Below are 264199 nucleotides of genomic sequence, written 5' to 3' on the forward strand. Positions count from 1 at the left end.
TATTTCATTTTTTGTTTTTAATATCCTCAAGAAGTCAAAATTTTGTGCAGTGATATACTATTAGATTCCCTAAGGGGATGGGTTGTAAATTTATTTATTCCCCACATTAGCTCTCAAAGAAGTAACTCAAGAATCTCCAGTGTTCCACAGAAACTGACAGGTTGATTTGGTGCCTGCTTATCCATCATTCCCAGTTTTAAATAATTTGGGGAGTTTTCCATATTCCTTAATTTTGTTAATCTTTATAAAGATAGTTTTATATTTCTATATATTCTATTAGATTAAATATTCCCTCCTTAGGAAGAAACTGTTTAGAATATTTAATCTACCATACTTCTGGGAATAAAAAATACTAATGACTCTTTACCTGTTAGTTTTTCATGGAATCCCAAATTTTTTTCCAACTGTTTTTCACCAGAAAGTAAGATTGCACATTTCGGCAACAGGATACTTTAAATAAAACCAGTTTTAACAAAATTCTAACTTATCCAAACATATTCTTGTGAATAAAACTTCCTCTTGAGGAGAAGGAAAAAAAAAAAAAAAGGTAATGTGTACCAAGAAGAAGCTGTTTGTCACAAAATGTTTTGTGTGTGTGTGTGTGTGTGTGTGTGTGTGTATCTGTGTGTCTGTGTGTCTGTGTTTTGTTTTTAAATCAACTTGCTGTTTGCCTTTGTTCTCTCATACAATCTTGATGTTAACAAAATGTTTATCACTTTCTGGCTTATCCATATTTTACTCTTTTAGAGCTCTGTGGTTTTTACTGTTGATATTCCCTCATCTGTTCCTTTTCATCCCCTCAGAGCCAAAATTCCAAGCTCTTATGTTGGGGCAGCATTCAGTCCATTGAAAAATAGAAATATGCATCTCTAAGGTTCCCATTTACATTATCTTTCCTGTGAAAGATATTGAAGGACAAGAAATTTTCTACTGACCCCTGCGGGACCTTAGCCCCAACTCTCCCCTCCACTTGATTGGTCCCAACAATGGCTTCTCGACAGCCACACTCTTGTTGTTCTTGGATCTTGTCCCATGACCAACATGGCCAGTTTCCCACTTTTTTCAAGGTTTGAACAATGAAGTCTGATCTTCTTTAAGATAGTCTATAAAATCTTTAAGTGTCTTGCTCCTCTAGAACATTCAGCTTGAACACTGGTCACAAGGCATCATTGAAAGTAGTTCTTTGAGTTACTCCTTTTGTTTGTTTTCCTCCTTTCACACCCCTTTTGTTCAGCAAATGCTTATTAGTTTCCAGGCAATGAATATTCTTGGCACTAGGATGACAAGGTTAATAAATATGACCTCTGCCCTCAAGGAAGTGTTTTTTTTAAATAGAGAAGTAAAGTAGTTCTATGTGATTTAAGACGTTCTTCACATTTCCTGGTAACCAAAGTAATATAATCCAAGTTTGAGTAAACTTAAGCTCTATAGTAATAGAAGGAAAGAAAAATGAGGGTGAAATGCCCAAGATTTTAATATCACCCCAAAACCAGAAGCCTCCAGGGAGACCGAGTCACGAGTGTAAAAGCAAAGGGCAGTTTTATCACGGCTTAGGCTCGCCGGGCCTAAGTTCGGTCTCACAGCCTTCACCAACGCAGTGGATCCGTGCTGAGAGCCCCGAGCAAGGGCTGAGTAGGGATTTTATGGGGTTTGGGAAGGGGGGTTACAGGAGATTGTGACATCCAATCATTATTGTGTAACAGCATTGGCAGTAACTCTAACCATACACACTGTTCAGAGCATTCGTTACTTTTGGCGGGACCAATTACAACATTTAGGGTATCTTTGAAATTAACCAATTACAGAGTGCATTCAGGGTCTTGTTTGGTGACTATCGGGTTAACTTTAACATTAGGTAGCAGGGTCCTATCTAAGGTTCCCATCTGCAGGTCTCACCCTTAGGAAGGTGGGGAGAGGTAGCTGGGCTTTCCTGATTGGATACCGCAGAGTGGTCTCTTCTGCCCCGGGTAATGGATAACGGCTCGGCTCCGGAGAGACTGACCTTCGGCCTTCTAGCTTACAGGGGATACTTAAAGCCTGTCATGGCGTCTGTTTGGTTCAGACTCATGTTCTTACAAGGGTGCATCTGATTCATCCAGAGATGGGAAGCTGATATCTATGGCCATGGAAGTTTCTTCTACAACAGGCAGAGACAAAACACTTTCCACAGAGGAAGACATTTGATTTTCTCATAAAATAGGATGCTCTTAAGGAATCTGATCCTTCAATTCCCTTCCTAAGTGGGGAAGGACATTCTGGCAAATGTATATCTTCCAGAAATATAGGTATATGAAAGTTAGATGGGTTCTTTACTGTGTTTAAGGAAATGTAAATGTTTTAAACAGACCACTGGAGTGGCAATCAAATCACCATATCTAAAGTTCCTCAAAATGTATGAGAAAATATTTACCTTCAGATTACTTTTTAGAACCTTAAGGCTGAACCAATCAACCTCAGGCTTTTGACTGTGTACCTTGCAATTGTCTCCAGCTCTAAAACTTCAAACTACTTAATAACTCAAGGAAACTATTGTGTACTCCATTGTTATAAAGGTCTAAAATTAATTAAGAGTTAGAGTTCTTCACCCAATAAATTATATGCTTTTGAAATGTTATAGATTTGCTTAAGCATAGCTCTCATCTAAGAATTTAATGTAGGAGAGATAAGACTATGTATGCACATTACACCAGCTGTGTATCTATACTGCTATTTTGTAGTAAAGAAAAACCTGATCTGTGATTACTAGAATGGAGTTGTGAGTATTCTTTGTGGTGGCTGTAAGTCCATTATGCTCTACACCTTGGTTCTGCTGGCAGCTGTCTCTACTTCCGTTCTACTGCATTCACTGAATTCTAGTTCATAATTCTAGTTCACCTTGCTGTGGAACAATAGGGGAAATTGGAATAAAACAGGGTAACTCCAGTAATAATGACAGCATATTATTGTATTATTGCAGTAGTATGCCCCCCATTTTTTGGTACCACATGAGGGTATCATTTAATTTTTTTTAATGTTTTGTTTATTTTTGAGACAGAGACAGAGCATGAGTGGGGAGGGGCAGAGAGACAGGGGGACATAGAATTGGAAGCAGACTCCAGGCTCTGAGCTGTCAGCACAGAGCCCAACATGGGGCTTGAACCCACGAACGTGAGATCATGACCTGAGCTGAGTTGGAGGATTAACCAACTGAGCCACCCAGGCGCCCCAAGGGTATCATTTAGAAGAGGGTGTTCGTATGTGTAACTATTCTGTTCCAATGAGGTAGATATCAAGTGTTATCCTCATTCTGTCACTGAGGAAATGGCCCTGTTGCTGAGGATTGACTCAAAGACACACTGTAAAATCACAGTAATATATGAGGAGCTAAGCATTGGAGTAGACATTTGAGTATGTACTATGTGTTAGGAGCTTTGTTAATGAAATGAAATTACAGAACAAAATTGCTAGTGCCAGGGGGAAAGGCGGGAATGGTACTGAGAGAATATAAGGGTCCGGTAGATACTGAGTCTCCCAGAAATTAGAAGATTCAGAGGAAATCTTATAATATGCACTTGAAAGATCGGGTGACTGATAGCACATTTTCATTTCAAAGAAATGTAGCATTGTCTACAAGGAGTCAAGCACCTTACAAATGTTCTTGTTTAATTTCCTGCACTACCCTATAAGGTAGGTGTTTTCCATGTCTCAGAGATAAGGAAACTGTGGTAAAAAGATCAAACTGTTAAAGTGATAAAGACTTCTGTTTCCAGGAAGATCAAGTGGAAGTACTTATCTCTTTTTCTCTCACTAAGCAAAAGAAAATGCCTCAACACTTTATATAAAACAAATATAAGGCTCTGAAAAATAGAAGGACAAGAGGCTAGGAACCCCTGGACTCAAGGAATGACAGTGTGGATGGAGAATTCCCTGGGTTTTCTTTTAGCCAGAGGCTGACAACCCTGAAATGCTAACAGGCATAGACCAAAAAGGCCCAAAGGCCTTTTCTCTAAAAGACCAGGAATGAAGATACCTGGCAAGACAGAAAGCTTTTAGACAATAACCCCTCTATTCATGCCAAACATCACGGGAAAACTGTGGTGGAGAACCTAGACTTCTACCCTCTTGAGGCTGTAAGATCCTCCACTGGGGTTGTGTCAGGAAAAGCTGAAAAAAAAAAAAAAAAGGAAAAAAAAAAAAAAAGAACTTGCATCCTTTCTAGGCAGTATAGAGAAACTTGTCTTCACCCAGGGGAGGAGAAATTATATTGCAGTCTGGGTTTTCACCTCCACTGAGTAGTAATGAAATGGCATCCTTGCCTTCCCTTGCCAGATCCATGTCAGAAAAAGCCAAATAAAATACAATGTAAACATAAGATTCAGAGCCTTATAAATTATAGAGGTGGAGTACAGATTAGTGAATTCCAGGGGTTAAGCAGGGTGAGAGAAGAGAGGTACATGTAGCTATGAAAGTCAATATGCGAGATCCTTGTGATGATGGACATGTTCTATATACTGACTGAATGAATGCCGATATCCTAGTTGTTATAGACTGAACTGCCCCCTCAACCAAATTCATATGTTGAAGCTCTAACTCCAGTACCTCAGAAGGTAACCATATTTGAAAATTGAGTCTTTAAAGAAGTGCTAAATGAGGTCATTAAGGTAGGTCCTAATCCAATATGACTGGTTTCCCCATTAAAAAAATGAAATTTGAACACAGACACTTATAGAAGGAAGACCCTGTGAAGATAGAGGGAGAAGACACAGCCATCTATAAGCAAAGAGAAACCATCCTTGCCAACCCCTTGAGGTGCTCCACTCACCTTAACTTCAGTGTCTGAGGCAAAGAGGCTTAGAAGAAACCAACCCTCTGGACAACTTGATCTCAGACCTCTAGTTTCCAGAGCTAGGAGGAAATAAATTTCTGTTTAAAACCACCAAATACCTATAGTACTTTGTTATGGCAGCCCTAGCAAACTTATACACCAGCTATGATCTTGTGCTTTAGTTTTGCGAGATGTTCCAGGGAAACTGGGTAAAAGGTACATGGGATACTTTTGTATTATTTCTCACAACTACATGTTAATTTATAATTATCTCAAAATAAAAAGGTTTTTTTAAAAGTGGTTCTGAGTTCCAAAGGTAGATCTCCTGTTGTTATAGCTTTTACTCAAAATTCACCCAAATTCCTGACTCAGTCCTATGTCAGAGGCTCATCACTTCTGAGGCTGAGTCAAAAAGTCAAACTATGAATTCAAATTTAGATGATTATTGTGGATGCTGACATAGAGTCTTAGTAGTGATAAGTCGATATGTAGCACTTTGCATTGTTGGGAGCCATCCTGAACTCAGCATTTGAGTGAAAATTCCTGGTGAGGGCATGGCAAGTTTGCATGGTCTCTGGCCACCAGGCAGTGACCAATATCTACCCTCTTGTAACTATCATTGCTGCTTGAGCACCAGACCTCAGAGTGCCATGCCAATTAAAATCAAGAGTAAGCTGTCCTCTCATTCTGGCCTCGGGGTGGTGACTACACCTGGTCAGGGACAACCAATTCAAGAAGACTAGTGTATAAAGTTATCACTAGGTCTACCCTTACATTCCATTCTCCCCAGAAAAACTTATAATTAACGAGTAAACTTAATACCTCCCGGGCTAGGGTAAATGTTGCAAAAGTCAGCCCTGCAACTTATACAAAGTATACATCATCTGTCCTTGTGGCCGTGAGGGTAGACATTGTGTCTCCTGGGCATCCTGTTTTTCTGGGAACTTTATCTTAGAGCTATAGACAGACTAATGACCCTTACTCATAAAAACTGACAATACTGTTTGCCTCATGATTAAAGGTCGCTTTCTTAGGGCTATATCAGAGATTTTGTATATCTTGGTCTTATGCATCCTATGGAAAAAAATGTATGCTTAAAAAAAATACCTGCCCTTCCTATATAATAGCATGAGTGACTGTATCTAAGTTTTTTACGACAATCATTACTACTAAGATTAGAATCGTAACTTCCGCAGAATCCATGTTCTGGAAAATTGTAAAAATTATCTATGAGAAATCATTTACTAAACACATGCTGCTCTTCCTGTTCCTTGCGCCTTTCACTATAAATAAAGCTAGAGAATCAGACAGAGCAGAGACGACTGCTTGGTGATCAGAAAGAAACTTGAGGCTCTCTCATCCCTTTTGCTGAAACCATCCATCCTTCAGGGAACCCTGGACCTGCTGGAGCTGGACTCCGGCATGCCATGAAGTTTTCTGATTTTCTTTATTGTGGGACAATACTCCTGACTACTTTCTTTCTTATAGTAATGATCCTATCTCATCAATCCAAAGCTTAGAGTAGGGAGTAACCTCAGATACTATTGCTTTCATAAGTAAGTAAAAATACCTCACCAAACCTTAAAGATAATTGATTCCACTCAGTGTCCTATGACTTTCCAAATTTGTCATACTGTATAATTTTGAGTGCAAGTATTTCACAGTGATTAGGAAAAATATGCTTTTAAATAGGTATTCTTGGTACCACATAGACCCTAAATGCAAGTAGCTATGTTGGCCCCTCAGCTGAAATGTAACCTAAACTAAAGAAATAATAGTCCATTTCCATTCTTAAACAATAAACATACAAAAGGCAGAAACTTTGAACTCTGGATGTCTCTGTTTCTTATGTAGCAAGGGACTTTCACAAGGAATTTTCAGAGGTAATTTTGACTTTGTGAGTGTTTTGCTTCATATGCTGACTTTAGAAATTAACCTTCTCATAAAATCCAATCCCACTTTGCTATTTTGACACTTCTTTTGTCTGAAAGCATTCATTAACATTTCACATAATTGCCCCATTTCCAGAGCAAGTATATAATTTCCTGCAGAGTGAAGACCTTGTGATGCATATCCAATAAAGTCCATCCTGTCTGCTGGTAGTTGATGCCTTAGTATTACCATGAGCATGAAAGAAGATTTTTCTGTTGCGGATCCTACTGAATCTTGTTGGCCATCTGCTGCATTGAAATGTGACCATAGGTAGTAGCCATTTGTCATGTCTACTCTTCTTCAGTCATTGTTCTCTAATGACTTCCTGGCTCTTTTCTGAATATATACTGTTAGCAGCTATTGCCAAGTAACATAGACTTTTAAGCAAAATTAAGAAAAGTAATTTCATAGCTTGATTTTTACCAACATAGTCATGTAAATATGAATCTATTTTTATAATAATATTAGGGAATAGGGAAAGCCATGATAATATAACAATGAGAACTTATATTCTACTGAAATATGAAGTCAAAGGATGGGCTTGTTGATACAAAGATATTTTACTTTCTGACTAAAAAGTAAATTGCACAGATATTCAAGAAGAGTTTTTTTTTTAAATCAAGTATACATATTTTTTCCTAAAGTGTTAAGCAATTATGCAATTATGAAAATAGGTTTCATGTTATTATTTTTCAACTGATAGGACTTACTATTTTTCTCATGTCCAAACAAACTATAACTTAGAAGTTCTTTAATATTTATATGAAGTTATTAATCATGTGGATAATTTTGGTGTTCAGCTCATAGAATAATAACTGATAACTTTTTATATGTAACTCTATTTTAGGCCTTGAGAGAAATGGATTCCGTGGCCACTCTTTAGAGACTGTATTTATGTGCTTTAGGAAGAGCATGACAAAAAACTCCATTGTTTGTTCCATAGTGACAGACATTCCAATCAATAGGTCTAAGTTCCAGAAGCTGTATCTTAGTTTCTTTTTTTCATATTTATAACTTAACACACTACATCTAAGTCTTTAGTGACTAGCAATCATAGTAATGTTTACATTCAGGCTGCTTAAAATCTGGCAGCTGCCAAATATTATAAAATGACCTTTGTTGGCTCTTAAATAAAAAGCATTGTGGCCAATTGATCTGATAGTCTGTACAAGCTGAATAGAATTGTTCTTTTGTACTATTATTTGTACTTAAATTTGTCCTTTCCAAATCAAGAATAGTCTGACATTCATCAGTTGGTTTTTCTTGATCCTATGCTGGTGTGTGGTGCTTTTTTTGTACCAGAAACAAACAAATATGAATAATCATGTTCCATTTCTATAAAATTCGTGAGAGGAAAATCCCTATTAACACATGTGTCCATAAATAAAACTGATAAATATCGATATTATTGCTTTAGAGCTCAAAGCTATAAGAGACCTCATTCTACTTTCTTCTCTTAGGAAGACATTTAAAAGTAAGCCACCAATATACTTAAAACAAGAAGCCATAAAAATTAAATTTTTACTTTTTATTAGAAAATATAGGATGAAAAGAAGCCAGTCTGGAAGCTTTATAGACATGGAACTCTTTTAACCCGACCTTAGAAATGATACTGAATAGAAAGAGCTACTTCCAGCTATTTTAAGTCAACTATAGAAGATCAATTTATGTATTTCTCTTCATATTTATGTATATACCTTTCTTCTTTAACAATCACTGCCTTCAAGGTGACCACAATTTCCTATTACTAAGCATCAAATGTGTGAAGGTCTCCACAGAACTTAAAGAGGTTATATTTAGTTTTCAGATATTAAATCTATAGCTGCTGTTGCTAAGTGGGAAAAAAGATGAGTATTGAATTTTAGGTCTGGTGATTAATAGGGTAATAAGAAGAATGAACTAGAAAAATCAAAACAATGTGTTTGCAGCCTGTTGTAACTTAGGTTTCTCCAGGAACTTAAGCCATGATAATGTTTTTAGGAAATAGAACCTAAGATAATTTTTTTTATGCAAGTACTTGACTTGGAGAAGTGAACCTAGGGAATAGGGGAGGGGACCCTGGGGATCCTAAAACAAGGGAGGAGGGTGAGAAAACCCAAAGGTGTGCACTTGAGTTGGCTATCCCTGTGGGCAACAGGGGTTTAGTCCTGGTGAGGATCCTTTAAGGAAACACATAGAAGACCCTTAAGAATTGTCTATCATAGACACAGAAGAGAGGAACAACCCAACCTCTACAAGCTAAGATTAACATTGGATGGTGTTAATTTCTCTCCTTCAGGATTTTCACCATGAAGCAGGGAATCTCTGAAACAAACAAGACAGGCACATACTGCAGCTGACATGCAGTGCTGTCAGGAGCTCCTGTACGCAGCCAATGGTTGACTCAGCAATGATCAGAGCCAAAAGGTAGGCTGATGGGATAAGGGAGGCAAATGGCAAATATTTAGTGCAATGCCCATCTTTGACATTTATTCATTAGGTGCATCCTTTCTCCACTCTTTTTTTTATAAGTTTATTAATTTACTTTGAGAGAGAGAGAGCATGAGTTGGGAAGGAGCAGAGAGAGCAAGAGAGAGAGAAAATCCCAATCAGGCTCTGCACTGACAGATGCAGGGTTCAATCTCACAAACCATGAAATCATGACCTGAGCCGAAATAAAAATTCAGATACTTAACCGAGACACCCAGATTACCCCTCACTTGTCCATTCTTATTACCTGTTCCTCATCCCAAAGGAGGCAGGGGGTAACCTACCCTGTGTTCCCCTGGGTGATAATTTAGGATTTATGAAAGGACTTGGAAGAAATTTAAAGAATAATTCACTACAAAACTGAAGGTAGTTGAGGCTGAGCTAGACCTGAGACATGTAGAAATACAGAGAAATTGGAGAACAAAGAGGGGGTCACAGAAAGAGTCTAGAAAGCCACGAGAAGCCTCTGCATCAGATGTGGTAGCTCTTTAGCAACCATGGACCAGGAAAAGATGTGCAAAAATGATGACAAATATCACATTTAGCATCTTGTAAAATAAATGTGTGAGTTTAACAAATCAAATTATCTACCAGCTGGGACATTAGGAGATTGTTCCTTGTTAGGAATAAGTATTGATTGAACTGATTTAGCAAATGTCTAATATATGAAGACCATAATGCCTAGTCTATCTCTCAGACCAATTTAAAATCTTTTACATTACAGTCATGTCTGTCTACCCCTCAGCTTTAGAGATCAAATTCACTTTCTTCTGCAGTGTTTTGACAATTGAAAGTCTCCAGTTGGGTTATTAATTTCAGCGCTATTTGATCTCTGAGGATTCAGCCAGCAGCTACTCTCCCATCCTCAAATTACATGACAGTTATACTTTTATTTCCTCAGAACTTTTTGCAAATTTAATGAGTGCTAAATGCCAACATTACTTTAAATTTTCTCTGAGCTTTAGTGTACGTGCATATTCATGATGGATATCATCAAGGCTAACATCATTCCATATGCCAGACCTTCTTCCAGAGACTTGAAGCCGTTATGGAATAACTTTGCAGTGCAGAGACTGAAAGGGTACTTGGAGTAAACAGGTATCAAAGCCTAATGGCTGAACTTCTTCAAGCAGTGGCCCTTTGGGCTTCCCTAATCTAGGATCCTAATGGCTCATCCTTCTTCCTTTTAGGTACCCCTTCCAGGAGAGATAGTGACAAGTACATCACAAGGGAGAGAGGCACATGACCTAAAACAGTTTTCGACTTGAATTGTGGCATAAATGTTGTAGTAACTTTCCCCATGACATAAACCTCAGAGAAACTTATCTCTCAGCCATTGATATTCTTAAAAACCTTAATTCTATTTTTGCTTCAACATGAACAGTCTCTGCATAATAAATATCTTTGTATGTATATGGCATTTCATCCTAAAACTTCAAAAATGTTCAGAGAATATCTAGTTCTTCTGTTAAGAGATTCTGTGAAAGCCTGTTCTCCCCGTGGGCCTGCTTTGGGATCTTAGTATTCCTTAACCTAACATTAGAGTGGCTGTAATGTATCAGGAACTACATGGTCCTGGGGACTGAGGGGTAAAAGTTGGGATTGCCTGCATCTGTACAAGAAGTCCCATTTTGATCTTTTGTCACTGCTGATCTTATGAAATAATGACAAAAATTGGCATGGGTGACTTTGGGGATTCTGGGAGGGAGACAGGGACTTCCAACTCAGCTTCCAGTAAAATCTCACCAAAGGCAACTCCTGTGTAGAAGTGCAAGAAAAAAATGGGAAAGAAGAGGAGACAAGCTCTCCAAATGTACCCTGTCCTTTGCTTCAAATGTCTCCATGTGGCAGGAGGAAAAAGTGGATGTGGGAAGTAATGCACAAAAGTGAGACTAGGCAGAGTCAGATGATCAAGGGCCTTGAATACCTGGCTAAGGGTTAGATGGTATCCTTTGATCCAGATAGAAGAGTCCTGTTGAAGTCTGTTGAGAGCCCATTGTCTTCATAAAGTATCTTTTTGTTTACTTTGTAACTTTTGTGTCCATGCATTCAACAAGCACAATACTGACCACCTACTATGCACTAGTATGTAGTAGGTACGATGCTAGTTATTGGGGATACAGGGGTAAGTAAAGCATGGATCCTAGTACCTACTGCATGTGTGTATGCACGCACACATGTGTGTGTGTGTGTGTGTGTGTGTGAGAGAGAGAGAGAGAGAGAGAGAGAGAGGAGAGAAAAGGAAACACCCAATAATTTTAATAACAATATGTGATATGAAAACATAAAGGAGAAACACTGTCAAGCTCTCCCCCACAGACTTCAGGAAAGTCTTTACAAAGGCTTTTCTCTGACGCTGACTTTTTTAAGCTTGGGTATTCTAGCAACCAGAACTGTAATAAGAACTGTAGGTACAGATAAACTATGACTTTGTGTAGGGTTATGGTTCTTTTTCATAGAAATGTCAGCACCCACTGCAACCAGAAGCATGCTTCTCTTTGTCGCTCTGCAGCAAACTAGACAGATTTGCTCCGGGTGTAGAGTATAGAGCAGTCTCAACCCATAGGGTTGCGTGAATCATGACTCTTGCTGATGTGACCACTGGCACTCGTAGCATGGAAATAAGAGGAGTGCCATAGGTCAGTGTTTTGCTGGTCCATCATATTAGTTGTAATGGGGCATTCTGATGTCTCAACTTTAAAATCTATAAAGACCCTGATCTAGATGGGGTTTAATTTGAAAGAAGAAGTCCTGCATTACATCATTGTTTTCTTTGATCTGTTATGGATAGTTAACCAAACATATCATAGACGTTACTCTCTGCCTCACAGGGCATACCTCATCCCTGCCTCTTTCAGCAGAATTCAACCTTTACTCTTACGGACTACTTAGCATTCGACTGAAAGGCACAGATGTCTAAGTAAGGTAAGAATTTCTTCTAAGTTGTTTATACTTAGATCTTAAAATTGGGCATGAATGAATCAAAAATACATGTTTTTACCTAATGCTTTATTTTTCTGTTAGGAAAAAAATTGTTACTGGTTATTTAAATTGATTTTGTGCCAATATCTATAGTACATATGTGCAAAACAAATGCTTAAAACAGGTTGTATTAAAGAATCAAGCTGAGATATTTCAAATAAAAGAATTTACCAAAGCGGTACTACCTGGGTAGCTTCTTTGGCTACGTGTCCAGCTCTTGATTTCAGCCCAGGTCATGATCTTATGGTTCGTGAGTTCCAGCTCCTTGTCAGACTCTGTGCTGGCAGTGTGGAGCCTGCTTGGAATTCTCTCTCTCTGCCCATCCCCTGCCTACTTACTCACTTTCTTTCTCTCTCTCTTTCAAAATAAATAAATAAATAAACATTAAAAAAAGAATTTACTAAAAATGATAAAATGCAAAAATTAAGGTCGTAATGTTCTGATAAGATAGTGAAGGGAGGATGAGAAGTATTTGTTCTGAAATATTTAGGGGAATTTTTTTTTCTGAGTGTATATTCTTATTTACACTGTAATTGTTCATCTAGTTACAGTAAGGAGGCTTGTTAGCTGTTCCAAGGAAACACTTTTCCCCACTTTGTGTGGGGAAAAAAGGAATGTGGATGTGATATTTTAGTAGAATCAAGTGATCATTGAATTCTAAAATTAAAAAATGAATTCTGCTAGGTATTTACAGTGTCTCAAGGGAGAGTCATTAAGTTAATCTCATTTTTAATGCCTAAGAAAGGATATCATAAGTTAAGATTTAATTCTCATTAGATTCCTATTATTTGGGACTTTGGACATAGAAAAAACAATCCTGAAAGATACCTTGGGTTTTCTGTGTTACTGGTCCCTGACAAAGCAAACTTGAGTTTTCTCATTTCCTGGAAACTTGGAGGAAATTATTTCTGTCAAGAGCAATAAATTGGTGTCCTCTTATGCATTTATAAGTATATTTTAATGAAAAAGATGTAATGAGGTGTAGTGCTCAAAATCATAGTCTCCAGGATCAAATAATCTTTGATGTGAATACCAGCTTCACCTTTAGAAGTTGTGTACTTTTCTCTGAGTCTTAGTTTCCTTCTCTGTAAAATGGGATAGATAGAACCTCCTAGGTTTGTTATGAAGATGAAATACAATGTTGTAAAGTCTTGGCAAGGTGCATGGGGTGTAGAGAGTGTTCGATAAATATTGATTATTATTACTTCAGAACAAACAATTTCCTCATTATTATAATATTACTTCAGAATACAGATAGACAAGACAATTTCCTAGTTATCATAATATTTTATTATATTATGGTATCTTATAACACTTAATGTCCTAAAAGCTTGATAGGTCTTAAAGTAAATCAAAGTTCATAGTTGAAGACTTTCTGGTTTCAGGGTGCAGCCCAACAGCATGTTCTGTCAATTGTCATGTGCTATCAGTTGATTCCTGGATTTAGTTTCCCTCCAGGTGATTTGAAGAGGCCACAGTTGTATGAATATTTTGATCAATAACCAGGGATCCTGGGTGGTTTCTCCCTGCTGTAATGTACATGGTACATGAAGGTATTAAAGGTGTTTTTCTCCCTGTGATTGTCAACCAACTGAAAATTCCCAGAGACTTGCCTAGGAGTGGAAACATGTTCTAAACCGTTACATGACAGCACCCTCATCTTTGAGACTTTGAATAAATCTCTGTAACTGACTTCCAGCTTCAAACATGCAAATGTTTTCCCCACATAGTAAGAATAAATATCTTCTCCAGGAGGCCCCCAACAGCTACCTAGGGGTCACCAAAGAACTCTGTTAGTTTGACTCATTTTAAGTCTGGGAAGACCAAACTGCCTACTTAGGTAAAAACTGTCTCTCAACATCTGCCAGGTGAGACTGGCCTTCGGGTACACACACTCTAGGGCTCTGACCTGACTCCCTTACAAAAGAAAACAAGGATCAAGTTTGTTCCATGTAATTGGAGCTAAAAACATATGTTGCCCTAAAAATCCTGCTATTCTGGTTTTCTTTAACTTTGAATTTGTCTTTCCAACTCCAAACCATCTTTCTGAAATATGTACACCTGTCACTGGTATTCGGTTGTGGTATTTATGTATTAAAAATCCCTCTGATTTGACCCAAATTAAAGTTCCCAATACACATTTTAGGGCATCTTTTACTCCATGATCTTAAAAAAATATGTATTTCTTTCTTTTCAGATGGACTTTGCCCTTGGAGGCTTTCTTTTCTCTGGGTGTTCCTATCTACAGGTCTCTGTGACAGTGCACTCTATTCCATCCCTCTCTGTTGAAAAATAAGATGTGGCTAGCAGGGGAAGCTTCTCATCTCTTCAGCTGCAGGTTTTTTTCTCTGTGAGACCTGTTACATGACTTGGCAGAGACTTACTCTTAAATTCTGAGTAATGGGGGTTGCTCTTTCTTTGCTCCTGGAATCTTGTAGTCTTTAATTGCATTACTTTTTTATCAGCCATGTAGAGTTCAAACTACTAATCCCAACCAACAGGATATTAAGATTCAAACTAGAGATATGTGGGCAAATGTACACTTACAGCTTTATTGCTTTAGTACTTTGTTTCCATTGGCATGTCTTTTCCATAGCCAGCCTGGTTCTGTCATACGGAGTCCTTGTAATCTAATTTAACCTAGATGAGAATCATTGCAGAGACCACCTTCTGAAGAGAAAAAGCCTTCTTGGCTTACCTTTCTGTCTCATTCTTTATTTGGCTTAGCTGTAATCGTTAGAATGTCCTGACAACTACAGCAAATCAATGTTACCAAGACTGATATTGGTTAATAGTCTCTCTAAAGGATGTTAAGGCTGAATATCATTTCAAATTATAGTTTAACATCATTTCTTCTCTTGGAAAATATCACTGTCTTATACAAAGTTCAGTACTTTATTGAACATTCTATTTCCAGTTATATGTTTAAAATTTTACTTATTGTTTTGGGACTACCTTAGGCATATTATTTTTTCTTTTAAACCTATTATGATTAAAGTGAGCCCTCCTGTCTGTGCTGCCCCAACCCACCCAATCCCATTTAAGTCTGCATTTGAAAAATTTAAAAAGGCATTTCCCATGTTTAAATAGACTTCCTTAATTTATATATTCTTTGAACTATTTCCTCTGATCTCTAAGAATTTTGTTATACCTTTTTCATAGCTGTGCTATATATTCTTTTTAAAAAATGTTTTTTAGTGTTTATTTATTTTTGAGAGAGACAGACAGACAGACAGGTGTGAGTGGGGGATGGGCAGAGAGGGAAGGAGACACAGAATATAGCAGGCTCCAGCCTCTGATCTCTCAACACAGACCCTAACTTGGGGCTCAAACCCAGGAACCGTGAGATCATGACCTGAGATGAAGTTGGATGCTTAACTGACTGAGCCAACCAGACAGCAAAAAGCTGTGTTGTACCTTCTTAAAAGCCTAAAACATTTAACAACCATTTACCTATAATTATGTAAGCACATTTTCCATAACTATTGATGTAACTGAAAAAAAATCCCCTCATAATATGTTTCTAAATAACACAGGCAACAAGTGAAAATATTTAGCAAAGCTGTCATTTGTTTAGAACATTATAATGTGAATCAATACAAGACAAAGATGCCTCTTTTTATTAGCAAAATGTTTAAAATACCTAATGCTGATGATATTGAGTTATGATAAGCATTTCTGAACATGGCTAGTGGCAGATTATATTATAAATCCCTTTTTGAAAGCAGAACCTCAGTAAACATAGAGCATGTATAAACCTAGAGGTAATATAAAATTTCATAAAATGGTAAGGCACTGGGATGTCTGAGGGGCTCAGTTGATCAAGCATCTGACTTTGGCTCAGATGATGATCTCATGGTTTGTGAGTTCAAGCCCCACATCAGGCTCTGTGCTGGCAGCTGGGAGCCTGGAGCCTGCTTTGGATTCTGTGTCTCCCTCTCTCTCTGTCTCTTCTCAAAACTAAACTCTGTGCACTCTCTGTCTGTCTCTCTCAAAACTAAATAAACATTGGGGCACCTGGGTGGCTCAGTCCGCTAAGCATCCGACTTTGGCTCAGGTCATGATCTCACAGTTTGTGGATTCAAGTCCCGCATCAGGCTCTGTGTGGACAGCTAGCTCAGAGCCTGGAGCCTGCTTCTGATTCTGTATCTCCCTCTCTTTCTGATGCTTCCCTGCTCGCACTGTCTCTCTCTGTCTCTCAAAAATAAATTAAAAAAAACATAAAATAAATTAAAATAAACAAACAAACATTAAAAAATGCTAAGGTACAATGTACAAAGCACCTTATTTCTAGACCTGGTGGGTTACTAGAAAGATCATCTCCTGGGGGAGTATATTGGCATAGAGTTCTAAGGGCTAAAATGGTACCTGTTGTTAACTTTTTTCATCTGAAATACATTATCTCCCTGTGGGACCTGTAGACAATAAAAACATAAGTAATTCTTATTCCCAAGATTTTTATACCTTTTTACAATAAGGCAAAAAGCCTTAGGTAACTTCTAAAATTCCATCTGGTAATTACTGGTAAGTTATTTCTGAGTTCCAAGGCATTTATGCTAGCTAAAATTTATTGTATATATACCATATGCCAGACATTGTTTTTAAAAACCTTTATACACATTAATTTGTTTAATCCTCAAACCACCTGAAGGTTTATTCTCATTTCTGTTCGAGTGGAAGAGCCAGATTTATATCCCAGCATTCTTATTCCTTATTGGTCTTTCTCAACAAGGTCATTTATGGCATGCTTATACACCTTCCACCCAGATGTTATCAGATGTAGATAGCTATGGTCTCTGCTATATTCTCAGTTGCCATAATTATTTACGGAGAGTTAAATTCCAAGAATAGCTTTCATTTAAAAGGGATAGATTTAATATTTATCTATGACTGAGAGTATAGTCAAAATACTTATCAATCCTTAAGGCAGGAAGCATTACCCAGTCAATGGAGACACCATCTAATCAGAATGCACCATAAGCAACCAGTAAGATCATATGGATGTAAAGTGGGTATAAATCTCTTCCATGACTAACCCATTCAGGGACTTCTATGTGACTCAAGAAAACTAGCAGCTAAGTTTATCATTAATAATGTATGCACATCGTGTTTAAAGATAGCCTATGGGAATCAGAAGATCATGGTGGAGTAGAAAGACCCAGGCTTGCCTCATCCCACCGATACAACCAGATAACTATCAAATCATCCTAAATACCTCAGAAATAGAGGACTGGCAGAATAAACTCCACAACTAAAGGTAGAGAAGAGCCTACATTGAAGAAGGTGTGAAGTGCAGAAATGTGGCTTGAGAGAAAATGGATCATGGCCATTATGGTAGAGAGGAAGTCACAGTTACAGGGAAGGGTAAGAGACAGATTCACACTCAGAAGAGTACATGAAAAAAATGAATCCCCTTAGTAATTGGCTTGGGAAACAAAAGGGCTTGAATTTCATGAGCTCTTGCAACCAGTGGGGCTTAAAGCCTGTAGTTTTAAAGGACAGTGTACTTGGCTCTGGGAGAACTCAAAGGACATTTGGGCTGCTCTTAGAGAGAAGGAAGGCAGACAGCCCACAGACATACAGTGTAGATACAATATGAACAGTGCCTGGGGCACGCCGTGGGGAAGTTAGTTGCTTATCTTGGAGTGGGTCCCAGAGAGACAGTGTTCACAGTGTTCACTGCCTCTCCGCGGAAGCACGAGGCCACCTGCGGGAACCAGTGCAGCGCTGACCCCGGATACCTGACTTGCTTACACCGAGCCTGGCACACCCACGCTCCTGTGGAACCACTCTTTCCAGTCACACTTGCCTCAGTCCCAGGGTAGTGGGTCCCCTCCTCCAGAAGACGGTCCCAAGCCCCTTCCAACACTACATTTTCCAGCCCAGGAGTTTTGCAAGGCCTCAGTTCCAGCAGGGGCAACAGGTCTTGTTTCACAAGGAGACCTAGTTAAAATGTGCCACATTCAGGCAAAGAACAAAAACACTACCTCCAACAGGCAAGGAGAGCCTCTGCAGACAACTGGCCTGAAGGATAAAGCAGCCAGTACACAACAGCAGAGCACATGCAGTACACACTGGAGATACTCCCAGAAGCTCCAGGCCCTGGGGCACAGAGGACACTACTTCATAAGGCCTCGTCTTCATAAGGCCATTACCCTTAACAACAAGAGACATAGCTCACTCTCCTAACACACAGAAACAGGCAGAGAGACTTAGACAAAATAAGAAGACAGAGGAATTTGTCACAAGTGAAAGAAAAGGACAAGGCGACTGGTGGAAACCTAAGAGAAACAGATATAAGTAAATGCCTAATGGAGAATTTAAAACAATGATCATAAAAATGCTCACTGGGCTTGAGAAAAGAGTGGAAGACATGAGGGAGACTGTTAGTTAACACAGAGATAAGGAATAACATAGCAGAGATAAAGGGTTCAATAAAGGAAATGAGAAACACACTTGATGGAATGAACAGCAGGCTGGAAGAAGCAAAGGAATGAATTCATGACCTCAAAGACAGAGTAATAGAAAGTAATCAAGCTGAACAAAAGAGTGAAAAAAGTATTATGCAAAACAGTGACTACAGCAAATATAATAACATTCAATTATAGGAGATCTGGAAGAAGAGAGAAAAAAGGGGACAGAATTTATTTGAAGAAATAATAGCTGAAGACTTCCCTAACGTGGGGAAGGAAACAGATACCAAGATCAACCAGGCACAGAGGACCCCCAGCAAAATCAACAGAAGCATCTCCACACCAAGCAATATTATAATTAAAGTGGCTAAATATCATGATAAAGAAAATACATAAAAAATAGCAAGACAAAAGAAGAGCATTACATACAAAGGAAACCTGATAAGGCTCTTGGAGGATTTTTCAGCAAAAACTTACCAAGCCGGAAAGGAATGACATGATATATTCAAAGCCTTGGATGGTGAAAACCTGAAGGCAAAAATACTCTATCCAGCAGGCCCATCATTCAGAATATGAGGAGAGATAAAAAGCTTCCCAGAAAAACACAATCTAAAGGAGTTCATGACCACTAAACCGGCCCTACAAGGAATATTAAAGGGCACTCTTTGAGAGGAAAGGAGGGACCAAAAATGACAGTATGAAGGTAGGAGTCAAAAAAGCACTAAAAATGAATATTTATTTTTAAAAAAGCAGTCAAGGAACATACAAAAGTATGTAAAATATGACACCATATACCTAAAATGTGGGGAGGAGAGGAGTAAAGAATGGATTGAAACTTAATATAGACTGATAGATGCAGAAGTTGTCATACACAAACCTAATGTAAACCACAAATCATAACCACTACTAAATATGCAAACAATAAAGAGAAATGAATCGAAATATGTCACTAAAGAAAATGAGCAAACCATGAAAGAAAGACAAACAAGAAAGGATCAAAAAAAGTCTCCACAAACAACCACAAAATAAGTAATAAAATGACAATAAATGTTTACCTATCAGTAATTACTTTGAATGTAAATAGACTAAATGTTCCAATCAAAAGACATAGGGTGACAGAATGAATAATGAGAAAAAAAAGGACCCATCTATATGCTGCCTACGGGAGACTCATTTTAGACCTATGGCACCTGCAGATAGTGAGGGGATGGAGAAACATTTCTCATGCAAATGGATGTCAAAAGAAAGCTGTAGTAGCAATATTTACTTCAGAAAAAAATAGACTTTAAAACAAAGACTGTAACAAAAGATAAAGAAGGACACTGTATAATAATAAAGGGGACAATTCAACAAGAAGATATAACAATTGAATATATTTATGAACCCAGCATAGAAACACCCAAATACATAAAGCAGCTAATAAACATAAAGAAACTAATCAGCAATAATACAATAAAGTAGAAGCCTTGAGGGGCACCTGGATGGCTCAGTTTGTTAAATATCCAACTCTTTTTTTTAATGTTTGTTTATTTTTGAGAGAGAGAGAGAGAGAGAGAGAGAGAGAGAGAGAGGGAGATCAGGGAAGGGCCAGAGAGGGAGGGGGACAGATCTCTGACATCAGAGATCCCAATGCAGAGCTTGAACTCACAAACTGTGAGATAATGACTTAAGCTGATGGCCATTAACCGAAGCATTTGACTCTTGATTTCAACTCAGGCCATGATCTCATGGTTTGTGAGCTAGAGCCCTATGTTGGGTTCTGTGCTGTCAGCACAGAGTCTGCTTGGGATTGTCTCTCTCTCTCTCTCTCTCTCTCTCTCTCTCTCTCTCTCTCTGCCCCTCCCCTGCCTGTTCTTATTCTCTCTCTCTCAAGTAAATTACAAAAAATAAATAAATAAATAGCAGGAGTCTTTAACACCCCACTTACATCAATGGACAGATCATCTATACAGAAAGTCAACAAGAAAACAATGTCTTTGAATGACACTCTGGGACAGATGGATTTAACAGATATATTTAGAACATTCCATTCTGCAGAATGCACATTCTCTTCAAGGGCACATGAACATTCTCCAGAAGAGAGCATATATTAGACCACAAAACAAGTGCCAACAAATTAAAGAAGATTGAAGTCATGTTGATGAGTTTGTATTTTGTGAACAACATGAATGTATGACTCTATTGAATATTTGATGAGGAGAATAAACTGGTCAAAGCATTTATGTTGGTCATATTCTTTGTTTTCCATGATTAATAGCAAGTGCTTTATACTAATGCCTTACCACATGCTATAAATTCAAAATAAATTTTTCAATACCTTACTCAATATGCTCACCTATAAAATGGACACATATGTATTTTATAGTTATTGCTATGATCAAATAAGGCATGTTTATAAACTACCTAACAAATTTCCTGACAAATTGCCAACACTTACTGAGTGACTTCTATTAGTTATAAAGTGAACCACAGGAGAGGACTTCTTGTGTATAAGGATGAAAAAGAGGGTCTTTCATATTGCTTAAGCCACTTTTATAGAGAGAATAAAAATGAGAGAGTTTTTTTTAATGAAAGAGAGAGAGAGAGAGAGAACATGTAACTGGGGAAGAGGGACAGAGGGAGAGATAAAGAGAATCTTAAGCAGGCTTGACACTGTGCAGAGCCTGCTGCAGGGCTAGATCCCATGAATCTGGGATCATGACCTGAGCCAAAATCAAGGGTTGGACATTCAACTGATTGAGACACCCAGGTGCCCCTGAGAGAGTTTCTAAGATCAATTTTTGTTGTTGACTTAATTACTTTATATAACTGGGTCTGAGTGCTCACTTAGAAGACAAGAACACCCAGAAACTATCTTACCTGTGTGACTGAAATGGTCACCTCTGGACATGCCCAAAAGATAAGTGGCTTCTCTTCCTCTTGATGACACAGACAGTGTGGAATAAAAGGAGGATGAACTTTGGACTGGGACTCAGGCCCACTGCTTAAGTATCTTTGTGACTTTGAGCAATTTACTTACTTCCTGAACCTCCATTTTCTCATTTTAATAGAGATCAAATAGGGACTTACATGGAGACTATTATAGCTCATAACTAATTATCCAGGCTTTTAACATCTTTTCAAAGATATATTTCCATAGAGAAGACTTTCTTAACACTTCATCTTTTTAAGGCTCTCTCTATAGGTGATCTAATTGAATTTTTTTTCTTTTCTGTAGTTTATACTCCATTAGCACTGCTAACTAAAGAGGAAAAAGATTTTTGGGAAGATAAAATCTCTTACTCTTCCATAGATTTTTCTGATGAGAGAAAATGATCTGTAATTCAGAGTTTTTATAATCATATTTATGAATTCTGCCAATTTAGAATCTTATTTCTCCTTTCACTGTTGTACCCGTTGGTCAATATAATAAAATACTTGAATCTCCACTTTCCTCCCCAAACTGAGTTGGTAATATTTTTTAAAATCCAAAAATGCATGTTCCTCTGAACTTGTTCTTATCTGACTTTTCATACTCAACCTCTTTAGATTAGAAGGATGTTTATCAGAAACATACTTCTACACCATAGTCCATTTAAAATCAGTATCTGCAGAGGACAGCTGTGACTCTGGCATATGGTATATGAAAGCATGTATATATCATCCACTTTTACTATAGTGGGGACCTGGTGGGGAAAATGTGACACTTTGCTGAAGGAATAGGTAAGAATTATGCCTCTGAAATCTGTGCCCCTGAAGAGGTATGTGGACAGATTGTATAGTGTACAGGGGAGTAATCTCTTCCCCATGTACATTTTGAGTAGGGTTTGTGGTACTGTTGAAGGGAGGCAACAAAAGGAACAATGACTTCTACACAATGCCATCAAAGGAGTTGTTGGGAGAATCTTGCTCTACCCAAGTATTTCTGAAAATCCTGTTTCTTTCCTTTTGAACACAGGAATGCCTTCATGTGGATTGCTTTAAGATTAACCTGTCTCAGGGCATCTGGGTGGTTCAGTCAGTTAAGTGTCCGACTTTGGCTCAGGTCATGATTTCACGGTTCATGAGTTCAAGCCGTATATTGGGCTCTGTGCTGACAGAGTGGAGCTTGCTTGGATCCTCTTTCTCCCTTTCTCTCTGCTTCTCTGCCACTCCCACTCTCTTTATCAAAAATAAATAAACATTAAGCAAAAATTTTAAAAAGATTAACCTGTCTCACTCAATACTTCCTTTCAGCCTTCTTCAGTTTCCCCAAAAAGTCATGGGTCCACCCTTAGTGTGTGAATCTTCGGGGTCCTGGAAGTCATTGTGATCTTTTACTAGTTTTTCAGCCTTGGAAAGGGTACTTTCCCTTTAGCAAGTAATGGATAGTTGGTTCCAGAACAGCTTTTAAGCCGTGGGGATGTTGTGTGGCCCGGGAATGCTAATTCTGAAAATGAAACCTGGCTTCCCTCTTTGACATCAGCATTGTGTAGCCTATTAAAACAAAAACGTCCTAGCATTTCTTGGAGGAAGAACTATCCAGATGACATCAACAGGAGCCTACATGCCTCAGTGATCCAGGTGTTGCTTAAATGCCAGTTGGAATGATGTCCAATTCCAAATGTACGTGGTGGAGAATAAGTTGGTGCGAGGGGTGTGTGGGGTACTTCCTTCTTCTATTCTTTTTAAGAAGGTGTACACTTAATGTTTTTAATTGGAAGGACTTTTTATTCTCCTCATAGAATTCAAAATAATAAACACTAATGTTAATTGTAGGATGGATTCTTTAGAGATGTTGGTTTATCATTCATTTCATCATTGGTTGCATTAGGTGGTAATTGGAAGTAGTGGGCCTTTCTACCACATTTTTATCTTTTTGGGGAAAAAGAAAACCAAAACCTTATTGCAATCTAGAAGTGCTGTACCTATTCTTTTTTGTCCACATGACTAGTCTGTGAGAATCTGAATTTCCTCTAAAATAGCCACATCAATTGCTAGAAATTGCAGAGATTTACAAATTAACAAATCGTTATTACTAATATGATTATATGTAAGCTAAACTAGCAGCTCCGTAGTTGTCAAAATTAACTTGGCAACAAAGAAATGTAGTTTTTTTTTAAAAAAATAAGCTCAAAATGTTAACTAGTTTTTGTCAAAAGACCCAGGAAATACATAATAGCCTAAGTGAGAATGGGAGCAATTGATGAAGTCAGGGCTTAGAAATCTTAAGATTGTTAGGTTAAGATTGTTAGGTTTCTGTCTGGAATGACAGAAAGTTGTGTCAGGGTAGGATATTCTTTTTTTATGATCTTGGGTTTTTTTAATTAAAATTTTTTTGAGTTGAGGGGCATTTGGGTGGCTCCATTGGTTAAGTGCCTGACTTTGCTCTGTTCATGATCTCTAGGTTCTTGAGTTCAAGCCCCACATTGGGCTTTGTGCTGATGGCTAAGAGCCTGGAGCCTGCTTTGGATTCTGTGTCTCCCTTTCTCTTTGTCCTTCCGCAACTCTGTCTCTCTCAAAAATAAATAAAGATTACCCAAAAAATTTTAAAAAATTTTATTTGATGTATAAATTGACATACAACATCACACTAGTTTCTGGGGTACAACATAATGATATGATATTTGTAAATATTGTGAAATGATCACCACAATAGGTTTGGCTAAAATCCTATTGTAAAATCTAAATTGTAACACATTTATTTTTCTAAGGATGATAACTTTTAAGGTGTAGGATATTCTGAGTTTGATACTTCAGGGATGAAACAATTCTGGGCAGGAATCCATCTATGAAAGTATAGATTGAATGAAGAAGTGACTTTGTTTTAGAGTTCTTGATCCTCATCAGGAGACTTTTGTATTTCTCATCACACGGGCATCAAAATCACCCAGAATGTTGATAATACTGGAGCTGGAGAGGGAGATTGAGTTTTGGTGCCAATTCTCAAAATCTCTGGGGCCTGAATGGAATTTAGTAGATAACAAATGAAAGTATAAGAATGCCGAGACAGATGATCCAAGCCACAGACATTCATTGAAAACATCTCATACCTGATTAAAAGTACAGCATAGGGAATATAGTCAATAATGTTGCAATAATATTGTATTATTAATTAATGTTGTATTACCACTTATCGTGGGGAACTGTGAGTAGCTTATAGGATTATTGAATCACTACATTGTACACCCAAAACTAAAATAACATTGTATGTTAATTATACTTCAATAAAAAGTTTTTATTAAAAAAATTCATACCTATAAAGGATATAAAGAATAACATAATTATATATGCCCCATCCACCTTAAATACAGTTGACACTCCCTAAGTACCTTCCTATAGAGGAGTAAGGGTTACTTCAGAAGAAACATGGATTCTCACAGTGAGATCTTGAAACTCTAATGATAGAGACATGACAGTTTGGAGATAACATTGCTGTACACAGAGATTGACAGCTTTATATCCAGGTTCCAATGTGAAAGAAGATGGGAAATGATTCATTTCCTTATGAAGAAAAAGGAGAAAGGGAAATGGTGCCTTTGGGAATAAATCACGTTTCAACTGACACTGGAAGTCCTTGGGAATCTACATAGGTAGGGGCTGAGAGCATTTTATCATGAAGTGATGTTTTCAGAGGGCACAGAAAGGAGATCTGAGAATTGCAGAAGTAGGAGGCTCCGTCAGGGGAGAAGCAGCCCAGAGCCGGGGGAAGGGCATGTATGCGAAGTGCCAGCATTTGCAGAGATGTGAAGGTGGGAAGGAACAGTTCAGGGCTTTCAGGGACAACCTGTCAGGGATTTTCAGTGCATTGTTTGTGTCTTGAGGAAGTTTCTACTAGAAGCAGCTGCTTAGCCAAAGATTTGGGTGCAAAGGATTTATTAAAATAGTGCTCCCAGGAGAAAGCAGTTAGGGAGTGGGAGAAACCAGCTCCACAGATGAGTAAGATAACATAATTCCGGTGAGCCAATCACAGGCAAGTAATTATTTGCTTGGGTTTCTGGGGAAGACATTTCTCTTTAAAAGGTGCTGGCTGAAGTACTGTTCTTTCCATCGGGGTTTGGTGGCGTGGAGATGTCAGCTCTGAGACATGCGCAGCCACTTTATTACCGTGAGCAAAGCCGGAGAAGGCACGGACCTGGTGAGGTGATGCCCGGGTCACACTGGCCTGGGACTCCAAGAGACTCAGAAATGCCCGCTGTTGTGTCAGCCAATTTGTTCTGAGATTTTGTTGTCATTATTGTGGTTGTTATTTCTTTGAACAACACTGTAAATTCACAAACTCTTTACTTTAAGACTCCTCTAGTGTTTATCCAAATGTGCTTTAATGTCAGACTTGAGAACAAAAAAAAAATAAGTAATGACATCACATTTGGATTTAGCTTCTAACACAGAAGAAATATATCATAGCATTACAATTAAATGAAGGAAAACTTCCTTTTTCATTGAAAAGGAAAGAGATTATAATTCCACAAATATTTCTTCTAATTTAAGTCTTCTGGTCTTGCAGTTACTCTTTTTCTTTTATTTTTTTAAAATTAAAAAAAAACGTTTTATTTATTTTTGAGAGAGAGACAGCTTGAGCAGGGGAGGGTCAGAGAGAGGGAGACACAGAATCTGAAGACAGGCTCCAGGCTCTGAGCTAGCTGTCAGCACAGAGCCCGACACGGGGCTCAAACCCACGAATGTGAGATCATGACCTGAGCAGAAGTCTGACGCTCAACTGACTGAGCTGCCCAGGTGCCCCAGCAGTTACTCTTTTTAAAATCTGAGAGTGAAAAGACCCTCCAAATAAATTTTCCCTATTGGATTAAGCTTTTCCTTTTATATGCAAAACAGCTTTATATCCTAAGTGTAGTTGCTTACATTTCTAGATCCTCTGCATTCCTGAGCTCTTCGTGTTGCATGCTCTGATTGGGTTCTCCAAGTTGTCTTTGCAGGGCTTCTGCCTGCCTTTAGCCTGTGAATTCCAGAGACACAGCAGCAGAAAAGGTTCAATTCCAAGTGTTTGTTGCTCTAGTTCCCACATTTATTCATTTCCTTTCTGAAGATTCCAAATTCTTCCACTGTTTTCTGAGGCATTTGCTTTCTCCTACAGTCACCTTCATGCCGTCTTTTTTCTTAAGTTACTTCCTATTCCATCTAAATTCTTTCCCCATATTCTTCACCCACCACAACTGAGGTCTGCTGTATTTCCCTCCTCTGTCCCCAATTATTCTATCACTTGCAGCCTTCTTTTCTTCCTTACGGTAATTTGAGAGACTTGATTGTTCTTTTCCTTTTTGACATTTTGAGGGTGGCCCATGGTTGTTTTTATCTGTTTGGTAAATTCTTTTTTTTTTTTTTAATTTTTAAATGTTTTATTTATTTTTTGAGAGAAAGAGACAATAGAACAGGAGAGGGACAGAGAGAGAGAGAGGGAGAGACAGAATCCAAGGACAGGCTCCAGGCTCTGAGCTAGCCATAAGCACAAAGCCCAATGTGGGGCTCGAACCCACAAACTGTGAGATCATGACCTGAGCCGAAGTCAGACACTCAACCGACTGAGCCACCCAGGTGCCCCTGTTTGGTGAATTCTTATAATCTCTGCTTTATAAAGATTCAATCCCCATCTCCCTCTACTCAGGCAGGTAAGCTGGTCTTACTACTTCTCTCTTCTTGGAACCAAGTAGCATATTTTATTTCCCACTTTTCTCTGCCTCCTACCTTAACCTTGCATTGCTCTTGTGTTTCCAGGTTGGCTTAATCAGAGTAATGCATTCCCTGAGGACCTTAGTAGCCTGGGTGTTTGTTGTACATTATAAAAGATGAAGCTAATTCAATCCACATAATTAAGCTGAGGTACTGAGTTGACATTTTCATTTTAGAAGAAAGTTGAAATCTGTTACAGGTTTAGGAAATAAGGTTAGTAAGGATCTGAGATTTGATTTCTTTATTGCCATTTATATTCACCATCTAATTCATACGAGAATATATGCTTACTAGTTACATAGATGTGGTTTTTCTGGTTGGGAAGTTAACTTTTTAATATGAATATTCAACAACAATCTGACATTTTTATGGCATTTAAATTGGGCTGGAGAATACCTCATTTCATTTCCTATATTACTGCAGGAGAGTTAGTCAGTAGAAAATAGGTTTGAAAAAGTAAGCAGTAGATTAACTGGAAACCTGTAAATATTTAACTCTCAGGGCCTCCACCTGTCTACTTTTGCTGACAGTATGTTGACACAAACATGATTTTATTGACAATTTAACATCTCCTCCAACTTTCTGCTCTGCTAATTGTACTTTCATTTGTTCCAGTTACAGCTGGGGATTTCTGGAATCTGACAATGCAAGACATTCAGATCTATTCAAGGCAAGTAATACTGTTTTTTAAACAAACTTATCATTTTTTTTCCCTTTTTCCCAATTCAGTTTTCACCACCTATTTAATATTGCCACAGGACTTTTCTCAGGTAAAAAATGGTTGCTACTTTAGGGAAGTACCTTTTCCCTATTTTTGTTCTTAGGAGTTCTAATGGCAGAAGACATTATGCAAAAGGATCCTGAAGTTGAAAGGAGAGGAGGTAGAGAGGAAGAGGGGAAAAGGAATTCCTCAAGGGCATTTAATGGAGATATTTTCTTGGTTCTCCATTTCTGTCCTAGACTGGCACTCTCTATGAAAAGAGCACAGACTGATCAGAAATGAAACAGTGTGAATCTTTCTTCTCTTCTGTCTTTATGTTGAAGTTAGAGGTCCTTTGTCTTCTCCATCCCTTCTCTACTTTTTTGTTATAAGATTGTTTCAACAGAAAAGTAAAATTTTCTCTCCTCTTCCATTTATTTGCTATTCAGCTTAATTAGGATATGTCTTGGTCCTGGAACATGGATGTCCATTTAACTATTCAGTGTTGTCCTCATCTCAGAGAATTTTCTTCTATTTCATCTATGTATCAACAGCTTAATTTGTTAGGCTTTTTACTTCAATTCCAATGACAATTATCTTCATATTGCATCATCTCTGCTCAATGGCTTAACTTTATCTAATTGTATTCATCTATTCTTTCATTGGAATTATGAGGATATATCAAATCTCTTCAGTACTGTGGTATGAGATAATAGAAAATATATTCATTGGTCTCTGCCTTTGGATCCTGGCATACAGCTCCTAAAACTTTTATAAATTCCTAAGTGATGGAAGCAGTAGGAGCATCTTTTGTTCTAATGAGGGACTCTGAGTAGGCTCCTGGATGGGGGCTGGTCACCAGAAAGACCAAGCCATGATTAGAAGCTTGGAATTTTCAGTGCTATGCCCCTTCTCTAGAGAAGGAAAAGGGACTCAAAATGGAGTTAATGGATTATGCCTGCATGATTAAGCCTCCATAAAATTCCAAAAGTGTGGGGTTCAAAGAGCTTCCAGGTGAGTGAACACCTCTATATATCAGAAGAATGATACACCCCAACTCTTGGAACCCTTTCAGACATTGCCCCATGTATCTCTTCATCTGTCTGTTGATCTGTATCCTCTGCCATATCCTTTTCCTATCCTTTTATGGACTGGTAAATGTGTTTTCCTGAGTTGTGTGAGGCGTTCTAGTAAATAATTGAATCCAAGGCATAGGAAGTGACTGGCACCTCCAATTTATAGACAATTCAGATAGAAGTTGTGGGTAACCTGGAGACCTACTACTTGTGATTGGTATCTAACATGGGCGGAAGGCCGTCTTGTGAGACTAAACTTTAAACCTTGGGGATCTGACTTTATCTCCAAGTAGATAGTGTCAGAATTGAGTTAAATTGTAGGTCACTCAACTGGAACCCCCCCCATATTTAATAACTAGAAGTATCTAAAGTGCTCTATGTGATTAGTAAAGGAGTCACACAGAAGAAATGTAGGTTTTAAAATATATATATATGGTAATTGACTTTTAATACTATCTCTTCTGTACTTTGCTAACTCTATATTGTTATTGGTTCTCTTTAGAAATTTAATACATGTTTTGTTTCCATAGTCACATTTTCATCTTTCATTTATCTTGTCTTTTTGTACTTTTTTAATCATACATGTGTTCTGGGGCTTACTTTCTAGGGGGTATAAATTTAATGTAAGAAAAGGCTTTGTTTTTTTGAACTGTTTTATTCTAGGTTGGGCTTTATTTTGACTTTTTAGTCATTTGCATGCTATTGCTGCACCCCACCCCTTTCTGGACTATGGTATATATTCTATATTTAGTGTGTTCTTCCTTTCTTTTGCTCAATTAGTGACAGAATAGTTAAATTGCTCTGACATAGGACGTTTATGATGGGTTTATTATTGCACTCCCACCCTGTACTGTATCTGAGGCCTATGACTACTAGCACACCTCTGGTATCACCGTCTCATGTCCAGGAACTCTTTAAGGACTAGAGTTTTGTATTGTATCTTCAGTTTCTTAGCCTGAGTTATCGGCCAGGGGTGGACCTTGAGTTTGCATAGTTTCTGATAGATAACTGGGCTGAAGTCTGATTTTTGGAACCAACTAAATATTCTATTCTAGTCTTTACACAAGTTAGGGGTGTGTGTGTGCACGTGTGTGTGTGTGTGTGTGTGTGTGTGTGTGTGGTTTTCTAAAGAATATGTCAGAAGGCTTTGAATGGTTTCTCCCAATTTGAAGTACCACCATTGTGTAAACTTTACTTTCATTGTAGAGTCAACTTTATTGTTTAGGTTCCCATTTCTTTCCTATTACTCCCCCAATTAGAAAAAAAATGAGAAAAATGCCTACTCTTCAGATCTTGGTGTTAGTTTCCTAGGGCTCCCATAACAAAGTACCACAAATATGGTGGCCTACAATAATAAGACCTTATTGTCTTAGAGTTCTACAGGCTAGAAGTCCAAAATCAAGGTGTCCATACTCCCTTTGAAGTCTCTAAGGTAAAATCCTTCCTTGCTTCTTCCAACTTCTGGTGACTGCTGGCATTCCTTGACTTGTGGTTGCATCACCCCAATCTATGCCTCCATTTTCACACGGCTGCTTTTTTGTGTGTCTGTGTGTCTCCTCCTGTCTCTCATTGGACTTAGGGTACAGCCTCATCCAGTGTGATTTTGTTTTGATACTTAATTACATCTACAAAGACCCTATCTCCAAATAAGATCACATTCTGAGATTCTAGGTAGACATAAATTTTCTGTGGATACTAGTCAACCAACTGCACATGTATTAGGAAAAACTTTACATTCAAAATTTTGTCAACACAACTGCAAATCTACAGTGTCACTAAGGGTTAGTTGTATCGCCTCTACTAAAGACCACAGTTCATATCCTACAGAAGCCTGATCTCTCCAGATCTGGTAAATGGCTCCTTCAGCCCAGGGTAATGCAGATTCTCTTCCCCGTCGCTAGCCTTGGAGGTATAGCATAGTTCTTGTTAGTTTCCCTTATCCCTGCCCATCACTTTATAAATAACCACATTTAGTAAACTATTCTCAGCTACCCAATATATTATCACATTTGCTGTTCTGTCCCCTGCCTGATTCTGCATCATAGCTTTATTACCTGATTTTGCAGGGAGTATTTCTATTTTTCCACTTAAGACTACATTTGTTCCAGTTTTTCAAATATATGCTTTATCATATTTTTGAAAGTCCTTTACTCATGTATGGAGTTTTAGAAATTATTTTGCATATTAATTTTTTCTTCATGTGTTCAGATAATTGGATTTTCCATCTTAATCTGTTTCATGTGTTGTTGTAACCTGAGTTCTCTAGGAAACAGAACCTGAAGCAAGGATTAAAATGCTGGTGCTTTATTTGGGAGGTGCAAAGCCAGGGTAGTGAGAGAAGAAAAATGGAAGGGAGCCAAGGAAAGATGGGAAACTTTATGAAGGGATGGCTTACCATACTGGTTTCTGCCTCATGGGTAGCCAAAAAGAGAGTAGTTCTTTTGTTAATTGTATTCATTCAGCACCAGAGACTTTTCTGATGGGGCTACATGGGGAACTGGGTCTCTGAATAGCAGTACTTGGGAGGAGAGTATGTGCTCAGGTCTACTGGTTCCTATTGGTTGAAGTTTACCCCATGGGAAGTAAACTATTCTTTATATTCACATTTCATCATCTACCCCCTTTGATTGCAACTCAGGATGGCTGGTCGCATGCCCTGCAATATAGTGTTTCATTCAACCCCAGAAGTAGGAGATGTCAGACATCCAGGTATGTGGCTGGCTGGCTCGGTCCTACAGTGGTGACTAAACAGGAGGGCCTACTACTAGTTACAGCAAATTAATAATCCATTGCTAACAGGGAGGTAAGGTCTGTGAAGCATTTGAGCCAAGGGAATCTGAAGAGGCACATAGATTTGGGTCTAACACATGTGGTAAGTCACATTTGTAGATCTTTCTAATTCTAAACCTTTGGATTCCTGAAGAAAACCTAACCTGGTCACTGTGGCAGCCATGAAAACATAGGGCTCGGGATCCCCTTCTGGGCTGAGTATGGTTGATGAACAGTCCCAGTTGCCACCCTCAGTATTAATCACCCCCTTTGTGTTGTGGCCATGTTAACTACAGGCCATGATCTCCCCCAACGCTCAGTTGTTATTTACTTAGCTGATGACTCAGTAGGGAGGTGAAACTAATGCCGGCTCATATTTGAGGGCCATAAAATCCTCTAATGGGTGATGGACTTAAGGTCTCACCAGTGGTCTTGCCCAACTTTCTTAGAATAGCACTGCATCTGAGGCTCTTTTACTTCACTTCCTCCTTTCTTCTTCCTCTTTAACTTGAGTCTGAAACTCTTCCTGGTGGCTTCTGCTTATTTACCTTTATCCTTCTCAGGAATTTCCCTCAATAAATCCCTTGCACATATTATACCATCTTGGTGTCTGTTTCTTGGAGGACATGATTAGCACAGGCATGGCATATTGTCTGTTTAAATATTGTTAGACTTGGTTTACTAACATTTTGTCTAGATTTCCAACCAAAAAATTGGTTGATTATTTTTTGTCCTTATGTTGCTTTTGCCTGGTTTTAATACTGAAGTGTTACTGTCCTAGAAGTTTGGTAGAATTCATCTAAAAAAAAATCTGGGGGGCATCTCGGTGGCTCAGTCAGTTGAGTGTTCGATTCTTTAGTTTAGGTCATGATCTCACGATTTTCTGCGTTCAATCCCCATGTCAGGCTCTGTGTTGACAGTGTGGAGCCTGCTTGGGATTCTTTCTCTCTCCCTCTCTGCCCCTCTCCTGCTCACATACTAGTGTGTGTGCGTGCGCGTGTGTTCTCTCACTCTCTCTCTCAATAAACTTAAAAAAATAAGATAAAAACTGAAATAAGATAAAAACTGAAACTCTCTGGGCCTGCTGTGTGTGTGTGTGTGTGGGAAGGTTTTTAAACTATTATCCAATTCCATTAATGAGTATAGGATTCTTTAAGCTTTTTATTTGTGGGTGTGTGGGGCAGTTTTATAAAGGAAAGATGACTGCAAAAGAGTTTTCAAATCCATTTGCAGAAAGTTGCTGATATTCATTTTTCAAATCTTTGCTGTATTTGTAGTTATGCCACCTTTTTCATAATATTTTCTCATTAAATTTTGCCAGAAATTTATAGTCAATTTCATTAGTCTTGTTGATCAATTTTTGACTTTAACCTTTTCTATTGTATGTTTTCTATTTTATCTCCACTGTTATATTTTCATGCTATTTTTCTAATTTCTTAGATTTAACACTTCATAAATTTTAATATTTATTCATATTTAATATAAGTATGACTATGAATTTCCCTTAAAGGACTAATTTTACTGCATTGCATGTGTTTGTGTATGCTATTTTTTTCATTTGGTTGTAATTAAATATTTTTGTTTTGGAATAATTTCAATTATAAAAAAGTTGCAAGAATACTAGAGAGTTCCTGATTACTTTCACCTAGTTTTCTCTCTGTCAACATTTTACATGACTGGTTCATTTGTCCAAACTAAGAAATGATTAATGGTAGAGTACTATGAACTAAACTACAAATTTTATGTGAATGCCACCAGTTTTTCCACTAATTTGTTTTTTCCACTGAACCCAAATACCACATTGCCTTTAGTACTTATATCCCCTTAGTCTTTTCTAATCTATGAGCATTTCTGTCTTTTCTTGTTTCTTTGTGATTTTGACAGTTTTGAGATGTAATCATCAGATATGTTGTTGACTATCTCTCGATTTGGCTTTGTCTGTTGTTTCTCTCCTGATTGATGAGGGAGCCAAAGGCAAGCTGAGGGCAAAGCAGAAACTAACATCCCATGACCTGCTCCCCTCCCCCACCCCCACGAAGGATATTAGTGACACTCTTCAGGCACTCCTGACTGCCCAAGAACAAAGGAAAAGGAGAAACAAATGGCTAACTGATAGAAATCACAATCCTGCAACACAGGAATCTCCATCAGTTTGCAACTGCCTTGATGATTTACAAGAAAAAAGGCAATCTCCAGAAACCTATAGACTGTTTCCTGGAGCCCTAACATCACCCTCCCCCCACAGAGATGTGGGGAACAAAAGCTAGAAGAAAATGTAGATAAAAGTAAATTTCTCTATAACCTGCAGCCCACTGACAAATGAGATAGGCAGAGTGAAACGTACCTCCAAGAAACTCCCACATATCTTGTCTTAATGTTAATGCCTTACTAGAGGGGAAAATCACTTTGACTCAGCAATAACAAGGCCTCCAGTATCTTAGAAGTCCTCTTTAGCATATGAAAGTCTTTTTAGAAACCTTTTTTTCCTTACCTTACCCTAACTCCATAGCATATAATCAGTCACTTCTTACAACCCCAGCCCAGCTCTTTCTGCCCACGGTCCTATCCCCATGCTTTAATAAAATCACCTTTTGGCACCAAAGACATTTCAAGAGTTCGTTCTTGGCCCTCAGCTCTGGACCTCCACCACCACTCCAAAACTGCATTACTGATTAGACTCGGATTGAGGGTTTTGTGGCAGAATGCTGGACAAGCCAAGTGCTCTTGTCATTTTCTCAGGGGCACATGATATAATATTAATCTTGATCACTTAGTTAAGCTGCTATTTTTCCACTGCAAGGTTGCTATTTTCCCCCTTTTCATACTGTATTTGTTGAAAGTGAATGACTAAGTCCAGCTCATACACAAAGGAAGGTGAGAGGGTGTTATGTCCTGTTTTTAGTAAGAAAAAAGCTACTTATTCAACCATTAATAGATGTATAGAGCTCAAAAAATATTTTGGGTTTCAAAACAGTTACTCTACAATCCAGGAATTGCACTACTATTTACCCAAAGACTACAAAAACACTAATTCAAATAGATACATGAACCCATATGCTTTTTGTAGCGTTATTTATAATAGCCAGACTATGGAAGCAGCCCATGTGTCCATTGATAGATGAATGGACAAAGAATATGTGGTAAATGTATACAATGGCATAGTATTTGGCCATAAAAAGAATGAAATCTTGCCATTTGCAATGACATAGATTAAGCTAGGTAGTATAATGTTGAGTGAAATGAGTTAGGGAAAGATAAATGCCATATGATCTCATTTGTGTGTGGAATTTAAGAAACAAAACAAATGAGCAAAGGGGTGTCTAGTCAGCCCCGGCCGGCGGGGCGGTCGATCCTTGCGGGTTCGTTCCTGAGGGAGGGAGAGAGAAATAGGGCAGGAGGGAGAAGCAGAGAGTGGAGGCAACACAAGGTTTCTGACCAAGCCTCTTCTTTTTTATTGAGAAAACACTGTATCTTATAAAGGGTTCGAGGCGGGAAAACAAGGCAGCTGACCTAGGTTGGTTGCTAGGAAACAGGGTTAAGGGATTAAGGCTGGAGTAAGAGGAACCAAACTAAGGTTTTTAGCACAGCGCCCAAGGGGCTGACGCTACCCTGCCCCCAGGTGGTTGATCTTTGATCTTCTGGCTTCTCCTGACAGGGAGTGGCGCTTCCCTGCCTATAGGCAGCTAATCTCCGTTCTTCTGGCTCCCCACCAAGGGGAAAAAAGAGAGGCAAACCAAGAAACAAACTCTTACTTTACAGAGAATAAACAGATGGCTACAGAGGGGAGGTGGTGGAAGATGGGGAAGATAAGGGACAGGGACTAAATATACTTACCATGATAAAAAGAAAATGATAAAAACAATATTTTGAGTTTTAATCCAATATTTATTTTGCTGCTTAAAATTGCCAGCTTTGGCCATTAAGGGGCTCTTCGAAGTTGATGCCTATGTTCTTTTTTTTTTTTTTAGTGTATATTTTTAAATAATTTTTCTTATTATAGAGATCATGCACAAGTGCAGGAGAGGGGAAGATGGAGGGGCAGGAAAAGAGAGAGAGAATCTTAAGCAGGTTCTATGCTCAGTGTAGAACCTGATGTGGGACTCAGTCCCATGACTCTGGGATCATGACCTGAGCCAAAGTCAAGAGTCCGATACTCAACCAACTGAACCACCCAGGTGCCCCAAAAGCAATTATATATTTTTACAATTGCTTTTAGGGGAAACATATCTAAAGAGTGCAAAACTTATCAGAGGTGTCAGTTAATACACTTGTGTTATTTTCCTCATATTCTGTTGGAGTTAATGGATTATTGTTCTTTTGTTGGAAAAAATCAGCTAGCTTAATCATTAATCTTTTTTGAAATTTTTTGGCAAGTCAGAATAATTCATTTGGAGTATCAAGAGAAAGTTTATAGTACAACGGTCTGAATTCTCAAAAGTTGTTAATTGTTGAAAATTAACTGCATTCCAGATCCATACTGGCAGTGAGAATGAATTCACTTATGTGTTCTGTGTATGGATTTGATTTCTCATCTCAGCAGATATAAAAGCAGATGCCTCCCTGGTGCGTCTCAAAAATTGATTTGCAAGCTTACACTACTATTTAAAATTTGAATTTGAGGAAGATGTGAGTACTTAGTATATTCTAAATGTCTGATTAAATGTCATTTGCCCATGGTCTAGAAGTTCCTTGAAGGCAGAAGTTTTTATCTTAATATAACATTTAACAGATATATTTAGTCATTTTTTTAACCAATCAAGTTTGGGCAACTTAGTGCTAATATGTCCACACAGACATACCATTTCTTCCATAGGATTTTTTTCATCCACCAGAATGCACTGTGGATGTGGTAGCAGCTTGTAGCTTATAGATCTTCCACATCATTTTAAAGAAACATAGAGTTGAGAACACTTACAGAATGCTATTTATTGTCTTCAGTTTACTAAATTGAAATGGATGTGTGTGTATCTGCCTGTGGTATCTATACCTGGAAAATTGTCACCCTCATAGCCAACCCCCACCCCCCATCAATTTGATTTGCAAGTGGTAGAGAACATCTAAGAGTCTGGCCTCTGTTTCCTAATAAGCCTGTAATCACTTGGCCAAGGCCCTGGGGCAGCCGTTGTGTAAACTATCTCTTGAGTAGTCCCAAGTACTGATGCAAAGTGACAAATAATTAAAAACATGTAAATGTTCCCACTAAATTTGGACTTATGGCTAATGCTTAATTATGTTATTTTAGTGCATGGTGAAACATTTCAGGTGATGATTCATATTTTGAAAGTATCAAGTAATAGCAAATACCAAGTATTTACTCAGACATATGAAAGGAAAAAATGGAACTTCAACAAAGGGAAGTCCTGCCAAGTCAACCTATGCCAAATTACTAGTAGAATAGAGCTCAATTCTTTTTTAAAAATATTTGTTTATTTTTGAGAGAGACAGAGCATGAGTTGGGGGAGGGGCAGAAACAGAGAGGGAGACACAGAATCTGAAACAGGTTCCAGGCTCTGAGCTGTCAGCACAGAGCCTGATGTAGGGCTTGAACTCACAAAGTGTGAGATCATGACCTGAGCCGAAGTTGGACCCTTAACCGACTAAGCTACTTGGGTGCCCCAAATGGAGCTCAAGTCTTAATGTTACTTTCAAAATCCTCCAACTCTTTTCTTCATCCCTTTGCTTAGATTTTATTTGAGTGTGGGAATGGGCATCAGGAGGAGTGTAGCTTTTGATTTTGGTCTCTTCCATGGCTTGAAAACTAGGAACCAAGCTAAGACAACAAACTGTGGTGTACATTTGGTTTAATAAACTAAGACCTGGCATAAGTTTCATTACTTCTATTTTATTCTAAGGGAATGTCTGTATGCCCTAAACTAGTTCATTCTGTATCATAGCAAAGAAAATAGATGACACAAAGCTGCTTTAGTAAGCATGTATCTCACTTGGTATAAACAGAAGTGGGCAGGTGTACTGTAGCAGGGTCAGTCACCTGCCCATTGGCTCCATTTCTTTTTCTGCCCTGCCTCTATTCTGCATCACAAGGAGCTATATTTCTATGGCTTCTTTCCTTCTAGCATCTTTATAACTTTGGCCAAAAGAGAGCACAGGCAGAAAGCTGGAAGGCTGAAAGTGAGGGGAGAAGGCAAGTTATTCCCCCAGCCTTATTTCCTGAGGTGTTCCCTCTGAATTCCCTCAAAGGTTCTAGCCCCTCAAGAAAGCCCTGACTTCACCACCTTTCATTATCCCTCAAACCCTAGGGGTGGGGTGATGGCAGCTTCTTGTTACTGCTACTTACTGGATTGTCTCACCCTGTTGCTTTCCATCTCCTCCATCACCCATGTGATCAATTTTCTGTAACTAATTACTTCTTTATGAAAGACCTATGGTTGTTGCTGTTTCCTGGCTGGACCTTGTAGATTCCTATTTATGTCAATGGATAGATGTCAGGATGAGCAGTAGCCTGTGTTGATGTCCTGCATAGATCCTGTTTGCTGGTGAGATGCACCCAACCCCCAGCTGCTGTGAATGTTGGCTATTGATGGCTGAGGATGCACTCTTTTTTTTTTTTTCCAGAGATCTCTGGGGGGCAATGCTGTCCCACCTAGGATGGCCATGGCCAACAACTGGCTGATTTGAGATGACAAACCATCCATTCTTTGCCTTGAGGGCATATAAGTCTATGGTGCTACTCATGCTCTAGTGCTCCCTGTGCCATTCATCAGGGACTAGACTTCAGCCAGCCCATCTTTGCTTGGCTTCTTTTCCCTTCTTTGTCCTATTTCCACCCTTCCTTAACAACTTTCTCTTGGAAGTGCACCCTCAGAATAATCAATTGCATGAGAATCCCCATCTTTGGCTCTGCCTCTAGGGCACCTCACCTAAGAAGTATATTTCACAGGCTGATTTTTCTCCATTTCTTCTATCTTGTGAGGTGGTTAAGTGGAAGCTGTGAACAGAGCTTCAATTACAGTTCCTAACAGAGTAGTCATGGTGAGAATTAAAAAAAAACCAGCAACAGTGGAACATCTTAGAGGATCTACTGTTCTTGAACTCAAAGCTTTAATATATAGAGGAAGAGTGCCTTACAAAATTAAGGGTCAGAAAAGTATGTATTATGGCAAAAAGATGATATTATGCTTTTTACTAGGTGAGTGCAGAGCCCCAAGAGTTTAAGAGTGAAAACACCTGGGGGTGATTAGAAATGCAAGTCAGATTTCAGACTAAAAATAGAAACTGAGACAATTATATGAAGTCAATTTTTCTCAGATTTGAATAATACATAACTCTCCTTTTCGGGGGATAATTCTCTTGTATTCCCAGTATTGACTTAAGTGGTTTTTAGTACAGAAATACTTGTTTCTTAAGCTACTGGTAACACCTTCCATGTGGTATGTCACTTGATCTTCAGTTGATAAAAACATGTCTGTGCCTGTCCTTATTTTTAAAAAGTTTTTAAATGTTTATTTTTGAGAAAGGGAGGGGGGAGGGAGGAAGGGAGAGAGAGAGAGAGAGAGAGAGAGAGAGAGAGAGAGAGAGAGAGAGAGAACACACATATGAATGGGGGAGGGAGACCCAGAATATGAAGCAAGCTCCAGGCTCTGAACTGTTAGCACAGAGCCCGGTGCGGGGCTTGAACTCACAAATCATGAGATCATGACCTGAATCAAAGTGAGACACTTAGCCAACTGACCCACCCAGGTGCCCCCTGCCCCTGTACTTCTTAACATGGGACTATATGGTACCACTTAATACCAAGCAAAGGAACATTGATACTGCAATTGCATAGCAACTTTCTCAATTTTTTTCAATGTTTACTTATTTTTGAGAGGGAGAGAGGCAGAGTGTAAGCAGGAAAAGGGCAGAAGGAGAGGGGGACACAGAATCTGAAGCAGGCTCCAGGCTCTGGACTGTCAGCACAGAGTCCAAAGTGGGTCTTGAACTCATGAACTGCGAGATCATGACCTGAGCCAAAGTCAGACACTTAACTCACTGAGCCACCCAGGTGCCGTATGTAGCAACTTTTTAAAGTGGCCATCCATGAGACTAAGAATATGGGGTCACTTTATCACAAAAATGAAAATAAAGTTCCCAGTGACTTTTAGATCATGAAGAATACATCATTCAATCATCTGAGGGGAGGGAGAAGGATGAGCCCTTAGGAGTGATGGTCTTAGGTTCTGCTTTCAGGGAAAGCCAGGCTACCACAAAGACTGGGGAAGGTGGCAGGACTGCAGTTCAGGGGTAGTCAAATGAGGAATGAAAGAAGAAAGGCCAACACAGTGATGCATTATTGATTGGGTCACCACCTCCAGTGACCGTGTTCTACCTTTGGGGACTTCTCAGGAACATTAGGCAATGTGTTTCGACACTGTTTACATTTAACCATCCCCTTATGGGCATTACCTCCTTCAGGTTCCTGGATTATGCATGTGTGTGTGCTTGGGAAGCACCCTGAGAAAATTCCTGTGTCTCTCTCGCTTCCTCTTCAGAACTTTCTAGGCATTGGTACAGTCTCAGGTGCTTCAAGCTACATCTGCAGCCACCAGGTTGAAGCTTTGGTAGAGCTGTTTGCAGCAGCATGGTTGGGGTAAGAGGTCTACGAAGTGGACTGAAGTCATGCCAAACTGGTGTCCATACAGGCTCCTATGTGTGGGGCAAGGGACAACCACATGCTCGTGAAGACTGGGTTGGAACTAAGGTCTGGCTCCTTGCCACACAGAAACCAATCTCTGTCACCTTAGGCAAGTCAATCCTAATGTACTTGTGTAAACATTGAAGTTGACAGTGTTTGGTTTTATCATACCTCTTTTCAGGGTTAAAATGACTTCATGAAAGCCCCCCTTCTTTTCTTCCCTGACTGCCACTAAATCTTCCTTAACTTGCAAGGCACACTTCAAATATTATCCTTGAAGGACCGTGGATGGCTTTACAGAGAGGGGTCTCATGTTCTCCCCTGAATGTCCACACTTCCTGGCAGAAGTCTAGCATGTATCACATTTAGTGTGACTGCATATCCTTCTATTTCTGCTGGACTGAACTGTGTGGGACACAGACGGATTTCTGCCTTGTGCCCACAACACTAGCAAGTTGACAAACTGTTGTACTGATGAATACTAAGCACAAGCCCTGGGTAAGTTTCTGAAAATACTGACACAGAGAAAGAGACCAAAGGAGACAGAAGTCGGGGTGAGGGGTTGAGGGGTGAGGGGGAGAGGAGGGCCAGCCATGGAACCGCATTCTATGTTCTTGTGAGCACCTATTCTTTTGTTACATAAACACACTGAGTCCATAGTCCTGTTTTCTTTGAAAAAAAAATTGTTCTCTGTTTCTACATCCTTAGGCTTGCCTTTTAGCCATTTTTCAGATTCCTTCCCCTTTCTTCTTCTTTTTCTTTTTTTTTTTAAGGTTTGTTTATTTGAGAGAGAGTGCAAGCTGGGGAGGAGCAAAGAGAGGGGGAGAGAGGACCCCAAGCAGGCCCCTTGGGAAACCCGAGGCGGGTGGGGCTCAACCTCCTGAGCCATGAGATCATGACCTGAGCCGAAATCAAGAGATGAACGCTTAACTGACTAAGCCATCCAGGCGCCCCCAGCTTCCTTCCCCTTTTGAATCTACTCTTGTTAGTCCTTCTCAATTTGTAAATAGGAAAAGAATAGTGTTGAGAGTGAGAGAGGTTGGCAGGAGAAGGGGAAGAATTTGTGCTGACCCCAGAGGCAATGGATCCAGATCTGGAAAACCCACAGCTCCTTTATCCAGGTCTCCTGTTAGGAGAAAGGCTAGAAAGGCAATAGAAGGTAAGGAGAGGATGTAGAATGTGAAAAAAACACATGTACCTATCATCATAGAGGTAGGTATTTTATTTCATAAAGGTGTTGTAAGGATTAAGAGATTATCCATATCCACTGCTTCCCTCAACATCCATTTTACAGGAGAGGAAACTACTCCCAAACTGGCATATTGCCAAAGTTCTGCAACTGGGACATTTTGGAGCTTGAAGTAAAAAACTAGGCCTGACTGCAGCACCCATGCTCTCCTCTGCCTCCTGCCACAACACCCACTGGTACGAGACTCAGGTGTCCCCACTGTAAAAGCCTGCCGCTCTTACTTGGGGCCTTCCCCCTACTCATCAATACAAAGGTTGCTGTGCCTGCCAAGAAAGATGCCAGGCTCGGTGCCCAAACTTCTTTTCAGCTCTTCAGAAGGACAAATGCCCCTATTTTCCTGCATGGGTTGAAAATGGTGCCTTTGTACTCACACTCAGCCTTTCATCAGAGGCTCTTCCCCTGTGAGATTAAATTCAAGGTAGCTCACTGAGTGCATTCTCTCGCCTCCATGCTCTTAGGAGAACCTGGTATTCGGAACTGAGCTCTGGGTGTTGCACAAAGTGCCATGCACACTGGCTCCAGAAACAAAAACGTTGGCGAATAGAGAATGCTGAGAGATGACTGAGAGAACATGGCTTCCTATTACGTAGAATAACAGTCATAGTCTCTTGGAGCCTAAGCATGTGCCCAGGGTAAACGTGTGCTTCCTTAGGGCTCTTAACCTCTCTGATGCCGTTCGACTCTTCTTCAATCCGTCCTCCCAGTGGCTAGTTTTCCCTGCAGAGGCTGCAGGTGCAGAGGAAGCACTTGGACCCACCTGCTGCTCGCCCTCTCTGTGGTCTCAGGCAAGTCTGCTAACTCCTGCTACAGTGTATGTCGTGTGCAAGGCGGAGGCTGGCTGGCGTTCCAAGAGGCTGCTTCTGGGGTTCTAATTGGCTTGGCTAGGTGAGCTATTAGACAAATTAAGATGGTGTATCTTATGTCAGGAACTTTCTCTTCTGGAAACTTGGGGGTGGTAGGCTTTTCTCTTAGATAATAAAGTGCCGCTAGAGACCACAGGTGATATATTTTTAATGAGTAATTAAGCCAATTAGGGATTATTAGCCTATGCATATTTTGTGTTAAATCCTTTTTATTAGAATATAATGCAGAATTAGAAGTTTAATTGATATGTGGCCTAGTGTTAAGTACTATTTACGAATCTAAAGATAGCAAGTCTGATCATCCTGAATGTTAACAACAGACCTACCTAAGCTTATTTTCATGGGAGAAAAGAATCTTGATGCTTTTCTTAATGTTTTTTAAGTTTTATTTATTTTGAGATAGAGCATGCACACAAGTGGGGGAGAAAGAGAGAGTCCCAAGCAGGCTCTGCACTGTTAGCGCAGAGTTGGGTATTGAGCCTGAACGCATGAGCCGTGAGATCATGGCCTGAGCTGAGGTTGGATGTTTAACCAACTGAGCTACCCAGGTGTCCTGGCTTAATATTTTTTCTTAATATTTTAAAAGAGCATATATAAGCATAAGTAAAAGTATATGTGGTTGATTTCTTCAGGTTGCTTGTTTGTTTTTAGACTAGAATGCTATACCTTGCATTTTCTTTTCTCTTGATTTTCAAATATGTATCTGTCCTTTAAAACTTACCTCCATTCAGAAACTTGATCTGTTTGTGTGGTTTGTATGTGGTTGATGTTTATTTGGGTAATCTGAGATCGCGGAAGAGGAATATAATTAATCATCTAGCCTTTACAATAAGGGACATTTGAAATGTCAGCATTTTATTTCAGGAACGGGTGAGCTCTTACACTATGAGGCTTTTATTTATTTATTTACACCATGTGTCTTTCTGAAAAGGAATTTGAAATAGCTTAGAACAGATTATAATAAGGATAAAATAGCAAGAAAAAATATGAAAGATGAAACAGAGTAAATATTCCAACCAGAAAAGTCAACATCGTTGCTATGATAGCATAAGCCTATGTGTCTAAGATTCTTGGAAGCAGGAAAATACAAGAAACAAATTACATACTTCTTAATATTCAAAAGGAGGGTCAAGTTCTTCTGGTTCAAAACTCAGATCTCTAATAGAGTACATCATACAAGGGACATCAGTTTAATCCATTCTACAAATACCTAAGTATGTATTATGTAGTCAGATCTGGGTCTGGTATTGGAGGCATAGCTATGTAGGTATGAGTGCTGTTCTCACGAAGTTCCATCTGTAGGTGTGATAAAGATCAAACCTGTTGATAACCAATTATACTTTTCTTTTATATCAGTTAATGAAAATAGAAATTCCTAAGCTCCTGAACTGGCTTAAATTCTTTCCTGACTCTCCAACTGAGACCTGAGAGCTGAGTAGACACAAACCTGTTTGAGGGGATAGAAGTGGCTGGATAGGTTGAGGAAACAGCAGAAAGTTGTGTGCCTGGAGGAGGTGGTGATGACCAGTAAGCCTTCCTTTATCAAAGTTAAAAATGTGGGTGTAAGTAGGCAGCGTTTATTTTTTATTTTTATTTATTTTGAGAGTGAGCATGTGCATGCAAGCACAGGAGAAGGGCAGAGAGTGAGGGGGAGAGCGAGAATCCCAAGCAGGCTCCATACAGATAGCACAGGGCCTGACTTGGGGCACAAACCCAAAACCCACAAGTTCATGACCTGAGCTTAAGCCTAGAGTTGGATGCTCAACTGACTGAACTACCCTGGCACTCACAACTGAGGGAGAAATATTCATTTCTTGAGAAATATAGCCTTTATTTTAAAATTACTATGCTCAGGAAATTACATGCTTTGTCTTACTTTTCTCAAATAACACTTGGCAATCTTTTGTTAGTTCCCAAGAAAACTAAAAAAAATTTTCTTAACTGGTCCATGAAACCCCTAAACCTGGGAAACATTGGTCTACATAGGACCCTCAACAATTGTGGCTGGAGAGACAGGAGGAGAGTAAAAATTTGGTGTTAAAACATAGTGTAGTGGCAGAATATCCTCATGGGACCAAGGTAGTGTCTGCTAAACACATAAACTATGGCTACCCTGGACAATTACTCAGACTGAACAGTGTACTGGGCACCTAGCTCATGCAATAAATGGAAAATGAAATCTGATCTCATTCTTTTTACCAAATAATGTATCCTGGTACAGGGCACTGTCTTCTTGGAAGAAGAGAGGCTTTTTTTTGAAAGACACTGGCCAGTGGTAACACACGTCATCTTCCAGGGATCTAGCTTGATCCAAAGATAGAATTTAAACCTGTAGGAGTAGATACATGGCATGAAGTTAGAATGCCTGTGACACTTTTTTTTGCCAGGTATATTTTTTAATGTGTACAACTATTCTTCATCACCCTCTAGTAGGAGTCTAAAGTCCTAGTTGTTGATTAACGATGGATCTGTGTGTTTTAGACATTAAGCTAGGAGGTGGAACATGAGTCGCAGTGAGGGAAGAAGAAAATATGTCCCAGTCTTTGAGTTAGGTACTTTAGTAGTTTTACATGATAGTACCTAAGTTTGCCCATAGAATCCTGATGGGTCTTGTCCTTGAGAGATAGCCTATGATCCGAGGAGACGGCTTCTTGAGAAAAGTGATAGCTTTAACTACGCTCAACTTTTAATTTAGACCTTACTGGAGCAATTTTTCTCAAGACTTCACAATAAAAGTAGAGCTGGTTCTAGTCAAAAACTTTTCAGAGAGGGTATAACCAATTATTTTCAATAGCTCTGGAAAAAAAAAAAGCTTAACCAAAATGTTTATGTTGGCTAACAGAGAATACTAAATATGCCTTCTAGCTAAGATGAATTAGCTATAAAATGTATCCAATGGTTATAGGGTAAATTGACCTGTTCTGTGGAGTGTTTTTTTTTTTTAATAATTGACTAATTATTGTCAGAGACTGTGCAGAAAACGTGGACTTAGTTAATGCTTATTTCCAAGAATTACAAAATAATTGCCAAAATTATTTTTTCCAATATCTTTTTCTTTATATCAATTCATATTCATTGTAGAAAAATTAGAAAATACAGATTTAAAAAATCATTTATAGCTTTATCCTGCAAAGAAGCAGTGCTAACATCTTATTCATGGTCTCAAATATTTTCTACTCACATGTAATATGTATATTTTTAACTAAGGTGTCAGCTGTGGTGACCCTGCCTTTTGCAGTCTCCCTCTGATCAGCTTGTACTCCTCTTAGCATTCCCCAAGCTAAGTGGGAAGTTTAGTACATGACTAAGATTTCTGAAATCGCTCAGGGACTTTGTCAACCTTGATTATCACTTCTTTATTTTGTAGATGCTTCCCTAGCTCTACTTGGCGTGCAGCTGTTTTTCCTCATTCTTTCCAAAACACACAGAATGTCACTCACAAGGCAGCATAAAGTCCTTTGGCATCTGAACACCTTGTTATTTCACTCTTTCTCTGTTCCTTCCTCCTTTATTCTTTAGGTCTTCCCACACCCCAAATTCCTGTTTATTGTTTCTTATGCACAGTGGCTTAGGAAAAGGCCTTAATAAGGTGGTTGCCTAGGGGATTTAGACCCTGAGGGCCAGGGTGGCAAAGTGGCAAAGTCCCTAAAGGAATTATAGTGGTTCATAGTAAAAAAAAAAAAAAAAAATCCTACCGTAGACTGTAATTGACTTTAAAAGAAAGAATGAGGCCATGCCACTGAACTCTGCCCCCTCCTCCCCGACCAACAACCCACACACACACTTGACTATATTGTTAAGAATAGACTTCAGCAAATTTGGACATTTAACAACCATCAGATTCTTTTTCCTAGTTATCTGTTTCTGATCATTAGATTAACAGTGAGGGCACTCAAACTCTCTTGTAGGCGATTTGCAGTCTGAATTCTGCCATGCATCCCACAGCAGCCTGAGAACACTCTGGTCCCCTGCTGTGGGGAGCATGATGACTGGCAGGGCCAGCTGCTGCACCTCGGGAGGCACAGCCATAATCCCCTGACATCCTGCTTCCCGTCGTGCTTCCAGCCAATCACTGCGCAGGGCTAGGAGTAGTAATGCACGTCCTTTGCTGCAACATTGGCTAAAATTTTCTTGGAACCTCATTGTAAACTGAAACAATTCCCACCTAATCTTTCTCCCTCCTTCCTTCCTTGCCTCCTTTATAAATGTCAGACCTTCCTCATGGCCTCAAGGCCTTCCCTGCCCTCCTCAGTGCTCTTCTCCTTTCCTTCCTGGGATGGCCCCCAATAAATCTGCAATAATCCTTGGCATCTGCTTCTCCAAAGTACCCAAAATATTATGTTTAGTAAGTGACCATTGAGTCCTAAAACCTGTTCATGCAAGTTTGGGAAGGGACCAGAGCACTCGTCTCCTAGGTACTCAAAATTCCTTTTGCAGGACAGGTTTACTTAGAGGCAGACACTGAATTATCTAGTGCTAACTGCTCCTGTAGGTATAGGCTTCTATTATACTCTTGTTCATGCAAGAGCAGATGTGTCTGTAGTTTTCACCAATGAAAATCTATTTTGAGCATCTCTTACACTAATCAGCAAGCACTCCAATGCTGCTGGAGCTAGTTCTCATTGAAACCCTTGAGGGTGTTGCTTCTATAACATGGTCCCCAGGAGGACACACTGCACAGGGTTCTTCAAATATTAACTAGCCACCCCTGGAGGTAGATTAAATCAGTGCATACACACACATCATGTGGTCTATGCCTAAGTATTTTAAATTATAGTGTAATGTGAACTTTATACCCATGTCAGCAAATGCACCATATCAAATGACTGCATAATGGTCAATGGCATGAATATCTCAGTTATTTTAATCAATTCTGCAAGAGTGGGCATTTGGGGTTCCTAATTTTTAACTGTTAGTTTCTGTTAGCAAAGCTTTTCGGTATACTTCAGGCATTATTCAACTTTTCATAGACTATTTTTTAGAAGTAGAAAAAAGCATGCCCAATTTTAAGATTTTTTGATATTCATTGCCAAAAAGTCACCCAGGAAGTCTGTTTCAATTTACAGTCCAACCATTACTGTGTGAGTAGGCTTCTTTTTCTTTCATTTTTCTCCATGTGAAGTTATGTGCAAAGTGTAAATTTTTAATTTAAAAAACCCTAACAATTTAAAAAACCTTTAAATCCTCCCCTCTAGTTATAAAATAGAACTTAAAACTCCCCTGTGTTTGCTTCTCAACATTCTTCTCAATGCCTTTCCTCCCACAGGGTGGCAAATACAAAGCTAATTGTGTCAGCAGTTCCAGGACAAGATAAACCCAATAGTCTCTCGGTCTGAGGCTTCTGCTTCCCGGGAGTTTACAAGAGGACTTTCTGGTGTATTCAATGGGGGAGGCCATGCATGTGTTCTAGGAAATCTGAGCTCACTACAGTCTGTGAATTTGGAAGGATTATGGTGTAAAACAGATACTAAACACCATCAGTGGGAGTGAAGTGGACTGCCCTGGGTTTCTTGCCTCAAAGCTCACCATGGCCTTGTTCCAGCTCTCAGAACTAAACTGAAGCAGAGTACTTTGGTAGGCTGAAATAAATGTCCATATCCATTTTAGGTAGCAAAACCTGGAGGAAAGAACAGAACATTATGAGCAAGTTGTCAAGATCACCACATTCTGATATGGGTCAGGCTTTCCAGGGCATTCATCTAGGTGTTTAAAACAAAACAAAACAAACAAACAAAACAAACCCTAAGTCAAAGCAATGGGGATCATGGTCCTATGCCCTGAAGCATGTCTGTCTAGACTCACATTGCTCTAATCTGATTAACTTTCCAGCTAGCATTTCAAGATGTCTGTTCACTATCCTCCTAGGAATCCCTTCATCCTATTGGGAACTCATGTTGCCTCTACCATGTCTTCCTTTCCATATCTTCCTTTAAGAAGCACATTTCTAGCAGCTTCTTAAAAGGATATGGGTAGTATATTTGTGTGTGTGTGTGTGTGTGTGTGTGTGTGTGTGTATGTGCGAATGTCTGAAAATGTCATTCTACCTCCACAAGGTTTGGGAGTTTAACAAGTCATTTTCCTTCACATTTCTGTATATTAGTTCATTATCGTTTTGCTTGCAGTGATGCTGCTGCAAAATCTGAAGCCATTGTGATTCCTGATCCTTTCTGATTTGCTTTTTCTTTCTGGAAGTTAATAGAATCTTCTTTTCTGCTGGTGATCTGAAATTTCAAATGTCTTTATGTAGCTATTTCCATCTACTACTTCTATTCAGAAAAATTTTTTCCAGTAATAGTTCGAGTCCTATTTTCCTGGGGAGTTTTCTTGAACAATTTTGTTTTATGCTCTGTTTCCTCTTTTCTTTTTTTCCTAGATTTTCTGGGGCTGACATCCAATTTTCTTCTCTCTTTTTCTCCTATTTTCTGCCTCTTTGTACTTTTGCTCTACTTTCTAGGAGACTTCCTCGACTTTATCTTCTAATTTTTTAAGATTACACTTCTACTGTTAGGTTCTCAATTCTAAGCTTTTTTTCTGTTTTCTTAAATTTTTATGGCATCCTGCTCTTCTTTTATGGATGCAGCATATTCTTATTTCTTCGAGGATGATGATGATAATTTCATTTTATTTGATTGTGTAGATTTCCTTCTCCTCCAACTTCTAAATTCTTTATCTACTCCAAGATGGCTTTTTGTGCAGGAAATTAGTTTTTTTAAAAAAGTTTTAATTTCTGCCTTCCATGATCTCTCCTCAGAGAGCTGATAATATCTGAGTATCTGCTTAATATTAAGTATGGAGGATCTAGAAAGCCCTTGAGAAGTTCTGAGACCATAGAGTATGAGCCATAGGTACCAGTTGAGTTCACTAGAGAGTGATCAAGATTGGCAGTTAGGTGTCCATTTAATCACTTAATTCTGACTTTTACCCTAACTCTAATGAATGCCAGGATCGTCAGTCCAGGCATCTTGCTTTCAGTTCCTCCAGAGAACAAGCTTCCAGATTGTCCTCAGAGTTGGGAGGGGCAACTAATTGCTCAGCAAAATGGAGTAGAGGAAGGAATCTAAGGTTTAACTTCTTAAATAGAATAATAGAGTCTGACTCAATTGTTAAAAATCTTTGACTGCTGAGAACTTTCAACCCCCCAGTCTACTCCTTCCCTACTGCACTCTATTTAGGCAAGCTGATAAATCCAGGCACACCTTCCTTTGGCACTAGAGGGGTGTTCAAACAATTCTGGGAATGAATTCTTCTGTAGTTCCACTCCCTAACCATGATAAAAACCCAGGGCCACTTGCTTTCACTCTCAAGACACTCAGGCCAATTCTAGACCATTTGGGGTCCTGTACTCTTCTTCCCAGAAAGTTTCATGATCTAATGCAATTTTTTCTACCTCTTACTGTGTGCGTGGTGTCATCAGGCTGGACATCCCACCTCTTCACTGGGAGGGTGTTAGTCTGCCTGGGCTGGCTGCTGTAACAAACTGCCATAGACTCGGTGATCTACACAAACCCACAAACAGACCAGTGGAAGCAGTTATTTCTCATGGTTGTGGAGGCTGGAAGTCCAAGACAAGGTTCTGGCAGATTCAGTTGCTGGTGAAGACAGTCTTTTTGGTTTGCAGAAGGCCATTTTCTTGTCATATTCTTATATGGTGGAAAGTAGAAAGGGAGAAGTATGCTTTTTCCTTATATAAAGACACTAATTTCATCATGAGGGTCCCATCTCCTAATACCTTATATTGAATATTAGGGTTTCAACATATAAAACGGTGGGGGTGTGGGTAGATACAAACATGTAGTCTACGACAGAGAGGGCCCAGACCATCCACATTGCATGGCTGTAAGAAACAGCTTTCAGAAGCTTTTTCTTCTTCTTCCTTTCATTACCAGTTCCAAAGACAATTCTATGCTTTCTGAGTACTCTGTAGTATAAATTGGTTATCTCTCACATTTCCCCAGAACTAGCTAGAGATTAGCTTTCTTGGGTCTACCAAGTCAGTTCATTCTTGCTTATATTTCTCTAGCTTCCAAAATTTTACTATCTTTTTTCCCCCCTCTCTCCTGTTTTTCTGATTTGTATATTTCTCTTGTTAAGAAAAATCCTTTTCTAAATTTTTATTGACTTGAGGTAAGAAACAAAGTTAAAAATATGTTAAATTGGCTATCTTAACCCAGAAGTCCTGGGTAGCTCATTTATTCACACTTTGTCAACAATGGCTGTTACCTTTTTATTTATTACTGAATTCCCTAAATGTATTCTGCATTTAGTTCTCACTCTGGCAACTCAGATTATCCACATTATTGAAATTTGATCTGGTTCACTCTTCATATGACTAAGAGTTTACAGTAAAATTGCATGATTTATGGCAGATTCTAAAATTCAGCCATTCAGTTTACTGTGAGTTTGCTTCTTCCTATTTTTAGTAGCACTCCATTGTAATGCAAATGGAGGCTGCTTCCAATATTCTAGAAACAAGTTGAAATGAAAATGAATTATCTATACCTATCTCTATACCTATTGCATTTGTCTGAGAGCAAAGGCAAGACAATCAATTCAATGCTGTCTGTTTAAAATAAAAGCCACTTTTCTTCCCTTTTAGGTTATGAAAATTTGATCCATCTTTTGAACAAATTTAGCAATGATTTAAAATTCTTGGTTATACATGCCAGGTTTAAATAAAATTTCAAAATGCCATTGTTAATTTTAAAATAATGATTTGATCAAATAGTAACCCTATTTTTTCAAAGTTGATTTATAGGTTGGTGAGATTTCTTTTTATTAAGAAAAATAATTCAAGCATTAATTTCATAGTTATAAGAATTTTAATGAAAACTAGTCCCTTCTGCTTTCCAAAAAGCAGAGTCTTAGTCTCCCCTCTTAGAGGCAGAGGGTCAGTTTAAATTTATTATTTAGATTTTGAAAAATGATCTGTGTGAATGCAAGCATGTATAGAAGTGTATAAGAAGCTACTATTTCTGCTGTTCTGTACTTTATTTAACCATATATTTCTGATGATTATACCATATCAGCACATTTAGATCTCCCTTATACTTTAATTATTTTTTGTGGGAATCAAATAAATAGAGGAAAAGGCACAAAATACATGTAGTTAAATGAATCAGCACAAACAAAAGCCCATCAAGTTAGCCAAGCAAGAGAACATTCCTAACCCTTCATGTCCCCTCTAAATTACCCCCATCTCTCTTTCCCTCAAAGGAAATGTCTTCTGAACTTTTATGAGCATCCTTTCCCTGCTTTTCTTTAGTTGTACTACTTGTGTGTATCTGTAAACCTTATAGTGTAGATTTTCCCACTTAGAATTCTTTGCCTCTGTTAGAATTTCAGACAACCGGAGTTGTGCATTATGACTTTTTCTGTGTCTGGCTTACCCAGTGCTTTCTATTTGTCCCATATATTTTATGTTTTTTCTCCAAATGTCCTTCTTTCTGCCCTTTACTTCAAATTTATTATTCTACTTTTTTCTTTTGCTATCTTGGAGGTTACACATTCTTTTGCAGTTCTTATCCTGGTTAACCACAAGATTGTGACATACATTTTTTGGTTCTTAAAGCCTCATATTAATTGATATTTTAGTTTCTTCATGGGCAATGCAAGGACCTGATTCCTTTTAGGTACTTCAATTCCTTTAGCTCCCTCTATACTTTCAAGCCATTATTATTATGTCCTTTAATTTTGTCTGTATTTTAAAACATTGTCATCATAAGTTCATTTACTTAAATTTACCTTGTATTCCCCCTTTTCATTGCTCATCATTCCTTCCTGAACCTTAACCTTCACCCAGTATCATTTTCCTTCTGCCTGTGAAAACTGCCTTTAGTATTTCTTATAGTGCTGATCCATTGGTTGCAAATTCTATTTGTGTAGCTTAAAATTAATTTGCTTTATTTTTTATTCTTCATTCTTGAAATATATTTTTGCTAGACTTGTAATTCTAGGTTGGAAGTTATTTTCTTTTAGCACTTTGAAGATATTAATCTCTTTGGACTTCCAGTAACTCTGTTTAAAAGTTAGCTGTCTGCCTAATTGTTATTTTGAAGACAATTTGCTTTTGTTATTGTTGCTGTTACTTCTGACTACCGTAAGATTTTCTTTGGTTTTTAACCTTTCGCTTTGAGGTGCATGGTTGTTTATTGTTTAGGGTTTGTTGGGTTTCTTGAATTTGTAAATTAATGTCTTTCAGTTTTGGAAAATTCTTATCCATTATTCAAATAATTCTTCTTACCCATTCTCTCCCCCTGCCCCCTTCAAAGTTCCTCTTATATTGCACATTCTCACTATATCTTCTGTGTCCTGCCTTTCTTTCTAATGGTTCTATTCTTTTGTGTCTCTTTACTTCATTCCAGGTAGATCTTTCTAACTAATCAATATTCCAGGCTACTAATGCTTTGACTACCTAAACAGCTGTTAAATCAATCTATTAAATTGTTGCTAATGTCAGTTGTTATTTCCCAGTTCTTGTAGTTTGTTTGGTCTTTTATCATGATGTTCAGCTTTCTGCCAAAATTCTCTATCTTGTCTCCTTTAACAAAATAAGTGTGGCAAAATAAGTGTGGTTATTTTAAAGTCTATATCTAAAAACTCAACATCTGAAGTGCTTGTGAGTTTTATTTTCAGTTATTTCTGTCTGTTTGATTGTTATTTTGTCTCTGAGTGCCTGGTTATTTTTTATTGTATGCCAGACTTTGTATTTGCAAAAATGTCACAGAAATTATTTTCTGCTTAGGATAATATCTTCTTGCAAAGAGGATTGATTATGTTTTATTCTTTTAGTCATATGGGGTACTAATACTCTGGAATCACTTTAATCTAATTTCACCCACACAACATGTATACACAAGATGTGACAGCGATGCCTCTTTTGAAGGATGTTAAAGTATCTTCTATGCTAAGTGGGGAGACATACAATCAGATTTCAAGGAGATCTGTGCTGGCTCTTTAACACTTACTGTATACCAGGTAGTAGTATGTTAAGTGCTTTCCAAATATCATTAAGGTAATTCTTACAACAGTGATTCTGAGATATATATTACCATTATCCCTATGTTACAGATGTAAAATTGACACAGAAGGGCTGGACATTTTGGCTAATGCTGAATGGCTTTAAATGCCAAAGCCAGTTTTTCAATCTGGTTTCAGAGTCTCTGATCTTAACCAATGTGATAGAGTGAGAGTATTCTCTAGGGGACAAAATGCAGATAATTGTTTATTCCAGTTCCTCTTGCCTCAGTCCCTGAACGCTTAATGCATTAAACCAAAGGACAAACACTATTAATAGGATTATGTAACTGAAATTTTCTCCAGGGACAACTTTTGTAAATGGTCACCAGCTTAACTTAAACTATCTTGGTAAGAGAGAATGATGTTGAAGTGAATTTAGACTTTAAGTACTGTATTCTTCTGGGAAATGGTAAAATTTGGATCTGTGTGGGCAAGGGTAGTTAGAAGAGGCACTTATGACTTTGTCTAATGATTATAAAGTTTAAAATGCATTATCAGTCATCTTGGCAGTGGTGTTGAGTGTTTAGGAGAGAATCACAATAGGATTCTCATGTGGGTTAGAAGACTCACTGAGAAAAATCCCAGTTTGTAAAAACTCACTGCTGTCATTCAAAATTGGAAGGAAGCAGAACTGTGGGTTAAGTGTGGGGTCTCTACAAACTCTTTCATGCTGAGAGCAGCAAGTATGGAAAAACGACATCTTAGAACTCAGAATTTTTGCTTGATTTGTGTGTGGGTTTTGTTTATTGTGTTTCTTTTCACAATGACTGCTACGGCTGTTTCAGCATGAATAGTTAGCTCAGTACCCAGAGAGTTTGATTAGCTAAGTTAGGAAGCAAAATGCTATCCTCTATAGAGGAAATTTACCCTGGAATAAATGTGGACCATTTAGTCAAATTGCTATATTCTCAGCACGCTAAGACTTCCCTGGGGAAAAAAATGTCCTAGGAACTTCCTTGGAAACACAAGTAAATAGAACTTATTTTCCAGGGAATCTAAAAAGCATGACCTAACATGTGATTCAGGACCAGGCATCATGACCTTAGAGGGAAAGATGTCATAAAAAAGGTAATGACAAGAGTGAGGCATGAAACCAATACTACAGAGGTTTTTATGAATCAGAACTCCCAGTTGCAAGTGACAGAAACCAGATTCAAATCAACTTAATCACAGCCATCAAGAGAGGGGAAAGAGAGACAAATTACTGAATTTGGCTGATTTGCATATACTGATTGCATATCATTATAAATTTATACTTGTAGGAGATGGAGAGAGGGTCAAAATGTTTTCAGCAGACCAAAATGTACTTTGGAAGGCTCTGAATTTAAAAGGCAAAAAAAAAAAAAAAAAAAAAAAAAAAAAAAAAAAGGCAAAGCAAAGAAAAAGGAAATGTTTTGGCTCATGATACTGGGAGCAGCAGACATGGCACTAAATCATACTAGGCTGGATCAGAGTCTAAAAAATAACCCTTCTGTCTTTGCATTGGCCAACCTACCTTTGATATCTGTTCATTTCTTTGTGGGCTCTTTAGCTCCTACAGAACATGCCTTTCCATGTTGTTAGGGAAGGGAGACAGTGGCATCTTTCACTCTAGATTAGTAGGTCTAGGACAGGTGTTATATGAGTGACCTACTGCAGGATGACAAATCATCCACAAACTCAGCAATTCTTTATCATATCACAGAGTTTCTGAGAGTCAGAAATGTAAAAGTAGATTTGCTGGATGGCTCTGGCTCAAGGTCTCTCATGGCATTGTGGTTAAGGTGTTGACCAGGGCTGCAGTCATCTGAAGGGACTAGAGAAACTGCCTCCAAACTCATTGATGTCATTGTAGGTGGGAGGCTTCAGTTGCTTGTCATGTGGACCTCTCCACAAGGCTGCTCCCACAGCATGGCAGCTGGCATCCCCCAGAGTGAGTGATCCAAGTGGGAGAAACCAAATGGAAGCCACTATGACTTTTATCACCCAATCTCAGAAGTAATGCATTGTTTGTGCTTATTCTATTGGTTACACAGGTCAACCCTGGTAGAGTGTGTGAGAAGACCACACAGGGTCTGAATACCAGGAATGGAATGATGACTGAAGGCCATCAGAGAGGCTGGCTATCACAGATGCGGCAGTAGGCAGGACTGTAAGGTGGCCCCAGATTCTTGCTTCTTCCTATATACCTGTCGTGTAATTTCCTCTCCTAGAGTGTGGGCCAGGCCTCTGAATATGATTGGGTAGTCAAGGCGTTGATTCCATTCTATCATATAACAAAGGTGAAGGGGTTGTTCAGATGTCCTTAAGGTCCCATATCAGTTGATTCTGAGTTAACTATAAAGGGAATTTTTCTGGGTTGCTCTGACCTAAGCAGTGAGTTCTTTGACAGAGGGTCAGAGACTTGAAGTAGTGGAGATACTCTGCTATTGGCTTGAAGAAGCAAACTGCCATGTCATGGAGAGGGCCATGTGCCAGGGAATAGGGGGTGGCCTCTAGTTGCTGAAGGCCTCAGTGCTATAGCTATAAGGAATCAGATTCTGCAATGGTTAGTGAGGTTGGAAGAGGACTCCAGGCCTCGAATGAGACAGTGGCTCTGGCTGACACCTTAATCACAGCCTGGCGAAACCCTGAGCAAAGGTGCATTTAAGCTGAGCCTGGACTCCTGACCTACAGAGATTGAGATACTAAATGTGTGTTGTTTTAATCTGTTAAGTTTGTTAGTAATGTGTTATGCAGCACAGAAAATGAATACAAATGCTCACCTTTGAAAGGTAAGGGATATGTAGGCGTTCTCTCTCTTAGGGTGTCTCCATATAGTGAATCTGAAGGAAGAATTCCCAAAGCAAGAAAGGTGCCAAGAAAAGATGTCAAGGACTGCTAGGCAAACCAAACTTAGCTCTTGGAGTTTATGAAAATATTTCAAACCTGGAGATCTTCACCATTTCAAGGAGATGAATCACTGAGCAACAATCATCCCCACTAATGTTTTATATATTGTTCTCAGTGGGGTCTTGTAAGGGAACTTTCCGGAGTGTTTGTTAAAATATAAACTCCTGGGCCTCACTCTAGATGAAATGACTCAATTTCTGTGGGGTATAGCTTACGGCCATGTATTATTTTAACTAATAATTTCATAGTCTTTTACGTTGAAGATTTTGAAAATCAGAAAAAAAGGTGAAGTATAGTGAATGCTTATATGCTTTTCACCAAGAACCCTCAATTGTTATTTTATCCAATTTTCTTTATTTCTCATATACATATTTATGTATAATTTTGTTGCTGAACCATTTGAAAGTAAGATACAAATATCACGACATTTTACCCCTAAGCACTTTAGTACAGATCTCCTACAAATGGAGTTATATAATCATTTACCTTTATCACACTGAAGAAATGAAACATTGATGTATTATCTAATACAGCCAATATCTTCCAGTAATTCTCAAAATGCCCTTAAGATGATTACTTCTTAAGGTTTGATCCATAAACCCATAGTTTAGGCATTACTGTATTTTGACAAGAATGCATTGATTCATATGCACATTTGTTTGAGAAGCCCCTTAGCAATGTTTTGATGGAATGCCTAATCAAGGATCACATTGCTTTTTGGTTACCAATGTTGTCTGTACTCTCCCCCATCTTTAAACTAGAATAATCCATGTTTTTTTTTTATTTTCAGTTCTCCTTTTCTGCTACCTTCCACCTTCCTTCCACCAACCCTAAATTTAGAAACTCTTCCATGATTTTGAAAGTAGCCACAGATATACTGTGTAAAGTTTTAATGACTGCTACAAATAAGATGTAGAAAAGCAAGGTGGGAAGTGATATCCCTAAGATTTGACTGGAGTTACATGAAGGATGTGGTACTTCTGTGGATCTTGACTCACAGATGCTGACTGCGAGGAAAATAACTTGTGGGGATAAGCATGGTGCATTTGGGAAGCTAAGTGAGTTGGTTTCTCTCAAGTCACTAAGTCAGGAAACAAAGAACATCCATTTTGAAAGGTAAGTTGTAGCTTGATTCATAAGCCATCAGAAATCTTAATTAAAAAAAATAATTTCCAGACTCATAGAAAAATGTATAGGCTACTTAACTGTAGAAATGAAAATTATCTCTGTGTGGTGAAACTAGGGAGTTTTAATTTTTAAGTGTATTTCCTATAGTCTTTATAAAAAAGGATCATTGTAAAAGCCTGACTAGCATTATAAATTTCATACAGGAACTTTCCATAACATTAAATATCAATCCAGCCTTTAAAGTCACCTCAAATAATGTACATTTCCATATCCTATTTTATTTCCCCATATTATTTTAATCTTCCCCCATTATTGGACATTTAAGCTGCTTCCAGTTCTTCACTGTAACAAAAAGGCTTGTGCATGCATCTATTATATTTTTGATTTTCTTGTAATAGTTCTAACAGGGTTGCTGGGGCAGAACTTAAAATAGACTCAAACTGGGGTGTGTGCCCAGCTCACATCAATTTCCTCAGAGGCTCTGGCTGTGCTATCATTCTCTGTCTCTGTCCCTAAATCATATGATCCAGGAATAGAGGACCTAGATTGAAGCTGCCTACCACTACCTCCCTAAAAAAGTGAAGATTTGGAATCCTGACAAACAGAGGCAGAAAAGATAGGGTTACCTCAGTTAGGGACTTGGTGCAATGACCTCAGGTGTCTACAGCTGGGTTTTGACATTGCACTACTTCTATTCCTTCCAGAAGCTGGTTTGTGCAACCCTTGCTTGAGTCATGAGCAATCTTAGACTTCTTCCCCTTAATCTATGTTTTGTTTGTTATTCTGAGTTCCTCTCTGTTGCAACAACAACAACAAAAAAACAAAACAAAAAAAAAACACCCCAAACCCCATAAAACAAAAAAAATACCCTAACTGATTGCATATAGTTTCATGTAATATACAGTGATACCTAGAGAACCATAGTATTGGAGTCAGTCATTCAACCTTACCTTGAAAGGCAGTGAGACACCCTGATATGTTCTGGGACTGAAATGTAAAAGCTCATGATAAGTGGTAGCCAAATATCTCCTCAACCTCCATCCTCAGGCAACTGGACCTCTTCTCAGAGTGAATCTCTAGGTGTTTGGATAGCTGTTTCTAAAATGAAAAGAACAGAGGCTGATGAGGCACTCTGGTGCCACAAATTATGTAACTGGTCCTGGTCCAAGGCCATTAAGCAGAGGTGATATGATTCAAACCTTGGTTCTTAACCACTTCTTTTTTTTTTTTTAATTTTTAAATGTTTTATTTATTTTTGATACAGAGACAGAGGATGAGAGGGGGAGGGACAGAGAGAGAAGGGGACACAGAACTGGAAGCAGGCTCCAGGCTCTGAGCTAGCTGTCAGCACAGAGCCTAATGTGGGGCTCAAACCCACGAACATGAGATCTGACCTGAGCCAAAGTCGGAGGCTTAACTGACTGAGCCACCCAGGCGCCCCTCTTAACCACTTCTTTACGTTCATTTGCCAAATGTAGCTAAGTCTTTTTTATATGGAAAGAAACTAATGCCAAATGCCCCCCAGCTATAGAGATCCAGAGTTAGCAAATAAAAATACAAGATTTTCAGCTAAATCTGAATTTCAGACAACCAACAAATGATTTGCTTTAGCATAAGTATGTCCCAAATAATGCATAGGACATGCTTAAAATAAAAAAAGTATTAGCTTATCTGAACTCAAATTTAACTAGACATCCTGTATTTTATCTGGCAACCTGTGCACAGCCTAATATCATTATCTGTTTTTCAGTATTGCTCTCTCAATAACAAAAATGAATTTAAATTCAGTACATACCTGCCATAAAAGGTACAGTGCAGAAAACATTTCAGAGGAACTATCAGAAGTTCAGATCTGCTGAAATCATTACTACATCAATACTCTCCAGGCAGTCCCTATTCAATGAGCTAACCTAGGCGGCCAGATTTCATTTCAAGTTTGATGGCTTGGTTAAGTGCAAACCATTGCTGAATGCAATCCTACACTAAGTGACATTGAATTTCGGCCCTTCTGTCATTCTGAGGCCTTTCTTGCTTTCAAAGTCTGCCAGAACTAGGAACATAGTTTAGATATATGTGTATGTGTCTGGCCCACCTACCTCTCATTCTGTTCTGTTCCTGGGGCTCAGAAGCCTTTTCTTTCCCATGAGAAACAGATTACTGAGTCAGGTTGCAGAATTCTTTAAAAAATGCACATTGCTATCTGTTTTTGGAGGCCAGGGGAGACTGTGGAGGAGAGAAATGCAGTGAAAATGGGATCCCTAAACTCAGCAGAGTTAGGAGGAGCCACGCTGAAAGCATCTGATTGCAGACTCCAAGCAGGTGTGGTCAGAAATCCAAAGGCAGTACAGCATTCAGGGTTCAGGAAAAGTCGGGCAAGTAGACATTTTTGGCTTAAATTAAACATGGCATCTTCAGGAATTAACAAATTTCATTCTTTAATTGCCATCCATGTTGCAATGGCAAAACCAAGGAACTAGGTGAGAGAATAAGGTGTGAATATTCACATATACATCTTTCAAGCCCTTGAAAATATCCTAGGATATGATATTAATTTTGATCAACTATTTGGAAGGCATGGGGTAGGCAAAATGTTGCCATTTGGCTTTCCTACTCTGAGCAGCCTTGCAGAAGAGGTCAGGGAGCTAGTTAATTTGAGGATTCCAAAAGTTGCCAAGGATAGATATTCCCATTATGTACTCAGAGAAAAAATGTGTTGTAGTCCCACAGTGACCTGTGTGAGTAAACTTAGCTGAACTAAACGTAGAGTCTTGTCTTTTCCTTCTTACAACAGAGGAAATTTAATGCAGGCAGCCAGTTAATAGAGGAATTGGAAAATCAAGAAGATGATAGTGAGAAACGGGGATGCCTGGGTGGCTCAGTTGGTTAAGTGTCCAACTCTTGATTTTGGCTCTGGTCATGATCTCATGGTTCATAGGATTGAACTCCAAATTTGCCTTGTACTGACAGCAGAGAGCCTGCTTAAGATTCTCTTTCCCTCTCTCTCTGGTCCTCCCCCACTCACCTGCTTTCGCTCTCAAAACAAATAAACTTAAAAAAAAAATGAAGATAGTAAGAAACTCATAGTATGGTAGGAAGTTGCGTCTGTGGTGGGAGGAGTCGATACTATGGGATCCCAGGAATGAGGTCCCTTCATGAAAGCTGGAGCCCTGGCAAGTTTGCCTGTCAGGAGCTTGAGCCCCAGAAAAGATGGATCTGGTACCTGAAAAGCTGTCTAACACATTATTATTTAATCAGGTGCTGATTCTCCTTATAACTTCTGTCCATATGTTGTCTCTTCATTGAAAGAAATGTATGCAGTGACTGAGGCAGATCTGAATACTGAATGGTGTCTGCAGCAAACCCTAACAGAATTTCAATGGAAGCTCCTAGACTTTGAGAAAGGCTTTGCTTTCTTTAGCAAATGATATTCATTTCAGAAATTGTGTCCAGGTAGATCAGATAGCATAGAGTTTATGAAGAACATACTTGAGTTTTAAAGTCTATGATCAGGGATCCAGTATCTACACAAAATGTGCCTTTCAATATTCTATTAAGCAAATAAATTACATGAGAAAACTGCTTGTATACCACTCAGGAGGTCATCGAGCAAGCAGTTAGAAGGAGGGTGTTCTGAATTGACTCCATCAATGCCTAGTCATGAGATTGAGAGCCTCTTCTGCAGTGAAGGCTTTCTGGTGAGCATTCACATGGAACATGAATAAGGCAGCCAGAGGAGTAGAGATAGAGGCTCTGTATAGATTCCACCACACAGCCTCTCCCTCATCAAAGCAAACCAGGTTATGCCACCGTTGAGTGCTCACTTTGTTATCTTAGAGATCAATCCACATCTCTGATGTGGCATCACACTTAACAAAGACAAGTCGGCTCCTTGCTGGATAATATGTAATTGCTTCTGCTATAGAAGGGAATTCTGTTTCCCTCTTCCACTCCCTCCTGGGCATGCTTTTGCCAGAACTACCAACTGCAGTCTTACTGAATGCTTCATACGCAATCATTATCCCATCCAAATTGGCTGTGAAGAGAGTTCCTTGATCAAAAGCAAAGAAAGAAAGGGGCACTTGGGTAGCTCAATTGGTTGAGCCTCCGACTTCAGCCCAGGTCATGATCTTACGGTTCACAAGTTAAAGCCCCGTGACCAGCTCTGTGCTGACAGCTCAGAGCCTGGAGCCTGCTTCAGATTCTTTGTCTCCCTCCCTCTCTGCCCTTCTCCAATTTTGCTCTATCTCTCAAAAATAAATAAAAATATTTTCAAGTTTTTATAAAAAAGAAAGCCATGATGAATTCAAATGTAATCCACTATTTTATATTTTTCATCAATGAAGCTGCAATCCTAATGTGGTAGAATGGTCTCTTAAAACTTAGCACTGTAGTCTTCCAGGTCATCTCCTACCCAATGATGTAGCTACCTCACAGAAGACTGGTCAGGCTCTGAATCAGTTTTCTAAATAAGGAACTATTGGGGTGCCTGGGTGGCTCCGTCAGTTCTCCCAATTCTTGGTTTCAGCTCAAATCATGATCTCACAGTTTGTGAGTTTGAGCCCTGCATTGGGCTCTCCACTGTCAGCACAGAGCCCGCTTTGGATCCTCTGTCCCCCGTGCCCCCCCACTCTGCCACTACCCCACTTGCACTTTCTCTAAATAAATAAATAATAAATAAATAAATTTTTAAAATTTCTAAAAAATAAGGAATGGTCTCCCCAAAATGTGATCTAGGAACTATGGACTGAGGAGACAGTGAGGTGTCTAGTAATTGTAACAAAGCTACTCTCAATTTTTACTTTAGTGTTTAGAGTCCTTCATCTTCGTACCTGAGGGCTGGATGCAGTGGTACTTCTGAATTAGAAACTAAGACTGGTCATTGGATTCTTCATGCCAGGGACAAATAGCAGAAAAGTGGGATACTATATAGCTAGGGTGACTAACCATGCTCCTTAAGAATACTATGATTACTGCTGTGCAGTTAGGAGGCATATATGAACTTAGTACACCCCTTTCTTTTATGTTCTTGGTGGAAAAGGTTAGTGAGAGACCTTTTTTCCTAAGTAGGTAAGACCACTAAGAACAGAAATCATTCAAGAATCAAGGTTCAGACTACCATCAGGGACACAGCTAAGGGACTGGCAGAAGGTAAGGAGATCACAGAATACTTAACAGAAAAGGGAAGGCATAAATACCAGCTCTGGCTAGGGGAGAAGTTGCAGATAGAAAGACTATGGCCTGTTTCTTTGACTGCTGTGTCATGACTTAGAAACAAGCATCTTCTGTCCATATTATGTGTAGAGTGTGTTGGTGGTAGTTAAGTATTCCTTTTGGACTCTATATTGAAGCAGAATTTGAGGGCAAATAAATATTCTCTAATGTAGAACTCCTCAAAGTGGGGAAATGCAGGCTAGTGCCAGTGTTTGAACTGTTTATTATTGGTTCATGATGCAAGAAGTATAGAAATAGAGTTTTCAAAATTACTCTGTTAGATTGCTATCAAGGTTCCTGTGCCTACTGTATATAATAATAAAAAATCAAGTCTTTCATTTTATGTTTAATTTCATTTATCTAGCAATTCATCTTTATTGCATTTTCCCAGTGAATTTATCTATGACAGATTAGAAACAAAAATTTACTGTTCCTTTACTATAGATGGCTTGAGAAGTGCTGATCTCATTGAGCTGTGTCCTTGTGAAATCTATTATTACTCCTGGATGCAACAGCTTGGGTAACTTGGACTGCTTCCCACAGTGCAGGAGGCAAGTAAGCTTGCCATTATTCATGGAGTATTTGGGTGCTGATACCTGAAGGCAGCTGTGGCTGTATGGAAATGTGTATGTATGACAGGCAGCCAAAGGTGCATGTATAGAAATATACCAATGAGCTGACTGTACATCTTATATTCCATTGCCCTCTTTCCCTAACATGGCTGGCTTTTCCAAGAGTAGAAGTATGTAACCAATTCTTAGTCTCTGCAGTTTGGGAAGTAGAACTGTGATCTAGTCAGGTGGAAGTTAATTGGAACTGAGTCATTGTATAATAGAACCCGAGAAGTCTCCAGGCTTCTTGCTGCCAGTGTTCCTAGCATTTTCCGGGTCTTTGTTCTTTTGAAGTTTGGAGATTTGTCTTTCAGTTCTGGAGTTGCCCAGTGTCCTTCTATTATATTTCCTTCTTGCTTAAGTCTTAAATCCATTGCTTGTCACTATAGAAGGTCTTGCAGTTTTAAAGGCATTTGATAAATATTGCCTAATTGCTTTCCAGAAACTTGTATATCAGTGTATACCATTGCCAATGATATATCTTCAAGCATCTTTTCCAGGACTGAATACTAAATGTATACATGTATATGTGTGTGTGTAGATATCTGTCTTTCTAATCTTTGTCATTCTGTCAGGTCAGAAATGAAACCTTATTTAACAGTTTTTTCATATCTTTGAATATTATTGAAAAATTTTGGAGGGGATTAGGTGTCAGAACACTTTTATATGCAAATTATAAAAACCAGATTCAAATTAACTTAGGCCAAAAAAAGAGATTTGGTTAGCACACATTAAATGGAAAGAAAGTGGTGTTGTCTAAAGTCTTGAATTAAGAAGTGTGAGAACCAAGGCTGTGAGGACATGCTTATTGGCTAGCACTTCCGTCCGCTCTGGTGCTCTCACCCACTTGCCATCATACTCTCAGCCTCTCTATGCACCACCCCCACACTGATTGATTTCTTTCTGTCAAACGGTTCTTTTCATGTGGCAGGAGTTTATTGCTGCTAGTAGTTTCACATTCTCCCAGCCTGAGCAGTAGTGGAAAAAGACCTTCTCATTTAATGTTCAGAAGTGCTTTGGTCTTTCTTGGATCACTTTCCCACTCTTTGGATGGGTCACCAGGATTTGCCATGGCTGGATTATTGGCCTATCCTCGGTTAGAATGGTAGAGTAGGACATTGTGGCCAACACACATTAGCAGCACCACTCCCTTCCAGAGTGAAATGAAATGGCTAAGAAGGGTTCCTCTGAAGGCAAGGTATAGCTGGGCAGGCAGAAATGTCCCCTACACATTTAGCAGAAACTCTTGATTTTGAGGAGATTGATTACATGTTGATATCAATGTTTAATAAAGACTAAGACAGCAATGGTATATAGGTAGGATGACCATGTAATTTATAATCCAACCTGGGACACTATGAAAGAAGCTACTACTTATAATTAACAGAATGCACAGTTAACGCTCTTTGAAGAGCCGAGCAAGTGGAAGTAGAGAGAGTACTTGGAATTATTACACTGCTTTCCTAGCCACACATGCTCTTACAATCACCATTGACCACGTGCTAAGAGAAAACAACTTCCTGCCACCAGAGCCAAAACTCAAATGACCAAGATTCAAAAAGGCTAAAGCTACACTGGAAGGAAACATTTGCTCCTTGATAGCTCATTCTCTGGGGAATAACCTAAGGGTTATGAGTTACCGGTGTCACTTATAAAGTTTCACAGTAGAGTAGTGGTTAATGAAAGGCCTCAAAGTCATGAGCCTGATGTAGTTTAAAGTCGTGACTGCCATTCACTAACTGTGATGTTGGCACTTAACCTCTCTAAACCTCCGTGTCTTCATCTCTAGGATGGAAATTAGAATACTGCACATGATTGTGTTTAGATTTACAATGTATATAATATTACTATATGTTTACTAGCTCTGAGATGTTGACTGCTAATATTACCAAAAGAAGTAACAAATGCAGAAGAGAAAGCTATAGTTTGTTTTGTTTTAGCAGGTAGGACCTCCTAGTAAACTTTGGTCTTAAGGGTTCTTTTATCTATCTTTATTTACACAATCTTCTCTTCTGACTTGCCAATTCTCTCCACCCAAGATCCCCACAAAAGTAGACAACATCCCATTTTATGGCCAGGGAGGAGTACCCGAATGTCCCCCATGTGGTTTATGAATGACTTCAGGTTTGTCACTTGTGTCACGGAGGCTTTTCAAAAATGGTTTCAGTATTGGTAAAGGGGCTCTGGTTTACAGGATTTTAATTAAAATTTTTTGTTATATTTTATATTTGAGAGAGAGAGAGAGAGAGAGAGAGAAACAGAGAGAGTACAAGCAGGGGAGAGGCAGAGAGATGGAGACAGAATCTGAAGCAGGCTCCAACCTGTCAGTGCAGAGGCAGACATGGCTCTCAGACTCATGAGCAGTGAGCCCATGACCTGAGCTGAAGTAGGACTCTTAACCAACTGAGTCAACCAGGCGTCCCCCAGGACTTTTAAAGTCAGTATGCAGTGAGGAGTGGCAGTAGATATGGTCCAGATACAGCTCAAGAGGTAAATGTGTTGGGAATTAGGGTCACAAGTAATGGGAACAACAGGGTCAAGGAATGTTATTCAGTTTTTAAGCACAGGGAAAGAAAGAAAGGGAGCTGCGCTGGGGTTACTGTCTAGAGAAAGATAAGAGGGGACAGAATTGATACAGGGAGGAATTACCAGAAGATGGGTTGATAGAGAGGAGAGCAGATGAGAGGACACATATTTCTCAAAGAAGGTAGTGGCTTTTCACCCTTACTCCCTGAAGATCAGCTAAGGCAAGGAGAAGTGGTCATCACTGCACAATGAATCATGCTGGGCCTTGATCTCACTGCCTTAGCTGAGATCATGAACAAAGATGGCTCCTATCAGCACTGGTTAGTGTGTTTCCTGCCCCTGCCTTCCCTCTCACTCTCTTCCTTTGTCTCTCCCAGAATGTTCCAGTGTCTTTACTGAACCCAGAAAACCCCCCAGGAGAACTTGTAGCTATAAAAACAAGCAGAACTGAGCAGAGGCTGCCTTACCAGGTGCATCTGGGCAGCTTGATCTGTGAGTGGATTGGTACACTGGTGGGTATGAATGAGCCAAATTCATTTACTCTGCTTTTGAAAGGTCTACAGACAACTAAAAACTTTTATATTGTTTCTTCTCTAGTCTTAAAATTTTTTTTAACTTTTTGTAATGTTTATTTGTTTTGAGGGAGGAGAGAGAGACAGAGCGTGAGCAGGGGAGGGGCAGAGAGAGAGGGATACAAAATCCAAAGAGGGCTCCAGACTCCAAGCTGTCAGCACAGAGCCTGATGTGGGGCTTAAACCGATGGACCACAAAATCATGACCTGAGTCAAAGTTAGACACTTAACCAACTGAGCCACCCAAGCATCCCTAGTCTTAACTTTATAAATTCAACACTAATCTTATGACATTGGAAGTACACATTGCATTATGACTTGTCAAATTCATTCTTTCTACCAATATGCAAGTTCTAGTTATATACTATGACTTTAATTTACTACCTGATAGTCTTATTTTCAAAGACCTTGTGAAAACAAGTATTTACTCTTTTTTTTTTTTTGAAAGAAATAAGGACAAATAGGGACTCTGGAGGGTAAATGCTAGCCAAACCCTTTTCCAGTTGTATACAAGAAACTTCCATATGTACAAGATACTACTTCAGCTGAACATCAGTATTTTCCATTTAATGTTGACATTAAGAAGAGAGGACTTTTAAGGTTAATGTAGCTCTGCTGTTAGAAACTTTTTCCTACAGAAAACTCCAGGCATGCTAAACTTCCTACAAACTTCTAATGGCTCATTACTGACGCTTGCTTTAGCTTCAAGATTAAAAGTGGTTTTCCCACTGTTAGCAAGCAAATGAATGTCTCTAACTTGACTCTGTTAAAATAGGACACCACTTCTGTCAATATTTTGTTGTAGTAGGAAGAGAGATTATTTTTTTTCATTGATTTATGTAGACAAAAATGGTACCTACTTCCTGTGTCAGTAGCTCTTCGTCAGGGGGAAAAAAGATATTTTTATTTTGTGTCACCTTGCAATATTTGGAAACACTTGTAGGCCCAAGTCACAGCAATTTAAATGTATTACTTAATTAGCAGGAAGTCTAAAGGTAGAGGATCCAGAAAAGGCTGGACTCAACCATATCATTACAAATCCTGGTTTTTTTTTTTTTCTGTCTTTCTGTAATCTCTGTGATCCTTGTTATGTTGACTTTTTAATCTTCTTACTTGTTTCTTCACATCTGGAAGGTGGCTCCCACAGCTGCAGCATGAAATCAGTGCTCCCAAAGTAGAAGGAAAGGGTTGCCCTGAAATTCTGCTCTTGTAACTATCCCTCTCATACGGACACAAAAGTTGCTACAGAAGTCCTCCCAATGGACTTCTGTTTCTGGTCCATTGTCCAAAACAGTGTGAAAAATTTTTTTTCTGCAGTTTAATTTCAGTAGTTTGTTTTAGAGACAAAGCAGTGCAAGAGGCATGGCCACACTTTCCTATTTCCATTAGGCTTAGAGGTAGAAGGAGTGAAAGGCAGATGCACAGGCATTATGATTCGGTTTCCATACTCAAGAGCTGTGAGAACTTAGTTGCTGGACTCTGTTTCCAGGAAAGCTGGGAAATTCTGATTGGGTTCTAGCTCTTTGCAGTGGTCACTATCCCATCTCCTCCTTCCCCAAATGTGGAGGACTGTCCCTCCCACACTGAGCCAGTGTGGCCATCTCATTTACCCTTTTTGGACCTTCTCCATTCTGTTAGCTAGAGGTGGTCATTTCTTGCCCAGGGCTGGGCAGAGAAGGAGTTGTGCTCGCAATGAAGAAGCAAAATGTGTCCCTTTCATATTTTCTCTATTTCACACTATTTAGTTTGCTTTTAAATGGTTTCCTGCCACATTTACTTTGTTGATGCTTCCAGGCTCGCTCCTTTTATTTATCTACTACAATCCCACTGGTGGATCTTAAAGACAAATCTGACTTCATCGTTAGCTTTCTATTTCCTTAGTGTGGGTTACAAGAATGGTCATGATCTGACCCGTGCATATACCTTTCCAGTGTTTTCCCTTCCACACGGCCTGCTTGGTTATTTGTGTTCTCTCTTGTGGCTGTATCTTTGTTCTATTGTCTGCCTAGAAAATCTCTTTCCCTCATCACTTCTCTCTACTCCTTCTCACAGGACATCTTATTCTTGCCCTTCAAAACTTAATGCTTTGGGAAGCTGTCCTTAACATCCTGCCCTCACTAAGCTCAAGAACTTTCTTCTGTCCTTCTGTAGCACCTCAAGGAGTTCTTATTGCTGCCTGTATCTCTGTATTATGATTTATTTGTTCATATAATCCATCTATCTTTGGTACCAGATTGAGCTTTGTGACATTAGGGACTGTCTGACTCATCCCTGCATAGCCTGTGACCCATAGGAGATGCTCAAATTGTAGGTTTTCAATGGCAGAAAAGACAGTTAAGCTTGGTGGACAACAGTGAGGGGGGGGGGAACCATACAAAGGATGATCTAATCCTGTTTCCTAGGAGGTTGGGATAAATTTGAAGTATTTCATTTTCTCTTGTTTCTCAGAATTTTAACATTGTCGGACACTAGGAATGGATTGGGAGAAGAAGATAGGGCTGGAGCAAGGGAACTTTATAAACAAGGGTTATTTGGCAGAATTGACTCTAAACTATTTGGAAAACTCACTGATACAAAGCCAATCTCACAACCATTGTATTTTGCAAATGACCCACTAAGCTGTGTATGCAGACCTAGGCCCTGGTCCTCCCTGTCCTGTGCACAAGCTAGTTGAGTTAGTTATACCTTTAAATTTAAAGGCCTGATAGCCAGTAATTCAGGTGCATGTAGACACAAGTACCTGCCAGAAAGCAGTCCTTTATAAAGCATCACTTGATAAAAGCCCTAAGCCATCTACACAGCTGGTAATACGTCTTGTAAAGATTGTTTTGCCTAATTTTTTTACACCAAATCCTTGATTCTGATATTCCATTATAGGTTACTCAACCCCAGCACCTTGGTATGTAGGGACGAGAAAGCTTCTTTACTTCTGGAATTGAAAGGAAGACGGAGGGATGGAGTCAAAATGGCTAGTCTCATACTGAGAATGATGAATATTGAATATGTCACTTACCATACAATAGACATATTTAAATACAGCAACTGTGACCACTGTAGGATGGGAATCTGATACCAGAGTTGGATGAGAAGCCTAAACCAATGTTAGGAAGGAAGGATCCTTTGACCTACCCTCACCCAACCCTCGCAGATACTACTGCTGCTTCTGTGTTACAGATACGTTGTCTCACATTGTCTGTGGGGAAAGGCCACCACATTCATGTCTCCACTTTCCTTGAAATCCTTACATCTGACATAATCAGGCCCGGTAGTTGGTCTAGTTAAAAAAAAAAAAAAAGTTAGGTAGCCAAATGATGTATTTTAAATGTTTTAAAAATTAAAAGAACAAAAGTCTATCTACTTTCTAGTTTTGTTTTGAGTAGAGGGGGTCAAGGCCTTGTTTCGAGCATGGAGCACTGTTTGATTTTCTGTGTTACTTTTCTTGTGCAAACTTAGTAGGGCACCATCAGTATTTACAATTTTCATTTCTTGAAAGTGGCCAAAGAATTCTGCACTCAGATTGTTATAGAAGAGTTTGGCTCCTTCTGGATCTTTACAGTTTGCTTTCAGTCTTTTACTATTGTGTCTCTAGCACCTGATCCAATAGCAGAATTTTCTTCTCTCCTATTTTGTGACTTGCTTTTCTTTAGCCTTTCGCACAGCATTCATCTTATTCAACTTAGCTCTTAGAGAAAACCTGGGTTTGTCTTGCCCTTGCATTTAAACAATTAACATTTAAATTATTAAGTGATGAGCACATACTGGACTGGCGGAAGGAGAAGTATATAGAACCAGGAGACCGGCATCTCCGGGGTGCTGGCATGCTGCGGCCATCTACCCCTGTGTTTTATAGAGAGCTGATGGTTTTTCAAGCAGTCCTTGGCCTTACATCTGCACATGTTCAAAACTCACTTCACTTAATGGGGTCTTATTCAATTGTTTACTACCTTTATGTGCGCAACAAGATGCCTTCTATCTGCCTTTTTAACCCTGGCATTTTCTTTTGTCTGTTCTCTTGGCTTTGCAGCATTCTTGCTTTAAAAAAATAAACAAAAAACAAAAAAAAAAAACCCTCCACTCTGTCCAGCTATATTCTGTTTTGTATAGAGCACTGTTGAGGAGGATTATATAATCAACCCCTTTGGCAGGAAGAAACATTTTGTGATAAGAGCCTGAAGTGGAAAACGGCCCTTGGAGACATCCTGCTGCCACTCCTATTCATGTTCTTCCTCTTGGGCTCTGCTTCCAGGGGACCGACCCCACCAGAGATGCGCCTTTGTGGAGCATTTTCAGGAGGAAAGTGTGAACAAGTGTGGGAGCAGGATGGGGCAGCAAAAGGAGCTGAGCAGGGCTGTGACTTCAGGTGAAGGCTCACCTCGTTCCCTGGGGGGCTCTGGGCTCCAGAAGGTTTCTTGCCTCGAAGCCACCACTGGGGCAGGGAGTAGGGAAAGAATGTAACTCCCGGAACCACAGATTTCGTCACCTGAGGGCGACCATCTGAAGAAGGTGGCGGTAGCCGAGCAATGTGTGCCTGAAACCTGAACTAGTAAAAGTGATCATAGGGGAGCTGGGCAAGAGATTAATGATCTGCTAATATACAAAATATCAGGTATTAAATGCGTGGCATTTATAAAATAGCGACTCTTGTTGGACCCAAATTATGAGTCTTCCTAGGTTTTCTTGGCTTTACCTATTTTCTGGGCCCTCAACTTGTTGGACAAAGAGACCCCCCCGCCTAAAATCACTGCCCCATTTCTAAATGTCAGCAGCTGGATCTTCCTTCCCGGGGAGGCTAACTTCTGTATGTACACCCTTGTACCCACCACAATGTGAGCTTCAACAACTACAGTCCAGACAGGAGTCTCCAGGGGAAACTCATAGAGGCTGTGGTTTCCCTTGCCCTGGAGTCCCAGACTCAGTGAGGTGTGACCTCTGGCTTTCCTAGTGGCTGTCCTGAGGGATCAGGTGCACAACCAGAGGGAAAATGGGAGTGAAAACCTCATACATGAATTCCTTTTATTTTTTTTCGCTGATGGATTGTTCTGAGGTGCTGTGATTCTGTAGAGGATCCCTGGAGATTGTCCCTTGTGACTGAGCAAGTGGCTCTGTTTTCTGTTCTAAAGTATGGCCAGCAAGACAGCTGTCACCTCCTATCTACTTTCCTCTCTTCCTAGTTTCACTTTTCCTCTTCCTTCCCTCTTCCTGCCCTGCAGCTGCTCCTCTACACCTCCCCCAGAACGTACTAGTGTGCACCTTAACCCAGTGACAAAGACCTACTCCTCCAACCACAACAGTAAAACAGAAACCAAAACAGAACCTGAAACAAAGCACCCCTAGAGATTCAAAGTTTCAACCCAATGTATCCTCAAGGGGTGGATTTTCTTTGTAAAACATCAGGGGAGGTTTTTTTTTGAGTAAAGAGTGGGTAATCCTAAAATCGTTCTTTTGTTCTTGTTTTCATTTTAACAAAGTCAATCCTATTAAAATCTAAGTGGATGCTAAGGAGAAATCCCTAGGACGCTACAAAGAGTTTCCTTTTGTTATGACTTTCATGAATTGGCTCAGAGCCAGGAGCACTTCCAAGAGGCATTGAATTTAAAACCAATACAGAGAAGCCTGTAGCGCCCTGGAAGGAACTGGCAGGATGCAAGGGATGTAAAACGTTCCTTTTTTTTTTCCCAAAGAAAAAAGAGCATTGACTTGCGATGTGGCTCAAGTCCTATTTAGAAAGCAGTTCTGAGGCCAGGACTAGTCTTGAGTGGTACTGATGTGCAGGCTAGAGAATCTGGCTTGAACACAAGTGAAGTGTGTCATTGTCACCCCAGTTAGTGCTGATGGCTGAAGGCAGTGTGGTCTGTAGCTGTCAAGATAGGCACAGGGGTAGTCGTTCTGTTCTCTTTGTTTTATGCTTATAGCATGGCTTCAGTTTTCTCTTCTGTCTGATTAGCCTTAGCATCCGGATTTCTTTTTGCCATGTTCCATTACAGAGGCTGCCTCTCTTTGCCATTCTCCCCCACATCTGGAATGCAGCCAAAACGTACCAGAACAAGATGCTTCTAACATTTGAGCCCTTTTGTAAGGATGCTGATTGCAACTTGGGTGACTTCAGTTTAATCCAAGGTGGAAGATTTCTGCTGCTTGGGGGGAAGGAAATAAATGTCTAAAAATAAAACTTGGGCATAAAAATAGGGCCAGATACTCATTAACTCCCTCACTTAGCTGAATGCTGAAATTATTTCAACAGAACTAAATCAAGCATTTGTGTAGAAGGGGTTCAGTATGTTTTTTTTATGATAAGCGGGCTAGTCTCATTTGTCATTTTATTCAAAAAATATGAATTAATGATTCTCAAGAGCCTAATTCTCAGCTCATGCTGACCCTTGAACTGGAGCATTAGTGTTCACAAGGTTTGTAGAATGTACGTCATGGGTTCTCGTAGAAGAGGCTGGGGTGGCAGGCAGGGCCGGAGGCCAGAGGGCACAAGGCTTGGTAGGCTAGGGTTAAAAATTTGGATCCGAGTATGGCAGGAATCCCAGAGGGATTTAATTAGAAGGATATCATAGAATGATTTATATTTTAAAATTATGACTCTTGGCTGCTGCATTGATAGTGGATTGTAAGGGGTAATCAGCCAGATATTTTAGATATCCAGGTAAGAGAGGATAGTGACTTTGGAAGAGATAGTAATAGCAGAGTCAGTAAGTGCACGGATAATGGAGCTTTATCGAATCCAATAGCAAAAAAAAAAAAAAAAAAAAAAAAAAAAAAAAAAAAAAAAAAAAAAAAAAAAAAGAAGACTGGTAGTCTTTTGGGCAATTTTGTTGTCTTGTTTGGGCTGAGGCAGAGAATGAGATGAAAGTCAAGGGCTCATGTTAATTCTGTGCTACCTACAGGCAACTGTCAAATGGGCAGCTGAATATATGATCTTGATTCAGTAGATGAGTTTGAAAATCCTTCACATACAGATGACATTCAGAGCCATGGAATAGAAGAACTCACCTAGGGAGAGAGTGTAGAAAAAGCATAAGACCTGACAGTTTTCTGTATTGTCACACAAATAGAGCAAGCAGAGGAGGAGGCCCAGTAGCAGATGGAGAAGGAGCAGCAGCGAGGAAGGAAGAACCAGGAGAACGAGTTGGGCTGGAAACAAGGGAAGAATCTTCCAGGAGGGAGGTGACTGCCAATTACAGTGAATGCTGATCTGAGATTGGATAAGAGGAGGACAAATCATATCCACTATTTCTGGCAACAGGAAGTCCTTGGAAACACTGGGAGGGGCGGTTTATGGCAAGTCACACAGACAGAGGCCAGAGTGGTTTGAGGAGCCATAGTAAAGGGGAAATGAGAGTGGCTTTTTAGACAATTATTTCAAGAAGTTGTTAAGAGCTAAGAAATAGGTAGTTAGCTAGCCAAGAGCCAAAGGAGAATATGATGGTGTTTATTCATGTTCTTACAATAGAACTTATTGGGGTATTTTTACTCATGGTACTGATCTAGTGAAGAGAAAACCTAATGATACAGTAGAGGAGGGGATATAAGTGCAGGGACAGATTTATTGCATGTAAAAAATATGAGCTACAGAGCAAAAGCAAAGGGTTTGGCTTTGTAGAAGATGAGCTGGGGAGACAGAAGAAGACACAGCTGTTAATGAGTTGGTTGAATTGATGTAGGGGGTGAGGAAGTATCTATAATAAATTATAATTCATGAAGGCAGAGAGAACATCAGCTGAAAGAGACCTGGGAAAAGGGATGTTGGAAATTTCAAGAAAAGGCAGCAAATATTGGAGTCATTATGAAGAATGAGAAAGTGAAGTTATCTAGTAAGTGAGTGGACATGGGTTGCCCCAAAGTTACATTAAGCAAGGTGGATTTGAGAGAATTATTGTTTGGAAAGTGTTTAATTCTTTTTTTTTCGAGTAGCTTATAAAGGTAAAAATATTATTACATATTTACATATGTTCATGCAGAATATGAGTTTAGTGATTACTTTTAACCTAACTATTCAGAAATAATCTTGTGCTACATCTTTTCATACATTATACATGCAAATACATCTACAGGAAAAAATATAAATGTCTTGTTTTCTTTTTTTAATATTTATTTTGAGAGAGCAAGAGAGAAAGTGAGAGCGAGAGGGAGGGAGAGAGACAGAGGGAGGAGCCTGCTAGTGATTCTATCAGCACATGGGGCTTAATGCAGGGCTTGAACTCATGTACTGTGAGACCATGAGCTGGGGAAATCAAGTCAGACTCTTAACTGACTGAACCACCCAAGTGTCCCTAAAGGTCTTATTTTCATAATTAATACTATTTTACAAGTTTTTGCTTTGCCAAACATTTTATCTACTGCTCTGAGCTATTTGAGTGATAACTTTGTCATATTGTAAATTTATTCTGTTTATTTGTAGCTTTATATGTTTTTGTTGCTTTTCCAATTTTTATGTAACTTTATCTCTATAAAAAATGTATAGTCCTGCTAAAAAAGGCCCTCATCTAAGGCTGTATACATGATTGTTTTCTTCTATTATTTAAAAAGTAAAGATGAAACTATAAGTTATTCTATCAGGTTTTATTTTCATGTGATAAGGGAATAAAATTATATATTTTTTAATTAGAGAGAGAGAAAGAGAGAGCACAAGCAGTGGAGGGGCAGAGAGGAGGAGAGACACCCCACCATGTGGGGCTCAAACCCACAAACCTGTGAGATCATGGCCTGAGGCTGAGATCAAGTGTTGGATGTCCAACTGACTCTACCACCCAGGTGCCCCCTATCTTTTAATAGTTTTAATTATTCTTAAAGCTCATATCCTACAACAAATTTACGATACAACTTTTTAATAGTATGGCTCCCAAATGATTTCTTTTAAATTTTCTTTTAGGGATTTTTAAAACTAATCATATGCTATTCTTTAAGCAAGCTAAGTTTTTTTTTTTTTTTTAAGAATAAAAATTATCTATAATCCTATCAAGAGAAAACCAGTTATATTTTACTTACTTGGTATTATACTATGTGTATACAGTTTGCCATCTATATTTTCCTACGTTTCTTAGTTTTTGAAACATCCATTGTAAACTGTGATTTTAATAACTGCCCTATGGTCTGTACTATTTTTATTATAAGAATGTTTTTAGATTTTTTGTTTTTGTGTGTGGTTATATTTTATTATTTTTATTTTTTTTAACATTTATTTTTGAGAGACAGAGACAAAGCACAAGTGGGGGAGAGGCAGAGAGAAAATGAAACACAGAATCTGAAGCAGACTCCAGGCTCTGAGCTGTCAGCACAGAGCCTGATGTGGGGCTCGAACCCACAAACCACAAAATCATGACCTGAGCTGAAGTTGGATGCTCAATCAACTGAGCCACCCAGACACCCCATGTTATTTTTTATTGTTTTAATGTTTATCTTTGTGAAAGAGAGAGAGAGAGAGAGAGAGAGAGAGCGAGCGAGCAAGTGAGCAGAGGGTCAGAGAGAGAGGGAGACAGAATCTGAAGCAGGCTTTAGGCACAGAGTCTGATACAGGGCTCAAATCCACGAATCATGAGATCATGACCTGATCCAAAGTGGGACCCTTAATGGACTGAGACACCCAGGCACCCTGTTTTTGTGTGTGATTATAAATACCATAGTTAACATCATTGGCACTATACCGAACTGAATTTGTTTTTAGTAGTTTTACTGTAAAACCAATGCATATCCATTCTAGAAAGCTTTAAACATAAACTGTTATCCATAGAACCACTGTAGACCATATACCAAATCTTTATTCATTCAACAGCCATTTTTCAGTACCTACTAGATAGTAGACACTGCTTTAGATGTGATATCTGCTCTGCAGAGTTAACATCCTAGTGCATATTTAGTGACATGTCTGTCACCTATGTGCAGAAATGGGTGTGCTTTTAAAAAAGGATTATGCTACTTACAAGTTACATTGTAATCTGATTTTTCTCCTATAAAATTAAGAACTTCTTTCCATGACTTTGAACCAACCATTACAATATCATCTTTAATAGCTGCAGAAGAATGATTCATATAGATGCACCATAGTTTATTTAATCTCTGATAATGAGACACTTTTTTAATATTTATTTATTTTTGAGAGACAGAATGAGACAGACCATGAGTGGGGGAGGAACAGAAAGAGGAAGACACAGAATCCGAAGCAGACTCCAGGCTCTGAACTGTCGGCACTGAGCCCGATGCGGGGCTTGAACTCAGGAACCGTGAGATCATGACCTGAGCCAAAGTAGGAAGCTCAGCTGACTGAGCCACCCAGGTGCCCCAGATGCTCTCTTATTCTATTCCTGTTTGCATTTGAAATCCATAACATGCATATTTTGCTTGTCTTTGATAGTGGAACTAGTATGACCTCCACACGACAAGAAGGCTCAGGCGGTGATGTCTGTCCTCCTCATCCTTATACCACCTCTAAGTGGATTTCACGATGAGTTCTTTTATAATGTAACCAAGTGTTATTTGTACCACCAGATAGGAACATAAGCACACAATTCGAGGTGGCGGTTTCCTCTGTAGCCATAGCATCGTGAACCTTTCTAAAAGATCACTTGAAGAGAAATAGGAAACAGACTGGAGATCCTGCATGAAGATTAAAAATGGTATTTTCTCCTGTCTACTCTAAAGCTTTTTCTAATCTGTTATCTGCTACCAGATATAAAATCACTAGAAAGGCTAGTTTGATTGACTGGTGATTGATTTTTTTTTTCCCAAGGGTAAGCTTGGTACTTAACACTTAACAGAAAGCATTATCCACTTTGCTTGGTCCTGTCATGGGCATTTTTAAATTATCCATGAGATCTTAGAGGTGTTTAGTAGTAATTAGGGAGGTTGACAAAAACCACTCCTTTTCTTTCCCACCTTTCCGTGTCTTTCTCTCCACATAATACCACATCCCTTTAGCTCTTTGTACGGAAGTAAACTACATCTGAGGGAGAGAAGTAGGACAGAGCAGAGTAGAAGGAGTTCCAGAGGAGCAGGCAGAGGAAAAAGACTGTGACAGGTCCACACGGGCACTCAATTCTCCTGTCTTGGGAAGTCTTGGCCAAGGTCCAAAGGAGTTTACTCCATTGTCTTTTCAGTCCTAATATCCTAAAATCCATAGATAGGGTACACAATCTAGCTACAATGCTTTGTGAAATGGTCAAAGAAACTGGATGCTACCTTCAAGGATTATGAAATTTGGCTAAATATATTTTCTTTGCAAAAACCTTGATTGTGACAAATCCGTCTGCTTTTTAAAGTCAACTTCTGAAGTTAATAGTGAATAACTATATGTATAAATATATATCTCGGGATGATTGGACTTCCACATTTATATCCAGAACACTATTCCTTAGCTGTATTTCATGTGACACATAGGACATCCTGAGAGGTGTCATAAAGCCAAAATACACGAGTCACTTCATTTCCCCTCTTGGAACCCTCCTGCTTGAGATTAAGGTCTGCATATTCCTAACAGATTTCTGAATCCAGCATTGTCTTCTACATACTCCAAATATTTCCTGATGAAACCAAGTTAAGTTTGTTCTATTTGTTTAGGGCCTGCTGACTTGAAGCTAGCTGAATAAACGTTGTTGTTGTTGTTGTTGTTGTTGTTGTTGTAGGTATTAGAAGTAAATAGGTTCATGGAATAAAAATCAACAGAACTCTTTTGTGTATATAATATATAATTGCAGAAACTCTAACACAAGCTTCATGGCTTATTTCTAGTAATCAGACTAGCAAGGTTTCTTGCTAGTATGTATGGTCTTAATTGTCAGGCTGCTGACCCAGGATAGTTCTTCAAGGTGGTCCTGATATGCCCTTGATAGGCACCCATCACTAATTGTCCTTATAACTGCTCTTGATTTTTAAGATACATTTCTTTTGTCTTCTTCAAATCTTGATGATATTAAGGAAGAGCAAATAGTCATTGGAAGACTTGGTGAAGACACAATGCTCCCTTGCTTATTTAAGAGTGTGCCTGAAGTACTAATTCCTTGGAAGAATCAAGAGAGCTATGTGTCCTCACACTAAAAAGACCATGACTATTTGGAAATACAAGATAAAAGATACAAACAGGACTTCCCTCTTTCATAGTGAAATTCACAATGGGAAGGCCTTCTTATCTTTTAGAAGATTAAGCGTTCTGGATGAAGGAATTTACATATGCTACGTGGGAACGGCATCTAGAAACATCGTAAACAAAGTGGTACTAGAGGTGGGAGGTTAGTATGCACAGAAGGTTTTATAAAACATAGCAATAATATCATTCTATGTTTTCCTTAAGTATCTTTTTCTTAATTGAATATGCTATGGGCTACTTTCCAGGTCAATATATACAAATCTACCTCCTTTTTTAAATACATGATATCTCAGAGTGTAGACATGCTATAATTGATACATTCATTCCTCAACTGGTAGATATTCTGGTATTTCCAGTGTTCTACATGTAAAAAAGTGTTGTGATGAGCATCCTTGTATTTAATAGTGGGAAATGATCTGAAAGAAAAGTATCAGAAAATTTTAATACATTACTTTGACCCCTTAGTCTTATCAGCATCTAATATTAATTTCTGCCTATATGCTATCTTTTAAAATGTTGAATTACTGGCTTAATTTTTGTTTTTTAAGTTTAATTTTAACTTATATGCTTTCTTCCTGTCTGTATTAACTTTATTTATTGGGGGGAGGGGCATTTTCTAGCAGATTGTTTAATCCAGCACTTGTTTCATCTGTCTCATTTAGCTGCTTCAGATCTTAACTCAGAAATCTAAGAATCACATGTAAACGAAGAATCAAAAAGGCTCTGGGTTTCTACCTGAAGAGTACAGAGTACTGTATGAGCCCTAGTTTATATTGGTTGCTCACTGAGTCATTAGATTTCTTTCTAGAGTTCTTGCCACAGAATGAAGATTGCTAGTTGCTAAGTATCTGCACATGCTTTTTTCTTTCACTTGTAGATAACCAGCCTGTATCTTAAGTTTCTACAGAGTTTTTGTTTTGTTTTTCCTTTCATAACTGCCAAGTTTTGCTCATAAAGCTTAGCTTTTCATTTCATGGGTATTAAAATAAGTGCTCTACACAGATGGCTTAAACAGAAGCTAATGACAGTCCCTCACATGTCCTTCTTTCTCCCTCCTGGCTTTCATCACACCTGTGATAAAGTATGAAATGAGGAACACAGATAGTTTCTTAATATGCAGTGTGTGCAGTGTTTATCTTCATCCACTTATCACGTAGAAAATGGACATACAGCCATCTCTGAAAACAATATGGAAGTAACTGAGTCGTTGGGTTTTTATATAAATAGTATGATAAATATTACAGGACCAAATTTATCTTGTGAATGTGCTATTGAAAACTCACTGCTGAAACTAACATGGACAAGGGAATGGACAATGAAAGTAGGCTCCTTTGGGCTTTTTGTGTGCATGTGCTATGTCGGAGGTTGGCAGGGAATTAGGATTGATTTACAGAGAAAGAAGGGAGCACCAAAGAAAGAAAATGCATCTGCACCAGTTAGAAGACCAAATGACAGGCCCAGGTCTGATATACACTGGCTATGTTATCTTAGGCAACCATTTTTAAGTCTAAGCACTAGCTCCTCATTGGTAAAACAGAAGTAATTCCTACCTGTTAGGTGTTTGAGTTGAAGGAAAACATTTGGAAAATGGAAAGTAGCAAATCTGTTCATGAATATTACTATATTTCTCAATGATGTGTCCTCTAAATAGGATTTCCTACCTGCATTGTACTTCAAAAGATGAGAAGATACTTGCCTATTAAGTTACAATCTGTGATGTTTGCCGTTCTTTCAACTAAGAATTAATTTGCATTATTGCCTCTCTTTATTCTCTTTACATAGTATTATCACATTAAGCTTTAGCAACAACGCTATCATAGCATGAAGACTTCTTGATACTCCTTCGTCTTATTTATCTAAAAAAAAAAAAAACCCCTAAATTTTGATCAGTCTCTAAATGTATAACTTACTATTGAAGATTAAGAGGAAGAAAAATTAATTTGATATTTCCTATCCAATTCCAAGGAAAAATGTTTTATATTTTAGAAGCAGAGAAAAAAAGATTTTAAGTAAATCTCCATTATATGGAGAAAGTAGAGGTTAACTATCCTTTTTGGGCTTCTGTCCCAAGTTTTGTATTCTCAAAATGCTTGCCAAAAAGACCCTGAATTATGAGTGATTCACCAACTTTACATAATTTCAGTGTTGAAGGTGGGGACACCCAATACTCACTTTTCCAGGCAGTAATGGGAATATGGAAAAGTGTTGAAATGAAAATGTTAATATTAAATTGTAAATACTTTCTATGGAAAATTGTGTCTTCTCACATATATCCAGAACTGAGTATCCAGAAGCATCTACAGTTCCTTAAGCTCAGTGTCATTTCCTCTTGTTGGGGATTCTTTATATGCCAAGTTTGTTGCTCTCAGACTGTGAACCCAAGAATGTGGACTCTTACTCATTTCTGGATCCACAGCATCTAGTAAAAACATGTAAAAATTAAATTGGGAAAACAGCATAGCAAAGGGAGCAATTAATTCTGTTCACTATGGTTGGATATGAATGGGTTGTTAGAGAATATATGCTTACGGAGGTTGCATAGGGCAGAGGTTTAAAAGAAAATTTAGAATTTCCGGAGGATATAGGCATTCCAGGTTAAAAAGCACAAAGCACAAAGAAGTAAATATTGCCCAAATTTTTAGAAGTATAAGTGGTTGAGAGTGAAGCTAAAATAGCAAGAGCTAAGCCTGGAGAGGGAGGCAAAAATCAGATCAAAGGCCTTGGTCTTGCTAAGTAGCTTGACCAGGGTTCTGAAGGAAGTATGGAGCCAGAGAAGGATTTGAGGCATCAGAGACCCAGATTTGCATTTTAGATGGTTCACTTTGGCATCAGTCTTTTGCAGGTGGAGGGTGAAGTAAGTCGAGAGCCCAGGGAGAGAATTCATGGTAATCCACAGAGGTCAGCTACAGAACTGCAGAATAGGAAGGACCGATGGATCTAGATCTGGAGGGGCAAGGAGAATACCTAGCATAGTCTCTGCTCTAACAGAGCTCAGTCCAGTGGGCGCTTACCTCCACATAGTTGGAAATATACTAGTAATGGGCAGGAAAAGGGACTTCATGCAGAAAGAGCAATTAAGTGGTTGAGACCGTTCAAGTAACACTAGGGGGTAGATAGTGGCAAGAGGGGAGTTCTGGGGAACACTAGCACTTGAAGGGTCAGAAGAAGGACACTGAGCTTGAAAGGGTGGTAGCAACATTCTGAATGCTCACCAAAGGGCAATAGGAGTTAGAAACAAGGAGTGAAAAAGTGCTAGCTGGCCCAGCGTTAGGCCTCCTTAAAAGTCTAAACTTAACCTTGGGAAGTGTTAAAATGGTGGTAGCACAGCATTTTCTTTCAAGAAATGCATTTCCAAAGATATTTGTCAAAGACTTTCTAAGTATAACTTAGAATATTCATTTAAAAATTGTATTTTCATTGATGTTTCCTTTTCTATTGTTATTAGATGAACTTCATAAAATGCAGAGTGAAAATGTTGCACTCTAATGAAAACTTGTGAACAGTACTTTTTTTTTTTTTAACTGAATCAAGATTTCCAAAGTGGAAAAGGAGACCTCCTCCATCCTGGCTCACTTTCTGAGCTCCTCACAAGATACAATTATCAGTGAACCTTGATTTTCATGGAACAAAGACCTAAACAGAGTGACTTCTCTCTGACTTTCAAGGATCTTAGTCTTTCAGATAGTGGGGAATACTTGTGTATTATTTCTTCAATCAAATATACCTTACTCACCATCCAAATGCTGCATGTAGTAGGTAAGTTACAAGTAGGGTTGGATAATGGGTTTTGGCTATAGCAATAGAGATTGTGAATATCAAATAGGAAAATTAGGTTGGCATTTAAAAAATAATTTTGATTAGTATTCTTGAAAATGTTATCTATGGTGATATTTTTGGCCAAGATACTTCTTTCAAACACACAAAAGTCCTGCATTGAAAAAAAAATTTTTTTTAACTCCCATAAGATTGCCTCTTCATGGTTTCAGGGCTTCAGAAATGTAGAGGGAATTTACATGATATGGTGACTTGTGTCTGAATATCTTCAATTTCTGCTCACTACTGTGCTTAAACTGTGCTTTAGGACCTGGGATTTGGGGAGTGAGGCTTCAGGCACAGTAAGAAGTTAGAACTGGGGCTCTGATAGATGCAGGGGAAGCCTGGTCTGTGAACCTGGTGGAAACAGTCACCAAGGGACTTTGGAAGCACTAAGTGATGCCTAATTCAGTTCATTTTTTATCTTTACTGATAGTTAAGTTCTAAAAATCTTTATGGAGAGGGGACTAGAAATATTTTAGAGTCATGGCATATGTATTCAGGAAGTTGACTTTCTAGGTGGGCTGGTTGATCCCCTTACCCTTCAGCTATTAACATATCAGAGGAAATCATGGTAGCTCTGTATTATTAAAGATACTTGAGTCAGTTGAATATTTGTTTTAAAAAAATTCCTGTCATTCTAGTTGTGAAAATTAGGGGGAATAACAGATACGGAGATAAAAACAGAGTTGTCCTTAGGTCAAGTGTTCTTCAAATAGAAGCTCGTAGACACTGAGAGACAACACTCCCTTTGTGTAGAGCTGTCATTTTGAGAATGCTGAAAAGTGGGGTGCATTTCAAGTGCCTATTTTTCTCCAAAATAAGAATGTTAGTTTTATGTAAAATACAGTTAAGCTTTCATTTTAGTTTTCAAATGTTGCCTCATTTTGGAGTATAAGGAAAAAAACAGGAAGATATGGTCTGAAGACCACATATGACCCATCTTTCTAATCAGAGATCTAATCTTTAGTTTACACAAAGCAAAGCATCAGGACCATTGCATCTCTGACAAAAGCAGCTTTTCAGGACCTCTCATTCCCAAGTAAATCCTGGCCCATTGAAACTGGAGGAGGATCGTCCCATACTTACTCCCAGGAAGAGGTGTGTACTGCGAGTTACCCTCATGGGGCAGAAAACAGGGCAAACACTACTAGTATCCTCGACATCACTCTTTTGAGGAAACTTGGTTTTCTGTTTTGAATTGCAATTTTCTACTTGTTATCTTGCCCTGGAGATGCTGCAACATTTAAAAAGAAGCCCAGATTTGGGGGCAAGAGGGTTATGATTCCTAGAGTCTAGACCTACTCTATAAAATTGCATGGAATTGAATGGAATTTAGTAATTCTTGCTATATTTTGTGGAATCACTATGTGATGTTGGGCAAATCTTTTTACAGATGGGGGAAGTAAGGGTCATGAGTAAAGTAAGAAAATGCTATACCTTGCAGGACTTTCTTCAGGAGGAAAAGCATACATATGAAAATGCTTTTAAGAGTCAACATTTCTACTTAAATTGCTCACCCTCTATATGGGTATAGAATTTCATAATGACTATATATAAAGTAATGTTCTGCAATCACTAACAATATATATATATATTACTTTATTAATAAAGACTATGCTAATAATGGACATCTGTTATATAGAGTTATTCATTTTAAAGAATAGCTATAAACATTTTTTCATCTTGCATTGGCCTATGTGCTCTAATGCTTGCCCCCACTCTGTGGCAGAACATATATCACAAGATTAGCACAGAACTTAAGGTCTTCAAGTTTCTGCCTTCTGGGTCCTATTTCTTTCAATATTAATTACAAATAGTTCCAACAACAATGCTGAAAAAACTCTGGCTACTCCAGTGATTCTGTGGAGCCTCAAGGACCCGCTATTATCCTGGTGTTCACCTGTCACTACTCAAGACCATGGCTTCTACACCACTCTGCTCCTCACCTCTGTACTTACCCATGTTCCTCTATGCCCCTGTCTTCTTCATGCCAAGGGTGAACTCTGTCCTCCCTTCATCCTCCAAGGAGGATGCTGAGCAGAGGTTAGTCTATAGTCATAATTATCCTTTTGTTAATTCCCTTTACAATATAAAAAATAAGAACTCACAGTGCATAATAGGCTCATTGCCTTTCAAGGCTGCAGACTTTTTCTCCTGTGATACCCACTCCCTACTAAGCCCCAAATTGGTTAATATTCCAGTTTATGCAGGTTTCCCACAATAGAGGCATTGAGACTGTGAGGTATTTATGCTCATGAATGCAGAAATAACTAGTTTTTAAAACAGTAAATAGTAAATGTTTCCTTTGGTAATTTTTCTTCCACTTACAGACTTTTTGTTTTATTTAGAACAGAGTTAAAAAGGAATTACCTGGATAATTATCCTGTCTCTGGTGCCTTTGGTTTTGCTGGTATTTTGCATGTCCCTTATTAAGTCAAGACTTTGCATCCATTTCAGCAGAGGTAGGTATCTCATGATGGAGAATTTGGGCTCTGTCCCTCGGTGGTCAAGTTTAGGTGTATAAAAGATGACCTGCAGCTAACCGTACATGGCTGCTGGGCTTGTAACCAGACCTGAATTTTCTAGAGATTTATTTGTAAAACTTATCAGCAACCTTTGAAAATGCTCCCACATTTCCACCTAACTATTCTACTTCTAACAAGTTTATCCTGAGTTAAATGGTCAAAGATATAACAAGTTATACATTAGCACCTGCATTGCAGCACACTGAAAAAATTTAAATCTGGCATTAATACACAAAATGATCAAATTTATCTTGCATTGAAAACCAGCTGGAATGAAATCAGCCCAAACTTTAAAAATGAATGCCTTTGGAAAGAGTTTGTCCCCTCTGTCTGGACTGGTTTTAGTCCCTGTACTCTGTTTTCTCTTTCTTTGAGCTTTGTCTATGGTGCTACTTCTTTGTCCTTTATAGGCCATTTTATTTTAATCCTTGTTACATTTTTAAAACACTTTTTCTAGAGTTTCTGGGACAAATCTGTGTTACTTACAGTAATTTAATACTTATGGTAATTTAAAATTATACATTAAGATGCCATGGTCACAGGACTTCTTAGAAGACTTTGCTTTTATTGACAGAATTAGACCCAGAAAAAACTTTTTTTAGACCAGGAAACTGGGGTCCAAGTAGTTAGGGACATGAAACAGTCTTATGTATACCTTTTAAGATGACGCTAACTAGTGGCCGAGGGAGATCTAGGCTCCAAGTAGCTCTCTTACTCCGTAGTCTTTCTGAGAAGACTGAGTGTCTTGAGAGGTTACGATATATCTCATGTCCCTTCCTCTGGTTGATAATTGCCCTTTGCCCCCGAGGAAGTTAGGGGATTTGGCCGTAGCAGACACCATTATTGAAGACAAGATTTTTACATGAGACACTGAGCAAGAGTTTCACCAATTCTACCCCTGTGATTGTACTAATTGACAGGCTAGTACTGCCTATCACTTGGTCCTCCTGACCCTCAGATGGCTGGAAGTAAACAAAATGGGAAATCCAAGGCAAGTCTAGTTTGTTCCCCAGATGCAACCTCTGACCTGATACAATGATGATTGTGACTAGATTAGGGTTCACATTACAGAACAGAGGGGCACTACATACTGCTCAAGAATGACATTTTAGTTTCTATGTTGGAAGTGTGCAAAAGTCAAGGCCCAACAGAAAATACCTGGCACACCCAAAACTGTACAAAGGGGAACACATAAAATAGTGCATTTCCCCAGAACTGGGAGCAGCTCATTTGCCAGCAAATTATAAGCTTGAAGGGACAAGGAGAGGGTGTAGTTCCTAAAACCTGGAAGGAGACTGTCATATAAAATCAGATGCCTTGGAGGGCGAATGACTTTCAGTTGAAGGATACAGACAGACCAAGACGACCTTACAAGGAAAGAACTGGAAAAAAAATATGTGACTTTGCCCTTTCTCTGGTCTCTACCTCAACTGGAAGCCAGAGGGAAGACTGTGGAAGGAACTTATTCAGGTAAGCTTCCCAGGGCAGAGAGAAGGCTGGGTTCTGATTCTGGAGGAGCAATCAGGAGGTATCAACAAAAACAACATCAGGGTATTGGCTACTTAAAAAAATAACATTCTGTAGTTCTGTAGTTAGGCTGAGAATGTATTTCAAGCTGTTATACCAATGGCCCCCAAACCTTGCCTACCTTCAGATCCTTGTAGTATCCTATGACCATAGTTCATATTTTCTTCTTTAAATTCCCTTTTCCTAGTATTGTTTTAAAATTTCCTTAGTCTAGGACACATATAAATTATACCAGATTTTAGCAAGGCACAAAAGGCAGACCTTCCTTGGAAAATGGTGTTGTATCCCTTTTCCTTTGCCATCCCTCTGGGCTTAACCATCATCTCTTTGAATGTTATTTTCTACTCTTAACAGTTAGTAGGAATCAGGCCAACAACCCTAAAAAGCCAGGTATTCCTGGCCTGGTTGAATAGCCTTTATCCCTGCTTTGGAACACCTGAATCCACTATGAGAATTTATTGCTCTTTGTAGCTGATGAGGTATTTCTATACTGAATGCATTTTTAGTGATGTTTGTTGGAAGAAAGATATGAAAGGAGGAGTGACTAAGGTGAATCTAATAACATAATTGTACTGAGTTAGGAATAAGAAAGAAGTTGAGTGTTTGCAAAGAGATTGTTTTTAAGTTTTTCTTTTTTCTCCCCGTAGAAAAGTACTCTGTCTCTACTGATGAGAGAGCCAACACTGCTAATGATACAGAAGAAAACAAGGTAAAGTCTAATCCTTATCAAACCATTTATAGTATAAGAATGCTACTGTGAAAAAGTGATTGATTCACATTTCATCATGTAAGACTTTTATGGGGGGGGGGAAGGTGAGAGGAATCATAGGATAACTTAACAAGATAAAAATACAATTAGGACTTTTTCCAAAGTCCAAAATTAAGCAGGTGCTACTTAAATAAGTGGCTGCTCTTTCTCACTGCCTACTGTTATTTATAGAGATATCCAATGGCACTATGCATGATGATGGAAGCATGGAACTGAATATCAGTCAAGAGAAATACAAAGTAGAGAGAAGCAGATTACTGTTTCTGCCCAGATTCAGATGGCTGGCCATCCATACTTTTCCAGCCACTTATAGGCTCCTTAGGTACTGAATTTACTTACAAATTACAGTTTGATTGCAAATTCAGTTACTTAAAATGGAGTTTAAATTTTTTGCTGCTGCACACCTTTTGTGAGTCCATTAATCAGAATATAAATGAGAGCACAGGGTGGGGTAAACTCACTTTTCTACTGGTTAAAAACTCAGGAACTAATCTAGGAGGGAGATTAAAATTGAGACTTCATAACTACTTACAACTGTCTCATGGGTCCCTGATTCCAGATGCAAACAATAGCTCCAGAGCACCCCTCTCCCCCAAACCAAGACAAAACAGTATGATCATTAAATGCTTAAAACAAAAAAGAGTATTATGACATTAACAATGGTCATGTAAAGTCCATTTTTCTTGGTTCTAGGCTATTACAAAACACCCACACAGTACAGGCAATGAAGCAGGACTGTGGTAACATATGATAAGCATCCTTAATATCCAGCAACTTCACTTATTCTCTCTTTACCAATAGTACTACCATTGGAAAAATTTGTTACCATTGTCTTTTCCACGATTACATTTACTCTTCAAGTCCTAACCATCACTCACTGACTCCCTACCTGGATCAAGATTATGAATGCCTGGATGCCAAGGATTCCAATTCAATTAGCCCAAGAGGCCACAGTGGGACTCCCAACAAGATCTTGGAAGAAATTATCACTAAGTGTTGATTGAAAATCTGATCAACTAATGATGGGTGAGAGAGCACATAGAAGCAGAAATCACCTTGGTGAAAAACTTAGCAATTGATACGCTAAGGTATTGTACTCCAGTTTTATATGAATAGTTAATATTAGTTTAACCAACTAAATTTAGTATGGTGAGTCTTGGGACTCCAAAGTCTAAAAATGTCAGTATCTCCAAGATTGCCTAGAGCAAGGGGCCCTATCAACTCAAGAACTGACATCTCTGAGGTTGGGTTATACCTTCCAACACCAGGTTTGCATAGCTGAGTGACATTAACTATGAAGATAATTTGATTCACTCTTCTGGCTCAGTTGTCATATTGTTAATCAGCCTTATAATAAATTTAGATTTCCACATAATTTTTTATGCAAAGACAGAATGGATAGCCCAGCTGACTTGATCGCTTCCCTTTAATTTTAATCAATTTATAAGAAAGAAAAAGTCTAATCAGCATTTTTGTGACTTAAGTTTTGACCCTGTATTTTATAGGAAAAAAAAATCAACCTTGAATTGTATGTTAATGCTACCTGGTCCAATTTTCTCTAAGTGTTTGCTACAATGCTATGACAGGTATTCATCATAAACTGTAAAGTATTGACATCATTATAAAGAAAAATTTTAAATGTCAGTAGAAAATGCTCAGAACTACTATTGTCTTACAGTGATGAGGAGGGACAGAGTGAAAGACTAAAAAGACTAAAGTCAACAAATTCAGGATGGCAGACAAGAATGAACTTGGGTCCTTCAATGCTGTTGAGCCTTGAACTATTCTTGGAACCACCTGTATGAATCAGGGTTGGGTCAGAAAGGCACACTGCTGAGAATGCTAGAATAAAGATTTCTTATATAGAATCAGCCTTACACAATCCTGGGCATTGGTGAAGAAGTCCATGTCAGGCTGTCCCCTCTGCATCTGGGGCTGTACCTCAGATGGCTGTAGGTCAGCTGTGCTAGTGATCAGGAAGGAGAGCTGGATGTGAAGTAGGGATAAACTGAAATCCCTAAGAACAAACGAACTTTTGCCCACACTTAGCCAGCCTCCACACTGGAGCTGAAGGAGGGATCTTCACTGCCAACCCTCTCTTTAGGCCTGGGGTAATATTTGCCAGCTATCAGTGCCTGGGGCCATACCACGACCTAAACAGCATAAAATGAACAGCTGCATCTTTACCACTTCCTCTCAAATGTGGTGAAAATTTCTCTTGTGACCAACTCCAATCCAGAACAAACAGGGAAAGGAAATCCAGGAAATGTACCTCTAGATTAGCTACATTGGCACAATACAAAGCCAGCAGCCCCCCTAACACTATACTGATTGTCTTATATGAGAAGCTTTTTCAGTGTTGAAAAATGCACTGGCATGTAGGCCACCCAGGTATAGATTAGGAGGATTTTCTCTACAAGTTCTAAATGTCTGTGACTATATGTAAATTACAGTGCTAAGAGAAAAGTTGATCAACTCCCACCATTAGGGTCTAAAAATATAGACTTACTGTTAAATGAGTTCAGCAAAATTTGCTAACTTCAGTAATAACAATTTACCAACATACCCTAGACCTCATCATCCATAAATACTATGCATTGAAGTAATATGTATTTTTTAACTTAAGAATTTAAAAGACTCTTATATTATTTAATCTTTTATGTAAAATGTTTACTTGTATTTGAGGACCAAAAAAATCCCCATTAACCTGGGAAGCAAGGATACTCCAATACATTTTCTAATCACCTTGTTTAAACTGCTATTCATGCCACATAAAAAATTTTTTTAATGCTTGTTTCAAATGCAACATAAGTTTTCAGCCATTAAATGATACCATGCTTGTACTTGTCCAACTTCTGTTTTTCATAAGCAAGGACTGCTTATTTTTCATGAGCCTGAAAAACAGAATATGAGTGTCCTGTGAATTCCTGTGGCTTTCTTCAGTGGGGCACACACACCCAGAGCCAAGCCCAGTCCTTTCCAGAGTAAGCAGACCTTCGCCAACTCCTCATTAGCTTCAAAGGGATATGGGGAATTGAGGCAATTATGTGCATTACAGAAAGCAGACACAGGTAATTCATCTGAAGGACGTGCTTGGATACTCTGAATTTTCGGCCTGCCAAGCCTTGCCAGTGAAGGCAGTACCCCCTACAAAATAAAGGGAAAGGCTGTGGCCATATCACCAAATGGCTCCACAGCCCAGACACACAATTCTATCAGAAAACGTTTTCACTTGGTTTATGACAGTTGAGAGATTTTCAGGCTTTCCTTCTGTAAATGGGAAACAATTAGTCATCACACTGCCAAGGATGGTTTTCATATTCATCTTGGGCCTCTCAGAGGCAATTTCTGCTTCACTCATTTTACTTTGTTGGAAACAACTGTGACAAAGTCGACTGTATTACATCTGTTTTGCAGCCCTTTTGACCTCCTGCAGCTGAGTGCAAATGTAGGCTGTGTGAGGCATTTCCCCAGACAAAACTATTATATGCAGCTCGGGGGCAGGCATATTGGTTTATGTCCACCCAAACCAATGCCCTGACCCTCTCAAATTGGGGCCAGGGTTCAAATCTCTTGTGTGGACCTTTGCACATAGGCCTTATCCCCAAGACAACTGTTCAGGCATCAGGAAGAAATTTCTGGAGTGTACCAATGACCCAGGCTTCTCATCTTTAGATCTAATCCTATTCAATACAACCAACTTTTCGATTCTCCTTCAAAAGAGATTATTTTGACCTCCTTCCAGGTAGTATTTTATTATGGGCAACCCTATTTACTTATCATGCAGAGTTAGTAATTTGCTTATAAGAAGACAACCAGGCAGGTACCGCTTTTTTAAAAATGAAAAGGTAGCAATCTGTGCTAGAGACTGTGCTGACAGCTAATGTCTTATCCAATGTTAGTTCATTTCTCCTAAAACTAGACCTCATTTAAAAACCCTTTGTTCCTGGCAAATTTCAGCAAGAAAGCTGAGCTTCCTATGGTTTAAATGTTTGTATGACCCCAAAATTCATCTGTTTGAAATCTCAATCCCCACAGTGATGGTATTAGGAGGTGGGGCTTTATGCATGCGGGTGGAGTTCTCATGAATGGGGTTAGTGCTTTATAAAAAAAAATCCCTAGAGACCTGTTCTTCCCACCCCCCTTCCCCCCCGCCCCCCAACCCTTTCACTATGTGAGGACACGTTGAGAAAAGAGCTATCTATGAGCAAGTGGTCCTCCCCAGATATTGAATCTGCCAGCACCATGATCCTGGACTTCCCAGCCTAAAGGACTGTGAGAAATGTTCATTGTTTATAAGCGATCCAGTCTCTGACATTCTGTTATAGTAACCTGAACACATCCTAACCCCAAGAAGCCCACTGTTCAGTGGTCTTTGTCATGCTGCCACTTTGCTAGTAAAGTTAGGGTAGTAGCCGGTACCATGGGATCAAAAAAGGCGTGTCATGACCCACAGATATGGAAATATCTTTTCCCCTATTTTAGGACAGAACCAGGAATCAAGCTAGAAAAGACAAGTGCATTATTCTCCACTGCCTCAACTTTAAAGCTCACCCCCCAGGTCTCCATACTGATCCAGTATAAAGTCATGTACTTGTCTGCTTAGAAAGACTTCTCTTGGAGTTTCAAACAGATCCATCTATACTTTTTAAATCATCTTTGCTCTCTGGACTTCTGTTTTATAAAGGTGAATCCACGACCTGGAACTCAGAGCCTACAAGTTCACTGGAATTAAGCATTTGGGAAATATAAATACAATGTGTATTCCACCCAAATGCTTAGCACTTAATGTTATCTGGACAAGGAGAATTTAGTAAATAGGGAAGACCTTAAAGAGAAAAAAATAACAAAGAAATTTCTTGTTCTACTTGAACAAGAAAACCCTGGACACACACACTTTAAGAATTAGAACAGAGTTGAATATCTGACATACCTTTTGTGTAAACTCTTTTGCTTTAATTTTGAGTTTATTGACTTGAGATTCTGCTATCTCTGCCCTTTCCTTGGCTTCGTTCAACTCATGTTGCTGCTTCTTATACTTGGAAAGATATTGATTGGCTTGTGCTTCCTATAAAAATAAAAAAATGAAAAATATCCCTGTGCCTACATAGTCATTTTCTCGGCTTTGACATGAGAAAGTTGAAAGATATGTGAAAGGAATATAAACTTCTGAGTATTGAATGAAATATATTTTGTTATGATTTATAAGGAATCAGACTTTCTAGCAGGCACAATATCTATTTTTATAACCATTGTTCTTTGGAAATTTAGAACCTGCTCAGCACGTTCCACTAATTGGATGTAGTATGGTTTTCACAGCCATCTTACATGTTAGAAAAACCACAATCATTTTGCCATTTCTACTTTACCTCTGAGTGAAAGGGGCTTATCTTTAAAATTATATGCCAATAGGTAATTATTACACATAGCAGTGTTTTAGCCCAAATTATATAAATAATCAATTCAAAACCCCTGGTGAGATATTAGGTATATGAATTACATTCTATGTTGCTATGGGTTGGCAACCAGGGTTGGCAAGTACATTTCAAATGATGGCAATTTTGGCCAGAGTTATGTCCAGGCTCATAAAGAAAAAGGACTGTGAACCACATTTATACTCACCCCAAAATTTTGGGGTTAAGGCCCCAGGATGACTATCTGGCCCACAATTTGCCATCCCTATATGACATCATGTTTTTACTTATTTCTTGCAATGCCCACATCTGAGTGTAACCACAAGGCTGAGGGTGAAAGCTCTGGCTCCCTGAAGGAAAAGGTAACAAGTTTTTGAGCATGGGTGATAATTCTAGTTTGAGAAAAACTAGAGAATGAACAGACTTTAAGCTGAGCTGGTCCTCTCTACCAAAGTGCTCATCTATCTTCATTAATCAAAAACAATGGCTGGGAAATCCATGAAGCTCTAATGGTCCCCAGGTACTTACAGCTGCCTCCATTTGCTGCTTGTAACTTTGTACTTTTAGCTGAAGTTTATCCATCAGAGTCTGCATCCTGCTCAGATTTTTCTTGTCATCCTCGGCCTGAAATACATAGGTAGGTATATGAAAGTGAGTTGAATGGTCCAGCAGTCTGCACTGGGAGCAGCTTCATGTGAGAAAATAAAAGTTAGGAAATTTATTTTTTTAACTTATTTTTTTAGTTTTTGAGAGGGATAGGGAAAGAATGAGTGGGAGGAGGGGCAGAGGGCGAGGGAAACAGAATCTGAAGCACATTGGACTGTCAGCACAGAGCCTGACATGGGGCTCAAACCCACAGACTGTGAGATCATGACCTGAGCCCAAATCACATACTCAACTGACAGAGCCACCCGGGTGTCTTGGTTACGAACTTTACTAAACAACTTATTTGAGCTGTGATTTGAAAAATAGGTCTGACTTTACTTATTGTAAAGTTCTGAAAAATTAGCAATGACAGTCACTTCTCCTAAGAGCCCTCCCATCCTAACTAAGCTATACCAGCCTGCGGTTTATCAGTAGGAATGAAGTACCATAACAGAAGCTGTGTGTGCAAAACTAGAAACCAGTCCTCCCCTGCCACTAATCAAACCAACTCTTCCCCTTACACTTTCTAATTGATGCTGGCTTTGGGTGATGGGATTATAGAAAAGGTAAGTCTTCTGGAATTCTGGTGTGGGCATCAGCAGAAAGGAAAATTCTACGAGCTGTGGGGACCTTGGGGTGTACACTCACTGCTTCCATTGCAATCCAGGCTTTGGCTGGACAAAAGAAATCTAGTAAAATAGTGTTTCTCAGCTGTACTCTACAGAGCCCTGGGGATTCTGAGAACTAGGAGGGGGTAGGCACACAGGTAGATAAGTCTCTGCATGTCACCCACTTTGCCATGCCATTTTAGCTAGAGTATCTCCACTTTGGAGCTGTTGCGCTTTCCAAAAGAATATCTCAATTGGCTGATGGTTGAGATACTGATTTTGTTTGTTTATTTTGAGAGAGACAGAGACAGCATGAATGGGGGAGGGGCAGAGAAAGAGGGAGGGAGAGAATCCCAAGCAACCTCTGTGCTGCCAGTACAGAGCCAATGTGGAGCTTGAACTCATGAAACTGGAAGGTCATGACCTGAGTCAAAATCAAGAGTCAGACACTTAACCAAGCAAGCCACCCAGGTGCCCCAAGATACTGATTTAATCAAGACCTGCCCCCTGCTGCTCAAATGATTTTCCTGTTTTCATATTATCTATTTCATAAAATGTCAATACCTTTGGTGACTTTCACAGTCTTTCCACTGACCTTCCACTGCCTTCCACAAACTTCCTCCACTCCAATTAAAGTTATCTCTTATTACCTCACAGTTTTCTTACTTATTCCCTTCTCTGTAAGTTTAGTCCATATTCCCCCTGGACACAGCTGCCAGGGAACAGATAGTAACACCAAGTCTTTCCACAAAAGAGGACTATTTGCTTATCTTAGTAGCTGCAGCCTAAGAAAGGCTTCTAATTTAACAACATCAAGGGGCTGATAGCAATACTTTCCAATGACTGGAAAGTCAGGTAAGCATCATATTCACTCTTGCCCTCTGCCTCACTCCAATTTGCTAATATCCCTCAGAAAGGAGGCTTCTGCACATACAGTGCCCTGGTTTTGTGGCTGCTCCCCATAAAATACCCCATGAAGGCATGACTCTGGTGGCCAGTGGTACTTAAATTTATGAGTCCTATAGGACTGCAATGAAAGGAAATAGTGCTTAGCCAGCTGCCCCCTCCCCCACGATGTCACGTACAGAAGAATACTGAAATGCCATCTTTCTGTAAAAGAGACCAATTCATTTAACTTAGTAGCTGTCATTGAAAAGCTGGCTTCTAATTTAACATATGTCAGTACTCAGAGACTGGGAAGGGTGGTGGGGGTCAAATGTATGCTGTCTTCCCCACTCCAGTTTGCTACTACTGCCAAGAAAGGAGCTTGTGCACAGGTCTGGTGCCCTGGATTTTGTAGCCCAGATGACACATCCTTTGAAAGCCTGGCTCTAGTGACCAGCAGGGCTTGTATTCAAAGGTCCAATGGTATGGCAGTAAACAAAGAAACAGTTATTAAATGACTATCACCCGAAGGCTCAGCAGAGATAAAAGAGACAGAAATGGGCATCTCCTAGTCTTCCCCTAGAAGAAGTTTATATGCATATTTTAAAAGCTCCTACCTGAAGATCCAGGTTCTAATCAGCCTGCAGCTAGGTACTGAGATCCTCCCCTTTTGGATACCAATAGGCTAGGACACCCTAAACTATTGGGAGCCACTATGAACAAAGAAGATTGCTTGGACAATGACAAAGGTTTTGGAAACAACCAAAAGCTAAAGCATTGTTGAACAAAAGGATCGTGTCCTACATGAGACTACTCATTCAAGTCTGGGAGATGTAGCTCTTTTACCTACTGCATAGAAATCAACACAGAAAGTTAAATAAAATGAAGAAAGAGAAAAATGTGCTTCAAACAGAAGAGCAAAATAAAATCTCAGAAAAAGAGATAAGTGATTTACCTGATAGAGTTCAAAACAATGGTCATAAAGATGCTCACCAAGCTCAGGAGGACAATGCATGAATGAAGTGAAAATTTCAACAAAAAGAAAATATAAGAAAGTACAAAACAGAATCACAGTGATGAAAAATATAACAAGTAACTGAAAAGTACAACGGGGTGTTCAACAAAAGACTAGGTGAAGCAGAAGAAAGGATAAATTGAATACACGGAGTGGAATTCATCTCATCAGAGGAGCAAAAAGATAAAGAATGATAAAGAGTGATAACTTAAGAGACTTACAGAAGAACATCAAGTTGACCAACATTTACACTCTAGGAGTCCCAGAAGGAGAGAAAAGGGCAAAAATTTGAAAAAAATAATGGCTAAAAAGTTCCATAACCTGGGGAATGAAACAGACATCCAGGAAGTTCAGAGACTTTCAAATGAAATGAACCCAAAGAGACCCACCACACCAGAACACATAATACTAAATTGTCAAAGACAAGGAGAGAATCTTAAAAGTATCAAGATAAAAACAACTTGTTAACCCCATAGGACTGCATAAGCAGATTTTTCAGCAAAAACATTCCAGGCCATAAGGGAATGGTACAATACATTCAAAGTGTTAATACAATGGAGTACTACATGGCAATGAGAAAGAATGAGATATGGCCATTTGTAGCAAAGTGGATAGACATCGAGGGTGTCATGCTAAGCGAAATAAGTCAGGTGGAAAAGGACAAATACCAAATGTTTGCACTCATAGTCTGACAGAGAAACCTAACAGAGGACCATAGGGAGGGGAAGGGGGAAAAAGAGTTGGGGAGAGAGAGGGACACAAATCATGAGAGACTATTGAATACTGAAAATGAACCAAGGGCTGAAGGGGGAGGGGGAGAGTGGTAAGGGGGTTCTGGTCATGGAGGAGGGCACTTGTGGGGAGAAGCACTGGATGTTATATGGAAACCAATTTGACAATAAACTATTATTTAAAAAAATAAAGTGATTCAACTTTAGGGAACAACAAAAATAAAAAGTATTAAAAGAAAGAAAGAAAGAAAAAACCCTGCCAATTAAGAATACCCTACTTAGCAAAGATGTCCTCAAAACTGAAAGAGATAAACAGTTTTCCAGATAAGCAAAAACTATAAAGTAATTCAGACCATTAGGCTCCCTTTACAAGAAATGTAAAAGAAACTTCTATAAACTGAAATGAAGGGGCACTAATTAGTAACAGGTAAATGTGTGTGTGTGTGTGTGTGTGTGTGTGTGTATCAGAATAATGTTTATTTGGTGGTGGGTAAATCACATACATCTAGTAATCTAGTATCTACAAAAATAGTAAAAAATAACTTCCAATATCTGTTAATGAATACAAAAGATAAAAATATGTAAATTGTGACATCAAAATAACATAAATGTGGTCAGGGAGGAGAGTAAAAAATGTGGAGCTTTAGAATGTATCCCAATTGAAGTTTAAGATAGACCATTATAAATACAGGTTGTTTCATATAAGCCTCATGGTAACCACAAAGCAGAAACCTATGGTAGATATACAAAAGATAAAGAGAAAAGAATGTAACCATACTACAGAAAATCATCAAATCACAAAGGTGCAAGAGAAGAAGGAAGTAACAACAAAATGACAAAACAGCCAGAAAACTAACAAAATGGCAATTATGTACATTCCTATCAAAAATTACTTTAAATATAAGTGGACCAAAATTTCCAATCAAAAGACAGAAGGGTTTAAAAAAAAAAAAAAAGACAGAGTGGTTGAATGGATACAAAAAGGAAACTCTCTATCTCCTGCCTACAAGACACTCACTTCAGATCTAAAGACATGCAGACTAAAAGTCTGAAGTAATGCAACAAGATATTCCATGCAAACATTAATCAAAATGAAGGTGGAGTATTAGACAAAATGGATATTAAGACAAAGATCCTAATGAGAGACAAAGGTCATTATATAATGATAAAGGGGCAAATTCAACAAGAGGATATAGCATTTGTAAATATCTATGCACCAATATAGGTATATCTACACGTATAAAGCAAATATTAGCAGACCTAAAGGGAGAAATAAACAGCAATACAATAAAAATAGGGAACTTTAATTCCCAATCTTCATCAATATATTATACTGACAGAAAATCATCCAGGAAATATAATCCTTAAATAAAACATTAGACCAGATGGATTTCATAGACTGTATACATTCCAACCAAAAGGAACAGAATACACATTATTCCCAAGCATACATATAATATTCCTCAGGATAGATCATATGTTAGGCCACAAAACAAGTCTTAATAAATTTAAAGGGATTGAAGTCACATCAGGTATCTTTTCTGACCATAACAGTATGAAACTAGAAATTATAAGAAAAAACCCTGGAAAATTCTCAAATATAGGAAAACTAAACAATATCACTAAACAACCAATGAGTCAAAGAAGAAATCAAAAGAGAAATAAAAAAGTACCTTGAGACAAATGAAAGTGGAAATACAACATACCAAAACTTCTGAGCTGCAGCAAAGGCAATTCTGAGAAGTTAATAGTAATAAATGTCTACATTAAGAAATGAATAAAGATCTCAAATAAACAATCGAAATTTATGCCTTAAGGAACTAGAAGGACAAATACCAAAGTTAGCAGAAGAAAGGAAATAACAAAGATCAGAATGAAAATAAACATAGACTAAAAAGCCAATAGAAAAAAACAATGAAACTAAGAGCTGTTTTTTTAAAGATAAAATTGATAAATGTTTAGCTGGATTCATCAAGAAAAAAGAGAAAGGATGAAGATAAAAATAGTAATAAAAGAGGAGACATTACAACTGATCATAGAAACTACTATAAACAAGTATAAGCCAAAAATTGATAACCTAGAAGAAATGAATAAATTCAGAAAGTTGCCAGATTCAAAATTAATATACATATATCTGTTGTTTTTCTAGACACTAAAATGAAGTAGCAGAAAAAGAAATTAAGAAAACAATTCTAGTTACAAGTGCACCAAAAGAATAAAATAACTAAAAATAAACGTAACCAAGAAGATAAGAGGCCTGTACTCTGAACTATAAAATGTTGCTGAAAGTAAATGAAAATAACACAAACAAATGGAAGGATATTCCATGCTCACGGATTGGAAGAATGAATATTGTTAAAACATCCATACTACAAAGACACCTAGGTAGGTCAGTTGGTTAACTGTCTGACTTCGGCTCAGGTCATGATCTCATGGTTCATGGATTCGAGCCCCACATCGGGTTCTGTACGGACAGCTCAGAGACTGGAGTCTGCTTCGAATTCTGTCTTCCTCTCTCTCTGCCCCTCCCTGGCTCACTTGCTCTTGCTCTCTCTTTCTCTCTCACTCTCACTCTCTCTCTCTCTCTCAAATATAAATAAACATTAAAAAAATTTTTTTAATATCCATACTACCCAAAGCAATCTACAGATTCATTCAATAACACTCCTTATTAAAATACCAATAGTATTTTTCACAGATCTAAAACAAATAATTCTAAAATTTGTAGAACCACAAAAGACCCCAAATAGCCAAATCAGTCTTGAGAAAGAATAAAGCTGGAGCCATAAAAGTTTCAAATTTCAAAATGTACTACAAAGCTACAATAATCCAAACAGTATGGTACTGGCATGAAAATAAGCACATAGAGCCACAGAATAGAATAGAGAGCCCAATAATAAACGTACACTTATATGGTCAGTTAGTCTATGACAAAGGCAACAAGAACATACAATGAAGAAAAACAGTCTCTTTAGTAAATGGTGCTGGGAAATCTGGACCACTAAATGCAAAATAATTAATCTGGACCGCTTTCTTCTTAAGTCATACACAAGAATATACTCCAAATGTATTAAAGGCTTAAATGTGAGACCTAAAACAATAAAACTCCTAGAAGAAAACATAGGAAGTAAACTCTTGAATGTTGCCTTAGCAACATATTTATAGATGTGTCGCCTTAGGCAAGGGAAACAAAAGCAAAAATAAGCTTTTAGGATTATGCCAGCAAAGGAAACCATAAATGAAACAAAAAGGCAACCTACTGAGTAGGAGAATATATATGCAAATGATATACCTGGTTAAAGGGTTAATATCCAAAATATATAAGGAACTTATGTAATTCAATGTCCAAAAAACCGAAATAATCTGATTTAAAATGGGCAGAGGACCTGAATAGACATTTTTCCAAAGAAGGCATTTAGCTAGCCAACAGGCACATGAAAAAATTATCAACATCACTAATTATTAGGGAAATGCAAATCAAAACCCCTATAAGATATCACCTTACACCTGCTCCAGGATTGGAAGAATTAATATTGTTAAAATATCCATCTTATCCATAGTAATTCATAGATTCAGTGCAGCCCCTATCATAATTTCAACTGCATTTTTCACAGAACAATTTAAAAATTTGTATGGAATCACAAAAGGCCTCTAACAGCCAAAGGAATCTTGAGAAAGAAGAAGAAAACTCAAGGCATAATGCTTCCTGATTTCAAACTATATTATAAAACTATAGTAATCAAAACAGTATGGTATTGACATAAAAACAGGCACATAGATCAATGAAGCAAAATATAAAGTACAGAAATAAACCCACACATATATGGTCACTTAATTTATGACAAAAGAGATAAGAATATACAAGGATAGCCTCCTCAATAAATGGTACTGGGAAACTTGGACACCTACGTGCAAAAGAATGGAACTAAACCACTTTGTTATACTATACACAAAACTAGTCAAAATTGCTTAAAGAGGGGAGGGAAAAGGGGAAGGGGGAATGATAGAGGAGGGCACTTGTGGGGAAGAGCACTGGGTGTTATATGGAAACCAATTTGAGAATAAAAAAATGGCTTAAAGACTTAAATGTAAGATGTAAAACCTAGAACCATAAAATTCCTAGAGGAAAACAGAGAGTAAGCTCCTTGAAATTGGTGTTGGCCATGAAATTTGGATTTGACATCAAAAACAATGGCAACAGATACAAAAATAAATAAGCAGAACTACAGCAAAAAATTTCTATGCAGCAAAGGAAACCATCAAAAAAATAAAAAAAGAAAAAGAAAAGCCAACCTATGGAATAGGAGGAAATATTTTTAAATCATATACCTGATAAGGGATTAGTATCTCAAATCATAAAGAACTCATACAACTGAATAACAAAACAAAACAGGAAACAAAAAAATATGCTTTAAAAAAGGGGCAGAGGAACAGAAACATGCAAAATGCTTAACATCATTAATTATCAGGGAAATGGAAATCAAAGCAACTATCAGATATCACTTCACACTGTCAGAATGGCTATAATAAAAAACTCAAGAAACAGGTGTTGGCAAAGATGTAGAGAAAAAGGAACCCTCATGCACTGTTGGTGGGAATGCAAACTAGTATAGACACTGTGGAAAACAGTAGAAAGTATCTTGAACAAATTAGAGGACAGAGGAGCTGAATCCCATAATTCTACTACTGGGTATTTATCCAAAGAATATGAAAACACTAATTTGCAAAGATATGTACATCTCTATGTTTATTGCAGCATTATTTTTAATAGCCAAAATATGGAAGCAATCCAAGTGTCCATCAAATGCAGCATGGATAAAGACATATATACACACTATAGATATTACTCAGCCATAAATAAATAAATAAATAAATAAATAAATAAAATTTTGCCATTTGCAACAACACAGATGGATCTAAAGGGTATAATGCTAAGTGAAATAGGTCAGAGAGAGACAAATACCATATGATTTCATTCGTATGAGGAATTTAAGAAACAAAGCAAACAATAAAAAAAGAGACAAATAAAAAACCACACTCTTAAATATAGAGAACAAATTGGTAGTTACCAGAAGGGAGATGGGTAGGGGGAATGTGTGAAATAGGTGAAGGGGATTAAGAGAATGCTTATCTCAATGAGCAGTGAGCAATGTATAGAATTGCTAAATCATTATATTGTACCCCTGAAACTAATGTAACACTGTACATTAATTATGCTGGAATTTTACTTTTAAATTTTTTAAAATTTTATTTAAATCCAAACTAGTTAACAGTGTGGTAATGGTTTCAGGAGTAGAATTGAGTGCTTCATCACTTACATCTGACACCCAGTGCTCAACCCAACAAGTGCCTCCTTAATGCCCATCATCCATTAGCCCATCCACCAACCCAGCACCCCTCCAGCAACCCTCAGTTTGCCCTCTGTATTTAAGAGTCTCTTATGGTTTGTCTCCCTCTAGTTTTTGGCTTATTTTTCCTTCCCTTCCTCTATGTTCATCTGTTATGTTTCAAATGAACAGAGGGTCTGAAGAGAGATTTTTTTCAAAGAAGATATACAAATGGTCAATAGGTACATGAAAAGGTGCTCAACATCACTTACAATCAAGGAAATGCAAATCAAAACCATAATGAGATATCAAAAAGACAAGAAATAGCAAGTATTGATGAGAATGTGGAGAAAAGGGAACCCTTGTGCACTATTGTTAGGGATACAAATTGATACAATCACAGTGGAAAACAGTATGGAGCTTCCTCAAAAAATCGAAAATAGAATACCATATGATTTAGAAATTCCACTCCTGGTTACTGATCTGAAGGAAACAAAATCACTATCTTGAAATATCTCATGTTCATGACAGCATTATTTACAATAGACAAGACATGGAAATAACCTAAGAGTCCATCAACAAATGAATGACTAAAGAAAATGTGCTATATGTACAATGGAATCTTATTCAGCTATAAAAAGAAGGGGTCTTGTCATTTGTAATCCCAAGGACATTATACTAGTAAAAGAAGTCAGAGAAAAACAAATAATCTATGATCTCACTCGTATATAAAATCTAGAAAACCAAACTTACATAAACCAAAAAAGAACTGGTGGTTGCCAAAGGCAAGGGTCTATGGGGGTGGGGAAAATGGGTCAATGTGGTCAAGAAGTACAAAATTCCAGTTGTAAGATAAGGAAGTCCTCAGAATGCATGTTGAGCATGGTGACTATAGTTAACAATATGATGCTATATATTTGTAAGTCAGGAAGAGAGTAAATCTTAAGAGTTCTTAGCACAAGAAAAAAATTATAGTTATGGATGTTAACCAACCTTGTGATAATCACTTCACAATGTAAACAAAGATCAAATTATTACATTGTACACACAACACTAATGCAAGTTATGTGCCAGGTTTATCTCAATATAAATAAATATATAAGTAAATAAATAAAGCTTTAGCCAAGCCATTTCTGGCCTAGAATACTCACCCACCCCACCTAAAAGTATAATCTGACAGTAGATAACTACTCATTTTAAGTTTACTAAGCCAGGGACCAAGATATAAGAAAATGAGACAGGTCAACCTTTTCAACAAAATCTACTCTGTTTTCATCTCCCTATCCCTCTTCCTCCCAGGTTTAAGAAATTTGAAGATTCACAGAATTATGTGTTTATAAGAAGTTCTAAAACCAACAGGTTTAATTGCTTAAAACCTGCAAGTAAATTTTCTGTGAGGTAAAGAAAGCCACAAACAAGAAAACCGAGGAAGGCTGGAAGTGGTTGCTGATGTTAATGAGCTCCTCCCACTTGAAAAGGCAAAGCCTTTGTTAGGCTCAGGCTCACATCTCAGCCCTGAGGCATCACAGCACTGTGATAGCCCCGGTTGCCAGTGGCTCAGATTTCCCTTCAAGCAAAGACCTTGCCATTAAGCAGTGAGGAGGGCACTTACCTGAAAACCTCCAACTTTGGGATCTACTGCAGCATTTACACTGAGATCACCACTCCCCAGGCAGCCCCCGGCCAATAACCGGCCCAAAGATGACCGGGATCTGGCGATTTTTGCCCAACATGGGGCTCCTTTCCAGGCAACCCTTGTGCTGGAGACTGCTCAGAGGGGATGCGCTACAATGTGAAGCTTCTATCCCATCCTCCTTCCTTCACCCTTTCCTTTCCCGGGTATCAGACTCGAATTGTGGTCTAAAGGCTTTCTCTGCCCTGATCTTGCTTGCTCTCCCCTTTGTCTTTTCCAGGTGTTATGTCTGATAAATCTCTTATTCTTCTCAAACCCCATCCTGTCTTCTGGTTCCTGGAGAAGCTACCTCGCACCACATTTTGTTTCCTTATCTCTAAAAATGAAGATACTATATTTGTAATTAGATTCGTAAGGATTAAATAACATCTATACATAGATCCTTGAATATAGAAAGCAGTGGAAGATAAAATGGAGCAGGTGGATGGGAGGGGGCAGAAAGACTGTCTGTACCTGCTAGAATAGTTGTCAGTCCCTTGTCCTACATCCTGCTTTATTGCACATTATTCTAGGTACTGGAGAGAGAAAATAGGATGAGTTTCCAAATGCTAGAGGGACATACAGGGGAAGATAAATGCTCAATGGGGACTGGCCATAGAACCATTGGGGCTGGGGTCACATTTGATTCCCTTTCCAATGTAGTAGGATCTTCCCAGAGGATGTTTCCTAGGAAATGAAAACCGTATTTATGCCCCTTTCAAAATGACATTTTCAGTTGGCACCAATGACGTACTGTCACAAAACACCCTGCCTCATAGTCCTGGTGGTTATTTTGATGTTAAAGGAGCACAGATTGGATTGAGACAGCATCTATCTTGCATATTTCAAAAACAGGTACTGATGTCCAGGCATGTGGAGCGCTCTCTAACGTCTCTTTAAAGTTACAGGGCCTAGCTTAATATCTTGGCGTTAAATAGGTGCTCAATAGGTGTTATCTGATTTAACAGCAGAAAATCATTGCATAATTGAATAGACATACTGTAAGAATTGTGCACTTAGAAGAAATTAAGAGCTACACTTCCATACTAGTACAAAGGGAAACAATAAGGCTATTTCTATGAAGAAACAAAGATAAAACACAATAGAACAAGAATGCATTCTTTGGGACAATGAAAACCAAAAAAGTATAGCCTTCGGCATTTTGTTCTATAATGAACTTGTCTTCGGAGAGGAAAAAAATGTAAGTATAATCCACAGGAAACTGAAAAGAAGAAAAACCCAGACATTATTAACAAGCAGCATGTGACATCCTCTGTGTAGGTGGCTTCCTCACCCCCCTCAAAAGAAAGGTAGAATACACATCTTTCATGCTCCCAAGGTGTTTACTGCCTTAGCCACACATCCCAGGGGCTCACTCCCGAGTGGTTTTGATATAACTAGCATCGTCTAAAGGAGTGTCAGACTAACTCGTCTTAGAAAAGAACTCCTTCTTCAGTAAAGAAGAGCTGTGCAAGGAGCTCATTTCATCTTAATTAGCCCAAGACGCTGCTTCTGAAGTGTACTGCTTTCTTATCAACACTTTCCTTCCCACCGCAAGGAAGGAAGACACTGGCATCTCTAACAACAGCTCAGCCTCAGGAACCAGAGCCGGGACTGGCAGATCTTGCATTCATACTGCCAATGTTGCTGTGAAAGCAGGTGCCCGGAAGGAATTTGCCCTTTCACTGACATAAGCTGTCTAGTGCAGCAGGAAAGGGCTAGAGAGTGATCTCTGGCATCTGTGTTCAACAGCCGGAACACAAGGTGCCTCGTCTGTGCCAGGAAGATGCTGGGCCACAGAAGGGCACACAGCACAGTGCCTCTGCGCTCATGGACTCCATGGTCCCGACCGTTTGAAGAAAAGGGAAGAAAGGTTAGAAAATAAAACCGAAGGTGAAGGATTATATGGTTGCTTTGGAAATGCATTAACTACTGGTAAGAAGTCTTCTCATCTCTTTTTCCTTATTTGCTTGAGACCAATGTTAGTTTCCAAGAAAATAACCTGCGAGCTCCAAGCACCGTATTTAGCAGTGACCACCTGGCACAGGTACCCAACAGGGTCCCCAATGGCCTGGAGTATTTGTGCAACCAGAAAACCGGAGGGAGCATGTCCCCAGCTCTGATGTAGCCGGTGTCCCATGGAACGTGCTGGCCGAGGAGCCACAGCCTTCCTCTGTCAGCCAGTTCATTTACACATTGTTCTCACTCAGCCTCTCACAGGAAGGCATCTTTCCGCGAGCGCCCCAGACGTTATGTGTGAAAAAATAAGCCTGGTATAAATAGCTTTTCACTTCTAATTGCAACTTGCGCTCACATTTTGCTTCCTGAGAGCTCTGAAAAAGGACGGACCCAGAGCACTCATAGCACAGGAGCCCCGGGCCTGCCAGTCCATGTCTACCGCTGAAAGAGCGCACAAAGACGGGGAAGAACAGCCGCAGACATCGGACGCCATTTCAGGCGTGGAGGGCACCTGCTCCAACGCACAAACGGGTGGTAGTTTCCCGGAGTACCTGATAGGTCAGCTCTTTGAGGCAGCGCTCCAGCCTGCGGGCTCCCCTCTGGGCCTCTGCACTGCGGCGGGTTTCATCCTCCAGTTCACCTTCCAGTGCTCGAACCTGCAACAAAACCCTGACCTCAGACCACCTCAGACCGCAGGCCGGCAGCCAGCAAGCCCGGGTGGCAGTGAATCTGCCAGCTGGCCCGGTCATTTGAAACAGACCAAAGTCATCAAGAAAGTTGGGTCTGCTCTCTTTCTGGCAGTGGTTAAACAGGGCGGCCACTCGGAAGACACTGCCTCACCAAAATGAAGGTGGTTGAATTATGTGAGTTTATAAAAGGATCATTTAAACCCTCATCCATGCAGAAATGGTACGTTTCCTGTGAGATTATAAAATTACACACACCCTTGTGTATGAATGTAGGCTAATATACAGAGAATAAACTATATAGTGCACACTTTAGGGATTAGGTCAATGTACAACCTGATCTTAAGTCTCTTCCTCCATGTTCAGCCCTGACTCGCTGAAATCTGACCTTGAGTCTATGTGGCAGATACGTCCCACCCTGCGGGACAGTGCTGTTTTGTGGGAAGGCAATAGTACAGACAATCTGCCTGTAGTGTCACAGAGTCGTCCAGGCAAGGTTAGCATAACGTTCATTCAACAAATATTTTATGCCTACCACACAGGGGATCCCAAGCCTAGGAAGACAGCAGTGAAAAGAAAAAACAAAAATTTCTCCACTGTGTAAGTATACATTTTAACGAGAGGAAACACACAAAGTAAGATATAGAATATGTTTGATGGTGAGATGTGATTTGGGGAAATAAAACAATTAGCAATAATCGTGCCTCACATAAAGCTCATTGGTGACGACCCTGCCACTGTGCAGAGCTGAGAAACAAAACAGAAAGGGGTATAGAGAGTTGCTGGAAGAAGAGTATTGACTGCTCCTTCTCTTCCTCTACCTGTCCACGGCTCTTTTTAAAAACAATTTTTTAATTTTTTTTTTTAAGGAGAGAGAGAGAGCATTAACGGGAGGGGCAGAGAGAAGGAAACATTGAATAGGAAGCAGGCTCCAGGCTCTGGGCTGTCAGCACAGAGCCTGACACAGGGCTTGAACCCATGAACCATGAGATTATGACCCGAGCTGAAGTCGGACACGTAACCCCCTGAACCACCCAGGTGTCCGTGCCTTCTACTTGACACAAATGCTACCTTCTCAATGTGACCTTTTTGACTCCCCTTTTAGACTGCAAAGTCCAATGCTCCAGGGCATGAATGTGCTCACAACGTCTGACCCCATCTCTTACTCACTCCCCCTCCACTCCAGACACACTGTCCTTGCTCTTCCTTAGAGAGGGCCGTCAGGAGTTACGCAAGTTCCTTGTGGACGAAGCCCACTAAAAAATCTACACCCCCGTTGCATAGAAACTTAATACATAATTCTATCATTTGGGATAGGAGACTCTGAGCCCCCCCCTTTAATGTTTTCTCATGTGTGCGTGTGTATGTTTAAGTTGATTTAAAAGCCTCAGGGAAAATCATTTATTATATCAAATCCTAGACATCATATAATTTCACCTGTAAATATTTCATTATATAATCCTAACAAATAATAATATTGTGATTATGGTTTTATGAAAAGTAATCATAATTTCTTAGTATCAGCTGATACTCAGAAGCTCATTGCTACTGAGTTAGCATGGATTCAAGGCTTAATGGTGGAAAAACAATAATTGGAAACAGAATTAAATCCTACAATCTTAAATTTGGATTAGAAATACCAGTATCATTCGTGTATTGTTTTTAATTAGGGAAAAAACACATATTCTAAGGTCTTTAATTTTATACCTATATATTTTTTTTCTCCTACTAAAAATCGTGGTTCTTATACAATCAAAGTTAAATGATTATTGGTTAAAGAATTATATTAATCTTACTGATAGTGTTAATGATAAGACACTGTCATTTGATGGGCACCTGGGTGGCTCAGTCAGCTGAGCATCTGACTTTAGCTCAGGTCATTATCTCACAGTTCACGGGTTTGAGCCTCACGTTGGGCTTTGTGCTAATAGGCGGAACCTGCTTTGGATTCTCTGTCTCCCCCTCTCTCTGCTCCTCCCTCTTTCTCAAAAATAAATAAACATTTGGAAAAAATTTAAAAGATGCTGTTATTTGAAACTACAAGTGTAATTGGCTTTATTCAATTTTTTTTTGTCCTAGATATATTCCCTGAGGGATGTACAAACCACTATGTTTAAAATTCACTAGGGATAATTCTTCTGTGTATGTTTTATGCCCCTCAACCTGATATACAGTTAGCTTCAGTTGTTTCCATTTGTCTTAACATTTTACATATTGGTTTGTTTTATTCTGCTCTTTGATTTAAACATGGTTTTTAAAAAATACTTATGAAGCATGTAAATGTTTTATATGATTTTGCCATCAAAACAACTAAACAAAGTTCATTCAGAAGGTCTTTCATCTCTGTGTTCTTCTCCTATGGTGGCTATTTTTATTGTTTTTTTTTTAATTGTCACCATTTCTTTTTGAAAATATAAAAAAATGTATATATACACCTGTCTTCTATATTACCCGCCTCTTGCACAAAGGCTGTAGACTCTACCTATTGTCTGTGTCTTTTATCATGATCATACTGCTAGATGAGATCTCTGGAACGTATTACAGAAACCTTCCTCAGTCCTTTTTAATCAGCATGATTATATGGATGAACCATAGATGTGCATTAGAATTCTACTGTATGGGTATACCATAAGTGTACAAAAGCAATTTTCAGAGGTCCTTCTGAACCATCAAGTCTCAGTCAAATATTCTTCCTATTCTTCTAGCATTTGTCATCCAACCTGTACATAGTCATTGAAATTGATTCAATAATTTTAAAAATCCTATTTTCAAGATAGATCTTCCTGTTTCTTGTTAAGCTCCCTGAAGGCAGGTGCTACATCATTTCTGTCAGCCCCTCCTACAACTTCACTAAGCATTTCTTGATCCTTGATTTAGTTGTCCCCCTTCCCCCTTTCTCTGGCTGTTAAAAAACGGGCATTCTCTGCAGAGGAAGTAACAGGAACAGAGGCACAGAAGCAAGCCTGCAAGGGTGTATCTGGACATAGGAGGTGAGTCTGGCTGTAGGGTGCCTACAGTTGGCGTGGCTGAATGGGAAGAGATGCATTTTCACTTAACAGAAGGAGGGAAGGTAGAGTTTATCCAGCCTAAAGAAAGTCTTAGTTGATGGCCCAAGGTCAAGCAAGAATGAATGAATATATTGAGATCTGACACTATCAATGATCTAGAAGTACTAACAGCAGAAGTGATGGGAGAGCTAGGTAACATCTGGAAACATATCCCAGGATGATAAGTCCTTGAACTGGGAGTTGTCATGACCCCAGGATGACCCAGACAGACACCTACCCTAGATTCTAGTTTCTGGATTTGCTTTCTACTCCCCATCAGGGCAGTCTGGTCAGCTTCATTCAATCTTTTTTGTAAGTCTTTAATCGTCTGCTCCATATTCTTTCTCATCTTCTCCAAGTGGGCATTAGTGTCTTGCTCTTTCTTCAGTTCTTCTGATATGTTTGCTGCCTACAACATAAACAAAGGGACTGTGATAAGCTGGGAAGCCAACTGACCTTCACATTTCCACCCACAATCTTCAGGTCCTTATCTAACTATTTATCATGCCTTCCTCTGTGTATCAATCTCCTCCCAGTGCTCTGTCCCTAACCTGGGTCACCCTCAAGTTTGTTAATGATATGGCAATCAAGATGACATCAACTACCAGAGAGACTGGGGTGAGGAGTAGCAAAAACACACCAGAGATTAAGTACTGCATGAGTGCCGCACAACACCTGTATTGAAAGAAAGATGACCAACTGAAGCAAAGCTTTGAACTGAATAAAGGCCAGGACCCGTCCTCTAACATCACGCACCAGGAAAAGTATGGAGGGATGCCCACGAGGATCTTTCACATCTCTCTTTTATTATTCTGTGATTCACAACAGCAAACAAATTTAGGCTCCAGGAATTTGGCAGCTACAGATGCTCTCGGTGCCAATAATCCGGCACAAGGAAGGTTAATTCTTGTTTGTGAAGCCTGCTTTTGGCTTTGGCTATGTGTACAAGGGCTTGGTGTCTCGATGAAATTATTAAGAACCGGTTCACGAATCTCTCAGTGCATTTAATGTAAGAACACTGTCCTCCCAGCCAAAGCTTCTCTGTCTATCAGGTTACCAACCATCTGTATAATTTAAGTGTGAGACGTCTGTGCAGATGGTGAGGGCAAAGAATGAATTATGGAGGCAACTCTGGGTTCTCCTATGTGGGGCTGGGACTCAGAGCTGAACTATGTGAGAATTAGAAGGTGGGGGATGAGGTAGTGAGTTCATTTTTCAACGTTTTCAAAAATCTTACAAAGGCACAGTAAAGCATAGTCTTCATAATATGTGACTGTATACATTTCCCAAGCTGAAGTAGAAACTTTTTTATTTTTCTCTATGTAGATTTTCATAAATGTTAAACATATTATTTTTCTTTTGGCCATCAAACATGTTCAAGCTTTCACACACTCTTTTCCATCAGAGATCAGAAGTGTATCTGTTCTCTGCCTCAATACAAAACAGCTGAGTGAGGGGCACTCGGGTGGCTCAGTCAGTTAAGTGCCAAACTTCAGCTCAGGTCATGATCATGGGTTTGAGTCCCACCTAGGGCTCTGTGCTGACAGCTCAGAATCAGAAGCCTGCTTCAGATTCTGTGTCTCCCTCTCTCTGCCCCTCCCCCACTCATGCTCGGTCTCTCTCAAAAATAAATAAACATTAAAAAAATACAAGACAGCTGAGTGACAGGCATGCTTCTCCATTCTTAGAGAGGGCTGGATTATACAGTGACCTGGTGCCCAGGATTTGGTGCAAAAGTTTTGTTTAGTTCCTCAACTGCCAAATAACTCAGGCAAATAGAGACACAAGCTCTTCCCATCCTCTGAATTTTAAAATGACTAATATAAAATCTAATGGAATATCTTGTCTCCCCAGTTCTGATATCCCTTTCAACAAGAGGATCAGCTTCCATTCACACAGCAACGTCAGGGCTGCTGTGTACGGTTGGGCATTTGATGGACCACACAGAGTCACACGACAGGGACCGGTGAGTAGAGGCTGCAGTTAAGTCCGCACTCTCCTCAGCAAGACTGGGACCTACCAGACCTTCCACCTCCCTCTACTAATATTTGTGCTGAGTGTTGCCTTCTGCCCGCTGTGCCCTTTGAGAGAAGTGCTACAGCTGTCCCCAGGGGGTACCTGGCAGTGGCCCTTCTCCAGTTCCCATGAAGTTTCAGTCAAGGCCAGCTGCCGGCTGCCAGTACCAAACTTAGCGCCCTTTAGAAAAAGCACTTCCATCAACAATGTTAAACTTGCAAATAAAGAAACCTGAAACCAGCCCTGAAACCTTCTTTACCAACCTGACGGTGCTACTCAAGCAATAGTATGGGTTGGGAAAAAGTGTTCTTTCCAGACCATCATGATAAAACCATCACAGACTCTAGGAAAATAGTGGTTTGTAAGGACTTACAGAAGAATTGTTTTAGACTCTATAGATATTGATTCACAAGTGGAAAGTGGCTTAACTTAAAAAAAACACAATTCTTCCTTTCATGAGGTTTTGCTTATAGCAGTTCAACTGCTCCTTTTTATTGTCTGAGCCGTTTGGAAGGGAGGAGCTAATTGGCCTAATTTTTCAAAATGGAAAGAGAGAGAGGCGGAGGGGTCAGCTAACCTCCTCCTGGCTATATGGAGAATCAATAGAATTCTTTTTGGCTACAGATTTGCCTCTGCCCCTTGGCTACTGCCCCAGTCAACTCTGGAAGATAGGAACGAGCAGTCAGTCAATGAATGCACCTCAGTGGCTGCCTTCTTGGCCTTCTCTTCTGCATTTTGACACTTCTGCACTGCCTCTTCAGCTTCTTTCTGCATCCTGGCAACATCGGCTTCCAGCTTCTTCTTCTGGCTGAGGAGGCTTGTGTTCTAAAGTAAAGCAGCACTCTTATTAGGCAAGTTGAGACCAGTGATACAAAAGCAAGCTGACAGGTTGAGGACATGCAACAGGAATGGGCTCTGGCCAGAAGAGAGTTCTGTTCTAAGCAGCCATAGTCAGTGAAGCAACCAAGCCCGGGAAGCCACAATGGAACACCCTCCTTTGCCAAAGGCGTATTTGAATGGAAGGGACTTCATCCGTTAGAGGTTCGATATTAAAGACATAGCAGTTTGTCTGAATAAGAAACTAGAAATGGATCCAGGTAATCCACAAGCCCCCAAAATGTGTTTGATTTTCAACTTGTTGAGGAATATGTGGTAGAAGCAAGTGTTCCAGAGCACAAGTAAGGTCAGCTGTGGGAAGCAGGAAGGTGGGGAATAAAAATCAATGTCCAGCATGTTGCACTAGAAAAAATAAAAACAAAAAGGAAAATCCAATTTCCTCTTCATCTACCTCCCTTTCTATCTGACTTTACAATGAGGAGGAGGAAAGTGTAGCTCAAATGAATTTCATGCCCCAGGCCTTGGGAAGCCCCCACCCCGTGGGAGGATTATTGCTGTTCTGGGGCAGGGACTGCCCTAATTCTTTCTTTCCTGGGTTGTGACACTAGAGGTTGAGGCCCCTTTTGCTGCTATTTGGTCCATGTTTGAAGCACAACTTTTCTGAGGGTGTGAAACCTTAGCACAGAGAATGTATATAAAAAGCACAGGCTTCCTATTTTTGATTTCTCTTCATTGTCCTTTTACTTTTCTTTAGCTAAGTGCCTTTCTCTATGGCAGGATTGTACCTTAGAAATAGAAAGAAAGATATTCCAACTTCACGGGTTCTGTTCTGCTTCCTCAGTGGACTGAAGCGTCTTCATCAAGGCTGCCATGCTCTGTCCTCATAGAGAGCTAGGTTCTGTGCCCCTTGCCCCTGCCTGGGATTCTCCCTGGTAGTGGTAGTGGTGGTGGCGATAAGTGTACCTCACTGGACTGTTCTCTGGATGCTCACGGCACGTAACTCCATAGAAACTCTTTCTTTGTAAAGGAAGGTACAAATATAAATGCTGACTTGTTTATACATAGAATCATTTAAAATCTGAGGAGATAATGATCAAAATCTTTTTAAGCTGAATGGCTCTTTAATTGGTTCTTTTTGGGAGGAAGGGGGTTAGGTGGTATGTGCAAAAGGGCAGTCTAGATGGTCACAGTTCAGGTTTGAAAAAGAACACATGTCATCACCCAAGGATAAGTTTGGCCTTGTATGTTTATTCTAGGCCTAGAGGTCTGGGAATGCAGAAAGAACTAAGAATGTTCCATTAAAGACTCATTATGCTGTCAAAAGATTGACAGCATTCTATTAATTGCAAGGTGTCCCCCCACATGATTAAGGTTGGGGAGAGGTCCTGGTGAGCAATGTAGTGTCACCTAGGTGTGCTGGTCAAAGGTTCGTCTCTGGACCAGCATCATTATCTGAGTATTCATTTGATTCTTGGGTCCTACTGCAGAGATTCTGATTCAGTCATTCTGGAATAAGATCTGAGAATTTGCACTTCTGTGTTAGTTTCTGTTATATGCCTAAATTTTCATAAATCCTACCCTAGAGATCAGGTCTCCATGGCCTATTTTTTTGTTGTTGTTTTTGCTTTTTCAAATTCATCTCCTCCTCTCTGTCTGCTTCTGTCCTGGCTGATGTCCTCATCTCTCTCTCTGGGTTAGTGTTTTTTCATCATTTGGGGACCCACTGGTGCATCATCAGTTATAATATGCATGGCAAATGATTTATTACCAATAGCTATTAAGTCCTACAGATAGATGATTACTTTTTAAAAATTCAATAGCCTACTTTATAAAAATCCTGCTCATTGTATTTAGATAAGCTTTCTTGAGAGAGAAGAAAATCTTGAAGTGAGTTAGCCTGCCAGAAATTATGCAAAACATACAGCCTATTTGTTCCTTATCACATGATATCTAAATAGGGTTGTGTCATGCACAATGTTTTGATGGACACAAAAGTCAAACTGTAAGCAAAAACGAATTGCAATGCCTCCCAGCTGGCACATCACTGGCTGATCCTTCCTTTTTCTAGCATTTCTCGGTGGGGGCACAATTGGCATTCCGTGAAGGGCAATTCTTTGTGCAGGGGGATTATCCAATACCTAACACAAATATCGGTATCTCTGAACCCTGCCCACTAAATGTCAGTGGCACTTTCCAGTCACTGTGGCAACCAAAATGACGTTTCTAAATACTCCAGAGTATGGCAGTTCTGTCTATAGTTGTTTTAATCCACCCTTCACAGCAATCACCAGAGTAAACTTCCTAAAATGAAAATCTGATCATTTCACTCTCAGCTACTCAAAATTCTTCAGTGGATCCCCGTTAGCTGCAAGACAGAATTCAAACTGCATCAGCTTTTGACTCAAGGTTCCTGGGGACCTGGCTTTCCCTGCCTCTTAGCATCATTCCTCTGATCTCTCCTGCCCCTACCCCACTATGGTCTATGAGTACAGCAATTTCCCTCAGCAGCCCACATCTCCTCCTCCCCCATGCTTCTGTCCTCGGCTTTTCTCTGACAGGTTGCTTATGTACCCTTCATGACTCTGATTAAGCATATTGTGCATCTAGCTAGGCCTAGGACTGTCAGCGATGGCTTTCTGTAGGGCTGTGCCTGCTCTGACACTATACTCCAGCAGAGCACTGAGTTCCTTACTTGCCTCTTCACTTTTTTAGGACAATAGAAAACATTTCGCATATATAGCACGTACAACTGCTCAGGTTATGGTGAGTGCCCTATAAAATGTTGAATGATCCACTTACTATACACATTTGTTCGAGACACTACGGTTTCCCACTGGTTCTGTGAGAATGGCAAACAATCTAAGAATTCTTGCTTCATGTCACTTACATAACCTTCCACGAGGAGCCAGAGTCCTGACAGCTCATATCTGTCAGCAGCCACTTAGAATTGTTAGAAATCTCCTGGCTCTGAGGCAGGAGCATTTTTTTTTTAATCCTGGGAAGCTGGGAGAACCTGTGGCTTGGAGGGAACAGGAGAAACAGGCCAATGGTTCTGGTACACTAGGAAATGTTCATCTCTCCCAAGCTTCCTGGCTGTCAATGCCCTGAGAGTCCATTGTTTTGGACTCAGTGCTATGGATAATATTGTGTCCCCTCCAAAGGAGATATGCTGAAGTCTCTAAATGTGATCTTATTTGGAAATCAGGACTTTACAGAGGTAATCAAGTTAAAATGAGGTCATTAGCAGGTGTCCAAATCCAATATGACTGATGTCCTTATTAAAAAAAGGGAAATTTAGAAACAGATACTAACAGAAGAAAGATGAGACTGAGATATGTAGAGAGAGTTCCATGTGGAGGCAGGGGATTGAAGTGATGCAAACAGACACCACAGATTGCTAAAAATCACCAAAAGCTAGAAAAAGGCAAGGAAGAATTGACCTGAGATTCAGAGGGAACATGGCCCAGCCAACAACTTGGTTTCGGTCACGTAGTGTTGAATACTGTGGGAGAATAAATTTCTGATGTTTTAAGCCATCCAGTTTGTGGTTCTGAGAGCAGTCCTGGGAACCTAATACATGAATGAAGAGTTTGCCCACTGCTGTCAAAGACTCGCCCTATGCCTCATATGCCGCATCCATTGCCTGACATCGCAACTATTATGGCTCAAGGCTGAACAATAAGTGGAAACCATTGCCTTCACCCAGCTAATCCAGCTAATGGGGAGAGTTTATGGGCCTCACCTGGATATGGAAAAGACTGATTCTCTCTGTGGCCTGTAGGAGCTCTTCCTCCGCCAGCTTGCGCCCACATTCCGTCTGTTCATTCAAGGACCTCAGTTCCTCTAGCTCAGACTGGAGAAGAGAGTTGTGCCTCTCAGCCACAGCCACCTGCTCCTTCAGCTCACTGTTCAGGTGTGTGCTGTCATCTAACTGCACCCGCAGGTCCTGTGAGGGAAAACACAGGCCCGGGGCACAGATTGCTCTGAGTTCAATGGAATACGCACCAGCATGCATGCTCTGAGCGAAACTCACCAATGTAAGCGTGTTCCTGCTCTCTTGAATGTTTAGATTTGTGGTCCTTTTATTACTCAACACAATCTGTCTTTTGGTTTACTTATTTCCTGCCCCTATTATGCAACTTGTACCTGGATTTGAATCTGAAGCTGGCCCAGGGATTTCGTTGTCTCTGACACCTGTCGGTTGGCACAGCTAAGCTGGAGTTCCATGTCACTGAGGTTCCCTTCCACATTCTTCTTCAGCCGTGTCACTTCAATTCTGCTCCTAGTTTCAGAATCCAGACTAGACTGCAGGGAGTCAATAGTGCATTGCTGATTCCTCCTAATTTTAGAATAACATTTAGGGGAAAAAATCATGCACCCAAATTAAGAAAGGTTACCTGCTGTGCATATAATAGTTTAGGAAACAGAAAAAAATTAAAATTCAAGGAAAACTCTGGGTAATTAACAAAATGAGTCTAAGGGTTGTCATTTTAAAAACAGAAGTTGAAGGATTGGGTTAGTGAGCATCATAATAGATTAAGATTCCCAGGCCAACTTTTCACAAGAATCAAGGAAAGTGCCAGGAGAGAATCTTCGTGAAGTTCCAGTGGGACAGCTTGAGCCTTACCTAAGACCCCTTAAGGGAAGGTGTAGGGCAAACACCATTTTTTAGAGTGGGTAAGGATGAAGGAAGGATGCTTTTCCAGACAGCCATAATATTTAAGCTACTTTCAATGGCAAAATATGTCTGAACAAGGCAAGAAAGAGCCACCTAGGCTTAAGTCCCAAGGACAAGCAATACTGCACTAATGGCCTATAGTTGCTTAGCCCTTCTAGAATAGCATGGTTTAGCTTTCTCTAGGAGTTGGAGTATAGTCACGGGTAGGCTGAGAAAACCAACTACTGTGTGAGGATTGAGTTGCTTCAATATTCTTTCATAACAACAAAAACCCTGTGCTGAAACTATATTTGCAAAGTGACAGAAGCTTAGACAATAGATGTGTGTTCAGAAAAACAATGAAAAAATCTAGGGAACTTATGGCAATCAGTTCCCAGACTTCCTGTAGTTAGTTTGGGACTGTGTGACTGAATGCTAACCACTGGATCATGGGCAGAAACGTTTCTAGGCCTCGCCCATACAACACTTTTACTTGTATCATCCAGTACTGCTCTCTTCCTCATCAATGGCAAACTTGGTGGCCACATACAGAAGACTGTGGCACCACAGAGATGAAAAGAACCTGGGTTCTTGAATGACTTTGAAGAATAGTGGCTCACTCTCTAGCCTAGCCTATATTGAACTCAGACACAAAACAAAGATGAACTTTGATAGTTTTAAGTCATCAAGATTTGGTGTTTGTGAGCTATATGCCTTGTCAAGCTCACCCTGTGAAACAGGACTTAGTGCTGGAAGGACAAAACAGACAGGAGATGAGCCTTCCTATTCTTCTTCATCATAGAGTCCATTATCACAAATAGCAAAAATTTACTCATCTTGGATTATAATTATGTTCTGCACTGAAATGTCACTGAACATGTGTCCTGAGCTTTGAGGCCAATTGGGAAGGTATATAGCCCACAGGGGGTAGTTATGAAGCTCAAGTTTCTAATTGGGTAACAGGTGAATGGGCCACTTTTCATGACCAATCCTTCTTCCCATTGGTGGGTGGAAATATCACAAGTAGTTGTGGAAATGTATAGAAGAATGTAAAGCCCAGAGTTAGCACCTCTCCTCTGCTAACCATATGTTCCTGGCCCCTAAAAGTTGAGATCAGCCTCTCATGCTTATCCTTAGGTCCTGGGACTTTGTTCAGCTTCCAGGTCAGAATCCTACAGGAGTACCAGTACATAAAGTTAACTCAGACAGTTATAGCTGAATATGTACCTCCCCATTTATATGTTGAACCCCTAAACCCAAGCACCTCAGAATGTGGCTATCTTTAGAGACATGGCCTCTATAAGAGGTGATTCAGGTAAGATGAGGCTACTAGGTGAGGGCTAATTTAATCTGATTAAGAGAAAATTTGGACACACACAAACACATCAGGGATTCACATGCACAGAGGAAAGACCGTATGACAAGAGGACAGCCATCTGCAAGCCAAGGAGATGCCTCAGGAGAAACCAAACTTTCCAATACCTTATTTTGGACTTCCAACTTCCAGAATAGTGAAAAAATAAATTTATGTTGTTCAAGCCACCCAGTCTGCATTTCATTATGCCAGCCCAAGCAGACTTATACAGTGACCATACTATCCACATCACTAAAAGCTTTAAGACTTTTTTGTTTTATACTGGGGAAATTCATTGTTGCCACAGCTGAATCTCTTTATACAGGAACACTAAAGAATCCCTAGTTCGGTGTCAAAATCCTCTATATAAAGATACATTCTACTTAAGCAGACAATGTTTCAAACTGTACTTTTCTACAGTTGTTTATGACTCTTCATAAGTGCCTGCAGACAGTAGAAAGTGCTATGGTTTGAGAGGCTTGGATATGATACAGGCCTAAAGAATGGCCTCTAGACCATCAACACATTTTATGCATAGTCAAGAAATCTTTAAAATGAAAACTCCTCCAAGTACATTAAAAAAGAAGAAGAAGAAGCACTCAGGACCAGGACAATATAGTAAGAAGTTCTTTCCCCCTCCCCCTTAATGTGAAATGCAATTTGAAAAAAGAAACCAAATGTAAAAAAAAAAATCAGTATAAAAACTTATAACTTGAGGGAAACCATCAACAAAGCAAAACGGCCACCTACCGAATGGGAAAAAATATTTGCAAATGATATATGCAGTAAGTGATTAATATCCAAAATATATAAAGAACATATACAACTCAACACAAAAAATAGTGGCAATGATAATAATATGATTAAAAATGGGCATAGGACCTGAATAGACTTCTTGCCAAAAAAGACACAGATGGACAGCAAACACATGAAAAGATGCTCAATATCACTCATCATCAGGGAGATGCAAATCAAAACCACCATGAAATATCACCTTACACCTGTCAGAATGGCTAAAAAACAAAAATAATGAGCGTTGGTGAGGATATGAAGAAAAAGAAGGTTCCTCTGGCACTGTTGGTGGGAATGCAAATTTGTGCAATCCCTATGAGGAACAGTATGAATGTTCCTTAAAAAATAAAAAATAGAATTACATATGATCAAGTAATTATACTACTGAATATTTACCCAACAAATACATAAACACTAATTCTAAAAGATATGTTTACCCCTATGTTTACTGCAGCATTATTTACAATAGCAAAGTATAGAAGCAACCTCAGTGTCCATCAATAGATGAATGAAGAAGAGGTGATATAGACTTCCAGGGGGAGATGGCAGAGTAGAAAGACCCTAAGCCCACCTCATCCCATGGATACAACTAGGTAATACCTACATTAGTGTAAATAAACCAGAAAACAACACAAAGACTGGCAGAACCAACTCTCCACAGCTAATATTAGAGAAGAGACCATGTGAAAGGAGTAAGAAGGTGAAGATGGAGACATGGTCTGGAGCTAAATGGACCTATGGGACCATCCAAAGGAGTGAGATGCAGAGATGAAGGAACCAGACCTTCACACCAAGCACCCCAGGCATAAGGAACCCATACAGGGAGGCCAAAAACCCTTATAACCTTTGGCTATCAAACTAAGAAGGGCCTGGCTTCACAAGCTCTTACAATTAGGCTTAATACCTGGAACTTTAATAAAAATCAATGACATGGCCTCTGAGAGAACAATAGGAAACTGAACTCACTCCTTAAAGAGACAGCATGACAAGCAGTCCCTCAGAGATACATCATCGAAGCAGCAGTTTGTAAAGTTCTTGGTATATATGGGAAGACTTATTTATTAATCTTCATAAGGCCGCTACTTTCAAGAGTAGGAGATGTAGCTGACTTTCCTAACACATAGAAACAAATACAGAGAGTTAGACAAATAAGGAATAAGAGAAATATGTTCCAAATGAAAGAGGAGGATAAAATCACAGCAAAAGACTAAATAAAACCAAGATTATATGCCTGAAAGAGAATTTAAGGTAATGATCATAAAGATACTCACTGGACTTGAGTAAAGAATGGAGGAACTCAGTGAGGCCCTCAGCAAAAATATAGAAAATGTAAAAAAGAACTAGACATGTAGAGCTCAATAACTGAAATTAAAAATATACTAGATGAAATAGTAGACTAGAGGGGTGTCTGGGTGGTTCAGTTGGTTAAGCCTCCGACTTTGGCTCAGGTCATGATCGCACAGTTTGTGAGTTCGAGCCCTGTGTTGGACTCTGTGCTGACAGCATGGAGCCTAGAGCCTGCTTCCAGTTCTGTGTCTCTCCCTCTCTCTGCCCCTCCCCTGCTCTCTCTCGCTCTCTCTCTCTCTCTCTCTCTCAAAAACAAATAAACATTAAAAAATAAATTTAAACATCTAAAATAAAAAGAAATCGTAGACTAGAGGAAGCAGAACACTCCCTCAACCTGGAAGAGAGTATTGCAAAGCAATCAAGCTGAACAGGAGAGGGAAAAAAAATAAAAATAAAAAATAGACTTAGGGGACTCAACGATACCATCAAATGTAATAACATTTGCATTGTAGAGATTCCAGAGGGAGAAGAGAGATAAAATGGGCCAAAACATTTATTTGAAGAAATAATAGGTAAAAATTTCCCAAATCTGGGGAAGGAAACAGAAATCCAGATTCAGGAGGCAATGGGAGTCCCCAACAAAATCAACCCAAAGAAGTCCACCTCAAAACTCATCATAATTAAAAAGGTAAAAAGAAATTAAAAAGCATTTCAAAATCAGAAAGAGAAAACAGTTACATACAAGGGAAATTCCGTAAGGCTATCTGTTTAGCAGAAATTTTGTAGGCCAGAAGAGAAAGGCATAATATATTCAAAGTGATAAAAGGAAAAACCTGCAAATGACAATATTTGATCCAGCAAGGATATCATTCATAATAGAAGGAAAGTTAAAAAGCTCCCAAATAAAAGTTACAGGCATTCATGACAACTAAACCAGCCCTACAAGAAATATTAGAGACTTTTTTAAGGTTTATTTATTTGAGAAAGAGAGTCCAAGCAGGAGAGAAGCAGAGAGAGAGAAAGAGAGAGAGAATCCCAGATAATGAGATCATGATCTGAGCCAAAAATCAAGTCAGACCCTCAATCAACTGAGCCATCCAGGTGTCCTAGAAATATTCGAGACTTTTTGAGTAGAAAGACTTTAAGTAGGAAGAGTAAGAAAAGTAGGAAGCACAAAATCAGTAAAATTAGGTATATCTATAAAATCAGGGGACTCACAAAATAAAAGGATGTAAAATATGACACCATGTACCTAAAATGTGGAGGGGAGAGGAATAAAGAATAGGTTCAAACTTAAGAGACTGCTATATGCATTTTGTATACAAACATGATGGTAATCACAAATCAAAAACCAGTAACAGAAATGCTAAACGGAGGGGGGGTGGATCCAGGTATATCATTAAAGAAAGCCAGCAAATCATGACAGAAAAGAGCAAGAGAAGAAATGAACAGAAGAACTACAAAAACACCATAAAACAAGTAACAAAATGGCGTTAAGTATATACCTATCAATAATTACTTTGAATATAAATGGTCTAAATGCTCTAATCAAAAGACATAGAGTGACCAAATGGATAAAAAAGCAAGACCCACCTATTTGCTATTTCATACTGAAAGACATTTACAGATTGAAAGTGAAAGGAGGGTTGTGGCCATGTGGCTCATCTTGGCTGTCATCTCCTTCCTACCACTCCTCTCACTCTACTGCCAGCCTGACAGTGCTGACTACCTATAATGTAGCCTCAACAAGGAGAGGCATACATCCAGCTCTCCTGCATCCACTCCTTCTTATGCCCTGCTCAGACTGATGTAGGTCAACATATACTGCTGAACCAAGCTGCATGTGTGCAGACTCAGCAAGAAGTGCAAAACTTGGGGCCCCAACAGCACCTTCCTGGCTACAGAAAATGGGCTGGTGCAGCAGCAAGTACAGGCAAGAGCAGGCACTGTGCATATGCCGATGTAGAGCCAGGAGACAGCAGCATAATGGACAGTGTCATGTGGGTGGGGACGAGGGCCACTGAAATGTCAGGGCCTGGCCAGGGGCAACCAAACTGGGCACACTGTCTCCTAGAGGTCTCTGGTCCCTCAGGCACCTCTCAGGTGCTAGCTCACACTCCATGGAATTCTGTGCCACGATGTGTGCCAGGCAAGCAACAATGTGTGCCTAGACAAGGAGGACTGGGGCACAAGAAGCACTTCATTTTCATGCCTGTGGTCATGAGCATGTTGCTGTTCTTCTGGTTTTCCGTCTTCTTCAGCTACAGTCTATAGTCTATCTGCCCTGAGGCTTGCCAGGTGCCAACCTGCTCTTCAAGTTCTTTTTCTGGATCAGCTACTGCAACAGCTTGCTCCTTCTGGTCATCTACACTATCTTTAACTAGGGCTTCTAAAGTTCCCTCAAGCAGAGGAGAAGGGACTTCAGGCAGTGAGCTGCATGCCCCACCTATAGGAGACCCTGGATAGCTACAAACAGAGGAGTAGAAAGATGTCGCTCCCCCAAGAGACCCAGGGATGGGTTAGCCTTAAGGGCACAGGGCAGGGCAGGAGCATAGGCTGAGAGACTGTAGGGTGCCTAGGGAGGGAAGAAGAGAGAGAGGTGATCCCACTGCCTTTCCATCTCAGCAAAGGGCTGCTTCTGGGGCTCTGGTCCTGGATCTGGGTCTGGTAGCCCTGCTGAAGTATGGCTGTGATGTCAGCGTCTTAGAAGAGGCAAATGGAACATCTCAAATGGGGAGAAAGTTGCCCCCTCAATACATACCGCTACCCTGATTCACCTCTGAGCAAGGGCTGACTTCCCTAGGACCTGGTAGTGGGGCAGCTGTCTTGGGGGAGGAAAGAGGGCACTGACAATCTCTGGTTCCTGAAAATATTTAAATGTTTCCCAAAAATGATAGACAAAACAGTCAAACTATCTATTTTCTAAATACAGCTTTGTTAAAAAAAAAAAAAGTGAAGGGATGAATAGCATTTATCATGCAAAAGATAAAAAAGAAAGCCAGCATAGCAATACTTATATTGGAGCAAATAGATTTTAAAACAAATACTGTAACAAGAGACAAAGAAGGACTCTATGTAATCTTAACAGGAAGAATACAACAAGAAGAAATAATAATTATAAGTATTTATGTACCCAATACAGAAGCACTCAAATACATAAAACAGTGAATAACAAACATGAATAAAGTAACTGATAGTAATACAAAAATAGTAGGGGACATTCACATCCTACTTACACCAATGGACAGATCATCCAAACAGAAAATCAATAAGGAAACAGTGGCTTTGGATGATACACTGGACCAGATGGCCTTAACAGATATATGCAGAATATTCCATCCTAAAACAGAATACACATTCTTTTCAAGGGCACATGGAACATTCTCCAGAACAGAGCACATATTAGGCAACAAAACAAATTTCAATGAATTCAAAAGGATTGAAGTCCTATCATTCATCTTGTCCAACCATAATGCTATAAAACTAGAAATCACAAGAAAAAAATCTGTAAATAACACAACTGTATGGAGGTTAAATAACGTACTACTAAATAATGAATGGGTCAACAAATAAATCAAAAAGGAAGTTAAAAAATATCGGGGTACCTGTGTGGCTCAGTTGGTTGAGTGTTGAACTTCAGCTCAGGTCATGATCTCCTGGTTCATGGCTTTGAGCCCCACATTGGGCTTTGGGCTGAAAGCATGGAGCCTGCTTCAGATTATCTGCCTCCTTATCTCTGCCCCTCCCCCCTCTCAAAAATAAATAAACATTTTTAAAAATATGCATGGAGAAAAGTGAAAATGAAACACAGTGGTCCCAAATCTTTGGGATGCAGCAAAAGCTGTTCTAACTAAGAAGGACATTTATAGCAATATAGGTCTACCTCAAGAAGCCAGAAAAATCTCAAATAAACAATTTAACCTTACCTAAGAAGCTAGAAAAAGAACAAAACCCAAGACCAGCAGAAGGAAGAAAATAATAAAGATTATAGCATAAATAAACTAAAAAACCATAGAATGGATCAATGAAACCAGGAACTGGTTCTTTGAAAAGGTCAACAAAATTGATAAACCATTAGCCAGAGTCAGAGAGAGAGACAGACAGACAGAGAGACAGGACTCAAATAAACAAAATCAGAATGAAAGAGAAATAACAACCAATACCACAGAAACACAAAGGATTATAAGAGAATGTTATGAAAAATTATACACCAACAAACCAGACAGCCTAGAAGGAAATTGATAAACTCCTAGAAACATGTAACCTCCCAAAACCAAATTGGGAGGAAATAGAAATTTTGAACAAACCAATTATCAGCAATGAAATTGAAATAGTAATAAGAAAAAAAATCTCCCAACAAACAAAAGTCCAGGACCTGATGGCTTTGCAGGTGAATTCTAGCAAACATTTAAAGAAGGCTTCATAACTATTCTACTCAAATTATTTCAAAAAATAGAAGAGGAAGGGAAACTTCCAAACTCATTCTATGAGGCCAGCATTACCGATACCAAAATCAGATAGAGACACTAGAAAAACACAGAACTATGGGGCAATATCTCTGATGAACATAGATGCAAAAATCCTCAACAAAATATTAGCGAATCAAATCCAACCAACCATTAAAAAAGTGTTCACCATGGTCAAGTGGGATTTATTCCTGGGATACAAGCATGGTTCAATATTTGCAAATCCATGTGATACATCACATAAAAAGAAAAAATAAAAACCGCAGATCATTTCAATTGATGGAGAAAAAGCATTTGACAAAGTACAACATCTATTCATGAAAATAAGTCTCAACATGGTAGGTTTACAGGGAACATACCTGAGCATGATAAATAAAGACCATATATGAAAAACCCACAGCTAACATTATATCCAATGGTGAAAAACTGAAAGCTTTTCCCCTAAGATTAGGAACAAGACAAGGATGTCCGTCCTCACCACTTTATTCAACACAGTACTGGAAGCTCTCAACACAGCAATCAGACAACAAAAAGAAATAAAATCATCCATATTGGTGAGGAAGAAGTAAAACCTTCACTATTTGCAGACGACATGATAGTATATACAAACACTCCCCGAAAATACTACTTAAACTGATAAATTAATTCAGTAGATCATAGGATACAAAATTAATATAAAGAAATCCATTGCATTTCTAACAGTAATAATGAATTAATGGAAAGAGAAATAAAGGTTCTGGTCCACTCTCCCCAGGATGGTGAGGATGAGCCTGAGCTGGTGCAAAAGGAGTCCGAGGCAATGGTGGCAGACCCTGTGCCAGCAAGCATCTGAAAGTTGGACCTCACCCTCCAGAGGAAAGCTGGGGGAGGGCCGGCATCAGTCAGATGCTGGAGCTGCAGCCCTGGGCACCCTTCACTGCTGAGCCTGGATGGGCCCTGTGAGGAACTCTGGATTTGGGGGTGCCCCTAACCCTAAGGGCAGGTATCTTGAATGAGCCACTGTGATTTTCATTTAAATCTTTGTAGTCTTTGAAAAAGAATAGAAGAAAAAACAATCTCACTTATAATTGCACCAAAATGATATAATACCCAGGAATGGACTTAATTAAGAAGGTAAAAGACCTGTACTCTGAAAACCATAAAACATTGATGAAATAAATTGAAGAGGACACAAAAAAATGGAAAGACATTCCAGGCTCATGGATTAGAAGAATAAATATTGTTAAAAGGCTCATGCTACCCAAAGTAACCCATAGATTTAATGCAATTCCTATCAAAATGCCAGCAGCATTTTTCACAGAACTAGAATAATCCTAAAATTTGTATAGAACCACAAAAGGCTCTAAAGAGCCAAAGCAATCTTGAAAATTAGGAACAAAACTGGAGGTATCACAATCTCATATTTCAAGATACACTACAAGGCTGAAGTTATCAAAACAGTATGATACTGGCACAAAAACAGATACATAGATGAACAGAATAGAATAGAGAATCCAAAAATAAACCCATAATTATACGGTCAATTGATCTACTACAAAGGAAGCAAGAATATGGAATGTGAAAAAGGCAGTCTCTTCAAAAAATGGTGCTGGAAAAACTGGACAACTACATGTAAAATAATGAAATAGGACCATTTTCTTACACCATATACAAAAATAAACTCCAAGTAGATTAAAGCTCTAAATGTGAGACTTAAAACCATAAAATTCCTACAAGATAGCACAGGTAGCAATTTCTCTGACATTAGCTTTAGCAACATTTTTCTAGATATGTCCTCAGGTAAGGGAAATAAAAGCAAAAATAACTAATGGGACTACAACTCAAAATACAAAGCTTTTACACAGCATAGGAAACATCAACAAAACTAAAAAACTATCTAATGAGTGGGACATTTGCAAATGACATACCGATAAAGGGTTAGTGCTCAAAATATCTAAAAAACTTGAACGATTCAACACCAAAAAACTATTGCCTATCCAATTAAATTATAGGCAAAAGACACGAACAGACATTTCTCCAAGGAAGACCTATCGATGGACAACAGATACATAAAAAGAAGCTCAACTTCACTTATCTTCAAGGAAATGCAAATCAAAACCACAATGCAACATCACCTCACACCTGTCAGAATGGTAAAATCAAAAATCTAAGAAACAGGAAGTGTTGGTGAAGATGTTGAGAAATAGGAATGCTCATGCACTTTTGGTCAGAATGCAAACTGGTACAGTCACTGTGGATAACAGTATGGATGCTCCTCAAAAAATTAAAAATACAATTAGCATATGATCCAGTAATTCCATTACTGGTTATTTACCCAAAGAAAACTAAACCTCTAACTTGAAAAGATATATGCACTTCTATGTTTATTGAGGTATTATTTACAATAGTCCAATTATGGAGGCAGCCCAAGTGTCCATAAATAAGAGAAATGGAGACAGAAGATGTGGTATATACATATGTATATATGTGACTCAGTTTATACTTTACATATGGATATTACTCAGTCATAAAAAAGAATGGAATTTTGGATGGATCTAGAAGGTATAATGGATAGACCTAGTGAGTATAATGCTAAATGAAATAAGTCAGTCAGAGAAAGAATAATAGCACACAATTTCATTTAGATATGGAATTTAAGAAACACAACACACCAACAAAGAAAAAAAGAAACCAAAAAACAGACTCTTAACCATAACAAACAAAGTGATAGTTACCAGACAGGAGTGGGTAGTGAGATAGGGAGATGGGTGAAATAGGTAAAAGGGATTAAGAGTACACGTATCATAATGAACCCTGAGTAATATATAGAATTGTTGAATCACCGTATTGTACACCTGAAATGAAGATAACACTGTATGTTACGTTTTTTTTTAAATTCAGAATTTAAAAAAATTAAAACTTGAAAAAGCTAATGACTTTAAATGGACAGTCAATTCATTAGGTCACTTTTTTTCTCCTGCAATCTTGTTTATCTGTATCAGAGAAATGCAAAATTTTGCTTAATTCTAATACATATGATTTAGCTTTAAAATGATTAACAAGGTATTTTCCTAACTAAATACAATGTCTGAGTATGAAATCGTTATTTCTTGAAGACATGCTAAAATATTTTACTTAGAAATGAGAAGAGACTTAAACATATTCTTCTGACAGAGACTCAGACAATAAATGAAATTAAGTTTGATGTAAATTAAGACCCTGTGTGAAATTTGACATCACCGAGTTCTGAGGAACAGGCCAAATGGAAGGAAAACATGATGGAACATTAAAAATAATGTGTGGACCCATGAGGCCATACAGGCCAGGGTGGGCAAACTCGAAGCTATAAGCCAAATCCAGCCATAACCACTTGATTTCCTATTGTCTACAACTGCTTTCAAGCTACACTACAAAGTTGAGGAGATAGAGACCCGACGGCCTGCCTGCAAAGCTGAAAATATTTACCATTGATGCTGCTCCAATGTTCCCCCAAATATGGCACCTTGGCCTATTAAATATCTTAAGCTCAAAGAGTTTGGGAAAACAATGAGTCAGGAAGATCACTCAACTCTGTCCTTCTTCCCTGAATGTAGGAGATAAACCTCCCATGTGAAAGATACCCTCCCCTGTACAGAAGGAAGGGAGGGTCCCAGAGAGCAGTTTAGGGTCAAGAGGGCTGTATAAACAAACCTTGTTAATTCTTCAGCATTTAAACTACCACTAGCCCAAATCTCTGTGCCATGTCAATTCTTCACAAGTTTATTGTTTCTTTGACTAAAAGGGATAAAACTTCCTGCTGTGGTTGCGTCCCCAGGTCTTCATTCTTTTGTGAAGACTCCCATGTAGATGTAAAAATTCAATAAAATGTGTAGACTTTTCTCCTGTTAAACTGTCTTAAGTCAGTTTAATTCTTAGGATCAGCTAGAGACCCAAAGAGGGTAAGGAGAATTGTTTTCTTCCCCATGCTATCTGATCCTCTACAGAAAGTTTGTTCAACCCTTCCATAGGCGATCAAACCAAAGCAAGCTAATGTGCTTTGACAGAGTCAGGACTTAGTCCCTTATTGGCGAGAATTCAGCGGCACCTCCCTGGCTGTGTCTGAGAGAATACAGGCCAGGTCCGTCCTGGCCCCAGGCCGGTGAGGAGACACTCCCACACTTCAGCATTTCCCTGAACACTCTGAGTTGGAGGAGGGATGACATCTGTGGCCACTGAAAATTCAGACCCAGATGGACAACTTATTTTCAACCCAGTTCTGAGTCTGGACCCAGGTGACAGTTAGGGCTACCAGGGGCCTTCATGGTAGCTGCCATTATGCCTCCTTTTCTGTATCCAGGATGGAGAGGCCCAAAGCCAGACACCCCACCTCCTCCCCTCCCTCCATTAGTGACTGCTTTCTCACCTCCCTACCTCCACCCATGTCAATTAGAACACAGTAGGAAAAAAATGTTTTTTAAAGAAAGAAAGCCCCATCAATCCATAGAAGTTCAGGAAGCCCCGACAAGAATAGCAGGCCCAGCATCTTGCCAACACGAAGTGCTCAAATATGTATTTAACAAGAGAAACATATGATACATATCTCCCAGATGCTCATACTTTTCACCACCGGGCCTGGGGCTCACGGGGATGCGGCCTCCCCAGAGTGGAGGAGGAGTTGAATGAATCACCCAGCTGCAACACAGCACCTCAGGGCTTCTGTCTCCGCCTTGGAGTCTCTTTGGCTTCTCTGGTCCCTTCCTCACAGCCTCCTTCAGTTTCTGTGGCCTTTCCCAAGGTTTACGCAGACACAGGACCTAGAACCTCATCTCACCTTCAGGCCATATTTTCCTCGACTTCTAGAATTTACCTGGCTTCACTTGATCGCTCAGAATCCTCTGCTCTGCTAGTACTTCTCCCTGCCGTTCGTGCAGATTCCTGAGGGCCCCTTCCTCTCCCAGCCGCTGAAGTCAGACCAAAGAGTCAGGTTAAACCAAGGCTTCTGATGCAATCTGCACCGGCACAGAAAGGGTCTGCGAGGGCACTTGTGATATTTTGTAAGATATGCTCATCTCTCCTTTCCGGATGTACCTATTATAGTTATTATGGATCATTAACTAAAACTCCTGACTAGCTCGCCCCACCCTCCAGCCCGCCCCTTTTTTTTTCAGCCCCTCCACAGCCCCAGCCTAGTGGTTCAGCTCTTTCTTCTCCCAGCCCTGGCTGTTTGGATCTCCGGCTTCCTTTGCACTAAGATTATTATAATTGGTGAACTGCTCTAAGACATTCAGATGTACCTGACGAGAGGCAGACTCTCTGAGGATTCATTTTTCCCTAAGCTAGGTCTATTAATAGGCGCAGGGTTGACGTTACCTGAAATGAGGTTGTTTTTTTTAACTGCACAAAGAAACGATCATTTTTGTTCCTCATGGAAGGAACTAGGGCAAATATCAAGGCCTGATGTTTTGCCCTTCATCAAAAAAAATTCTTTTAGACACTGAGTCAGAGCCTCTTAAGTAGACCAGAATTCATCCTCACAGTCAGTCCTAGAGAGGCAAGGGTCCGTGAGTGAGAGCTAGCAAGGATAACTCAAAGCACACAGAGGCCCAAATTTGGCTTGAGTCCTCATTAAAAAAAAAAAAAAAATGACCCCCACGGGAGTTTTGTCTGAATTTGGGCTGTGGGAAAGAAACCAGTCAACTGAATATATTAACAATTTTTAAAAATTATTTTAACAAACATGTTGAAAGCAAGTTGCCCGTGGAAACTCAGACTCCAGTGATTTTCCTCGCTGACATATGGCACTGACTTAATGGAACAGATCAGATAAATGATATAATCACAGTGAATTCCATGTGTTTATAATTGTGCCTTTGATCTATACAGTGTGAAGTGCTTTGCCAACATCAGTTCCCTGATCTTTCTTACCACCTTCTGTGACATGTATGGGGCTGCTTTTATCCCATCACTTCACTGAGACACTAAGAAGTGGAATGTCTAAAGTCATCAGCTTGTTATGATGAAGCTAAGAAAGGAGCCTGCGACCCATGAGTCCTGTCTAATTCAGCTTCCTGACCATTAAGACTCAGCCTCTTCAACAGGGATTCAATAAGCAGCTTAGCTCCTGGCTTCCGCCCCTCTCCAAACAAATGGGTAAAGGTGCAGGCAGGGGGTGTGTGAAAATTTCATTCTGATCTGATGCTAATTTTAATGTACAGCACCACAGTTAGTTCCTCTCCTCCACTCTTCAGTATTATCAGTCAGCTTCTTAAATGCCCAAGAAAGAGACTTATTACAGCCCTTGTACATATAATGTTGCTTTTCTGGTATGTTCTTATGAGTCTCTATGAGAACAGAAACTGCTTAATCATGAGAAAATGCTGAAAACAGACAATAATTTCATAGAGGTGTTCCCTTATATTAATAGTGGTGAGCTTACTAGAAAGATCTGGCATAGGGCTAGACTGGCTAAGTGTCTTTGGGAATGTTCCTGCAGAGGCCATAAAGGCAGCCAAACACAGCATGTTCTGCTCAGTCAAGGACTCTGGGATATGCAAATGTGGCTCATCAAAATAATCTCAGATACCTAAAATTTTCTATTTCTTCATCTTTCTCTGAAAGCTTTCTTTCAAGTTCTGCTTTAGCTTCCAAGAGTTCAAGCTGGAAGCGAAGAATCTTGCTTTCATTACGTTCCAGAGCTCCCTGAAACACATAAATTAAAAGTACTGAGTTAAGTCTGCTTTATGGATATCAACTTTTTTTTTTCTCAAAATGTATGTCACTATTGCAGCTCTCTTTGGAGTTGCTGGGAGGGCTCTAAGTTCAAATCAGGTCCCTGAAGATTGGAACAGGATGAGAGAGACAAGTGACTGCTTCTGTTTGTCACGTCACTTACAGCTTTGACATTCTTAGGGCTCTTGGCTGTAGTTCAAGAACTAGAATTCTAAAGCATTTTTTTTAAATAGAAAAATTCAATCTTGTCTGTGACTATATTTAAACTTTTAAATTCATTACTCTTTCTTAATATAGTTCATCCTCAGGATGAATCAATAAAAGGATCAAAACTAGAACAAGGAAAGTGATAACTCCTACCTGGAATCTTTTATTTAATTCTGGACATCAAGGAGGAACAGAGAAAAAAAGGTGAAAGCAGTCAGAGAACAAAAAACAGGATAGTGTCCAAATATTGTCAAAGGAAGAACAATAAAGGAATTCAGGAAGTACCTGACACATAACACTCAGTGTGAGCCGTCACCGCCATAATTATTAATACTACTTCAAACGGATTGCTTTGACAGCTAGGGAAATCTCTGGCCCCTTTGAGTATTTAAATATAGGCAAGGCAATTACCACCAGGGATGTGATAAAGGTGATTCAAGTTTAAAAGTAGAGCTTTGATTAAACCTTTAATGCCTATTCCAAAGGCACCATTTATATAGCAGTAGAAACAAACAGAACATTCGGAGGGTACCAAGGAAGATGTTTATAAAGGGCCCAAGCGTGACAACAATCTATGGGTCAGTTAACAAGTGGCAGACAGTCCTGAGGGCTGGAGTAGTTTTACAGCCTCTTCTGAGACATGCTTACCACATACAACCAAAAGTAGAAAGTGAAACTGAGTAGCAATTTCAAGATAAAAAGAAGAAAGATGTTAGGAATTTTAATATGCCTTAAGGCCTTGCTGGTGTTCCCTCAACACTACCTTCAATATAAGAGAAAATAAATCAAAAACCAAGGCTTGGATAGCAATTTCCTGCAACGAAACGGGGCCCTTCCTTCAGGGGGAAACTGTCACCTCTCACCCTCTAGAATCTACAGAGAAAGTGAATCTTTGGAGAAGGTGACCTGGGATAATTTGAGTTTTGTGGCTTCAGAAATAATCTGATAAAGATTCTCATAAAGGCTCACCCAGGAAAACAAATAACCCAATTTTACAAATACATGTCCAAGTTGATGAAGCATTCATGGATGCTGCGGAAGATAAAACTGGAGAAAATGCAAATAGAATATAATGCCATCTAGTGGTGGTCAGTGGTATGATTTCTATGGCCTTCTCACCTAGGATGCGCTTCAATACGCAAAAAAGTCTGTATGTTATATCAGACTAAAATTGCCCCCACCCAATCATATCTCTCATTGGCTTGTCATAGTGCCTGAAATTTCTGCCATAAAAATTACTTCTTTACAAAGTCCCTATCCAGGATGGCCAGTGGACCAAAGGGAACAAGTTAATGAAACAAAGTTCACCAACTTTGTTCACCAACCAGCCTTGTTAGGTGACACGACACACCCCAGCAAATAAGAGGATTCTATATGAAATGCAGAAGACCTCAGGGAAACAGTTATTCACAAAAAGGCAAGAGCTGTGTCAAAAGCCATCCACTTGACAACTCTGGATGTGGGGGATATGTATGGGCACATCTTCTGTCTGGCTGGTTTCTTACAGAAATGTAGTGATAAGATATATTTAACAGACATTGCTTGGCATGGAATAGTCCTTTGGGGTCTAATTTTCCATTATCATACCTTCCAAAAGGCTCTGTTGAAAACTGACTGCTTTGCCTTTTAAAACCATCTTCTCAGTTGGAGGGTGAGTGGTGGGGGCTGTGTTTTAAGTACTGGCTGCTTAGTCTACGGGAGGGTCAAGAAGATGGAATTCAGCTATGAGAAAAGAGGCTTTGCAAGGCGCGTTAACTGTTTAGTGACCATGACGGATGATTCTTTTTAGGTCATTCTCTTTGGCATAAAATCTTCTCAGTGGTTCTTTCCATCACTGGCACACACTGAGGGATAAAGTCAGAGACTGCTCTTGAACTTTTAACCCAGAGCACTCAGAACACTCCTGTCACTCAATCTGTACAAAGATGAGCCTTCAGGGCAAATGTTTGAGAACATCACTTTGCATTTCATTTTTAAAACTAAAGGTTTTTAGGGAAAAAGGTGTTTTGGCTGACTCTTTTTAAAGAGAGGAGGAGGCCTGAGGATATTGATTCATTCGACATTGAACAGATATTTGTTGAACCTCTACTACACACCAGTCCAATGTTCCAGGCCAGTGCTTCTCAAATGTCCGTGTAAATAATGCTACGGGATCTTGTGAAAATGCAGATTCAGATTCACCAGATCCGGGGAGAGAACTGGGAGTCTGAACGCCTGACAAGCTCCAGGGCAATGCAGCCCTAAGCAGCTGACCCTTGGGCCACATTTTGAATAGTAAAGGTCTAGGTGCTGAGGATAAATTGATGAATGAGAGACATGGTCCCTCTTTTCATTGCAACAGGTAGATGTACATCTACTACTACTTATCCTGCCCTCTGAGCCTCAATTTCTTCATGAGTAAAACCTAGTTTGCTAGGGTGATTGCATAAAATAATGCATATCCAGCACTGGGCATGGTCCCTAGCACTATAGTGGCTAACACTCGAAGAGGTGTCATTTTGTTGTTGCTGCTGCTATTACTACTAGAAAGCAGATCGCCTGCTTTGTCACAGTGACAAAAACCATCTTTGCTCTCTGGAGGTCATACCTCTGCTTCTTCCAGTGCCACCTGGACTTCAGTCTTCTCTTGTTCAATCCGTTTCTTGACCTTCTCCATTTCACTCAAGTTCTTCTTTCCTTCCCTCACCTGATTTGTCAGATTAGAAATCTCCTCTGGGGAGGGAAGAAAACAAAGTTAGCAAACGGGACCCGTCTCAGACCCATGATATATGGCACAGCAGACTGCTTCCCTGGGACCGTAGTCGTCCCACCCTTGGAAGCTTGATGGCAAGGCCACTACCGGCCCACATGGAACCCTTGTTTAAATTAGACAAAGTCACTCCTTCTTCAATACAGTATTTTGCCACCTGCCAGAAAGTTGCCCACTACAACTGGAGAGGATGGTGCTTCTCAGAGAACTGTGCCATGAACAACCTCTACAACTTTACATGGTGGTCCTTCTTGTCAGAGCCATGTCAGATTCCACCTGGTGGTGCTCTAAGACACAGACCTGAATCCTTACACTTCCAGGGTAAGTGCTCAGCTCTTGACACGAGTGGCTGCCATTTTGTCCACTGCAATTCAACACCAGGATGGGAACTTAAAGCATAAGCTGGGTCCTTGCCTGCCAGAAGTCGACATAGGAGCCCAGATAGACCGAAGAATTCAAAGGGGGTCAAGCACTTGAAGGTTTGTGGCTAGTCTCTCATGAACACAAGTCTCTTGACAGAATAAGGCATCCAGAAGTGACAAAACCTCTACCATTCAGTATTGTTACTGTCATTTCTGCCTCTTCATGGAGGAAACCTTCAGTGACTGAGAGGTGTGGAGTAGGGCCACGTACTCTGGGAATTTCCCACAGTCCTGAGGTGGCAGAAGGAGCTCAAGAGCATGCCTTCTCCTCTGGTTTTGAGACCCCTGGGTGTGATGTGATGCAATGTGAGATGACGTGATGTGACAAGAGGTTTGAAAAGTTACAAAGCCTTAGGGCACCTGGACCTTGGCTCAGGTCATGATCGCACAGTTTGTAGGTTTGAGCCCCATGTCAGACTCTGTGCTGACAGCTCAGAGCCCGGAGTATGATCTGGATTCTGTGTCTCCCTCACTATCTGCCCTTCCTCCCACCCTCTCTGATCTCTCTTTCTCTCAAGAAAACAACCAACCAACCAAACAAACAAAAAAAACCTTAAAGCAAATTAGAAAAAAAAGAAAAAAAAAAGAAAAACTACAAAACCAAGTCCTTTAGATGGCAATTCTTATGTAATAAATCCCAAAAGAGCACTCAGGGCCGTGGTTCTCCATACCTCCAAATCGCCTGGTGAGCTTGTGAAAAAGACTTCTGCCCAAGCCCCACCCCAAAGCAAGTGTGGTCCCCAGACCAGCAGCACTGGCCTCACCGGCAATTTGTTAGAAATGCAGATTCTCAGACCCCATCCTAGACCCAGTGAATCAGAAACTCTGGGGGAAGGGCCCAGCCATCTATTTTAACAAGCCCTCCAGGTGGCCTGGATGCCTGCTAAAGGTTTCTAACCACTGTCCCAGCACCTGTCACATGCTGCGGCAGTGACCTTATCATGGACTCTGTGGGCCAACAGGGAGGCAACATTCATCGATGCCTCCAATAGTAATGAACTTGCTCCCAGGGCATCTCAGGGTTTTAATGCGCATCCCTGATGGTGCTGGTGTAAGTTGGCAGTCACTTTGAAAGGCTGCTTGGCAGTATCTCAAAATTTAGAAGTTCATTCCTTTAACCCAGCCGTTTTGTTTCTAGGAATCTACCCCTACTGAAATATTATTACATGTCCACAAATATATGTGCAGCACGTACACTATAGTACTACTTATAATTGTGAAAAATCATTTCTAAACTGAACAAGGTCTCATTAAATAAGCATTTACCATTGTTATTATAAAACACTATGGAACTATTAGCAATCATGCAGCAGGTCTTTGCACAAACATGCAAAGAGCATCACAAGACACGTGGAAGGTGGCGTATGCTGGAGTCAGGCTGGCTGGGCCCAAATCTCAGATCTGCTTTTGATCAACTGCGAACTTGGACCAGTTCTTAATCTTACATGATTTAACATAATCTGTATTTTACAGACAAAGAAGCTAACATAAAGGACTGAGAATTAAATAATGAATGGATACATACACAACAGAGTCTGGCACATAGTGTACCTATAGAAATATTTTTTAAATTAGAAAATATACTGACAAATGTAAAAAAGAGAAAAGGTGTCAAATACTGTGTAATTTGAATAGTACTCGCATGAATATATGCATGGGAAATCTCGGTAAAGAGAACTGATATGAATGATAAAGAAATTCTTAATAGTGGCTTTCTTGACAGAGGGAACCTAGGGCTCAGGTCAGAAAGCAATCCTTTTTCAGGGCACCTGGGTGGCTCAGTTGGTTAAGCCTCTGACTTCGGCTCAGGTCATGATCTCGCAGTTCATAGGTTCCAGCCCCACATCTGGCTCTGTGCTGACAGCTCAGAGCCTGGAGCCTGCTTCAGATTCTGTGTCTCCCTCTCTCTCTGCCCCTCCCCAGACTCATACTCTGTCTCTCAAAAATAAATAAACATTAAAAAAATAAAAGAAAATAGTCTTATTTTTGGAATTTAATAAAAATAACAACTGTAATTTTTAAAAGGTTTCCAAAAATAGTATTAAAAGTGGAAAAGCGAAAACCTGAGCGGGACCACAATGCCGAGGGGCTCCCTGTGGAGGACAGCCCTGCCCTGGAAGCCAGGGCGCCTCGACACCACCTTGCCCTGCTCTGGCTCAAGCCCAGCTGAGTACCTTGGAGATTCCTGTTCGCCCTCTGAAGCGTCTCCTGGCTCACAGTGCTCTCCTCCAAGGCGTGCCTGAGTTTGAGGAGCTCCATGCTAAGGGCGCGCACCTCCTCCTGAGAGGCCTCCAGCACTGCCTGTGACTCTGCCTGCTTCTGCCTCCAGTCATCAAAGCATTTGTCCAAGTGCTGCTGCCTCCGGTCCAGTATCGCTGCTGAGGAACGGGCCTTCCCGAGGTCCCACAGGGTGTCCCCAAGCTCGAGCTGCAGTTGGTGCCTGGTCCTCTCCAGGGAGGCATTTCTGGCATTGGCTACTCCCACGGCTTCAGCAGCCTCCTGCAAACTAATTGCCAGCTTCTTCCTAGAAGGGGAGACCCAAACAAGTGGCAGATGACGCTTCAGCCCTCAAAGAGCTCAGCCAGTTTGTCCTGGATTAAAACAGTGTGTGGGTGCAAAATCAGGTGGCTACTGAGGTTGGCTTAACGGTACCAAGCAAAAGGACTCTTGCCTGAAAATGATCTCCTTCTGCCTACAGGGCCCAGATAACAACTGGCCATCATCCTCTGGCCCCTGTGTCCATGTGTGCTATATTTTCCCCTACGCTTTGCCAACCTGGTCTTAGAACTCAGGATCTCTGAATCCTATAAGTGTTTGCTTACCCTGAACCTCCTATAAGCAATACAGACTTTGTTGATGACTGAAGAAATGGGAAGAAGAAGATTGTATTGAACGCCCCACCAAAAGTAAGCAGTTGTTAAAAGTTCTTAGGCACATTGGGGTGCCTGGGTGGCTTAGTCAGTTAAGCATCCGACTCTTGATTTCAGCTCAGGTCATGATCTCACAATTCTGAGTTCGAGCCCTGAGTCAGGCTCTGTGCTAATACAGAGCCTGCTTGGTTGGGATTCTCTCTCTCTCTCTCTCTCTCTCTTTCTCTCTCTCTCTCCCCCTCCCTCCCCTGCTCTCTTTCTCTCTCTCTAAATAAATAAATAAATAAATGTTTTTTAAAAAAAGTTCTTAGGTACATATAATCGTTAAAGATCTCCTTGCTACATTGCTTCCAAGGAACATTCTTTGGTTCTTTCCTGCTCATTCGCTCTCCCTCTTATCATGTGGCTCCTAAACAGGCCCAAATTCTGAATTTTCTCTGAATTTCTTCTCCATCCCAGGTCCTCTTCTCAAATTCATATACTCAAATCCATGCCATTGTTATGCTCACTTAACAGGTCCCACTGCTCTCAGAGGGGACTCGCCCCCCTGTTGTCCCTCCAGCATCCTTTGAGATGGAGTGGCTTATTAAAGTGCTTCCTCTGCCACCCCCACAATGCAGCGCTCTGAGACTTTCTAATGGATGAAATGTGTTCTCTTGTTCACATCTCCCGCAGGGACGCTAGCAGCCCCATTCTTACCCATTCATTACACTTAGATGAAAGGTACTGTGTGTACCAAAGCTCTTTCTGATCTACTGTTATTTAACAGCAAAGACCCTCCGGAATGAACATGTGCCACACAACTAGCCCATTCGAGCAATGTGATTCTACGGCCCCTTTTTGTTGGAAGCCTTCAAAACCCAATCTGTGCTCAGCATCTTTGCTTCATTTTTCTTAAATATTAAGAGGAGATTCTAATGTATGCCATGGTGATCATAGTTAACAATTCTGACTTATATACTTGACAGTTACTGTGAGAGTAGGGCTTTAATGGTCTCACCATAATGACAACAAATGCTAATTACAGAGGGCAGAGGGTATGTTAATTAACCACATTGTGGGAAAGACTTTGCAATATGTACACATATCAAATCATCACATTGTATACATTAAACATATTCAATAGAATACAGGAATTTGGGGCCTACATGAATCTAGACTTGGTACCAGCATTTCAATGTCAATATGGATACATGAATGTCAATTACATCTCAATAAAGCTGGAGAAAAAAGGAGATTCTGAGGCCTTAGCCCATCTAAAACAGCAATCTTGTAAAATAATTACATGTATTTTAACGACTTTAGAAGTACCCAATCGGTACCAGAAAATAGGGATTTTGCTTCGGTGCCCCAACTATACTGAGGGGTTTTACCAGGACATCGGGGCTATCGGCACTAAAAGCAAGCAAGCCCACAAGTCCATTGGACACAATGGACAAGTTGGTCACCCTCGTTTCACTGATAACATTGTCTACATTTCATACCAACTACCTTTTGTGCTTCAACTTGCCAACCGGAAGTTCTTACTTAGTATGTAGCAGTAGAATCTGCAAGGAGAGGTGGAACATTAAGAAACCAAATCCCCGTCCTTAGGGAATGTGGAATTTGGAAGCAGTCAGCTGGGTCTCAGGTGAGCTTATTTCAGCTAGACACACTCATGCTGTGAAAGCAAGCTTGGAAATCAGAGCAGGCAGACCCTGAACTTGCCAATTAAAAAAAAAAAAAAAAAGAATGCTAGAGGGCTTTTTTTTTTTTTTTTTTTTTTTTTTTTTTTTGTAGCTCTGCCTCCCTGGGGTGACTTAGAAGGAAAGCATAATATAGACAAAGTTTTATTTATTTGATATTCAACTAAGTTTAAAGCAGAAGAGATATTTGGATACTACCACGTTGTCCGGAATTTCTCGTGAGTTGTCATGTGTTACAGGAAAACAATTTGTTAGCTCAACAAAATCCCGCAGTTGTAAGTGGTCTATGTACTTTCCCTCTTTTCTGCCCCTCCCACAGAAATCTTCAAACACAGGGACTGGTAGGCCTTTGCACCAGAAATTTTCCATCACAGAAGAAAAATATCTTACTTTAGAAGCAAATGCCATATTTCAGATATGAGGAGCCATTTCAGTTCAAAGCCCCACTTTTCTGTGGTCCAGAGTTTTTCAAACATGTACTGCAGATATTTTTAGTATCTGTCATCCCAAAGCCCTTTTGTGGCTTCAGAGACAGATTACTTGGTACCCCTTTTGGGACAGGACACAGAGACTGTTAAGCAAGTGCCCAGCCATGTCTCTCAAATATTTGGGTGAAGAACTGAAAAACAATATTTTTGGTGAAACTAAAGAGAGCTATATTGATCTGCTCTGAGCTTTTGCTAAGCTATCCAGCCAGGGACACATTCTTTTGAGTAAAACTTTAATGACTATAAAGCTGGGGTTGGTTTGACACTTTCTCGCAAATTTACACAGTTCTTTGACCTCTGAGCAAAATGTTTCAGTTCTACACCCCAGTACCAAGTCTTGATTCATCTGGGCCCCAAGCTCCTACAGTTCCCGAGAAGGACTTCTAACATCTTTATGTAGTGTTGGCTATAAAACTGACATTCTAACCTCAGAGGTGGTCTGAGGGTGATTTCTTTTCAAAGAAACGTCTGTCCCTTAAGGCATGATGACAGATCCTGATATGTTTCCAGCCATCCCTGTCCAGCTTCACAGACCGCTTTGTAGTCTTCAGGTTGTAGACCAGAGACATAATGACTTTAATGTATGGAGACGTGTACACACATACAGACTCAATTATTTTGATGTTCCAGATGAAGTCTAGGATTTTTAAGTGCTAGCCCATTTTCAAACCACAGCTCAAAGTCGCATTTTCTATGAAGACTTGCCTTGTGCCCTAGCAAGAGCCTCCTTTCTTTCTTTCACCAGGACCTCTTTATAGTCTTTCTTACTTTGTATTATAATTGTTAGTGTGTAGCCTCACTGGACACGTGTTCCTTGCCAGCAGTGGCTGTTTCAGCTTTAGTCTCGGGCTTATTCACACACTTGGTAAGGAGTTGCTAAGTGTATACATGAGGCCTTTAAGACACAGCCATTGCCCTCATCCCCCGCTGTGTAACTGCCTCCAGGTTCAGTGTACCTGGCCCTACTCACTTGGCATCCTCCAAGTCTTCTGTTCTCTGAGTGGTGTCCTCTGCATACTTCCTCCTCCACTGCACCATTTCAGCTTTGCCTTTGGATAGAGCCCGAAGCAGCTCAGCCTTGGCCTCTTGGTCTTCCTCATATTGCTCTCGGAGAAGGTCACAGTCACGCTTGGCCGACTGCAGGGCCTGGGCCAGAGCACTCTGTGACTTAACAGACACAGCACATGTTTAAAAAAAAAAAAAAAAGGCATCACTACTATTAACAACGAGACGCTTGGAGGTGACATCATTTAAAAATTTTTTTAGAGAAGGTTAATAACAACCTGTCACAAATGCAAGCTGAACCTGAACCTAGTAAGATAATACCAGGGAAAGAATTGGGGACAAGAAAAGATAGAGTATCTAATTGCTGCCGGTATAACAGGGAAGAGAGTTCTATTTAGGGAAATGCCTGCCTGACTATGTGGGCTTCGGGAATAGGAAGCCCTGGAGTTCTGGAAATAGTGGAGGATGCAGAGGTAGCAAGAACATTCCCACCATTCAGGCAGTAAGATTTATATTTAGCACTATATAAGGTTCAGGTGTTATTTGGACTAAAAAGGATCCCTGAGATTTGGTCCAGCTTTTCATTCACTAATGAAAAAACAAAATCTTTTATTTCACATGTAGATCTCTGAAAACCATCTCACCATTCTAAAACAGCACTATCTAATATAGCTTTTTAAAAAATTTTAGATAGAAATAGAGTGAGTGGAGGAGAGAGGGAGACAAATAGAGAGAGAGAATCTCATGCAGGCTCCATGGAGCTCAATATGGGTCTCGATCCCACAACCCTGGAATCACCTAAGCCAAAATCAAGAGTCAGACATTCAATCCACTGAGCCACCCAGGTGCCCCTGCAATAGAACTTTCTATAGTGATGAAAAAATTTTATATCTGTACCATCCAATATGGTAACCATAGCCACAGGTGGCTATTAAACACTCAAAATATGCTTAGTACCATGTATGGTCAAAACTGAATTTTAGTTTTTATTAACATAAATTTTAATTTAGATAGCCATCTGTAGAGGCTACCATACTTTTGGGACAGCAGAGCTCAATTCAGTGAAAATTCCTGTCACTTATATGGTGGTCTGGTTAGCCTATTCACAAGAGATAATCTAGTCTAGTGGAAAGAACCTAGTCTAGCAGAGTCTCTGCCAGTCCTCATGGGTCTTTTCTGCACATTAGAAAAAAAGCATCTTCTCAGGTGGTTGCAGCTCTGAGAGCACAAGGCTTAGTTAAAGGCAGCCTCAGCCAGACACGCTTGGGCAGGGAAAGAGGAGCAACAGTACACATTGACCCTGAGAAGGACGCAGGTTTTGAAATCCAATAAAATTGGCTTTAAATTGCCTACCTCTTATATATTTATTGAGCACTTGTTCAAGGTATTCATGTTTACAGAAGTGAGTGAGACGCAGACAAAGTCTTTGCCCTATGGCACCATAAAGGAGTGAGTGGATACACAAAACAAACATATAAGCAAATTAATTTTTTTTTAAATGCTGACAGCAGAAAGAAACGAAAATGGAGTGACACAATGCAGAATGTTTGGCTCCTTCCCGTCACTGCCCAAAGCCCTTGAGGATGGGCCTGAAGCAGTGGAAAGAGCAGCTAAGAAAGTCTGGGGGAAGGAATAATGGTGGCTTGCTTAAGAGGCAGAGAGGCAGCCTGGGTGACTGGAGGGGAGGAAGTGAGGGAAGCAGAGGTGTGATGTGAGGTCACGGAAGGAAGCTGGAACCAACGCAGAGGGGTCTCATGGGCCGGCTCGAGGCCACTGGGAAGTCAGCCAGAGGGATCCTCTAAAATATAAACTAAATCACTCACTACCTGCATCAATTCCTTGACTCTCTATTACTCGCTGTATGACCTTGGCCATGTTATTTTTCTTCTCAGAACCTTGGTTTCTTCATGTAAAAAGATCTAATTCTACTGGCTTCATAGGGCTTATATGAAGATTGAAATACCGTAAGAGAAGTATCTAGCAGAATGTACAAACCATGGTAGCCACTTAAAAATGTGCATATAGTATTAGGGCTCCTGAGTGGCTCAGTAGGTTAAGTAGCCAACTCTTGAGTTTGGTTCAGATCATGATCCCACGGTTTGTGAATTGGAGCCCTGTGTCAGGCTCTGCACTGATGACACAGAGCCTGCTCAGGATTCTCTCTCCCTATCTGCCCCCCCCCCCACTTGCTTGCGTGAGTGCATGAGCTCCCTCTTTCTCTCAAAATAAATAAACATTAAAAAAATGTATATATAATATAGAAAATAAGGAGAGTGGAGGAAATAAAATATTTGAGAACAGAAGTTTATAGTCTCAATGACCTTCACCTCAGAGTAGATGCCTTTGCAGTGAGATTACAAATAAGTGAGGCACTTTGGGGTATTAGCAATAAGGTGCCTTGAATATGAATGAAGAATTAACTTGAAACAACCAGAGCTCAAAGAATTTCTTCTCATGTTAGTCACCATGCTTTCCCCTTAAAGAGCCGCTTTCACTGGGGTCACCTGCTAACGACATTATATGCCCTCTTGGGAAGAAATTACCAATATGTACAATTTATTGACAACTTAAAAGTAATATTGAACTTAACCCACCCCATTTATTTCATTCTGTTAATTTATTTAATTCCACCTCTTGGCACAATTCAGAATCAAAGATCCATAAAGAGCCTTGCTGACTTACTGTTTAAGTAATAATGTAAAATGGAAATACGCAGTCTGCTTGCTTTAAATCTGACAAACTAGACAAGCAATTTGAATCACTGAGGAAGATGCTTTAGTGACCAAGGTCCTTTCCCAGAACATTCAAGGTCCACCGTGTTCTTTTTCCCAAAGCTTTTGAGGCACTTCCCTTTCCCCTTTTATATGAGAAGATATTGAGGCTGCCCCATCAAGAAGTAGTATTTTTTACACATATGGTCAGGCTACTGGTGAGAAATAATAGATGCATTACTTTGGACTCCTCTTCCAGTCGTCCTTTTAGTTCTTCTATCTGTTGAGTGAGGCTGCTCTTCTCCCTGAAAAGTTGGTTTATCAGAGCCTCCTTTTCTTCTAGCCTCCTGAGGAACTCTCCTGTAGAGAGATTACACAAAGTGAGTCCATCAGAGCCTTCCTCCTGATCCACTCCCTCCTCACGTACCTTGTTCACTTGAAGGGCAACCACAGTGACTCCTACCACATATTTATAATACTTAGAAAGGGTCTGAGAGTTCAGTTGTCAGCAGTACCATAGCAATGTTCCATTCCAGGACTCACAAAGGAGCCCTGATAAAGAACTGATGTTTAGCCATGAGTTTGAGTCAATAGCAGGTAACATGAGCTACCATATATTGAGAATCTTCCGTACAGTAGGTACTACTGCCTGGTTACATTCTCATAACTCCTTGATTATGTTAGTATTATATTACCCACATTACAAAAAGGAAACCAGGGAGACTTACTTAAATATGATGGAGACACAAACATGCACAGCCAGCAGTTGGTGGAGGTAGATTCAAATTAAGTTTTTAACCCTGAAGAACACATTCTTTTATGTTATGCTCCCTTGTTTATTTCGTGTGGCACTACCAATTTCTGGCTATATCGTTTCTAGATAATTATAACTTCTTTGCCTCACTTCTAAAGTGAGGACAACAAAAAAAAATTGTTAATGGAAATTAAATGAGTGTGAATGTGTTTTGTAGACTAATTGCTAAGTAATATTAGAAATAGTCATTAAATAGTGCAGGATATGACCACGGAGTGGGTGAGGGGATTCCATTACACTATAGTCTACCCTCTCTGATAGGTAGACTGATGATAGGACAGAAATGTCTTGGTTATTGGCAACAGTACCAAATGCTGAGCCAATCCTGGGCAGAGGCAGTTGTTTCCATAGTGTAATTAGTGCAACACTAAAATCCCCAAATATTTATGACCCCCATATCTCTTCCTATAAACAAGTTCTAAAACTCTCAGCTTCCTAAGAAAGCATCTGTTTAGGCTAAAGCAGCAGTTCTCAAACTTTCTGATCTCAGGAACATTCTATATGCTTGGAATTTATTAAGGACACCAAAGAGATTTTGCTTACATGGATTTTATTTTTAATAGATAGTATATTTGAAATTAAAAGGAATATGTTGTATGAATTCATTTTCAAATAATAAAAATCTTAGTGATATGTTAACATGTTAATAGAAACACTTTTTTTCTAACTTTTTAAAAATATTTATTCATTTTTTAGAGAAAGTGTGAGTGGGGGGGTAGCAAAGAGAGAGGGAGACACAGAATCTGAAGCAGGTTTCAGACTCTGAGCTGTAAGAATAGCACCCGAAGTGGGGCTTGAACCCATGAGTGGTGAGATCATGACCTGAGCCGAAGTCAAATGCTCAACCTACTGAGTCACCCAGGTGCCCTAACAATTTTTTAAAGAAAAAAAATGTTTTCCAAAAAAAAAAAGGGTAGTGAGAAAAATGACATTATTTTACATTTTTAAAAATCTCTGGCTTAATAAAAGCTAGATTTTCATATTTGCCTCTGAAGTCAATCTATTGTAATACACTTGTTTTATTAAAGTGTGTGAAGAAAATCTAGCCTGGAAAAGGGAGATGTATTTTTATAGTCTTTTCATTTAAAACATTGCTTTTCATAGCCTTTTCAGATAATTGTGACCGTTATTTGATACTACACCAAAACTCAACAAATAGAAAATTTTTCATGGATTTGTTGCAACATGTTACTTTGTTACATTAAACCTTATGAGTCTATCTTAAACTTTGAATGGATCTTTCACCCACACATGATTGCATAACATCACACAGTGGTGATTTGAAAAATATGTGTTCACTGAATTATGCAGATCTTCCAAAATGTTGACACATTCCATAATATAATAGGTTAAAAAAGCATGTTTGTTAACATCACTAGGGATATCACCAGAAAAGTCTTTAAGAATTGAGAGCATGGAGCTCATGATGGCATATACAGGTTGTCAAAATCTGATTTCTCCCTAAAAGCTCCAACTTACTATTGGCAACAGATAATATCAGTTGTTTTCTTTGAAACAACAGGTTCACTTTGTTCATATTTGAGAAAATATCTGCCAGATATCAAAGTCAGAATATACTTTGTTAATTGTCCTTTCAAGTAAATAAGATACTCCCTAAAAACACCTGCTAGCTCAACCCAGAACTTAATCACACAGTATGCTTCAGGGGGTAGGGCGGTGATGGGTGAAATAGGTGAAGGGAATTGAGTACACTTATCATGATGAGCACTGAGAAAAGTATAGAATTGTTCAATCACTATATTATACACCTGAAACTGATATAATGCTATGTTAACTGTACTGAAATTAAAATTTTTATACTTCTTAAAAGAAAAAAACATGAAGTACGTTAAGCATATTTCTCTTTTGTCAGAGAGAATATTAAAAAGATATACACTTGGGGTCAAGATGTGATAAGATTAATTTTTACTGCCTTATTAAGGACATTCTTACCTAAAATTGACTCCCCACCCTTAAAAACTGTATGTGCCAGTGAATATAATGATTAATAGTACAGCGTGGTGCCACTGTCTTGATGCGTGCCTCGATGAGGCTCCAGTAGTTTTAATTGTCACTGCTTTTGCAGCATCAATATAAATTGCAAAAGAACTAAAAAAGCAATCATTTTAACCTCATAAACCCCCTACACGGGTCTTGATGATTTCTGGTGTTCTGTGGACCAAACCATAAAGGGTGACAACATCATATTGAAAAGGAGCCTGAAGAAATGTTGATCCACTAGGGGGTTGAGACTAACATATCACATATCTTATCGAACAAGTGCCCACTTCATACGGTTGGCTTTAAAAGTGGAGTGTGATATGTTGCCAGGGAAGGGCATGAGACTAGTGGGTAAAAAAGCAACAAAAAGTCTGGAGCATAGACTCAGTGAGGAGAAGGGAAGTTTGGATAGGCATGTATTTAAAATTTAATTCACACAAAGCCAAAAGGTGAAAATAAGAATTAAAGGAAGGAAAAAAAGGTCCTTCATCCTGAGCAGATTTATTGCTTCACACCCACTTTCACTCCACTCACTCACCCACTAATTTCCTCATCAAAAAAGTGAGTAGAAAATTAATGCCAATAACCTAGGGGGAGGTAGGCAGTGCCTATCACAACTTTATACAGCACATCTTTTACAGCCAGACATATAGGTATTCTTCCGTCTTGCTGCTGGACCATGGAGTCCACAGACTATGTCCTAAAGGGCAGGGAGCAACTTGGGGATTTTAATACAAGGCTGTCATACACCCTGCCCCACAGTAAGAGTCCTAGTCAGTGTCCCTGCTAGAACCATAATGTAGCTTTAGTACTAGACTTACCATCTAGAAACAGGTATCCACTAACAGAAGGCTGTGATGCAGTCCAAATGGTCTTTATTCTTTTTGTCAAGTGTGTGCCTCTGGGCAAAGAATATTGTTTGTTTTCATTGACCTAGGAATGTGAACTCTGGAAATATATTCCTAAAAATAATTCTAATTACAGAGAAACAGCTAGTCACATGCTGTTCACAGCAGAGAAACAAGTCAAGTTACAAGGCAAGGTTAAGTAAACTATAGTGCCTCTACTTGATGGGTTAGAAGCAGCCATTATAAATGACTAAGTATGAAAGAGGAAAAAAAAACCCTTGGACAAATTGAATAAAGAAAAAAGAAAACAAATAAATTGCCACAATGTAAAAGATTGGGGGAAAAAACCCATGAAACACACAAAAACCTATCAATGGTAGTTGAAAGTACAGAGTAAATCCTGGGACATTGTTCTACTTTTTATTTATCAAATGTTTGTGCAGCGCCAATAAGTGGCAGGCATTATTCTAGATGACTGACATACATCAGTGAATAAAACAAAGCTTACATGAAGCTTACATTCTCACAGACAGAGACAGGCAAATAAGCACATTTATCATGTCAAGTATGTCATTTGTTTGAAGGTATTAAATACTCTAAGAAAGAAGCACAGAGAATGGTTGAGAGCACTCAAACGTCGCCTTCTCAACAAGGCCTATCCTGACGTCCCCCGGATATGTGCTTGATTAACCCTCATCTTCAAGTCTCTGAAGAATTAACAGAGTATTCTGGGCAGAGGGAAAAGCTAGGGCAAGACCCAACGATACCAGTGTGCCTGGTGTGTCGAAAACTCAACCAAGGCAGAATGAGACAAGGGGAAAGTCGTAGAAGAGGTTAGAGAGATGATGAGGGGCCCAATTATGTGGCCTTTGTAGGCTATTTCATAGACTATGGCTTTAATAAGTACATTTAAAAAAAAGGTGGTTTATTATCGAAAATTAGAAAACAATGCCTGTTTCAGTGAGGTTGACACTATAAAAAGTCATGCCTTACAGGCTGTGTGGACAGCCTCTGCCATCTTTGGATCTTGAGAGCTGCTTGATCCAACTGCATATTGCTTTTCTCCTTCCAGAGGAGAGCCTGGGGCGGGGCGGGGGCGGGGGTGAGCCTCCCAAGGCAGCACGTAAGTAACCTTTACCAGACAAGAACATATCTGTGGACAAGGTTAACCCAGAGGCTGCATTCCTCCCCTAGAATCTTTAAATGCTCACTCAGTTTCAGTGACTGATTCATCATCTCAGGAGTCCCTCCACCAGGCTGCTGGGACTGAGGCTGGCTCACAGATGAAGCCGCACATTTACTTACCATTCTCACTCTGTAGCTTTGTCTTCTGTGTTTTTAGGTCGTTTGCCAACTGATTCATTTCATCTAGTTTCACATTTGCTTCATTCAAGCGCTCTTCATACAGGCTACAGAGCTTCTCAGAGTTAGCCTAGGGGTTGAGAATGAAGAGTTGGATATGGCTCGTGGGGATCCTGCTGAATTAGTTGCATAAGAAAGGGAGAGCTCAGATCCTGGGATCCTTGTGTTCTCTTATGCTCTGAAGACCTCAGCTAACATTTGGGAAAATGTAGCTTCTAATTTTGTCACACACAGTAAACTCAAGGTCTGGGCCTTTAAGGGGCCCGAAGTTATGAGGCTCTAAGTATCAGGGAGAAACCCAGCTCCCTGAGTATTGGGACCCACTCTGGAATTCTTTGCTGTTTTGAAGAAGGAAGCATACCAAACACTGATGAAGTACATAACCACTTCCTGACACTAAATTATATATTTAACTATCTTTCTCTCCCACTAGGTTTCATGAAACTAGATGTTCTGTTGGATCACAGATAGCCCCCTAGTGCCTAGAATAGTATCTAGCACATGTCAAGAAATTCAATAAACAATTGGGGACATCAGAGGAGAGGGAAGAAACAGGGGAAAGAGGAAGGAAATCCAAAGGGCTGACCAAGCAGTAGAGGAGAAAGTAGGTAGATCTGAGCTGCAATGACTTAATGGAAATTTGAACTGTCAAAGCAACTGCACCCTCCAGATCACTAAGGCTATAGGCTCAACATAACTCTATTGGGTTAACACTTCAATTCTAAACTCCAGCTTCTCAGAATGGTTACCTTGTGCTTGGAGAAAAGGATATGCCCTTTGGCCTTTGAACTTCCACCTATTTAAGTAACCAACCTAACCATTAGATTTTTGCCACACTCTGAACTGTAATGGTAGGACTTTGAGACTCAAGGTTCTAAAACAGGACCAAGAACTGCCAGACGTATAATGCTTGTGTCCCCTTTACCTAGCTGTAATTTGCATCCTTGCTATTAATATGGTCAGAAAGGACACTGGTGGCTCTATAGACCCATAGTTCTATTGGTAGCTGTTTTTGAGTCTTGCTGTTTACATGTATTAAATCTTCTTATTCAATACAACAGTTCCAGAAGAGCTTTGCTTTTACAACGAGGTCCATAGAAAAGGAATAATTAAGACAACAAAGAAGGGATCACACCAATGGCATTCCAAGAAAATGGTGATATTTGTGAAATCTGGTGGTAAGCCTATAGTATGAATGCTAACTTAATTTGTATGATGTAGCAATGGCCCAGAACCAGAAACATGTGTTAAGATGCCAGGTTTAGTCTTCTGGGAAACTCCTGAAACTGCAAAAACCTTGGAGACCTCCAGCTAGAGACAACACTGTGTTGAAGATCATTCTCTTCAAGCTTACATTAGTGACTATTCTAAATGCGCAATGAAAAACTACTCGATTATATCTTCTTATATTCTTAAAGCATTGTTCAGTGCTGGACACAAAATGGGTACTTAACAGATGTCTAAGATAATTGAATCACAGCTTTGGTGAGAGATTGGCAAACATGCCCACTAAAGTTTACTTGTAGGTCACATTCAAGCTTTGCTTATAAGCTCCAAGGGGTGCCTGGGTGGCTCAGTTGGTTGAGCATCCTACTTTGGCTCAGATCATGATCTTACAATTTGTGGGCCTGGAGCCTGCTTCTGATTCTGTGTGTACCTCTTTCTCTGCTCCTCCCCTGCTCATGATCTCTTTCTGTCTCTCAAAAATAAATAAATGTTTAAAAAAATTTTCAGAAGAAAGCCCCAACTCCAAATTTATTTTTTTTAGCTTGGTCAAGGTATTATCCACTGATTAGGAAACAAGTGAAGAGCCAAGCAGGCACATGCCCATTTGGAAGCTGATAAAGAATGTCATAGAGTTCAAGCTCAAAGATGTTCCATAGCACACCCAGGCTTGCTGGCGATTATGTGGCCGAACTTGGCAGAGAATCAATGACCAGCTTCTCATACAATGCCACCAGCATCATGTAGGATACAGCACTGATGTTAAAGGTCAAGCACATTCAGTTATCTATATTCTCCACGTACTACTAAAGAAAAACTATAGTAGTAATAAATGTAACAGTCTTTTGACAAAATGAAATGTCTAATTATATTTATATGTTGAATAGGTTTGCTTTTCTTCCTAAAAGCAATTTTAAAAAGTTGGCACTGTCATTTTTTTTTTATCAAAATATCCCTTAAAAGTTCAGATTGCCTCTGTTTTATAAATGAGAAAACAGAGTCAGAATGACTAAACACGTTGTCCAAATACACAGAGCTAGTATTAGAGTCAAGATTTGAACTGGTAACTTCCTGTGCAGAGTCAAAAAAAAATTCAAATACCAGATTCCTAAATATCTGTTATATGAAGTAGTAATAACAAAGGGAATGTTACAATGACATCCTAGTTGGCTCATATTGTCATGAGTCCTGAGTGCCAGAGGAAATGGGATAAAAATATGGTAACTGTGTGAACCATCTTTATTTTATGTTGTTTCCAATAATAAATGAGCCATTAATTAGGCTAGGAAGAAGACATCCAGGTGTGAGAAATGGCACTTCTGTTTATGGCCGTGAATATTCTATGCTATGCACCTGTTTGCTGAGGGCGAATGAACACAGATCTCTATAAGACAACTTAGTCAATGGTGTGTGGAAATGGCGAGCAAAGGAGCCAAGGAATCCCCAGGTTTTAGGAGACTCCTGTGTAGTAAAGCCCAGCTGGGCTGTGTGCAGACACAACCCCACCTGGGCAGACAGAAAAGGCACTTGCTCTGAGGCATAGCTTTAAATGGCAGGTATTGATGGACAATGTTAACCACTGGCATAGCGTTTTCTCTTTACAATGTCTTTTTATAAGTAGGATCTGCAAAAGACAATGAAATTGTTTATCTAAAAGTAGTCTATACAAGGATATATCATTCAAATAGTTTGTACCTTCAAAAGAACTTCAAATTTAAGCATAAGGATAGGCATTAATTTTCATACTAGGAAAGAAAAGGTTAATGGAATAATGCACATTCATCTTAAAGCTGATTCTTAAACTGCTGCCTAAAAATGCTGCCTCCCAGAAATGCAGGAACCAGTGGGAATTCAAAATAATCAAGATAATTGTGAGATTGCCTATAACTTCTAAATTTCCCTGGGCTTCTCTGTCAGCATAATATGCTTTTTGAAAATGCTTCAGTTCCCACTGTACCACTGCGTATTGGCACTCCTGGCATTATAATTCAGAAAAAGATGAATAAAAAATTCAAGAAAAAAATTTAGCATAATATATATGCCTATGAGAGTGAACAGAATCAATTTATCCCACCAGGAAATATTTAAGGTAGCAGCAGAATATGGCCACACACCACCATAAACAGAATTTGGAGTCAAGGCTCATCTCTGCCATAATTTCATGACCTTGGATAGTCACTGAATCTATGTGCCACAGAATTCCCAAGAGGCATATATAAAAGTTAATGCTAGTACTTGAGTATACAAGTTATGCGTATCATATAGTAAACATGAGTAAAATAAGACCTAGTTTCTGCCCTAGAGATGGTTTCTATTTAAGCAAAGTTAAAAGACTATATAATGCAGCAATACAAGAAAGATCCCAAAAGTGCTATAGTAATTCTAAAATGGATAAAGTTTTAATATGGGAAGTTGAACTTGAGCATTCCAAGGAGAGGGCTTAGTTTGGAAAAGGCATATTGGTGGAAAAAGGATATTTGGCAAAAGCCAAGCATATTAGCTTGGCTGAAATGGAAGGTTCGTGAAGCAAAATAATGGAACCTAAAATTGGCAGGGCAAGTTGAGTCAGATCACAGGCCACAGAGTGTCATGAAAAGCAGCAGTTTGGAGTTCACTGTTAAGCAGGGACATGGTTCTATAAAGTCATGTCTAGAAATATTCATATGTATACTACATAGGATAGATTGAGAAAATAAAAACTATAAGCAAAAAATTAGGAAACCACTTTAATAGTCAGTTAAAAGGTAATGAAAGTCCTACCTGTATGTGGGTATGGAATGGAAAACTGTAAGACAGTGAAGATTTGACCTGCTGCAAGAAATTGATTGGAAAACAAAGAACAAGAGAGGAAACACATAATCAATTACAGGCTTAGAGCCTGGAAGAAACAGGGTGCCAGTGACAGAAATGTCCAGAAAAAACAGCAGATTCAGAAGAAGGTCGTAAGTTTGGTTTTAGACATGTTAATTTGAGGAAAGGATAACATTAATGATCTTTGAAAAAACAATTTAAGAGAATACTTTTAAGTAATGCAGGGGAAAGAAAAGACACTGTGGGGATTAGAGGGGTGAGGAGATGAGTGTTGGTGAGTGGTGGGTGCTGGTCTCCAAAGATGACTTCCCAATGAACCACACCCTCTGGTATTCACACCTTTGTGTAGACCCCTACTTGTGACTTATAACTGAGTCACTCCACTGCATTGTAAGTCTGCCTCACAAGAATTGTTGAAACTTCTGCCTTGGTCTCTTGTAATACTTGCTTTTGTTCCCTAAATATCCTTGTAAGAAGTCCAAGGCCTCTGTGGTTGCCATGCTGTGAGGAAGCCCAAGCTAGGCACCTGGTGAGAGAATTTCCAACTAGCCCCAGCTGTTCTGATTGTCCCAGCCCAGGAGCCAGACATGGGAATGAATAAACCTTCAGATGACTCCAGTCTCAACTCCCATCTGAGCTAAGCCTGTCAACCCCAGAACCAAGGGAGATGATAATAAATTGCTATTTCAAACTACAAGGTTTAAGGATGATTTGTTATACAGCAATAGATAAATAGAACAATACTCTTTGGTCAGGGAGACAGATTAAGGCAGATATAGATAGACTTTGCTTTCCTCCTCCTAATATCTGAGGAAAAGTCTTTTTTATTTTGGTTTGTTTTAGCAAAGGGTGAATAATGGTTATGTGGAAAAATATTTTATTCTTTGGGACAAGAAGGAAAGAAATGGATGAGTGTAAGAAAAATATAAGGTGAAGAGAGAAGTTATGGTGAAGAGAAAAGTTATACTGAATGGTCTTGATTTTATCAGTTAGGTCTTACCATTTATTGAAAAGGATTTAGAAAGTCAGGGTTAGAATCTGAGGAAGGATTTTGTTTAAAATATAACAGAAAGTGAATTAGAAGAATAAAGAACTTCTGAGCAGCAATGAAATTCTAGAGGAAATTGGAAAGTATCGAATTCATACCTAATTAGTATGGATTTATGATGAACCTATCAACAGTTTTATGACTATGACTTCCTACTAAGATATGCAGAAACAGAAGAATTCCTGAGGATAAACAAGAGGCAGAGCAAATTATGAAGAGTAAGGACTTCTAGAGCCTCATTTGGGCTGAGTAAAGCAAATGAAGCCTACAGGGCATGGAGAAAGAATGCTTTCATTGCTGAAAGATGAGTCCATATAAAAGGCAGAATACAGATAAGAAAGAGGAGAGAGGACTTAAATCCTTACTAGATTTATATTCTAAGATAATTGGAAGTAGGGTGGCAGGGGGAGTATAGAGAAAGAGAAGGAAAAGCAGGATGTTTATGTTTCTTTTACCCAATGTGGTTTTTAAAGGGAATTAAAGCTAAATATTGCAGGAGTTGTTCAGTATCTCTGAAGAAATGCTGCATTTTTCTGGCCATGGTCCATGAAGGTTGAGCTTTATTGTTGGTCTGTCTCTTTCCCAGATAATTTCACAGATTCTGCTCACAAAGAGAATGTGACACTGGGCATAGTCCTACCTTAGATAAGCTGTGGGGTCAGTTCCAGACAACTGCAATAAAGGTACTATCACAATAAAGCAAGTCAGTGAAGTTTTTGGTTTCCCAGTGCACACAAAAGTTGTATTTACGTTACACTGTAGTCTATTAACTGCACATTAGCATTATGTCTTTTAAAAAAGCAATGTGTGTGCCATAATTTAAAATACTTTACTGTTAAAAAATGCTAACCATCATCTCATCTCATCTTGTCTTTCAAAGACTCATAATTTTTTTTGTTGGTGGAAGGCCTTGGCCTCAATGTTGATGGCTGCTGACTGACCAGGGTGCTAGTTGCTGGAGGTTGGGATGACTGTGGCAATATTTGAGAATAAGACAACAATGATTTTTGACACATCATTTGACTCTTCCTTTCATAAATGATATCTGTGTAATGTGATGCTGCTTGATAGCATTTTACCCACAGAGCTGCCTTCAGAATTGGAGTCAATCCCCTCAAACCCTGCTGCTGCTTGATCAATTAAGTTTATGTCATATTCTAAATCCTTTGTTGTCATTTCAATAACCTTCACGGCATCTTCACCAGGAGTAGATTTCATTTCAAGAAGACACTTTCTTTGCTCATCCATAGGAAGCAATTCCTCATCTGTTAAAGTTGTATCATAAAACTGAGGTGAATTTTTAGGTTCCACTTCTAATTCCAGTTCTCTTGCTTTCTTGACATCTTCAGAATGGCATCTTGAACTTCTCAAAGTTTTCTGGAAGGATTGGAACCAACTTCTTAGAAACTCCTGCTAATGTTTGGCCTCTTCTGTGAATCATGAATGTTTTTAATCTAGAATGGTGAATGCTTTCCAGAAGGTTTTCAATTTACTTTGCCCAGATCCATCAGAGGAATCACCATTTGTGACAGCTATAGACCTACAAAACGTATTTCTGACATCATGAGACTTGAAAGTCAAAATGACTCCTCGATCCATGGACTGTAGGATGGATGTTGTGTTAGCAGGCATGAAGACAACATGAATCTTCTTGTATATCTTCATCAGAGCTCTTTAGTGACAGGTGCATTGCCAATGAATAGTACTACTTTGAAAGGAATCTTCTTTTCTGAACAAATCTCAACAGTGGGCTTTAAATACGTTTTATCTTCCAGACTTTGTTGTTCCATTTCTAGAGCACAGGCAAAGTACATTTAGCATGATTCTTAAGGGCCATAGGGTTTTCAGAATGGAAAATGGGCACTGGCTTCAACTTCAGCCCCTAACAAGAGTTAGCCTGTCCTCTGAAGCCAGGCATTGCCTTCTCCTCTCTCGTTAGGAAAGTCCTAGATGGAATCCTCTTCCAACAGAAGATTTTCTACATTGAAAATCCTTATTTAGTGTGGCCACCTTCATAAATTATCTTACCTAAATCTTCTGGTAAACTTAACTGCAGTTTCTACCTCAGCACTTGCTGTTTCACCTTACGCTTTTGTATCATAGAAACAGCTTCTTTCCTTAAACATCATGAACCGACCTCTGCTAGCTTTTGACATGTCCTGCAGCTTTCTCACCTCTTGCAGCCTTCACAGAATTGAAGAGAGTTAGGCTTTTCTCTGAATTAGGCTTTGGTTTAAGAGAATGTTGTAGCTGGTTTGATCTCCTATCCAGACCACTCAAACTTTCTCCATTATCAGCAATAAGGCTATTTCACTTGCTTATAATTCATGTGCTCACTGAAGTAGCACTTTTAATTTCCTCCAGGAATTTTCCCTTCGAATTCACAACTTGGCTAACCATTTGGCATAAGAGACCTAGATAGCTCTCAGCCTGTCTTGGCTTCCAACATGCCTTCCTCACTAAGTTTAATCATTTCTAGCTTTTGATTTAAAGTGAGAGATGTACAACTCTTCTCATCACTTGAACACTTAGGAGGCATTGTAGGGTTATTAACTGGCCTGATTTCAATATTGTTGTGTTTCAGGGAAAGAGAGGCCTAAGGAGAGGAAGAGAGTTAGGAGGAAAGCCAGTTGGTGGAACACTTATCAAGTAAGTCTGCTGTTTGATATGGGCATGACTCTTGGTGCCCCCAAACAATTACAATGGTCGCATCACAGATGACTGATCACAGATCACTCTAACAAATATAATAATGATGAAAAAGTTTTAAATGTTGTGAGAATTACAAGACTGTGACATAGAGGCATGGAGTGAACAAATGCTGTTGGATAAATGGCACCAATAGACTCGCTCAGGGTTGCCACAAACCTTCAAGTGTAAAGAAAAACACAATATCTGTGAAGCTAAAGCAAAGCTCACTAAAATGAAGGAGGCCTGTATTTGTTCTGCTTAACCTAAACTAAGCCACCTCTCAACTACCAGAAGGTAGGATGCCATTACCTGTGATCTGATACTAGTCATTTGATATGAGAGCATGTACTGTATGGATTAATGGCCTAGGGAAAGAAAGAATGCATGGTGAAACTTCCTTCTCATGCTGGCTGGTCAAAGAGATACCAGAGAACATGATGGAGAAAAAGTCTCTCCCCTTAGCAAAGTTCTTTGCATCTACCATTCATTGTGGCACTGGAGCCACCCCCAAGGTGTGCTACCAGTGCAAAGCCATTATTCAAGAGAGACACACCACTCACATAGCTAGTGGCTTCACTTTCAAGCCTACTTGCTTATGTCATCACCAGAAAGACTCATAAGAAACATGGCTTGGAGCTCCAATAAAACCAGAAGCTCCTGTCAAGTTACAGTCAGGTAATAGCCATGTGACATTAACAATGTGCACTGAGCTTAAGCCTGATCTAGTCAATCAAAAGAAATATAGCCTACATTAGCAAACACTTCAAGTCACCAGTCTGGTTTATTTTTCTTTTCCTTTGCCTCCCCTAACTACTTACATGTTCTGAAGTCCATAAGGTAGACTCGGGGATGTTTACCTTAGCTCTGGTCATCTGCTCAATATTGGTCAGGAGGTCATCTACTTGTAGCTGCAAGTCACTCTTGTCTTTTTCCAATTTCTGCTTGACCTGTTGTAGATTTTCTAGCTGGCCCTGGAGCTCAGAAAGGCTGTCTGCATGTCTTTTCTTCAAAGAGGCAGAAGTTGCCTCAAAGTGCAGTGTGGCCTCTTCCATGCCTTGGCGAAGCTTCTGCAATTTTGTTTCCTGTTTCTTCATTATGTCTAACTGAGCCAACCTTGTGCCTCCTGCCTCCTCCAGCCTTTTATTCAAGTCTTCCAGTTCTTGCGTGAGGTCAGTTCTCTCCCTCTCCATCTTGGCTCGAGTGGTCCTTTCGGCTTCCAGTTCCCTTTTCAAATCCTGTATCTGAGTCTGCAGCAATAAATAATTTTGACTTTTACTAAGCACTTGTAGCATATTTTATATTCAAGAGCTTTACTGTACTTTTTAAAAATGTATCAAAACTAAGTCACATAACACTTTTGGTTCTCATCTTATAAAGGAGATAGAATACATAGAAATTAAATGATTTCCCCAAAATCACCACAAGGACCAGAATTCAAATATGCCCTTCCTCCAGATTGTCCAACCCTTGCTGATGAGCAACTTCATTAAATTCTATACATGGAGGAGAAACTACAGTAAAGAGCACTTTCCAAAAGAAGAGGAACACCTTTCATAGAACAAAAAAAATAAATTTAAGAGCTTAATAAAACTAACATGATGAATTTTATACACAATACCTCACTCATCTGGGATTCATTTACCAATCTCAATTATTAGGATCTTGGGCAAATACCTGATTAATCAAATAAATCTGAGTTCAAGCCACTTACTCGTAAGAAAGAGCATCAATTTAATTTCACACAGAGTTCTGCCAAACTTGGTTACTTGGTTTCTTAGTCTGCAGATTTCAAGTACCAAGAGATCAGAAATAATGAATTAAAATGGGTGGAGTAATGGGGAGTGCTATAGTGAATAGTAATCTGATACCATTAGAGGCAGAATTATTAGATAAAGGAAATTACTGATAAGAACTCTCAGAGCCCCAAACTCTTGTAGTATAAGGGCAAATAGCTCTACAAATCTTGATAGCATCATTATAGTACAGCACAGGAAAGCCAGTGATGTTCAGTAACATTACCTCAAACAATTAGGCATCGGTTAGGATGGGACTGAAAAAGGATAGAATCTATTTTAGAGTATGTTTTCCTTTCCTTTAAATCAGAGTACCATGGCTTAGAGGATGCCAATCTAGATCATGCCAATATGTAGGCTACCAGATCTGTAGATGAGTTGGGAGAGAGAAGGCACTAAAAAATTTGTGATTTCCACATCCAAAGTAAACGTGATCCTCTTTTCAACCAATTATTCTGGGATCCAATACATTTGTCCCAAACAATGCTATCATTAAGCAAACATTTCTGAAACATATCATCAGAAATAATCTTAGAGCATTTTTTAAAAAACTTTTTTTAATGTTTTATTTATTTTTGATACAGAGAGACACACAGCATGAGAGGGGGAGGGGCAGAGAGAGAAGGAGACACAAGACAGGAAACAGGCTCCAGGCTCTGAGCTAGCTGTCAGCACAGAGCCTGACGCGGGGCTCGAACCCACGAACGTGAGATCTGACCTGAGCCGAAGTCGGAGGCTTAACCAACTAGGCCACTCAGGTGCCCCGAGCATTTTTTTAAAGTCATCAAGGTAAGAAAATTTGTCTTGTGGGTATATTGAAGTTTTTGAGTCTTTTTATTTTGGATAAAGTCAAGTATCATTTGAAGACAAGCCTGGTGAATATGATAGATAATCAAAGATTAATATTGTGTTTGAAATCATGCCTATAAATCAGTGAGACTGGTTTTCTTATTTGGTTTAAAATGTCTCAGAAAATAATGATCAGAAAGAGGTTCAAAATTATCTTGAGTTACATTAGACAAATATTTAGCTCCAAAGGAAAAACATGTATCATACAGATGTATATGCATACAGCATATGTGAGGAGTTACATATATGTATGTATGTGTATATATCTATCCATATTTCAGTATTTATATTGCTTTCTAACATGGTCAAATAGTATAAAACAGCCACATGGTCTAAAACTTATAAGTAGCTTCCCATTATCAAATAATGCTTTGAAACTACAAGTAGGTGCAAAACAGATTTTCAGCACAGAAATAGAATTGCTTTCTGATCACAAAGACTAATCATCATAAAAAATTAAATTGCTAATACTGAATACTTACCATGGATCAGGCACTATGCTTACCTCTTAAATGTACGGTTGAATTTAATAATATTAGCTCAAAGGCTGTCAGGAAGATTAATAACTGGAAAAATATGTATCTAGGATTTTAGTACAAGGTTTGGTTCACTGCAAATACTCAACAAATTGCCTGTTTTTATTATGGTATGAAAATCTAAGCTTAAAACGTATTTTTTCCAATTCACCTGTCTGTGGAATGCCAGTGTTCCTTCTTAACCACTGCTCTTTTCTGCTTCTGTCCTTGGTTGCCTCAGGTATAAATAACTTGGCAAAGCATTTGTCATTAAAGTACTAATTATCACCCACAAATCTACAAACAGCTACATGACAAATGGTTACCTGAAGTTCCTTAACCATGTTCTGAAGCTGAACCACCAGGCCTTTCTCCTTCTCCATCTTTGAACTCATCTGATTTATTTCTAGTTCTTTCCTGTAAGTGAGAAATGTATCAAATAGAATTTCTTAGGTGATAACATTTGACTTAAATATTTAAAAAATTACAGTAGTAACACATGAAATTATTCTCTTGTAAAAATTCAACTACGAAATCTATATCTGAAGTCTCCTTTGCTACCACACCCCATCTTTGTTCCTTCCCAAGAGGTAGCCACCATTATCAATCTGGTATGAATCCTTCCAGATATTTTTCTAAGTATTAACAGATATGTGTATTTCTATAGAGGTAGAAATAGTTTCCTTTTCTTTACTGTAAAAGGTATACATTTGTATTTATAGTTCTTCCATAACTTATTTTTAACCCAATAACACATTTGAGGTTTTTCCATGTTGACCCACATATAAATTACTTCATTTAAAAATCAACTGTGACATACTATTCCATAATTTAGGCATCCTATAGTTGATTTATCCACTTCCCTATTAATAAGCCCTTAGGTTTTGCCCAATATTTTCCTTCTGTAAATAACACTGTTCATAACCGTGCCCCCTTGTGCACATGTGAGTGTTTCCTTAGAGTGGATACAGAATAGGGAATTGCTGGGTCAGGCATAAGTGTATGCTTAAAAATATATAACCCTGCCCTTTGCCCTCCAATAGAAGTGTGAGATTATTTCTCTAAATTTACGCTTAATATTAGCATACTTCTAAATTATTCCTAATCTGACAGAAATTGGAAAATTGAAATGCCTTTCTTTTTAATGTCCTTGTTTAACGCTGAGGCAGCATCCTGTCAACCATGAGAATTTAAAAATGGCCAATAAGCCAAATGAACTACCTGGTGGTATTCTTCGATCTTTTGTCTACTAGGTTGTTCATATAATTAATGAATTACAGATTTTCTTTTAGTATTTCTATTTTCTGATATCTCTTACAAATATTTCTCACACCTTGTGTAACTTGTTCCAATTTTATTTATGTTGGATTTTGCCATATAAATGTTTAGAAATGTAATATCATTAAATGTACCAACATATTCTTTTTCTGTCTTTGGCTTTTGTCACTTATTCAGGAAAACTTAAGCTGCCAATTTCCTAAGTCTTATTACCTAAATTTTCTTCCAATAATTTTTATTGTTTCAGTTGTGGTAAGAACACTTAACATGAGATGTACACTCTTAATAAATATTTAAGTGCACAAGACAGTAATGTTAACTATACAATGTTGTATAGCAGATTTCTAGAACTCAGTCATCTTGTATAACTGAAACTTTATACCCAGTGAATAACAGTCCCTACGTTCCACTCCCTCCAGCCCTAAGCAACACCATTCTACTCTGTTTCTACAAATCTGACTATTTTAGATGCTTCACATAAATGGAATCATGAAGTATTTGTTCTTCTCTGACTGCTTTATTTCACTCAGTATTGTATCCCCAAGATTCATCTATGGGGTCACGTATGGTAGAATTACCTTGTTTTTAAAGACTGAATAATAGTGGTGCCTGGGTGTCAGTCAGCTGAACATCCAGCTCTTTATTTCATCTCAGGCCACGATCTCATGGTTGTAAGACTGAGCCCTGCATTGGGCTCCATGCTGACTGTAGAGTCTGCCTGGGATTTTCTCTCTTTTCCTCTCTTTCTGGCTCTCCCTTATGTTCTCTCTCTCTCTCTCTCTCAAAAATAAAATAAATAAAATATACTAAAAGGCTGAATAAAATTCAATTATGTATAAACACTACATTTTCTTTATCCATTTATTCATCAATGGGCATTTAGGTTGTTTCCATATCTTAGCTATTGTGAATAATGCGGAATCTTCTAACAGCTTTATAGCCTTGTTTTTACATTTAATTCTTTTTTAAAAAATGTTTTAATGTTTTACTTATTTTTGAGAGAGAGAGAGACAGTGTGAGCAGGGGAGGCTGAGAGAGAGAGAATCTGAAGAGACACAGAATCTGAAGACAAGTTCCTGACTCTGAGCCAGCTGTCAGCATGGAGCCTGACACAGGGCTTGAACCTACAAACCATCAGATCATGACCTGGGCCAAAGCCAGACATCAACCAACTAAGCCACCCAGGTGCCCCTACATTTAATTCTTTAATGCAACTGGATTTTTGTGTATGAGCAGCATGAGGTAGAAATTTAACTTTCATCTCAGAAAACGAATAGCTAATACTCTCAGCACCATTCATTAAGTACTCTATCCAATCATCACTAATTTGAAATGCCACCTTTATCATGTGTTAAGCTTCTATATATATATATGTATGTGTGTGTATATATATATATGTATGTATATATATATATATATATATATACATAAATCCATTTAGAGAGAAAGTTTCACAGTTAATGTTATATCTTTCAAAAAACATGGATTTCTAAAATGCCAGAGCTCTTTGACCCATGGCCTACAAGGACCTGGAACATCATGTTCACTTTGCTGAGCTGAAACATCATCTTAAAATGGAATGCTAAGAGACCTCTATCATCATTCAGTGTTCTGTACATTTATAGGGTTACTTCTTTTCCAAACACCTATCAAGTTCAGTAACTCATTAGAATATGAACCAAACCTGAACGTGAGCATGGATCATGGCAACTCATGTATACAAACAGAAAAACCAGAAGCTCAGAGCTGCTCACTTGACTCTCTTCTCTTCTTCCCTGTGGCCCCAGTGATTGATGTGCTCCCTGCTTTACCCTGGTCTTACCTCACCCTTGAATCTCACTGTTTCCTCCTCTTATTTTATCTTTTCTCAATAACTTGAAAACCCCTAATGGTGAGAAGGAAGTCTAGCTAAGCAGGGGACGACAAGAGACAAGATGAGAAAGTCCATTTCACTGAGCAGTAAAACTAAACTTAAAAGCCACTTTGCCTTGAATTCATGTGAGCTGAAAGTTTGGCTAATTTTGATTGTTATGTTTTGCTTTAAATTTTAAGGTTTAATATTTAGATGGTAAATTACTTAATAGAAAAGCTATAAAAATATTAATGAAGTTATATCTGACAACCTTTTTTTAAATGATCAAAGGCTATATTGAATTTCATATTAAGAGGATTGGGATGTTTTGTTTTGTTTTACTTTTTATGCCATTGGTGTCATCATGAGTAAAAGTGAGCCATTTTTAGTTTGGGTTTTGTAACCTCAAATTCCAATAATTCACATCTCATATGCCTTACTCCTTTCTTTCCCATCTGCTAGTCAGATGTCTTCTAGATTATGCATTTACTCTCTTTTTAGAACCATATAATAAAGTCCAGCAAAAAAAAAAAAAATTCATTTCCTAGGCTTGTTATCTTCCCTGTCGGGTCTTGAGACATCTGGCCCTGGAGTCATGAGGACAAGTGACATGGGAAAGCTCTTCCTTCCAAGATAAGGTCTCCCTGAATCTCAGGCCCACACCACGGTGGCTTACGTCCTCAGTTTTTCTGTCAGCTGCCGCTGGCCGCCCTCCAGGTGCTCCACACTCGTGCGGTTCTGCTTCAAATCGCCTTCCAGTTTGCTCTTTTCCCTTTCACAGTTCATTCTCGCTTTCCTCTCCTGCTCAAGGGCACCCTCAAGCTGACAAAAGGAGGCATTATTTAACCAAATAGGTGAAGTTTGCACTTCACTAGATGTGTTCATTAATACTTACCTTCTGGAAAAAAAATAAAGATACAAGCACAGATTATGTAAATGATGCTGTTATGTAGACATTTAAAAATAAATATTACATGCATCACTAGGACAACAAAACGTCTAGAAATTACAGTGATGAAAAAAAATCTTTAGAGATTGAAGAATATGAGGTGGGTCCTAAGGAAGGAACCAGTAATAAATAACCAGTGAGGCTGGTTTGATTATTTCCCACTGATGGGATGCCCACTTCCTTACACGACCGCTCATTTCATGGGTGGATAAGTCCATTTACTCAGGAGTGCTTCTTCATAAGAAACCAAAAATATTCTAGTAAATTCTTCTCATGAGTCTAAACTCGGCTTCCCGGAGCAACACAAAGCTAATCTGTCTCCACATGAACATCTATGAATATAAGGTAGCTGTCCCAAGTCTCCCAACTCAGTATCACAGACCCTTTTGAACACATCTCACATGGTATGATTTCTATACCTTCTTTCCCACCTTGGTAGCCTCTTCTAGTCCATAACAGTATGTCATAGTCTCGTTCCCCGCCAAGGTGGTTGGAACATTCCAGTTTTGTCTGGATTAGTGTTGTCAGCAATACCAAGGTTGGTTTAGCAGGAGGCTAGATAACGGTTACACTATGGCTATTTGTTCATTGATATGTTTACTTTTCAGCAGTAGAAGCCATTTCCTATAATCAGCAATATATATGAAATTCAAATGGGAGGAGGAGGGAGAATTTCTGGAAGGAGTATGTAAAAAGCTGAAAGTAGATGAACTCCAGGAGAGAACAAGGAATTGTCTGTGTGTGTATGAGCGAGAGAGTGCTCGTACACACAATAAATCCTCATATTGAGGCTTTGTGAGACACACCATCAGTGGAAATAGGAAGAGAATTGAAACAACTAACAGGTAATAGAGAAAATTGATGGAAAGGCATGAGGAAAAAGAAGCAAATAATTCAAATAAAACCAGGTCACCCTTGTCAGCAATTTTATAAAGGCTAAGTTTTGGGAACAAATAAGAGAGTGAATGCATATGCTATGTCAGCGGGGCAGGGAGCAAGGGGTAGGAAGAATGGTGAGGCAACCATGAAGAGCGGTTTGAAACATCTTTATCTCAGAGGATGTTTGGAGGCAGAACACGGACACCATCTTTAGAATCTCAAAAGTATTTTCCCAAAGTGTAGGTAGAACACAGCTTGTGATTTACATATCTTTCAATTATAAATAAACCTCAGCACACCACTGGAGACACAACAGGGCCTTTAAACTAATCTTTCAACCTCATGTCAAATAGAGAACCTGCATATCTGTCGGGCAAAACACCAGGTTCTGGGGGAGCCATGGGGAAAAGTCAGTCACTTGGAGGGTAACCCTTTTTAATTCATCTCAATGCTCTCCCACTGCCCAGGGTTGTATGAAGGTTGTATTTAAAAACTGACAGATTTCATGCTGAGGCTTCTCTTTATACTGCAGAGGTTCAGTGTACATTAAGACAAAATAAACCTATGTTTCTAAATATTAAGGAAACAAACCATGCCACTAAGTTTTTCCAAAACTGTCAAGATAAATTGAGTAAAAATCAGAGGTTTGTATGCATGCAGAGAGCCAACTGGCTAGGTAGTACACTACCTACCTCATCTACTTGCCTTTCCAACTTCACCTTGGCTTTGTTCAGGTTGCTGAGTTTTTCCTCTTCTGTGCATAGGTCACCCAGCGTCTGCTGATGGACCTCCTGCATGACCTTGGCCGCTCTCTTAAGTTTGCTGATATCCTCACTTAGAGACTCCACTTCCTCAGTCAGGTTCTTGACCTGTGGGAAGATGACAATGACAGCAGCACTAGAGTTTCCATTGGGAACGTGGGCATACTGCTGGCAGCCATCTTCTTTCTTTTTTAGTACAGTCTCAACACGTATCCAATGTCATAAAGAACCAAATTCCCAATACACTGTTAAAAACTCTAAATTCACTTTTTCTTATACACACACACAGTTAGGGAATGAAGTATTCAGGTTAATCAGATATTATCAGAATAGGTTATTCAATGCCATTTTTAGAGTGTCATATTATTATATAACAAGGACACCACTTATAGGTAGTTTTGTGAGTATTCAGGGGTCATGGAGCAATCTTGTGTCTCAAATCCTGACAGTAGCAATGAAAGAAGCATTCAAGCTGTTGAAATATGCACAAATGGAAGCTGGCTATATCAGGCCCTTATGCTTTTTATGAAAGGGAACCAATGGCACAAGAGTTGCTATTTAATCGTCTGCCAAAATTAGTGTCATGTTAGAGAGCAGTTGTTTATCAGAGGTTTGGTACAGAGTCCTCGGCTGGTTTTAGTCCATACACAGATGCACAGCTTACAACCCTCAACCATAGTGGATAGCAAGTCAAAATCTTTAACTGGAAATAAAGTGACATCTTCAAGGTCGAAGTTTAAATTAATGGGTTCAGACATATTCCAGGTCATCTTTCAGCAAACTGTATCATGCTAGCTATCTTCCCCAAAAAGGATACTTACAGGCCCGATGAAACCCTTTTGCTTTTTCTATCATATTTCAGATGTAATAAGATTGAAATAAGTGAAAATGTTTCATTTGGAAAATTAAGTAGGGCTCCATAAGTTTGAATTGGATGTTTGAATTGGGACAGTACAGTTCACCAGGTACTTCATTTTATACAGGTTCTGACTCCCACCGCTGCAAAGTTGGAGGCCATCATGTTAATTAATTTGAGCCAGGCAAGTCTGGTGCTGGAACTTGACAGGGAGTAGAATTTGGGCATCCAGGCCTCCCTAACATTATAGAAAAGGTACCTTGTGTTCCGTAGCATGCTTCTCCTTCTGTGACTTCGCCAGTATTGTTTCCAGGTCATCGATTTCTTTCTTCAACTCGGAACATTCATCTTCGAGCTTCTGCCCCCTGGCAGTCAGCTCGGAATTTATCTCCTCTTCTTCCTCCACCCGCACTGACAGCACCTTGACTCTGGCCTCCAGCTGGATCTTGGATTTAATCAGCGACTCACACTGCTCTTCAACATTTGCCAGGGTCTCTTGCTCCTGCCATGATGAGGGGGAAATTGTTGCCAACAGCTGGAAATAATTTATCAGCTAGGCGAAAATGCTGCTTAACGCATAGCAAAGAGATAATTGCTTGCCCTGTGACCAGCACTTTCACCCGCCTTTCCTCAGCAGGTGAAATAATATTCCCAGTTCCCTGATCCTATTGTTGCGAAGTGGAGGAGTTGCTGGTGCTTGGAGGTGCTTTTGATCTTTGAGGCCATTCAGAAGATTAGATTACCTCTTCTAAAGCACTTAATAGAATCCTGGTGGCCTAAAGGAGCTAACATGCCTCCAAAAATCAGTGGTGTACTGTTTAAATCACAGCTTCTGGAAGCATCCACATGGGCATAGAGTTTGAGGTTGATACCTGCTCAGAATACAGTCTTTTAAGAAAGCAGTATTCCCTCAGACGTTAGAATATTTATATTATTATACATGCCCTGATGCACTGTTTTAATGCATATAGGTATTTTCTAACAAGTAGTTGTATATTTTTTATTTATAATTTGAATTCATAAATTTTACTTCCAAGTCACTAACTAGGTTTCACAACTATTTCCAATGAAAACCTTTTCCTTAATGATTCTGCCAGAGTAAATTCTAAAAGTTATACACAGAAGTGTAAAATAGCCTTTCCTTTTGTTCTTTCAAATATACTGTCTCCAATTTAAACTGAGTGACCTATTCTTCCTGTTATGGGTCAAGCAAAAAAAAAAAAGTGAAGGGGTCAATTGTCTTTTTGTCTTTTTGCCACAAAACATGTTTTATAACTTTGAACCTCTCTAATTTGTCTCTGAGGCCAAATAAAACCTCTTCTTTGAGACCAAGTTCTTAATTACCATAGGTGTCATTGCAACATAACTTCACATACATCTCGGTCTTCCATCTCTAGACCTCATTCATCCTTTACAATACACCACTTTGGGCAACTTATTAACCATCTATTTGCCTCACATAAATTGTTTCATTAGCTCAGATCAAGAAAAGAGAAAGACAAAATTCTAGACCATTGGTTTCTGGCTAACTTTTGGTGAGAGAATAGCCATCTGCCCAACAAATGGTGCCCAAAGAGGCACAGATGGGGAAGGCATCAAATAGTAAATCTCCAACATCGCTGAGGACTAAAAGAGAAAGGATAAATTCAAAACAAAACAGGAAGGGTCCATGCAGATCAGAGAAGCTTCCAATGTTTGGGAAATAATGGGAACATTAGATCTTAGTTCACACCAGGTCGACAAGCAGACTGCTTATTTGCTCTGTTCCATTCAGTATGTGTACTGGACCTGTCACCACCATTGAATGAAGACAGTCCAATCGACCATCATTGATCCATTCATTACACATGACAGCAGGATTTGAGGGCCGACTGAGCAATGGTATGTCAGGCTAACAGTAGGAACATCCTTTCCCCAGTGGCAATTATTCTCTCACATATTCAGAATGTTGATCAGAATGGGTTCACTCACTTCTGTTGGTGTTTTGAGTAAGTGAATGATTTTATAAGAACCCTTCTTTCCTTGATCGCTACTGTGTTCAGCTGTGTCCCTTAAAAATAAATAATAAAATACTTCACAGCTTTGTCGACTTTTAAAAGCTCACTTATAGGGCACCTAAGTGACTCAGTCAGTTAAGTGTCCGACTTCAGCTCAGGTCATGATCTCATGGTTTGTGGGTTCGAGCCCCGTGTTGGGCTCTGTGCTGTCAGTTAGCTCAGAGCCTGGAGCCTGCTTCAGATTCTGTGTCTCCTTCTCTCTCTGACCCTCTCCTGCTGGTGCTGTCTCTCTCTGTCTCTCAAAAATAAATAAATAAACAAACAAACATAAAAGCTCATTTACAATTTGAACTCATCTTACCCTTTTTGGGTTTGCCCTGCTGCTGCTTTATCACAGATGCAAGGTTTTTACCTACCACCCCCTGCATGAGTGGGGTCCATTTCTATCTCCCATACCAGCCTAGGTAGCACTGGCCACTCACTCTGCTCATAGGAAGAATGATGAAGACTGGAAGGCCAGATCTCATCCAAAGCTGCCTCTCCCCTGAGCCACACAAAACATGATATTACGAACTGTAATTTTCACAGTATGAATTTAAAGTAGGTTTGGAGTGGGGCCCAGGAATTTGTATTTCTAACAAGCATCCCAGGTGAGGCTGAAATATGCTAAGGTTCTGGAACTACTGCTAAGTTAAATATGTACAAAAAATATAGGTCTGGGTGAAATTATTATGCGAAATATAGCCTATTGGAACACTGACGTATAGTATAGCCCCAAAATAAAAGAATAACTTAGGTCAGTCTAAAATTACTAAATTTTCCCTGCTTTCCAATTAAGTTAAAAAAGCAGGATAAAAAGGTTTTATAATTTTATCATATGAATTGTATTATATATGGTATATAATTGTATTGGAGCCCAGTATCTTTTAATTTAGCCCTGTGCTAAGTGAGATAGAAAATATAATAAAGGTGGACAAAATCTCATCCCTGTCTTTGGGATGTTTGAGGATAACAGTGGCCAGAGAAGAAGAATGTGAAAGGCAGTGAGTAATGGCACACTGGCATCAGATTGGACTCAAAGGAGTCCGGAGTCTATAATGCACATATTGCAGGACCTGATCAGAAACACACTGCAATAATCCTGAAGGTCTCAGTAAAACCTTCCTTGGGATCTACTACATCTGTCTTTTGATTTGCTAATGGGGCTAATTTGATTTGTATGGAACTCCATACAAAATTTAAATTAAGACCCAGAGCTTCGTGGCCCCCAGGATAGATTGGGGTGCTTTTATATAGTTAAAACCCACCTAACAGTTTGTCCCCTTTTCGAAGACATCCTGCCAATGAAATCACTTCACTATGAAACAGGGTGTCTTTTTAAGTATTTCCATTGTGTTTGGTGAAATGCTATAGTATTTAAAAAGCACATGCCTCATTGTTCTCAAGTGAACACTGCCTGCAAAACAAGGGGCTCTAATTAAAAACTTGATTTGAAGAACAAACGGTGCAGCCACTCACAGCTCGCAGCTGAAGAAGCAGGTCATTCTTTTCCCTGATGGAGGAGACTTGTTCCGCTTTCAGTTCTTCCATCTCAGTTTTTGATTTCTCCAAGGCTTTTTGGAGTTGCACACGCTCTTCTTTCAGAGCAGCTATCTCCTTTCCCATTTCAGCAGATTTAACAAGAGGCTTGATCTTGAAGAAGAGCCGCATCCAAGGCCAGTTCTTCACAGTCATGAACACTCTTATGTTCCACTGGATCAAAAGAAGTGCATCCCTGAATCAAAAGAGAAAGAAGAAAAGCAAGTCAACCCAGGCTATTTGAGAGTTATTTTCCCAATTAAGATTCTTAAGAAGCATCTTTTTAGGAGTCATTAAAAATTCTCATTAGTCTTCAAAGCACTTCTACATCTGGGATCTCATTTGATTCTGGCGAAAGCCTTATGAGGGACTTCTGGGGCTAGCAATATTGTGGGTTAGATGTCCCCCAAAATACTCTCATTACATCCTTCAAGAGCTGAGCCTAAAAGAGGAAAGAAAGAATAAGGGATCAAAAAAAAAAACCTTAACAAAAAAATGAATGTGTGTGTAGCATGGCCAACTTCATGGAAGGAGGGATCCAGTCTTGATATTGTAGGGATTTATATTTTTGTATCCACATGGATAAAGATACAGGCTGAGACATTCAAGAATGTCACCCTTAGTGAAAATAAAAATTAAAAAATTCATCACTGTTACAAAGTGATGTCAAAGAGAAATACATCTCATTTGCTCTGGGCTCAGGATGAAGAAAAAATTCTACTCCAGGAATTATTCTAAGTTTATTTTCATTTATTTTGAAAGAGAGAGAGAAAAGAGAGAAAACCTTTGGTGGGGTAGGAGAGAGAGAGAGGGAGACAGAATCCCAAGCTGACAGAGCAGAGCCCAATGCGGGGCTTGAACTTAACAAACCGTAAGATTATGACCTGAGCTGAAACAAGAGTCCAACACTTAACCAATGAGCCACCCAGGCACTCTGAAATGTACATTAAAAAAAAATAAATAAACGCATTTAAACTGACTCAAGAAGAAAGAAAATCTCAATGGCATATAACTATTAAATAAATGGAATCAAAATTATAAAATCTATCAAAAAACCCTGTCAACAGATCTACATGGTTTTACAGGCAAATTTTACCAACCATTTAAGGAATAGATAATGAAAATAAATTGTTTCATGTTTTACAAAGAGGAAACATTCCCACTTGTTTTATATGGTTAAGGTAATCTTGATCCAAAGTCAAATAACATAGCAGGAGAAGATAAAATTACAGACCAAACTTATTCATGAACATTATTGCAAAAATCCTTATGATTATACTACAACCAAACCCATCAATGTATGAAAAAGATATTTCAAAAATAAAGTGGGTTTAGCATTTTTGAAAAATCTGTTAATATAATTCGATACACTTACAGGTTAATGGACCAAAAAACCATGGGATTATTTCACTAGATACAGAAAATAAAGTTTTAACCATTTTTCTGATGAAATTACATAACAAAATAGGATGGGATGAATGTCCTCCACACAATATATCAGACCTACAAAAAAAATCTATAGTAAACCTCATCGTAAAAGGGGGATGATAGCTTTCCCCAAAGTAAGAAATATGACAAAGATTGGCAAAAGTTTTTAAAGTCCAAAATACTGTAAGTTGGTAACAATAGAGAGCAATGAGACTTTTATACACTTCTGGTGAAGAGTAAATTGGAAAGCATTTTGACAATATCTCATGAAGACAGAGTTGTGTATAGGCTAAAGTCTAATAATTCATACCCGAGAGAAAAGCTGTTCAAAGCGTGAACCTCACCAGCTGCTATTCACAAACTCTCACAGCGTGAGCCAGCATTTTGAGTAACACGGCACTCAAGAAACTCTTGCATACGTGCAGGAGCAGATATTTATAAAAACCACACTACAGAGCAGTTTCTAATAGCAAAAATTGTAAATGAGTTAAATTTACTTGAGCTGGAAAATGAATAAATAAATCACAATATATTTGTACAATGGAATGCTATAGAGCAATTAAAGTCCATAGTCTAGCACTAGATTTATAAACATTAATAAATTTCAGGGGTGCCTGGGTGGCTCACTCAGTTGGTTAAGTGTCCGACTCTTGGTTTCTACTCAGGGCATGATCTCATGGTCCTGAGTTTGAGCCCTGAGTCAGGCTCCATGTTGAGTGCGGAGCCTATTTGATTCTCTCTCTCTGCCCACCCTTGCTCGCGCTTGTGCACACTGTCTCTCATAAATAAATAGATAGATAAAATAAGTTTAAAAAAATAGTCCCAAATATAAAGAACAAATTTCAGGATAATATATACAGAATATTATTTATGTGAAGACTGAAAACATGCAAACCATGTAATCTTCTAAGGATATCTGCATATCCCCATAGGATTTGGATCAAAGCAGAAATCCACAAGGGATTTCAACTATATCTGTTAACTTATTTTTTCAATGTTTTAAGCAACTATAGAAAAATATGTTAAAGGTATGAGAACATAGCTTTTTTTTAAGTTGTGTTTTTTAAAAAAAATTTTTTTTTGAGACAGAGACAGAGCATGAGCGGGGGAGGGGCAGAGAGAAAGAGGGAGACACAGAATCGGAAACAGGCTCCAGGTTCTGAGCTGTCAGCACATGGCCCGATGCGGGGCTCGAACCCATGAAGGTAAGACCATGACCTGAGCCGAAGTCAAAGGCTTAGCCAACTGAGCCACCAAGGTGCCTCTGAAAACATAGCTTTTATGGGTTTTATAAATGAAATGTAAATGCAATGAATGATAACACAAATTCAGGATCTGGGAAACTAGGTATAGGACCTGGATCAAGGGAGAAATAAACAAGGGGCTTCAATTTTGTAAATATTTTAATCGTGAGCAGTTATAGAGAAAAATGTTAGGAATTGAAATACTTTGATGATATATCCATGAGAATGCATTAGAATATTTTCTGTATTTTTTTGTGTATTTGAAACATTTTATAATATTTTTTAAAAGCCATCCTATGATTTAGAAGGAATGGATAGTAAAGACCTCATTTTACAGATGAAGGAAGTAAACTACATAGAAATTACGAGTTTTACCTATGTTTACATAACTAGTCCTAGAAGCCATGTCTTCTAATCCCCAAACTTCTATACCAGAGTGAGCACTATTTGAGTCACAGAAGACTCTGAGGAGAGGTCTCTCTAACATCTTTCATATCACCATCCAATGATATTTTTCTTCTTTGGACAAACAGAAGGAATTAACAGACTGTCAATTAAATAAGTTATACCAAGACCTGTGGACCTCTCTTCAGAAGATAAACTACACCATGGAAAAAATAAATGCAACAATTGCAGAATTTCTTTCTCAGAGTCCCTTTGTTTAGAGATTTTGCAAGCTTGCTTTCCATGATTCTATTAGATAAAACCTACACCCTAGTGTCCAAATGTGATAAATGTCCCTAGTGAGGCTTCCTGAAATGAAGTAATGGAGTTAGGATTACTTATCACCAGCAGACACAGTTTCTGATCCAGGGGAGGTTGTAAAGGGGTCAGGACACCTTCTCACTCTGCAACCATGTTCCCCAGAGTTGACTGTGAGAGGCACGCAAACCTTTCCAGGTCTGCTTCTATTATGAAATGTGAGTCACACCATTTTCAGAGATCCAGTCTTCCTTGAGTGTAAAGAAGCCCCTAAAAGGAAGGCTGGAAACAATACAAGATACTTGGATTATGTTTATACTTGGTTGGATAAGGCAATAAAAGCCCTTTGTGCTGTTTGGTGTTTCACGATTTGAAATTTTCAAGTGATGTCCCCACCTAAGCAGAGGCTGCAGTTCTTTACCCTGACTTATTATAAGAATGAGATAAGGTCACATTGATTTAGGCACATCACTACGCTAGCAGTGGGGGTGTAGGGTAATGATATCACACCTCTCTTCCAGAATCCTCTGGTACTTGATTCGCATCAGTTTGCCACGTACTCTGGCCTGGAACAATGTGAAGACTTCAGAAAGTCTCTCATCTCTCATTGTTTCCAGTTGTTCCAGAAAACCAGCCTTTAAAAATACCTAAAAGAAATAAGTCAGATGTTAGTTCCACTCATAATGGGTAGTCATTAAATGTCTAATCAGTGACTGTATAAACTAATGCATTCATTGATTAGTTGTCACGTTTTACTCAATAGGTAAAATGCATGTTCTAGAAAGTTTGATTTTATAAATTCAAAGTTTGCAAAAAATATTTTATTTAATCCTGTGGTTATTTTGGTTCCTTAGGAACATATACTATTCTTGGGGTCCCTGGGTGGCTCAGTCAGTTAAGCATCTGACTCTTGGTTTTGGCTCAGGTCATGATCTCACAGCTTCGTGGGTTTGAACCTAGCAGGCTCCACAGTGCAGAGCCTGCTTGGGATATTCTCTCTCTCTCTCTCTCTCTCTCTCTCTCCCTCTCTCTCTCTCTCTTTCTCTGTCCTGCCCCAGCTCACTCTGTCGCTCTCAAAAATAAATAAACAAACTTTAAAAAGTAAAACAAACATAAAATATTCTCCTTATCTGTTAATAATGTGTAGGCTGTCAAGAGACCCTGGTTTAAGTTTTAAGTTAGACCCAGACAGGAAGTGGTCCAAAGTGCCAGGCAAGAGTCTGCAAACTTTTCTGTAAAAGGCCAGATAGAAAATATTTTGGACTTTACAGATCACATAGAATTTTCATAGATCTACAGAATATTCTTCATATCCTTTTCCTATTCTCACCTCTTCCTTTGCCCCCTTCTTTAAAAAAAAAAACAACCATTTAAAAATGTCAAACCATTTTGAATTTATTTATTTATTTATTTTTAAATTTACATCCAAGTCAGTCAGCATACAGTGGAACAATGATTTCAGGAGTAGATTCCTTAATGCCCCTTACTCATTTAGCCCATCCCCCCTCCCACAACCCCTCCAGCAACCCTCTGCTTATTTTCTATATTTAAGTCTCTTTTGTTTTGCCCTTCTGCTTGTTTTTATATTATCTTTGCTTCCTTTCCCTTCTGTTCATTTGTTTGTATCTTAAATTCCTCATATGAGTGAAGTCACATGATATTTGTTTTCTCTGACTAATTTTGCTTAGCATAATACCCTCTAGTCCCATCCATGTAGTTGCGAATGGCAAAATTTCATTCTTTTTGATTGCTGAGTAATACTCCATTGTGCATGTCTATACATATATATGCATATATACGTGTATGCATATATATGTATATATGTATATACACCACATGTTCTTTACCTATTTATCCATTGATGGACATACTTTGGCTATTGTCGATAGCACTGCTATAAACATTGAGTGATGTGCCCCTTTGAAAGAGCACACCTGTACCTGTTGCATAAACACTTAGTAGTGTAATTGCTGGGTTGTAGGGTAGTTCTATTTTTAATTTTTTGAGGAACCTCCATATTTTCCAGAGTGGCTGCACCAGTTTGCATTCCAACCAGCAGTGCAAAAGAGATTGTCTTTCTCTGCTCCCCCACCAGCATCTGTTGTTGCCTGAGTTATTAATGTTAGTCATTCTGACAAGTGTGAGATGGTATCTCATTATGGTTTTGATTTGTACTTCCCTGATGATGAGTGATGTTGAGCATTTTTTCATGTGTTGTTTGGCCATCAGGATATCTTCTTTGGAAAAGTGTCTATTTATGTCTTTTGCCCATTTCTTCAGTGGATTACTTCTTGGGGGGATACTGAGTTTAAAAAGTTCTTTATAGACTTTGGATGCTAGCCCTTTATCTGATATGTCATTTGCAAATATCTTCTCCTATTCTGGCAGTTTCCTTTCAGTTTTGATGATTGTCTCCTTCACTGTGCAGAAGCTTTTTATTTTGATGAGGTCCTAATAGATCATTTTTGCCTTTGTTTCTCTTTTCTCTGGAGACAGTAGAGTAAGAGGTTGCTGTAGCCGATGTCGAAGAGGTTTTTCCCTGCTTTCTCCTCTAGGATTTTGATGGCTTCCTGTCTTACATTTAGGTCTTTGATCCATTTTGAGTTTATTTTTATGTATGGTGTAAGAAAGTAGTCCAGGTTCGTTTTTCTGCATGTCCAGTTTTTCCCAGCACCATTTGCTGAAGAGACTCCCTTTATTCCACTGGATATTCTTTCCTGCTTTGTCAAAGATGAGTTGGTCATACATGTGTGAGTTCATTTCTCTATTCTGTTCCATTGATCTGAGTGTATGTTTTTGTGCCAGTACCATACTGTCTTAATGATTACAACTTTGTAATATGTCTTGAAGTCTAGAATTGTGATGCTTCCAGCTTTCATTTTCTTTTCCAAGATTGCTTTGGCTATTCAGGGTCTTTTCTGGTTCCATACAAATTTTAGGATTGTTTGTTCTAGCTCTGTGAAGAATGCTGGTGTTATTTTGATAGGGATTGCTCAAACCATTTTAACATACAAAACATAGGTCATAGAGATGGACCTTAGGCCAAGGTTTGCTGATCTCTGCTCCAAAGAAAGTCATTTTGTCTTCCGTATTAAAGAGTCCACATGAACATTTTCAAGAATTATTAGTAATGGCCAAGGTGAGGTGAGTGAGGTGTCAGGCACAATTTTTAGGAAGCTCTCACTTTTAGGGTTGTATAAATCAGTACTTACATAACCTTAATAGTGAATGCTTCTCAAATTTTGTGCTTTAGGAGACTCTTGTGACTTATGCTAGTCCTAGTCTAGATGAGTAGTATACAGTAAAAATGACTAATCACACAAGGAAGCAAGGGACCAGTAGTGGAAATCAGCAGAAACAACAAACACCAGAAATAGACTTTCAAGTACTCAAAAAGTGGGAGTCAACTAACATTTTATAATCATGTCCTAAAAGAGTTCTTTTCATGTGAGCTCTTCAGCCTAGACCCTCGAATTTTTCTTCTAATAATTTGGTCCTTCTATGGATAGTATTAGAAATAATCTGATGTTGACCATCAAATGAAATCAAATCTATTAGAAGTTTCCCATAATATATGGATTATACCAAAATTATCCAAGATGAAGCAGAATTTATCAAACCACATTTAAGGAACTTAACTGTGGATTAATTTTTTTAGATAGTGAGGCTTATCTTAACATTTTTTATTTTATTTATTGAGAGAGAGTGTGTGTATGTATGAGAGAGAGGGAGGAAGGGAGTCAGGAAAGGGCAGAAAGAGAGGGGGATAGGGAGAGTCTTAAGCAGGCTCCACACTCACCACAGAGCCCAGCATGAGACTCCATCTCATGATCCTGAGACCATGACCTGAGCCAAAATCAGGCTAGACATTTAGCCAACTGAACCACCCAGGGACTTTAACATTTTTCATTACTCATACAGTCTAGAATTAATTCCCTAAAAGAGTACTTGTGAATAAACCAGTTCACACACAGACAGGCAGTTCATTCCAGTAAGTTGATTACCTTTTTATAACTCTGATGTCAATGCACATTTTCTAGCACAGTAAGGTTAATTTAATATTTTATATCTTGGCCCAAACTTACTTAGATAGATGAATTATTATAAAAATGTAAATGTAGTCAAGACTGAAGTTTAAGAAAAATTGAGTTTTCTCCCAAATAACATTGAAGTTTCCACTTTCAACCAAGCTCTATTTGTGTTATTTGTGGTCACAAGAACTGTAGAATGCCTTATCATTGCACTTTCATGGGTATTTTAAGATACACACTCTTTCTTTGTACCCTTTGCCAAATTCATTCTTCCCAGTTTTCTGTTACCTTAGTGATTCCAAAGCGATACTGGATATGGTCTATCTCCAATGAGCCAAGTAATTCTTCAGCTGCTTTTCTGCTGCTCACATATCTACTCTTTGGAAAGGCCTTTGGGTTCAGAATGCAGTACCTAATTTAAAACAGATAAAGAATAAATCCTGGGGTCAGGGAGGTCATATGATTCAAATAAAGAATAATTTGGACAAGTGAGGTAAAGAAGGTACAGACTTGTATCTCTCCTATCAATATGTTCAATTTTCACAAAACTCCTGGTAAAAATAATGAGGATACAAGCAATAACCCCTTACTTTGGTATAATAGTGTGTACTTTTTATCGTACTTTAGAGACAACATCATTTGATTCTTTGCTCAATTATGGAGGGAAGGAGAGATTGGGAGGCAAAGGGAGAGAAAGAGCCTGGCTTAAGAATCTCTATCGTACAGACAAGAAAACTGAAAAGCAGAGACAATAAATGTCTCTTCCAAGATTTCTTCACCTTAATGGCAAGCTGGCAGAGAACTAGAAATATGCCTCTTAATTCTGAGACAGGTACTTTTTCTACTCTACCATACTTTGCTCAAATTCGCTTGATGACCTATAATTTACACTTTTGGAATTCAGGAAATAGAAAGCAAAAATGCCTCTCCTGCTGCCTGACACACACCCTGCTGGCTTCCTTCCTTTCACAGGCTTGCTAGTAAAGCAACAGCCTGCTTGGAAGGCAGCTACGATTAAGTACATACAACATTTCAGAAATTCAATTCAGCCTCCATGTCTTTCCTCTGTATATATTTCTTCTATATGTGGGTCTATTATCCATTAATAGAGATTTAAGGATATTACAGCTACATGGATGTTGGATTTAAGGGGAAGTAATAATGGAACTCTGTCGTCATATATCTCATTGCCACCAAAACACATCGATCTGTAGTCTGGAGGACATCAACCAAACAAACAATGCATGCCTAAACACAGAGAGGAAAACAGAATGCCTTAGGACCTTCGGGTCCTGGGATGTGTATATTTACCTTTGTTTAAAATCAGCATATAACAGGTGGTTTGGAAAACCTTCGCAGAACATCCTGATCCCTTCTAAGACACCGTTACAACGCAGCTGCTGCAGAACGGAGTAAGGGTCCAATACACCTGAAGAAAAAGGGCAGCTCTCAATCTATGTACAAAAAAAATTATTTCTCAAGATTTTGTCCTAATTGCTGCATCTTGAGATTAAAAAATGTTTGAGTTTGGTGTTCTCTATGTAATAGGTAATAGGCGTTCGCTCACTCCCAGCCTGAGGACACTCACAGTACCCATCCTATCATGCAAGAGTCTCCAAATAGGATTTACTTGAAATTCCTTTAACACAGAATGAACACTTTGACTCACATTTGTCAAGTTTTATAAGGAAATACACCTAGAAGGCAAAAAAAAAAAAAGACTACATTTTTGCTAGAATTGTAAATAGCTGGTATTATTATATCCATTCTCTGGCCAGAAACCAGCTAGAGAGGAGTATAAGAACACAAAGGACAACTGTCCCCTCCAAGTATGAAGGAAAAGGGATTAGAAACAGGTGGAATACAGAGAGAAGAGAAGATGAGCACAGCCACAAATTGTTTACTGTTTATGAAGGACTAGAGTGCATCCCAGCCTCCATTCTCTCCTTACTATCTTGAGAGCACCTCAGTCTTATTCTACAGCATAAGCATCCTCCTATCACCTCCATGTTTATCAGATGAAGCCCTACTAGAGCTGCAGCAGCAATCACTGAGAGAAGCCTTAGATAAACCTCCCAAGGAGCCACTGTGTCTGGTTTCCAGCAAGTCCTCAGGAAGAAGCCAAGGAGCGTTCCTCCTAACACAAAGGACCACTACAGTATGGTAAGAAAAATGGTTATCAGATGATTCTCTGTTTATGTCCAAGGTCACAGAAATAAACTCTAAGCCATATATCCATTTTCCTGTACTGCAATTCCTTACATAGATAGAAACAGATGATCTGTAATTAGGTGAACAAGTGGACCTCTATGACCCCAATAGGTGAATCATGCTCATTCTCCTCAAGCACATATGAAAAACTGTCTTGATTAGGTCACAAAGCTTTTCTTATGACTTTGTCTTATGACTTAAGAAAAAAAACAACTGCTGAAATCTGAGCTGACTCGACGGGAGACAACTCTAATAGGTAACAGAATTGCTCCAAAATAGAGGCAGCTAATTAAATTTCTTGCCAAATGGAAGCAGTGTCCCTAGATGCATTCAGAAACCCAGCTGATAAGAAACAACGAGGCAAAAACATACAGCGTCAATGAGCATGAAGTGTTTGTGTTGCAAAAACCAAACCGCAGCATCATTGTTTAGTATCACACTTTCCCAAAATAGGTCACAGGCTGTCAAGACGGGGTCTTAATTACAAGATACTACAGAACCTCAGAAATCAGAATCAGTAGCATCTGCCTAGCTATATATTTAAAGGGTTATTAGTTCTCTGAAGACATAAATGTGTATGGTATACACAACTTTAAATTTGACAGCCTCTGACCAAGTTATATGGAAGCCTGTAATTCCAAAAAGAAGTCTGAGAATCTTCAAACAGGTTATGTAAGGAAAGCAATCCATGTAGTTAATATTGTAAAAACATTGTGTGTGCAATTAAATACATAAAAAAAGAATTCACCACCACCCAGCTACCACCACCCTTTCCTCAAAATCATCCACTACAATACCCACGATATGGAAACAACCTAAGTGTTCAGAGATGGAAGAATGGATAAAGAAGATGTGTGTGTGCATGCATACAGATATACACAATGGAGTATTATTCAGCCATAAAAAGGGAGAAAGCCCTGCCATATACAACATCATGGATGGACATTGAGAGCATTATGCTAAGTGGAATAAGTCAGGAAGAGAAATATAAATACTATACTACTTCAATTATATGTGGAATCTAAAAGTAGACACAAACTCAGAAAAAGAGATTAGATTTATGGTTACCAGAAACAGAGATGGGTGAGGAAGGGGAAATTGGACGAAGGTGGCCATAAGGCACAAACTTCCAGTTACAGGATGAATAAGTACTAGGGATGTAATGTATAACATGATGAGTACAATTAATACTGCTATATGGAAAAGTTAAGTGTCAAAAGAGTAAAGTTAAGAGAGTCAATTCTAAGAATTTTTATCACAAGAAAAAATATCTATATGGTGATGGATGTTAACTAAACTTGGTAATAATTTCACAATATATGTAAGCCAAATCATGCTGTACACCTTAAATTTATATTATAGTGCTATATGTCAATTATATGTCAATAAAACTGGGGTGGGGGAAAAACCTGTCCACCCCTCAGAAATATATAGCTAAAGAGATGGGTGCTGTTAGGGAGAGGGCAGATATTAGTATTGGCAAGGAAGACTAGAGGGAGTTCTTAACAATTAGAAATGGATTTAGGAACAGTCTTTACAGACAATTTAGATAATTCAGATCAAATGATGTCCTTTATGCCAAAATATCTACCTTAATTCTTCCAATGATTTTCTAATCCCTTTTATTATTCTTTGCCTTCATAGACAATGGCATAGAAGCTCATCCAGGTTTTAGTGTGAAATTCAAGGAGGGATTTCAATGCTAATATAAAGCATTCTGATGTTACCCAGTTGGGTTGGCTTTGTGAAATCCTTCTGTATGTCCACTTGAATCTCAATTCAAAAGCAATCTTAAGGAAGTTCTGAAGACCTCACTTTTAACTTACTTTCATTTTTCTATCAGAAATCTACTCTTACATTAAAGGGACCAATAATTTTTTAAAAAAGACATTCAACATAGTTGAATCAAATGTATTTCCCAGTGCGGATTACAAAGAAGTCTAGTTCTTACCTGGCATTTTGTTCACATTGGGATTTATGCATCTCACAAAGTGAGGTGCTGTTGATTTCAGCTTAGTCATCAATTTATTCAGGTTTTCCTTAAATAGAGACCATAACAAACCCAAAATCACTTTGCAAATCACTAAAAACACCAATCTACCTCACAATTGTCTCCAAGTCCCTCAACTTAATCATAGAGCCAAGTTGCATTTCAACAATAAAATGATGAATTCAACATTCTTCCCTGCTTACCAAACCATACATTATTTCTTTCCTATGACAAATCAATATGTATCTGACAGATACAGTTATGTTGTGAATTAGATCTACCTGCTTTGAATTTGATAGCAATAATTTATGACTGGGCAATAAAATGACTTGAATACATAAATTGTTTCTCAAGTTTTCTGTATGCAAATTTTTTTCTTAGGTCAGATTCTCTGGAAACAGAATCTGAGTTGAGGATACTGGTTTGAGGGATTTATGTGAGAAGTAGGGTAGGGTAGGGGAAGAAGCAATGATATGGATTCAAAGTCAAAAGTGATCCCTGCATGAACTCTGAGCACAAATGCACCAATTGCACCACAGTCAGTTCCCACCTTGAGGTAAGAAAGGGGCCAGAGTCCGCAGGAGTAAGTAAGGACATAGCTTAGCTTCCCATTTGCCAGTAGCAATTCTGGGTGTAGGGGCTGATAAAGGGGACCTAGGTGGGGCATAAATAGAGTCCCCGAAAAACCATATATACCAAGATAAACTTCAACTTTTCCACTTGGCTAACTTCAAATGCTTTGCCCTCATTTAAGGATGTGAAATTTCAAATAAATAATAACATATGCATATTGTGAACCAGTTAATATATGAATAGATGCAATTAAAAATTACTTTATGCAGAGATGCAATCGCTTGGAATGAAACTCCTTTCTTGCGTTTCTTCTCCCCAAACTGTAGAGCTAAAAAAAGAAGAAGAAAGCATTTAAAAAGCTCTTTTTTTTTGTCACATTACCATACCCTGTTGATGAAAGTATAAATTCGTCAAGTTTTAGAAGCAATATGGCAATATCTACCAAAAGCTTAAAAAATATTTGTCTCAACACAAATGTCTATTTCTAGTGCCATTCCTTAAGGAAATAGGCAACTGTGTGAAGATACTTGCCAGAGCATTGTTTAGTCACTGCAAAAAAACTAAACAGAAAATAAAATTAGCAACAAATGTCTATCAGTAGATTGACTAATTAAATTATGAGAGCTTGTGTGTGTGTGTGTGTGTGTGTGTATACAATGAAACACTATGACCTTTTAAAATGATGATGTGGATTCATATAACTGGCACAGAAATATTTCTAGGAGTTATTTTAAGAGAAAAAGTAGGTTACAAACAGTTTGTGTGTTATGATCCTTAGTATGTATACATGGTTTTCAGTGTAATTGTATTATTAGTGCCTATATACATAAAAACTATTGTGAAGAGTGTAAACCAAAATGTTCACAATTGCTACCACTCTATGTGAAATTATAGGTAACTTTTATGTTTCTCTTTTTATATTTCCATACAGTCTGTGTTTTTGGCAATACTCATGCATCACTTTTATAATTTATAAAAAGCCATCTATTTCCATTTTCTTGAAGCAAAAGAATCTATGCTAAGCCAAATTGTTTTACAAACATTTGTGTAGTGCTAACTCACAAAGACTGTACAACAACAACAAGCACAAAATCCCTAGGCAATCTGGAAAAAGTGGACCAGCTGTCAACATGAACAAAATATTCTCTGTGCCTGAATTATACCTGTGCTGGGGCAGATGTCCTAAAGCTTAATCACTAATGTCCTATTGACGTGCCACACGCCCTCCAAATGAATCACTTGACTTCTTTGTACATTAGTTTCTCCATCTGTGAAAAAGAATACTACTACCTCCCATTATTAATTTTTTTATAACTCTGGTATAAAGTACTTGGAGTCCCCTGAAGAATGTATGGTTATTATGGGTAATGTAATGTTTGGATGAGTAAGAAACATGAAGGCAAGTATTTTCAGGGGGGGTGCTTGAAAAATTACCAAAAAAAAAAAAAAAAAGACATTCTAGATAGTTCTTCCCTTCCAAAGGACATAGCACACATTCTGAAGAGTTAGAAGATGATTTCCTCTCTGATTCTCTGCCTGAACAGCTGTCTGATCTCTTATGATCAGAGAATTACCCGTCTGGAGCCATAAGCTTAGGAGTCACTATGTAACTGACTACTCAGGGGCACTTTAGAAGCCATTAGAATCAGGCAAATGCACTGCCTTAAGATTATCAGAGTTCAAATAAAATAGCCTTCATTTCTCAACCTCCTCTCAAGGCAGGCCAACAGAATTTCAGGCCTGCTCCTGAATTATGTCATCATGTGCTGATGAAGCCAGGAAGTGTCAAATTCTCTCTCTATTTCATGACCATGTCAGTCAGGAGTCCCAAATCAGTCTGATGGGGCCAGGAGTTAACTTGAAGCTGGGTATGAGATAGTAGGGCAGTGAGAAGGTTAGAAAATGAGAGCACACATCCCTTAAAGTAGAACTGATATACCTCACCCATTGCCACAAGGGTATCTGAACCTAGGCTGGCCCAGTTTTTCTCTTTTCCCATGTTTTCAACTTCTTGAAAGCAAAAGGAAACCCAAATGTGTATATGGCAGCTTCTGATTTTTTTTAACCTGTGTGGACCAAACAAAACACGTGTGAAGGCCAGGCTCTGCTCGGGGCCTTCCAATCTGTGACTTTCACTATGAATCATGGAGAGCTTCCCTCCATAGTTAGCATTAGTCCAATTGTAAGGCTGATGTTAGCAATGTGGGCTCAATATCTTCAAATCCTTTGTATCATAGTGCAGAAGTATGAACTAGGTCCTAAATACATGTAGCTTGTACATCTCTGTTTTGTTCCTGGAAGACAGTGAGAGTGGTATAGGCACCGGGCCAGGAAACAGAAATCCTGCTTCCTACCTTGACTTCACATTGACTAGTGTTATCTAAACAAGGGGCCATTAGACTGATGTGGCTTTACCTCCGCTGTGGCCTATATCAGCAAGCCATCATCTAAGCTTGTAAATGTCCCAAGGTTATAAAATCAAACTGTTAAAGACAACCAATCGCAGTCAACCAGGTTTTAATCTACGGCCAGTCAATAACTTCCTTACTTTGCTTCTATGTTTTCTCTATAAAGAATCTTCCTGATGTGGTTTATATATACAATAGAATACTACACGGCAATAAGAAAGAATGAAATCTGGCCATTCGTAGCAACGTGGATGGAACTTGAGGGTGTCATGCTAAGTGAAATAAGCCAGGCAGAGAAGGACAGATATGTTTTCACTCATAAGTGTAACAGGAGAAACTTAACAGAGGACTATGGGGGAAAGGAAGGGGGAAAAATAGTCAGGGAGAAGGAGGGAGTTAAAACATGAGAGACTCTTGAATACTGAGAACAAACTGAGGACTGATGGGGGAGGGGGAGAGAGGAAGAGAGGTTTTGGGCGTGCAAGAGGGCACTTGTCGGGATGAGCACTGGGAATTACATGGAAACCAACTTGATAATAAACTATAAGAAAAAAAAAAAAGAATCTTCCTGAGCTATGGTTGGTGGAAACGTCTTAAACACTGAAGGTTTGACACAACCCCATTTGAATTAATTTGTGCTCAAATAAATGATCAAAAGTTTTAATATGCTTCAGTTTATCTTTTGACTGTAGATTTGTGCAATTGGGGATCCTCCTTAATTCTTCTCTACTTGTTCCTATAAGATAAGAAGCCATTTCCCTCTATCTGTATCTGAAAGGGTCATTGCATGAACTGGGTAGGATAATATATGTAAAAGTGTTTTGTAAATTACAAAGTACTAAACAAGATTAGTTATTTGACGACCAATAAATATTTATGGAGTGTCTGCTAAACAGGCATTTGCTACACGCTTGAGGCTATAATTTAACAAATCAGACCTAATCCCTGCCCTCATGAAGCTTATAATAACCCCAGATTACTTTAATACAAAAACACTGTGAAGGAAAAATCCAAGATATTTGGGGAATATAGATTAAAGAGGCTTGTTATATCCCCCAAATCATTTATCAAAATATGGTTTGCTGCTCCCTCTTTGCAGCTGGGTTGAGTAGAAGATAAAAGCAGAGCAGGGCAGATTCCTTGAAATATATCTATCTTAAAGCACCATTTCCCTGAAGAACCACCAGCCTGAGGACAGAAAGGCTAATAAGAGGGGGTGACTAAGACCACAGGGAGCAGACACAGGTATCTTGGGAGAGAGGCAAGGATTTTTGTAAGTGCTGAGGCAGCCATGGGTTCCATTCTAAAGCTAAAAAATTAGGGAAGATTGTTCAACTCACCACTGTCAATACTCATGTGATTTTCAAAAAGGTTCGCCAGGAGTCTATTTGATGACTTCTGAAATACAGCCACCACTGTTTCATTAAGAAGGTCTTTGTTCTTTTCCAGCCAGCCACTAATATTATAAGGGACCTTTGAAAAGGCATGCAGTTCAGGTAACAAAAGAAGAGAGTGCATAAATTAACACAGCAAACTGTGCATTCCTTTTTTAAAAAGTCATAAATTGTATGGGTCTTTTAACTTTAAATTAGTTTGAGGTAACAGTACTGAATAATACTCCAGGAGTTCCATTGTGCAACCCAAAGAGATTCTCAGACTTTACCATTTACATTGTGGAAAGAAAGGAAGAGAAGGGGAGGGAAGGGAGAGAGACAGCTATGGAAGGAGAGGGAGACAAAATTAAATGGCATTTCCAGTAGAAACAATTCACATCAGCTCTCCTTCATAGGCAAGAATACATGAAAAAATCCAATTGTCTCTGACACGCACTAAACATTTAAAAAATAAGCAATAATAATGATATTTTACTGTAAATATAATTATAATTAATATTCAAGGGTATTAAAGAAGACAATTATAAGCACATTTATGTACAGTTAGCAGGTCACTTTTGGACTGAAGTATTATTTTATCCTTCATCACTTATCTTTCTGTTCCATCTGGAATCACTGACCAGAACCAGAAAAGCAGAAGAAAAAGGGACAACACACATCAGTGGGGAAATGAGGAGAGACAGTGAGAGTCATTAGAAACCTTTGTTGGCCATAGTTTGGAAGCCATTACTTCCCAGTGACTATTTCTCTATGAGAGAATAAAAAAAATTTTTTTAAACTTCAATAAAAAGATAAGTTGAAATCACTCATTCACACAATGTTAAGTTAAAAGGAAGGACAAATACAAAAAAAAAAAAAACATGACTTTGATGATCTCCATGACTTTCTGAAGCTGTCTTACTTTGAGCTGAGATAACAGAGTCTATTTTGAAATTTCTAACCTTTGTGCACATGGAATACTATTATAGTATGGGTATTTCATTTCCTAAATACTAAAAGGCTACACCAACTTTTTTCTGGAACTGAGATTTTTTTTTTGTTCATATCTTCATTTAATCTAAACTTTACATATATATTGTCTAGGGATTTGGGCTGAATGCATTTGAACCTGACTCAAGAAAATTCAGGGCTAAGGGTCTAGAAGTAACTTACCACTCCTGCATAATGGACAAGCTCAAAGTGAGCTTCACATCTTTTATTATCAGGCCTGGGCTTCTGGAAATGAACCGACATCCCGAAATGGTTATCAAAAAGTTTGGTCTTGAAAGTCACATCTGTAGCCTGAGGAAACATACATTCTTCTTCAAGGATGGAAAAGATGCCCATGGGCTGTTGGATATACATAAGAACATCAGATGAAAGAAAACACCAGGAAACAGTATCTTTAATGGGGGGGGGTCCTATAAATTCTTATTCCAAGAACCTAATCATGTGACAAAGGGAAAGACCATTCACTATATATAACTAGTCAATCATCCATTTAACAAATATTTATTAAATACCTCCTAGGTGCTGGGTACAGTAGGAGCTGGCAATGTAGCCATTAGCCGCATACACAAAGTGCCTGTCCTCAGACTGATTATACTCTAATGGAGTAGAAAGTCAATAGTCAAATAAACAAAAAATAATTTAGTTTCTCATTAGTGTTCTGAAGAAATCATCCAAAGAAAAGAAATTGGCAATGACTAGGGGACTGGCTGGGAGCTATTATAGTGGGATAGTCAAGTAAAACCCTCTGACCTAAAGGAGAAGAGCAAATCCTAAGATCTGTGTATAAGTATTCTTGGCAGACAATTGATGAGTGCAAAGGCCCTGAGGCAGGAGCACACTTGGTAAGTCTGAGGTCTTGCCAGAGGCAAGAGTGGACAGAGCTAAGGTAGTGTGCGTGGTATGAGATAAAGCCAGAGAGATAAGCAGTATTGGATCCCAAGGGCTGTCCAGGCCATGCTAAGACATTTGGATTTTAAATATAATGGGAGGTCTTTGTAGATTTTTAACAGGATGTGATGTGATGTGATGTGATGTGACGTGATGTGATGTGATGTTTGCTTTAAAAAGATCATTTGTTTAGAACAGGGTTGGCAAAATCCTGCCTATGGTCTGTATTGGAGACCCAGTGAGCTAAAAAGAGTTTCTATGTTTTTAAAGGGTTGCAAAAATAAAAACAACAAAAAAGAATATGTGGTAGAAAACCTGATGACCCCTGTCAGCAAACTTTTTCTTTAAAGGGCCATGTAATAATTGAGTTAGACTTTGTGGGCCACATGGTCCCCGTTACACTTGAAAGTGGCAACATGTAAATAAAATGGGTTTGACAATGTTTTATTAAAACTTTATTTACAAAAACAGGCCACAGGACAGTTTTCTGACCCCTGGTCTAGATTAGTGATAGCATTGGAGGTGGTCAGAAGTCACTGAAATGTTACAAGCTTGAAAGTAGAGTGAGGTCTACTGGTGGACAGAATGTGGGATATAACAGAGAAAGATGACCAGGTTTTTGGCTTGAGAAAATCGGCAATGGATGCTTCCATTAACCAATAGAAGGTACATACACATAGGGAAAACAGGTTTTGGGGGGCAAAACAAGGATTCTCATCTTCGCTTATCTGTGTATTTGTATATGCATTAGTCTACTCCAGAAATATTTTTGCAATGCCTTCCATGAATAAAGCACCATACCAGACGTTTTAGGTTATACACGGGTTGTGACTCCAGGGCATCTAGCCAAGAAGACAAAACATGTCCATATGAGTACAAGAAAGCAGACAAAACAGAGATACACAGAAAATGCCATAAGAATTCTGAGACAGAACATGACCTCTTGGCCCAACAGGCATAGATTGCATGATTTCCTATCAACACTTTGTACCTAAGAACCAAAGAATCTAAGGAGAGACATTAAAGGCCTGGAAGTTCCTTGAATGCCCTTCATAATTTCTTTCTAAAAAACTGGGTAGCTTGTGCTTAAATCTTTTCATGGAGAGAGAATACACCAACTCTGAGACAGGGCTCTGGATGAGTGACATATTAAAAGAAAATGTGTTTGTCATTTAGAACTTGTTCTAAATTGCTCTGCTGAGCCATACAAATGCTTCTGGATAGTGGATCATCATGATAGTATGATATTTAAAGATCATATTTTGGATCCAGCTGAGTCTACAAGTGTAATATATGAACTATGGTTTTCTACATCTTGTGTATGTTTTCACAGACTTAAAACCTGTACTTTATAGGAAATGTAATTAACAATTTCACTACTAATTCTTGTCCTGAAGAGCTCTGAGACATCTTCCTTCCTTCCAAACATCTATGTGGGGAATGATGCAGTGAGCAATTATGGGAAGTGTTCTAAATGAGAGCAAAATATTCTAAGAGAAACTGATACCCATTTTGTTCCTGGCACCACTGACGTTGTGGATTCTTGGCAAAGTAAGTAACGTGGAGGAGGGGGAGGGGGAGGGGGAGGGAGAATCTGATAAACTAAATAGTTGATTCACTGGTGTGAGCCTTTGGAGGCATGAAATTCATCTTGCACCACAGATTTTCTGACCATACATGTGGTCAACCCTCAGAGAAAACTGGACGGAATCATTTAAAAATCTAAGCATCTCCTGTATTGGTGTCTGTTAACAACGGAGTTGTGGCAATGCCTGACAAGGAGGGACAGTCCCCATCTCCAGCAGCCACATTCCATATCTGAGGACTGTCATTATGCTGGAAAGCTAGTAAGGCCAGCTTTCATATTCAGACAAATAGAAGCTTTATGTTAAACAAGTACATATCATAGCTCAAAATGTAACAATCTAACCAACGAGGAGGGGGAAAAATACTGTTTTGCCAGGGTCGTCTCCATTTTTCCAGTGCTCAGGAGGTGTAAAGCTTCTAATAAATATGAGGCCCTCCGGTAAATTAATTTCCAAATAGGTCAGGGAAAAAAGTAATTATGTTCTGCCCTGTAGCATCAAATGTCCGATATTGCACACTAAATGGTTTGTCACTTGCCCTGGCTCCGAACATTAGTGCTCTAACCTCTCCCCCTTTAAATATTATCAATCCAGGCTTCCTTCCTTTTATGTCTGTCACTTTCTTACTACTTGCATTTCTTTTGTCCTGATTCAGGACTTCTTTACTTCTCACCTGTGCTGTGGTCCCCAAATGCCTTAACCTTAACCTTTCCTCCAATGCCAGGCACCAAACACAAACCCACAGAATAAACATGAGCAGCTCTGACTGCTCTGTTGCCAGCACAGAAGCCCTCCCTGGCTCCCCACTGCCAGGAAAAATAAGGTAGAAATGACTTCAAGTCTCTTTATAATCTGACCCTCCTTTTTTTTGTTCCAGCTACTTCCTTCTGTGTTCTATACTCTACTAGACTACCAAAAATTTCAGAATGGGGCCTTTGTTTACTTACACCTCTACCTCTGGTCTTGCTAGTCCCTCACCTGCTCACTGTCATTCTCTGTTCAGCTGCTAAAATCATAATCATTTCTTCAGATCCAGCTGAGATTTCATATTTTTTCCTACCTGGCCTTCCAAGATTCCCACAGGCAGAGGAGACTCCTGCACTTCCGATTTCTGTGGGCCTTTGTGCCTTTCCTGCATTTATATGGAGACATATTTTTACACTGATTAGACTTACAAATCTCCTGCTTGACTGCATACTTCCTAAGGGCAAGTGCTACTTATAACACCTGCTTAAGTTTTCCACAGCACTTAATTCAAAGTCTTCTCTACAGCAGTGTGGTATTAAGCCTGAAATTAAGGCCCAAAATCATGTCTGCCTTGACATCTGGGGAAATCTGGGAGGGCCTCAGATGACCTAATCGCAAGCTCCCCTCCCAATCGTGCTCCTTGAGTGAGGTCCTCTAGCCAAACTACCATCCTGAGCATGGGACCAGACACAGCGCCTGCTTATCCTTGAGTGATGGGTCTCAGATCCCTGACAGCCCTTGGAATTATTCAGACAAGACAATCATCCTCCCTTGAGAAATGGTAGTCACCACACCCTGTTCTTACTACAAAGCCTGCCTTCCACAGCCCCTCTTGTTCACTCTGTCAATAGTGCAACCACCGTGTGCCCCTGCCTGGCATGCAGCACCCTCCCCCTTCAGGCTTTGAGTGTGTGTGACCAGTAAGCTGTTGTCAAACTCATCTGTCCAGGGTCAGGTGTCCTATGTTCAGTCATCTCTATACCCCAGGGCGGGAATCCTCCTTCACCAGCAAGGTAACAAGGAAGTGATCAAAACACGTAGTCATTAAATAAATTTACTTGTTTAATTGAAAAAAAAAAAAAAGGAAAAGTTTTGGCCTTAGGAAGATGCCTTTCCAACAACACCCCAAGTTCCTTCAGTGATAGGATAATGTCTCTGGTTTGCATGTCTCACAACCCTTAGTATAGTAGGTTCCAAGGTTACTAAATGTAGGTCCCAGCAAATTTCTGTTATGTAACTGATTGACAGGTAAACACTAAGACACCCAGATTTGAGCTCTGGGGTCTGGACTGCTTTGCTGTGGGCAGTAGCCAGGCAGAAAGAGTTGTGACAGAAAGCTTGGAGTTACGTGTTTCAAGGATGTACATGAGTATACAAGAGGTAGCTAGATATTAATGCGATTCATTCTATAATGAGAAAACCAGGCTTAGCATACCCAAAGAACCCCATTTGGGTGGTAAGAACATGTATTGCCAAGATGCTAACAGGATTTAAAATATTTTAGAAACTGTATCACTGTAATAATTGTAGAGAGACAATAAAAACTTATTCAGGCCCAGTTAGACAAATAAGGTTAAAAAAAACCAACAACAAGACACAACAACAACAACAAAAGCGTGACCAAGCTAGGTCATACAGTTTGGACTTACAAACAGGTACGAGAATCACTCCTGCAGCTAATTTTCCTCACAGCTGGTAATATTCTAAACCCTTATTCAAATCCCAATCCTATGAGGAACTTTTTGCAAAAGGGCTGAATTATTGGAAAATAGATGTAGTGTCTCAAGGTGACTACAATCTAGGGGCAACAAGATTTTAAAGGTATAATTTTGATTGTATTTCTCTTAAAAATAATAGAAATAATCTCTTTATCGATACCCATGCAAAACCATAAATAATATGTAGTCATATGTTAAGACTTTAATATGTAAATTATTGATGCTCAAGTTCTAAACACACTAGAATACTTCAGGTAATGAAATAAGGTGTGAGCTAATCCTATAATAGATTAGTTCACTGCATATATATATATACATAGAAGGAGGTCACTGTATGCTTGATGACCAAATTAACAATTAAAGGTGGTGTTGAAATACATTTCTTTTTTAGTTTGACAAACTTTTGGTAAACACAAAAATTTGAAACGTTTAGCTATGAAAATCCCCCTTCTTCTTTTGCACACACAGATTTATGCTATGAGGCATTTTGTACATATTGATTTATCTCAGTTCTTTTGAATTTTGATAACTTCTCACGATTCATTCTATTTCAAGGAATAACTTTGGTACAACATTAATATTTACAACAAATTTTCTTCACGTAGCCTGTACCAGCTCAACGGGTCTTTTCAAAATATAGAATAATTTCAAGAAAGGTTTTGGTATTCCTCATTTGCCTGACCTGAATACTTTTGAAATAATTCGTAGGAAGCCAAAGACTTATCTTTTCCTTCTATCATCTGGTCAGGGTTTTTTTTTTTTTCTTATTTTATCGTATCGGAAGGAAATGCAACAGGAAATTACATCCATGTTGCTAGTGGGTTATTTAGAATAACTGAGACCAGCATAAATGAGATAGTGGGCTTCATATCAACTAAATAATCAGTAATGTTTACAGACCTAACTGGATCTGAATAATGCCTATGTCCCACCTTCCTGCCTGAAAATGGTCATCTTGCCATAATCAGAGTAAGTAGATATTACAGGTCACAATTGGCAAAAGTGAAATCTGTCCCTCTGTGGAGGTCCAATTCTGCAGTATCATTTCTCATCAGAAAACTACAGCTTTAACAATTATAGCAAACATTTACCACATCATGGTGGCCATCATCATCATCATCATCATTATTATTATTTTAATCAGCTCAGAGTTCAGGTCTTTATCATTATTATTTTTTTTTATCAGCCTGTCCTCCCCCAACAAAGTTCACTGGTTATAAAATAAATAAAATCAACATGCCATCCATTCCTGTTAGGAATAATGGCTACTTTCAAGGAAGATGTAGTTTCATCTAAAGTCTAATAAATAAGGTTGATTGATAAAATCTGAGGCCCGCAAAGACAGTGAGAGGTCAGTCACCCTTCCTCCTTCCCGACAGGGCCGATGAGAATCAGATGCCAACAGCTTAGCTAAGGAGTGCGTTCAGAACTTTGAAAGCAGTAGGCCTTGGCCTTCCCAGACCCGGCTCCAGAATTCACTGCAATCCACAGTCATAGCAGGATGTGCCGCCAGTGCATGCTGCCACAGACCAAGCCACAGAGCACGCTATACTTAATTCCCCCCACAAACCTGGTTAATCTTTCCCAGAGCACATGGAAAGATTTCAGAGTAGGGGAACATCACTGAATTCAGAAACCATACACTGCAGCTAATTTACTAATAAGCCATGAAGTATTGTCATAAATTACTTAAACTAACTGGTACTTGTCCAATTAAATGAACAAACTACATCCTGCAAGGTAGTGGCCTTGAGGATTTATGACAGTTGTTTGTTTGCATGCTAATTTGCCAAATTTCGTTAAGCTGCTCTGGGTCTACTCATTCACCTTATATTAATCAGCCAGGCCCTACAGTGCTCATATTTTCAGCTCTGTGTTTTTCGAGTCAAGAGCATGACCATTTTTAATCTCGACAAGTCTGCTCACGCATTAACAGTGGAGGCCATGCATAAGCAGCAAATGCGCGGGAGATGATGGAGGAGGGTAACTGACGCGAAGGTTTAGTTAGGTTTCCACGGATGCTGCACACAAAGCCCATTAAAAGAAACTGCACAGAGCTCTCCGGCCCTGCTTCCCATCCCCTGACAGAGCTCAAGTCCCGATATGGATCGGTGTGGCAAACAGGGACCATCCTCCTTAAATGAAAATAAACGAGGAGAGAAGCATGTGTTACCTTCTCAACGAGATCTATGCAGGCTTGTAAATCCAGACCGAAGTCGAAGGACACCCAGCCAATGCCTTCTTTTTTGTATTCCTCTTGCTCCAAAACAAACATGTGCTGATTAAACAGCTGTTGTAATTTTTCATTGGTAAAATTAATGCAAAGTTGCTCCAGGCTGTTATACTTTGAAGATGCGATTAGGTGAGAAAAGATAAAAGTGAATTGAACAAATGGTAACCATTCGAGGTGATGGCAATGTTAATCAACTTGACTTTGATTGTTTCACAGTGCGTAGGTGCACCAGATCACCAATTTGTATACCATAAACATATACATTTTTAAGTTGTCTAATATACCTCAATAAAAAAATAAAATTGAGGTCCACTTAAAAAAATGTACAGAGAATATCATAACCACAATCAGATGATGGCAGATAGACCCCATAAGTAACAAATCCTCAATTAAATCCTTACCTCCTTAAAATACATCTGCAAACTAAACATGACAATAAGATAACGCACAATGATATCAAATTTTAAAATTGTAAAAGGCTCCTTTATTTCTATCTACCTTTAGTTAAGGCTGAATTTTAATACTATTATCATAATTATAAATAATTGTTGTTATGTATTTATATTAATAATAGCTTTTTTCCAACCAGAGTGGCTCTTAAGTTTTCCCAGAATAAATCTCATCACTCTTTGACTCTATTTTCTGACGTTCAATGCACATTTTCTAATCTCCATGTAAATACACATTGGCTTCATTTTAACTAGATATACTTACATCAAGGATTTCAAAACCAGTGATGTCAAGAATGCCAATGAAGAATTGCCTTGACAGCCTGGCATCCAGCGCCCTGTTGATCCGTGCCACCAGCCACTTAAACATCCTCTCATATATTGACTTGGACAGGGCACCAACAGCAGAGGTCACCTGGAAATCACATTGAAAGTACTCCACATCTGCCAGCAGTGTCCATTTTAATCCTGGGCATTTTCTACCAGCAGCCTCCTTCTAGCAAAATTGGGATCTATTTATTGACTTTCTGTGGTTCTAGTGTGCCGCTGAGATGATACAGCGGAAGATCTTTAATACAATCAGAAGAAAGGGAGAAGGAAGCAAGGAAGGGAGGAAGGGGGAAGAAATAGAGAGGGAGGCCAGCCTGGTGCCTCCTTACCAGACACTCCTGTGAGAGAAATGGTTCTATTATCAAAGGACCCACTCTCTGGGGAGTGGAGTGGTAATGCGCTTGAAAGCCTTGGTATTTGAAGTGTGGTCCTAAGACCTGCAGCATCAGCACCACCTGGGAGCATGTTAAAGATGCCAGCTCTCAGCAACTCTGCATCCAGTCTCAAACCTATGAATTTAAACTGGTGCTCTAACACAATTCTCCACTGATCCCGGTGCACCATCAAGTTTGGAAAACACTGGTAGAGTGCGTTAGGAGTCTGGAATGCCTAGCCCTTATCCTGCTGCTGCTGTTAAGGAGTTCTGTAACCTTTGGCAAGTGACCTACTCCCTCTGGACTGCAGTCTCCTCCCCTGCATAATGCTCTTTAAGGTTCTTTCTAGCCTCAGGTTCCAGTCTTTATTCTATCAGTTCCCAGTGTTGCTCTCAACTCCTTGTAGGGAGAATGGCAATTTAGGACTTCAGTCTGACTCAGGTTCTCCTACTGGAAAAGTCAGGCTGCATTTCCCCTCCCTGGAGTGTGTGTCAAAGGCTCTAATGTAACCTACTGGGAAGAGCTCCAACCTTAGTGCTGACTGATGTTGTGTAAATGCAGATCCTACTTCTGTGATGCAAAGGTGCTGCTATAGTAACAGGTTACTGACAGACCCCAACCAGGAGTGACTTCAGCTGGATGTTTTCCAAGCCTGGAAGCAGAATGGACTCCAAGCACTTAACACTTAAAATAGGCCTAGCGCCTCCATCCTTCAGCTGCCCAGGAGATAGCACACAGCAGGAGCCTGTTGGTGTCTGGTGGTGATTTATTTATGAGTCACCCACTCTCTGATCAGTTATCTTGAGTCATTTCCACAGTGATCCATAAGCTGGATGGCATCACTGTTTTTTATTATTGGCTTCAAGAGCACACCGCACAGATAAAGCACCAAGAATGGTTTTTATCCTCTGGAGCACTGAGGAAATCACTCTCTGTCTACAGCAGTCGCTTTGAAACTTTAAAAAGAACATGACGAACTTGCTCACCCCTTTTTAGTTCCCTAAGTATTCGCAAGTGGGAATGGGCGAGAAACTGGCCAGGGGTGGAGAGTAGTGAAGAAACAGGAAGACAGGCTGATGGTGTAGTCAGGGAAAGAAATAGACAATATGGCGTCTGCTGAATAAAACCAATAAGCCAAGATACTGCTCAATAATTAATCATTTTCATCCTTTTCTATCCAGTAAAGGAGGAATTACATAGCAGAATATACACTTCCACATTTCAGGGACTACATGAACTCATTCCTTAGCTCTTTTTCAAATAACCTCACAGAAGACTTTGATCAGTGAGTAGGAGTTGCACAGGGTAGAAGAAAAACCACCACCAAAAAGAAATGGAGTCAAAGAGCCATATTTGTGGCCACTTTGATCCCTGCCCTCTCAAATATTAAAATTTGATTTGTACCAGTTTATTAATTTAATATTAACTTTTTAATATCAAAATATGCACCTGCCAGGGTTGTTGGGAGAGACTCAATGAGTCAGAGGATGTAAATTTGGCACTTGCTATCCAATATATCTTGGTTCCCACTCTCCTGTTCCCTTTCTACTTTTACTCCTTCCTCATCCTCACTCCAGGATTTACTAGCTACATTACATCCAAAAGTTAATCTTTGTAAGGTTCACCATCTTTAACTATAAAAATGGAAATATAAATAAGATCAATTTTGCAGGCTTGCTGTTCAATTGAATGGGATATCCATACAAAGCACTTAGCATACTGTCTGTAGTTACTGATCATTGTGATTTTTAAATCATTATTAATCTTTTTAATTTTTTAAATGTTTATTTATTTTTGAGACAGAGCGTGAGGAAGGGAGGGGCAGAGAGAGAGGGAGGCACAGAATCTGAAACAGGCTCCAGGCTCTGAACTGTCAGCACAGAGCCCGATGTGGGGATCAAACCCACGAACCATGAGATCATGACCTGAGCCAAAGTCAGGCGCTTAACCCAGTGAGCCACTCAGGAGCCCCATAAATCATTATTAATCTTTTAAAAATTGAAACAACTGAGGGCACCTGGGTAGCTCAGTCGGTTAAGCGTCCGACTTCGGCTCAGGTCATGATCTCACAGTCTGTGAGCCCCATGTCAGGCTCTGTGCTGACAGCTCAAAGCCTGGAGCCTGCTTTATATTCTGTGTCTCTTCCTCTCTCTGCCCCTCCCCCACTTGTGCTCTATCTCTGTCTCTCTCAAAAATAAATGTTAAAAAAATTTTAATAAATTAAATAAAATTAAAACAACTTATTTCTAGCAGGCATAGTTAGAACTCTCATGGAATCCTAAAATACTAGACCCGAAGGACCTCAGTTCTTAATAATCACAGGTAGTGGCTCTCAATTTGGGATGACCCTAGCCCCTGAAGGAGAAACATATTTGAAAATAAGGAGGGCATTTTCTAGGCATCATCAGGACTATTCAGCACCTGGAAGCCAGAATGCAAAACCCCTACGATGCGCCAGATATGTTCCCATCTGAAGGACCATCCCATTCAGATGCCAGTCACCCCCACCCCCAACCACAGAGGGTTCAGCCTCTTTGCTGGGTGTTCACAGAGGTGAAGATATTTGACCAAGGTCCCAGAGTAAGTCAACATTAGAGCTGGAACCAAATTTTGTTTAAGTGTTAACGCTGCAAGAATTTTTGCCATCTTTTGCGATTGTCATCAACAGAATACATACATCTCTATTCTTAGCAGTGGCAATTGTCTCTATAAAGTCAGTAAAATTCCTATGAAAAGAAAAGCCTTACAGGGTGCTTTCCTACTCTCTCTCCAGGAGCAAGAGAAAGAGAGAGAGAGATTGGAAGATGAGGAGTGTGTGTGTGTGTTTTTTTTTTTTTCTTTTAGCATTGGATAATAATACATTAGCTTGCTTCACTGGTTCTATTATGGTGAAGGCTGGTGGTAACCATTTCCTGAGAACACAGTACTAAAGAGCAGAAGGTTTGATTTCAGCCCTCCTCTGGGCTCATTAGTTTTACACAGAGCGAGTCCCTGTTCTATAATCATAGCATGTCATGCATGCATGTTGTGGTAAATGTGTTAAAAAGCAAGAAACTGCCAAATACCCTTAATTTCACTATGAAAAAGAGTTCAACTATTTGTCCTGCTGATCATGGTTCAAGTTCAGCTCAATATTTAGTTTATCTTAATGTGTATGGAGCATCCATTGCTTGGAGGGCACTGTGCTAGATGCCAAGGGTACAAAAATAAATTCATCACAGTCCATGGCCTCAAGGAGCTCCAGTGATGAAGGGGAACAAAAACGGAAACTGTTTCAGTATAGTATTAAGATAGAGGTAGAACTATTGATTTATAGAGTAAACTAAGCTAGGAAATTGCTGAAAAGTTTTAAATAACATAGTCACACCAGATGCTTCACTATACCAAAAATAGAGTTTATTGTCATCAGAATAACTGTCTTCTATTGCAAATTTGCACATTTGTCTATCTCATCTTCAGATTTAAAATGTATGTAAAGACAATCCAAATGTCACCTGGATATTAGCTGTGCGTTCTCTGCAGTGTTATTGCTGTTCCCTAAGCCTCAGTTTCCCCAACCGTGAAACCTAAGTATTCCTGCTCTATTTACCTCCGAGCACTGTTGTAAGATGAGAAGGAATCAACGCCTGGGAGTGCCTTATACACACTACATGTGACCATACCATTCTGTCTTTCGAGGATGCTACCGCATCTACAGTAATTTGACTAATTTTCACCAGTGGACTCTTAGTGTAAGGGTTATCACGTCTGGCCCCAAGCAGTTAAGGTAGTTGCACTTTCTCCACAAATGATCTTTCTCCCTACGCAGCAACTCTGGAGGCAGGTATTCTGGGTGGCCTGACCACAATATGGAAGAAGGCCGTCCAATGTGTACTGGACTTGGTGTAAGAAATGTTTATTTTCGGGGCGCCTGGGTGGCTCAGTCGGTTAAGTGGCTGACTTCAGCTCAGGTCATGATCTTACAGTTCGTGGGTTCCAGCCCTGCATCCGGCTCTGTGCTGACAGCTCAGAGTGTGGAACCTGTTTCAATTCTGTGTCTCCCTCTCTCTCTGCCCCTCCCCCACTCACAATCTGTGTCTTTCTCTCTCTCAAAAATAAACAAAAAAATTTTTTTAAAAGAAATGTTCATTTTACTGTCACTGAGATTTCAGTGCATATGTGTTACTGCAGCATGGCATCACATACTGACTAATAGGCGTTACAGATGTAAATTATTATTTTAAAATGCACTAGCACTTAGATGGTCCATTACCCGGCAGCCCTGGGACACTTACTGCATTCTGACAAAGCCTCAGAATCAGCAGTCCTTGAGAGTACTTGTTATTCTATCATTAAAAGACTCTCCTGGATGCACAACTAAGCCTGCATGACGTTCCCCCTCTCATTTCTGCTCTCAACACCCCTCCTTCACATACTAACTTCAGCCTATATTTTAAAACTCTTTCTCAACTAATGTGCCTGTTACTCTAAAAAGTCAATATTCCAAATAGGTGAGGGATGCCAATTCACTAGTTTTATTTGTACCGGAGATTAATGGCCTTGAAAGCTCCTTAACTGGACAATGAAGATGTTGATCACAAGGGCTTGCCTACTTTGGCAAAGAGACTTGTTACCCACAGGAAAACTGCCAAACAGTATATTAAGCACCTGGAAGGATTCTTAATACAAGAGCATATACATTGGTATACATCACAAGCGAAAATGCTCTGAATACTCATCACAGTAGCTCTTACTTGCTTTTTTACAGAAGCTCTTGTTGCAGACAATACCAGAAGCTGAAAAATAACAAGTATAATACGTACACAACTATTACAAGATCACAGATCATAACGCTCTGGGAATGTCACCTTACCTGTTCTATATTTTGCCCTCTAGTGACATATTCATTACCAACTTTGATTCTAGGATGGATCAAGCCCTTCACCAACTCAGAAGAGTTAATGCCCATGAGGAAAGCAGCTTTGTCAGCACCTGGTCAGAAGAAAAGGAGGAAAGGTAGAAGGGAGAGGGGGAGAGAGGAAGGTGGGAGGAAGGAAGGGGGGAAGGAGAAGAGAAAACACTACTTAAATTCATTCAATTATAGCCAAACAAGCTCGCCAGAGGACAAAAGGAAGGTATGTTCAGACCTATATAGCAAGGTGGACTGTAGTTTTGAAATAAAAGGCTTGTATCTGAAATATACAAATCAAACCACAATGAAATGCCACTTTACACCCACTAGACTTGCTATAATCAAAAAGACAGACAATAACAAGAGTTGGTGAAGGTGTGGAGAGATGGAAACCCTCCTACATTGTTGGTTGGCATGTAACAGGGTAGAGCCATGGAAAACAATTTGGCAGCTACTGAAAAGTTAGAGTTAATCTAAGAACCAGAAATTCTACTGGTGGGTATATACCTAGTGAAAACATATGTTCACACAAAAAATTGCACACAAATCTTTCTAACAATATTATTCATAATCATCAAAAGTGGAGAAACCCAAATGTCCATTAGCTGATGAATAAACAAAATGCAGTATAGAAACACAACAGAAACTTTTTTTGCCATAAAAAAAGAATGAAGTATTGAAGCATGCTTCCATATGGATCAAACTTGAAAACGTTATGCTAAGTGAAAGAAGCCAGAAACAAAAGGCCATACATTATTTAATTCCAATCATAGGAACTGTCCAGAACAGGCAAATCCAAAGAACAGAAAGTAGACCCTGTGGTTGATAAGGGGAGAAGGGAATCGGAGGAAGTACCAATGGGTATAGGATACTTTTTCTGTTTTTTTCTCACATTCTTATTTAAGTTCCAGTTAGTTAACATACAGTGTAACATTAGTTGCAGATGTAGAATAGTACTCTTTGAAGTAATTGAATATTCTGGAATTAGATAGTGGTAATGGCTACACAATCTTGTGAATATGCTAAAACTCATTGAGCTGTATACTTTAAAAGACTGAATTTTATGGTATGTGGATTACACCTCAGTTGTAAAAAGAAATCTATTTCTTTATACTGGCCCTCTTCTAAAACAAACTACTTGACATACACGGAAAATCTTATCTCTATTATTTGCCCATTTTCCCTTTATACATATGTAATTGTAGGTTCTTTCAATGAAACAGGGACTTAGGCCATGTAATCTGATAATTCAAGACAACCACCAATAATCAACAGAAGCCAGGACACTTGGATTTATCAAAACACCTCTTTCCCAGTGAGGTCTTTTTGCTCTATAGTGCCCTCTGCTGGCCCACAAGAATACATACAACCCACACACCTGCATTATTCTAAATCAGTGCTTCCATTTTCTAAGGAAAGTGGGGGAAGAATGAATGTTATCAGAAAGAGTAAATAAACATGTATCACATCATGTGTTTAAAAATTACAACACAAAAGAATGCCACAGGCAAAAAGTTGTAAGAACATTCCAATTGTAGATTTCTTCAGTTATCAAGCAAAAGGAATATTTTGCTCATCTAACATCTCTGCTATACCCTACATTTTTATATGAATTCTCAGATACGCTAGTATATCTGATGTAGTCACTTTATAAAATAATGGCTTACAGTAGAAGAAAATGCAGTCTTTCATTACTTCACTAAGAAGTAAAAGGTTTCCTGAGCAATAACCACAAATAGAGAGTAAAGTAAAAACAAAAAACAATTAGAGAGCTGCATGTCACTTGTATCAACTATATCCATTTCCTTTTGTGGGCCTTTGAAATTTGCACAAAGGATTGAAAAGCTTCAAATGTTTATTTGCTTATTAACTAAGATCAATATATATTATACATACATTTCTGCAGGCCACACACTTACTCTGTGTCAGAGATAATGGCCCAGCTACTCAGTTGCTATGAAACCTTTCAAAATGCAAAGACTATTTGGGGAAATAAATGGAAAAATCAAAAGTAGAGCAAACGTACTCATCCTATGCTGAGCTATCCCCGCTAAGAGTGCCACGTTTGGAGACAAAAGCATGATTATTTCAAGTTGAGAATCCAATGGATCAGAATCCTAGCCTTTTTGCACTGGAAGAAACTTTAAAGAGCACATGACCTAGAATGAAAACATTTAAAAGAAAGAGAGAAATGCAATGTGTCTGATGAATCTGTGTGGAGGTGAATACTGACAATGTGAAAAATGAACAATTCCACAATATTTGCTCAAAAAAAAAAAAAAGATAGTTCAGTTCTCTGAGCTTTGGAAGCATTCAGACCGACAAAGAGGTAATAATAGTCTCAAACTCATACCTCCTTTTGCCAGTGTTAAGGACAGTCCTTTGAGTCTATTTTTATCCATGAACAAAGGAAACCCAAATTCTCTGTACAATATCCCACCTTAAGCTCTGACAGAAATAGCATCCGACATTACAGAATTATTTGCCACCCACTCCAGAGACAGCGAGTATCTGCAGACGGAGAAGTAGTACCCCTTGCCTCCACCCGACAGGTGTATATTACACATTCTCCAGGTTTTCACTGTGTTTTGTTTTGTTTAGACAGAAACCAGTACTTGTCATCTTGTTCTAAAAAATAAATTACTTCATTTGCACTAAAAGTTTCACAACCAAGATGAAAATAGTTTAAATCTATGAATAAATATCCATCTGACAGTCAGGAAATGATATTACGAACAAAGCAAGGTCTGTAAACACATTTTCATCATGTAACCTGATGTGTTCCGAAAAGAGGCTTTATGAAATTCCCACCATCATGCCCCAGGACCTTGTGAATAAAACCATGGATTTTTAATTAGGCTGTCTGATCTTACCTGGGAGAGGCAATGTTTAGACAGAGCAGGTGTTCTCACACATTGGCGTGAATCAGAATACCCTGGAGAGCTCAGAAAGGTACAAAGGAGGGGGCTTGCTGAAGGGGCTTGGGTCTGGACCTGTTTTTATCATGTTCCCCGGGTGATTTGAGAACATAGTCCACATTACAGTGGTCATCAAACTTGGCTGCACATTGAGGTCACCTGGGAAATTGTAACAACAGACAATGATGCCTCTACTTAACCCCATGATTCATTTTCTAATTAATGCCTGGGTGAAGCCTGAGCATCAGAAATTTCTAAGCTCCCCGCTGTGTCCAATGTGCAGCCAAGTTTGAGAACTGTCCTCTGAGGAATAGTAGCCAGCTTTAGTAAGTATATTTTGAAGTCAAGTAGGTAGAACGAAGCCTGGCTTTACCTGAAAACGAGTAAGGGGGCAGAGAAAAACAAAAGGCAATCTTTCCCAAATTTATAATTTCAGCCCAGTTCAGTCCCATATGTAAACAACCAGATATAAAGAAAGGAACAAAATCCAGTTTTATCATTCCTGGCTAATGTAAAGAGGGGCTGGAAGAATGACATTTAATTGTTAGGCTTTCAAGTAGGCTTATAATGTGATTTCTGAGATGTTCACCTTTTACTATTTTTATTGAACAAAGTTTACTGAGCACCTACTATGTGCAAGGCCTAAGTACTAGATGCTGCAGCAAGAAAGATAAACAAGGCAAAGAATTTGGGGCATCAAGGAGTTTATAATCCACGAAAGTAAATAAAACAGAAAAAAATAAGTCAGTAAAACAACTGCTTATCAGAGACAAAGAAATCAATTATTTTATTATGAAAGTTTGAAAGAAGAAGGAATTTCTTAGGATTGTCTGACCAAGGAAGGTTTGAAAAAAGAAATAGTATTTGATCTGAGCCTTGAAGATGAGAAGGGTATAATAGGCAAACACAGGAGGGGCACCTGGATGGCTCAGTTGGCTAAGCATCTGACTGTGGCTCAAGTCATGATCTCACTGTTTGTGAGTTTGAGCCCTGCATTGGGCTCTGTGCTGACTGCTCAGATCCTGGATCCTGCTTTGGATTCTGTGTGTCTCTCTCTCTCTCTGCCCCTCACCTGCTTGTGCTCTCTCTCTCTCTCTCTCTCTCTCTCTCTCTCTGCCCCTCACCTGCTTGTGCTCTATCTCTCTCTCTCTCTCTCTGCCCCTCACCTGCTTGTGCTCTCTCTCTCTCTCTCTCTCTCTGCCCCTCACCTGCTTGTGCTCTATCTCTCTCTCTCTCTCTCTCTAAAAAATAAACAAACATTAAAAAAGTTTTTAAAAATAGTAATAGGCAAATACAGGAGAACAAGAATATCTGAGACAAAAGAGCATGACTTACCGGCATCGCGGTGGGGAAGAGCATGCGCAGTCAGAGACCGGACCACAAAGTCAGGGAGGCAGCAATAAACATAAAAGCAGGGATTTCTGGTCACAGAAGACATCTGATGCCACTCACTATAAGGTACTCACTAAATAATGGAGAAACCTTATAGGGACTTTTAGCGAAGCAATGGCATAGAGTCAGGTGTCACAATGTGTAATTTTGTGCAGGGATGCAAGATGGACCAGAGCAGGGAGAGTAGATGAGAAAAAGTGAGCCCACTGCAAGATGCTAATATGCAAGGTGCTGAGGGTCTAAACCAGAAATAAGAAAGGGAAGAAAGACTGGGAAACATGACTAAGAGGTTCTGACCTGAGAAACAGAAGAGCAGCAGCATGAACACATGTAGAGAAGACATCACAGGGGAGAAGAGGAAGCAACGAGCTAGGACACCAGGAGGCGATGCCTCAGAAAGTTAGGAATGTGGGGTTGGCGCTCAAGAAAGAGGCAAGACAAGAATGCCCTCTTCAGTTTGGGTGGCTTCTCTCTTTCCACCCTCTCCTCTCTCTGTCCAGCTCCTTCAATCCTCCCTTCATGGTTAACTGGGGAGAAAAAATCAAAAGCTTAATAGATTAAGAGCCCTAAGAAATTAGTGAGAAAATAGATTATTCCAAACAAAAATGCTCAATTTTTTTGTGTTTATTTATTTATTTTGAGAGACAGAGCATGAGTTGGGGAGGGGCAGAGAGAGAGAGAGAGAGAGAGAGAGAGAAAGGGAATCCCATGCTGTCAGCACAGAGCCTGACATAGGTCTCGATGTCACAAACTGGGAGATCACAGCCTGAGCTGAAATCAGGAGTCGGATGCCCAGCTGACTGAGCCACCCACAAGCCCCCCCAAATATGCTATTTTAAAAGTGGGCTAAGGATGGAAATAATAATCCAAAAAAGAAATGATACAAATAGGTAAGAATATACAAAAATTAACTTTATTAATATTTATTTATCTTTTTAAGAGAGATTTAATTTATTTTTGAAAAAAATTTTTAACATTTATTTATATTTGAGAGAGATACACACAGAGCATGAGCGGGGAGAGAGAGGGAGACACAGAATCTGAAGCAGGCTCCAGGCTCCCAGCTGTCAGCACAGAGCCTGATACGGGGCTCAAACCCACAAACTGTGAGATCATGACCTGAGCTGAAGTCAGCTGTTGAACCAAATGAGCCACCCAGGCACCTCTAACTTTATTAATATTTAAATATAAAACAAAATCTGGCTATTTGGGAAGAGAAAGAACTGTTAATATTAGTGAACACAGTGAGAAAGTTACTCTCAATGCTGCTGATAGGAATATAAATGGTAAATCATAGGGCAGCTTCAGAAAAAAAATTTACTCTTAGAAGTTTATTCTAAAAAAATTATGTATATCTTTGAATTTGTAAGGGTGTTCACCAAAATTTTGTTCATGATGGTAAAAATCTGGAAATAAATATTCAATAAGAAATATTTAAACTATCCATACATGGGACACTTTGTAGCCATCTAAAGGGATATTGCAGAAAATATGAAAGATGTTCACATATAATTTACTGAAAAACTCTGAAGGCAACAACATGAAGAGTATGAACATATATATTTTATTTTAAAAAGTTGCCTGTGCATACTCAACTATAAAAACACAGGAAAGATGTGTCCTGTGGCATTCACAGTGATTGTCCCTAAGTAGGATTTTTTTAAATGAATAATTTTGTGCCAGCCACTGCTTTAAAACCTAGAAACACAGCACTGAACACACCAAATTAAGTCCCTGCTGGTCAAAAAAAAAAAAAAAATAGCTGTATGAACGACGTGAAGAAAAATATTCAGGTTAAGGGGAAAGAGAGCAATCAGAAGGCAATGGGAGTGGTCAGGGAAGGTTTTTCTGATAAGGTAACATTTAAGAAGACACCTTAAGATAAGAATAGATGGGAGCTATTAGTGAGCCTAGAGCAAGGAGAGAAGTCAGTGAAAAAGTCCTGAAAGAGGAGCTCCTATGCTCTAAGAGCCAAGAGACCAGTAGGGCTGAGTGAAGGGAATGAGAGCAGGGGAAATGGTAGGTGAAGTTTCTGTACCCTATTTCGGGGACATAGATTGGTGATGGGGGTTGGTGATTCCACACCAAGCAATTCTATGATACCAGCTGGGTGTCCTACAATTCAACTCAATTCTACCTGAAGATAGCATCAGATCCCAAGGGTTAGGAGTTCAGTTCTGTAAGACGATTCTCCCCCTCCCCCACTTCAGATGTCAATGACAAGTCCAGGTTGTCTCTTGGGCTACTGACTCAGGCTGTAGATCTGTGGTTCTAAAGACCCTCTCCTCAGGTTCAATTAATTTGCTAGGGATTCACAGAATTCAAGGAAATATTTTACCCACTCTATCAATAGCTCATTATAAAGAAAAGTCACTCAGGAAAAGTCAGATGGAATAGATGGCATAGGGCAAGGTGTAGAAAAAGAGTGCAAAGCTTCCATGCCCCAAGCGCACAGTCCGCCCCAAATCTCCATGTGTCCACCAACCCTGGAGCTCTCTAAACCTGTCCTTTTGGGTTTTTATGGAAACTTCATTACAGGGACTTGACTGATTAAATCATTGGCCATTGATGATGGAACTAAATCCTTAGCCACTCTCCTCTCCCCTATTGGAGGTGGGACTTAATGTTGCTTCTCTCTAACCACCTGGTTAGTTCCTATGGTTACCAGCCCCCAACCTTACAGGCAGTCTGAAAGTTGATTCATTAACATAACAAAAGCACCTCTATTGCTCTTATCACTTAGAAAATTCCAAAGGCTTTAAGAACTCTGTGCCAGAAACTTGAACAACGATCAAATATAATTTTTTATTAAAAATCACAATATCAAAAAAAGTCACAATATCACAGTAGGAGATGGGGAGAGATTTAGAGGGATCACAGAGGATGAGGCTATGAAGAGAACTTGGGGCTTATTTAAGTAAGATGGGAGCTATTAGTGAGCCTAGAGCAAGGAGAGAAAGGGCTACTGTTGGCTGTTCTGTGAAGAAATATTAGTCATGAGACCAGGGTGAAGACAGAGAGACCAATAAAGAAGGTATTTCAATAATCTGGTAAGAAATGATGGCTCAGGCTAGATGGTAATAGTAGACAGGGTCATGGTGAGTAAGCGGTTATGAATTTTATACGTATTTAAAGGTAGGTACAGAAAGGCAGAGACAAAGGAGTTCCGGGTGACGTTAAGTGTTAGGGCAACTGAGAGAATCCAGTTATCATTTTTTAAAGACAGAGAAATGAAGACCTAGTAGCAGGGGCAGGATGAGATGAAGAGTTTAATTCTATACACACTGAATTTGAGATGACCACTTAAGAAATTAGAAAAGATTCAAAAATGAAGTCCAGCATCTCTGTAGCATTTAGAAGTGGGAAAGATGAGGACACTCCAGCAAAAACTCTGAGAAGGAGCCACTGGGGAGATTGGAGGATATTATGTGCATCATTTTCTTATATGTATTTTATGATAAATAAGTATGCCCAGCTTTCATAATGAGAACAATTCTTAAAAAAAACTGTTTCCAAGCATATAAAAGGCAAAAAACAAAACAAAACAAAAACACAACAAAATAAAGCAACAAAATAAGATGTTACAAGAGCACATTTTAATATGTTAATATATGGTGTTTACACAAGCCTCAGGTCTCATTCCTTCACTTCCTTCCCATCTGTGCTCAAGTGTTCTTTTTCCTGAGGATTTTCTGACTATCTATGAGAACACTCTAGCCCCTATTATGGTTTGTTCTTCTACTCTGCTTTATTTCATTATGACTTCATGCATGTTTGTCTGTTTACATATATGGTCTATCTCCTCAGCACCAAAATAGTCTCTGGCACAAACTGGCCTCAAAAATTACTCATTAAACAATTAAAAAACAAACAACCCAATTCAAAAATGGGCAAAGTACTTGAATTAATATTTCTCCAGAGAAGATATACAAGTGGCCAATAAGCACATGAAAAAATACTCAACATTCCTAATCATCAGGAAATGCAAATCAAAACCACAATAAGATACTACTTTATACTCATTAGAATGGTTATTATAATTTTTTTAAGAATTGAAATCAGGGATTTGAATGGATATTTAAACACCAATGTTCACAGTACCATTAATCATAGTAGTGAAAGGTAGAAGCAACCCAAGTGTCCATAAATGGATAAATGTATAAACAAAATGTGAAATATACATACAACGGAATATTATTCAGCCTTAAAAAGGAATGAAATTCTGACATATACTATAACATGAATCTTGAAGACATTATACTAAGTGAAATAAGCCATGCATAGAAAGACAAATATTGAAAGATTCCACTTACCTAGATACCTAGAGTAGGAATTCATAGAGACAGAAAGTAGATTAATGATGGACAGGGGTTAGGAAAATGGGGTAATAGGGAGTTATTAATAGGTGCAGAAGTTTAGTTTCAGATGATGAGTAGTTCTGGAGATGAACAGTGGTTATGGCTGTACAACAATGTGAATGCATGTAATGTCACTAAAAACAGTTAAAATGGTAAATTTTATGTGATGGATATTTTAGCACAGTTGAAAATATAAATTTTAAGAAATTATTTGTTGAAAGATTTGAATGAATGGGTTTTCTCTTTTTTGCTTTAGCAGCCAGGAATTTTAATATCAAATGAAATAATTATAATAAGTATTCTTCCTTCCTTTTTATTTTTAAAGTTGATTCATTTATTTTGAGAGTGAGAGAGAGAGCATGTGAATGAGTGGGGGCAAGGGCAGACAGAGAAAGGGAGAGAGAGAGAATCCCAGGTAGGCTCTGCACAGTCAGCTCAGAGCCTCACGCAGGGCTCAATCTTAATGTGAGATCACGACCTGAGCTGCAATCAAGAGTTGGACGCTTAACTGACTGAGCTACCCAGGTGCTCTGCTTCCTTCTTTTCATAAGGAGAATGCCTCAAATCTTTTTGGTAAGCAGGCAAGACTATAGAGGGTTTTTTTCATGTTTATTTATGTTTGAGAGAGAGAGCGAGCAAGAGAGAGAGACAGAGTCAGAACACAAGCAGGGGATTGTCAGAGAGAGAGACAGAATCCAGATCCAAACACCTCTGCGCTGTCAGCATAGAGCCTGATGCACGGCTTGAACCAATAAACTGCAAGATCATGACCTGAGCCCAAGTCGGGCACTCAACCAATTGAGCCACCCTGGTGCCCCAAGACTATAGATTTTTTAATGTGAATAACAAACAAAGGGAAATGAAGCCACTGTGCTCTCAATGTAATGGAAACTCTACTTTGGGAATTCTAAAGATCTTTGTTCACACCTCCATTACATTACTTCATACATCTTCCGGTAATTTGCTCCTTTCTCCATTTTTCTCAGCAGGCTAAGTGCTGGCGGAAGGGCTTTCTCCTAGTTAGTCTTATAGTACCCAAGTTTAGCAAATTTACTAGCATTGTCAATAATTAAGGAATGCTTCTCATTCTGAGATACTGGAATTATATATCAGAATGCTGGTAAAGAGAACAGTTTTGAGAAGAAACAATTGAGGGAGATTGCTGATCAGTTTCAATGTTTTCAAAAGCCAAGGGGCAAGGTAACTGCAAGGAAAAGGGAACAGGGCTGGGGTCAGGGATTTGAACAGAATATATGCCATGGCCTGAAAGCAATTCTTACTTTCTGTGCCATCTGCTTCCACTTGCTCTTCTCTGGGTTTCTGTTTAAATTTCATGTTTCCAAAGTGCAGGATGGCTCCAATGAGTTTATAGGATCCATACTTCTCATCAGGAAGGAAGCCCAAGATGTCCATGGCCCGCTGTGAAAAGAGAAACAGATGGCTATATTTTCATTTGCCTAATGGCTGCAGTAAGCACCTCACCCCTGCTGAGTGTCACACCTCCTCTACACTCTGTGGGCCGTCAAAGGGAGTGAAACAGATCGCCACAGCCCGAGGTGTGACAGCTCTGTTCAAAGCAATGCAAATCGGGCCTGTTGGCACTTGGTCACCCGCAGTCTACTTATCCCTTTAAAAGAGAATTAGGAAGGCTTGTTTAATTTCCAGTAGTTTTAGAACTTTCCTTGGATTCCCTGCTCCCTCTCTTCCTCCTGCCATTGATTATTAACTGGCTCTCTAAGGTAAATGGTTTTGTCTTCTATTGTTATGGCAGAAAGTAAAGTGTTCCTTTACTTTCTTATTTGCTTATTTGGGGGGCTCCTATACATCCCCCCCACAACTTTATTCAAAGACTGGCAAAAGGAAGTGTTTCAGAAAAGAAAAAGGCCATGTCACTGAAGACCTGCATCTTAAGAAGCCACTGCATGTGGTAAGATGTGTGTCCTCACACACTCCAACAGGATAGAAATTGGTACAATTTTTCTAGTGGTTAATTTAGAATATGTATCAAGAGACTATAAAAAATTCATAATCCTTACCTAGTAATTTCACCTTTGGGAATCTAGCTATAAGGTGACTGTAATACACAGAAAAAACACTTACCTACAAAGTTATTTACCACAGTAGAAAACAAAACAAAACTTTGAGTCTAACAATAGGAGAATGGCTAAACACAGTACAGGACAAATGTCTGGTGAAATATTAAGTATTCATTTAAATGTTTATGAAGAGTGTGTAATAACACTGAAAATGCTTATAAAATTAATCAAAAAAGCAAACTCTGTATACTGAGTAGTATACAGAGTGTGATTATGATCTTTTATAAATCTCACCAAATCAACTACATAGTAATAACCCCAATTAGAAAAACAAAGAACAAAGACTATAAAGATATATACCAAATAAGAACAGTGGTTGCCATTGAGTTGAAACACCTACCCATGTTTCCCTGTTTCAAAGTTACCATCCTGACAACGAGCACTTTTACAATAAGTAGCCTTAGAACAGACACAGCCCTACCGGGGCTCCTTTCGCCCTCCACCCCCAGAGGAAGGAAAGTCACTTCTCCTGGACCCTTCCGAAGAAAGAGCTGAAATGCTTTCTTTTCTCACTGTCATTACCAGACTTTGGTTTGATAACTAAGAAGCCTTACGTCTGTGGCCAGCAGTTCTTCAGCATCGTCCCAACTGTCCACAGCAACTACTCCATGAGAGCAAAAGGGGAAGTCAGAGGGATTTTCAGACACCAGGAGCATGTCTGCAGTGGGAAAACCGTCAGTTAAACAGTTAGAGAAATACACAAGGCTTTAGAAAATAATTGACCGATATTCACAGTTTATTCTTATAGCTGATAGCACACTTGTAAACAAGCCAAAATAAAATCCATATTCTACAGCCAAACCTCTGCAATCAAATTTTGCCCTCTATTAACTTGTCAGTCATGTGTTAATGCCTCCCAAGAGAAGACCAGGCAAACCAAATCCAAAAGATTCAATTGCAACAGCTTGAATTGGTGTGAAGAGAAAAACGGATAATGTGAGTTGGCAAAACTTTGAAAACTGGAATTTGGCCTAGATACATGGTTGAGGGCGGAGGACAAAAAATGTTTTGTAAAATTATAACAGGCCTGAATTTCAGAGGCTAGAAAGCAGGCAGACCCTGGGGTTAAGCACCCAGGGAACATTAGCAATGGAATCCTGTCATATCATGTCCTCCCTGTTAGGAGGCTGAGTCTGTCTTTGAAGGGATCCATAAATGAATCTCTGTTCAGCACTCCACCTCTGATGTGCCTCTGACTCCTGATGGGATTCACTTAGTCGGGAAACATAATGGAGGCGGAAACGGAGGCAGGCTGTCAGCAGCGCATCACCAACTGACTTGGCCAAATCACATGAACTGCTTAATGCTTAGCATTTGCTTCCAATGAAGTTTCTTTGAGCTGATCTGATTTTTTAATTTGTCACTCAGCCAAGTGAAGCCGCTATTCTGAACCCCAAATCTCAGAAACAAATTGCACTTTGTGAATGGTCATAGCAGCTTTATTTGGAAACAACCCAACTGTCCATCAAGAGTTAACAAACGGTTGAATATCCATACAACAGATTATTAGTCAGCAAACAAAGGAATGAACTATGAACATATGCTATAGCATGGAAGAATCTCCAAATAATCATGCTGAGTGAAAGGAGCCAGACAACAAGAGTATATACTGTGTGATTCCAAATTACAAAATTCAAGACAATGCAATCTAATCTATAGTGACAGAAAGCATATTAGTAGTTGCCAAGCGACTGGATGGGAAAGGGGAGATTCAGAGGAATGAGAAAGTATGGGGGGTGGGAATTATAAAAGATCGTGAGAAAATTTTTGAGTAGATACATAAATTATCTGGATTGCATCAATGGTCTCACGCATATATACATATGTCAACACTTACATTTATGTCAATAATACTTCAAAGAAGCTGTTTTATAAAAGTTAAAAAGTAAAAAGAAATTGGACCACCCAAAGAAAATCAAGCTAAAGGCAAGTACTATATTTATAGTATTTAATATATACTTAATAGAAATATAATCCCAAATCCTTACTTGATCAATGATTCAAAGGTCCTTTAAATGTTAATACTTCCAAGAATCTCTTTACACCTCACTTTATATAAACAAATATTTGCTGAGCTCAAACAATGTGCCAGGAATTGTAAGTTTTAAAGATACATGAGCGAGGGGGAAAAAAAAATCCTGCCCTCATGAAGCTTCTATTTTAATAGGAGAAGACAGAAATTTTAAAAGTAAGTAAAATGCATGAAAACATATGGAATGTAAGATGGTAAAGAGTGCCATGGAGGAAAACAGCAGGGAAAGGGATGAAAAGTGTTGGCAACATGGGGGCATCTGGCTGGCTCAGTTGGGAGTATGCAACTCTTGCTTTCCGAGTTGTGAGTTTAAGCCCCATGTTGAGTGTAGAGATTACTTAAAAATTTAAAAAATATTGGTGATACAGAGTTACAGGTTTTAAGAAAGTGATCAGAGAAGGCCTCCATAATGTGACATTTCAGTAAAGACCTGCAAGAGTTGAGGGAGAGAACCATGGAGATAAATGGGGGAGAATGTTCCAGATAGAGAAGTACAAATGCAAAGTCCCTGAGGTAGAAGTTTGCCTGGCATTTTGAGTAGCTAAGGTGGGTCAGGAATGGGCTAATGAAGGAAGTGGGAGATAGTATGTTTGAAGTCAGAGAGGCATCAAGAGGACAGATGATATCTCCTCACAGGCCAGGGGGAGGAGTTGAGCATTTGTGCTGTATGTGAGACGGAAGCCATTGAAGCTTTTTGAGCAGAGGAGTAACATCTTCTGATTTATTATTATGAAATTTACCATGGCTGTTGTGTTAAAGACAGAGGAAGCGAGGGTGGAAGCAAGAATATCAGGCAGGAGATGGTTAACGAATCCGGGAGAGAGATAATGGTATTTGATCAGGGCAGTACCCACAGAGATGGCAAGAAGGCTTTTGACAGTAAATGGAACAAGTGAGAATGAGGAGGGAGAAACAGAGGATCAAAGGTAATTCCAAGGGTTTGTGGTGAGCCAAGTGGAAGGGTAGAGCGGTCTCCAGTAGCCCTGGGAAACGTGGTGGTAGCAGCAGGTGTGGGAGGGTGGAGTTAGGAACAGGTGTCAGGCACATTAAATTTGAAATGTGTATGCATGAACTATGAATACATGCTGTAGCATAGAAGAATCTCAAAATAATTATGCTGAGTGAAAGAAGCCAGACAATAGAAGAGTAGGTACTATATAATTTCATCTTTTAAATTTCCAGAAAATATTTTTTCTTTTAAAGTATTTTGCATTTGTATAAACTAAGTGGAAGTGTACACAATGAAATCTCAAGAGCCCTGAGGCACGCACATTAACCTTGTTACGGGTTCTTCTACACATCTCTCTTTTTTCCATAGGGATTTCCCTCAAACATGCAAAACCTATAGTTCTTACTAAATAAACAGCTGAAACCACAGCAATCTATGATTCTGTAATTTTATACTGTGAAAAATCCTCATAAAATAGTGGTATGATGGAAAAAAACCAGTAATGAGTAAATTTCATTGTATGTCATTCATATAATGTGGTCCTTCTCTAAGTAGAAAACAAGAGTCATTATCTAGGAATCTAAAATACTGGAGAGAAGTCTGTACTCCAAACTATGGAAATCATCCAATGGAAACAATCTTTAAAACTGTCAGTCTATTGTGCAGCCACTCTGGAAAACAAAACAGAGGTTCCTCAAAAAGTTAAAAAACAGAGCTACCCTAAGATCTAGCAATTACACTGGTAGGTATTTATCCAAAGGATACAAAAATACTGATTCAAAGGAGCACATGCACCAAAATGTTTATAGTAACACTATCAATAATAGCCAAATTATAGGAAGAGCCTGAATGTCCATCATCTGACGATACACACACACACACACACAGGGATATTACTCAGCCATCAAAAATGAAAGCTCACCATTTGCAATGGTGTGTTGGAATTACAGTGTATTATGCTAAATGAAAGAAATCAATCAGAAAAAGACAAATACCATATGATTTCACTCATTTGTGGAATTTAAGAAATAGAACAGATGAACATAGGGGAAGAGAAATAAAAAAATCAAATAAAAACAGAGAGGGAGGCAAACAATGAGAGACTCTTAACTATAGAGAACAAACTGATGGTTGCTGAAGGGGAAGGGGTGCAGTAATGGGTTAAATGCATGAGAGGAACTGTGGAGGGCACTTGTGATGAGCACTGGGTGTTCCATGTAAGTGATGAACCACTGGCTTCTACTCCTGAAATCAATACTACACTGTACGCTAACTAACTTGAATTTAAATAAAATCTTGAAAGAAAAAACAGTCTACAGGAAGTCACCACAAGATAGATGCAAGGAATGAGCCCCAGGGCACTCTAAAGTCACAGGCAGATGAAAGAGACAGACCCACAAAGAAATACTCAGATTTAGGAGAGAAACAAGGGAGGCTGGTGTACTAGAAGCCAAGAGGAGAGATTCTCAAGGAGGAGAGGGTAATCAGTGGTGTCAAATATTGTCTTGACTCTAAAGGTCAACAAAACCCCTCTGTATATTTTTCTTGCAAGGCTCACTCATGGCTTTACTGATGACTCAAATCTATAGTTTCTGAGCTCCAGACCTAGAGCTCCAACTTCCTACTATACATTTCAGTGCAGATGGCCATAAGTAGCTCAAACCCAACACTACGAAAACTGAATCTAGAATAGCCTCTTCTGTGGCTCCTTAGGCTAGTGAATCAAGGCCATACCCAGGCCAGACACCAAAGGGCTTTGAAATCTTGTCCTCCTTTACAGCCAAATACATCATTTCCATGTTTTTCCAATCAGTTGTTTACTTAATATTTTTTCTCTAGAATAGGAGTATGCTATGGGAGGAGGTAAGGATTAAAAAATAACATGATTCCCTCCCTCTAGAAGGCTACAGGAATCACCCATCTAACCAGTGCAAGAAATGCTGTGTGTTTTTAGGGGGATGTTTCAGTTGGATGTTTTAGTTCATACCAAAAAAAAAACAAAAAACAAAAAAACCAAAAACCAAAAACAAAAAACAAAAAACAAAAAAACCAAGAACAAAAACAAAAAGAACCTATCTTCTAAAATTGTTTTGCCAAGAATTACCTTTTAGACCATTCTGAATGGTAACCATTCATATACTTTTCATTTTATACTCATACTTGTTAGGTCATTTTTGATCACTTTTATTTAGGTTATGATGACCAAAGGTGCTATATTTGACATTATTTTCTCTATATTGAATATAGGAAAACAGAAGCCTGGAAAGTCCCATGACTTGTCCAGGACAAAATTAATGATAAATTGAATTTAAAACATAGTCTCTATCATTTTTTAAAATTTTATTTGAGAGAAGGAGAGATCTGGGGGAGGGCCAGAGAGAAAAAGAGAATCCTAAGCACATTCCACGCTCAGCACAGAGCCTGATGGAGGTACTCTATCCCATGTCCCTGGGATTATGACCTGAGCTGAACTCAAGACTCAGATGCTTAGCCAGCTGAGCCACTACCTGCTCAAGCCTGTGTTTGTAACTATCATGGGAATTCCTTTACTTCTTTGCCATAGACAGATGGAGGGTCTTGCTTCCAGATACATTTCTGGAAGTTATAAAGGACACTTAATGGGTTTTTCTTTTATCTCCCTAACCAGAAATATGGCTAATGCATTGGTCTAATAATCCACTGGAGCAGATATGAAGTGGTGGCTCCAGAAAATGTACAAAGTAAATGCATGAGTGTTTGATGAACTTTGAAAGGCCTTTAGCTCAAAACATCTTCCCCACTGGGCCTTATCAAAATTTGTTTTCAAAGAGCTATGAATTCTAATTGCCGTGAGGCTTGAAGTTACCTTGGAGTATCAGGTTAACAGAGATTCCTTTATTTAATTAATTTTATTTCTATCAAGAGATATGGCCCTGGGGCACCTGGGTGGCTCAGTTGGTTAAGTGTCTGGCTTCAACTCAGGTCATGATCTCACGGTTCGTGGGTTCCAACCCCGTGTCGGGCTCTATGCTGACAGCTAGCTCAGAGTCTGGAGCCTGTCTTCAGATTCTGTGTCTCCCTCTCTCTCTCTGACCCTCCCCTGCTTGTGCCGTTTCCCTCTGTCTCTCAAAAATAAACTAAAAAACAGGAGGAAAAAACCTTAAAAAAAAAAAAAAAAGAAAGAGATATGGCCCCGAGAGAATGGGAAAACAGCAAGCAGTGAATACATTTTTGTGAGGCACTATTAGGGCCAGAAGGTTAGGAAAGGCCCACACACACGATTGTTGACCAGGCTGTGGGCATGTCGAAGATGGGAGAGTTCTTCAGAAGGGCTGGGGAGAGCACAGGGAGGGGGCACGAGAAGATGCTAAAAGTCCATTGCTTCACAACCACAAAAGGTGCCAGGTGTCAACCTCAATACAGGTTCATTTCTAGGTCTCTCTTTTTAGTAGGAGATGCAAAATGCCCTTTAAGAGGGAGTATTTTAACATTCAAGGCTGTTTTACATGTTATCTTGATACTAAAGTTTACTTTCTACGTGGCTGAGTGTTCTCCAAGATATAGCTGGGTTCACTATGAAAAGGAGCCAAGCTAACCCTTGGACAACAGACAAACAAACCCTCAAATTTGAAAAGTTCTGTAGCTAGTCTCTCTATGCCACATAACCCATCATTCCCTGTTTCTCACACTGCCATGGATGTCTGAAGAGGCTGTATGCTGCCCAACTCCAGAGAGAATCATTCACATAGTCTACAGTGCGAATGACATTCTCTAGAGTCAGGCAGGGCACAGTCTGCACCACCACACAGGCACATCTTGTTCCTCCTAACAAGATGGGAGAGTGAAGGGAGAAAAGATATGGGACTAGTTCAAGAGAGACTTAACAAGTAAAAAAGAGTACAACTTAATGTGCTCCAGATGAGGTGGTCCAGATGCTGACACTTTCTTCCCCCAGAGGCATTTAGGCCACTAGTAGACAGATCAGGTGCACCTCTTGGCAACCACTGCTATGCATTATTGCCACACACTAAAGTGACCACTCAGGGCAGTAGGCAAAATGTCAAGGATTCCAAGAGATAAGGTTATGTTTCTGACCTCTCACCCTAGAGTTTCTACACTAGTTGAATAGCAAGAATGGGTACAATAAATAAATAGAAAAAATAGTAAAGAAGAGAAGAAAAATAGGAAGGTATATGCAGGACCAATCTATACAGTTGGCATTAAGAATTAAAGAATTTCAAGGGGCCATATCTAAGGGGACTAAGAAAGTGAGTTTTAACCATGGCTTGAACAAGGGCCAGCTTAAACTGGAAGATAAAGAAGAGAGGGATGTTCCAAGACCACATAGAGACTAGTTGGGGGCTGATTCTGCAGTAGCACATCACCCCATTTCCTAGGCTTCTTCAGTCGGTGGCTAGCCTCTTGACTGATTTTCCATACCCAGTTCTTTTGTAGGAAATGCTTCTATTTTAGGAAATTTGTACATTATCCTTATGTTGTTAAAATGTGTTATCCTGTATCAGTCCTCAGGACTCCCTGAAGATCTCCTCTGGCAAACATGAATAAAAAGAGTTCAAATTTTAAAATGTCCTGAAGAATGACCAGTGGTGTTGAGAACAAGTGGACTGACAATATCCGATTTGGACCACCAGATGTCAGTCTTTGTACAGTAATCAATCTCTGCAGCCCCCAAAGACTCCACAAGATCAATGGATTCAAGATAAGCAGGCATTTTCCATAGCGGCCCAGAGCGCTCAGATGGTTCTCTTAGTAAGTAGAGATGGTCCTCCAAATCCTGCAGTTACTGCTGGTACCCACATTGGATCCTCTGTATCAGATACCCTGCACAGCATAGAAATTTGTGCCAAGAATGTTAAATTTGGCATTGCTAATCAAAGGGAGATTTAAAAAAAATCTGTTTCAGGTTAGGTAGACGGAAAGTGAGAAAACCACTGCTGTCATATCATCAGTTGCACCTGTGGCAAAGTTTCCAGTTTGCAGAGCTTTCCCTACTCAGTAAGGGCTCTTTGAAGTTGAAGGCCATGTAGTAAAAACACGGCCAAGTGTAGGATTAGTATACTTAATCTAGGATAACAGGCTGGGGGGAGTTTTCTCCACTAATTTGCTCACCTGGATCTTCCGATCTCATCCCACATCTACTCCTTTGGGAGCATCATTGTCCTCAGTGGTTTACCTCCCATGCAAGTCCTTTGCAATCCAATCAGCTTGTCATTCTCCCCTTCCAATGACTTCCCATAGCACCTAAAATTCACTATAAACTCTGCCGAAGCCTGCAAGATACTGCTTGATCTGGCCCTGCCCACCTTCCTGTATTACCTTCTCTCCACCACTTGCAATGGCCATTTTGCTATGCCAAATGCATTCTTGCCTCAGGGTCTTTGCATTCACTGTTCCCTCTTCTTGGAGCTTTATTCCTGGACATCTTACCTACTTGCTCACTTATTCATATTTATTGTCTGTGAAAATATTTCCTTCTCAGAAAGATCTTGCCTGACCACTCTATCTAAAATATAACCACCTACCCCCACCAAGTCCAAATCCACTGTCCCCTCACCCTACTTTTTTTTATAGACCTACCATTCTCTAAAGTTATGTATTTCTATGTTTACGTGTTTATTATTTGTCTTCCATACTAGAATGCAAGCTCACAAGGGCAGGAACCTGTCTTATTTATTCTCCAACCCCCATGCTTAAGCAATAGTGCCTAGTGCACACATGGCAGTCCACAATAAATATTTGTTGAATGAATACATGAAGTTCATTCTCTTACCACATAAGTTACTTCATTTCTCTTCATGGCACTACCTTTATCCTCATCAAATTATGAAACTTGGGAGGATTTTTTTTTAACTTTTTTTAAAAATGTTTTATTTATTTTTGATACAGAGAGAGACAGAGCATGAGAGGGGGAGGGGCAGAGAGAGAAGGAGACACAGAATCTGAAGCAGGCTCCAGGCTCCAGGCTCCGAGCTGGCTGTCAGCACAGAGCCTGACGCCGGGCTCGAACCCACGAACGTGAGATCTGACCTGAGCCGAAGCCGGAGGCTTAACCGACTGAGCCACCCAGGCGCCCCTTGGGAGGATTTTTGACCCATCACCCTACCTCATTCCTATAGTCATTGCTAAGACCTTCTATGAATCCATTTCCTTTTCTCCCATTCCCACAGACGCTGCCTTCAACAATGCCTTGTCATCTCACACAAGGGCTGGGATAGCCCCTTCCCTCTAGGATCGCTGCCTTCCAGCCCTCTTGCCCACCACACCAGCTTCATTGTCCCTGCCCTCAACAAATCATGACCTCCTATTATCGCACCCCTGTAACACATGTGTGTGCATATACACCCTCCCAACTCCTTGAGTTCAGAAACCATCAGAATAAAATCTCCATGATTTCTCTATCAGATCCTTTCCTCTAGTCAACCAGGTCTCTTTGCTGCCTGATCTTGCCTTACCTTTTCTTGCCGCTGTCCCCATTGTTCCTCCCATAGGAAATACCCTCCACTCATTACTCTGATTAAATCTCCTTCCCATCTTACATATCCCACCCCAAAGCCTTCCTTCTTTATAAAACTCCCATTGTCCACTACACATCATGGTAGTGACTCCCACTTTTGGCCTCTTGTCTATACGACTCATGTGGTTCTAATCTTCTAATCATTGAAGCTTTATATGATTTAATTTTTTACACACATATCCTTTTTTTCTCTCTCTCTCTCTCTCTCCCTCTCTCTCTCTCTCTCTCTCTCTCTCTCACACACACACACACACACACACACACACACACACACACACACACACTCTCTCTCATTTATACCTGCTGGGCATCCTACCCACTTTCAAACACTACCAAGTTGGGGGGAAAACCACTAACATTTACTCTATAGCAATATGAAAGTCTAGAGCATTGGCTTCATAACTGGCTTAATAATTATTTACTCTATAGGACGAATACATTAAGTTCTAAAGAGACTAAGAGACCTATTAAACAATATTTTTTTGGGTCCATAATCTGACTTCTATCTCTTGTTATAGAATGTCCCTCAGCTCCAGAATAATGCACTCACCATGAAGTTCTTTTTTTCCAGACAGAATTTGATAGACTATGTGGTAGTTCCTCTCTCCAGGCTGCTGGAAAATCACTCGGGATTTTTCAAACAAATCTGCAGGATGAGAAAAGGATAAAGATTCATACTTAGGTGTTCTTGCAAAACTTAGAAGAAAAGTAATCAAATAGTGCAGCTGCTACTTACGAACATCTATGTCTGCAGACAACAGCTTGCCTCTGGCACAAAAGTGCATCCTGATGAATTTGCCCTAGGTGGACACAAAACACAGCCTCCCACTGAAACATTTCAAACAGTTGCAATGGCTTTATCACACACATTCCTCTCAAAGTGACTACTTCCCAAAAGTTAGAAGAAAAATGCAACATGGGTCTGAGATGGCACCAGTTAATTCTAGGAGCGAGCTAGGATGACACCAGGACTCCTTGTGTCTCAGACCTGCCAACTTCTAGCTCTGTGTTCTGGTGGGTGTTCTTGAATCCCTCTGGGCCTCAGTATTCTTATCTCAAAAGGAGAAAACTATTCTCCATGAGGCAAATTCTTTCATTGATTTAGCAAACATTTGTTGAGCACCTACTATGATCCCGGAAACCTGCTAGACCCTGGACATATCACATTAGAAAAAGAGGTGTGGTCCCTAGTCTTCTAGATTCTAGGTGTAAGCAGCTAATGCAATTACATTAACAGAGACATTTGGTGAGTCTTCAACCAAGAAGAAAAGCCAGTTGTGCAGGAGTTCAGTGAGTAAAAAGGAGTCTAAGAGGCAGCAGGCAGCAGGCACCATATCAGTAAGCCATGTGGGCCAGAGGAAGGAGTGGGATTTAATTTTACAGGTGCTCAGAAGACACTGGGAGGTTTTAAGCAGAAGAATGATAAGACCATATTTATGTTTTAAAAACACTACTTTGGCATAAATTTTTGGGACTCTTCCCTTTCTTCTCATGAAAAGCCATAGGACAGGATCTAATGGGACAGAAAGACCACCCAGAGGTGACATTCCATGTCAGAAGTCATGGGCAGCTAAGGAGGCATTCAGTGGGGGGTGCCTTGGTGGCTCAGTCAGTTAAGCATCCCACTTCAGCTCAGGCCATGATCTCACAGTTCATGGGTTCAAGCCTGTGTCACACTCTGTGCTGACAGCTCCGAGTCTGGAGCCTGCTTGGGATTCTGTGTGTGTGTCTCTCTCTCTCTCTCTCTGCCCCTCTCCCACTTGTGCTCTGTCTCTATCTCCCAAAAATAAATAGACATTAAAAGTAATAATAATAAAATAAAAGGAGGCATCAGGGGCACCTACAGCTTGCAGGATGGAGAGGATTGTGCTGGGCAGAGGGCTAGCTGATGGAGGTCATTCAAAGAGGGAGTCAGAGCAGAATAGCAGCTGGGCAAGGGAAGGCAAGTGGCTACAAGCAGTGGGATTGAGCCATTAAGTTAACAAATGCAGGACAGTGGGAACCACACACACACACACACACACACACACACACACACACACACGTACATACATATATGTGCATTTATACACATTAATTTATGTATACATACATATATGCACAGTATTAATTGAAATCATTTAACCTGAGTTTCTTGATTTTTGGACTCCTTTTTCTCTTTCCTTTTTTCACCTTCCTTTCTTTCCTTCTACCTTCCATTCATCCATCTTTGTATATTTTGCTTCTCTATTTTTTCTTCTATCCTTTCCAACTTTGTTTCTCATTCTTGTTTCTTTTCTTTCTTTTTGTTCCTCAAATGTTTATTTATTTTGATAGAGAGCACCAGCATAGGGAGATGCGGAAGAGAGGCAGAGAGAGAGAGAGAGAGAGCGAGAGAGAGAGAGAGAGAGAGCGTGCGCGCGTCCCAAGCAGGCTCCACATTATCAGTGCAGAGCCAGAGCCAGACTCAGGGCTTGATCTCATGACAATGAGATCATAACCTGAGCCAAAATCAAGAATCAGATGCTTAACCAACTGAACCACGCAGGTGCCCCTCTTGTTCTTTTTCAATAGTTTTCTTTTATTCTCATTTATCTTTCTACTTGTTTTTTCATTCCTTCCTTTTCTTTTACTTTTTCCTGTCTTATGTCCTTTCTTTTCTTTCTCTCTGTTTCTTCCTTTTCCCTCTTCCTTTTCAGTTTTGTCACATTTCAGCAGAAAATGACTTCACATTCTAATCAGTCTCAGATCTAGCAGTTGTTGCATGGACCAGTACCAGCACCTGCTATGCAGGCAGACATCACAAGCAGATGTAAGCACAGGCAGGGCAGCGCGAAGGCCCTGGATGGAAACTCGCCAAATCAGCATGAGGTGTTATTTAATTGTGCCCAAAGATCCAAACAGGAAGCCTTCTGCAAATTTCCTTGTAAATTATAGAGTGGCTCCCTGCCACTCATTTTTGGCATAAAATGGATTTGTGAAACAAGGGTTGGAAATCCAAATTCTTTCTCTATCCTGGGGCTACAAGCTATCAAAAGCTATTTTTAAAAAATCTCTCAAAAAAATTCCCAATGGGAAATATGCAGAAGTAGGGGAGCTATAGGCAAGACTAGAAACAATAATTCTACTAAGTGAATTAGGAAGTGCTTACTAAATTGACTTGTTATAAGGAGTATAAGAAATTATGAAGGAGAAAGTACTTTCAAATCTGTAAGATGTAAGTGTTATTGGAATTTTCTGGGTGAGCTTTCCTACTGGGAATAGAAAAGAATATAAAACTATTAAGTATTTTCTTCCTGAAATTGACCAAATAATAGAAGCTTCTCAGGTGCACATTTATGTGCAGTTTTAATTATTAATGATGAAACTGATCTCTTTCTTTTTTGAAGACTCTAGCAATATTATAAAGTTTCATCAAAGACCTCTTTGGTGTTCTAGAATTTTTTTTAACACCTATGTGATCAGACTTAATTTTATTTGTTTAAAAATTAAAGATTCTGGGGCGCCTGGGTGGCTCAGTTGGTTAAGTGTCCAGCTTCATCTCAGGTCATGATCTCACAGTTCATAGGTTCAAGCCCCACATCGGGCTCTGTGCTGACAGCTAGCTCAGAGCCTGGAGCCTGCTTCAGATTCTGTGTCTCCCTCTCTCTCTGACCCTCCCCTGCTTGCACAGTCTCTCTCTGTCTCTCAAAAATAAATAACAAACATTAAAAAAAATTTTAAGTAAAAATTAAAAGACTCTGCTATAAGACTTAATCATGTTACTTACAAAACGAGAGGAGTTGTCATTTCTCAAGGTTTTGGCATTTCCAAATGCTTCCAAGATAGGATTCACTTCACTGATTTGATCTTCTAAAGTCCCCTGTGATGCAGGTATAAGAAATATAGCAGATAAAATTTTCAGCAAAATTCTGTAATGTGGTAAACCCTCCATTCCTAGGTCAGACCCCATTCTTGCTTTGATAACCAGTAGCTACAAGCCATTTCCATATTTGGTTATACAATATTACTTTGGAATAGGAACTCAGAAAAATAGATGTATGAGAAATTGTCTTAACATACAATGTCCCTGTGAATATATGTGGGAGGTCACTTATTTTTAATGCTTCTCTTTTGGTTGGCATGCCTAAGTGGGAAAAGAACATACAGATTTACAAAAAAAAAAAAAAAAATTAGTAAATGCCATACCCTATTTCCAGACAAGTTTCATTCCTTATATTTTCCCCATTGTTAATCTCCATCTCTTCCCATCTAAGTCTCACACATGAGAATTTATCCTAAGATAACATAACAGATTCTTGGCATTATTAAATTATTTTTCCCTTGTTACTATTCCTAGGTAATCTAGCAGTCCATTCCAAGCAGTGCCTTGTGACATAAAGAGATGTAGATATTTAATTGGTTGGGAGAAGGGGAAGGACTCTCTCAGGTGGAAAAATGGCACAAACAAAAATCAAAACTCAGTACAGAAAGATTAAAGATTTTATAAAAACGAGAAGCCTGTTCCTCATGGTACTGTTAACAATGTCTGCTAACAATGTAACTATGTATTACATAGTACTTGGGAATTTATAAATTTACAAATACTATGTCCCTTCTAAGTATAATGGGTCTACTATCCTTTAAATAAGGAAAGGGCTATATAAGCAAAGATTTTCATAGAAGTGTTATGTATTATATAATGTTTATGTATTATCATCAGGCTCAATGGCTCAACCAAACACATACCAAACAACCAAAATGCACACAAAAATGAAGTAATATCTAGTGAATAATAAAGTTCAATGATACCTAAAGAAATCAAAGTCAGGAATGTGGTGGCTGGTAAGGGAAATTTTTATGGTTTGAAAATTGGACCAGTTTGCTATTTTGATATATTTTTTACTTTGCAAAACAGCAGGAAGGATCCAGGATTGAACTGAAAAAGTAAAATAACAATGCCAGACATAGAGAGATGAGAGGCTCTAACAGCTCAATAACTCGTTGATTTTTGAGTCCCACTCAGAATTATCTAATTTAGCATACCAATTCTCATGGTTTAGTTACTCTCAAATTATCATGAAACCCATCAACCTGTTAATGGAGCTTAACAAAGTAAGCTAAATAAAAATCACCAAAGATAAAAGCAATAGAGAGGGAAGGTACATAGAACCTGGAATATGATTAAAGTTGAGGGTATCAGGCATTTGTGAGCTGATCTAGGAGACAGCTGTGAGGGAAGCAGACTTTTACTGGTATTTATCTGTGGGAGTTTGACATTTCATGATAGCTAAAGGAATTCAGAAATATCAGAAGTAGCCATTCAAGGAAGGCACTGATGACCCTAGCCTTTATGGAAGATGGCTTGGATCCTAAAGGTAATTCTCAGAATGTCCAATCAACAAAGACTAAATAACCCTTGAGGCAAGTCTGAAACAAAATTTCATATTTGGGGTTATTAGTTTGAAGCACTTAATGATCCTCTCAAGAAGCAAGATGGGGGAAAAGACTTTTCTAAAATTTTCTAAATGTTCTGTGGTGCTTGTCTTCTCTTTTTTCCCCCAAAAGTAGTCAAGGCAGAACTTCCATGATCAGTAGATAAGACCTGTTCACCTTTCTTGCCAAGATTATGAAAACTTACCGGCTTTTCCCTAGATTCACCCATGGTTGCTATGGTGGCAAAATACTGGATAATATGTTTGGTGTTCACAGTCTTTCCAGCACCAGATTCTCCTCTGTGATTGAAAATTCAATGACATAGTTAACTGGTTCAAAATACAAATGCAGTGAATGTTAAATAATTTTAACCATATAGGCTAAGACAAGAAGGGAAAATTCTATGGAAAACTGGAGCTTAAAAGGAAACTTTAGAGAGATATAGATATTTAATTGGTTGGGAGAAGGGGAAGGACCATCTCAGGTGGAAAAACGGCACAAACAAAAATCAAAACTCAGTACAGAAAGATTAAAGATTCTATAAAGACCAGAAGCCTGTTCCTCATGTTCCTGTTAACAAAGAGCTGTAGAGCACCTTTATTAATTAAAGACTGCTTTCCTCCTTACCACCTGTCCAAGGGATTTTTACATATTGAGGCTATCAGATGGACTAGGTCCAACCCCCTCCCTAAGAAGAGGGCCTAACAATCATTCCACTAGGCAGTTGGATCTTAGACTTCCCTTTTACCTTTGATAACCAGTTAACTTTGTGATGTAGACAGAAAACACAGTGATGACAGCTTCATCATCCAAAGCATCATAGGATCAAGGTCTACCTTTATCTGTATGAAATGCCAGGAAATAGTCTATCTTCTCTGCAAAAGCCTGAACACTAACTATCCTTCTAGCTGTAAGATTCTGACACTGTTACTCTTCTTAGGATGACGAAAGCCAATGGAGAGCCCAACACCTACAATGGAGGTAACAACACCGTTGCATACAGAGACTAACTACTTTAGCATTTCACTGCCTCTTCAGTGTTAGTCTCTCCCCTCAGCCACCAGGCTGACAGTTTACCTGGCCAATCAATGCTCTTCTCAACAAAATTAACATACAACATGGTATCACTGAAGTGTTTTCCTTCGTTTTTTCCTCTAAGTCTCTCAATCTTTTAGTTTCTACTACTTGGTATATCCTGGTCTGCCCCAATCTGACTGCCCAGGTAACAGCAGATTATATGTTCTGTGGTCATACCCATTGGATTTTCAGTCTTTCTGTCCAATTAGCTGGTCCAAAGACCTTTGAAAATGATTATTTGGACAGGGAGCTCTCCAACAAGAAGATGATTAAAATCAGCTTGTGAACTAGGAGTTCTAAAAGATCTACTAAAATGGTAGAAGCAGTCTAGCTAGTACCAAATTTAGAGTAATCACTGACTAAAGTGTTATGACAATTTCCTGAGTATCTTATTCTTGCCTAGAATCTATTCTGTATCTAAAGAGCAAACAATTCAAAGACAGTGAATTTATGTTTTATTCCCAGTGAAATGTAGGTGTCTGTTTCCATTGAAACTTTCAAGGCTGGCTAAAAAGAAGAGGCAAGGCAAACACTTACGTCAAAAGTATAGACTGATTCTCTCGAGCTACAAAAGAAAAGAAAATGTCAGAATGTTCTTCTGCCAGAACTTCTACGTATTGGCAAACTTATTCAAAATTTCCTTGGTTGCAGTTTGAAGTCAGACACAAGGCAAAGGATTTCCTCTCAGATGGAAAAAAAAAAAAACCACTTAAATAGTACATATAGAGTAAAATAGATTTTTTCCCTTGCCCCTATGTATGCCAGTCATAAGGACATACAAATCTCAGGCCTATTCTCTCCAAATACAAATGATAACCGACTAATGGTTAACATTTTTGCCATTTTAAGCCTTTTAAGAAGCATGGTGTTACAATAGCTACAGAGAAACTTCTTTGTGCCAGAAACGCTAGCAGGCGCTTTATATAATAAAAGCTGCCATCTACAGGGGGCTTACTCTGGGCCAGCTACTGGGATGAGCACTTTCAATGCATTATCTCACTTAATTTGACATGTGAGCTAATCGTCTCCAGAACCCTAGGAGGCAGGCTCTATTTTGCCCATGTTTTATCCAAAAGAAACGGAGGCTTCAAGTGATTAGGTAACTGTAAAGGCCATGCTCTGTTCACAATGCCTACGTGCCTCTTAGTGACATGGAGGAAAAGTAGATCAGATATTTTTACCTTTCATTTTGTAGGGCAGCCACTTACTGTGAAGCATATCCTGAAAGGCATTATCGGCAACAGCGAAGATGTGAGGGGGAACTTCTGATCGCCTCTTCCCTTTGTAGGCAGCCACGACTTCTTTCTGATACACTGGAAGCCACTTGTAAGGGTTTATGCTCACACAGAAGAGACCTGAATATGTCTGAGGAAAAAATCAGAGAAGATTTCAGAAAACCAGTTAGAAATACTTCCAGGTTTGTCAGCTCTCTCACTGCCAGATAACATTTGCTGAAATATTTACTCATAGAGGAACTAAGAAGAGGAGAGCTTTTGGATTCTTACAGAGAGGGACTATAACAGGAAGAGACAGAATCAGGTTAGAGTAGCAGCAGGACCTGGGGTTACCTCTCCCCAAGGAGATCCACCAACTCCTAACATGTCTGACACACACACCTTTTGAAGTCAGAGAGGATGCCATCAGCAGGCTGAGCAGCCTTCAGGCATTTGAGACCAGAAGGTGACTTGTGTTTCAATAAGATCTGGAACCTGGTTTTAAAGGCACTGAGGGGAAATAGTTCATTTGGGTCACCAAGTCACTATCATGGTTGAATTGTGGCCCCCAAAAAGACACAGATTGTAATCCTCAGAACCTGTGAATGCAATCTTATTTGGAAAAAGGATCTTAGCAGGTTTAATTAAGTTAGGGATCTCAAGATGATATGTGGGTGAGACTTAAATCCAATGGCTGGTGTCTTTATAAGACACTCAGAGAGGAGAAGATATGGACACACAGAAGAGACAGTGATGTGAAGACAGAGACAGAGATTGGAGTGGTATGGCCACAAGGAATGCCAGCAGCCACTAGAAGTTGGAAGGAGTAAGGAATGATTCTCCCCTAGAGAATCCAGAGGGAGTATGACCCTGGTGGTTTGATTTGATTTTGGACTTCTGGCCTCTAGAACTGTGACAGAATAAACTTCTGTTGTTTTAAGCCAAGTGATTTGTAATAATTTTGTTATAGCATTCAAGGGAAACTAATATAGACATGTAGTTACAGTTTCCAAGGGGAACTAATATAGTCATGTAGTAAATAAAAGTGCCAAGGAGCAAGCTGGCTATGTTTCATGGCTACTACAGCAATGAATCCCAAATGCCACCATTTTGGTCCAATCTACTCAGTGCTGCTTTTGTTGAAAAGGTTCTGAGTAAATCAAAGAATCCCAGCAACTATCACCAACTTAATGATGATGAAAAAATCATTCCAGTGACTGAGTACAAACTAGGTGACAGGCACTGCACTGTTTTACATTCTCTTATTTAATCCTCCAGGCTACCTTGGAGACCCAAGCATTCTTATTCCACTGTACAGATAAGGGGACCTCAAGAAGTTAAGAAAGGGGTGCCTGGGTGGCTCAGTCGGTTAAGCGTCCAGCTTCAGCTCAGGTCATGATCTCACAGTTCATGGGTTCTAGCCCCGCATCAGGCTCTGTGCAGACAACTAGCTCAGAGCCTGGAGCCTGCTTCAGATTCTGTGTCTCCTTCTCTCTCTGACCCTCCCCTGCTCATGCTGTCTCCTCTGTCTCTCAAAAATAAATTTAAAAAGGTAAAAAAAGTTTAAAAAAAAAGTTAAACTTAAAAACTAGTAGTAAGTGAAAAAACTAGTATTTGGACACTGGTCTATCAGGCTCCAAGCCTTATGCCTTTACTTTAGCTTGACAACCTAGGGAAAGGGAGATGAATGTTGACAAAATAAAATCGGGGAAATATTAAGACAAGATCCCTTTCCAGTGGGCATTCCTCAAGAATTATTCCCATGTGAGGCACCTGGGTGGCTGAGTCTCTTAAGTGTCTGACTTCATCTCAGGTCATGATCTCTTGGCTCTTCAATTCAAGTCTCACTTTCTGCTGTCCATTCAGAGCCTGCTCAGATCCTCTATCTCCCTTCCTTTCTGCCCCTCCCCTGCATATTCATTCTCATTCTCTCTCAAGAATAAATAAAAACATTTAAAAAAACTATCCCCATGTGAGTATGCTTAATTTCAATGTAAGTTCTTATCCAAAAGAGGGCGGAGACATTGCCAATATGAGTGCCAACATATTTCACAGTAAAGCATATATACACACATAGATCATCCAATGGTCATAGCGCCTCTTCAGGGTATGCAGCACAGATGCTTCATTGAGATGAATCAGCATTGCCATATCTTCAATCATTTCACACTTTGGGGGGTTCATCTGCTGAACTTCATCCTCCTTGACACTCAGATTCTGCAGAGAAGAGAAAAAATATAATATGTATTTTCCTATTTTATGTTCCTTCATTTTGCCATGCATTAGAAAAAATCTTCAGAGTCAAGAAAAAGATGCCTCATGAGAAAATGGGGCCAGAAGTTTAACCAATCCTAATGAAAGAAACAGGTGTTTCTCCTGCCCATATCACTCTTTGCCTGAAGATGAAGTTTAAAAAAGTTTTTGTTAAATCAAAATATCCTATCTTGCAGAGCTCTAATCCTATGGCTCCTCACTGATTCTGGTTATCTCTGAGAGCACACACATCATACGGCATATGATTTGGCACCTCTCTTAATAAGTAGAAGGTTAGAAGAATAAATTTGGAGTGAAGGGTTGAGGAGGCAGATGAATTCTTCCAGACTTTGTTCAAGGTCTATCCTCTTCCTCAAGCCTTTCCCAACTCCCTTAGTTCATTTTTAAAAAACTTTATCATATAAAAACCTGTACTATCTTGACACTAACTCTTATGTATATATTAATAATTAACTATGTTAGACTATTTGTCAGCTAGATTATAAACATTTGAAGGAGTTTTGATGTTTTCTTTTAGTTACTAAAGCATCTATTATAACATGATGGACAAGGTAAGTACTCAATAAATATTTATCTCCTGATGAACATGGATGTATTGCACCCAAATAATTGTCTAGGGTTGTCCTCAAAGTTTCCTAACACCATCTCCTATAGCCCTTTCTTTTGCTTTATAAACATTAGTATCAACTGATGACTCCATTTAATCCCAGTTGGCGATGTCTTCTTCTCACATTCTCCCTATTCTTGACCAAATCCCTACCCACAATCTGCTTTGGAATTGCTCCAACAGTAATCCCTTTTCTTCTGAATCCTTTTCATTTTCATATTTCAAGAACCCCTTCTTTCCTGTAGAACATAATGGGTTCTCTTGCATCTTAAATATCTCTCCTTAGCTCTGATTCTATTATACTCTCTTCTTTCATTGACAACATTCTTCCATAAGTATTATTCTACACCCACTGGCTTCATTGCCTCTGTTAATATTACAAAGACTGTTCATATGGTTATGAAAAGTGTGGTTACTTCCAACGTTAGGAGGAAGAAGGCTGGAGCTAGGGAGATAAAGTAGGGATGGGGGAATGGCACCATCATAGTATGGTGGGAGGACAAATAGGACAAAACAAACCCCTTTAGACTCTTCTCTCTACATCATTAACTTACTGCTTTCACACTTTTCTTCCTATGATTTCCTTTGAAAGTCACAATTATAATATATTATATTTACAGATCACCTTAAATACTGTGGAAAGACCACAGTTTTGGAACATGTGCTCAGACAAGAGAGCCTTTCATTTGGAAGCCTAATAAAATAGGGTTGGAGTCCATCAAGAAAGTGAAAAGACAACACTGGTAGAAAACCTTTGCAAATCATATATCTGATGAGACTTCTATCTAGAATATATAAAGAACTCTTAAAATGCAACAAAAAAATCAATAAACCAATTTAAAAAATGGGGAAAAGGTTTGATTAGACATTTCTCCAAGGACACACATATAGCCAATAGGCATGTGAAAAGATTCTCAATATCATTCAATGATTAACGAAATACAAATATAACCACATTCAAATCCCACTTCACACCCAATAGAATGGCTATAATCTAAAAGAAAGTAATATGTGTCAGTGAGAATGTAGAGAAATTACAACCCTTACATTTTGCTGGCAGGAATAGAAAATGATATAGCCATTTTGGAAGACATTTTGGCAGTTCCTCAAAATACCTAATATAGGAAATACCATATGACCCAGCAATTCTAGTAGGTGTATACACAAGAGAAATTAATACATCCACACAAAAACTTGCACATGTCTGTTCATGGTGGCATTATTCCTAATAGCCAAAACATGTAAACAACCTTAATGGCTATCAACTGGTGGATGAATGAACATATGTGGTGCATCCATACTATGGAATATTATTCAACTATAAGAGGGAATAAAGTATTGATACATCTTACAACATGAATGAACTCCAAAACTATTATACTAAGTGAAAGAAGCCAGACACAAAAATCATATGTTATATGATCCCATTTATCTGAAATGCTGGAATAGGCAAATCTAGAGAGAAATAACATAGATCAGAGGGAACTAAGACGATGACTGCTAATGGATACAAGATTTCTTTCTGGGATCATGAAAATATTCTAAAATTAGATTACAGTGATCATTGCATAATACTTTAAAAATACTAAAAACTGCTGAATTGCACACTTTAAAGAGGTGAATTAAATGATATGAAATTATATCTCAATCAAGTTGCTTAAAAAAAGTTGGCATAAACAATGATGGAAAAGAGACATTCAAATCTACTTTCTCTCTTTTAATAAGAGATAGTACCAAGGCTAAAGGGCCCCTGTTTCCTTATTTAGGATATTCTGAATTTTTTCTTGGCCACCCATGTATGTTCCTGCTAATAATGCCCAAATTCTTCCCTTAATTACATTAGTCATATAAAATCTACCTATTCTGGGATTTTTTTATGTCCAGATACTGTCCAAAAGACCTATTAAGACATCATACATAGTAATTTATAAGTAGCCTCCAGAATTTTACAACTCAAAGGGCAATGCTTTAGGTTATAAATTGCCCAGATACAGGGGCATCTGGGTGGCTCAGTCAGTTGAGCATCTGACTTCAGCTCAGGTCATGATCTCACCATGCCTGAGTTCAAGCCCCATGTCAGGCTCGGTGCCAACAGCTCACAGCCTGGAGCCTGGATTCGGATTCTGTGTCTCCCTCTCTCTCTAACCTTCCTTGACTCACACTCTGTTTCTCTTTCTGAAAAATAAAAACATTTCTAAAAAATAAATTGCCCAGATGTGAAGATAGGGGCGCAAAAACAGACGAACTTCTTGGTAATGGTTGTTTGTTATGGAGTTGATGCAGAATCGGAAGAAGATTGGAGATGTTGATGGGCAAGGAATCATTTATAAAAATCTGCCATAAATTGTTCATCTGAGTCGGACAAGAAATAGAGCCCAGCTCACCCCCATCGGGATGGCAGATAACCTGAGTTCAGTAATGTAGGTGAAGGTCCTGAGAGTGGACTGTCTGCTCAGTGTCACCCTGCTGCCCTGGTGACAGGGAGGAGGGGTTGCAGGCCATTACAGATTTACTTCACATGCCTTCCATGACACCTTACAGACTAGCTTATGCCCAATACTTGCCCTACTAATCTCTTTCAAAGGTCATAAGTGACCTCCTAATTCTAAAACTCTTTATCCAAGGCCTTAATCTCCTCTAACATTTGGCATTACTGACCATCTCCCATCTCTTGGCTTCTCTGGCACTGTGCTATTCTTAGTCAAATTATTCCTCTTTTTCTGTCCTAAGAACAAAACTTGCTTCAGAATTCTTCAGGTCATTATTCACTGCAAGGGGCACCTTCTGAAAACAACAAGACTTGAAATATTGATGAAAGAAGCAGAAAACATGAGTTCTAGACTCCATGATCTTTACCACCTGGTAAGTGTTTTACTCTGATTTACTCAGTGCTTGTCATTGAATCTTTGATAGGAAGTGGAGGAGATTCTCAAAAATGAATGAAGTTTCCAAACATGTATCAGTGGCATCTCCTACCCCAGGTCTTTTGTTTGTCTTGTTTTGTTTGAAAGAGAGAGCACATGCACAAATGGGGGAAGGGCTGAAAGAGAGAGAATCCTAAGCAGGCTCCACACTCAGTGCAAACAGAGCATCATGACCTGAGCCAAAATCTAGAGATACTCAACCAAATGAGCCACCAAGGCATCCCTCCTACACTAGTTTTTTAATTAAACTATTAGAGAAAGGACATATTTAATTATTTGATTAAATGGAAAGCTTAGTTATCCCTGAGATGAAAGAATGATCCCTTTACCTTTCCATCTGTTGTCTCAATAATTATTTTGCCATCATTTTCACTCCCTTTAACCTCAGCCTCAACATATGCGTTTCTGCCATCACGAATCCAGCATTTCTTTTTCCCTACAGAGGAAAAAAAAAAAAGGTTATAACCATCGTACTTGTATAAAATATACAGTGGGCACTTTTGTACTGATAGATATGATCTCATTTCTGCTAGTTCTGCTTGGTGACTTGGAGTCGCCAATACAGGAAATTGCAGAGTTAGATAAAATCATCAAAGCTTATCCTGAAGATAGCCCTGTACACTGACTCTGTAGGAACAAGAAACACTTGAGCAAGCAGAGGCTGGGAACATCACAGAGCATTCTGCTACAAAACAATTACTGGCCAATACCTTACAAGCCATTCTTCCCAGTCCTAACACTTACCTCTCACTCACTGTCCCAGGTCCTGAGTGGTTGTCCTGGCACCTCACCCTTCCCAACTCCCCTCCAAAACACTTCACTCTGAAAGGTCTGGTTACAACTAAGTAAAAATTAGGTTAGTGGTCATTTCTGTCTTTCAGGGCTTCTTTAGACCTTATTTTTAACATTGAAATAAAAGCCTGCTCTGAAAATTACATGGCAGAATTGGAGGTAGGAAATCAAGGGAAGAGAATATGGGTTATTTTTGCTATACAGCATAACAGCTTCATATTACTTCACACTACATATTGTTTTTCTCTCCTTGGCGTCTTCATGTCCACGCCCCACTCTGAAGTAAAGCAGCCCTCCACAATGCGATTAACCAATAAGAAGCGTCTGGTGAAATGAAACACTCATAACACCTGAGACAGCTTCTCTGGGCCTCACTTAGATGCTTCTTAGATTCTCTTCCACCTGAGACAGATTTCCAGGGAAGATGGATAAGAAACCTACTTTAAAGGGAAAGTGACTCTTACCAGAAGCTCATGGAAATCCCAAGTCACAGCCCCTCAAGTAGATAAGGGGGAGGGGAGAGGAGAGCATTTGGCTGGAAGAGGGAACATCCAAACCCACGGCGAGGGAAAACCCCATCACAACCATGGCATGGGTGGGTCTTACCAACTCCATCACTACCACCGCCCCAACACATGGAACAAGAGTCGGGAAGCCTCATTGGTACTGGACAAGCGGCCCTCACCAGCGGCTCTCCCCACAGGTGGACAGTAGGACTTGGGGGCAGCATTTGCCCTTTCTTCCACCATGCCTGTCTCTGCAAAGAATTTTATTGTGCACCTACTTTCTCCTTGACCCATTCATTGTGCTCCCTTCCCTGTTTCCCTGATTACAACCAGTTCACCACTAAAACTGCTGGGCAAGAAGATTATTATATTCCTATCAAACTGATTTTGCTTTTGCTTCTAGTTGTCATTTGCATTTCAAATGCTGGTTTTGCATTATATTTATTATTTTGGTCTCTTTTTTACAAAACAGATTTTGCTTTGTGTTAAGTCTATGAAAAGAGGCATGTTTTCAAAAATTACCTATTTTGCATAAATTTTGTGTGTTTAAGATAAATAAATGCACTGCATTTTACACCAAATGTTATCACTTGAAAGAAACATGGATATATCTGGCAAGATTTCCACTTCTTTTTTATTTTAGGAAAAAACCTTGAGAAAAGAGATTAAGAGAGTTGTCCATAGTCACAAAGCTAATTAGTGGCAGTCATTAGAATAATGACTCTAGAAATTAAATTGATCACCCACCTCCTAAATCAGTGCTTTTCTATTACAGCTTTGCTTTTTTCCTCCAATTTTTCTCTCAGGATTAGGTTCATCACCTGCCTCATGATTAGCCCTTTCTCCTATCATTCCTGGAAACAGCGAGGGAGAATTTTGGGAAACTTTTACCTATCTGAGGGCCAGTCCCTAACAGGGATGTTTTTGAAGATATAGTAAAAGAACTCAAGTTTTAAGTTTTAAGTGTTTTGCATTCATGAATAATTGCAGAGATGGAAATGTAAACAGCAATGGGTTTGAGTCAGGCCACATGAATTTTAGTCTTGGCTTTGTTAGTAACAAAGTATAAAGCTAGGACCTCAACTCTTTGGGCCTGAGTTTTCCCATCTGTAAACTCAGGAAGTTTGCCTATATGACTTCATATTTTTAGATGATTAAATATCTTATCTAATATAAAGGCAACGTGTGTTTATTGGAGAAAAATGAAAGAGTAGAGAAACATATAAATAATTTTTTTAAATCACCCATGGGGTGTCTGGCTGGCTCAATTGGAAAAGCATGTGAGTCTTGATCTGGGGTCATGAGTTCAAGTCCCATGTTGGGTGTAGAGACTGCTAAAAAAATAAATAAAACTAAAAACAAATATTACCTATAATGGAACAACTCAAAGATAGTCACTATCATCAATCTGAAGCATTTCTATCCAGTCTTTTTTCTATACTATTGATTAAGATTGTAGTAATATTATATGTAGTTTGGTAGCCATTCGAAATAGATTGTTTATGGGTTCTAACATAAAAATCATCTACATTTAGCTTTGGAATTGTGTTTATGTTTATCTCTAAAAGCACATTTTCTTCCTGACACCCAAAAATTCTAGTTTTCCTTCCCAGGTCAGGTAACAATGTGTTGTGTTTGTTTTTCACATTTATTGTCACAGTCGGTCCCCGTGGAGGAAGGTCGGCAGGGCAAGTATCATCATCCTATTTGACAGATGAGGAAACCAAGTCTTAGTAAAACGAAGTGATTTGCTCTAATTACACAGCTGGAGAGGATCGAGGCCAGGGAATTTGAACCCAAGACTACTTGCCAAATGCTCTGATCCCACTGCTTCCATTTGGCCTGAGTTCAAAAAAGCAAACTCCATCGTCTACTCACCCAAGGGTATGAAAACCTTTTGTTTACTCTCATCTTTTTTGCTGCTACTGCATTTCCATGAGGAAAACCATTTGGCCAAGAAAAATTAATTAAAAATTATTGCGTTTAAGTAATTATTTACAGTGCTAATTCTACTAAATGCACCATCCAATTATCTTTAATGCTTTGGCCTAATTTTTATTTTCTCACTTGGCACCACTACAATCTTGTCCTTCATTATCTGACTACCTGTGATAAGCTTCTGCATGACCAGTTCTGACCTCAGGGATAGTTCTGTTGCTGTATTTGATTTGATGGATTATAATTAGCTACTCTAAAATCCAATCATAGTAATGAAATCCAATGACTGGAAACTGGGAGCAGATCCAGGACTGGTGTATGATGGAAATATAATGCCCTACATAACTGGTTTGAGTTATAATTGGTCATATTAAAGTTTAATGTTGACTAATTCTGAGTACTAGAACAACCGTATTTATATTGCATTGTTGAATAATTTTGGAATTAAGATATGTAGGTGGCTTGATGCTAGATCACACTGTGAATCTGACTTAAAATCTCTAATTAGCTGAAATTCAGAAGATGGCCATGCAGCCCAGGCACGTAAAATAGGAGGGTGAAATGTGACATTTATTTAGAGATTTTAATGTAGAACTCAGCCTTTATCTTGAGGGTAAATCCTCGTTAACCTTTGTCCTTGCCTGTAACTACCAAGAGATTATTCATCAGGGTGAGCATGTCTCTCAATTATCTCTTATTGAGTGTTGGTTGAGTGACCTTGCTGACCTAGAAGAGAGCCAGAAGGCAAAGTTCCAAAATTAGAAAAGTCTGAGGAGGGCCAGGGACAATTTCCCCAAAGCTTTTCCTTCCTTCTTCGTTGGAGTGTACCAACTCCACCAAGGGTCAAAGCCCCAGGCCCCTGTCTGTTTTCACCCATGCTAAGGGGTTTCTGAGAAAGGCTTTATCTGGCCCACTCCCAGGAGTGTCTGTGCTGTCACAGACAGAAAACGAGTTAGCAGTAGCTTGGGCCTGGTCTGCCTCCCAGCCCTCCTCCTCCTCCTTGCAGATTCATCCCTACCCAGGCCACCTGGCTCCACACTTGCTCATTCTAAGGTCTATGAACCTTAGAGGAGAATGCATCCCAAGCAAATAAGTTAGGTTCCAGGATGGACGATTCTTCTCAACCAATCATGTATCTCAGCTGCCACCTACAAGCAGCAAAATAAAGCGAAAACAGTAGCCACCACAAGTCTTACCATCAAAGGCCATGGCCTGTAGCAAAAACAGCTCAGCCTGGCTTCTTCTGAGGAAGGCTGCCGCCTCTCCAAGCTCTGACAGATCCATCCTTCTTCAAGTGATCCACCACAACAGACAGCCTGAGAGAGAGCTGCAAGGATTCACTCTGTAGAAGATAGGTGCAGGAAGAAATTGGTGGACATCGGGCATCAGGCACCAATCCAAGACACAATTCACTATAGACAAACCAAGAAGGGTTAAATCTTTTTAACTACCTCCATGCCTCCTCTCTCTCTGCATGTCTAAAGTGTATGACAAAGCTGGATTCAAGAGCATCTCACTGTAGCGAGACCAACTTACCCACTAGGCACAGGAGGCACAGTGCCTAGTGTCCATGATGCTTTCAGGGGCCCACAAAAGTAGTTGAATAATAATTTGGTTTAAAATCAGAATGGAGGAGGGCCTAGGGGGCTCAGTTGGTTAGGTGCACGAGTTTGGCTCAGGTCATGATCTCATGATTTGTAAGTTCAAGCTGTGCTGACAGCTCAGAGCCTGGAGCCTGCTTCAGATTCTGTGTCTCCCTCTCTCTCTCTGTTCCTCCCCTGCTCACGTTCTCGTTCTCTCAAAAATAAACATTAAAAAAAATTTTAAAGCAGAATAAAAACATAAATATAACATTAATGGTATATAGTAATGAATCCATCCTGGGTTATATTATTTAGTCTTTATGCTAATATAGTTCTAAAATGGATTTTTAATACTTTTTGTGAAGGAAGATGCCCACAAAGACAAATGTGCCTGGGACTCATGAAAGTCATAAGGCAACCCTGAACCATGAAGTTCTGACCATGACAGGTAGTAGAATGGGCCAGACTGAGAAACGTCCAGTTGTGAACACTAGGTGCCTTGACCGGAGTAGAGGGAGGGGTTCCAGGTTTCTAGGTTCATCCAGGTAGAGGGAGCACTGTAGCCAGAGGATGGTGATGAAGGGGAGAAGCCATTCAGACTAATGTTCAGCATTAGAGAGTACAGGAATAACAATGTGAGTATCCCACAGAGAGGGGTGTCTGGGAGTGGAAGGGATACAAAACTACATATGATGCAAAAAAGTAGGATTCAGTAGGTAGAGAGGGAAAAGATAGGACCTGAGGTCCCTGGGTGACATTTAGGGACAATGCTGGGAGTGTCTGACCACGCAAACCCCCTCAGGTGTAAGGTTCCCCTTAATGTAACATACACCATCTACTCCCCCTCAGGTTTCCCTCAGGAATTTGACAAAAGACTTAAGTGTGGCCATGGCCACCCCTTATACAATGTAAATGAGCCAATTAGGAATGGACCACCCAGAGCTATCAGGCCAGTAAGGGAGGGGGTGCTGAGAGGGAACAAGGAGGAGAGGAGGGCTAACCAAAACCTTATAAAACAGGGACCCTTGCCTATAGTCATGGGTATTCTCTTTTGAATGCCCTCTCTCTGTAAGAAGAGCTTTCCTATTATTTGCTGTTCTGGTCTTATACTCTAATAACCTTTTGCCTGCTGCTCATTTTGTGTCCACCTTTCCGTTCTTCGAAGGGTGAGACAAGAAAGCCTGGGTTTTGAGATCAAGAATCCTGCAACACTCCTGGCCAACTGACGTTTGGGAAGCAGCAGGGAAGCCTAGGTCAGAGGTGGGAAGCAGGTTTCGTCCTGAAGGCCATGAATGGGTGTGGGTGGATGAGAGCATCAGCTCAGGTGAGGGAAGGGCCTGTGTTGGAGGGGCTGGTGGCTGGGAAAATTATCAGGGCTAAATTCAGTGTGTGTGCACTCTGTACCGAACACTTTACTGATTTTATCTTTGATCTTCACACTTTACATTTGATAACAAGAAGAAGAAATGGAATCTGGGCTATGACGATCCAAAATAAGAGGTTATTCTCTCTAACTGGACAAAAGAGTCTTAGCCTTTTCCTCTCCACTCAAGGTTACACAGCAACCGTTATGTGCACCAAATTACAGACAAGAAGGTAGAGCAGGACTTGCCACAATTACTTAGCTCTGGCGCTGCTCCTGAGGACTGAGCAGAACCATGGTCTAAACCCTCCCGAAGAAACTAATCACTTTCTACTTCACACATGGGTGACAATGAACAAACCCAATAAAACAATGCATTGCTGAACTTAATCTCCTCTTTATTTACTTATTTATGTTTGGATGGTTTGGTTGTGTCCAGCAATACCACCTCTGGGATCTAAGGAATGTGGTTTAAAGCTAAGACTAGTGGTCCAGGCTAAAGAGTCCGTTTTATGCCTGCCAGAAAATAGGCGTGTGACTTGTGGTAAACCACTTAACTCCCTTTAGGTTCAGTTTCCTCCCCTACACAAAACCAGAACTAGTCATAATCTATCTGTGGAGCCATTTCCTGAGGTAGAGAGAGAACTATGCAAGGGAAGCAATGAGCAAAAGCCCACGAATGGGACTGAGGGTGAAGTTTCCCAGGAGAAAATGATAAAACCGACCTTTCTGCAGGTGAGCATTCAGATTTAGGATATGTAATGATGATAATAATAATGATTATCATCATTTGAATAGATAGAAGGGAGCAAGGTAAAGGAAAGCTTAGAAAGCTAGGCAGAGAAATTTAGGAATAAACATGACAGGAAACATCGTAGACAGGGTGAGAATGTGAGGGAAGCAGTATTTTAGGAAAATGGCTCTGGCAGCATATTCAGGGAGGGTTGGAACAGGGGGAAGCAGTAGTCAGGGAGACAAATTGCGGCTCCGAATTTGTGAGGGGATTGGACTAAATCCTCCCCACTCACTCTGTGTGGCTTCCTGGTGGCTTGCACTCCATCGACAAAAGAGCTCAGGAAGTACATTTCGGATATAGAAGATCTCCATAAACATGTGGTGTGTGTGTGCGTGTGTGTGTGTGTGTGTGTGTGTGTGTGTGTGTTGTGTGTGTGTTGTGTGTGCATACTTCCGGAAAAGACACCTAAGGAACAGACAGGAGTGGGAACAGGATATAGGTGGGGGAAGGAGACAGTTACCTTTCACTTCCTAGCTTTCTGTTCTATTTTAATTTGTGGCATATTCATGCATTTTCATAACAGATTTTTAAAAGTAGTTCTTATTATAACATCCAAGGATAAAAGATCACATCATGACAGAGCACACAGCTGTGTAAATTTCTTTCCTAGTCTGGACCACTTAGCATATTTAAAGGTATACAAGGAACAGAAAGTGTCAACAGCAGTTCCAGATAGGGGAAAAGTGCATGTGCCAAGAGCACCGAGGCCCTGGCAACTCTTTGGAGGTAGAAAACTGAGATCAAGACATGACCCACCTGAGCAAAGGAAAGAATCTTTCTTTCCTCTTGGCCTCCTATATCCATTAACCCAATGCCCCGACTGTCCTCTGGGCCCATTTAGTCTCAAGTTGCACACATGGCTTTAGAACTTTACAGAATAACATACTTATCTACATCTTAAAGTAGAAAATAGAAGAGCCCAAACTCCCCAAAGATGTAAACAAATTAACCTTGGCAGCAAAATAAACAGAAGGTGTATTCATTATCATCATTTGAATAGATAGAAGGGAGCAAGGTAAAGGAAAGCTTAGAAAGCTAGGCAGAGAAACATAGATGAGTACAGAACCAAAGGTATCTGTTTCAGAAGGAAAAGTTAATCTACACATCTATCCAGAGGAAATTAAGTTTGAGACTGGCATTTTGGTTCATTTTTGTCAAAAGATGCTGAGACCTACCATACCTTTTATCCGCTAGTAAATATGTATAAGCAGCAGAGAGAGAGAAGGAATGCTGAAGAGATGGGAAGTGGTCAGACACGAGCGTTGTCTGCATGTTGCTATAAATTCTTTACAGGTAGGCTCTTTTTGAACATTCCAGAGTTTGGTCTGTCAATCCACTCGTGGAGAGATTGGGCTCTGGTTGCCACATGGCTGTGCTCCTAAGCATGGTGACCATATTGCCTGTCACCCAAACTGCATATATTTTTATACTGGGACATAGTAGTAATCAGTAATAATAAATTATTAGAAATTAATACTAAAATTATTAATTTTAATCATTAAACTAGGACAACATATATAATCTAAGACTAACCCAAGCAAATAGAGACATATGGACACTACAAAGACAACCAGAGACTTAAAGTGGCCATTTATAAATCAGTAGTAATGGTATACCTTTTCAATAACTACACAGTCCTGATTGCCTGTGTCCATTATTTCCAGGATTTTCAGAGAATATTACCATCAGAAAGCTGCACCCAGGGAGAGGTTTTAGATACTCATGTTTGTTTTCATTCAGTTTGCTTTATAGCCAAATAATTCCCACTATTCTGTTCTGGTGTTTACTTTTTCAGGAACTGATTACTATGTAAACCACCATGCTCACATTCGCATTAAATGGTATAATTTCCAGAATTAAATGTATCTCAGTTACTTACTTAAATGAAAGGGAGAGATGAGATATCTTTTCATTTTGGGATAGAAAGAATCATGTGGGTCAAAACTTAGCTTCTACTTGATAGGAAACAAGTGAATGCCTGCCTGCCTGCCATGTGAGAAATGACACCTGTCTGGGTGACCGGCCATCCCGGTTGGCCAGTGACTGAAGCATTTCCCAGGACCTGGGACTTTTAGTGCTCAAACCAGGAGAGTCCCAGGCAAGCCGGGATGAGTTGGCCACCCAGCTTTTAAGTCTAGAGAATTTAATTATTTTAAGAATAAAATTCTTGTTTGGAAATTAGCTATTTTATGCTAGTTGTATTTTCTGTAATCCTCTCTCTCCTAGGTATTTTATAAATAACTTTTTGAAAATATTTATTCTCATTCAATCTATAATAATTACCCGTCTATAATTGTCCATGCTAGGCTTGGGGGTACAGTGATGGGCAGAATAAACAAACTCTTTGTCCTCTTAGTTTAATTGATTGGGACCTGGTTTCTTCTATCTTGTATTATGGCAATACTTCAGGAAAATTTGTAAAGAAAAATCTTTGCCCCTCCCAGGTGGGTGGTGCTGGGCATACAGCAGAGGTCAGAATGAGGGATCCCAGGGGGACTGTGGAAGCCAGGAGAAGAGGGGAGCCTGTGCCGCCATGATTCCCAGCTCCCCACTCAGCGAAATCCTTCAATGGGTTATGTTGTTCTCAACATGAGAGACCTTATCATCACACTGTTCTTTCACAGGCCCCTTTTCTCCTCATCCTCTGCTTGGGGAGTTCCTGATGGGAGGCATGGGGGGGTTCCCATCTCTGTTCCTTGTCATCCCCCAATGTAAACCCTGGGAGACATCTCCAATTTCTCCAATTTCTCCTTCTCTCTCATGCACACATCCAATTGAGCACTAATTTCTATTGATTCTGTAATTATTGAGTCTTATCTACCTTTATTTATGTCTGAATGTATGCATGTATTATGCATGTATGTGTTTTTAGAGAGAAAGAGAAAGAGAGTGCAAGCAGAAGAAGGAGAAAGGGCATCTTAAGCAGGTGCTACATCCAGTGGAGAACCCCATGCAGGTCTGGATCTCACCAAAGTGAGATCTTGACCTGAGCCAAAATCAAGAGTCAGAGGCTTAACTGACTGAGCCGCCCAGGCGCCCCAAGTCTTATCCATTTTTAGCAGACAGTTTGCAGTGTCTGATAAGCCCACACCCTACTCTGCGAAGTGCCTGCTTCATCCACAAGCATCAACCACAAGCTGCCATGTCTGTAAGGTGACACTGGTGTTCTGGCCTAGCTGATTAGACCAAGTGTGAGCATCAGATTCAATCAGGGACAATCACAGTATCTTCCTATCTGGAATACAGATTAGATCTGGGCCCAAGGTGACACTCTCAGTCTGTTCCTTTTGCTTGAATGGAGTGATGTGAACTTGGGAGGTGAGGTTGGCACTGTGGTGTGGTCATGTGGTGCCACATGCATGCTAATCAGCAGAAATATCCATAGAGAGGGAATCACATGAATGGAGAGAAGCAACAATAAGGGAACAAGGACAGAGGGAGAGATTGCTTGTGTTCCAAATAGCGTTCCTGTTAACAGTACCTCTTGCGACCTAGATTCAGTTCCTGACTTTGGTTTTCATAGGATCTTTCAATAAGCTTCTAATGCATTCCCATTTCTCCCTTCCCCCAACTTTAAATTATCCCAAATTTCTCTTTTTCCCATCAGAATATCTTTAACTAAGACATTAAGTCTGATTCTTCATCCTAATACAGGTTCTTATTTTGTCTTCTAAGATCATGTGAATATTGTATATAAATGAAAGTCGGCACAGCGCAGTGCATACTAATATTTCAATCCATGTTAACTACTTTTATTACTATTCAACAAGCATTTGTGCAGCCTTTGAATGCTATGCTAAAGATGCAGGAGGGTAGCTTTGCTTTCTAAATTGCTTAGTGGATTGGAGATGAGAAAAAACATGCTAGACAATAGTACCACAGGGAAGTAGAGAGGGAAAATTGAAAAGTGGCAGCTTTGGCTGTGTAGACAAGTATAGTTTACGAGGGGCTACTCTGTCCTGGAAGATCACTCTGACCCCAGTCCTCCACTGCTGACCCCAGGGATTGGCAGTCTCCTCCCTTTTAATCAGGGCTAGACATTTCTGAAGGGAACAAACACAGAGACTTTCCTCTAAAATCCGTACCACTTTGGCATTTAAGTGTAAGCAGAAACTCAATTGATGCCTATTAAGTACATTGTTGAAATAGTTAAATTTTTCTCAGTTTAGCAACCCCAACAACTTTCAAGTTGGTTTCATCATAATTGATTAGATTCACTTGAGTTCTTCATCAGGTTAGGTTATTATGCATGTTTACTTTCAAAGGCTTCCACTGCTGGGAAACCATAATGCGAGTAATAAGAAGAAATATTAATATGCCTCTAAGTAAACAAACACTAAGGCTCTCCTGACAAAGCCTCTTCCATTATTAAAATTGGAGACAAAGTGCCTGAAAATGAGAATGGATTTATCCAGATGTCAACAGAGGAAGGAAGAATTATCAAGCCCTTAAATGATTCCCAACAAGCTGGAACATGTGTCTCAAGGCAGTAAGTGAATGTATTTAGCTACAAGGCCCAGTGAACACCACAAATCTGGGGAATGCTGCAAGACGCTCTTAATTAGGGGCACTACTGTGTAGACAAATGATGTCAGTGTCTCCCTAATATTCATGCTGCTGGGATAGTGTGTTATGTGCCTCAACTTGGCCAGGTTTATTCAGCAGAAAATTGCTAATTGCTTAGTCTTTATGCATAAATCTACCACCCCTTAACCAGCTATAATACTTTCATTTTATTTATTTATATGCAATTTAGCTTTCTACAAAAGCAGGGGCTTTAAGCAGGTTTATCTCCTTGACAGAGAAATGTTAAAACATTGAATTGAATTGCAAATCAAGCGTGTTGCACAAATTATTGATTATCTAAAGCACTCATGTCAAAGGTGATTATGATCATGACTACAGGTATCTGGGCAATTGAGCTCACATTCCCAGACTCTGCTCCCCTCCTCCAGGTCTAACCACAGCCTGCTGCCATTTTAATTTTCCTCCCATCACTCCACAGAAACTCTTCTTTCCATTGATCTCTTTAAAAAAATCTTAATGGTACTTTTCAGTCTCTAATAGTTTCCCTGGTTCTGGGATATTTCCCTCTTTTGTTCTCCCCACCGCTACCCCATGTTCATTCACTAATCAAAGGTCCATCCCCAATCAACATAGTAAGTATCAGAGACATGTCTCTTCAGCTCCCTCTATCCATGGATTCTCCTTTTCCAGCTTCCCCTTCATCCTGTCCAGGACTATCTCATCCTAGTCCCTCCCTTCTCCCAATCTTGGATCAACACTCTAGTTCTCTGCATTCACCTAATTGCTAGAAAAAAGTTCTGATTAAATTCTTTCATGCATTCATTTTTAAGTATGCCCTCTTAAGTATGCTGTAGGTGAAAAGAGAAATAAGACCTCAAGAAGTTGTCACTCTAGTGAGGGCTGTGCCACGTAAATTGTGTCTTAGCTCTTACAGTAAGAGATGAGAAATGTTGGAATAGAGATATATATAGGACAGGTCATGGAGGTATGACCCTCACATCTATAATTATATTTTTTAAATAATAGTTTAGGGACACCTGGGTGGATCAGTTGATTAAGTGTCCCACTTTGGCTCAGGTCAGGATTTCATGGTTCAGGAGTTCGAGCCCTGCATAGGGCTCTGTGATGACAGTTCAGAGCCTGGACCCTGCTTCAGAGTCTGTGTCTCCATCTCTCTCTGCCCCTCCCCAATTGCACTCTGTCTCCCTCAAATATAAATAAAAATTAAAAAAAATTTTAAATAACAGTTTGTAACTCAAAGGAAGGAATTTTAAATGTCCCTGAAATGCTACCTGTACATTCACTACCAACATTGTCTAATAAGAGCAAATGATAGCATTTCTGAGGGCTTATTGTACAGCAGGCAGTGGGTTAATGCTTTACATGTAATAACTCTCTTTAACTTCACAGCAGCCTTACGAGAAACATATATAATAACCCACATTATATAAAGACATTGAGACTTGGAGAAGTAGCTAGTGATATCTCTGCTTTGGAGTCCCGATGCATTAAGGACATCCTTCATCCACATTCAATCATTTGCCGAGTTCTGCTGACTCCTTGTCTAAAGATCACTCAGTACTATCCACATCTTTCCATTCCTCTACCAGCACCCTGATCAAGGCCACACCATTTATCTCCTGGTTTATTGCTTTACTCTTATTGATTGCAGTCAATCCAGTGTGAGGCTGTATGTACAGGAGCACAATCATATTACTATCTTATTTAAAGCCTTTTCATGTTTTTACTTAAGATAAAGTCCAACACATTAACAGGGCCTGCAAAGCTTTTCACCCTGTGGCCTGCCCTATGTCCCTACCGCATCTCCCTTACTCTGTCATCCCACACATGACCTGGCCAGTGCATTACTAGTGAGTGCCAGGAGCTCTCTCTGACCTCTGGATGTTCACACTTGATGTGACCTCCTCTGCCTGGAACATTCAGTCCTGTCTCTCCCTCTGGCTAGCTCCTAGTCATCTTTGGGTCTCTGTTAAGCAACATTTTACAGGAAGGTTTTTCTCTAGGCTGTGTCTCTTTTAGATGTGGTCTTGGATGTCTTTACTATTTGTATCATGGTAACCTATCTATATAATCATGATTTGTCTGCCTATATTCCTAACTAAGCATAGGCAATCATAGGGCAGCGATTAGTTCTGCTACATTTGGAGTGAACTCGAGTCCTTTGCACAGAGTAGGAACTTAAACAGTCAGGAAGTGAACTAACAAATTAGACACATCAGTCTGACTCCTGGGTTCATGCTTCTAAGCATGATGCTTTACTGCCTCCTGACTGAGCTCCAGCTTAAAAAGGACCATGTTTTTGATTAGAAAGGAACCTAACCAAAATGCAACATGTCCTTACAGATAACATATCTCTGGTTAAGAAAGCATCATTACCTCATTCTTTATGTTGAATGTGAAATAAAAGTATAGTTGACTCTTGAACAATATATGTTTGAACTGTATGGGTTTAATTATCCTTGTATGTTTTTCAATAAATATAGTAAATGTAAATGTATTTTCTCTTCCTTATGGTTTTCTTAATAACATTTTCTTTTCTCTAGATTATGTTATGTAAGAATACAGCATATAATGCATATAACATATAAAATATGTGTTAATTTACTATTTATGTTATCAGTAATGCTTCTAGTCAAAGTACAGTATCAGTAATTAAGTTTGGGGAAAGTTGAAAGTTATATGTGGATTTGTGTGTGTGTATTGGGGGAGATTGACCCCCTTAGTCCTTGTATTGTTCAAGTGTCCACAGTACTGGTTAAGAAGTTTGAATTGCATTATCCCAAGATTTTTTAATCCTTGGAATTTTAGAACTAAAACTTCATTAATATTAACTACCTCAGTGCTCCATAACTTATAGGTGAGCATAAAAAGAAGTGATTGGCCCAAGTTCACCAGTAGAGCCAGTATGAACAATTTTTAACAGAATGTAGAAAAAAAATAAAATAGATCTATGAAAAAACTAAAGAAAATTAAGATTTGGGGTTGTATCTTCGTCCTTCAGAGTCAAAGGCAAGATACTCTCCCATAAAATACTGATAAACACCACAGTCAGAGATAAACATTAGATAAAACGGAACATTGTTATGATCTGGTAACCCATAGGATCAATGACCCATAAGCTGCATGAGTCACTAGTTTAATATCTAATTTATAATTGCTGATGCTATTATTCAGCACAAATGATATGCACTAAATACACCTAGTGATTCTGAAAGGTGATGTTTAATATAAATCCAAGATATTATTTGTATTGTTCTCATTGTTTTTGTATTTTTCTGGTTGATATGAACTTGACTCAGGATAATTCTGAGTTTTAAGTAAGTACAATTATAATCAACATCTTCACATGATATTCAAAGATATACTTACCTAAGATAAAATTGAAGTATTATATATTCTAGTTCAATTAAATTCAACAAACACTTTTGAATACTTAGTAAAGTGCCAAAAATTGGCAAAATGCTTGGGATGCCAGAATAATTACTACATAGCTTCTTCTCTCAAGATTTAACTCTAGTAGGAGACAAGACTCATCAACAAATCATTTGTAGTATGATAAATGTAATAATGGACATACGGTCTCCAAGAGCCTATAATGAAAATAAAATAAATCATGGTTAAAATTCTTACCTCAGAACAATTCCATTCTACAAACACATTGAGTTTTTTCTTAAACTATTTCATTTCATATAATGGATAACACCCAAAGGAAAAATATAAGTAAAAATAGCAAATCATCTTTTTATCTGTCATTCAATGTACTGGTGGAAAAGGGAGAGAGACAAACCTACCTTGGAAAGAGCAAAAGAAATGAGTAGACTAGTGCTGGACAAGACTTTATACACTTTTGTCAAGGTCAATGGTGACAACCTCAGTTAATTTTGCCATTGTTTCTAAATTTGTCTGCTGGTTTTTGAGAAGTTGAACCCTTGGACCTGGATTTGGCACCCAAAATGTCTCTGAGGCAAGGGTGTAAGATGCCAGAAAACTATTCCATTTCTACAACCCAAATCTGCTGACTAATTTGACTCATTCTCTAAATGCTTGCTGCATAATAGGATTAGACAAGACTAATAAGAGAAGCAGCCAACACCCCCTCTGGCAGGATCAGTTTTGGAGTCTTGGGCTCTGGGGCTATCTCACCTAGTGATTTTGAACAATTAATTTAAGGGTCTTATCATTTTCCACAGTGTCAAGGAAACAGTTAATAACAGTTGTCTACTATTTAGGCCATTCTAAGATTACTTAAAAGAGCACATATTAATGATTTACTATGTTCCAAGCACTGTTCTTAGCACTTTGCATATATGAATTCATTTAAGCTTCATAATAACCCTATAAGGTAGGACTTTTAGTATTTCCATTTTACAAATGAGGAAATAAATAGAGGCAGAAATGATAAGCTAGCAATTTTTGGAGACAAGATTTGAGCCTAGAATTTTGGGCTTCAAAATCTATTCTTGAAACCATTTTGATATACAATTATTAACCCATAATTCTGATAATGTTCTTTAATATCCTCCCTCAAAATGTGTAATTTGAAAAATTTTCCTTTCTCTGTAAGGAAATACGTTACTATTTGTTTCTTCCAACAGCCAGGAAATTTTCCTTTGCTGCAGTCTCTAGGTGAAGCAAATAGCTAACCGACTGCTATAAAAGGGGAAACAGCCAGACAATGCCTTTGGCTTTGAATCACTTTTCCAGGACTTGAAAGCTTTTTTCGAAACCTGCAAATGTCTCCCTGGGGCAAGGGACTTTCTGAACTACATTTAAAATAATTTGGGAAATGATATAAAAAAGTGGAACTCTTTTGGCTTATAGGAAACAGCTCATGCAACCAGTTCTCAGTACTGATGGGCCAGCTCTGCAAAACTCTTCCCCCAAACTAATTAATTCACCATTTCCCACTGGGGAAAAAGAGAAGAGAATATAGAAAGACACCTATACTGAAGCTTATCACAGCAGTGTTACGGATGGAAGTGGGCTAGTAGTAAATACTGAAGTAAGTACTGCATAATTATAACTAATCAGTTATGCTAAAATGAGCCAATATGGCAGCCTAATTGAGATGATCCTTGTTTCTTCCCACAGGAATGTGATTTAATTAGAATGGGTAAACTGACAGTCAGCAGTAACCTCACAGAATCCTAGGCAGTATGAGATGAAGCAAGAGAAATAACACCCTGGTTGGCCTTCAGTTTGTAGGAAATGGACATTAAAGCTGTCCATTTGGCCTTTGGGAGGCTGAAAGCCATTTTTCCTGTGTGCTTAGAACTTGAGAAAAAGGGTGTGTTGTTGTGTTTGAACTTTTAAAAAAGAATCAATCTAGATAAAGAAGACAAAACAGTTAACAAGGTGCTCTGAGGATTCAAAATATTCAAATGTAGAGGAAACTAACCAGATTGGGTGTTCAGAGGGGTCTAATTTGTATTAAATAGAGGCAGCTGTTTAAAGCAATAAACCTGTTTCCATTTTGAATGGTTAGGATTGAGGCATGTTCCAGCAGATTCTTAGGGCAAGTGGTTGAGAGCAAGAGATGTATGAGGGAGCAGGGGCAGTTTGGGCTCTATTAAAAAAAATCCCAAGAAAAGACAGGACCAGGGAGTTGCTTATGTAGCTTGGTTGGCATTGATAGTTCTCCAGTCTATGAGGTGAATGGGCATGGCAGCCCTGGAGATTCAAACTTGGCCTATGATATAATTATTCAAACCCCAGGAGTATGAGGCAGAATTATTTATTCTCTGGGTTGGATAGAGAAAGGGATCAAAACAAGGGCCTTAATGTAAAGTAAGTCGCTTCTCAAAAACATAAAGCATGGGAGAGCTCAATTCTGTCAACGACTTTTACATTCAAATGATTAAATCATATAGTTAATTGCCTGGACAATAAAAGTAACTGTTCCCAACAGAGAGACTGCTTTTTTGAAAATTTGTTGTATATTGATGATCATAAGTTGTTCTACTGATGGTAGTTGACCAAGAACTCTAATATGCAGAAACGAAAGTCAAATCTCAGTCATACTATAATTATTGCTAAAAACCTAACATTTTGCAGCTTTGATTACACAGATGTTACTGAAGCGTTTGAGGGCTAAATAAGTCACATGATGCTGCTAACTAATTATTCTTTTTTGTTCTTAACCTAGACAGAAGTTTTAATATCATAAAATATGTTAGAGTATGTTGGCTTGTGGAGGCAGGGAAAGAGGAAGTTTTCCATACTGGTTTGCCACAGATTTAAAAGAAGGAAAAAACAGGGGCGCCGCCTGGGTGGCTCAGTCGGGTAAGTGTCTGACTTTGGCTTCGGTCATGATCTTAGAGTTCGTGCGTGCAGTCCCTGTGTGGGGCTCTGTGCTGACAGCTCAGAGCCTGGAGCCTGCCTCAGGTTCTGTGTCTCCCTCACTCTCTCTGCCCCTCTGCCCACCACTCACGCTCTGTCTCTCTGTCTCTTTTTCAATACTAAATAAACATTAAAACATGTTCTTGAAGAAAAAAAACTAAACTCTCAAATCCTCTCTCTTCTAGGCTGCCCAGCTTCTTCTCTTCCCAAGTCCACGTGTGGTTTGAGTATGAGCACATTTGTCAGAAGACTTAATGTGTGGATGTAAAGTGATGGCTTCCTGTTTGTTAGAAAACAAGAATTATTAAGGAAATTTGTGGTATTTAAATGAAAATGATTTATAAAACAATATCGTGGTATACTTAAAAAGTTATATGCCTTTAAAAGTAGTCCTAAAGTGGCTATTTCTGAGTAGAGGGATTATGGGTTCTACAAAAAATTATTTTTCATTGCTGTATTTTCTAATTTTCCTATAATAAACATGCATTTTTTGTAATAAAAATTTTCTTAAACTAAGATGCCTCTCTGTATTTCTGAGTATAATTTAGAGTCATAATTCAGTATATGTATATATGTAGGTACATACACACACGTACATACATATATAATACATACCTGTACATACACACACACACACACACACACACACACACACACACACACATAATGAATTTAACATATAAAGAAGTCAAACATACCAGACACTTTTTTTTTTTGGCTTGCCTTCGTCTTCTTCTCATTACCCATATCAGATCCTGCATTTTTCACACTTCATTTCTTTTGCTTATGTTCAGCTTGCACATGACCCAGGTTAACAATTTAGGATTCATTCTTTGATATTTTCCTCCATATTTACATGCTCATGTAGATATGCAAAGTCATCACACACTGCTATTGGTTGTTCAACAAAATAAAATGAATTACATATAGGTCTATATGTCTTCCTTTTCTCACTCAATAATATTCATTGAAAACCTGCCAAACCAGCTGACAGAACCCTAGTTCATCACTTTAATGGCTGCATGATCTTCCCTGGTGTAGGTGTACTACAGCTTATTCATCAATTCCCTTATTGAAGTTTCTAGGTTTTTAAAAAATTTACTATTACGAAAAATGTTGTAATCAACATTGTTGTACATGTGTCATTACTTATAATTTTATTTCTTTGGGAAAGGTCCCAAGGGTGGGAATGTCAAGTCAGAGAAAATGCATTCAAAATTGTAGTAACAAAATTGTAGTCATGAATGAAAGTACTCTTTTTTTGATTACTGACAGTAATTGGTAGTCATTCTTTTTAATTTTTGACAAGCCAATAGGCATAAGGTAATATCTCATTTTAATGTTAATTTCATTTCTCTCTTACAGAATTTGAGCATCTTTTCAAATGCTTATCAGTCATTTGGATTGATTCTTGTCTGAGCTGTTTATTCTGCTTGTTTATTTTGCTTGTTTTCCCCTGGGGGTATTTGCTTTTCTTTTCAATTTGCAATTGTTCCTTGCGTATTTTTGTATCCTAATCCTTTGTCACCTGTCTTATTAATTTGATTTATCATATCATTTGTCTCCTGAATTTGTATGTGGTAACATTTATCTTATATTTTGACATAGTTAGATATAACTATCTTTTCTTTTTATAACTAACTTTTTTTTTGGTCTAGCTTTGGAGGATTATAAATGGTTATATTTAGTCAGTATTTCTGGGCAGTCTTGGTATTAGTTGCCAAGGGGAACAACAACAATAACAAAATTGCCCTTTGCAAATAGGAACAGAAAACTCCAACATAATGATGACTTAAATCAGATAGACATTTATTTCTGTCACTGAGTCTGGAAAGAGTTACTCCAGAGCTTGTATATTATACCCCAGTGTTAAGGATCAGGGTTCTTCTTTCTTGATGGTCTGTTTACTGCGCAAGACTTCCATTCCCCAGGTCAAGTCATGACTCAAAATTCTGTTAGAGATCCAGCCATTTTGTCCATTTCCAGTCCAAAAGAAAGAAGGAAAATAAATGGGCCATGCCTTATGCAGAATATTCCAGAAATTGTCCACCACTTCCATTTATAGCACATTAATAAGAATTTAATTATGCATAGTTGCAAAGGACACATACATTTCCCAGGCCACTATTGAAGACTAGGAAACAATCTTCATTCCAAGTGGCTTTGTGCTCAGCTAAAAAATCAGGGGTTTCCATACTTTGGAGGATGGGGAAAAACTGACCACAGTAGAGCTTCAAAACAATAGTTAGCTGAGATACTTTGAAATTAATGATTTGGGGAAAAGTATACCTTTTATGAAGACTTCATACTACTCTAAATAAATAAATGATGAATGAACAAATTAATGAATGAACTTCTAATATATTTACCAAAAAAATCATCATTTTCTTTTTTAGCCCAGTGGTCACAGATGTTCCTAGCAGATGATGCCTATTTATTTGGAAAATTGCTATCAATCAGAAGTGACCCTGCACCACCGCATCAAGAAGAGACTTTTTTCCCCTATCCATTGCTCAGGTTCAGCGATTGCCCAATGCTCTGAACAATTTTAAAACATCCTTTGTGAACCTCATAAAAGGATCAAAGAAAGAATTCACTGGGGAAAAAATAACAACACGTTTATCAGTGAAAAGGGTTAATGCTGCTAGGTGTTTTTTAATGAGTGGCTAGAGTCACAGGAGTAACTTCTATTTAGATGCTGTCACATCTAGCCTATTTTTAATAAGATGACACATTGCAAAAGAATATAATAAATTTTATCTTTAAAATGTAAAAATGGAGGCAAAGCAGATGCCATGGTTTATAATGTGGGTCTGTTAGCTGACTACCTTTTGAATCTAAGAGATTCAAATTTTAAAATATATTTCACTGATGCTCGCTATCTATTGGAAATAATGTAGACTTTCTGTGCAAGCCAGTTTTCTAATTTTGAAGTAAAATATTTTTACTATTAGAGAAATGGTCAGGAATTAGAATTAGGGGCATGTGACAGGCACACATGTACCTTTTGATTTTATTCTTTGATCAAATAGAATATTCATTTCTTAAAAAAAGAAGTCCTGGGCTGTCATTTATAATTTTACCCTCTCTAAAATCTTCCAAGTCTGTCATTCAGCAGCATGACTTTCTTGCTTATGATTGAAACTGAACTCAAGTGCATGAAATGGGCCAATAAAGTTAGACTCTTAGGCAGTTCTGATGCTTTGATAAATAAACTCTCCATGCATATCTTTATTAATCAATTCATGCCCCAACAAGCATGTTAAAATTGTGAATCATGGAAACCAGAGCTACCTGATTTTGCAGCTGTGAGGCATATACATCTACACAGAGTTTCTATTAGTCCTCACTAAACAAGGGATGATAGAGTTGTCAAGTCAAATTTATTTCACCTGTTCTGCTTCCTTTTCCTACCTCTGTTTTCTTATTTCTGAGGTGAATTCTCTCGGATCTTTTTCCTCATTTGCAGTCAGTGCAGCTCATGATCTCTTTGTTGGGTAGCTGGGCACCAGACCCTGTGCCAGTCTTGACATGAACCGGTGAATAAGGCAAGTCCTTGCCCTCCAGGAGTTCACACTCTAGAGCAGAACTTCTAAGCGCTGTGTTGAGATTCATTACAAATTTTGGGGGGGACACCTGGGTAGCTTAGTCAGCTAAGTGCATGACTTCAGCTCAGGTCACAATCTCAAAGTTTATGAGTTCAAGTCCTGCATTGGGCTCTTTGCTGTCAGCGTGGAGCCTGGAGCCTGATTCAGATTCTGTGTTTTTCTCTCTCTCAAAAATAAAATAAATGTTAAAAAAAAACCCAAATTATTTGAAACAGAACAATAACAGTTGCAATGCTAATTTTTTCCAGTGATTTTTATTTAATAAGAAAAGTTACAAGAGTTTTTAAATCTTTTTTTTACATTCATTTATTTTTGAGAGACAGACCATGAACAGGGGAAGGGAAGAGAGAGAGAGAGACACCAGAATCTGAAGCATCCTCCAGGCTCTGAGCTCATGGTCAGCACAGAGCCCGATGCAGGGCTCGAACCCACAAACCGTGAGATCATGACCTGAGCTGAAGTTGGACGCTCAACTGACTGAGCCACCCAGGTGCCCCCCAACAGTTTTTAAAATATCCACACTTTAATACATATTACTTGCCCTCATATACAGTTTCCTAGGAAGAAGCATTTAACTGATACCAAGTCATAAACTGCAGCTCATTTTGATCTATGCCACAGCTCTAACCCTTGATTTTATGAACCTTAGTCATGTAGGAGGAAACAAAGTGAGGACTAGATTTATCTGGTGCAGTTATCTTGGTCAAAAAGACTTTAAAAATAGATCAAATGTAGTGAGTCAAAATTCTTTTACATTTATCTGTAACTCATCTTGAAGGGTTCTCAATGATCGTCCCACATTTTGATACTCATAATACTCTTATTTCTAATTGTGGAGTTCAAAAAGTATCCTGCTAGCAGTGGTTCTTAAACTTTAGTGTACAGCAATGCCTGAATGGCTCAATCAGTTAAGCATCTGACTTCAGCTCAGGTCATGATCTCAGAGTTTGTGACTTTGAGCCCCACATCAGGCTCTCTGCTGTCGGCACAGAACCGACTTCAGATCCTCCATCCTCCACTCTCTCTGCCCCTCCCCCCACTCTCTCAAAAATAAATAAACATTAAAAAATATTTAGCATCTATTGGGGATGATCTAGAGGGTTTGTTAAGACACAGATTGCTGTGTGCCACCTCCAGAGTTTCTCATTCAGTATGTATGTTTGGGACAAGACTTGAGAATTTGCAAGTTTTAACAAACTCCCAGTTGACACTGAGGCTACTGGTCTGGGGATCTCACTTTGAGAACTAGTGTACTAAACAACAGTAAGCGAGTGAGGAGATTCTATTAAGCCATTAGAGTCTACTTTATTCTACCTCCTACTCAGCCCTAAAGACCAGCCCTGATCACCCTTTCTCTGGTGGCTTATACCCTGGCACACTTAGTACTTTTCCATACCCTAGGAGAGGCCAAGCCTTCTCCTCAAGGGCACCTTGCCCCACACAAGTATACTTGGAAACATGCTTCATGACCTCGCACTGCAAAGGAGTCTCAACTGTAGAATCTATGTTTCATAAGAAAATATATGTTATTCTAGATAGCCTTTAATGTTTGTTAAAAAATCATTACCCATTCCACCTCTTGGTAGCGCCAGAGATGCATTACCATGACTCTTATTTTGTGTTGGCCGTGTCTTAGAACTTCTGAGTATCTACACTAGTTAGGGTAACTTGGGATTTGACAAACATGTCACCAGAGATAAAATCTCGTCTTGGCTTATCAGAAGAACAGAGAGGGTAAGTGGTAGGCTTTGAAGTCCAGCTACCTCACTTCCGACTCTGCTCTTATCTAACCACGTAACACTGAGAAAAATGATCTTTATTCTCTCTGTCCCTTAGCCTTCTCATCCATATTATGCCTACATCATAATGTTTTTATTTTAAATAAAATAATATTCATGAAATCATCAGAACAAGAAACTAATATCTATAAAGTTCAGAACAAACCTGGAAAAGAGGAGGTGTTTAAAAAATGGCAACAATTATTATCATCACAAAAGAATAGTAATTATATTGGGACATACATGAGTAGAATTTACTCAGTTTCTCACTAATTGAGAATGGCCCTATCCTGCAAGACTAATTGACAGGCATACAGTATAGTTGATTTACTTGGATCTTAAATTTCTTACAATAGTCTTCTTAGTGACACAGGTTGAGCTCATGGACACACTAAAATCAGAAATAATGGCTGTGTCTTTTTATACTCAGTCATTGCCGTGGGTTTCAAACAATTTGGTAAGGACTTTTGTCCTTAAAAAGCAATGACCCAATTTATGAGTATGAACATGTATCTCAATTCAATTCAAAAGCACTAAACTCCCACAGGGTGTGGTAGACAGATCTAAGTTCCTACAGGACTCTGCATGGTGGATACTGTATCATCTCCTGTTTATAGGGGAGGAACTGGGGCGGGGAGGAGAAATGACAGCACAGGGTCACAGTGCGAATACCCAGCAAAACCACTACTTGAAGTCAGACAGTCTCACACCTGGGGTCTTGCTCTTAACCATTCTGACTTCTTGCCTCTGGATTGGTACCAGATACAGCTACTTTCAGTAAATAATTAGGATTCATGTAGCTTTGGTGTCAGTGAATATAGAGAAGGTGACATTACATACTCTGTCCTACCAGGTCTAGAGAAAAGACCTGGTATAGTGGAAAATTTCAGCACCATGACCCTTGGTGTCTGAGAAAAGGGAAGTGAGAAGTTGTGAGCCATTGAATTGGACACAAAACACACAGAATAAAATCACGTGGAATGTTTTACCATCTGTCTGGAGTTTTTAAAACTAGGCTGGCTGCATTTATAATGTCATATCATGATTACTCAGAAATTACCTCATGGCCTATTTTTATTCTGTCATACAGTAATTTGTGTGCTGCTGCTTAAGACTAGCAGGAATAGAATTCCAGGTTCCTACAGTCAGGCTATTCTGCATCCTGATGACAAATTATAAACCAGGTTGAGTGTTCCCTCACTGCCCAAACTTTGTGCTATGCTTTTGGGAAAAATATAAAAAATATCAGACAGAGTTTCTATCTTAAAAGAGCATATGATATTATGGATAAAATGAGGTAAACATAATTACACTAATCAGAAGTAGAAAAGATTGGAAGAGATGATCAAATAAGAAGACACCAACCAGGAAGACCATGTCACATTGACAGCATGGGAAACCTGTTCAGAAAGAGGTGGCAATATTCAAGCTGAGTTTAGTCATGGTGTCTGCAACAGGACAATAAATTTGATACTTAGACTGAGTGCAGATTGTGGAAGGATTGGTTAGCTGGCTAGATTTTATTATATATTTTTTAAAATATTCATTTAGGGGTCAAATACATTTTTTTAAGTTTCTTTCTTTCTCTCTTTCTTTCTTTCTTAGAGAGATAGAGAGTGAGCAAAACAGGGACAAAGAGAGAGAGGAAAACAGGGAATTCCAAGCAGGCTCCAGGCTGTCAGCACAGAGCCCAATGCAAGGCTCAAACTCATGAACCAGGAGATAATGACCTGAGCTGAAATCAAGAGTTGGACACTTAACTGACTGAGCCACCCAGGCACCTCGGGCCAAATACATTTTTAAAACAAACTATAATATATGTCTCTTGACTGAAACTGCTGCTTCCACCAAGATTGAGAAACAAGGAGTAGACTTACCCTCTTATATACAACAACCAAATAAATTCACAGAATCCATAATACAATGGGTTTATAGTCATCAGTCAATAAACAACGAAGGGCAATGATCCTTTAGAGACTGGAAACAGACAAGGCAAATCTCATGACTGACCCAGATTACTACTTAGGGAATTTCCATGCCAGGGCACAGGAGGCTTTCAGATCATGCCTAGCAACGTCCTTGAATTTACAAGATGAAGCTGGGATCCTGAAGTAGGCCAAGGTGGCCAGAGTTTGTAGAATAGGGTACTGGAAAGGAGAGGGCTAATCAGAGAGGAGGCTCTAGAGATCTATAGAGGATCTCCACAAATCCAGCTAAGTAGTGATCAGTACATGTCTATGAGAAAAGGACCACAAAGGATTAAAGGAAAAATTCTCAGAGCTCACCAGAAATAGTTTCTATCCCCACAAGCCAGTTTGGAAAACTTCATCATAGGAGTTTTACCTCTATGGTGGGGAAAAGTCACCCTAGACTTAGCACAGTGATGGTTCTTTCTAACAAAGCTTAAAAATCTGAATTGAAAGATTTCCAAGTAACTTAATTGCATCCCAGAACAAAGCTCAAAAATATTTATAGGATGAAGTGCTTGTGTGGCTCAATGGGTGAAGCATCTGAATCTTGATTTTAGCTCAGATCAAGATTTCAGTTTGTGAGATTCAGACCTGCATCAGGCTCTATGCTGACTTCACAGAGCTTGCTTGGGATTCTATCTCTCCCTCTCTCTCTCTCTGCTCCTCCCCTGCTGGCACACATGTTCTCTCTCTGTCTCTCTGTCTCTCTGTCTCTCTCTCTCTCTCTCTCTCTCAAAAAATAAATAAATAAATAAACATTAAAATATATATATAGGAATACAAATATCCAGGACCCAACAAGTTAAACTTCACAATGTCTGGCATCCAATTAAAAATTACCAAGCATTCAAAGAAACAGGAAAATACAGCTTAAAATGAGAAACATCAATCAAAACTGACCTAGAAAGGACATGGCTGATAGAATTAGTAGATAAGAACACTACAACGGTTGTTATAACTGCACTCTGTATGTTCAAGAAACCAGAAGGAAGACAGATAAAAAGAACATGGGATAGCTATTCTCATTCAAGAAATGTTAATCCCAAAATGAGCAAAATCATGTGGTCCAGTGAAGCTTGGTTTGAGAATTATCGCTCTAGGCTATTGGAAGCCACTGAAGATTTTTCAGCAAAATTTGACATGAAAATTGTGATATTTTCAGAAGATTGAATGAATAATGGGATTCAGGATGGAACTGATGGGGACACCAGGAGTAAAGATTTCAGGTAACTATAATAATACAAGGACGTGAGGTTTCGGCCTGAAAGAAGGGCAGTTGGAAATAGAGGCAAGAAATTTGTTTTTCTTTTTAAATTTACATTTGGTTACTAAGAATACCGAGTGTACCTGTAGTCTGTCTATTTGACGGGAAGGATTAGTTCATCTGTCACTTAGGATAATTTTATGAATCTGCAGGAGAAACAATCAAGCCCATTTCTACAAACTCTTAGAGCTACACTAGGTGTCCTAGAACAATGTAAAAAGAGGTATGAGATTTGAAATTTCATGGAGACTGGGTCTTCTTTTTAGAGATAAGAAACAGGAACAATTCATAATAATTGTGGGTGAAGGTATTGTAATGGTGTTTGGTTTGAAGTATAAGCTGATTAACTGGTTGGGGTCTAACTATGTGACAAACCAAGTTATGAAGGAAGAGACATAAATTTAAGTAGAAGAAGTTATATGACAAAAGATGCCATGAAGGAAACAAGCAATTTAGGAAGTGTAAGGTGGTGAATCAATGCCCAAGAGCAGTGCTGTCCAGTAGAAATTGAATGTAAGACACAAGTGTAATTATAAATATTTAGAAATCACTTTAAAAAAAGTAAAGAAAACAGGTAAAATTAATTTATTAATAAAATAAACAAGCAATACATCTTTTTTAAACCAATGTATTCTAAACAGGCAATCAATCCAAAAATTATTAGTGAGAAATTTTACTTGTTTTAATATTATCTACACATATATTAACCTGGAGTGTATTTTGTCCTTATAACACATCTGAATTTGTACATATTTCAAGTGTTCAGTAGGCACAGGGGGCTGGTAGCTATTATATTCAGCAGTGGAGCAGCCAGTCTTTCTTTATTCTCCAATTCCTTTTTTTTTCCCACTTCTAATTCTTTTGAGCATCTATCAAGTACAAGATACTTGCCCTACCCAGGTAGGTTTTGGTATCTTAAAGTACCATGTACTATGTGTAACTAGACACATTCAGTAGGAGAATACAGACCCATAAGTATTTTTGAAGTGGTCTCTAGCTATTGCTTATAAAATCAAAGGAGGGAATGAACAGAGCAATCCAGGGTCAAGGTACTAGTAAACATTTGTGTATGGAAAGAGCGAAGGTAAAAATACAGGCAATTTGGCTCCAGTCTCTAATTTTTGCACCCGTGGGACAAGGACTAAACCTCTCTAAATATCAAGTTTCTAAGGGAAAAAAACACTTGGAAAATGTAAAATATGTAAAAACAAAGTAATAATATAGTAATAACCTATTAATAGTCTCAATTGTAGAGCATTTTTATTTACAAAAAACTTTTGAGTGACTCTCAGCTGGGAGGAATGTAAGGGACGTATTTTCTCCATTTTATTGAAAAGACGGTGAGATGGGACTTGTTCCAGGGCCGGAAGTGTTTCAGGATAAGAGCCAGTCTGCTCTCCAGATGCCAGGACCCCTGGCCGTCCCCATCCTGCTGAGAGATTAGGCAACTTCCTTAAATTCACCAGCTGGTGCCAGTTTTTGTATTTAGATATTGGCTTCCCAGTCCCCACCTCGTTTCTTTCCACTCTTCCCCACTCCTTCCCCCAGGATGTGGACTTGAGATACTGCCAAAGAAACAAAAGGGATTGCATCACCGAGCAGGAGTTCGGAAAGTCACGGAGGTGGAGTGAAAATTGAAAACTAAATCTCAGATTGATGGGGAGCTCCTCCTCACCTTAGCATAAACAATTTCAGGAGTGAGAGTGGCCAACAAGATGGGAACCTTGCTCATGAAATAAACTGATGTTTAAAATGACATCTTCTTCCTAATGACAAGTTATGTTTCTTTTGTGACTATACCTTAATTCCATTCAGATAAAACAAATAATGAAAACCTTTTAGAGAGATTGATTGATCTTTTTTATGAGTTTTGAGCCGGATGGGTGAAATGGGCAAGACTACCTTTGATCTGGAGATCAGACTGACCTAGAGAAAGCCCCCATGGCAAGCAATAGAAAGAAGTTCAGGCAGAAATGCCAGGATTTCAAAGATGTCTGGCACATAGGGAGGGTTAGGAAAAATAGTAGTGAATTCATGTTCAGAGGATCTGATCCTGTACCACTGTTGACTATTTACTAGCTCAAGGACCCTGGACAGTTTATGTAACCCTCCTGAGCCTTAGATTGTCTGTAATTAAATTAAAATTAAACTGAGGTAATATCACCATGCTCACCTGATGATTTTTGATGATCAAAGAAGAGAATATATAAAAAGATAAGAGGGTGGTTTGTCAAAGGTAAAATCCTACACAGGTGTTTTTTATGACCATAATCCAAATGGCAGATGCACTTGAACTTTCACAACACAGGACAGGGAGTCGCATATTAGGAGAGTCAGATCGTATTTCTTGAAAACCTGGGGACTAGACAAGTTCTCAGTTATGGAGGAATTAGGATTATATACAGGAAACCAGAACACACATGTGACAGCTTAGGAGTCCATTTATTAAGACTTGTGTGTTAAGGTAGGACTTAGTTAAAAGACACGAACCTAACCAGTGGAATTTGAACACCCTATTAAAGCTGGATCATCATAGATCCACCAGGTAAAATCATCACTTTGCCTCCCCCTGTAGGCTTTTTTTTATTGACTCCTGATCAAAGGTAGGACTGACCTTAGATTGTTGTGTGGGGATTAGTCCGCAGGTGGAGAAAGATTATGCTGTCTTAGATTTGGTGGTAAAGAGAGAAACTAGGTAGAGAGCCAAGTAGATCTTTACTATGAAGATTAAAAAATAACAAAAACAATAACAAAAAAACCCCAAAAACAGCTTACTCTAAGAAAATAGGCTTGTAAGTTTGAAGATATTTTAGCAATATTCCTGCTTTCTAATCATGGGTCACTACCAGAGCATTTCTTGTCATTAATTCAGAGAATTCTGTGAAATATATGATCCGTCTCCAGCTGCTGAACACATGATTACCCAGCTCAGCCACAGAATACTAATGAGATGCCCAGGTTCTTTAAGAAGGCTGGATGATAGTAATCAGGAGAGCACACATCAGAAAACTCCAATTGCATATGATGATAAAACACAATGTCAACCATATTAATTCATTTAACTTGCAAATAGAAAATTATACCTGTCTCTTTGATAATACATTACCTTTCAGTAGATTTATCCTTAGAAAGATGCCTGCTAAAAACTACCAAAGCTAAATTAAAATAATTTGGTCTTCCATCAGCTAAAAAAAAGTGAGGTATTCAATTATGATCAAACTGGACACTGGTTTAATTTTCCTTTATTTTTTATTAAAAATTCATGTAGCAAGAAAAACTGATTATATCTTCTTGCAAATTATTTGTAAAATTTATAGACATTGGTGCAATAAATCACTAACCAAGGTGAGAAGGAAATGTTACTATTTTCTTTTTTAAAAAATATTTCTAAGTAATCTCTATATTCAGCATAGGATTTAAATTCACAACCCCAAGATCAATAGTCCCATGCTCTACTGACTGAGACATCCAGACATGTCGTTATTTTCTTTTTGATAAGGCAACTTTTGATGATGTGCTTCTGACCTTTGAGTCACTTCACCATTCCTACTTTATCAAAATTTAACATAATATGGCTCCTCATAGCATCTAACATCAACTGGGATCTATTATCTCAAAATAGGTATGGAAGAGCCATGGCATTGATATTGTAAAACAGTAAATTTCAAAGTGTGGTCCCCAGGTCAGTACCATTAGCATTATCTGAGAATATGTCAGAAACACAAATTGTTTTTTTTCAATTTTTTGTTGTCTTTTATTTTTTTTTAATATTTGACTGTCAAATTGGTTTCCATACAACACCCAGTGCTCTTCCCCACAAGTGCCCTCCTCCATTACCACCATCTCTTTTCCCTCCTCCCCCTTCCCCTTCAACCCTCAGTTCATTTTCAGCATTCAATAGTCTCTCAAGTTTTGCATCCCTCTCTCTCCCCAACTCTCTTTCCCTCTTCCCCTCCACCTGGTCCTCCATTAAGTTTCTCCTGCTTTCCTGTTAGACCTATGAGTGCAAACATATGATTTCTGTCCTTCTCTGCCTGGCTTATTTCGCTTAGCATGACACCCTCAAGGTCCATCCACTTTCCTACAAATGGCCATATGTCATTCTTTCTCATTGCCATGTAGTACTCCGTTGTGTATATATGCCACATCTTCTTGATCCACTCATCAGCTGATGGACATTTAGGCTCTTTCCATGTTTTGGTGATTATTGACATTGCTGCTATGAACATTGGGGTACATGTGCTCCTATGCATCAGCATTT

At 39.2% G+C, this 264199-nt stretch overlaps 1 protein-coding gene and 1 long non-coding RNA gene across 2 annotated transcripts; both read right to left on the minus strand.

Moving 5' to 3' along the window:
• Window positions 1-43389: 43389 nt before the first annotated feature.
• Window positions 43390-58647, minus strand: LOC115291703. Its single transcript, XR_003908633.1, has 4 exons — window positions 58501-58647; window positions 48062-48152; window positions 44735-44864; window positions 43390-43831 (listed from the first exon to the last, which is right to left on the minus strand). It is a non-coding gene; the product is annotated as an uncharacterized LOC115291703 (long non-coding RNA).
• A 31303-nt stretch (window positions 58648-89950) lies between these two features.
• On the minus strand, window positions 89951-237973 carry MYH15 (myosin heavy chain 15). Its single transcript, XM_029939249.1, has 42 exons — window positions 237886-237973; window positions 233783-233889; window positions 229722-229865; window positions 227643-227799; window positions 226972-226999; window positions 225563-225656; window positions 225265-225285; window positions 223712-223804; window positions 220700-220763; window positions 220514-220609; window positions 211023-211126; window positions 209653-209791; window positions 199666-199784; window positions 194375-194524; window positions 193601-193771; window positions 186651-186827; window positions 185448-185577; window positions 181957-182024; window positions 181085-181172; window positions 178234-178351; window positions 177211-177334; window positions 173402-173538; window positions 169458-169713; window positions 166202-166444; window positions 165018-165194; window positions 163174-163319; window positions 159694-159784; window positions 157068-157457; window positions 148380-148506; window positions 143653-143771; window positions 140666-140862; window positions 136827-137176; window positions 134069-134193; window positions 131129-131244; window positions 116178-116370; window positions 115774-115977; window positions 111894-112019; window positions 109417-109587; window positions 105997-106101; window positions 93132-93227; window positions 92123-92257; window positions 89951-90083 (listed from the first exon to the last, which is right to left on the minus strand). Exons 1-42 carry the CDS (start codon window positions 237971-237973, stop codon window positions 90069-90071), a joined length of 5799 nt encoding a protein of 1932 aa, XP_029795109.1. The 3' UTR covers window positions 89951-90068.
• Window positions 237974-264199: the final 26226 nt, after the last annotated feature.

This window comes from Suricata suricatta, chromosome 5 (genome assembly GCF_006229205.1).
Source record: "Suricata suricatta isolate VVHF042 chromosome 5, meerkat_22Aug2017_6uvM2_HiC, whole genome shotgun sequence".
Taxonomy (NCBI): Eukaryota; Metazoa; Chordata; class Mammalia; order Carnivora; family Herpestidae; genus Suricata; species Suricata suricatta.

Coding starts and splice junctions, on each gene's coding strand:
- MYH15 (XM_029939249.1), bottom strand. CDS start 237,973: ATGGATCTGTCAGAGCTTGGAGAGGCGGCAGCCTTCCTCAGAAGAAGC. Junction 182,025..185,447: donor AAATCACATGAGTATTGACA/GTGGTGAGTTGA, acceptor TTCTTTTTTTAG/CTCTACAGTTTGGGGAGAAG. Junction 131,245..134,068: donor TGGCACTGGAAGAAGCAGAG/GTATGACCTCCA, acceptor TATGTGTTTCAG/GGAGCTCTGGAACGTAATGA.